Raw genomic sequence first — 288,358 nt, 5'->3', positions numbered from 1 at the left:
AGAAGGTTGTGTATCTCCTGTACCCCCCTCTACCTCTATTGGTATATCGGCCTTGATTATCTTGTTTGTAATAATCCTAGTGTAGGCATGGGTAGGTAACTTTTTTATCATATCTGATATCCTTAGCTAGTCTGTCAAGTTTATTGTTCTGTGTTGTAAATTCAAAATCCTTTATATACATTCTAAAGCCTCCTTAGCATTAATTAAGGCCCTGTCATCTGCAAATTCCCTTTTCAAGTCACTTATTTCCTTTATGAGTTTCTAGACCTTTTTGAGGGCTGACTCAATGTCCAAGATTATCAAGTGCCTGGAGCTGTTGTTTGCCGTGAATTTTGGATTTTCCATAAATATCTTTACCTGTAACCCTATCTGGATGATATTGTCCTGTAAATATTTTGCAAGTACGTGACCATGGAGTCATGTGCGTATTAGCTTTTTCTCTAGTCTTTCAACCTTGCTAATTTTATCATTCAGTGTTAAGTCAATATTGGTAGTAGTGCTATTCAAAAAGTTTGAACAGACCTGCCCTCCAATCAATTGATTTATGTAGTTTACACTATACAATAGAGTGTCTCTTTCTGACATGGTATCAATTATAGATTTCTCTATTTTGGCACAGATTAGTACACAAACTTGACATCAAGAATCCACATTTGACAAACAACACACAACATGAAATTAAGCATTAAGCAGACACAGTCTACGTGTTAAATTCAACAAATATAGACCCATGATTAAATCATAAAAAAATACCATCGCAGATATGCGCCTGCTCTGATACAATATTACAGGATACTGGGGTAACCCCAATATGAACCCATAGGACCTGGGTAACATGTAGTACGTAAAACATTATGGTCCTACTGGTACGCAGTCAAAGGAAGGTGAAACATATAGTTTACACTGTAGGCGAGCACAAAAACAAAAAAACACAATAAATGAATCACACTCAATGTTGCGTCAAACACTTAAGTTAAATTTTATATATAAAAAAAAAGTTAATAATGCTTTGGCAAAAGAAACATCAAATTCATTGTAAAATGGTCGCTCCAAAAAGAGAGAAGAGAGAGGTGTTTCAAGTGGTGGTCAAGTGCACAGTGATACGGATGAGAAGTAAAGTGGAGATTAATATTCAAAGTAATCCTAGTTCCATAGCTATGGCAATGAGGGAATCCGACCTATGTTAGCTGAATGGAAATTAATGATGTACTGTTGCTTATATATCTATAACAATGTTCTCAAGCAACCTTCTTCTGTGATTGCATAATTTGAACTAAATGTAATTCTGTATATGAGCCATTATGTGATTCACCGCATGGAATGGCTTTTGTTCCTCTCTGTCATTCGCTGTTTGCTCTCTATGAGTTTCATTAATTTACGTTACTTCTCCTTTTTAAATCATTGACCCTCGGGCTTCTTGAGTCATCACCAACTATTGTCTTTTCACTTGTACCTTTGTACACTCAAATATTTTGTAAGTGAAGAAAGGCTACTCTATTCTGTTGATGGAGCAGGGTTTTGCAAAAAAGAAACCGGCTCGGATTGACACCCCCGTAATATATACTAACTGTGTGCAGTGAAAACTAACATCCAAATCACATGAAATACACGGGAAACCGCTTTGCGCATGCGTGCACTAATGTGAACTGATGAAGAATTAGGCCGCATTTTACATTGCGCTTCGAAAGAAACAAAATTAATGCATGACTAGGCCACATTTCGCATCTTGCTTTAAAAATAATAATCAGTAATGCTGCTTTTTGCTTTAAGCTTTGCTAAGAAAAATATTAACATGGGATAGTGCAAAGGTGGGTGGTAAACAGTGAAAAGTGCATTTCCATGTAATTAATGAATGCTTATGTTTTATTCGTCATAGTGTCCCGAATGGGACTGCATTTTCCTAAAATTGACATGATAGATGAGGGGCTTGAGAAAGCATGAATAGCCCGATAAATAGACAGAAAAGCTGAGCACTGCAGAAAAACATGAAAAAAAAGTCAAGGTTGATCGGCTACGGGAAAACATTGTTTGTCTGCCAAAAGATGAGACTGGCCGTGGGACCCAAGACTTCTTCCGCGGACGTAGCTGAGAGACTTATGTGAAACGATTAAAAAGTTACAAGTATTAAAATGAATGAAAGAGTCAAGAATCATGTCATGTAAAAAGATGTAAAACAATGAGCTACAGAATTTTGAATGTGATCATGCTGGTGTGATTGAACACCCTCTAAACCATCCAATAGGAGAATCCGTTTCATAAATTGTTTCAATTAATGTGGGTTGGACATGTATGGTTTAGGGTATATCTGGGGTACCTTTTAGGGGTGTGATTAGTAGGTCATCTGGAGAGGAGAGAGAGGGGTGATTCGTCACTGTCCGTCGGTTTTCAGAGAGGCCTTGCTGTTTCTGTCCCTTTCCCGTTCCTGAGTCCTGAAATCTTTCTTCCCAGTCTCTTTTTCAGGGGACCCCTACTACCTCCTTTGCCAGGGAGGTGGTATTTCTCTGATCCTTTGGGTTAGTATTAACTTCATGACTCGTATTTTGCATAAACATTTGCAAATGTATTTTTGTCTCTGAAACTTATGTCTTTTCATCTATCCCCTCCGTCATATGTATATTGTTTCACATTATTTTGCTGAAACTTATGTCTCTTCATCTTTACAGTCCTTCATATGCATATCGTTCATTGATGAGTATGACACTGTTTGCATTTATGCTGATGTTTTCTCTCGCTCCTTGTGTGATTCTTTGTTTGCATTTGTAACCCGTATGCAATGAGCATTAATTTTTCACATTATTTTGAGATAAACTTTATTAATCTTACCAAGAGTCTGTAATTATTTTGCTAACTAGATAGTTAGATAGTATTATTATTACCATCAACTGCTCAACTAATTGGTCCATCAACCAGAGGAAAGAGAGTTCATATAAAGGTCTAGTTATGTATTTAGAAATGTTAGACATGAACCTGTGAAGGAAACAAATGTTCCCGTCATTAAAACTTGACCCCCAGCGCAACAGGGATTTCATGAGTTGGGTGAATGTGTATGGGCCATTTGTATGAAATGTTAATCCATGATTGAGTGTAGCGCTGAATCAGTTTTCTGGTAGCAGAGGACGGTTTAATTATTGATTAGTTTGGTAATAATTATTGATTATTGATTATATGTTCTTAACAGGAAAAGTTAGTGTCTTGTTCTATGTTGTCTAGAAGTACGGGTACAGAGTTACCTGAGAGATCCCAAGATTGAAATTTAGCCTGAAGTAGGCAGAAGAAGAGTGTGGATAAGTTATCACACTGGAGAAGTACTTTGTCTGTTGTTATAATACTGTACGGTGAAAGGCTGTAGGTGTTATATTTAGGGACAATTTTGTATGTAAGTAGAGTGTCTGAAATAGCGAAGGGTCCACTTCTGAAACTCTGGCCTTATCTCCAGGGAAGAACAAGACCTCTTTAAATAAAGTCCTCTTGTGAAACTTTGGCCTTATCCCTAGAGGAGTACCAAGTCCACCTGTAGCTTGTTTGAATGTAAAATAGCGCTGGTCGTTGTTTGACATGAAGTGAAAGAATTTCTCTTTGGAAAGTGAAAACTATCTCTTTATTTAGTGAAGCAGACAAAGTAGCACTGTTTTGTGTTGTTACTAACAAGAAATTTCAATAAGAAAACTTAGAAATACATTGTCGTATTATTTCCTAAAGGGAGGGTCAGTAGAAGGAGTAATACTGACGTCAGAAAAAGCTGCGCTGGCATAGGTCAGATAGAGGGCGTTTAGGGACCTGTGATTGGTTGATTTAAATGAACTGCATTTGTATTGGTTGAGACATTGCTTACATAGTGGAGTTCTGATTGGACGGTTGGTGTAAGTCGCTCTGGTATAGGACGAGAACTGACAAATAGAATAAGTAGAAATACGGAAAGGTTTCCTTGTTTGTTTTGCTGAGATACATTAGCGTGAAGAGTCAGACAATTAAGTTGCTTAAGAAAATAAAGAATTTCTTTAAAAAGGACAAACCAATAGTGACTAGAGAGGGAATTCCTATTACACCTCCAAGAACACTTGCTTCTTTTATGATGTTGGAGCGACGATACCATACGTGTACTTCGTTGGAGAATTGGGTGGAATACACAAAGGATGATGGTGTTAGAGCTTTCCCACAGCATGGTTCATTTAATGTAAGGATTTTTCTGAATTTGAGAGATCGAATGAATTCACTAGAGCCAAATCCCAGACCTACACATTATGAAGCGCTAGAGGAATGGAACGTAGAAGCTTTCGAAAGAGAGAAATATTGAGGCGGCAGGAGATACAGAAATGTAATGAATAGATATCCTTTTGAGAGAAGAGAAGATAAGATGAAAAGATGGAAGAGAGCTGTGGTAACTGAGGGTTTGTACCCAGTTTTAGTTGCAGATGACCAGGCAGGAGGTAAATGTAAAGAGAAAAAGAAAAATATAGAAACTTCGAAATTAGGCTTTGACCCAAATTATTCTGGTGATGAGATGTTCAATGACATTTTGACCAAAACACCTCCGCCATATCAAGAAACTTCAGGTGAAGTGACTCCAAATGCACCGCTAATGGGAACCCCATTAATTCCACAAGTCCTGAAAATAACTAGAGTAGTACGAGATAGTGAAAGGACATGTTGAATAAGTCAAGAGAAAAACTGACCGAGAAAACAAATCAGTTAAGTTTAAATGCTGAAGCATTGACAGCACCGGTAGCAATCGGTTCCATAATTCCAGTGTATGGAGAAAAACTGAATATATCAAAGGTACATACATTGGCAGTTCCAAGGAGTAGTGTAAGGAGTGAAATGGTAACAGTAGCAGAAAAGGACGGACAGGCTGACAGGAATACTTCATTGTTAGATATTCCGGTTTGTGAGATGATAACTGAAACCCCTAAGAGAAGTACACAAATGGACCCAAGGAAAATAGGGCCAAATATAACTCCAATGACAGAGAGTTCTGTAGGTCTTTCACCAGATGAATTAGATGATTGGATAAAGGGAATGGAAAAATGAAAACCTCAATCACAGAGTATAAATGTGAGTCAATTGAGAGTAGATTTGGAAGAGATGATTATTGGTACAATAAGTCCAGATAGACTAGGGACTTACCGAGATGAAGAGCTGTTGTTTTTGTGTAAAAATATTACTTGGAGAGCGAGAAGTCTTCATGAGAAAATAGCAGAGGCTGCTAGTGAATATGGAGTAGACATAGGGAAGTCAAAGGTGCTACAGGAAACATAGAGGATGGATTTTACAGCTAAGGATTTGGAAAGTTTGAATGCGTCTGGAATAAAATTACAGATAAAGGAGTTGATGAATATTTTGAAAAAATGGGGAAATGTAGAACAATAGAAAGGTAGATGGACAAAAAACAAAGAAGAGCAGCTGGCAAAGGAGCATCTTTGTTTCCGTTGAGAGAGACAGAACAAGTTGAAAGGGCGTGTCCGATAGGAGAAGTTCCAGGAGGTGGATATGTTCATGTTCCTTGGACTAGACAGGATATATTATCCTTTACAAATTATTTTTGAAGGTAACCGGAGAAACCATTTGAGTGGTACAAACAGGTAGAGAGGTTTGTGAAAGTTTCAAAGGTTTTGTTAAAGGATTTAGATGGTTTGTTGAGATTGTCGTTCCAGCTGATTTGTGGCCAGCCTGTAAGATCACTGTTGATTGGCCAAAAGAAGAATATCCTAGAGATCCTAAAACCAGTGAACCATCAGATGAGGTGATGAAAAAATATAATCAGTAAATCACTTATTTGAAAGAAAAAATGTCCCCTAAGGAAACAGATTGGGTTAAGATAGAAAGGACAATCCAAGAACCAAAGGAGTCAGTACATGCCTACTATGAAAGGTTGTTGCAGGTATTCAAACAGTACAGTGAGTTTGAGAATATTGTAGACAAAGATACGGGACAGTTTGTGTATTGTTTTGTGTTTGGATCAAAACCAGAGATTAGTAACATCTTCAGCAGCATTTGATCTGCAGGCAGAGCAAAACAATTGACAACATTTTGAGATTTATGAAGTAATGTAGTGATGACATTGAATCGAGTCATAAAAAGTTAAAAGAGAAAATAATGTGGGCACAAGTGAAGGTAGCAGAGCAGCAAGAAGTAAACAATAGTTCTCAAACAGGTTATCAGATGAACGGTCAGAATCAAATTGGACAGGTACCCAGTGGAGGTAGAGGTAGAGGTAAAATGAGTAAAGAAGAGGCTAAGAATACATTTCCTTGTCATGCTTGCGGAAAGTATGGACATTGGAAGAAGGAGTGTAGATCTGCTCAAAAGAATAATGGGGTAAATCAAAATTTAAATCCACAGATGCAGAATGAGGAGGTTATGAATCAACGGCAGCAGCAACAGCAGCAGGTAATTGCTCCACAGTTACAGGTTTCGTAAGCTCCTGTGCCAAATAATGTGAACGCTCAAGTGCAGAGGTACAGTGCGAACACTGGATTTAACAGAGGTGATCAAGTTGGTAAGAATCAAAATGTGCAAATGGTTCCGCAATACTGGTTGCAGTGCAATGAGAATGATTCAGACTCATCTCAATGACGGTGCCTGAGGGAGGAGGAAAAGTGCATACTTGGCACTTCTTTGGCGGTAGTCAGTCAGGTCCATTTGTTGATGGAAAGATGATATTACATTCCTAGTGGACACTGGTGCTACCCGTTCTACTGTGAGAGCAGCAGAAATTCCGAACCTACCCCTCTCTGGAGAAACTATCCAAGTTGTAGAGGTCTCGAATAAGCATATTAGAACACAAATCCAATAGAAGTTCATAGTGGGAGTTTTAGAGACATGCATCGAGTCCAGTAAATCTCTTGGGTAAAATGAATTGTACCATCTATTGTATGCCAGATTGTATGCCAGATGGTATTGCGTTTCAGACATCTGATGAGGATGTCGCATTTAAGATGATGATAGCGAAGCAAGGGACAGAAGTGGATGAGTTGTTTTCACTTCTCACAGAAGAGAATTTGCCCAAAGAATTAAAAAGTACAGTAAGGTCAGATGTATGGGACTTTACAGGAAAGGAGATTGGTCTAATGACAAATGGAGATTCAATTCAGATTACAGTGAAAGAGGGTGCTATATATCCAAACACACCTCAGTACAAAATGAGTCCGGACGTAATTGCAGGAGTCACTCCTGTGATTGACCAAATGATTGAACAGGGAATTCTGAAAGAAATATTGAGCAGTCCTTGTAATTCGCCTATTATAGGAATTAAGAAGCCCAGTGGAAAATACAGTATAGTGCAAGATTTAGGAAAAAGCAATAAGATTGTAATACCCTGCTGTCCAGTAGTGCCAAATCCAGCAGTGATCCTTTACCAAATTTCCTGCGATACTGAATGGTAGACAGTGATTGATCTGTGCCAAGCATTTTTCTCGATTCCTTTACATCCGGAAAGCCAGTATTCGGGTTTCGGAGAGAGTGTTCTGGCATGGTGCTGAGTTCCTCAAGGGTACACAGAGAGAGCTTCAATTTTTAATCAAATTCTGAAAAGATGTTTGGAAACTTTAGTCATGCCAGGAAATTCAGTTTTTGTTAAATACATTGATACCCTGTTAGTGGCATCAAGGACACAAGAGGCATGTGGGACAGATACCATTGCCTTACTGAACCATTTGACAGAAAGTGGACACAAAGTGCCACCGGAAAAATTGCAATTTTGTAAACAGGAAGTCCAATACCTAGGACATAAAATAGAAAAAGGAGTCAGAAAGGTGACACCAAAACGAATTAGTGTGATTAAATAAATGAGTCCACCCAAAACCCAGTGAGAAATTCGAATCTTTTTGGGAATGGTTGGCTATTGCAGACAGTGGATCAGTGGTTTCTCACTGATTGCAAAACCTCTACAGAGGTTGACACGAAAAGATGTGAAAGATCAGATTGTTTTGGATGACGAAAGTATGGAAGCTTTTACTAAATTGTGAAACAGTCTTTGTCGAGCACCTGCGTTGGGAATGCCAGATTATGCAAAGGATTTTGCGCTATACGGCTGTAAAAGAGATGGGTGTGCACTTTCAGTCTTAACTCAAAAACATGGAGTGGCACGATGTCCAGTAGAATATTTTTCTTCTACTTTGGATTCAGTGGCTGCAGCATTGCCAGGCTGTTTGAAAGCAGTAGCTGCTACTTGAGTGAGTCTGGAACAGAGTGAAGCAATTGTGATGGGACATCCAGTCAAGGTGTATGTGCCACATTCGGTTGAGATCCTTTTGACGTGGGCGAGGATGCAATATATGACCGATAGTCAGCTGACTAGGTACAAAAGAGTGATCTTGGGTGCTGAAAATGTGACTGTGTTGAGGTGCACAACCGTAAATCAGGCAACCCTATTGCCAAATTCATATTGTGAGGAAGTGAGAGAGGAGGTGGATCATGATTGTTTGAATGTGACAGATTGTGCACAAAACCCAGGCCTGACATTGAGAACATCCCATTAGAAGAATCAGACTGTGAGCTATTTGTTGATGGATCATGTTTGATGAATGAGAAAGGTGACTTGTGTTCTGCCTACGCTGTCTGCACCATAGCAGGAGATCTAGAGGCACCCTGTCTAAAAGGGGTAAACTCTGCCCAAATTGCTGAATTGATAGCTCTGATTAGAGCGTGCAGAATTGCCAAAAGCCTGAGGGTAACCATATTTACTGATAGTCAATATGGTTTTGGGGTAGTCCACGATTTCGGCCAGCTATGGATGCAAAAGGGATTTCTGACTTCTTCAGGTTCCCCAATAAGGAACTGTAAAAGATTTATTGGATGCTTTACAATTACCCAAAAAGATTGCAGTGATCAAATGTTCCACATATAAGGAAATGTGGGAAAATTCTGGCTGCAGAAAGAGAGCAGAGGATGAAGTGTGGGTCTATATAGATGAAAGACCAGTTATACCAGATTGTTTACTTTCCCAAATGGCAAGGGTATACCATGGAATTGCACATGTTGGAAGAGATGCAATGATCAGACTCTTCAAGCAGTCATGGTATAACCCAAAGTTCAGTGTCATTGCATTGCAGAGAGTCTATGCCAGAGGTGTGTCACCTGTCAGCAGCAAAATCCAGGCAGAAATACAGTTGTTAGTTGGGGATGAATTGGAAAGGCAGCAGGACCATTCACCCGACTCCAATTGGATTTCATTGAGCTCCCCCGTATAATGGACTGAAATATGTGTTGCTTGTTGTTTGCTTGTTCTCTCGCTGGGTAGAAGCCTATCAAATGAGAAGGAATGACAGTCTCGCTGAAGCAAAGCTACTTCTAAGAGAGCTGATCCAAAGAATTGATTTTCCAGTCACTTTAGAAACAGATAGAGGAACACATTTTAACAATGATATAATTTGGATGATTTGTGCAGCATTACAGATTGAGTAGAAGCTGCATTGTGCCTATTGACCCGAAGAATCTGGAGTGGTTGAGCAGATAAATGGCACAATAAAACCTAGGTTAGGAAAGGTGTGTGCATCCACAACACTAAAATGGTCTGACGCTTTACCCCTTGTACTGATGAGTCTTAGAAGCATTCCTGACAAAAAGACGGGAGTGAGTCCTCGTGAAGTCCTGATGGGAAGAGAAATGAGACAATCATTTGTACCTGCGAACAAACTGATGAGTATATCTGATGATCTAGTGCTTCATTATTGCAAAGGATTGGCTGATCTGGTGCGTTCTATCTCTCACCAGGTTGGAGAGAATGCCACTACAGCACAGCCGAATCAAGCTCATGATCTGAGTCCTGGAGAGTGGGTTCTCGTGAAGAAACACATGAGGAAATTGTGTTAGAAACCAGGTGGAATGGACCTTATCAAGTGATTCTGGTGACAACGACAGCAGTGAAGTGTGGTGGTTTGCCAAATCGGATTCATGTGAGCCATACCAGACGAGTCCCAAGTCCGCTTGAAAGACTAGAAGAGCGGCAACTGGTAAACCAAAGACAAAAACCAGAGGTTGAAGTGTGTGAAGCTGAGGAATCTAAAGTGACAGATTCTGAAGAACAAACAGATGATGAACAGCCATGCACAAGTCAAGTAGAGTGGGCACCAGATACTGGGTCTCATGAGACTGCTGTTGAAACAGAAGAAAGGGAAGCTCCTGAAAGTCAAGAAGAAGAACCAATAAGAGAAGGGCCAAGTAAAAGAACCTGTGAGCCAGAGAAAGAAGGTGAAGAAGCAGTTCAAACTAAGAGGGGAAGAAAGGGTGATAATTGGCCAAGTGGAGTGAAAAGACTGAAATACACTCTTGTGAGGAGAAAGTCAAAGAGAAGACGAGAGCAAATTAATGAGGTCTCAAGTCAAACAGAACAGGAAGAGGCAGGAGAAGATTTAGTACAAAAAACAAAGAGAGTAAGAATTCCAAGCAAGAAATACACAGCACCAGAATGCACGTATACGTATGGCGCTCTACAAATATAAACTAACATAACATAACGTATATTGTCTTGGAGGAAATTGAGAGAAAAGATCCAAGTGAGGAAAAAGACAGTACTGACACTGAGCAAGTTGATGAAAGCAAATTGAAACCACCTTAAAAGAACTGTGAAAAACTAAGGTGCAGCCGTGCCAGTCAGTATGAGTTGAAAGACTCAGAAAACTTGAAGAAACAAATAAAAGAAAGGGGTAAAGAAGAAAGCCTTAAAGTGTAGGATTACACTATTTTTCAGAGATTTGTTTGTGCAAAGTTTAGAGTTTTATAGACTTAGATTTTATAGATTTTTATATTTTTGGTAGAATACAAAATGGCTGAAGCAAAAGTGACTGAGCATCCACAATCTAGTCTAAAACGTAGATGTATTAAGGCTTGCTTATGTAGTGTCTTTTTACTAGCATTTATATGGTTATTATTAACTGTCATTGTACCTATTCTAATGGTAGCCAATAACAGAAACCATACTAATAATGTAATATGTGAAAGAGTGAGTGATGTTACTAAAGAAACCCCTAATACTAACATGGAACAAATAGATGGAAACATCTTTCATCATGCTAAATCAATTAATGATTTCTCATTAAATGTTTTTACTAAATTGTTGTAGGAGTCCATTAACACAATGAATGTGAGTGATTGTTATGCGTGCATGCAATTACCTTCATCTGTCTCAGAGGGGGTGACCTACCATCACCTACCTTTAACATATGGTGTGTCCTGCAGTGTTTTAACCAGCCTCTTCTACGTGACGGGGAAGCTGGAGTATCATTATTCCAATATAGATTTAGTATTTGCAGAAATATCTATTATAAAGAAGCCAAACAAGATTTTAAGTAGTAAAATGCACGTTATATGGGAGAATTATTTCATCTTACCAAGACACTAGATATAGAATATGCTTATAAACATAATATAACATGTAGTTTGCGGGTTGAAGAAAAGGTGTTCATAGTATAGGATAGGATAGGATCATCACTTATAAAGCGCGAACGAATGCCGAGGCGTCTTGGCGCTGGTCCATAGAAAGAGATCATTGATATGGTAGAAGATAAAAGAAAAAGTTTCCAAAGAAAAGCTGCTGAACAGAAGTCACAGGTACCACTGTGGGCTTTTAGAGAGGGAAATACTGAGAAAGGCCAGACATACACTGCAATGTCCCTGGATTGGTATCAAAAAGGGAAAATCTGTTTGCTTAGACTAAAAACTAACTATAATAATTATTTCATTGGTACTAGTGAATGTGAGCATACTTTCCAAATAACTGGAGGATGGGGATTGAAGGGTTGAACTGATCCTGTTTTCCCAGGAGTCTATTATGTGTGTGGTATGAAAGCCTATTACAGGTTGCATGCACATTGGTATGGTAGCTGTTATTTTGCAATTGTTTTTCCAAAAGTCTACCATGTAGATAGAAATAATAACAGAATCAATTAAATAAAACAAGGACCAACACGCAATAAAAGAGCAAGTTTCTCAGAAATAATAGGTGACATTGTTGGTGCACTGATACCATCAGTTGGAGTCGTTCTGAATTCACATAAAATTCGAAAATTGTCTACAGTGGCTGATCGTTTATCAACAGATACTGCTGGTGAGTTCTTGAAGATTGACACAGAAATGGCTGCAATCAGATCAATGTTTTTGCAAAATCGATTTGCCCTTGATATCTTATTGGCATAAGAGGGTGGAGTCTGTGGAATATTGAAAATTCAACACTGCTGCACTTATATCCCTAACAAAAGTAAAGGTATAGAGGGATATAATATGAATATTACAAAAAGACATGAAGATTTGACCCAACTGGAGATTGAAGGTGTCTGGGAGAGACTTGGTAAGAATTTCTCTTCTTAAGGTGAATGATTTTCTACCTTTGGAAGTAGTTTATTGGGAAAAATAATAATGCCAATCATTACAGTGGCTATAATAGCCTTAGTAATAGTAACACAATTAAATGTTGTAAGTGTAGATGTGGAAGAAAGGAGATGACAGAATCAAACAACAAACAAAGAGCAAGAAAAAGAGATGAGATAGAACTAGGAGATATGAAAGGAGATTATTATGAAAGGATGAAAAACGTAGATGAAAATATGATAAAAGAGAAAAGAATACTAAACTTTAGATAAATAAAGATGGCACTTGGTATGGTGGGTATTTTATGAAGGCTCCAGAAACTATCAGAGGGGAGATTGGTGGAACAGGGTTTTGCAAAAAAGAAACCTGCTCGGATTGACAGCCCTTTAATTCATACTGACAGTGTGCAGTGGAAACTAACATCCAAATCACATGAAATACACGGGAAACCGCTTTGCGCATGCATGCACTAATGTGAACTAATGCATGAAAGAACTGGGCTTAGCTATTCCTGTCCCGTTCCCGAGTCCCGAAATCTTTGTTCCCTGTCTCTTTTTCAGGGGACCCCCACTACCTCCTTGGCCAAAGGGGGTGGTATTTCTCTGAACCTTTGGGGTAGTATTATCTTCATGACTCGTATTTTGCATAATCATTTGCAAATGTATTTTTGTCTCTGAAACTTATGTCTCTTCATCTATCCCCTCCGTCATATGTATATTGTTTAACATTATTTTGCTGAAACTTATGTCTCTTCATCTTTCCACTCCTTCATATGCATATCGTTCATTGATGAGTATGACACTGTTTGCATTTATGCTGATGTTTTCTCTCCCTCCTTGTGAGATTCTTTGTTTGCATTTGTAACCTGTATGCAATGAGCATTCATTTTTTCAAATTAATTTGAGATAAACTTTATTAATCTTACCAAGAGTCTGTGATTATTTAGCTAACTAGATAGTTAGATAGCACTATTATTACCATCAACTACTCAACTAATTGGTCCATCGACCAGAGGAAAGAGAGTTGATATGCAGGTCTAGTTATGTTATTCCCAAAAGGACACAGCCCACGGCTCCTTGGTATTCTCAGGAACTAAGGGCACAAAAATTGAAATGTAAACAATTGGAACGGTCCTGGAGGCAGGACTATCAGCCAGCTGAAAGAGCAATATATAATCAAGGCCTTCTTTGTTATAAACAGTTGCTGTTTGAAACTAAGCGTGAGTTCTTTGCTGAGCAGATTAAACTAGCCAGTAACTCTTCAAAGGAATTATATAAAGTAGTTACTAGGCTGGCATATCCACAGCCTGCAACTATCAAAACTAGTTTGGAATTTTGCAAGGAAATCGCTACTTTTTTCTAGGCTAAAGGGGAAGCTATTTTTAACACTTCTAAGGACCCTGCGGCTAGTGTTCCAGGATCTAAGGTAGAACCTGTATAAAAATATAGCATGGATAGCTTTCCACCAATATCCTACTTAGATACGCTCAAGCTTCCCTTATCTGCCAAATCAGGTTCACCATATGATCCATGTCCAGTAGCAATATCAAAATTGGCCTCTGAACCCATAGCCTTGACTCTGACACCTCTTTTCAACGCTATGTTTTCCGAAGGGCTTTTTCCTAAATTATGGAAAACAGCTTCGGTCCTACCGCTCTTGAAAAAACCTAGCTTGGATACTAAAGACCCAAGCAGCTTCCGCCCCATTTCACGCCTCCCTCTGCCCTCTAAATTGGTGGAAAATACATGAACACTAAACTGAGCGCCTACTTATGTGAAGCCAATGTTCTGGATCCCACCCAATTTGGGTTTAGAGAAGGGCATAGTACTGAAACTGCCCTTCTTAAATCCATGAAGGAGATTAGGAGAGGGCTGGACCAGGGAGGAAAGGCGGTGCTGATCCTGCTTGATCTCTCCGCTGCCTTCGATACGGTCCACCATGGAGTATTGATGAACCGTTTGTTGGCTTGCGGAGTAAGGGATAAAGGCTGGACTCTCCTTAAATCCTTCCTTTCTGACAGATGTCAGACAGTCTCACTGGGTGAGTTTGTCTCCAAACCTTTTTCGCTTCCATGTGGGGTTCCTCAGGGGTCTTCCCTGAGCCCCACACTCTTTAATGTTTACGTATCTTCTTTGGGCCCTCTGATTGAGTCTTTCGGCTTTTGTTTAACATCGTATGCCGATGATACTCAAATTGTGATCTCCCTGCAACCAGGGCAGGAGAAGGCGTCGGGGGAGAAGCTACATGATTGTATGGGAGCAGTGGGAGGCTGGATGATGCAAAACTGCTTAAAACTTAATGCTGGTAAAACAGAGGTGATTTTGTTTGGGAATAATGTTAATCTCTGGACTCCTAGTTGGTGGCCAGAGGCTATGGGGACCCTTCCAGTACCATCCAGAAAAGTTAAGATCCTGGGTGTAGTACTGGATGAACATCTTAACATGCGTGATCAAGTGAATGCCGTGGTCTCTGCCACCTCCTATATCCTCAGGGCCATAAGGAAAATCCTACCTCTTTTACCGGCAGACTGTAAGCGCACAGTGGTTACGGCATTGATTATGTTGAGACTTGACTATTGTAACAGTCTTTATTTGAATATGCAGGAGCGCAACCTACAAAAACTTCAGATGCTCCAGAATTCAGCAGCTAGGCTGCTTACTGGAACTTCGAAATTTGCCTCTATCTCGAGCTCAATAAAAAAACTTCACTGGTTGCCGGTAAAGAAGCCAATTCTTTTTAAATCCCTCTGCTTAGTTTTCCAAGCACTTCAGGACATAGGCCCACTTCATCTGAAACAACAATTTCAGTGGTATGTGCCAGGAAGATCGTTACGCTCTTTAGGAGCAAAACTAACTGTACTACCCACTACAAAGAGAGCTAGATGGGGTGGTAGAAGTTTTTCTGCGGGGGCAGCTAAGGCCTGGAAAGAGCTTCCTTTTAGCTTGAGAAACTCTGTGGGCCCGATTCACAGAATTAACTTAAGACAAAATCCTAAACTTACTACTTTTGGAATTCACAGAATGCACTTACTACTTTTGGTATTCACAGAATGCACTTACTACTTTTGGTATTCACAGAATGGATTTACGACTACTAACTTTACGTCCGCACTCGGGCCGGAAATTCCGGCCCGGAAGCGGAGCTGCCGGCTCGGAGTCAGGGCTTCCGGCCTGGAGGCGGGGATTCCGGGCCGGAGGTGGAGCTTACGGACCAGAGGTGGGGATTCCGGCCAGTGGCGGAGATTTAGCCATGGCCAAAATCTCCACCTCTGGGCCGGAAGCTCCGCCTCCGGCCCGGAAGCTGCGGACGTAAAGTTAGTAGTCGTAAATCCATTCTGTGAATACCAAAAGTAGTAAGTGCATTCTGTGAATACCAAAAGCAGTAAGTGCATTCTGTGAATACCAAAATGGTAGTAAGTTTAGGATTTTGTCTTAAGTTAGTTCTGTGAATCGGGCCCTAAGGATCTATTATCATTTAGGAAAGCGCTCAAAACATGGCTGTTCTGATTTTTCTGGCCTGAACCGTTTGTTGGGAGGACTGTAGCAAGCGCCAGGACACCTCAGGGTAACCGTGCGCTATGTAAGTTTTACTAACATAACATAACATAACATAACATGTATTACGAAATGTTAGACATGAACCTGTGAAGGAAACACACTTTCACGTCATTAATACTTGACCCCTAGTGCAACAGGAATTTCATGAGTTGGGTGAATGTGTATGGGCCATTTGTATGAAATGCTAATGAATATCGACCCCTGATTATGTGCACATTGCACGTTTTCATGAGCACGTTTTAACCTCCTGAACACACCGTGCTCGGTGTTTGTCCTGTCATCATCAATTTGTCTTTATTTCGTTTCAAAGAATCATAAAAGAACATATCAATAAAATGTAATTCCTGCACAATAATTACATAGTAAAGTTCTTAAAAACATGGGGGTAGATTTACAAAAAAGTGCAGCAGCGCAGTACAAATATGGTTCCTTCCTAGCTTTAGGGAGTCATGAGAACATTTTTGCAAGTGCTGGGCCAGGTCATCCAGAAATTGTTCAAAACTCTGGAACATTTTGTGAGACAAAAATTACGTAGTAAGTCTCCCTAAAGTGCAATCTAAGTGACTTTGTGCACAATAAAATCCCAATAAATATTCTTCGAGTCTTGCGTCAATAAATGTGGGTTTGCCCAGATACTGGTCAGGCCCAACTTTGAAAACCAGTTTTGCACATGGGTAAATCAGGGGAATGTTAAATGAATATCAAGTCCCAGTTATTCTCTCAGTGCTTGTCTGTATGGTTTTAGTTCTTCAGTAGTCCATATTCTAACTCAAAGGACAGGGATCTCAATGTAGCCAAATGCTCCAATATTTTAATGCCAATATCATGAAATAAGGGAATCACTGGGGTATTTTGGGGAAGTGATGTAAGCATCCGCATGCCTTTATTTTCCCCTGTTGTTTAAGAATTAACATTTTCACCACCCCATAGTTCTGATCCATAGAGGGCTGCAGATTGGGTTCTGTACTTATAAACCCCCAAAGCTGGGATAATGGCCTTTGACTCAGTAGAGTGATGTATCCTGACAATGGAGATGACATTTTGCAGTACAATTGTCTTGGCCTTATTTATATGCGGTCTCCAAGACAGTTTTGAGTCAAGTGTCACATCGAGATAAATACAATTGGGAACACACTCCAATGGTACTTGATCCAAAACTATCTTGTTTTTACAACTTTTGTGTGGTCTAATGGCCATATATTTAGTCTTAGAAGGATTTATTTCTAAGCCTTTTAGTTTACACTAATGGCTAAAACTATCAAGGATATTTTGTAATCCCCTAGGTGTCTGGGACACTAATATTGTGTCATCTGCAAACATTAGAGTACAAATATGGTTCCCTCCTAGCTTTTGGGGAGTCATGAGAAAATGTTTGCAAGTGTTGGGCCAGGTCATCCACATACAATAAAAACATAGTTGGGGCCAAAATGCACCCCTGTGGAACACCCCTTTTAATGGGGATGTCCTCAGTGAGTTCCCTCCCTCTGTCTCATCTTACGTTAGCAAAACTACCCTCGTGAAGCCTTCTTATTTGTGATTACATTTCCGCTGGTATTCCAATTGGCATCTTCCCAGTTACTTAAAGCTATCTTCTGCACTCTTTTGTATTCTGCCCTCAGAGACTTAATTTGTGGCATATTTTTAGTTTTAAGGGCTAGTAAGAGTCTTTTCTTAACCAAAGAGCATTCTTCGTTAAACCAGGGATTGGAAGGTTGGCAGTTGGATCTTAGGGTATGGCCTCTCTTTTGCGGTTTTGTTAAAGAAGCTTTTATACTCTCTGCCAAACAGTGATGGATTTCTGCTATGGGTTTGGATTCTGGGCTTATGCCAGTATAGGGACTGAGTGCTTCACAGTTAGGATTATAGATGCTTGTGAGAGGTTTTACTTTATCAACAATGGCAGGCCATTTGATTGATCTTCGATTGTTACTTACTGTCAACTGCGGGAGCCCTTTTCCCGAGTTGTTAGAGTGAATTGGATGGGTAGTAACCAGCCTCCCTGACAAGACTAGGCATAATGGGAAGTGATCGCTCTCCCCTCTGTTATCTACCTTAAAATCCTGGATGAATCCCCAGTGCTCTATGGTCACCATTACATAATCAATTCTAGATGTAGATTTGCCTCTAGCAAAGGTGTTCGAACATTAATTATCTGAGGGGAATTGGCCATTGCATGCCCTCAAGCCTCTTTCTATGGTGAAGTTAACTAATTGCATTGCTGCAGAGGAGCATGGCACACAAGAGTTTGTGACTAGAGGGAGAATACGTCTAGCTTGCTCTTCCTCCTCGAAGATGGCTTCAAACTCCAACATCAGTCCCTAGCAGCAGTTAAAATCACCCCCCACAAGAACACCTCCATTGTGTTCAATAGATTCGAACACTTCTTCTAACTGGTGGATGGCTGGTGATTCTTTGGAGAGTTATCTTGGTCTTATATAAACAATAAAAAGATGTAGCTGAATAGTATTTGGGGTCTTCAATTTTAGCCCTAAGATATCTGGGGAGTTGATGTTCATAACGTCTACTTTGACATTTAAACTTATCTTCACCCATATCACCAATCCACCCAAAGTTCTCCCTTTCTTTGATGGCAGTGATTCTATGCTGAATGTCCTATGATTCGAACACTTCTTCTAACTGGTGGATGGCTGGTGATTCTTTGGAGAGTTGTCTTGGTCTTATATAAACATTAAAAAGATGTAGCTGAATAGTATTTGGGGTCTTCAATTTTAGCCCTAAGATATCTGGGGAGTTGATGTTCATAACATCTACTTTGACATTAAAGCTTATCTTCACCCATATCACCAATCCACCCGAAGGTCTCCCTTTCTTTGATGGCAGGGCTTCTACGCTGAATGCCCTATACCCTAATTTGCGTGGTGGCTCCTTTAGTCAGGTTTCCTGGGAAAGGCAGAGGTCGAAATTTTCAATATATCCCTGCCAGACTGGGGTTAAAAGTTTCGGTTAAGTCCAGCTACATTCCAAGATATCATCTTCAGATTTTCCAGGGCTGTCTCCAAACTTGTCTCAAGGATGCGGTCAGGTGTAATTCCGCTAGCCACACTGACAGGTAAGGGTATATTTCGTAAACGATTATATTGCAAATCCATAGGTTTATGCACTATTGGGAAACACAGGTTGTCTATGGTGGTTGGCGTAGTTTTAGCACTTATATTGGCTAAGTCTTGCTCGCTCAATCAATCTACCTGGTCTAGTTTGTTGTTTTCCTTTGCAGCATGTAGGGTGCTGTTATTCTTCTCTGGGGTAGTTTTAATCTGCCTGAAGCAAATTCTGGATTCAAACAGGGAGTATGTGTGCAAGTTTAAGATTATCAAACTACATGCAATGTCTTTTTATTGGAAAGTTAGCTTTATGTCGTCCAAAGTCCTGGATTCTTGATGGAGGCGTTCAGCTTTTAATATATCGGATCTTATGACAGATAAGCATTTTCACCTACTTATAATCCAGTGAATTGCTTTATTCTTTAATGACTCCTCATCCTCCCCAGTGCCCTGCTTTAATCTGGGGACATTTACCATGAAAATATTGTAGATGTTCATCTTGTCCTGGGTAAAGTTGGTGGTGTATTGCTGTACAGGATAGGTTTTAGGCAGCTGTGGATATCCTATACTCTCCTGGCTAGATCTAGGATTTTGTCCTGTCCCTTCAGTTCTTATGAAGTTAGGATTAGTTTAATTATTAACATCTGAGAGTATTGCCAGGGGTCCCTTGTGTCTAGCTACAGAGAGCATTCTGGGCCTCGGACCTATATTTTCTTGGAAGTTACCGAATTCGAATGAAGGAAATTTATAGTTGGAGTGGATTAAATGGTCAGCGCTACTTTTGCTGGGTCTTGAAAGGAAAGCTTGAGGCAGACCAGGTGGACATCCGCCCCAGGAGCCATTGTTCTGAGGAACATTTAATTTCTCGTTAGAATGTTTTTTATTGATCAATGCACTATCATTCACGGGGGTGATCATTCGAAGGAATAAATCCCCAATTTTTTTAAGGCTGATACCTCGTCCTTCTGGGTGTTTAGTTTCCATGCAGCTCTATAGTATCTTCGGTTTTCCCTCTTCTGCCAGCCTGGACCCCATGTCCTTACCCCTACATAAGGGTCTATTAGGATGGTGGACAGATAGCCGCCACTGGGCCGGTGGTGAAAACCGCCGGACTGGCAGTGGATATCCCTGAAAATTGCAACCCTGAAAACCGCCAGTCCCATTAGCATGGCGGTGACGACCGCGGTGGTAAGAATCTCCGCCTGCCACTTTTCCACCAGTACTAGTCCGCACGCAGGCCTAGCGGGCGGAACTGGACCGCTACAATGATGCCGGTGCAGGGCCAGGCTCTGCCCGCATGATTATGATGCCGGTGGTAGCCAGTCTTTCCGCGGCGTTGGAAGCGCCATGGAACGGCATGAAGAGAATGTCTCCGGGGGCCATTGCGGGCCCCCAATGTGTTGGGGGGGTGTGTGGGTGCACCCCCCTACATGTCCCTGTACCCGCAGTGCAGTGACATGCATGACATGCTCCTTTGAACACCACGGCGGTGATGCTGGTAGCAGCAACCGCCGCAATGTTAATCACCAAAATCCGACCACCATGGTCGGATTTCGACTGCGGGGCATCCTAATTCGACCATGCCGCGGTCCATGCAGGCCGTCTTTTTCCGTTACCATGGCGGTCAGGGAGAATTTCCGACCGCCATCCTAATAGGCCCCTTAGTTTTAACTTGTTGCTTTGAGCCTGGTTTGTTGGACTTGAGCATACTGAATCCTGCAGTGTTGTTAAGAGTGCAAATCTATTTGAACAGTCTAGGATTGCCATGTCCATTTCTTGTTGTTGTGGCCTAGTTGGAAATGTGTCTGGCAGCCATTTTGTGAAGGGGCAGTCAGTGCGCTTCTACATTGGGCCTGCAAGCCTTCTTTGTGGTGGCCAAGCCTTCTTGCTGGTTGTTGTTTCGCATGCAAAAAATGTAGCACAGTTCACTACATTTCCTAATACATTTGCAATATTATTGATTTGAATTGATTGATTCACTATGTGGCCTATTCTGCCAATGGGTTTTCCAACCAATAGGCCCAGAACTACTCATGGGTGCATGAAACAACTGTTTCTGTGGTGACTGTTGAATTTTAAAAAAACAGTTGATGGACAGAATGCAGAACAATGTCATACATTCACCCCAGTACAGAGATCTGGGCCTAAATCCATCGTTTTTGTTGCTCACCATGCCATTCCAGTTTGGACCCAGCCATATGCAAATCAGTCTTGACCCTGTGCCTCATGGGAACAGTCCAGCCCGAACTGCCAAGCCAGGTCCTCCCTGGACTGGAAAAAAGCATCCTAGGACCGGTTTCGGGGTTTCACCCCTCTTCAGCCAAGATAGCTTGATTCCACTAGCATGGAGAACACGGGACTCACGTCTGAGCATACCCGTCCCACTCGGGGTGACAAATGCAAAAACAACAGTTGATGGACAGAATGCAGAACAATGTCATACATTCACCCCAGTACAGAGATCTGGGCCTAAATCCACAGTTTTTTTGCTCACCATGCCATTCCAGTTTGGACCCAGCCATATGCAAATCAGTCTTGACCCTGTGCCTCATGGGAACAGTCCAGCCCGAACTGCCAAGCCAGGCCCTCCCTGGACTGGAAAAAAGCATCCTAGGACTGGTTTCGGGGTTTCACCAATCTTCAGCCAGGATAGCTTGATTCCAGTGGCGTGGAGAGCACAGGACTCACGTCTGAGCATACCCATCCCACTCGGGGTGACAAATGCAAAAACAACAGTTGATGGACAGAATGCAGAACAATGTCATACATTCACCCCAGTACAGAGATCTGGGCTTATATCCATCGTTTTTTTGCTCACCATGCCATTCCAGTTTGGACCCAGCCATATGCAAATCAGTCTTGACCCTGTGCCTCATGGGAACAGTCCAGCCCGAACTGCCAAGCCAGGTCCTCCGTGGACTGGAAAAAAGCATCCTAGGACCGGTTTCGGGGATTCACCCCTCTTCAGCCAGGATAGCTTGATTCCAGTGGCATGGAGAGCACGGGACTCACGTCTGAGCATACCCGTCCCACTCGGGGTGACAAATGCAAAAACAACAGTTGATGGACAGAATGCAGAACAATGTCATACATTCACCCCAGTTCAGAGATCTGGGCCTAAATCCATCGTTTATTTGCTCACCATGCCATTCCAGTTTGGACCCAGCCATATGCAAATCAGCCTTGACCCTGTGCCTCATGGGAACAGTCCAGCCCGAACTGCCAAGCCAGGTCCTCCCTGGACTGGAAAAAAGCATCCTAGGACCGGTTTCGGGGTTTCACCCCTCTTCAGCCAGGATAGCTTGATTCCAGTGGCATGGAGAGCGCGGGACTCACGTCTGAGCATACCCGTCCCACTCGGGGTGACAAATGCAAAAACAAGTTGATGGACAGAATGCAGAACAATGTCATACATTCACCCCAGTACAGAGATCTGGGCCTAAATCCATCATTTTTTTTGCTCACCATGCCATTCCAGTTTTGACCCAGCCATATGCAAATCAGTCTTGACCCTGTGCCTCATGGGAACAGTCCAGCCCGAACTGCCAAGCCAGGTCCTCCCTGGACTGGAAAAAAGCATCCTAGGACCAGTTTCGGGGTTTCACAACATCATTTAGGGCATGGATGGCATTCGATTGAATGGCAAAATGTTTTTTTTTTGTTATTTCACTTTTTTTCATGTATGGTTGTTGTGTAATTTGCAAACCTTTTTTTAGCCCTGTGGATGTGGCCTTGTTGCATTAAAGCTGTGTTGTTTAGCATGCCTCCTTTGTCTGCCCAGTGTGTGAGTGTGTTTTTAATAGTGAGCCAGTATTTGCCTTGGCTGAGCCTCCCCGTGTGGCCAGGGGCCATTTTGTAAAGTCTGTGTCCATCAGTATAGGCCTGCTTGAGTTCATTTTTTTCCAGGCCCCCTGCTTATTGTGAGTGACCATGTGGCTGGTGGCCATTTTGTGGTGGTAGTTAGTGTGCTTTTGCCATAGGCCTGCATGTCTTCTTTCATTTGTTCCTCTTGGCTTATTGCTTCTTGTTGTTGCCTGCCTGGCTATGTGGCTGGCAGCCATTTTGTGAAGGCAGCCAGTGTGTTTTTGCCATAGGCCTGCGTTGTCTGTCTTCCCTTTCTTGTTGTTATGGCCTTCCTGGTCATGTGGCTTGTGGCCATTTTGTGAAGAGGCAGTCAGTGTGCTTCTGCATTAGGCCTGCAAGCCTTCTTTGTGGTGGCCATGCCTTCTTGCTGGTTGTTGTTTTGCATGCAATTTTTTCTTCTTTTATCCAGCAAAAAATGTAGCACAGTTCACTAAATTTTCTACTAATTTTGCATTATTATTGATTTGAATGATTGATTCACTATGTGACCAATGGGTTTTCCAACCAATAGGCCCAGAGCTACTCATGGGTGCATGAAACAACTGTTTCTGTGGCGTCTGTTGAATTTAAACATCATTTAGAGCATGGATGGCATTGGATTGAAATACAAAATGTGTTTTTTTCATGTGAGTTAAATAAATGCCTTCGTTAGATGTGTGTGGCTTTACTTGCACACCTTTTTTGCCCTTTGGATTTTCGTTTTTGGCATTGTTGCATTAAAGCTGTATTGTTTAGCATGATTCCTTTGTCTGGCCAGAGTGTGAGTGTTTTTGTAATAGTGTGTCGGCAAGCATTTGCCTTGGCTGAGGCTCCCCATGTGGTCAGGGACCATTTTGTAGTCTGTGTCCATATAGGCCCGCTTGAGTTCCTTGTTTTCCATGCCTCCTGCTTGTGGTTGTTGTGAGTGACCATGTGGCTGGTGGCCATTTTTTGGTGGTAGTTAGTGTTCTTTTGCCATAGGCCTGCATGTCTTTCCTTTGTTCCTCTGACTTATTGCTTCCTTCCATGTTCAGCTGCAGCTCCCTAATACATTTATATTTTTGCTCTTCTTCTTTCCTATCCTTCCTGAGTGTATTGTACACTACAGTACACCAACATTCTTGCTTCTTTGCTTTTAGGTGCACAAAAGAGGAGGAGAAAACATCACCCATTGTACTGCCAGAGATCTTTTCTGTGACGTGTAACCACAGACATCTCTTCAACTTGTGATGGCCCAAAGAAAGGTACCAGGTTCAGTACCAAGGAAGTTGTCAGTGAGAAGAAGACACTGCCACTTACCAAGACCGGTATGTCACCCAAGACCATTATTGGGAAACCAAAAATTGCGCCTGCTGCAGCGGTGTCCAGGGAGCAGGTTGGGAGCAGCACCCCTGCATCAGTGGATACACCCCACCAACCTAGGCCCAAGCCCATGTCTGTCGCAGAGGTAGCCAGTCTAATCACGAGTCCAACGCCGACGAGCAGTGATGTTGAAATGTACTTGTCTTTATTGCAAAGTAGTTCCCAATCAATGCAGGGAACTGAGATAAGTGGGCAACAACAGCCGCAACCATCCCCAATAGTAGTTGTTCGTCACGAAGTAGGGGCAGTTCAGGAGATCGAGCTTTCTGCAGAGGAAGAAGAGCAAGCCACTCTTTCAGAAGATCCATTGTCTTCCAGATCCCCAGCAAGGAAAAGGAGAGTTAGTCCATCAACTTGTTCTGAAAGCCCCCCTTCTGATGATCTAGACGCCACTTGGATCCCACTACCTCAGTCTGAGAGTGAGACACGCCACTAGACAAGGCTTGGGAAAAGGAAGGTTTCAGAAAGCCTTAGAATTATGGAGGTAGATGTAGAAGAGAAGGATGATGAGGCAGTCATCATGGACATTACTTCCGCCCCAGTGGAGACTGACATTACCCCATCCCAAATTGCTGTGAGGGATCTGGCACGGATACCACCAACACAGATCATACCACCAACACCACCTCCAGCTTCCATAATTCGCTGGCAGCCACGTACATCCACTACAAGTACCACCTCAGTGATAGGTACTGCAGAGAGGTAAACTTCACGCCCACCTACCAGTTCATCCGGCATTGCAAGCGGCACCAGCAGCAGTGCCAGAAGGTGGACCTCCCCAGTTTAGGACTTCTTTCCGGTTAGCATGAAGGAGGTGAACATTGCTATATGCAATATATGGGGGTTTTCTTGAATTTGTAACAGCCATCTGCCCAAAATGGAAGGTTCCCAGACGGTCCTATTGCGCCAGAGCTTCTGTTCCAACACTACATCATGACGTGCTGGAATTGCTTGGACAAGCTTTGCTGCAGAGTGCTGCTCACACTATCCACCTGACAACAGGCATGTGGACCAGCTGCAGCGTGACTGATTACATGTGCATCCCTGTACACTGAATCTCTTTTGTTGGGGTTAGAGAAAATATATCTGCAGCAGGTGTTGTTGACACGGCTGAGATTTTTAATGCCACTCGGAAACATGCAACTGTAGCCATGTTCGCCAGGGAGAAATCTCATGCTGCAAACATTTTGGAAGACTTTGACAGCAAGGTCTTTGAATGGCTGCGCCCAAGAGAGCTTAACATTGGTTTTGTTGCCATGGACAATAGCAATAACATAGTTAGGGCCATGTACGATGGAGGCTATTTCAGGGTCCTGTGTTAGGCACACTGCATTAACATCATTGTAAAGACCGTCTGAAAAAAGAAAACCAAGTCAGCAACTTACTGACCACCAGTAGAAGAATCTGCACACATTTCAGCCATTATTTTAAAGCCCGGAAGCAGCTGAGGATAGTTCAATGTGAGCATAAAGTGCCAGTTAGAGCACTCATCCAGGAAGTGCCAGTACGTTGGAACTCAACTTATTACATGCTTGAACGTCTGTTTGAGCAGTACAGACCAAGTAATGAATATATCATGCAAAGAGGGGATGCTACTGTGAAAGGCATGAACATTGAGATGGACCAATGGGGCCTAGTTAAATGCCTGACATAGATGCTACTTCCTTTTGAGCTCTTCACACGTGAAGTCAGTGAGGAGGATTGTACTATGGGCCAAGCTATCACATTGTTGCACATGCTACAGGAACAGCGGAAGGGGACGTCTGCAATGTACGCATGTGTGGAGGAGAAAAAGAAGCATATGAGTTGTTGGAGAGCTTAACCCTTCGCTTATCTGAAAATACAAGGGTGCAAAGAGGCATTGTGTCATCCAACCATTACATTTCATTACAGTACTGAACACTGACACATTGATTCCTTTTTCAGAAGTGGATGTTGCCAAGTACAAAACTTGGATAGTTGTGAAAGCCAGTCACTTAGAAAAAGAACGGTTGGGAATTAGAGGCCCGCTACTCCAGCCCACAACAAGTACTGCAGGGCAGCCGGCGTCAAGTTCAGCTTCAGAGCCTGAGGGCAGTGCAGTTGGCTCACAGCTGTCGAAACCACCAACAAGACCAAGAACAACAGCAACAACAGGAGCATCAACCCCACCAAAATCGGCACATGAATGGTTTCTACAGTAAGGGCTTGTTAGGTCCAGTGCTGTGGCAAAAGTAAAAGAGGCCGAGCAAAGCGGAGCACCCCTGAGCATTGAGCGGATGGTCCAGGCCTATCTGGATTACCCAACAGAGGTCTACATTGATCAAATCCCATTGGTGTATTGGTATGGGAAAAGGCGCCAGTGCTGCTGGTGCCGTTCTGACAGTGAGAAGGACCAGTCTCTCACCCCAAAACATGGACAGGTAAACGAAGATCAAAATGAATCAGCACTTTATACCACCGGATTACACCATACCTGAAGTAGCACAGCAGGTAGATGATGACGGCAACTTAGGTCATGAAAGTATGTTAGATGACTACTTCTGGGTGAACCACCAGTTTGAGGATGAGCTCTACTTCCCTGACAACTAGGCTTTTGACTTGTTACTTTCTTTCTTGCTTATTTACTTTTATTATTTTTGTGTGTATCTGTATTTCTAGTTCGAATCACAACAAATCCATTACCACCGTCTTACTCTTTTGCCAAATTGGAGTTGCAACTGTGTGCAGTCAGTGAATAAGTAAGTCCACTCTCCGAGTCCTGCTCCAGTCCAAGCCAGACATTGGATGGAGAATAGTACAAGAAATGTATGCCTGCCTCGTCGAGACTCGAGTCCCTCCAGAGAACCTGAATAGTAATTATAGCTACCCTCCTTTCCGAGCTGAGAGGGACAGCCCCTTAAGAACAGGTAAATGATGGCATGCATTTGATGCTAACTCTGAGTATTTGGTATTTGTGTTGATGTTGTGCATGAAGTGTACTAGTATAGTCTACACACAAAAAAGTGACTCAAGTCAATTTTTCTCTTCTCGTTGTTTAATGACAAAAATGTACTACTGCAGGCCGATCTATTGCATTTTTGATTCTGGAATGTGGACTCACTCGGTACACTACAGAGTTGGACACCATGATGACCATATTATTCTTGCAGTCAGCCAGTAGGATCGGAGATGATTGCTAGAATAACTCAGGGCACTTCATGAAGTGGCCTTAAAGGTAAACAAGTCAACAACAACCACATCAGACCTACATGTCTTTGTAGTGGTGGAGGCGAGTGTAGTGCTATGACTGACACGGTACATTGATTTAGTTACTTAATTTTGAAAATGATATATTGCTGTATATGTGTGCACTGCTCACTGCTATCTGGCTCAAAATCTGAGCTAAGTGGAGGTTGGGTGGGTGCCGCGGGCCTGCTTCTGTCCTGTTATTGTTGTTGTAGGTTAATGCTGGAAACAGTAGTAGACATGATTTAGCCATGCTGCCTCTGAAAGTGTTCTTATTGCACTCCTCCTTAATTTATGCATTTTAACTTTACTTTTCTCCTTGATTTTTTAATATCCTTTTTGTTTTTCCATCTACACTTAGAGGCCAGCCTTTACCCTGTGCTATACTGGGAAAAACAACTCACACTTACCTTACCAGGCAGGCAGTGGCACCCAAGATTGACGGACGGAGCGTCCATGGAAGGGAGGACCAAGAGGAATGCCAAGATGCAACTCCCAATTTGACCATAACATAGTAACTTACAGTATTGTCTTCTTTGATTTCATTGGATTCAGTTTTTTCTCTTCAATCATTTTACACCTGTCTGTGTTGTTGTTATTATGTTTGCTTATATATTTGACCCCTACAGCTATTTTTTAATTTTCTTTGCTAGCTTTAAAAGGAAGCCCGGTACAACAGAACATACAATGTATGTAATTTGGGTCTCTCAGGGGGCAGACAGGCAAGGCAATTGCATAATAATAATAATTAATAATATACTGCTGCCCTGCACTACTAGTCTAGTACTACTCATCATTAACCACCAAGTCATCATCATGCATGCATTTCCTTTTCTTTTTCTCCCTTAACAGATTTATGATGGTCGTCTGCCAAGATTTTGTGTTGTCCATGTGTAGTGTTTGTCTTTGTCAAACCTTTCCCTCAAATACCCCTTCCCAACCATTCATCAAACCCTACCCCTCTTCCCCCGAGCTGTGTGATTGATATTGAGGTGTGACTAAATTAAATTAATTTACCACAATAATTGATCACACACTTGCTGGGGCGGATGTGGTGCAAGCAACACTAACTCAAGGCAGGGCGAGGATCTTCTTCTGCTTGCCCACCCATGCTCACTATGTGCAAGTACATTTTTTTCCCAGAGGAACAAAATCCATCATAATTTATTGCCGGCAGCGATTCATCATCCTTAGCACTAAAGGTTACGCTTGTCCACTTCATAGGTTATCCCCACCACCATTATGTTTTATTTTATTTTAGCATTGCTTATCATCATCATGGTTTCTTGTTTGGCAGTCTTCTTGTGTTCTGTACTTCTACTACTCCTTCCTGAATCTCCCTTCTCCCTCAGGCGACTGACTGTCTCATTTTCTTTTTTTGCAAATGCTACTGCCAGTGTCAACTACTGCTACCACCACCACCACCATGGCATCTTGGGAAACCAAACCATCATCACCATGCAGCCATCGCTTTGCCTAAGTTTAAATAAACATCAATCACAGGTAAGAGAAGGAGTTTGGGGAGGCATAAATATTAATATGGAAATTAATTTATTAATTCACACACCCTTCCGAGTCCAGTTGCAGACTGCCTAGACTAGGAGGAGAGACTGACAGTACTAGTAGGACAAGTCACTCACAAGTGAGGGGACCGCATCTATCTGTTGATGTGTTACACTAGCAGCAGATTATTTAAATCAAAAAAGGAAACCGTGTGAAGTAAAGAGTAACTCCCCCACAAAATATTTACATCGTATGTAAACATTAAGTGTAAATAATGCATTCCTCTAATAAAATAAACTAATGTAAACACCTGGCCCACCCCTCTCCCTAACCCCAACCAATGTCCAAAGATAAAGAAAGAGTCCAAAGTCCGCTCCATTATCCATAATATATAATAAATATAAACCCCAACTGTTCCCCAATGCCCAATTCCCACCCACCAAAAAAAAAGATTTAAAAAGGGGCAAGGCGACGGAGTTCTAGTGGTGGGTTTGCTTGTTACCCTCTAGGAACTTTATCTGCTCCTCTAGGCGTGCCACCCGGAGGAGCATGCATCGCTTGAATGCTTTACAGTTGCATCCACAGGGGGGAGCAGCAGTGTTGAATGAAGCACGGCTTGCGGCTGCCAGACCGCGGCGCCGTACCGCTGGGGGGGCCTGACTGGGGACCGGGGCATTGGAGGAGGCTGCAGCTGCTGCCGCCTCCTCTGCCAGAACCACCAGCCACCGATATTCTTTGCAAGTGGCTTTCAGTGTCGGGCCATGGCTGCCAACTCCTTCCTGTATGGTTGTACTTTTGGTTGGGAAGGAGTAGCTATATCAAGGAGTGGCTATATCAAGTAGCTATATCAAGAAATTAATTCTACATAGTAGCACTAGCAAGCACAGTACATAACATTTGTGATATCTTCCCACTTCCTCGGCCTCTAACATTTGTGGGAGTTTCAGGCATTACTACTACTAGGCACTATGGAGTAGACAAGTCTTCTTCTCTCTCTTGTTTTGCTAAATTAACATTGTTGTAGGCATGCCAGCTTAGCCAGCTTGCACCCTAGACAAACATACTTGTGTCGCAAACTCACATTATTTTTATTTACTTCTGTCTGCAGGTGGGGAAGCTGTAGTCTTCAACTACACAATTATCTTATTTTTCTATTATGGCCATACTCTGTTACATCAATGGCAACTGCTAAATTTCACTTTCACCCTGACTACTACAACAAGGCAGATGATATCTGACTCAAATGATCATTGATTATATATTGGACGACATGAGGTACTTTTGATTGATTGTGTAACCATGCAGCTAATAGGCCACCCATGGCAGGCTGACATAGTCGAAAATAAATGACATAGGTAGGGAGTAGGCCTCCAAGTTGGAGGGAGACGCTTGATAACATACATACACAATTTATATACTGTGCTTGCAAACTACTGTGAATCAAGGGAGTACTCTGAAAATACAACCTTGAATCAAAAACCTTGCCAAAAAACAGTCCTGTCTATTCTCTTACCAGCAATTTTTCCATTTATCAATCATTGAATTGCTCTTCTAGCAATATATTTTTTAAATTCTAATCTTCTATTCTCCTTGGCTTTGCTACTCTGGCGTGGTTTATTTTTCTTTTACATTCTCTTCAAAGACTCTTCATCCAGTGACAGTCTCCACCTATGCTATGATGATTGAATACCGTCCAGGCATCCATCCATTCAAAGTAAGCATGTCTATGATTCTTCTTAATCTCTCAACAAACCTTAGTTTCACCAACAACATATCTATGTTCTTTTTTTAAACCACCACCAATACGTCCTTCCTTGCTTGCCTTTGAGTTTGACCCATGAAACCCCCTGGAGGATTCTTCTTATCACCCATACAGTTTTACCCACCCAGGCAGCCATCTTTTCTTTCACCTTCCACCCATCCTTCAACCACCCATGCATCCAATTCCTATCAGCCACCCTTGTAGCGAGTGTGTAACTATTGTCAATAAGTAAGGAATATAAGTATAACTTACTACCACCCGCCAGTGCTGCTGGCTCACCCACCCCTGCGGCAGCTGACCCATCCACTTCTCCCTCCTGGCTAGAATCGCCTGCCCCGCCGCTGGCCCCGACACTGGTGGTAGGGCACCTAGAAAAAACATTACACATTTTTTAGATGGTGTATACGCCTCCCCCTATTTATTCTTTTTCACTAGCAAGATTGAAAATAGTTAATACAATACATACATGCACCACATACATCACTAGTACAAATTGGGTACGTAGAGTAGACAGTAGTAGTGTGTCCTATCCATCAAAAATAGTAAAATATCTGGTTGGGCATCTGGTTGGGCATTTTGTTGGTGGCAATTGTCGAAAAGCCTCTCAAGATTAAGCAGAGGACAACCCAAAGGACTGGACTCTGTGGCTGGAGCTATTGGTGAATCTGAGTTTTAAAACTTTTTAAAAATAAAGAGTGGCCACCTGGGCAAGCTACAGACAGATTAATAGTAGTAGTACAGAGTCAGAGGAAGTTAGAGGCAGGGATAACAAGAATTTAGAAACACATAGATCGAAGAATATTTGGTAAAAAATTGAATTAGGAAGCGGTAATCATAGTTCGGAAAAAATAAGGTGCAGTAAAAGTTAGGGAAATATAATTATTAATATTGACAACAGGAGGACTTACTGGGTCCAGCAGTGAAGCCCTTGGTAGAGGAGAGGTCCAGGCCCTGGGGGCATCTCCAGCTCCCGCCTCAGACACCGTCGTCTTCTTGTCCCTGGGTGTTGATCATGTAAGATATAATAAAGAAACAAACAAACATTGATGATTGGTGTGAAACAAATAAAATATTTAAAAAACAAGAATTGCAATAAAATTGACCTATCTATTCTGATCGACTAGTAGTATTGCGGACCATCTCGTTATTATTTGTTAATCCAGTGTTCCATTCTGATTCCAGAATCCTAAACTTAAGTACCACCTGACCCAGCCCACCTATTCCAAAGACATTGGAAATGAATTGCCAAAAATATATTTGCTTCTTCTAAGTTTCAATCTCATTGAAATCATCAATGAATCAACTCCCTTTGATGGGCCTATTGTTAACTAAGTCTGCATTTCCATTTATTTTAGTACTCAAAAATGCATAAATGGATGCATGCATAGATTTTCATGCACCAAATTGTTGGTTGGTTGCTGCTGATATGCTGATGCCTTAGTTGCTATATTACTCACTCACTAACAAACTACAAAAGGTTCTACCAAGGACTGGAGTCAGCACTCAGCAGCACGTGACAGAGTAGGCATCACGTGGACCGCTTAAAAATTACTAAGTAATACTAAGTAACTAAACTACCTATCAATCCACCACTATCTTAGTGACAGGAGGACAAAGGAAAGGACTGGAGTCTCTCTAGCATTACTTAACTTAAGTTCTCCAAACTCTCTTACATAATCAGCCCAAACGAGCGCAAAGTTGCAAACAAATAAGATTAGTAGTGCTGAGCACCTCTCCGTCTAGTGACTAGAAGAATAACTCTCACATAAGATTTTTGAAAGTAACTGACTTGCATGTAAGCAGCAGCATTCTTGCTATTTGGGAAAAAAAAAATATTCGCAATAACACAGAACAGATCACAAAATACTACTATAATTAGCTACTCACCAAGCCCCATGACCTCAACACCTAGCAGGTCCAGCAGGTCCTGCTCCCTGTCCAAGATGTCTGACCACCAGTGAGTCAGCTGGTTATGGGTGCGCCGGACCCCAGAGCTGGGGAACACTGCTCGGCGTACCCTCGCCCACCGGCATTGACACTCCCGGGTAGCATAGCCTGCAGCCTGTTGCCAAGGTGAAGGGGAGGTGGCGCTGTACAAAAACAACGAGGGCGGCCACCTCCACCTCAGTGAAAAGGGCCCAGGGCTGCACCCCTTTAAGGCGCTATCTGCTGCAAGAAGGGTGGCACTTGGGTGCAGGCGCCTTCCTATTCCCCTTACTACTACTAGAGGTAGCCTTAGCCATGGTTCTAGGTGGGGGGGGCGGAAAAGAAAATGTAGGAGAAATAAATAAAGTCAGGAGAAAAAGAAGGAAAGTATAAAAGCAAGTAATATAAAACAGTAGAAAAAAGTCAAAAAACGCAGTAAAAGTAGAAGTAAAACAGAAAATGTACACTTAGGGAGAGAGAGGGATAGATAATAAATAGAAAAGATCATAAAAACAGTGTAAAAAACAAAGGATTGAAATTATTAGAGAGGGATAAAAAACAGGCCCCAGAACCATGCAAAGACTAGGAAAACAAGATGGCCGCGCCCATTGGCGACCGCGTGGTGACGTTTGGTGATATTTCCCCTAAACACGCAATCTGCGTTGCTGAAAGTCCAACACATTTTGCGAGCATGCGCAAGCATACGCGAGCATGCGGAACAAGCAACTCTGCATGCTCACGTAACTCCACATAACGTTGCAAATTTTCTTTGATGCTTTGCGTAGACTTGCATAGTGCTGCTACACAAACTCCGCCCAGGGTTATTAAAAATCCCACCCTAATCCTTGGAATTTGAGAGGGGAGGATGTACATTGAATCTACACCTCCCACACCACAGGGTGCGGCAGCATCGTTGTGAGGTCAGTATTTCCTTTCTACCGATTGGCGATGCAATTGTTTTTAATGAGACCCACTTTAGAAATAATGCAGCGTGTCCTCCTTAAGGTTACCCTACTATTTATCGTACTTCTTACTGTCCTGATGAAGACCCACATGCTAGGATTCAAGTCACCTCGTGCAACAGTCAAATGAAATGTAGACACTTTTAAACTACCAAGCCTGGACTGATTATCGGTACCTATGATGGGTGGTTGATCTAGCCATACACCACCCAGTTCTGAATAAGTAGAAATAAGAAACTGTACAAAATGCTCAGACAGGCTATTTGGCCTTGGTTGAACTGGATCCCCTCATTGCCATAGCTATTGAACTAGGATTACTATGAATATTATTCTCCTCTTTACTTCGCTTCCTTATCATTGTGCACTTGAGCACTACTTGAAACACCTCTCTCTTCTCTCTTTTTGGAGCAACCGTTTTACAATAAATTTGATGTTTCTTCTGCTAATGCATTATTAGTGATTTCTTTTTTATATATAAAATGTAACTTGAGTGTTTGACTCGATATTGAGTGTGATTCATTTATTGTGTTTTTTAGTTTTTTGTTGCTCACCTACAGGGTAACAACATGTTGCACCTTCCTTTGCTGCGTACCGGTAGCACCATACTGTTTTACGTACTACACTCTCTTTTTATAAGCACTCACTTTCAGCTTGGGACAAATGCTTTGGATTGGGTCTTTATTGGCCGATATAATCTGCTACTGCTGTCTAAACGTGAATAAGGAAATTCTGTCATCATAGAGCAGAATGTTCTTATATCTTTATAGTTCGCTCTAGCAGGCTTGGATCTAATGACAAAAACATCTTTCTTTTGCTTCCGAGGGTGGCCGCAGCTTCAGAAGGAGCAGGTTGCCAGGCTGCGCACTGTAATCTGAAGCATGAGATATGTAGGTTCCTTTGTAATCCTGCCTCTTCTGTTTTACAGAATTGAGCTGTGTTTGGATGTGCTACAATATCTCAGATGTCCTGAAAGAATACTTCTTCTCAGTACCTCTGGAAAACTGTTTTGATCTGCAGAGGCTGCAGGTCGCCACCTTTGTGGACACTATCTTTATACCTGGTGGGATGGTAAAAAACTATCACACAATGGATCTGTAGAAGCAGAACCACAATATTCTTACCTGTCAAATTCCTCAATTGTCTTGCAGTACAAGAAATAGCATCTTCTAAAACTCTCTACCTCATACACAAGACGCAACATGGCTGCACAACAAACTACCTTTCAAAATGTTTTATTTCCTCTCCAATAGACTAGAGAACCTTGATCTGCAAACAGGGGCTTATTGTCTTATTGTTCAGGTATAGGACATATTGTGGCTGATTCCTCCACTTTCAGGGCTCTTCTCTTTGAAATATCCTGCCCCATCACCTAAGACCGGAAAATGGGTACCTTAGATTAAGCAAATCCTTAAAAACTCACAACTTCTCAATGGTATTGGTTAATCTTTCTTTCCCCGTGATTGCCTACATCAGTTGTATCATGTCTCCTGCTTGGTAAGGTGTCAATATTGGCTCTTTACTCAAGCTCTCAGGACACTTCTCCATCAAGGCTTTATCACCTATTGAGGGTCACATTTAAAGACAGCCTTTCTCTGGCACAATCCATCTCTGCAGGGCTGTTGGTTTCTTCCGCACTGAATTTGCTTAAAAAAAATAACTTTGTATATGTGACTAATACGACACACCCAATTTTGAAAGAAGTGTACGCGTTTTTGTGTGTGTGTGTTTGTGTGTAAAAGTGCCACAACTTCATTTTGTAATATAACTAGTTTAAGAAATCGGGTTAATTGTTGAGTGGGGTGACAGCTTCTAAAGCAGAAACTACAATCCTTTTCAAGGTGAGGCACAAGCAGATCACAAAGTAACCTGTGGTAGCTTGCCACAGAGCAGTCAGGCTTAACTCAGAGGTAATGTGTAAAGTTATTTATGCAGCAGTAATGAAGTGAAAACACACAACAATCCCATACCAATTACGAAAAATAAAACAAATGTTAATAAATAAAAATGAGACGATAAAACATCCAATCAGTAGACCCGGAGATAGCGGAGTTTAAATATTTAAGTGAAAATAGCACCAAACAACACAAAGCTCCAACAGTGGATATCTGGTCGCGCTAGACCGGGACAAATTCACAAGTCAGGCTGACCGCGATGGAGCACAGGCCGACTTCATGGACCCAGTTTGTCCCGCTGAATAAGAGTACCATTATATCCTGGTTGCGAAGTGTTTGGGAGTCCCACGTTTAGGATGCGTCGTGCAGCCGAGGCGATGTGAGGTCCAGGTCAGAGATGAGTCTCAAAGCGTTGGTTCTGAGGAGTTGCAAAGCTGCGATGCAAGGTTCTGCATTGTCAAGGAACATGTTGATGAGGGGCTTGCGATGCAAATTCCTGCGACGAGGATGCTTCATGCACCAGGTGGTTCCAAAAAAGCTGCCGGGTTGTGATGAAGAGTCCTCATGTCGTCAAGGCTGCATGTCAATGAGAGTGTTGAGATGTAAGGGCCTGCATTGAGGGGGTGTCATGCAGCAGCAATTCTGAGAAGGCTGCGGGCTCTGAGGGTGATGCGAAGACCTTGCACCAGGATAGTCCATGCAGCAGAGACAATGTGCCGGTTCTACTCAGGGTTGTGCCACACAGGAGAGGAGATGCGTCAGTTCTGTTGGATTCAGATATGGACTGGCAAAGCACCTTCAGGCCCATTTCCCAGGGCTGGGGTGGCACCACTTGGCAGGCTAGGACTCACAGAGGACAGATTACAGGTGCTGGGGTCAGGCTTCTTGGAAACATGTTATGTTCCTAAGGCTTCTGATTAGGAGACCAGCCAACTAGTCCTTGGAGTCACTCTGAGGTCCTGGGGTTAGAGATATAGGTCTAGTCCTTCTCACCCAGGCAAGGGGTCAGCAGGTCAGCAAAGCAGGCCAACAGTCCTTCAGAGCAGCACAGCAGCTCTTCCTCCTGGCAAAGTTCACTGGTCTAGAAGTGTACTGAAGAGTTGGGGTCTGAGATCCAATATTTATACCTGGTGCACACTGTGAAGTGGATGAAGCATATAGAGGTTTCCACCTCCCTGAGGTGTCAGACATCCCCTTCCTCCCTGTCCTGGCCCCAGCTTTTCTGGGATCACACAAGACTAGTGATAACCCCTTTGTAAGAGTGCTCAGGCAAAGCCTTTGTGATGTGAAAGCGTGTTACCTAACAGCTTCTCCCCCTCGTTAATTCAGAGCGGTCCATCCTGTCAACAACTATCTTTCCTTTGTCTCACTGTCTGAGAGAAATACACAAAGTCCAACTGCCTGCTATACCTAGTAATGTAAACAAGCATTTGCAATGCAATAGGTCTCGCCTTTGGGAGATTTTGAGCTATTGGCATTGTAAATGACAATGCCTTCTAATTATGTTTTTCAAAAAACCTTCAATAATAAAAGGAATTGTCATTTATAATACAAACAGGTATAATTTTTGAAAATGTGAGACCTATTGCATTGGAAATATCCTAGACGGAATCTATGTAAAAAAAGATATTTTAAACCCGTGCGTGTTTGGGGGGGGATGGAGGAAGTGGTAAGGGGCAGGGAGTTAGCACAAACCGCATGGACAGAGGGGGTAAAAGAGGCAGAGCTAAGAGACAGCAAAACTCAGATGGGTGTTTGAGATGGTAAGAACGAGGGGGTAAGAGAGAGTAGAGAAAGAGGGAGAGGAGGAAAGAAAGGTGGGAGGTAAAAGTGACAGAAAAAAGGAGGAAGGCGAGAAAGATTAGGAAAAACACAAAAGACCACAAGTATCTAGGAGAGACAGCTGAGACAGGGAACGGGCGTTGGAGCATGGGCTAAAGGAGACATTAGCGAGTGGAGGCAGAAGGGGTAGGAGAAAGGGAGAGGTGAGAAGAATAAGAGACAGGGGCAGAGACCGGGGAGCTCGAGGGGCAGCAGGGAGAGGAAGGGGAGAGAACATATGTCACTCACAAGGGAATGGGGGTCAGATGTGTGAGCCTTTCTGTTGTGTGCAGGGAGTTTAGATGTATATAATCAGATATCCTGTAAGCTGCTGGAAAGCAGAGTCCGTGGCAGTGAACGGATCAGGCCAAGATGTGCATCAATGACAACAGTAGAGGGCAGGAGATAAAGTGATGTATGTGAGGTACACAAGTACATGCGCGAAGAGAAAGGGCAGAAGAGAAAGAAATGACGTCACAATACAGAGAAGAGACCCTGCAAGGGCAGCAGCTTAATTAAACAAGTGCTTGTGTTTTCAGCTGATCCTAGTTTGTTTGCAAGCGACTAAAGAGGATCAGCTGAAAACACAAGCGTTTGCAAAGTACACTAGGATCGGATGAAAAGACACATGGTTGTTTAAAAACTGCTTTCTACCCAAATCTGGTTCAATATGCCCACTGACTTGCTGCTTTCCTTACCTGCGTCCTTGGGAGTTCACCGTTCCTGCCTCTGCCTCTGCCTCGTCCATAGCCTGCATGCGAGGAGGGAAGCTCATGGGTCCTGCCTCTGCCTCGTCCATAGCCTGCATGCGAGGGGGGAAGCTCATGGGTCCTGCCTCTGCCTCGTCCATAGCCTGCCTGCGTGGGGGGAAGCTCATGGGTCCTGCCTCTGCCTCGTCCATGGCCTGCCTGCGATGGGGGAAGCTCACGGCTCACGGGTCCTGCCTCTGCCTCGTCCATGGCCTGCCTGCAAGGGGGGAAGTTCGCGGGTTCTGCCTCTGCCTGCAACTGGCTCAGAGTGGAAGAAGGTGGCTCTTGGGCAGCAGCGGAGCACTGACTAAACCCAAAGGAGAGGCAGCGCCATGTGTGCTGGAGAGGAGGGGGACGGAGTAGTGGAGGGTGAGGGTTGGCACTATACAACAAGTATTTCTTAGTGGATTGAACGTGTGTTCTGTGTGTACTCACGTGCCTTCTATCTGTGTGCCCTGTGTTTGTATGGATGTAGGGCTGTGTTTTACGTATAACTGTGTGTATACACAAAGAATGCAGGGGAGGGGCGCCATGTCTCCTGCTTAAGGTTGCCCAAAGGCGGCGGTGGCGAGGTGTGTGCGCGCGCGTTAGGCAGCCGCGGATGCAGTGAGGGGGGTCGGCAGCGGTGGGGTGTGTGTGCACGAGTGTGTCTGTGTGTGCATCTGCGCAAGCGCGTCGCAGAAGCGCGTCCACAGACCCTGATCGCTGCACGTGCCCTGGTCTGTCTCCCTTGGGAGCAAACACGGCAACAATAAGTCTCATTGGTGGCAGCGCAATAAACACTAGTATAGGGTAGGGAGCCTGAAGTCCTGTCACCTACATAGACGAGGTGCGCTAAGCAAAAATAAAGCTCTACAACTGCCTGCAGCACACGCCGAGCACCCACTAAGCACGACATTTAAGATCTACCCACCAAGGCTTCAAGGGTACGCCACCCAGATACCTCCCATCCCAGGACAAAATCTGTGCATTTCAATGATTATATGGCCCCAACCAATTGCACTGAAGTTATTATTTGCCTTGACACGGCCCATCAAAGGAGCACTGCTCTCGACAATACCGCGATCCATAAAAACTGTAAAGATCGTTGGGCCCGAGTCCAAGGGCTCACTGGCCCGCTGCGGTGTAACACCTAATCTCTAATGTGTTCTGTCGCGCCGTCGCCGCACCCACCTGAGTCACGGAGATTTGCCAATCTGGGATCCTCGGAGCGAGGGAGACCCGCAGCACCTCCACCGCCTGTCAAAACAAACACAGAACAGGCAGCTGCGTCACTTCCGCCTTCAAAGGTGTGCCCTGACACCAGGCCGGTGTCTAACGTATAAAAAGCAAAGAAGGACTGTAGATAGATAATTCGAAGGAAATAAACAAAACACTACATTGCTTTCTATTTTTTTGTTTTTAAAAAAAGGCTGTCCCAAAAAACACAAGATGAATTTGAGATTATAAGTTTTTTTAAAGTTTCACTTACGCAGCTTTCTATAGCCCGTGCTCGGCCGAGGGGTAAATAGTGCGTTTATCGAAAGAAGAACAAGTTAACCCCTTCGGTGCCACGCCCTTTCCCCCTCCTGTGCCGGGCGTTGCACTAGTGGGTGGGGTTCATGACGAGATAGTCTCGTCATGGGCACAGCGCAACCGTGCTCCATGACGAGACTATCTCGTCATGGGCACTGAAGAGGTTAAACACAACCAGTTGTTATTTACATAGGATTGAAACAACCGACGTCAAGTGAATGGAAACAAAACAGGTAACTAACGAGAGAACAAGCGCCCCACAATGCTAAATAATAGCACATCCCTGGAAAGGACCTATAATTAACTCAGCAGGTCTTCCGGAGAGGAGCACTCCAATAGAATGAACGCGCAAAAGCTGGTCATATGAAGATCGTTCACAGACCACAATCGCTGCGCGTGCCCTGGTCTGTCTCCCTTGGGAGCAAACACGGCAACAATAAGTCTCGTTGGCGGCAGCGCTTCGCGCTGCAACGCCAGCGAGACTAAAAAAGGATCAGGCTGCAGGTACCCAAAGGTTAGGAAAAGAAAATGGCAACTAAAAGTAGCATTTTCAGAACTGTGACTAAAAATCTGACTTTACCATTAAAGAGGGCTTTTAATTTACATGTTTTTAGACACCATATTTGACCTGTCTACTTGCTCCAAATTGGAAGTTACAGCTTATTAAATGTAATAAGGTAGCTTTGATGTTATCGTATGGGAGAGGTGGGCCTTGCAGTGGCGAAAAACAAATGTAAGCTTTCATTACCACCAGGACATGTAAAGCTTAGAAGGACATGTCCTACCTTTTAATTACAATGCACCCTGCCCTCTGGACTGTTCAGGGCCTACCATAGAGGTGACTTCTATGTATACAAAATGAAGGTTTGGGCCTGGCAAAAGGTTTATTTTGCCAGGTCAAAATGACAGTTTAAACACACAGGCTGAAATGGCAGGCCTGAGACATGTTTTAAAGGGCTACTGAAGTGGGTGGCCCAACCAGTGCTGCAGGCCCACTAGTAGCATCTAATTTACAGGTCCCGTGTACATGTGGTACACTTTACTAGGCACTTACAAAGTAAATTAATTAGGCGAATTTGGTTTAAGTCAAATCTATCATGTTTTAAGGAGAGAGCATAGCACTTTAGCACTGGTTAGCAGTGGAAAGTGCACAGAGTCCTAAGGCCAGAAATAATGAAGTCAGCAAAACAGGAGGGTGGAAGACTAAAAGTTAGAGGAGAACCATGCCAGAGATGACAGGTCTAGCCCCCAGCCAGTTTCAGCACTGGGACTTTGATTCTGCTTACGTCCGCCTCTTATATATACCCTCCGCTGAAGTGCATTGAGACCAGTTTATTTCGTTAGAGGCCAATGTAAAATATATTTTTGAGGTGTATTCTTTTTTAATTTGACATTAAATATATTGTACAAAAATAGGATGTTCTCAGTCTTCAAATCCTACCTTAAACAACCTGGGATGAATAGGAGATTTTGATTTATTTGCACACACCTCTTGCCAACTGCAATTAGCATAAGTTGATTGAGTTTTTTCTTGAAACATCTACATTGTGACATGTTTTGCATTTAGGCTTGATGAACCTAATTAACCTCAACATGTAATTAATTCTTGATTACAATCAAATTATGTTTCTAAAACAATCATGAATTCTACAATTAAAGCCTTTGATTCAATAACACTCCTCTTCCGTAATTACAGGAATACATTATGTGTGTCATAAGATGTATTCACGTGTAAATTACCTCTATGCTTTAGTTGCAAATCCCCAAGGATGGAGGTATCCACTTGTTCCCTGCTTCTTGACCCGGACATACACGTCCTTCCTATGTGCACAGAACTGTTGTCCCTCAGGAAGGAGCCACGTTGTATTCCTCTTTTGCGCGACCTTTGCGTCTCTTGTGTGCTCCGAGAAATTTCCTCCAATATTGATAGTAGCAGAGGAGACACTGTCATTTATTGCTTGGCCTCATTGCATCATCTGCCAACTAATTTTCTAATCAGAGCCAACGCCAGAGGTGTTTATGAAGCATGAGTCATCTAACATTCCATGATTCACTACTTCATCATTTATGTTGCAAGGTGAAAAAGGCATTTCCTCATTTTAAAAAAATGCTGTATTACACAAAATGAGAACTGTGAAAAGACTTATTCAGTACTGTATGAGCACAACTGTATGCACCACACTGGACAACCAAATCATTTTAAATAGAATGCGTAAAGATGTGCTAAAAACGTGGACTGTAATTTTAAATTGTTTCAAATCATGCCAGGAAAGAACCAAGATTAACCAGTGGGAATAGCAATTAGAAGAAACAATGTCTGGAAATCATTTCATTTATTTATTGTTACTGTAATTTGAATTGTTATTAACAAGTAATATCTACAATAGTTTTTGCACATGTTCTTCTGCTCAATATATCAGAGGTGGCTCTTCCTAAATGGCCGAATGAGCATCACCCTGCCTGCTGCAAGCCAAACTGAAATATACTGAACAATAAAAAACATTCATCCCCAGTCTCAAAGATCTAAATGTAATCGATAATGTTTTCACTCACCTCGCCACCCCTGTTTGGACTCAGCCATATGCAAAACAGTTTTGACTCTGCTTCTCATGGGAACAGTCCAGCCTGAACTTCCAGGTCAAGTCCTCCCTGGACCAGAAACAAGCATCCGAGGACTAGTTTTGGGGTGTCACTCCCTCATCACGCAGGCTAGCTTTATTAAAGTGGTGCAGTGAGCACAGGACCCACGGTTGGGCATACCCTCCCCACTTAGGGCAACAAAATCAAAAAGAACAAATCATGGACGAAATGCTGAACAATGCAAACATTCATCCCCAGTCCCAAAGATCTGTGTTTAATCAACATCGGGTGTGGGCCAGCAAGTGCGTTGCCACAAATATGGTGAGTTTTGGGGGAATTGCGCTGCACCATATTTTAATGTTGCTAGCTGCCACTGGAATATATTTATTTTTAGAGTTATTACAAAACTCTTTACGCCACTAACAATTCTTCAGAGTGCTTCATCCATACAGAGAAAGCAGCACTGAAGACAGCCACATCTGACAGACCTGATGGTGGATCAGATTTCTCCTAATGGTCAAAAGACCTCTGGTGCAAATTCTGGAAGAACTTTAGAGCCTGATTTAAATCCTGGAGGATGGCCCGTTATTCCGCCTGGGCAATGGAGTACATTACTCAATCGCCCTGACAGAGGGACGGTCCACCAGATTTATGCATGCCCACTGAGCTTGCGGTCATTTCTAAAGCATTGCCAGGAACCACCGTCGCAGCATCCTGTCAATGCATTTTGTTGTTTGGTGCAGGGTTCCAGCAAATTAACGGAGCCCTGCACCAAACGATTTTCTTTTTTCCTTTTCAGAAAGAAAATTCAAAAACTAAATATTTATTACAGAATTAAAAACAAAATGCTTTCCTCGCCATGCGAGTCCTCTCCCATGGAGAGGGTAATTGCTCCTTACCGCCAGGGCTTTCCTAGCAGGGACGAACAGTGAAAACTGACCTCTGATTCCACCCATCTATGTTAGGTGGGCAGAAGTACAGGTCTGCCTTCAGCAGCCCTCATTCCACAGGGCCATTGGAGGTGTTTAATCGTGGCACAGATAAAGTAGTCTCCACCACAATTAAACCTATGGTCCGCATGCAGGTAAATCGGGCGGGAGGACAATTGTATTGACAATATGTATACTCCAGCGACGTTGTGACCTAAAATACTTACAGATAATACACAAATTAGCCAGAAATACATGCCACAAACAAGAATCAATTTGATCACTGTTATACTCCGACTAGCCAAAGCGAATCCATTGTTCTCAAGGCTGATTACTAATTTCAAAACCTGTGCACCTCCTGAGGATCCCTGGATGGGAGCCCTGACTCAGACTGTCCCCACAGTGCCCGACTCGCTCTGCAGGTCAGAATGTTCTTTGTTTTTCTTATGAAAATGTTTTCCTTCTTCTATTTGTTAATAGCCCAGGACTTACCGTGCTAGAACATATGTACACTATTTCTCATTTGTTCCTCGGCCCTATTGAGCATTATATTTGAACTTCTTTCCATTTGTAGCAAACATTTTGTTAAGTTGCAGCCTGAATGGGTATTACAAGGTTAATGATAATCCCTGCTTATAATTCATTCTTGGAATGAAAATGCAATAAAGAATTATTACAAAACAACCCTTTGTACTAAAACGTATTTCCAATCCGTGAGGGGCATGCAACCTGCAATGGTTGATTAATGTTTCTGGATTTGCCCAAATAGCCTGAACACAACATTCCATAATAGAAGCTTCAGGCTACCAAGATGCTGCTTTCTTCTCATTGAACAGGGATGTATGGAACTTGGAAGATAATGACCAGATTTCTCATATGCCATGACAATAAATTCATTTATCCAACTACTCGAAGTGGGCATGGAAGACTTGCATCCACTTTTTGGTGTTCCAAATGAACAAACAAAAAATAATCACATTTTCCGAACTGACGTGTTCTCTGCAAATACATTTCCAGAGCCCAGGCTGCATCCGATTTTCTCAACTGAACATATTGATCTGAAACAGGTCCAGGACACAGAACAATTTCCCGCTCCTTTTGAAATGCAGAATTCACATTTGAAGCAAAGCCTGGGCCTAATTTCAGACATTTTTCAAGACGGAGGATAGCACATCAATGCACCCAACTCACCTCTATATCTTGCCATAGTTCTAGCTATCAAGAAAACTGTAATCTAAAGGATCATAAGAAGGTTGTTGCAATGCTGTAATTGGGCCATAGGGTGGTAATAAAGATTCTGAAGAGGCCACCGTTTGCGATGGCAATGCCTCTGGGTCTTTCATGCCACTCTGAGACAAGGCATGAGATACATCTTTCACTAATTCATTGGAGGGTGGCTGCCTCGCGGTGGGGGATGTGTCCCTCAATGTCAGATTTCTGGCATATAAACAGGCTAGGGGGCATTTTGGAGTGGGGAAGTGACAGCTCCTCCATTATGCTAGATTAGCACACACAACACAGATGATTTGGAACATGTTTACAGAAGCCCCTCCAGAACATGCAGTCATGCAGGGATTATTGGATTTAGTGGGGTTAAGGAGACTGATTATGGTACTATGTGCAGCTCTAACGCAGGGAGGAATACAGACACAGCCAAAGAACATTGGGCAGCTGACTGTCCAGATGAGTTGACGCTGCCTCAATAAAGACAAGCTTAAGAACAAGTTCAACTTATATTACTCAGTGCACGGTTTAAATTAATACAATTTCACTATATTCCCAAGTCTTATCCAACGCACTGTACATTGGCCTTGATGTACACAGGCAGGGCTTCTTCATATGGCAGATGTGGGATGCATGCAGCAGATCTGTTACATCAGACATGGAGGTGTCCTGGAGTGGATGTTTTCTGGAGGGAGGTGGGGAATACTCTGAAGAATAGTATTAGTTTGAAAATGGAGATATCTATTAAGACCAGTGAATGTACTGTTAAATAAAGCTCCAGATGTAGTGATAGGTGATGATCATGGCAAAACAATGAGTAGCCATACACGGAGAACCCACAGGAGGTCCGAGGATGGTAGAGTGGAAAAAAGACCTGCGGTAATGGGGTCTACCTGATGAACAGCAGATCAAAAAACTTCGAAAAGCAGTAAAGGTAAGGCACAACCTCACTGACCAACCCTTATCAAAACCCTCCAATAAAAACTGGAAAAAAACTCCCAGGAGACAATAAATAGGAGATACCTGAATTTCTTGGCACCACCTACCAAAGGACCCCCTTTATGATTAAAGGTTTTCCTTGTGTATTTACTTCTTGATGCCTGAATTGAGGTTGTTACAGAGTGAGACAAACCTAATTTCCTAAACCCTTCCCTTTCAACCTCCTAAAGGCCTGTCTCAGACATTGTAGGGACATCAACGTGAAAGGCAGAGGAAATAGTGGAAGAGGATGTAGTGAAAGAAACCATTTCATTTATCAGTAAAACCACTGTCTTCTGGATCAGTAAGAGCGAACTAAGATGATCTCTGCTATCTTCTTCCGAATTTTAGGTATAGTAGAGGAATTAGGGATTGGCATACATCAGACACTTTCACCACTGCGTAGATAATGCATTTATCCCCATTGGTATAGTTCATACATTTGGAAAAGTATTGGGGAAGAAGGGCATTGTGATGATCTGCAAACAGGTCTACACCTTTTTTCCCAATCCAGAAATGTTTGTTTTGAAAGTGAGGTTCTGCGACGAGGGAAAAACAGTGCTCAGAGAACCTGCCACTGCATTAAGCTTCTCCTTGATGTATATTGTTCTGAGAGCTTTCATATTCTTTACCACCATATCAAGATGTTTCAAAGTAAAGTGTTCTAGGACATGGACCTGGACCTAAACTGGCAGTTGAAGTATAACTTTATTACCATATTGTCTGTGTTAATGAACATTTCAGAGTTCTGTATATGTTTTGAAAATGTCAGGAGAGTTCTCCATGCTGCCATTAGTTCCTTTCATTGGGAAGAATGACACTGTTCATGGGCTGAAAATGGACCCTGAGCTGCCCTTGATTTACGAGAAGCCCCCCATACCAATCTGCTAATATCCATCTTAAGAGTCTGCCAGTGGAGGGTTCAACCATAATCCCAACTCTAGACTCCTTGGATACACCAACCACCACAGTTGATGCTCTCTCACCACTTGTACCACAAGAATTAGAGTTTTGAATTCCTGAGAGATAAGAATCCAATGCTGTAGTATGTGATGTACCAATGGTCCCAAGACATGCTGTCAAGCATAGATAATATAACACTAACGCATCGCCACTAATGATTTAATATACAAGAATGTACATACCATATCCAGGGAACAGTTGGAACAACACGGGCAGAGTCACACGTTTTCCGACTGTGCAAGTGTAACCATGCGTATGCCTTAACCACACAAATGCATGGTTAAGGCAGTGCGCAGGTTAGCTGCTGCAGCTGCTGGGTGACACTCGAAAGCAGGAAGACCTTGGACCTAGGTGGAGGACGCAGTGAGGTAAGTGGGACTGGAGCTGGGGTTGGCGGTAGTTTGCATGGTTTTGGGGGGTAGTTAAAGGGTTTGGAGATCTAGGGTCGTTTTTAGTGCTTGGAGGGAGGCAGGTTCGTTTTCAGGACTGGGGAGGGGGTTGTCAGGGCTGGGGAGGGTGTTGTTGTCAGGGCTGGGGATGGAGTTGTTTTCTGGGCTGGGGGTCAGGGTAGTATTCAGGGCTGGGGAAGGGGGTCAGGGGTGGGAATGGGTCGGTGCAGTCTTAGCTAAGGGTCAGGGTTTTAGGCCTTAGTGCAGGGCGAGGGGAATGGGTAGTCAGGACAGTTTTCAGGGCTTAGGAGATGGTGGGGTAGTTTTCAGGGCTCAGGGGGGTCTGGTAGTTTACAGGGTTGGGGTGGATCAGGGTAGTGTATAAGCTGGGAGAGGGTCAGGGAAGTTTTTTTAATTTGGGGTTAGGGTGTTAGGCTTAATGGAAGTGGAAGGGGTTGGGGTAGTCTTAGGGACAGTTCAGGTGGTGGGAGTGGGTTGTTGTCATGTTTGCTAAGGGGCAGTGTTTCAGGCCTTAGGGCAGGGGAGGGGCATGGATAGACAGGACAGTTTTTAGGGCTTAGGGGATGGGGGTAGTTTTTTAGGACTCAAGGGGGTCAGGTAGTTTTTAAAAATAGCAGTTATGGTTTTAGGCTTAAGGTTAGTGGAAGGGGTTGGTGTGGATTAAGGGACAGCACAGTGGTAGGAGGAGGTCGAGTAGTGTAAACTAAGGGTTAGGGACAGCATGGTGGTGGGAGGAGGTCAGGTATTTGGACCTCAGGGGGGCATGTAGGGAGTTTGTAGTTTAGGATGGGGGATGGGGATCATGACTTTAGCCACTCATACCTCTTTACCATTCATGCCTTTACCACAAAAGTGCGTGGTAAAGGAATGCATGGTTAAGACGCATTTGTGGTTTAGGCTGCCTGGTAGAGACACGCGTGGTTGAACCATGCCTTGCTCCATCATGCAGCCACCATATCCCCTTGAACTTGGCACCATTCTCTGGCAAATGCATGATCTTTCTGTAACATCGGCTCCAATCTTTGGCTCAACTTCCACATCCTCGACAAAGGAAGAGATACATCCATCCATCCATCTGGGACCACCCAACTATATATTACAGTTTCTGAACAGGCTTCCAGCAAGTTTCTGATAATTGATTACTTATGAAAACTTCTCCAAAAATTTAACTGTTTTCTGTATATCCTCCAAAGCTTGGTTTTGAGACTGAGCCACAAGTAACAGATTGTCTAAGTACAGATGAAACTGAATAGCAGGTTTGTGAAGCATTGCCACTGCAGGAGCAAGCACATTGGTGGAAACTCTGGTGGATGCATTGAACCCAAAGAGAAGGGGCCACAATTGCCAATGTAGATTCCCTACAGCAAATCTCAGGTCTTTCTGATGAAATGTTGGGATCAGCACATGTAAGTATGATTCCTGTAAGTTTGTTTCAGAGGAAAGTAAGTCTCAGTTCCTGAAGTGTAGGTTAGATTGTAGACTAATTAATCTTTGGAGAGTCAGATACTCTGCTGTTGCTTCCTGACTTCTGATTTCCGTGCTTTGCCCTTCCCTTCTGCCCTTCCGCTTCTGGAGCAACTTGCTGCGGCCACGGCAACCTCATAGGCAGGAGATCATTCCTATAGCCCCCACCCAGCCCATCAGGAGGGTCGACGCTGGGGCACTGGGACCAGTACCGGCATCAGATAGCAGCGCGGCAATCAGGAGGTAGGCAGACTATTGGGAGTGGGGCCTGAGTGCAGCAGCGTTGCTGCTGGCTGTCAATTGAGAGCCACGCCCCGCAGAAGTGGCCTAGCTAGGTCTGAGTGCACCTCGCGGTGACCCTGCAAGCTCCTTCTTGGGCCCTCCTTTCTCTCTTTCTGCTGCCTCTGTAGGCCCCAGGGGGCTTCTTGGGTGACCCCCTCCTACCACATCTTCTCCAGGACCCTTGGTGTGGGCTGGGGTGGAGGGTCTCTCCCTCACAAGTGTGGGTCTTTAAGCCACCAAGTAAAAGCCGTGGAAACCAGCTGCTCCAACATTTCACAACCTAGCACATCGTTCCCCGCAACAGGCGGACTCAGTGCCCCCGTCACCTTGCACCTTGGGCCTTGCTTCTCTGGCGGTGGAGGGTGCTGGACTGCCTGAGAAGGCCTCACATCATATCTCCCTGCGTGTGCCAAAAAAGAACAAAGGAATTGAGGAACTCCACAGCCCCTGGAGTTAGTGTCAGTTAGCCACCGCGCACCAGGCTCACAGCATGGTGGGAAAAAAAACCCGGCCAGAAGGCTGACCGCCTTAATAAGCGCCCCACTTCGTCCCAAGAAAGCGCAAAGGTGGTTGCATCCTGTGTGAGTCCAGAGCTCGAAAGTGCAGGCGGTGAGGAACGCAGGAGCAAGGAGCTGGAGTCCATTGGTCCCACGCAAACACAATCTCACTCCATGATGGATCACAGGAAGCACCAGCGGGGGCAACAAGCCACTGGAAAGACCCTGTGATGAACTTCCTCATCCTTCTAGTGGCGGGATTAAATGTTAGTTTAAAACAAATTACACAAGAACCCTCCCCTCCACCTTCCAAGAGCCCGAAGGAACACACAAGTCGCTCCCTCTCCTTAAACAGGCAGGTCTTGACGGGCTCGGATGTCCCAAGAACCATGGAGGGCAAACTCAGTCGAGCAAATTCTCACCCTATGCTCTATAAAGACTTTGAGACAAAGGGTGCGCCCCTGCATAAAAATTTACAATCAACATCTGCGCAAATTCATGCAAGTTCAAGACTACACTCTTTTTTTTTTGTTCCTCATATGACCTCCGTAGCTACAGCTGCCTCTCGATCTGGTCCATCTCTGGCGCAAATAACTTTGGTGGTTCTTAGTCTCAGCTGGTATTTTCCTTATGGGTAGTCCCCGTTTATACACAACTTGAGCTGACCCAGAGGTTTTAATCATAGGAATTTATCCTATACCTTGAACTATTCTAAAATAATCTCACAGAGGATCATCCAACCAATTCCAAAACAACCCAGAGTCAGGCTTCTCTCCAGTGACATTTACCATCTGCTCTAAAGCTCTAAAACATTTAACAGAATTCCACCAGGCATTCCAACTAGGAGAAGCTTCCTAGCGCCACAATTTACAAATGTTCCTCCTCGCCAACAAAATCATGTGAAACACCAATTTATGTTGTGGCCCAATCTGGTCTCATACCCCACACAACATAGGTGCAATGCTTAGTAAAATAAGAGTTGGACTTACTGCCACATTGACACCCATGACCCTGGAGATAGTCTTACCCACATCACTCCAAAATTCTTGTATTTTAGGGCAAGAAACAAATACATGAACAACATCTCCGTTCTGGAATCCACACCTCCAGCATCCTCCACCCTTCATTCTAGAAGTTTTAAGGGGTGTGCAATATATCCTGTGGAGTGTAAAAAAATTGTTTCTTCTGAGTGCAGCCGATTTAATCAATGGGTAAAGCATGTCAATAGATACTTGCCATAACTCTTTCCGCTCTTCACTCGGCAAGTAATTCTCTCAGACTCGATATGGCTCATCCATCTTTCTTACTGCTGCAGCCAGAAGATAGTTATACCATAGAGCAACTTTCTTCTTCCTTGGGGCTTGGTTTTGTAGATCTTTTTCCATAAGGTTGTCTTCCAAAAGAGACCAGCGTTGACTCTTGCACCATAATGTAAGCTCATAAAATTTGAATCTAGACAAGGTTCCCTTCATGGTCTGGCTCCAGAATTCCCAAGGGTGACATTTATTACCCACTACTACATCCTTCCAGTGTGAAACTCCTGCCTCCTTTAGTGGCTGGGCTAGAGCTTCCAAAAGGCACTCCGGAGTTCTATGTGAGTCCCACACCGGTGCCCAATCGCTAGAGTAAACAAGCCCCAAGCAGTCTCGTCAGTCCGACCATAACTTGGCGGCCATACACAGCGTCTTCAGACGGATTTTAAAAAAAAATTTAGGAGAGCCAAATTTGTACATAAAGCCATACTTCCCTACCCGATCTAACATGGCCTTAAACATGCTGCCAATCAGTGAGTCGTCTGTGGTAAGCAGTAACATCCTGGCGTTTTTTAGTTGGTAAGCCCAAAAGTAGAGCTGAAGATCTGGTAAACTTATACCTCCTTGCATTAATTTACGCCTGAGTTTTACCCAGGACAGCCTAATCCCTTTTCCTGCCTAGATAAATCAGGACATTTTGCCCTGAATTTTAAGAATATCAGCTTTTGTGAATTCTATTATTAAAAAGATAAGTGCATTTAGGGAGGATACACATTTTAATCAAGTTAACCCGGCTGTAGTAAGAGAGTGGTATGTTCTGCCATTTTTTTAAAAGGCGCTCAACTTCCCTTGAAACTCTATCTAGGTTAACTTTTGGAATTTCTCTGGGGTATTGAGTTATTGCAATTCCAAGATATCTAAGATCTGTGGCAGATAACCCCTTCTGAATGGCAATATTCCATGCTATAATCTCTGTTTTATCCTTATTTATTTCATAACCAGACAATTTTCCAAAAGTTTGAGTTTCAGTAACAAGTTCCTGTAATGTGGTGTCCACATTAGAGGAAAATACAACTAGGTCATCCACATTAAGAGCTATTTTTCTAGCAAAGCCACCTATTTTAAAAGGAACAATCTTTGTATTTAAACGTAAACTCTGGGCCAAAGGTTCTATATAAATGTCAAATAAAATAGGGGACAGTGGGCAACCTTGCCTAGTGCCACGTTCTATATTAACAACAGGAGAGAGGCTTCCATTAACCAGAATCCGATCATGTGTTGATCTATAAATTTTATTATTAACATCTCTGAAACCGGGGGTAAAGCCCAGAGCGTTCAAGGTCCAATCTAAAAGATGCCAATTCACCCGATCGAAGGCTTTGGCCGCGTCGACCGTGATAATTGACAGAGGGAGGCCCTGTGATGATGCCATATCCACTGTTCCAATTAGAGTGTATACCAACTCTGACATCTGCCTACCCGGAAGAAAACCCTTTTGATCTTCATGTATTATTTGGTATATGATCTTACAAAGCCTGTTATTTAAAATCCCTGCAAAGACCTTATAATCGGCATTTAATAAAGAGATTGGACGGTATGAGTTGCACTGAGAAGACTCCTTACCGGGCTTCAGGATCAAGGTGATAACTGCATCACACCATGAGTCCAGCAGGGAAGATATACCCTTTAGTATTCCATTAAACAGTTTTAGCCAAACCGGAATGATTTCTTCCCTCAACATAGAATAGACCTCGATCGGGATTGCATCTGGGCTTGCGGCTTTCCCTTTTTTAGCAGAATCTAATACAGCCAAAATCGCGCTCCCTGATATTTCAAGAGAAAGAAGTTCTTGACTGGCCTCACTTATTTTTGGAAGCTGTTTCTCCTTCTGCCACCTATCCATATTCTCCTGAAGCCCCTGAAGATCTTCATGATACAATTCTTGGAAGAACTGTGCTAAGGCATGTTCTATTTTATCTTTCTCCTCTATAAATTGTGTACCCACTTTGATCTTACTTATATAATTATTGGCTCTGTCGACCCTAGTCTTCAAGGCAGGGAGCTTACCACAATTCTCCCCTTGGTCAAACTCCCTCATTTTACTAATCTCCCATTTTTGGCGCAAAATCTCCTCTGACTTAAGTCTAAATTTTAACTGAAGCTCCTCCACTCTCTTTATCCAACTATCTTTCTCAAGGTCATCAGGAGAACTTGCCTTTAAGACAGCTTCTGCCCCCGCTATCTGTTGTTCTAAGTTGGCCAGTTCTTCCCTCTCAGATCTTGCCCACCCCATCACAGCCCCTTTTAATATCCCCCTCAGCCAAGCCTTGAAGGTATCCCAAACAATATATAGGGGGGGCAGATCCTAAATTATTCTAAAAAAAGTGTCAGTGTCAAGTTTCAAAAAGCTCGGAGTAGAAGATAGCAAGAGGAATCTCCTATTTAATGTCCATCTCCTCATAATGAAATCTGGAGGGAGATCCATGTTAAAAACCATGGCTCCGTGATCCGATTAGTGTATAGGCAGATACTTAATTAAACTAACCTTATCGACTTCCGAGTGCTCCATGAATATATAGTCAATTCTAGAGTAGTGGGAGTTATTTTTGCTATAGAAGGAGTACTCCCTGATCTCTCCATATTTTTTCCTCCACACGTCGCAAAGGTTAAAAAAATGTCAGATATTCAAAAGATGTGCATTAACCCGGGGGCTGCTATCTGTATATGAGGAGAAGACCTATCTAGCTTATTATCTAAGAGCACGTTAAAATCCCCTTCCAAGATCAAAGGGGCCTCGAAGTCGGCCAGGGCAAGACATAGGTTATTCAACGGCGTATTATCGTCTTCATTAGGCCCATTGAAACGAGCTAAGGTATATTTGGCCCCCTTACACTTGATTTCCACGATAGCCCAACGTCCTCTATCATCTACCTGCGACTTTGTAAGCTCTACTCCTGAGTTTACTTTTAGTATTATAGCAACCCCTTTTGAACAACATTGCTGGTCAGAGGCTATAATTTTGTCGACCCATTTTTGTTTTTTAAATAGTGCCTTACACTCTGCTTGTAAAAGATGGGTCTCCTGAATCAGAAGAATCTTAGCTGAATTATTTCTTTAATATTGCAGCATCAGGCGCTGTCTTGTTTTGACTTGCAAGCCATTAACATTCCAGCTTAAAAATTCAAGGTGTTGATTCCCTCCCTGGGTAGGCCCATCCCCCATCATAAACCAGACTCCACCCTCTGCTGTAGCTACTGAAGGTTGTTATGTCACATGGAATCAATGCTACTTTTTTTATTTTCTCCCAATGCTCCCCACCAAAAATCGTGAAAACCCCTACTACCCCCACCACTCCCCCCCAACCTACGGGAACCCTCCCATCCTATCTATCGTCAATAAACATTGCCTTTTGAGTCGAGGCCCCCTACCCTCCCATGTACATAATACAATCAAAAATAAAGTTAGATGCTGAATACCCTTACACCGTACCTCACACACTAGAATTAGATTGTGGCAGGAAACTGTCTACCTCCTCCGGAAACCTGAAGTTCTGCATTTTATTTGCCAGGACCACTTTCAAGAAGACTGTGAATCGCAGCTGGACTTGGGCTCCTAGAGCTTTTAAAGCATCCATCTGCTTTCCCAGCTCCCGTCTCCTGTCCTCCGTGACCCGAGAAATGTCAGACCAGATTCTAAAGGAGGCACCTTGGACCTGTATAGTTTTAAGTTTAAGTGCCACCCCCAATAGTTGCTCTTTAAGGGTATAAGAATGTATATAAACCAGGATCTTGCTAGGTTTTTTCGGGCAGGATTTAACTCAAAAGGATCTCTATGAATTTACTGGATTTCAGCTTCCCAGACCGGTACTGATGCGATCTGGGAAAAAGCTTTAGTCAGGATATTAATAACATAGGATTTTAGTTTATCACCTTCCAACCCTTCCTTTAAATCCAGGATCCTGATGTTATTCCTTCAAGACGTGTTTTCCAACCTCTCCAGTCTCACTTCCAAGTCTCGCTCTCTCTCTTTTAGTCTGATTACCTCTTGGGCATTATCTTTAACCTCTTGCCCCAGTTCCCCCACTTTATGTTCCAAAGCTTCCATTCTGTGAGGCAGTGCCAGCAGATTTCCCTACAAACCAGTGCAGGTATCTTGTATTTTTTTTTGGTTTGCTTCAGAGGTAGAGAAACGAGCACCGATTTCTATTGTCAACTGCTTTAATAACCCATGTACTGTTACCGGGCTCTGGGCGGCAGCCTCTGAAAACATATCCCCTACCTCCCCTAGTTCTTCTTGTCCGCCCCCCTGTCATTGAGGTCATTATGCTCAGGGGAGCGAAACGATTAGAGAGCATAATGGAGGGGAGTACCTCCAGGTTTCCCACTGCTACAAGTACTGTCCCGCCCTGTTTTACGAGATCCATGTTGCCCTGTGAGTTGGCCAGAAAATAAGACTTGAGAGAGGGAGTCACCTTTACGGGGACCAAATTCTTATTTTTCTTCTGACTCTTTTTTGCTGGGGTAAGCTTCACCGGTTTATTAGGAAGCTGCCGCTGCTTAGGCTTCTGCCTACCTTCACCAGTCTCAGCAGCTTGATATGGCTGCGTTGCCAGAGGCTCACCCCCTAAAAGGTGCGTGATCTTAATGTATATCTCTTGCCCCATGTAATCTTGGTGACCAGGACGGTAGGGGAAATAGTGGAGGCCCCAACTCCAGGGACACCTGAGACATCTATGCTAGGCCGACCCTCCCTAATGACCTCAGTATTCCCAGATTGTTGAATAGCTACCTCCATGGGGTAGAGGGCAGGCACATATCCCAGCTTCGTATCCTGGTTTAACTGCGCAGAAGGAGAGGCAAGACTCTTTCTTACTACCCCTTTTAACTGTATTGCAAACTTCGACTCAGTCCCAGGTTTAGTCTCAGGGTAGCCCTTGCCTAAAGTCAGGGTAGCACTGACCCTACCCTGAATTGGCCTGTAGACAAAATGGCAGACATGTGAGGTACACCAGACGCGACGTTGCTCTGGTAGCGCCTCCGCTGCCCTAAAGAGAGTAACCACAGTAATGTCACGCATCTGTTACGCATCGGGTGCAAAACAACAAAACAAAACAGCAACACAAAAAAAAGGGACTGTCTCTTATTTACTCTTTACCCTACTCTTACTTCTTAACCCCTCTCAATCCACGTCTTCTACGGTGTCTTTTTCTTTTAAATTTTGTTTCCTCCTTTCCCCTTTCCTCCAGGCTCCGGGCTCCAGGCACCAAGCTCTGGTCTCCACACACCACTCTCCGCCCCCCCTTCGCCTTGCCTCCCGGAGGGGGAACATGGCGGCCAGCTAGGAAGCCGGTCGCGAGTCAAGCGACTAGGAAGACCTCAGTTTTGCCGATGCTGATGCCGTGTTAGAATATGTGAATGTTCGGCTGGTTTTGTACCTTGTGAGGAACCGCGGGACTCCGGGTCTTGTTGTTTTCCCCCGCTGGAAGCCGCCATCATCCGGTGATTGTCTGGCGGTGCTGTGGATCGACGCGGCCGTGCTTGGTTATGCTGGGCGTTGAGGACAGAGTGCAGTGATCTTCACCTACCCCGCAGTCGATTGGGCGTCGGCGCCTGGGGAGAGCCTCTGATCTCTCGTAAGTGCGGGAAGCAAGGGAGGCAAGGCGAAGACTACACTCTTACCTTCACCAACCAGCTATCCATCTATGAAAACAGGGACTCAAGCCAGACCACCAATTACTGTGGAGGCACAACCATTATCCAAGGAGCTCAGGAGACACAGCACATCAGACTACGAGTGTGGAGCCTTGTCAGGCTAGTTTCTAGCCTCATTAGAAGCACAAATGGATGCCCAAATGGAAGCGTCACTGGCTCAAACTCCATAATTCAAGAGGGCTACAAGTCCCAATCTCGACTTCTCACATCAATCCTACAAAAGCAACTGTGCGCCAGCCAGCCCTGCAAGCCCAGAAACATTAAATCTAGCCTACTCAACTTTAAAAAAAAGACACAATAGCGAAAGCCCTTCTCTGGCTATCACAAAACATTGAGCTCCAGATCGTCTTCATACAGTTGATTGCCACAAGCCTAACGGGCCTAGGGACTAGGCTAGGATTGTTAGAACACAAACTAGGCCAGATAAAAGTGGGCCAATTTTGCTCCTGCACCCAACTAATCAACAAAATAACCTTGTTCCCAGAAATTTTGCAAGCACTGCTAGACAACGTAAAAAAATCCCACATCAAGGAATACACAACAAGCCCATCAAGTAATCTTAACCTGCAACCCTGTGCTGACAGTTGATTCAGCGTTGCCCTCAGCAACCTTCCAGAAACCCAGCTCTGGAACAATTTTGGATCTAGGTCTTTCTAATATAAAACAACATCCACCACAAATCCTCTGCTAGATAAAAGCTCTACCCAGCATGACCACAAACCACTTCTTCCAGAGACTTCTTCCATCCTTTCACGAAGAGCCCAAAAAAAAACAGCGCCTACAAAAAAGGTACCCGCCGTCAACAGAACTACACATCACAGCAGGATCATTTAACCAACAAGGAAAGACTGTCAAATTCTTTCCAATCTTCAATCGTGGCTTTAAACAAGGCAGTAGGCCCACTGAAAACAGAATGGTACTAGACGGTACAGGAGAGTCATCCTGGACTGTAGTGAAGATAGAGATTTCCCTCCATACATTGCTATGTTAGCATAAGTGCCTTAGATGCTAAACGCCATCTTGCCGCTTTGTTGCTTTTGCACACGACACCACAGACAGTAGAACGGTCTGTTGTTCACATACCTAAACGTGCACCGCGACCTTAGTCTGAACACTCTGTGCAGAAACCGTCAAGGTCAAATAACAATGTATTGCTGCTGAATTCAGGTTGATCGACCCACGCTCTAGACACAACAGGCACACAGCTGCAAATAACTGAAACTCGGGTGCCTTTAATATTGCACTTGTATGCATGATTCAGACACTCTTGGAGAAAATCTTTCCAGACAGAGAGAGCCGAGCTGATCCTGTGATGTGATTCACCTAAGCTGATCTTTGAGGTATGGGGTTCCCCATTCAAACCTATAGACCTTCTCTTATTTTATAAAACTAGCTTATTAGTGAAGGGAGGGTGTTATACAAGGTATTATAGGATCTGTTTTCACTATCATTATAATATGATTTCTCCCTTCATTTTCTATGGAATGGTAACAATGCTGATGGTTTTGTTTTTAATCATTTGCCTTCTTATATTAGCCAAAGCACTGCACCTTAGAGCACGTAGTTGAAAATAAACATTTTAAACTTTACTGTGTCTCTGATTACTCTTGTTGTGGACTGATATGAGAATAATAACGAAAAGGTGTTTCTGATTCCCACCATTCCTGAGAGTACTCTAAGTCGCTTGTTCTGTGTTGTCTAATCATTGGTAGCTTCGAGATGATACAGAGAACATATGAGAAACTGATGCTAGTCGGATAGGGGTTCTGGGTACTGAGGTGAGTTTTTTGGTATACCACAATTTACTGAGGTCCTGGTTTCCTGTGCATAGTTCTGTGCATGAGCAGAATCCCTGCAACAGGACAAAAATGCAACAGACATCCGAGTCAGGGGACACAAAGGGAATACAATTGCTTTCAGCCACAAACAACCAAGAACCAGTTAATATACTCTCTCCATCGGCCATCTATTCGTATATACAACGCACAAGCCGGCCCATCTCAGAAAATTAAGCAACGCTAGTGATCAATTTGGGCGCCTCCACAAGCAATAAGGGAGAACAGGGAAGTACCATTTCGCGCCAGAGCACACTAGCGACCTCAGACCCTATTTCTCCCTGTAACACAAAAGGAAAGGCACAACTAAATGGAGAACAGCCCATAGAGGTCCCTCAGGTCTCCACCAGAATCGGACCAGTGCCGCACAATCAAACTGTCCCACACTTGGCAAACTACAAGGACGACATCGACGTCCCTGGGGATTACAGCCACCAGGCTCAAGAAAACTTGAATCCTTACACAAGTGAATCTACAAGTATCATCTCAAAGGGTACAACCTCCGAGTTTGAGCCAGCAAACATCAAACCCCTTCAATGCCATTTCCTAACTGGGGGAAAGGACACTGGAGGGAACAGCAGAAGACTTTTCCAACATAATCCCTCCATGGACAACCACAGTCAATTGTACAAGTTCACTCACCCTAGGAATGTTCAGCTAACTGGCTCGCTAGGAAGAGATAGTATTGAAACCTTAACTCTGCAATTACGGGAGCCAACAGAAACCTCCACAACTGTACCAGCTTGAAAGGGGGCGGACAACCTTGACACGGTCCTAGCTTTTATCCCCCACTTCATCTCCAATGGCCCTTTGAACGCTTTAAACAGGGGGAATATGTTACGATTATTTCAACTCATTCCACCCCTTTAAACCTTACTTCGGCTGAGCTCATCTCAGTTAAATTTACCCAAACTCCTGGTAAAGGGACAACAGAGGCCACAATTACCAACTGGAGTTCCACTGTCATCAGCGACGCCATTCTGAGGGAAGCCCATACCTTTGAGGAATGGGGCATTGGGCTTCAAATCATACTTCCCCCTAAATACCTGCATGTACTACTTATGAAGAATCCAGCTGTTCCTCACAGAAGCGTGCTAAAGGGTGAATGGGGTGCAACCCATGGCTGGCTATTCAGCTCCACAACAGCATCAAACCCCTTGGTAGTACACTGCGGAAATAAGGAAACAAATGTCAGATGTCAAACAACAGCTTAGAACTTCGAGTGCTGAAACCAGCCGCCCAGGCCTCAGAGCAACAATTACCACCCCTCTTCCTAGCACAACGCAATATCGCTTTCTGCTTTTTCTAAGACCCCAGATTGGAAAACAGGCAATAGAAAATGAGCTCTCAATCACCTCATGGAATGTGGCAGGCCTCACTTCAACTCTACTATCAAAACCTGGACGCAAATTTCTTCTAAATAGAGACATCTTCTGTCGGCAGGAAACTTGGGCATTAAACCTACTGTGTTATATGGGTTCCACAAATTCTTCCAACCAGCCACAAGTACAAGCCTATTTGGGTGGCCATCAGTCGGTCTTTCGATTTTTATAAAGCAATCAGTCAAAATTTCAACCTCTTCGTTTACCAAAATCAGTGGGGGTCAGTGTTGGAAACGGGTAGCATGGTGCAGAGCGGGCGGGCCAAACTCCGGAGGAAATGTGCAAAGCATCCACGCAGTACACACAGGCGACACACAAGGCCCACTACAAAAAGAGACACCACACCAGTTTAGGTAAAAAGAACTTTTGTATTGTCCAAAACCACAAGGTGTCAATAGGCAATCTCTGTACTGCGCCAACTGGCGCTCGGTTAACATTTACAGGGGGGGAATTATGTACAGGGCAGGGCCAATCGGGCCCCTGCCGGAATCATTGCGATTTAGAAGATAGTAAAAGTAAGTCCATTAGCTGCAACCTGCAATAAAGTCAACTCAGGGCATAACCTTAGGCGTTAGTCCGGACCACCTGTAATAAAACACATCATGACCTGACCATATCCCTTAACAACCTGGAGGTCCCCTGAGGCAGGAATCAAAATAGGCAGTTCATTCACCTTAAAACCTGCCATCTAGACATAGAGCTGCATACAACACATGACTAGCACTTTAAATCATAGCCATTGACATAGCGCTTAAGAACATGACATTTGAATATAGCGCCGCACATATCACGGCGAAAGCGCTTCAAAACATAGCCATTGACATAGCGCTTAAGAGCATGACATTTGAATATAGCGCCGCACATATCACGGCGAAAGCGCTTCAAAACATAGCCATTGACATAGCGCTTAAGAGCATGACATTTGAATATGGCGCTGCACATATCACGGCGAAAGCGCTTCAAAACATAGCCATTGACATAGCGCTTAAGAGCATGACATTTGAATATGGCGCTGCACATATCACGGCGAAAGCGCTTCAAAACATAGCCATTGACATAGCGCTTAAGAGCATGACCTTTGAATATAGCGCTGCGCATATCACGGCGAAAGCGCTGCAAAACATAGCCATTGACATAGCGCTTAAGAGCATGACATTTGAATATAGCGCTGCACATATCACGGCGAAAGCGCTTCAAAACATAGCCATTGACATAGCGCTTAAGAGCATGACATTTGAATATAGCGCTGCACATATCACGGCGAAAGCGCTTCAAAACATAGCCATTGACATAGCGCTTAAGAGCATGACATTTGAATATAGCGCTGCACATATCACGGCGAAAGCGCTTCAAAACATAGCCATTGACATAGCGCTTAAGAGCATGACATTTGAATATAGCGCTGCACAACTAGCATTGACCATAGCGCTTTAAATATGGCATTATAGCATAGTGCTACACCTGGCAGATCAATGGCGCTTCAGATAGGGCCCTCACTGGGAGCATTCAGCATAGCAAGCTCTTGGGGCAGTAGACTTGGCAAGCTCTGGGAGCATCAACCATGGCCAGCCACTGCAGCGCTAGGCATTGCATTTAGTCCGGGCAGGTCCGTGGGCCCTCCGAGGTGTCCACCCCCTCCAGCATCCCTCTAGGCCGTTGCAGCTGCCCACTGTCCTGTGGGGAAGCTGTGCAGGCTCCTGGCACCAGGGGTGGGCACCGGCAATGTACCCCGTTGCCCCCCCTCCTCCACTACCAGTCCCACACGACGCCGGGGGCTGGCACCGACAATGTGCCCCGACACACCCTCCAAGTGCGCCCCCACAAGGTCCCAAAAATGTGAAGGGTCCCCGGGGCGGGCACCGATAATGTGCCCCGTTGCCCCCTCCACACCACTGGTTCCCCCAATGCCCCACTCACCGGGCTCTCGGCTGCAGGCGTCTCGGCGGCCTCCCAGCAGCAGGCTGTCGCGCTCTCCGGCTGCAGGCACAGCCACTTCAAAGATAGCGCTCACCAAATCCAGCGCTCTCCTTCCAGGGGCAGCTTGGAAATAGCGCTCTCCTTTGTAAATAGTGCTCTCCTTCCAGAGGCAGCTTGTAAATAGCGCTCTCCTTTGTAAATAGCGCTCTCCTTCTAGGGGCAGCTTGTAAATAGCGCTCTCCTTTGTAAATAGCGCTCTCCTTCCAGGGGCAGCTTGGAAATAGCGCTCTCCTTTGTAAATAGCGCTCTCCTTCCAGGGGCAGCTTGGAAATAGCGCTCTCCTTTGTAAATAGCGCTCTCCTTCCAGGGGCAGCTTGGAAATAGCGCTCTCCTTTGTAAATGGCGCTCTCCTTCCAGGGGCAGCTTGGAAATAGCGCTCTCCTTTGTAAATAGCGCTCTCCTTCCAGGGGCAGCTTGGAAATAGCGCTCTCCTTTGTAAATAGCGCTCTCCTTCCAGGGGAGCTTGTAAATAGCGCTCTCCTTTGTAAATAGCGCTCTTTGGTTCCTGCCCCTTGTTTGGGGGTTCCTTGAGGGGGGGAAATTGCGTTGGTGGTTGAAGGCGGACTAAGTAGTCTCTGCCTGTCGTCCCTGGGTTTTCCTCTCGCCGGGCCAGATCAGTGGGTAGTTCAGGATCCCTCACTCACTTGAAAGGCAGCACCTAAGCCCTGTCACTTTCAGAGGCATAGGTCCCTGACTAATCCTACAGCCTAAACTCCTGCGAAGGCTTTTCCAGGTCTGAATTGCCACCACTATATCTTTCCCTCGCCCTGTGGACAGTAGGGGGGGGATAGGTAGGCTCCGGGCCCAGCACACAGGCCTATGTGGCGGTGACCCCTGGCAGCAGGTCCCCTCTCTCCCTGGTCCACCCTCTGACTGACTGCATGGCAACCCAGCTCCTCCCTTTAGACGCCCCTCACCCCACCTTCCAGACAGTGCCAGAAGCTTCTAGAAGCGTCTGGGGAAACTGGCTCTAACTGGCCTGGGGGGGGGGGTAGAGCACCCTGGGTGCCAGGCTTCCCTCCAAAAGCTGGGGCTGCTGGGAAATAACGCCTAGACTGTCAACCTAGCTCAGTCAAACGGCGCAACCACACAGCTTTGGCATCCATTTTAAATTACATTTTTAAAATGGGGAAACTCAGTCTGCACACATTCATACAGCATTCATATCATTTAGTTTCCCCGAAAAGCGAAAAATTTTGGGAAAAAGGGCCAAGTCCAACAGTCAGAAAGCTGTATCCATAAAAGGTTTAAACTCGGTCAGTAGGTTTCCCCTCTTCTTCTAATCAATTGCTACTTTAACCCTCAAAAAATCCCGAAAGTTCATTCCATGGACTCTGTGTTCAAGTTTAAAAGAAATCCTCATGTCCTACCCTTCCCATGAAGTAGTGGTGGCAGGAGACCTTAACATCAAGTCCCTTAGCAAATACCACAAACTTGAACAAACGAGCAAGGAACGAGAACAATTCAACGATCTACATACCTCATCCAGCTTACAATCTGCGGTTCAGGCCCTAACAAGACCCACAAACATGATTTGTCCCACCTTAAAAAATATCTCAACAATCGATTTTTTGTTATGTCTATCCCCCAGGCAAACCATTTTCTGAATTTCAAAATAACAAACCGAGATGAGTGTGATCTCAATCTTCGAGTCATAACCCAAGACTCAGGTCATCTGAGAGCAGAAAAAGTCCCGGGCTAGACATCTCAATTGAAGCCCAAATAAAGACACTAGCAAGGAGAATCAAATGGTGACCCTTACACCCGCCTCAGGTGGTCAAAGAGCTTGGGCAACTGAAAGAGCAGGTACAAGAACCAACCCGGGGGCCAACTTCTAACACAATGGGACACCATGACCAAAGATCTGTTAGATTCTGTCTTGGGCTGCAGGGGTTGTTCGATGACTACAAAGCTACCCAACGCTACCCACAAAAACAGCTGTTCAAACAGGACATCAATCCGTCACGGAAGGCGGACCATCCATCTATGTAAAATCGACCTAACCAGTAGAAACTTAAAGGCAGTAAAAGACTCGTGGAAAGCACATAAAAAAGCTTTCTGGGATCTTGAGTCAGCACAATAAAAATATCCGAGATCCTCAAGGAAAGATTTCTCTCTCATTTCTGGAATCATGTGAACAATCTAAAATTGTATTCCAAAAAAACCGAAAGAGTTAAAAAAAAAACAGCCTAGGGAAGAGTATATTAAATACAACAAATCTCCACTGAGATCGTTTAGTAGGAAAAAAACATTTTTCCTAGAGACCCCTCACCCACCAGGGTTGCCCTTTGGTGGCATGCTTCATCATTGGGGTTCATCCCAATCCTCTACGGACTGAGGCCTGCTATGACCAAACGGTTACGTGGGAGCACCTATAGATGGAGTCTATGTTGAAGACAGTGTAGGTGAAGGGGAGTGGAAAGTAAGTGTTGGTAGGTTACATACCTGACTAGTAGGTCTATTGTTTTATTCCCGCCTCTAGCCGGTAAGGTTAAAATCAGGGGTTGTAACTGAAGTAATGGACAGTAATGAGTCCATTCTCTTTAGAAATTATCGGTCAAAATGTTTTGAGCAGTTCCCCTAATGGCTCTTCTTCAGGACCTATAAAAAAAATAATCCGATTGGTACTACTCCTCAGAATCCTCTAATAAGGGCACAATGGATATCATGCCATGCGCATACCCCTATTATACATATGGTAACATTTTTGTCATTCTGTATTTGTTTACAATTAGTACATGACGAATTCTCAGTCTTCAGTGATAGAAACAGAAAATAAACATCAGAATACAAAAGCACCAGATCATTAACCTCGAAATAAAGTACATTACTTCAGGCAAGACAATATATACCATAATTTGCGTATCTGATAAACAGATACCAGCAATTAAAAGCAAATTACAAATCTGTCTACATGGAAGAAAAAAAAGGGGGAAAGTGTTCATACAGTCAGTGAGGATCTGTTATCCACCCTATCTTCCTTCCATCTATAAATTGGGGCCCAAATACGCATGCCAAGCATTCTCCCTCTTCTGCCCTTTCTCTCACAAATTCCCTTTTCCAGATTAAAGATGGCGTGCAGCCTAGCAAGTCATTGCTGGAATGTCGGGCCGTTTGATCATGTCAGGCAGAGGCGATGCAGATTCTCGCCATGGCCAAGAAAAGGAAGTATTGAGACAGATCTTGCGCTTCACTACTGTTTATTCCCAGACGCATTAGTGCAGGCGTTAGCAATACCTTTAAGTTCAAAGTTTGATCAAAAAATGTTTCAATTGCGTTCACTAATATTTATAGCCAAGGGCAGGTTGAGAACATGTGTATTAAATCAGCTTCAGTGCTGTCACAGCGGGGACATCTAATTCCTTCCTGTCCCCCCCACTGCGCTATCTTTGCCAGAGTGTAATACAGTGAAAAAATTGTTTTAAAATGCTGGCTTGCAGCCCGCTGAACACAGGATAGTCTGTCCTAAATCTAAAGACTCAAGGAATCTCTTTTGATCTACACTCAGCTTGTCAACCCATTTCTTCCCCTGCTTCTCAAGATCATCCTGTTTCAGTAGAGAAAGCTCTGCGTAAATTCACTTAATGGTACAATTCTCATCATCCCTTAAAACCTCAATGGTTTTAACTTCCCTAAATCCACTCAATTTCACCGTCTAAAAACCTTCGTACCTGAAGATATTTAAAACAAATTTTTTTGTCAATTCCAAATTTAGCCTGAATGTCTCTGAATGATCGGATTCCCTCTGGCCCTATGAGATCACCTATTTTCCGAAGCCCACACCCCTCCCACTCTAACATTGTGCTATCAGAGAAGATTCCCGGAAACATAGGGTTTCTGTACATCTGTGTATAGAAATTAACTCTCCTTAGGCGTTTTTTTAAAACGCTGCCCAGATCTTAAATGGTGCCACCAAAGTCTTAAACCTTGTTCTTTTATAGTAACTGGGTTCACTATTTTTCAATAAACAGTTCCCCGCATACTCCCCTAGCAGTAACTTATATACATCTGGATAGCTGGTTTTAATCCATGGATCGTCCACACTCCCACCTACTAGCCCCCGCATGTATGGAAAGGCAGCGGCCCCATAATACGTTCTGAGGTCTGGGACTGCTCAGCCTCCCCTTTTCCTTGGTAGCGTCATATACCTTAAGTCCCTCCTTGTTTTCCCCTGCGCCCAAATGAACCTTTTGAAGATGTTTTCAAGCATTGAAAACCATTGTTTCTTGAATTCTAGTGGGATAGCCCTAACAAGGTAAAGTACTTTGGGTAAAAAGACCATCTTGACCACATTACACCGTCCGACCACCGACAGATGGAGATTATGTATTCTGTTGAAGTCTTTTTTTGCCTTCTGGATTACTGGCCAGGTATTTCTTTCTACCAATTGTCCCAATTCAGGCGTGATATTAATGCCTAAGTATACTGCTGTGTCGGTTACCCGAGGGTCGTCCAGATCAGCCATCCTATTCTTAACTATCTGTGTCTTCTGTCGATTGAGTGCATACCCAGAGATCGAGCCGAAAGGTTGGGCTTCTTCCTCAATTGCGGCTATAGTAGTTTGGGGGTCGGGGGTGACCACAGCAATGTCAGCTGCGTAGGCCAGGATTTTTGTTTCTAGCCCATGAAATCTAGTTGGCTTAATTTCATATTTGGCCTCCAACTTCCGAACCAAAGGGTCAATGTTTAGGGCAAAAAGAAGGGGTGAACGCAGACAGCCCTGCCTAGTGCCCTGCGTGATTGATAGCAGTACTGTATACCCCCAATTCAGTCTCAATCAAGTAGTCGATGCTTTTTACAAAGCCTGAATTGCGTTGATGAAACAATTCCCAATACCATACCAAGTCATGACCACCCACAGATAATCCCAGGAGACCCTATCAAATGCTTTTTCGACATCTAAAAGCATCAAGGCCATATGATCCCCTGAGACTTCGGTTGCATCGAACAGAGTTATGACCCTACGAATGTGCTCTGTTGGGCCCCTCCCTGGTATAAACCTGTGCTGGCAGGGTTGTATCACTTTACCAATAATACAATTTAAGTGGGTGACCAAGGCCTTAGACAGTATTTTAGCATCGCTGCTCATAAGCGTGATTGGTCTATAAGAACCTGGCTCTCTAGATGGTTTACCCTTTTTTAAGAATATACTAATGTCTGCCCCAGCCCAAGATTCAGGAACCGAGCTCCCTTGCTGAGCTTGAATGTCGACCAGATCCGGCCCTATTATATCAAGAAAGATTTTATAGAACTCTAAGGGAATCTGGTCCGGTCCAGCTGCCTTGCCGGAGGGGAGGCTGTTCAGTGCGCCATAAATCTACTCCTCAGTCTGTGAGATCTCGAGTGGTTCCGCATCTTCGGGGGAAATACGCTGCACAGGAATATCACTTAAGTATTCTCTGATCAGACTCTCCTCCCCTCGTTGTTCCTTGCACTACAGATTTTTATAAAACTGTCAAAATACTTCCCGAATCCCTGTTGAGCCCTTAATTAGATTCCCCCTTGAGTCTAAAACTTAGAGGATCTCTCCTGCCACACTCCTCTGTCTCAGTTGTGCTGCCAGGACATGCCCCACCCACTCACTGAACTTATAGCAGTGCTCCCTCCTAGCCAGGAACCTTTCAGCTGCCTTGACTGCAGTAGGTTCCCATATCTCTGCCTTGGCGGCTAAAGCCAAGCTGAGCAGTATATTATCCAATGGTGTGCCCAACGCCAAGGCAGCTGCAAGCTCTTCTTCTACCTCCTTCAAGGTCTTAGCAGCATTTTCTCTCGCTGTGCCTCATTCTTTTGCCAATGCAAACTATGACTAAGTCTCCCCCCAACCCCAGCTTTAAATGTCTCCCAAACCACCGCAGAGCTTGCACTCTGCCTATTAATATCCCAGAACCCCTCAATCCATTCATTCATATGCAACACATACTCCTGATCCTTTAGGAGCCCTCTTTCAAAGGTCCACACCCGCTCTGGTCTTTCAGCCTCAGAAAAAGTAACTATTAGAGTTAAAGGATTATGGTACGATATGATCCAGGGATACTTCTCTATTCTACACCTAGATTTTAATAGGTGTGAAAAAAAAACATCGAACAACTGACTTTAGGGGGTAGAAAAAAACGTGCTACCCGGGTCAGCAGGCTTTGAGTGCAACCAAACATCCGTTAGTTTCTTGTTTTGAACTAGATTAGTAAGAGCCCTTGCTCTTTCATCCTGTGTCTATATCTCCCATTTCCCCCCTAAGTCCTCCCAAACCATTAATGTTAAAATCGCCACACAGTATTACAGGGGTAGGCTACAGTGCTAGTTCTCGATCCAAAAATTCTAAGAGATCGGGGTTATCTCCGGTCGAACCTGAGACTGAGCATATAGTAAAGGTGGCGTCATGAAGCATTCATTCTACCAATGCCCAGCGGCCCTACCTATCTGATCGGCTTCTCTTAAAGGATATATCTCCCCTCCGGGAGAGAATGTTGATCCCCCTTGTTTTAGTCCCTTGCTTAGTATTGATAATAAGTCTAAACCCTAGCTGTTCTATGATACTCCCTCTAGTACCCTCTATGTGGGTCTCCTGAAGACATAAAATATCAGCACGGAGAGTTTTCAAGACTATTGCTGCTCTTTGTCTCCTGCCCTGGTCATTTAAGCCACATATATTCAGTGAGAAAATGTGAATACTTATTAAAGACAGTTAGACAGGTTACCTATCATGATAATAACTTTAATATATCTCTGCTGTCCTACACCAATGCTTTTATAGATCAGTCTATTTTCATTTATTTTCCTGTTTGTCAAAATATTCCTCAAGGGCTGTGCTGCCCCCTCACCCCTACCTCCTCCCACTGTCCCAACCTCAATGCCCCTATGACCCCCCTCCTCCTACCCCTCCCAACACCCCTCATGAGCAAATAGGTCAGCAATGCCCTATGTGTGGTGGCCTGATCTCACAGCTCAAGTTGCAACAGAGTCCTCACCCCGATCCCCTAAATACACCCATTGTCTTTCGCACCCAGTGACATAAAAATACCATACACATTTTGACTGGAGACAAATCTAAGGAGTCATACCACCCCCTAAATGAGAGAGTCTCAGCCTACTGTGGGGCCCCCTTGAGGCATCCGCGCACATCCAGACCTTCCTTTTGCTTCTTTCATCTCATTCAAATACTCCTGTGTCTTAATTTCAGAGGTAATCATTTGCACCCTCCCATTCGAAATAACCTTAAGCAGAGCAGGTTATAACAAATATGCAAATAAGCCGATCCCCTGTAAGGGAGTTTTCATCTGTCAGACCCCCCATCTCCTTTCAACCATTATATGGCAAAAGTCTGGCCGAGCAAAGAATGTGTGCCCCTCATTTGAGCGTTTTGCTTCAGGCCTTGCTCTGTCCAATATGGCCTGTCGCAGGAGAAAGTTGCTGATAAAAATGGAACTGCCCTGGGCCGCTCCAGTTGCCCCGCTGCATTGCCTTTTCACTGTGTCATCAGGAAGCGATGTGCCCATTAGACCTCCATATCCCAGTTCCAATGGGAGAGATCGGGGAATGCTCCTTTTGGGAGATTTACTACAAATGGCCTAACATTTTCCCCTTCGATGTTTTCTGCAAGGCCCAACAGTTTCACGTTGTTTCTCTGTTGCTGATTCTCAGTCTTCTAGTTTCCAAAGCACATCCTCTGCTTGCTTGTTGTGCGACTCGTTGTATGTCTGCAGCTTACCCACTTCCTCTTCCAGAGTTGCTGTTCTCTCCTCCACGTAGGTTACCCTTTCTGCCATATCCTTGCATAGTTTATTCACTTTTCAAAGGGACCTCAACAATTTCTTAGTAGAATGATGTGTCCTGCGGCTCTCCTGTCTGGCTTCACCCTGCATCTGTTTTAGTGTGAAATAGACGAGGTCTAGTGATGGTGTGGTGGTAGAACCAGTTATAGAGTTCGCGGAGTTAGCCGCCCCCCCCCCCCCGAGCTAAGGCTTGCACCTCATCATCATCGCAGACCTGACTGGTGGCAGAGTAATCCCACTTGAGTTTGCGGGCTCTTGCTGTATCTGGCTTAAGAGGGAATGTTCTGGATTTGGCCATGCGTTTCTGGGTGGAAGTCTTACAGCGTCACCCCCTTTGGGTAGTGGAGGAGTCCCCTGATTCAGTCTCTTCCACTGTGTGCCCTCACTTGAAAGTGAAATGTGTGTGTCATCAGTAAGGGAGAAAAACGTATCTCCTTCTGGGGATCCCAGAGAGGCCATAGACCATAGTAAAGTTAAGTTTTGGCCCATAGCCCCCCTCCAGAGGCACAGCTACATTAGGGACATCTGGCATATTTATAGGTAACTTGTCTTTACCTTTCTCAGCAACCCCGCTACACTCAGGGCAAATGTACTCCATATGCTAGTCCTGAATTCATGAACTCATCGCTATCATGAATGCAGTGTGTAGGGACACCAGAATGTAACCTATTTTGTATGGATCGGAGATGAAAATCGTATACAAAAGTGTAAAGGCATCAATATCATGTTACTTACTGTGATGTAAAACCAATTTGTGGAGAGACTTCTCCATAGTTTTCATAAATGGCCGCCCGCAGCAGGCCAATTTATGGAAAATTAGTTTGTATGGATAATTGGCAATAATTTACAATGATTTATGCCCTAAGGGAGGAATGTCTATTAAAAAAACTGTTCGCTATCATAAAGGCAGTGTGTTGGAATGTCAGATAATACTTATTGCTCACACAGGAGGTGATACACCAGAACTAAGGTGACAAAAGTTGCTTTTAAAAAAACAAAAGACATTGACCTGGTGTTACTCGCTGCAGTGTGGGTTCTAAAAGGGACATAGACAATGGTCCAATAAACCGTATGTTGGAAAATCCAAGGAGAAGACCCCAAGGAATATCCTCATTAATACCCTGGGTATCTGTTCTGAGCTTGAAGACCCATCTCTGCTCCTTTTCCAGAAGCCATTGTTCACAATTGTCTGTGTTCCTTGAAATGATCAAGTCCAATCATATTGTTGGTTTTGGGATTAAATGGAATATTCCGAAGGAGGCACAAGACCTCCTTAGTATCTTGCATTCGCGGATGTCTTCCTAGGACCTCTGATCCAAAGTAGTAGTAATACATACTTACAAGATGCTCAGGCAGTCTTGTGCCTCCTTCGAGATTTCCTGTTTAATCCCAATACCAACATTTTGATTGGACTTGATGTCGAAAGCCTGTACACAAGTCTACTGCATCAAGAAACACTCAATATCATTGAGGAGGTACTGTTTGAAGCAAACTGGACCTATCATACGCCCAGACACCTGGTTTTGGAATGCTGCAAATGGGGCTTAACCAAAAACTACTTTCGTTTCAAAGGAATTCTGTTCCTCCAACAACACTGGACTAGCATGGGGAGTACCTTTGTCCGGAGTGTGGCTGGGTTGTATGTACATCACCTGGAGACACACAAAATTCTCAATTACACTAACCCCTTTCTAAATCACAATAAAACATGGAAAAGATACATCAACAACATCCTCGGTGATCTGGGATGGCGATGAGTCCACAGCTGAAGAATTCATAACATGGCTCAATACACAGAACACCTTCTGAAGTTCACTCACACTATGAGTAGGATGGAACTAGTTTTTCTGGATCTTAACATCATTGCAGAAGAAGGGATTCTGAAGACCAATACCCACGAGAAACCAACAGCAAAAAACTGCTTACACCTCAAAGAGAATCTACTGTTTGGATAATTTTTAAGACTGAGGAGAAACTGTACAGAACTCAATGATTACAAAATACAGGCAGACAAACAGACAAAGAAATTGATAGCAAGGAACTACCCCATGCGAATAGTGTCAAAAGCAAAAAAGCGCTGTCTAGAACTCCGTCCCACACCAGACAAGCAAGAAGAAATGAGTCCTATCTGCATAACTACATATAACATAGCTTCAGACCAGGTCTCGAAAGTTATACGAAAACACTGGCGGATTCTGAACAGTGGCAATTTGAACATACTAAAACCTATGTTCTCTCACAGGAAAGGAAAAAGCCTGAGAGATATGCCAGTGCATACCATCCTCCGACTCACGAATACGAGACCAGTGAGGCAATCTTTTTCTGGAACATCAGCTATGGACCACTGTCCTTTGGAATTTTCCATTTAATCCCAATACCAACATTATGATTGGACTTGATCATATCAGGAACACAGACAATTGTGAACAATGGCTTCTGGAAAAGGAGCAGAGATAGGTCTTCAAGCTCAGAACAGATACCCAGGGTATTAATGAGAATATTCCTTGAGGTCTTCTCTTGGATTTTCCAACAGTGCGGAGATATACGGTTTATTGGATCAATTGTCAAAGTCCCTTTTAGAACCCACACTGCAGCGAGTAACATCAGGTCAATGTCTTTTGTTTTTTTTAAAGCAACATGGGGTCACCTTTATTCTGGTGTATCACCTCCTGTGTGAGCAATAAGTATTATCTGGTATTCCAACACACTGCCTTTATGATAGCGAACAGTTTTTGAATAGACATTCCTCCCTTAGGGTATGAATTATTGTAAAATATTGGCAGTCATCCATACGAACTAATTTTCAATAAATTGCTCCTTTTTGGCCCGTGGCGGGCGGCCATTTATGAAGACTATGGAGCAGTCTAGTCTCTCCACAAATTGGTTTTACATCACAGTGAGGAGCAAAATTATATTGATGCCTTTACGTTTTTGTATAGGATTTTCATCTCCGATCCATACATAATGGGGTACAATCTGCTGTCCCTACACAGTTCCTTCATTTATCCTAATGAACTAATATTCCAAAATGGCCCACTTTTGACCCATAGTGGGTGGCCATTTGTGAAGACCACAGAGTGGTCTAATCTTTTCACAAACTGGTCACATGTGCGGAAGGAACGGCTACGTGTCCGTTTGAAAAGGGAACCGGAGACACATCGTCAAAATGCGGTCCCTAGGGAATCGATTTAGGCAAGAAGGCCAAGGACGGCCTTGACGAAGTAAGTAAACAGGGCGGTCTCATGTGGCATATCTCCTGATAGCCACAAGTGGAGGTACTTAATCGACAACCTTCGTTTTTTCTACAGTCCCACAGCTCAATGCTGGTTACTATCACCTGACGATCCAATGTTCCATTTTCAACTTTACTTAGGGTTTGACTACAGGCCTCTCCTCTCTGGCAAGACCATGACACACTAGTTTGGTGTCAAAATGCATGTAATATGTTGTTTGTGTGGTTTTTTTGTTTTGTCTTACGATGCCTCACCATATTGGCAGAGACATTTTCACAGCCACTGAGTGTAAGCTATGATGGTGGGCATTTATCATTTTTTCACGTACAGAGTGATCACGTTTTGACAGGTTTACTAAGCACCTTCACAGAAGGGTGTTTCACATTGTTGTTTATTCGCATAATCTAGGTTTCTCAGCCTGGGTTTGAGTGAAAACAGGCCTGACATCAATCTTAGCTAAAATACCCACTAGTAGAGGTCTGAAACAAGGCTGCGTGTTAGCACCATTACTTTTTACCTTATACACAGCAGACCTGGGAAAAGCCCTGACCACCAGTTGCCTTGCCCCCCCTCACCTAGGCCACAGATCCCTCCACATCCTTCAATACTCCGTCATGGACCACACCAAAGTGGGGCTCCAATGAGCACTGACCAGTCTACATAAATACAGCGTAACAAATTTCATTACATCAACCCAAATAAGACGAAAATAATGAATGAAATGAATGAAAACAATATTTAATAAAGCGCACTGCTGCCAAGCGGCTTCCTGGCGCTGGGGGACCTGGGTCAGAAATCACAGAGGGAGACACAGGGGACCTAAGAGGGAAAAGCCAAAGAGAAAAGAAAAGTTTTTAAGGCTTTACGGAAGTGGCTGAAAATAGGAATGGAGCGAAGATGAAGTGGGAGACTATTCCAGAACTGGGGAGCCAAGACGGAAAGACGAGTGCCCCCGGATCTGGATTTGCGGAAGCGGGGAATATGAAGAAGGGAGAGAGAGGAAGAGCGGAGAGTGCGACTAGGAACATAGGAAGAAATGAGGGAAGTGATGTAGGCAGGGGCAGAGCGGGAGTGGGCGCGAAAAGCAAAGCAGGCAAGTTTGAAAAGGGATCTGAAGCGGATGGGGAGCCAGTGAAGGGATTTCAAAACCGGGGTAATGTGCGAGGATTTGGGAAGGGAGAGAATGAGACGGGCAGCCTGGTTTTGAATGGCCTGTAAACGTCGGGATTCGTGGGAGGGGATACCCACGTACAGGCCATTGCCATAGTCGAGGCGTGAGATGACTAAAGCCAAGACTATGGATTTAAGCGCGTCGGTAGTGAAAAAGCGTGATATTTTCCGAATAAGACGGAGGGAGAGGAAACATGAAGACACAACAGAGCTGATCTGGCTGTGCATGGTTAAGTCAGAGCTGACTTTGATGCCAAGGGTACGAACAGAGGGAGAGGGCGTGGGGGGGGGACCAAAAGAGGGGGGCCAATGTGCAGGGGACCAAGGGTTAGAGGGACCACCCGTGAGGACAAGTTCCGTCTTATCGGGGTTAAGCTTAAGATGATTGGCGCTCATCCATTCCGAGATAAAGATAAGGGAGGAACTGAACTTGGGAATAGAATCAGGAGAAGAAGACAGATCAAAGACAAGCTGGAGGTCATCTGCGTAATTATATACAGAGACCCCCCGCTTGAGAAGAGAAGAAACAAGGGGACAGATATACAGGTTAAAGAGGAGAGGGGAAAGAGAAGAGCCCTGAGGAACACCACAAGTGACCGAACAGGAGGGGGCAGAGAAACCGGAGAGATGAACAGCCTGATGCCTATCCTGAAGAAAGGATGCTAGCCAGGAGAGGGCCACGCCCCGAATGCCCGCTGCGCAGACACGGTCGAGAAGAATGGAATGGTCGACCGTGTCAAACGCAGCGGACAAGTCGAGAAGCACCAAGGCTTGGGGAAGGTTAACATCTGCCTTGCCCTTGAGTTCATCCAAGACCGCTAGAACCACCGCTTCTGTAGAATGGCCAGGGCGGAAGCCCGCCTGGTGAGAAGCTAAAAGGCCATTGTCCTCGATGTATGAGGAGAGGCAGGAGGTGACGTGGGTCTCTAGGATCTTACCCAGGTAGGGAAGAAGGGAAATGGGACGGAAATTAGCTGGGAGGGAAGGATCTAGACCAGGTTTTTTCAGAATAGGGAGGACAACAGCAGATTTAAAGGAAGAGGGGACAGCACCGGAGGCCAGTGAGGAGTTGAGAAAAGAGAGGGGGGGACCAGAACAATTAGTGAAGAGGATTTTGAGGATCCGTGCAGGAACACCGTCCAAAGGAGAGCCAGATTTAACTTTAGACAGGTAGTTGTGAAACAAGTCCAGGGAAATAGGGGGGAAAGTGTCGAGGGAAGAAGAAGGGAGGGTAGCAGGACTGGTGAGGGTAGGCTGAGGCACAGTAGGAATGTCAGCTTTAATTTTCGCAATCTTGTCAATAAAAAAGTTATTAAGTGACAGACAGAGGGGTTGGGAGGGAACCAGGCTGGGGGTGGAGCGATCAGAAGTAGCAAGATTGCGAACCAAAGAAAAGATTTCACGAGGTTTATTCACGGAGAGCGATACTCTCTCCGTGAAGTAAGAGGTTTTGGCATTAAGGACTGCTTTTTTGTAGTTGGTAAGGAGTTGTCTGTACTGAACTCGCAGAGGAGGGGAATACTGACGTCTCCAAAGACGTTCCGCCCGTCTGAGATCAAGTTTTAATGCCTTGAGCTCAGTGGAGAACCATTTGTGCGCGTCGTATGGACGAACCGCTTTGATCTTTTTAAGCGGGGCCACACGGTCACACGAAGCAGCAAGCCAAGTACTTATGGCTTTGGCCTGAGATTCAAGGGGGAGACAAGTGAGATCAGGAGCAGAGGATACCAAAGAGAGTGAAAGGGAATCAAGATCGGTTTGGTTCCAGTTGCGGGCTAGAAGGTTTTTAGGGGGAGAGGGTTTGACACCCATACCTAAGACGAAAATACTTGTATTTGGCCGCCACAAGAATAATAAACAAGTCTCAAGCACCATGGGCCCCATGATCATTACTTCGGCCCTCAAATATCCCTGTACCAGGGGTGTGGTTCACACAATCTGCTCAACCATCCTCTCACAAAAATGCACTGAAAAAGAAATCAACTGCAATCATCTACGGCTTAATCAGGCTCAATAGCAACATAAAAAGCCCTTCCATAGAGGGAATAAAGAAAGTCATTCAAGCATCCCTTCTTCCAGCACTTCAATATGGACATCAAGCTTTCTCCGGAGCCAGCTCGGAAATGCTGGAGCAGATGCAGTGCGTGGACTATAAGAAAATCTTCTGACTACCGAAATACCTTCTCAGAGCAAGACTCAAACTGGAACTTGGGCTGGTGAAACAAGCCCTTATCATCGAGGCTGAGATATTGTTGAAAAGCCAGTTTCTTTGTGGAACAACCAACTTAAGAGAGCTTTAGTAACTACAGAGATAAATCAATCAGCGATTGCACTTACTTCCATCTCGTACACAATATGGAAAAAGTACATTAACATACAAGTGCAATTGGCTTCTTTCTAGCAAGCCCAAGCTTCCTTAAAATCAACACTTTTCTTGGCCCCTTTAAATTCCTCGTATCTGGTAGCTAAATCCCAGCCTTACATTTCAGCTATCCTCGATCCTAGAAATCAGAGAGAGATCATGTACAAGCGAATGCTGGCCCTAACGATCCCGGATTTCAATCAAGCCTGGGCCAACCAGCAACATTGAGGCGCCTGCAGATTATGTAATTATAAACATGAATCATGGCTGCACCTTCTGTGTTGGTCACCTGCCATGGTCCATGAAAGGAGAACTTTACTCAGGCAATTATGTGTGAAACAAAGAACACGCTCTTGCTTAGAGGCCTCGGCTATATGCTCTTCACAAACTGAGGCCTCCATCCTTGCTTGCTGCAGGAGATTTATAGAAGCAGGAACACGCTTCACCCCCACCCTGAACCCTTTCAGCATCTCTATAAAGTCCAGAAACTGATATCGGACTATGATACAAAGGAATTGGGAGACAAACACTCTCCCCCAGAGCACTGAACTTCTCAGGTCACGTAAAAAGACAAAAAGAACATCTTGGAGGCAAGTAGTAATGGTTATGTCTCGCATCATTAAAGGCAAGCTCGCTGCAGGAGCAAAGAGCCACTTTACCAGATGTACAACCATCACTGAGCTAAGAACACAGGTAATAGGAAACTTTAATTGCACTTCACTCATCTCTGATCTCAAAGACTACACCACGGCACCAGCAGTTTACCCTAATTCTCTGCGCCTTAGGAAAGATTACAAACTGCATAACCAATTTTCCCCAAAAAGCCTGAACTGCTGCAGCCCTTTAAAGCTTTATCTTTTTGTAATAGTTGGAATGGAAGCAAACCTATACCTATACAAACACTCACACATACTTACTCCAGATTGTAGGGTTGCAGAAAGCACATGCACTTTAATAGAATAAGGACTATGGGCAAATCACTTGCTGCTAAGGGGACAGGGATAAGTAAGGAGAGTTGACGGAATACCAAGTGGCGATATGTTTACTGGTAATATATTGGTCAACAGCGGTCATCGCTCTATATTTAACTCACGTTGCAACCTCACCGACAAACGAACTTCAATGATAGGACAAATTGTACAGCTTTAAACAAAATCCTTGAACGGACGGCAGAGTAACTGGCTTTTAGTTGTAATATGTGTAGTTAAGCAACTGACTCTGTTCGGTTTTTATGGTTTTACTGTTATGCAATGGTTTTTATAAACTAAGCAAATAAACTTGACAATGACAAGTCTGTTGGCATTAGATTTCTTCCCTTTGACACCAGTGGAATTCCTTGTTGTATATTGTTTATTTTGAAATGAACTTGTTTGAGAAATACATTCAGCTCTTTCAAATTGTTAACAAGTGTGTATATGGCCCGACAATAGCTCCACCAGAAATACAATGGAGTTCCTGCCCTTCTTTTCCTCTTGACATGAAACTGGCACTGAAACATTGCTGTCCTTTAGTGAAAGAACATTGTCCTGAAAAGCTCCACTTTTGATTTTGTCTCTGGGAAGAGCAGTAGAAAGAAACCTTGTATTTGGAGTTGTCAACTACAAATCCAGAAAGTAACCCTGTGATGCCATTTGCATGACACAATCGTCTTTGATCATCTTTTTCTTCTCCTGTCACAATAGCAATACCCTCCTCTTCACTTTCAACAATGGGCTTTGCATTTTGGCATAGTCAAGAACGCAATGTTTCACTGTTCTTGAGTCCGGTTGTCCCTTTACCACATTTTCTTGTCTGGGCTGAAATCATGATTTGTTACTAGATGAATCAGACTTGCTTCGTCTAAGGCTTCCTATTTTTATCATAATACTATGACAGTAACGCTGTGCATACGGGGGATTCTTGAATAATTTGTGAATCACCCATTCCAGTTCCTCACCAAATAGACTACGACCTGTAAAAATATCTTCAAAAGACAAGATTTTTTACCCATATTCACTTTCTCGACCCTCAAATAAAGTGATCATCTGGCAGCTACCCTGGGCCCATTGAGGAGGCTTACATCCAAGAGATATTTTATTTGGACCTCCATTGCAGCTAGCAATGCAACATATTCTCCTTTTTGGAGAGCAACTGACAGGAATTGGAAATCCTTATCCAAGGATTGTGATATATGAACCAAATAGATTCCAGTCCTCATTACTTGATTAAATCCAGAAGGTGCCCCCTTCAAATACATTTCAGTTTATTTGTCTGAATATGCAGTTACCACATTCTCATTTAGGCTAGTCATTTGTCCTGTAAAATTAGCCAAAAATGGGTCTACCACCAATGTCTGGGAAAGTTCTATGTTAAACCTGGCCAAGTGTTGGACAATAGGTAAAATATACTCATACATTGGTGTATTGCAGTCTTTTTAATATCCCCCCACTCTCTTTTCCACTGACCCCATATGGCAGAATTTATAAGTAGCTTTGGAACTTGTGGTTTACTTATTGCATTGCCTAAAGCACGTTTGACTTGTTGATGGATACTCTTTATTATTGGGAAGCTGAAAATGTGCTCCCAAATAGGATATTAGACCTTGTATCTCCTCCTTCTGAATATATTTCTGGCTTGAGATCTCAAACTCATTCTTCTCCTTGTTGTTATAGACTGCAGCTAACCAAATAGAAAAGACAGAAGAGGGAGATGTATATGATCTCTATGAAGATACAGATCTTACAAGAGAGAATGCACTCCTAGGGCTTCCTTAATGCATCTGAAATGTATTTAACCAAAACATGAAACTGTTTCATTGACGTTGAAAAGTGAGGTCTCTTAGATACAAATGATACTTCCCCTGTTATTGAGTAGGGAATGGAGATAAGTGCTTCTGCATATCAGAATGCATTCCCATCTTTCCCATACCGTCAGGTAGACATAACCAACAAGACTGACTTTCCCTGTATAGGGGTCCTGACCACCACTTTTTTAAAGCCCTTCAAAAGAAACCTTTACATTTCCACATCTGAAAATATTTGAAAGAATATTGCAAAACACCATATTCTCCCTCTATATTTTTTTGGGGGGGTGTAGGACAAAACATGGCCAAAACTAATCATTGATATTAGCATTACTTACTGTTGTTTGTTTGATAGATATTCCTATTCAGTTATCTCAATTAGGATTGACATAGAATCCTCTAAATAGATCCAAGACTGGATGAGGAAGGTGGCCTGTTTGTATAACTCTTGTAGGAGGGTACATTTTCCTCACTTGTTCAGAAGCCTTCTATAATCCAGTTATTAGAACACATGTGAACAGATTGTGAAGAGAGTATGTTGTTCTTACCATCAATGCAGCTGTGAAAAAATATTCCAAAATGTTTTCCTTGCATAATAAATGAGCTAAATGTAATTATTGAGATGATTGAAACTTCCCCAAAGCTCATGTGGACCAAATGTCCACTGCTCCTTCTGCATCAAACAAATTTGCAATGGCTTCAGGAATTTATTAGACAATTAGAGTCTATACAATACATTAAGACCCTTATTTGAGTACCATTTTTTCCTAGCATTTTCCAATTTTTCTCAGAGTTACCACCGCACAGCATGTCAGTCCCTCGAGGGAAGAGGAGACAGCATGGGGTACTGAGGTGTATGCTCCTTGTGCCCTCAGAAATGAGGAATTACCTGTTGAATTGGGTATACTGTACCCATTTTCCATCTTATACCCCATTTACTGTAGAGTTTTACCTGAATATTTAAGCTGCTTTCAGAAACATTGCAGATCTGCAATTGTACCAAAGGTAATGATAGTATTAGTGCACACATTTCAATCTACACACACCAGATTCAAAGAGCAACTGTATTCATATAAATACAGCTTTTGTTATATCCTAAATAGTATCAGTCATTGGCTCCATCATTCTAATTTTGCTGTTTTGAGCACTGAATCACTCCAGGCATTTTATGAATCCTTACTTAACTTGGAATTCCTTCATGCACCTAAAAATGTCACATAATAAACATCTTTTCCAAGCCAAATCAAACTAATTTCAAATTAAATTGCCTAGAAATCAACTTTTCTATGACCAGGAATCCTGTAATGAAATGTGAAGAATTCAGTCAATTCTCTAATTCAGAGGACATAGGACTCTTCCACCCCTTTCACAAGCCACCCTTCTAGACACTTGTAGAAAGAAAGTATCCAAATAACTGGTCTGTATTCAAGTCCATCTTCCAGCCTGACTTCAATGAATCATTGCAAATCTGAATCTGTGAATGTTCTTTGAACAGTCTGACGATTTCATACCTTCATAGCTTGCTAAAGACTTTCAGTCTGATTCCTTATTGGGTGCGAGCCAGGGATCTGAGATACCGAATAGGTTTACCGCTGGGTAGGAACTTTGGTGTACGTTTGACTACAAGGCTACCCCATCGTGACCCCGTTGATACTTGCATTCCCCTCTAATTGGGCGGAATTTTTGGTTAATGGAAGAAGGGAGATAAGTATTCTCCCCATTGTGATTGTTTTCACTGTCACTATTGTCACTAAGGTTGCAGCTCTCTGCACCTTCAAAACTAATATATAGGTCAGCAAATATTGCTTTTTGATCTACACCAAGGAGGGACTTTCATTGTGCCCTGACGAAATCCCAGGACCATTTTTGGCCACTAACTTTGGGCTGAAACATGTTGGCAGTTTGTTAGGATCTTAGGACCATAACCTCCAAAAAAGACCCGCTTTTATTATCTTTTTAATATGCACTACATCCCCATTAATAAAGGGATAGGTATTAGGATTTTTATCTTTAAGTCCCCCTGGCCTACATCTCCTAAGAGCTCCCTGAAATACGGTAGAGCCCACCCTGACCTATAGGAGTCAGGGTGGAGTACCGCACCTCCTGCACAGAATACTTGGGAGCGCGACTTGGCAGGAGCATTGAGGGGCAACTGCGTTGTGGTGGAGGTCGGACTGCGTATGGGCCTATTCGTAGGTGTTTTCTCTAAATGGCTGGGAGCGCTCACATGAAGCCATATTGATGCTTCGCCGAGGGAGTTTATCAGAGAGGATAGACGGCAGAAAGCGGAGACTGCGCTAGTGGTGGCAACGGCGTTAGAAGAGCTTGGCTGGGTCTGAGGAGCTTCATATGTGAGGAGGAGCAACTGCGGACCAGGGGATAGGAGCGAGGCCTGGAATACGGTGAGAAGGAGATTGGCTGACGACTGGCCTGTCTACCACGTTAGAGTCAGAATGGGCAAGACGGATGTTAAACAGTCAAAGCTGCACTTCGAGACAACGTGACGCGGGATGCCGTCCCAGCAGGTGGGTCAGCTTCCAGGGGGACAAAATGTGGCCCAGGGAAGCGCTGGGGTGCCTGATACTGACGTCCAGCATATACTACAAGAAATTCGACAGGGCTTTGCCACTGTGGTTGAGAAGGTAGACCACATGTCGACCAGGATGGATGCCATAGTCCACAAGCTTGAGGGGCATGAGGAACGATTGACGGAAGCTGAACGACGTATATCCGAAACGGAGGATGCGACCTCCAGCCATACCACGCGGCTTGCCCGGATGGATAATCTGCTACGGGTCATTGCCGCAAAGAATGAGGACTTGGAAGCGCGCAGTCGGCGCAACAATATACGCGTACTGGGCATTCCGGAATCAACCAATGTAGGGAGAATGGAGGAATAAATAGAGAAGTTGCTGTTGTCCTCGGTGGGCAGGGAAGCATTCTCCAGCCAGTTCATTGTAGAACGTGCCCATAGAGCTCTGGAGCCTCGACCGCCATCAGGTGGCACTCCACATTCGATCATTGCGAGACTGTTAAATTATAGAGACCGCAACGTGGCTTTGCGTGCAGCCAGAGGAAAACAGTCACTGACATACAATGGGAATTCCTTTTCAATCTATCCTGACTTTACGCCTATGGTTCAAGAGGAGAGGCGTAAATTTATGATGGTTAAGGCTAAATTGCGGAAGGCGCAAATTGACTATGCGCTGTTATACCCGGCACGCCTCAGAGACACATGTCAGGGGAAACAACATTTCTTCACTGCACCGAACCAAGTGGAAGAATTCCTGAAGCAAATGAAAAAAGTGAATCGTACTGGTGGAGGAGGGCAGTCGGCGCGGCGCTTGGTGTCGGAAGAAGAGGCGGAGGACTCCCTGGGGACTGCGGAAAGGGGCGCCGGAGGGGATAATCCTGAGACCTGATGCATACCACTTTCGCAGCGGCAGGTGGCGAGACTGAGCTAAGTACTATTGCTGCCTGCTGACCTAACTGAGCGAATGTTTCTTATCACCGGGCACCCTCTGGCCCCTGGAGCCTGAATGTTTCCTTTGGGGGGGGGCGTTCTACTTTGGGGTAAGAGGTGACTGTGCGGCTACCTAGTAGCAGCCCCCAGCGGGTATCACCCCGGGGCGGTTCGCTGCACCTCCTAGAGGGGAGTGGTAGCATGAACAATGGACATGCTGGGATGGGGGAGGTTAGGGAGGGGCTATAATGCTGGCAAGTTGGGGCTGCTTCAGTGGGAGGGGGCGGGAGGTAATGGGAAGTTTACTGGTTTTAAGTTGTTTACATCCCAGAAGGGAACTAATGGTAAGGGGCTGAGAGGGAGTTGGGCCACGTTTATAGTTCAGTGTCTCAGATTATTTATTGTCCTATGTGATATTATAGGAGGTTGGATACACCACAATGCTGGAACAATGCATCAGGGCAGGGTTGACAGATGGGAGTATGGTGGATCGTGATGTTGGCAGTCTGAATATTGTTACATGGAATGTTCGGGGGCTGGGGGATGCGAGGAAGAGGCGACAAGTGTTGGCCTATCTAGATAGGTATCACACACACATAGCTATGCTACAAGAGACACATTTTTCCCCACAGAGAGCTGGCGGCTTTGCAAACAAATGGGCAGAACACAGGGTTTTCTCCTCTTACTCTACTTATGCACGCGGGACAGCTATCCTTATAAAGAGACAAGTGCCCTTTCATCTAGTGGGCTCAACGGGGGATGTACAGGGACGTTATTGCATAGCGTGGGGGTGGCTGGGGTCGGCGTCAGTTACGTTGGCCTGTTGTTATGGGCCTAATGTTGATGATCCGGCGTTCTTTACAGCACTGTGGGCCAAGATCTGTGAGGTGGGCTCCCAACACATTATCTGGGGCGGGGACTTCAACGTCACGTATAACCCACGGTGTGACCCATCACACCCGGCCTTGCATCATTACACCAGAGCAGCTGGGGTACTAAGGGACACTGTTGATGCATATCAACTCATAGATGCTTGGAGACATATCCACCCGAGCTCGCAGAAGGGCACCCATTTCACAGCGCAGGTGGCCTCATGGGCTAGGCTTGATTATTGGTTGGTGTCTAGGGGGCTAGGCCCCGCGATCTCACAGGTGCAACACATGGCGAGAACATATTTTTGATCATGCCCCAGTTCGACTCACGTTGTCCTCGGCAGACTTCGGGGTGCCGCGAGGTGCCTGGCGGTTGCAGGCTGCCATGCTGCTTGATGCGGTCTTCCAGGAGGAGCTGCTGGAGGAGGTGCGGGAGTTTTTTGCACGCAATAAAGGCTCAGTCGACAGCGTTGAAATTATTTGGGAGGCATTTAAAGTAACAATGTGGGGGTTCTGCATGTCCAAGGGATTCGGGGTGCTAAAAGACATCACTAACACACTACAGAGGCTGGAGAGGGAGTTGAAATTGATGGAAGAGGAGATGGCTCTGGCTCCATCCACTAACGTCCAGGCACGATTCAGAGACACACTCACGGAGTATATGGCTACAGCTGAGAGGGAGACGCGTTTAGGGGGAAATACTGGAGGGCACGCAGCTATGGAGAGGGTGAACGGCCGGGGAAGATGTTGGCAAATGTGGTTAGAAAACCTCGCTACTCAAATTATATTTTGGAGATTGAAGACCTGGAGGGGGTGGTTTACCGAGACACGGCTAATATTCTTAGTGCATTTACGAGACATTACGGTCATTTGTATACCACCACCAGACAGGATGATTTAGATCTGGAAAGGTTTTTGGGGGATGTAGCGCTGGGGTGGCTTAGCGATACGCAGCGACATTTTTTATGTGCTCCGTTTGAGCTAGTTGAGGTTCGGGAGGCTATTATGGGTATGCAGTCCGGGAAAGCCACGGGCACGGATGGTATCCCCATAGAATTTTATAAAACGTATATAGATATTATGGCCCCCGTTCTGCGAGAAGTCTACGAAGAATCGCTGGAGGTAGGCTTACTTCCTGCTTCCATGAGGGAAGCGCTTATAGTATCATTGCTGAAGCCGGGAAAGCCGCCCAGGCAGTGTGACTCCTATAGGCCACTCTCCCTCCTGAACTGTGACGCCAAGATACTGGCTAAGCTGATTGCCAATCGCCTGGGACTGTTACTTGAAACTTTGATACTCCCGGACCAGTCCGGTTTTGTACCAGGCAGGGCAACCTCCCATAATTTACGGACCCTGTTCGCGATTCTTAACAATGTCTCGCCGGACTTACCTCTTGCAGCTATTTTTTTAGACGCCACTAAGGCGTTCGATTCGGTAGAGTGGGATTATATCTTCGGAGTAATGCTACGAATGGGCTTTCCCCCCCCCTTTTTTCGTGGATCAGGCTCCTGTACAACTTGCCAGTGGCTAGGATACTCATAAATGAGCATACGTCACCGCCACTGTCCATTACAAGAGGTACCCGGCAGGGGTGCCCACTCTCTCCTCTGCTTTTCGCCATTGCAATGGAGCCGTTGGCTGCGAAATTGCGACAGCATCATAATGACAGGGCACTGCGTTGTAATCTGCGTTGTAATCTGCGGCAGATACTTGTATCCCTATACGCGGATGATATTACCTTATATATCCGGAATCCCCAAGATAATTTGAATCCGATATTGCGAGAGTTTATAGTGTTCGGGAAATTGTCGGGGATTCATATTAATTGGAGCAAATCTAGTATATTCCCCTTGACGCAGGCAACGCATAAATTTGCATTGGACTACCCCCTAGAGTGGTGTGAGGAGGAGCTGCGCTATTTGGGGATAAGAGTAACGAGAGATAGAGATGAACTTATGAGATCAAACTATGGGACTGCCATAACGCGAACGGCAGAATGTGTGACCCGATGGATCGCGCTCCCTCTGTCCATGGCGGGGCGGGTCTCCTTGATTAAGATGGTGATTCTGCCTCAATTACTTTACTTATTTTTGAATATTCCGTTCTATCCGGGGAGACATTTCTTTACGACACTGAGGTCGGAACTGACAAGATTGGTCTGGAGGGGGCGGCAACCGCGGTTGCAATGGGATGTACTTACAAGGCCATGCTCGCAGGGAGGATTTGGTAGCTAAATCCCAGCCTTACATTTCAGCTTACATTTCAGCTATCCTCGATCCTAGAAATCAGAGAGAGATCATGTACATGCGAATGCTGGCCCCAACCAGCAACATTGAGGCGCCAGCAGATTATGTAATTATAAACATGAATCATGGCTGCACCTTCTGTGTTGGTCACCTGCCATGGTCCATGAAAGGAGAACTTTACTCAGGCAATTATGTGTGAAACAAAGAACACGCTCTTGCTTAGAGGCCTCGGCTATATGCTCTTCACAAACTGAGGCCTCCATCCTTGCTTGCTGCAGGAGATTTATAGAAGCAGAAACACGCTTCACCCCCACCCTGAACCCTTTCAGCATCTCTATAAAGTCCAGAAACTGATATCGGACTATGATACAAAGGAATTGGGAGACAAACACTCTCCCCCAGAGCACTGAACTTCTCAGGTCACGTAAAAAGAACATCTTGGAGGCAAGTAGTAATGGTTATGTCTCGCATCATTAAAGGCAAGCTCGCTGCAGGAGCAAAGAGCAACTTTACCAGATGTACAACCATCACTGAGCTAAGAACACAGGTAATAGGAAACTTTAATTACACTTCACTCATCTCTGATCTCAAAGACTACACCACGGCACCAGCAGTTTACCCTAATTCTCTGCGCCTTAGGAAAGATTACAAACTGCATAACCAATTTTCCCCAAAAAGCCTGAACTGCTGCAGCCCTTTAAAGCTTTATCTTTTTGTAATAGTTGGAATGGAAGCAAACCTATACCTATACCTATACAAACACTCACACATACTTACTCCAGATTGTAGGGTTGCAGAAAGCACATGCACTTTATTAGAATAAGGACTATGGGCAAATCACTTGCTGCTAAGGGGACAGGGATAAGTAAGGAGAGTTGACGGAATACCAAGTGGCGATTTGTTTACTGGTAATATATTGGTCAACAGCGGTCATCGCTCTATATTTAACTCACGTTGCAACCTCACCGACAAACGAACTTCAATGATAGGACAAATTGTACAGCTTTAAACAAAATCCTTGAACGGACGGCAGAGTAACTGGCTTTTAGTTGTAATATGTGTAGTTAAGCAACTGACTCTGTTCGGTTTTTATGGTTTTACTGTTATGCAATGGTTTTTTTAAACTAAGCAAATAAACTTGACAATGACAAGTCTGTTGGCATTAGATTTCTTCCCTTTGACACCAGTGGAATTCCTTGTTGTATATTGTTTATTTTGAAATGAACTTGTTTGAGAAATACATTCAGCTCTTTCAAATTGTTAACAAGTGTGTATATGGCCCGACAATAGCTCCACCAGAAATACAATGGAGTTCCTGCCCTTCTTTTCCTCTTGACATGAAACTGGCACTGAAACATTGCTGTCCTTTAGTGAAAGAACATTGTCCTGAAAAGCTCCACTTTTGATTTTGTCTCTGGGAAGAGCAGTAGAAAGAAACCTTGTATTTGGAGGTGTCAACTACAAATCCAGAAAGTAACCCTGTGATGCCATTTGCATGACACAATCGTCTTTGATCATCTTTTTCTTCTCCTGTCACAATAGCAATACCCTCCTCTTCACTTTCAACAATGGGCTTTGCATTTTGGCATAGTCAAGAACGCAATGTTTCACTGTTCTTGAGTCCGGTTGTCCCTTTACCACATTTTCTTGTCTGGGCTGAAATCATGATTTGTTACTAGATGAATCAGACTTGCTTCGTCTAAGGCTTCCTATTTTTATCATAATACTATGACAGTAACGCTGTGCATACGGGTGATTCTTGAATAATTTGTGAATCACCCATTCCAGTTCCTCACCAAATAGACTACGACCTGTAAAAATATCTTCAAAAGACAAGATTTTTTACCCATATTCACTTTCTCGACCCTCAAATAAAGTGATCATCTGGCAGCTACCCTGGGCCCATTGAGGAGGCTTACATCCAAGAGATATTTTATTTGGACCTCCATTGTAGCTAGCAATGCAACATATTCTCCTTTTTGGAGAGCAACTGACAGGAATTGGAAATCCTTATCCAAGGATTGTGATATATGAACCAAATAGATTCCAGTCCTCATTACTTGATTAAATCCAGAAGGTGCCCCCTTCAAATACATTTCAGTTTATTTGTCTGAATATGCAGTTATCACATTCTCATTTAGGCTAGTCATTTGTCCTGTAAAATTAGCCAATAATGGGTCTACCACCAATGTCTGGGAAAGTTCCATGTTAAACCTGGCCAAGTGTTGGACAATAGGTAAAATATACTAATACATTGGTGTATTGCAGTCTTTTTAATATCCCCCCACTCTCTTTTCCACTGACCCCATATGGCAGAATTTATAAGTAGCTTTGGAACTTGTGGTTTACTTATTGCATTGCCTAAAGCACGTTTGACTTGTTGATGGATACTCTTTATTATTGGGAAGCTGAAAATGTGCTCCCAAATAGGATATTAGACCTTGTATCTCCTCCTTCTGAATATATTTCTGGCTTGAGATCTCAAACTCATTCTTCTCCTTGTTGTTATAGCCTGCAGCTAACCAAATAGAAAAGACAGAAGAGGGAGATGTATATGATCTCTATGAAGATACAGATCTTACAAGAGAGAATGCACTCCTAGGGCTTCCTTAATGCATCTGAAATGTATTTAACCAAAACATGAAACTGTTTCATTGACGTTGAAAAGTGAGGTCTCTTAGATACAAATGATACTTCCCCTGTTATTGAGTAGGGAATGGAGATAAGTGCTTCTGCATATCAGAATGCATTCCCATCTTTCCCATACCGTCAGGTAGACATAACCAACAAGACTGACTTTCCCTGTATAGGGGTCCTGACCACCACTTTTTTAAAGCCCTTCAAAAGAAACCATTACATTTCCACATCTGAAAATATTTGAAAGAATATTGCAAAACACCATATTCTCCCTCTATATTTTTTTGGGGGGGTGTAGGACAAAACATGGCCAAAACTAATCATTGATATTAGCATTACTTACTGTTGTTTGTTTGATAGATATTCCTATTCAGTTATCTCAATTAGGATTGACATAGAATCCTCTAAATAGATCCAAGACTGGATGAGGAAGGTGGCCTGTTTGTATAACTCTTGTAGGAGGGTACATTTTCCTCACTTGTTCAGAAGCCTTCTATAATCCAGTTATTAGAACACATGTGAACAGATTGTGAAGAGAGTATGTTGTTCTTACCATCAATGCAGCTGTGAAAAAATATTCCAAAATGTTTTCCTTGCATAATAAATGAGCTAAATGTAATTATTGAGATGATTGAAACTTCCCCAAAGCTCATGTGGACCAAATGTCCACTGCTCCTTCTGCATCAAACAAATTTGCAATGGCTTCAGGAATTTATTAGACAATTAGAGTCTATACAATACATTAAGACCCTTATTTGAGTACCATTTTTTCCTAGCATTTTCCAATTTTTCTCAGAGTTACCACCACACAGCATGTCAGTCCCTCGAGGGAAGAGGAGACAGCATGGGGTACTGAGGTGTATGCTCCTTGTGCCCTCAGAAATGAGGAATTACCTGTCGAATTGGGTATACTGTACCCATTTTCCATCTTATACCCCATTTACTGTAGAGTTTTACCTGAATATTTAAGCTGCTTTCAGAAACATTGCAGATCTGCAATTGTACCAAAGGTAATGATAGTATTAGTGCACACATTTCAATCTACACACACCAGATTCAAAGAGCAACTGTATTCATATAAATACAGCTTTTGTTATATCCTAAATAGTATCAGTCATTGGCTCCATCATTCTAATTTTGCTGTTTTGAGCACTGAATCACTCCAGGCATTTTATGAATCCTTACTTAACTTGGAATTCCTTCATGCACCTAAAAATGTCACATAATAAACATCTTTTCCAAGCCAAATCAAACTAATTTCAAATTAAATTGCCTAGAAATCTACTTTTCTATGACCAGGAATCCTGTAATGAAATGTGAAGAATTCAGTCAATTCTCTAATTCAGAGGACATAGGACTCTTCCACCCCTTTCACAAGCCACCCTTCTAGACACTTGTAGAAAGAAAGTATCCAAATAACTGGTCTGTATTCAAGTCCATCTTCCAGCCTGACTTCAATGAATCATTGCAAATCTGAATCTGTGAATGTTCTTTGAACAGTCTGACGATTTCATACCTTCATAGCTTGCTAAAGACTTTCAGTCTGATTCCTTATTGGGTGCGAGCCAGGGATCTGAGATACCGAATAGGTTTACCGCTGGGTAGGAACTTTGGTGTACGTTTGACTACAAGGCTACCCCATCGTGACCCCGTTGATACTTGCATTCCCCTCTAATTGGGCAGAATTTTTGGTTAATGGAAGAAGGGAGATAAGTATTCTCCCCATTGTGATTGTTTTCACTGTCACTATTGTCACGAAGGTTGCAGCTTTCTGCACCTTCAAAACTAATATATAGGTCAGCAAATATTGCTTTTTGATCTACACCAAGGAGGGACTTTCATTGTGCCATGACGAAATCCCAGGACCATTTTTGGCCACTAACTTTGGGCTGAAACATGTTGGCAGTTTGTTAGGATCTTAGGACCATAACCTCCAAAAAAGACCCGCTTTTATTATCTTTTTAATATGCACTACATCCCCATTAATAAAGGGATAGGTATTAGGATTTTTATCTTTAAGTCCCCCTGGCCTACATCTCCTAAGAGCTCCCTGAAATACGGTAGAGCCCACCCTGACCTATAGGAGTCAGGGTGGAGTACCGCACCTCCTGCACAGAATACTTGGGAGCGCGACTTGGCAGGAGCATTGAGGGGCAACTGCGTTGTGGTGGAGGTCGGACTGCTTATGGGCCTATTCGTAGGTGTTTTCTCTAAATGGCTGGGAGCGCTCACATGAAGCCATATTGTTGCTTCGCAGAGGGAGTTTATCAGAGAGGATAGACGGCAGAAAGCGGAGACTGCGCTAGTGGTGGCAACGGCGTTAGAAGAGCTTGGCTGGGTCTGAGGAGCTTCATATGTGAGGAGGAGCAACTGCGGACCAGGGGATAGGAGCGAGGCCTGGAATACGGTGAGAAGGAGATTGGCTGACGACTGGCCTGTCTACCACGTTAGAGTCAGAATGGGCAAGACGGATGTTAAACAGTCAAAGCTGCACTTCGAGACAACGTGACGCGGGATGCCGTCCCAGCAGGTGGGTCAGCTTCCAGGGGGACGAAATGTGGCCCAGGGAAGCGCTGGGGTGCCTGATACTGACGTCCAGCATATACTACAAGAAATTCGACAGGGCTTTGCCACTGTGGTTGAGAAGGTAGACCACATGTCGACCAGGATGGATGCCATAGTCCACAAGCTTGAGGGGCATGAGGAACGATTGACGGAAGCTGAACGACGTATATCCGAAACGGAGGATGCGACCTCCAGCCATACCACGCGGCTTGCCCGGATGGATAATCTGCTACGGGTCATTGCCGCAAAGAATGAGGACTTGGAAGCGCGCAGTCGGCACAACAATATACGCGTACTGGGCATTCCGGAATCAACCAATGTAGGGAGAATGGAGGAATAAATAGAGAAGTTGCTGTTGTCCTCGGTGGGCTGGGAAGCATTCTTCAGCCAGTTCATTGTAGAACGTGCCCATAGAGCTCTGGAGCCTCGACCGCCATCAGGTGGCACTCCACATTCGATCATTGCGAGACTGTTAAATTATAGAGACCGCGACGTGGCTTTGCGTGCAGCCAGAGGAAAACAGTCGCTGACATACAATGGGAATTCCGTTTCAATCTATCCTGACTTTACGCCTATGGTTCAAGAGGAGAGGCGTAAATTTATGATGGTTAAGGCTAAATTGCGGAAGGCGCAAATTGACTATGCGCTGTTATACCCGGCACGCCTCAGAGACACATGTCAGGGGAAACAACATTTCTTCACTGCACCGAACCAAGTGGAAGAATTCCTCAAGCAAATGAAAAAAGTGAATCGTACTGGTGGAGGAGGGCAGTCGGCGCGGCGCTTGGCGTCGGAAGAAGCGGCGGAGGACTCCCTGGGGACTGCGGAAAGGGGCGCCGGAGGGGATAATCCTGAGACCTGATGCATACCACTTTCGCAGCGGCAGGTGGCGAGACTGAGCTAAGTACTATTGCTGCCTGCTGACCTAACTGAGCGAATGTTTCTTATCACCGGGCACCCTCTGGCCCCTGGAGCCTGAATGTTTCCTTTGGGGGGGGGGGCGTTCTACTTTGGGGTAAGAGGTGACTGTGCGGCTACCTAGTAGCAGCCCCCAGCGGGTATCACCCCGGGGCGGTTCGCTGCACCTCCTAGAGGGGAGTGGTAGCATGAACAATGGACATGCTGGGATGGGGGAGGTTAGGGAGGGGCTATAATGCTGGCAAGTTGGGGCTGCTTCAGTGGGAGGGGGCGGGAGGTAATGGGAAGTTTACTGGTTTTAAGTTGTTTACATCCCAGAAGGGAACTAATGGTAAGGGGCTGAGAGGGAGTTGGGCCACGTTTATAGTTCAGTGTCTCAGATTATTTATTGTCCTATGTGATATTATAGGAGGTTGGATACACCACAATGCTGGAACAATGCATCAGGGCAGGGTTGACAGATGGGAGTATGGCGGATCGTGATGTTGGCAGTCTGAATATTGTTACATGGAATGTTCGGGGGCTGGGGGATGCGAGGAAGAGGCGACAAGTGTTGGCCTATGTAGATAGGTATCACACACACATAGCTATGCTACAAGAGACACATTTTTCCCCACAGAGAGCTGGCGGCTTTGCAAACAAATGGGCAGAACACAGGGTTTTCTCCTCTTACTCTACTTATGCACGCGGGACAGCTATCCTTATAAAGAGACAAGTGCCCTTTCATCTAGTGGGCTCAACGGGGGATGTACAGGGACGTTATTGCATAGCGTGGGGGTGGCTGGGGTCGGCGTCAGTTACGTTGGCTTGTTGTTATGGGCCTAATGTTGATGATCCGGCGTTCTTTACAGCACTGTGGGCCAAGATCTGTGAGGTGGGCTCCCAACACATTATCTGGGGCGGGGACTTCAACGTCACGTATAACCCACGGTGTGACCCATCACACCCGGCCTTGCATCATTACACCAGAGCAGCTGGGGTACTAAGGGACACTGTTGACGCATATCAACTCATAGATGCTAGGAGACATATCCACCCGAGCTCGCAGAAGGGCACCCATTTCACAGCGCAGGTGGCCTCATGGGCTAGGCTTGATTATTGGTTGGTGTCTAGGGGGCTAGGCCCCGCGATCTCACAGGTGCAACACATGGCGAGAACATATTTTTGATCATGCCCCAGTTCGACTCACGTTGTCCTCGGCAGACTTCGGGGTGCCGCGAGGTGCCTGGCGGTTGCAGGCTGCCATGCTGCTTGATGCGGTCTTCCAGGAGGAGCTGCTGGAGGAGGTGCGGGAGTTTTTTGCACGCAATAAAGGCTCAGTCGACAGCGTTGAAATTATTTGGGAGGCATTTAATGTAACAATGTGGGGGTACTGCATGTCCAAGGGATTTGGGGTGCTAAAAGACATCACTAACACACTACAGAGGCTGGAGAGGGAGTTGAAATTGATGGAAGAGGAGATGGCTCTGGCTCCATCCACTAACGCCCAGGCACGATTCAGAGACACACTCACGGAGTATATGGCTACAGCTGAGAGGGAGACGCGTTTAGGGGGAAATACTGGAGGGCACGCAGCTATGGAGAGGGTGAACGGCCGGGGAAGATGTTGGCAAATGTGGTTAGGAAACCTCGCTACTCAAATTATATTTTGGAGATTGAAGACCTGGAGGGGGTGGTTTACCGAGACACGGCTAATATTCTTAGTGCATTTACGAGACATTACGGTCATTTGCATACCACCACCAGACAGGATGATTTAGATCTGGAAAGGTTTTTGGGGGATGTAGCGCTGGGGTGGCTTAGCGATACGCAGCAACATTTTTTATGTGCTCCGTTTGAGCTAGTTGAGGTTCGGGAGGCTATTATGGGTATGCAGTCCGGGAAAGCCACGGGCACGGATGGTATCCCCATAGAATTTTATAAAACGTATATAGATATTATGGCCCCCGTTCTGCGAGAAGTCTACGAAGAATCGCTGGAGGTAGGCTTACTTCCTGCTTCCATGAGGGAAGCGCTTATAGTATCATTGCTGAAGCCGGGAAAGCCGCCCAGGCAGTGTGACTCCTATAGGCCACTCTCCCTCCTGAACTGTGACGCCAAGATACTGGCTAAGCTGATTGCCAATCGCCTGGGACTGTTACTTGAAACTTTGATACTCCCGGACCAGTCCGGTTTTGTACCAGGCAGGGCAACCTCCCATAATTTACGGACCCTGTTCGCGATTCTTAACAATGTCTCGCCGGACTTACCTCTTGCAGCTATTTTTTTAGACGCCACTAAGGCGTTCGATTCGGTAGAGTGGGATTATATCTTCGGAGTAATGCTACGAATGGGCTTTCCCCCCCCCTTTTTTCGTGGATCAGGCTCCTGTACAACTTGCCAGTGGCTAGGATACTCATAAATGAGCATACGTCACCGCCACTGTCCATTACAAGAGGTACCCGGCAGGGGTGCCCACTCTCTCCTCTGCTTTTCGCCATTGCAATGGAGCCGTTGGCTGCGAAATTGCGACAGCATCATAATGACAGGGCACTGCGTTGTAATCTGCGTTGTAATCTGCGGCAGATACTTGTATCCCTATACGCGGATGATATTACCTTATATATCCGGAATCCCCAAGATAATTTGAATCCGATATTGCGAGAGTTTATAGTGTTCGGGAAATTGTCGGGGATTCATATTAATTGGAGCAAATCTAGTATATTCCCCTTGACGCAGGCAACGCATAAATTTGCATTGGACTACCCCCTAGAGTGGTGTGAGGAGGAGCTGCGCTATTTGGGGATAAGAGTAACGAGAGATAGAGATGAACTTATGAGATCAAACTATGGGACTGCCATAACGCGAACGGCAGAATGTGTGACCCGATGGATCGCGCTCCCTCTGTCCATGGCGGGGCGGGTCTCCTTGATTAAGATGGTGATTCTGCCTCAATTACTTTACTTATTTTTGAATATTCCGTTCTATCCGGGGAGACATTTCTTTACGACACTGAGGTCGGAACTGACACGATTGGTCTGGAGGGGACGTCAACGGCAGTTGCAATGGGATGTACTTACAAGGCCATGCTCGCAGGGAGGATTTGGAGTGCCAAACTTCGAATTATATTATCTCAGCCCGCAAGCGCATTATGCTTGGTACTGGGTGGCGCAGCCCAGGTATATGCCACAGGTGGCAGCGGAGCCCTGGCTGCCGCACCTGATACCGATTGATGGAGTGTTATTTGAACCTGTTGCACCTAGGGATAGGGCGCCGACTACGGTCACCTGTACGATCAGCGCTTGGCACAGGATTGGGTGCATTTTGCAGACCCCCATGCAGTATGCGGCTTCATTGCCGCTCACGTACCACCCGAATATACCTTTTCTGCAGGAGACACTATTTCACAAGTTCAGGGAGTGTATGAATATCCAGAGGTGGGGGGATTCGTATTATGAAGGGAAGTTCCGCTCCGCAGAGCAGATGATGCAAGGGTCGCAACGAACCCCACTTGATCTTTTTTTATATGTCAGACTGAGGCAGGGGATTCGATCTATTACTCCGAATTTCCCAAATGAGCCACTGGCGTTTGCCCCGCTGCATGTCATGCTGCAGTGTAAGACAGCCACACGTCTAGTTTCCTTGATCTACAGAACAATACACACCCAAAGGGAAATGGCTGATCCACTCTCTCGCGCGCGATGGGATGGAGAACTCAACATGGTCCTCTCGGATGAGCAGTGGGAGTATTGTTGTCTGCAAACTGAGAGAGTGTCGGCCAGCAGTAGACTTCGCATGACACATTATAAATTCCTACATAGATTGTACTATACGCCGGTTAAGATGTACAGATATCGGTAAAGAGAGACAGATAGCTGTGCCAGATGTGGGACCCCTGGAGCGGATTTTCTGCATCTGGCGTGGACATGCCCTGAGGTGAACGAATATTGGCAACAGGTCTTTGAGACATTGACTAATATGGTACATACGCATATTGAACCCGCACCATTGGTGGCGTTGCTTGGATATGTCAGACCGATACAGGCAGCGCATAGGAAATATGTGGCACTGGGGCTCTTGATGGCAAAGCGGAGGGTGGCCTGTCGCTGGGGTAGGGGTCGAGCCCCAAAATTTAAGGACTGGATCACCGATCTCGTGACATGCCGGGAGCAATTTGACGTATACTCGGAGCTGCTGTCCAGGGCCTCTCGGCCGCGGAACATATGGGCTCCCTTGACCTGTTATCTGCTTGAACGACCGCAGGAAGCGGGCGAGCGGGAAGTAGGGGACGTAAATAGCTAGACAACAGGGAGCTATGGTTCTGGGAATGGAGGATTATAGGGGCAAAGAGATGGGAGGCTGTTGGGTTTCGGATGTCAGCCGTTCCTCCATAGTGGCAAGCGCCTGGAACATGTACCATGTAGAGGGTTGGAGGATTGGCCTCCCTGATTCCGCTTAAAGATGTCTGTGCTGATGTAGATCCTAACTGCGCCGTGTGTTCTGACTGGCCTTCGTGGGTTTCACTAGCTTACTGCTAAGTACTGCTGATGTGTATCTCTAAGATGGCCATGCTTCTGATGCAACAAAAAATGTAATGCCGATGCATTGTGTATCTCTGTGACATTACTGATGATGCTACTGTTTGTAAAAACCAATAAAAATAAATTTAAAAAAAAAAGTCTCTCCTATATTAAAAGAATAACAGCAGACCCATTTGACCTCAGCAACTTTCCATCCAGTTTTTTGCGCTACTTTTTTGTCGCCAAAATGTAGGAAAGTTGCGTGTTCAATCAAATGAATCAATTTGTTTTTGAAAACCAGCTCATGAATGACTATATATCTGATTTCAGAGCTAGGTGTATTACCGAAACTGTCCTCTTGAAAATCATTGATGATGCCATGCGCATCCTTGCAATAGGGACTTCTGACTTAACCTCTCCACTGCATTTGACATTGTGCATCAAAATATTCTCATTATTAATTTGAAAGAATGTATGGGACTTGGCGATAAAGTTCTTGACTGGTTTACTTGATACATAATGAACCAATGCTCTTTCTACATTTCAAGATGACTCGTGTATGGTTGTGTGATGTATTGTAACATGTTTTTTATTTTTATTTTGAAAACCAATAAAACTAATTTTTTTTTAAATTATAATAATGAACCAATCCCAAGTATTCAAAATCGACAATTCTTTCTCCTGTCCCATGCTAATGACTCCTAGTGTTACTCAGGGTTATGTGCTAGCCCGAACACTTTTTAACTTCTACCCGGAACCCTTGGGGAAAATCATCTGACAGTCTAGGATTTTTTACTACCAGCACACAGAGGGCAACCAGCTCTACCTGAAGGCCAACTCATTGAACACATTACACATCAGCCACTTCAGCACTTACAATATTCAAACCTGGATGGGATGACTGCTCATCCTTCCAAAGTTAATGCAATTAACCTAAGCGTCATATTATTTCGTCCCAACTTGACCATTCCCAGGTTCAAGACTGGATTGATTTTAGCAATTTCATTGGTTACTCTCCATCCATCATTGCTAATGTTCAATTTCTTAGCGTCATTTTGGACTTTCATCTCAATCTACATCAATATATCCATCTCCTGGCCTGTAGGGCAAAACACCAATATGTTTAAAGCAAGTATACCATTTGTGTCTGGACAACGTCTTCAAGATGTGACTAAAGCATTGCTTCTTTCTAGGCTTAAATATGGCAATGTCATTTTTGCCAGAATTCTGAAAACTCACCATGCCACCAACGAAAACTTAATTGTATGCAGCAGCTCACGTGATCTCTGAGACTGGATGCTCCAAAGACATTTCCCTTATCTTAGCCTCCCTGTTCTAGCTTCCAGTTGAAGGGGGGGCAATATACACGTTTTCTTGCTTCATCAATAAACTATTTTCTTCTGACCTATCCCACTATCTGGATCTGAAATTGAAACTCTCAGGGGGCAGCTGCCTCCACTTCAACTCTGAATCTCTCTTTCTGGCAATTCCTACCTTTTACCTTTGACTCAGTCTTTCTCTGAATGCTCTTCCACCTCCAATGCTTAATTTAACATTATTTTGATCCTTAAAAAGAGAACATAAATGTTTTCTTCTAGATCAGTTCTTCCCTCCTGTATCTTGACATCTATGATGATTCCTGGCGTTCCTGTCCTGTTGAAATATAACCTACAGAAAGATTTGGCTAACGGTTTGTTTAGTGACTTCCCTCCACTGACAGACCTCCTCACATCTTTCTTTATACTCTATTGCTTTGACATGCATCTAATTTGTTGTGACAACACGTATATGTATACACTCCGGTACTGATTCTGCTGTATATAGACATGTATTATTATTTTGTGGTCTCTTTTATGTTAGTGTTTTTCAATTTGTTATATGAAGTACTCATATGCTCCGGGACGTGCATAAGTTGTCACAAATGCTAAATAAATAATTATGTAGAATACAATAAACTTTTGCAAGATTCGAACTAAAGGACAAATACCTACCAAAGCGCAGAGAGAAAAAATACCAATCAGTAATAATTATGATGCATTCATAACAATGCTTAGAGTTCAGATATTTCAAAACTGACTCCTACCAGATTTGTAAGGGGCTTCCACCTACTCTCATTGACTGATCCATAGCAAGGTAAGCTATTAAGAGGAGGCAGCAGTCCCAATCTTTCATTCCGCCACCCGAGGTCACACCTGTAACCGGTACATTTTTAAAAAATGTTTGATGCATGTATGCATTCATGAATGTATGTGTAGTTGTGTGTAAATGCTATGAATTGGTTTGTGAGTTGTGAATGGTGGTGGAGGTGTGCTTATTTGTGAATGCATGTATGTGAGTGAGTGTGCAAGTAGATGTATGAGTATGTGTGTGCTTGTGTGGCCTATACACCTCTCCCCACAAATTACTGGCTACCACTAGGGATAGGGAAATGTTTTAGCAACACAAATGTCAGCAATTGCATCCTGAGCTTTGTAAGACAGACACACTAAATTAAGACTCAAAGGCTGGGGCAGAGCCATCACTGAGGCAGCGCTATCAGTGGTGAACCAGAACACAGGGTCCTCAGAGTGCCTTCCACTGGCTACTGTTTATGTAAACCAATAGGGTTTCTGGAATTGAGGTCCACAAGAAGGAACTTGTGTTTGAGTGAGATTTTCCCTTGGATAAATAGCAGTTCACTCAAGCTTAACGGCGATAAGACCGAGATAATGGTCTTAAGCAAGAACCCTTGGTTCTGGGGTCTCCAGCACTGGCAGCAGTCTCTGGGGGCCTTCCTGAATGGTCTTCCAAGGTACATAACCTTGGCTTATGGCTGGACTAGTGTCTTTCAATGAAACCACAGGTGATTTGCAGGGCTGAAGTGGGCAAAAAAAAGTCATTTGGAGGATTCCACATTCAGCCCAAAGCAGCATCTTGTATCTAGGAGTAGATAAGGCTTCTATCTGTCGATTGCTGCTGGTCCAGAACCTCAAGGCCATACTCCTATATCGCCTTCTGAAGCACTTCTCTGGATCGAGATTCCTCCTTGGGGGTTGGGGGGGTAGTGTTTTAAGTTACAGGTATTTATATATTTCTTTATTCATTTTAAGAAAAGATTGTCAGTTCTTAATAATAATTGACATTATTCAAATAAATAACAAAAGAACACAATTTAACATTTTTATTGTTAGTGTTTATCATTTTTTATGAGATGCATTTTTTTATAAATTGGATTATGGATTTTATTGGGCATTGGATGGATACTTTCTTTATAGTTGGATGAATAGTTTAAATACATGTTGAGGAATTGAAGTGCTATTAATATGTTTCTGAATTTTTATTGTGAAATGTATTTAGAAAATGTATTTGAACATAACAAATCGATATTAGATAATATATTTGAAAATTAAATTAGAAACCATTTATTCAAAAAATATTTTGCATATTGATATTAACATTAAAAAACTGCTTTTTAGATTGGAGAGAGAAAGTAAATGTAAGCCCTCCCAATATGTAAAGTTTCCCAAATTTTTGTAAGTAAACCTGCCTCCATAAAAAGTGCACTTTGCCCAATGTTTATTGGATCGAATTTAGAACAATGAATTTGAACACCCCATCACCTGCCCCTTCTACACACACAATATATGCACTCCCAACAATGTTTGTTGAATTGGAGTTAGAATAGTACACCTAAACCTCCTCTACACTGAAAAAATTGACTTTTCCCACTGTTTTGCGGATCAGGCTTAAAATCGTAAATTTGACTCCACCGCTCACCCAATGTATGCACTTTCCCTAATCGTTGTTGGATTGAAATACGAATTGTAACTTTAATCGTCACAAAATTTGCATTTTTTCTATTAATACATGCACTGCCTGTAATGTTTGTTGAATTATATTCGGAATGGATCATCTGCCCCTCACCCAAATATATGTATTTTGTCTACTGTTAGTGAGGCTGGAACTACACTCATTAACAATCAACAAGTAGCAATAAATAAGTGATTAATTAAAGAAAGAAGTTGAGAGACTACCATACATTCTTCCTAAATATAGAAAATGCCTTCATGCAAATTCACTCGCTGCTATTGTCCAAATATACCACGTGGGCCCAGGTTCAGCTCCTAATGTCAGCTCTGTAATAATCCACGCATACGTTGAACCGCTCGTGCTATCAGCTTGCACGCGTAATCAATTACAGCAAATTATTTGCAAGTCCACCCAAATTGGATGTATACATTTTCTAGAAGAATACTATTCAGACAACTTTGTGATTTGAATGTTTTATTTGTGGGACTAGATAAAGAACCGCGTGATGACTTCTACATGAGGTAAAGCTGGGAGTAAAGCCTAAAAATATAATTTAACCATTCCTTTCAACAGTAGAAACATAAATATGGAAATATTTAGAAATTAAAGATTGACTTAAACAAAGATGTGTATGCATTTTTCTATCCCTAAAACTGTCAAGATAGGAGGTATTATTGATCTCCATTAGCACAGCAGGAATACGTTCTGCTCCCACATGTCAACACTCTTTCCTTGCAACATGGTCCAAATCATAATGAATTCACTATTTTTCTAACCATATTTGGATTTTAATATCTTTCCACTGCTTGCCATAAAAAAGGTGCATTCAAGAAATCTTAAGTCATAGCACATGCCTATATTGAAAAGTTCACAAAGAAGAAAGAAAGAAGAAAAAAGAACAGATGTTAGACTGAATGCTGAACAAATCAAACATTCCCCCCAGTCACAAATCTGATTTAAATCCATTGTTTTTTTGCTCGCCATGCCGTTCCAGGTTGGACCCAGAAATATGCAAATCAATCTTGATCCTGCTCTCCATGGGACAGTCCAGCCCAACTGCTAGGCCAGGTCTAAGTGGTCCAAGTGGGAATGGTATGCCCAGATGTGGGTCCCGTGTTCACTGTGCCTCTGGATTCAAGCTAGCCTGGCTGATGAGGGGTGATACCCTGAAACCGGTCCCAAGATGCTTGATTCTAGTCCAGGGAGGGCCTGGCTAGGCACTTCAGGCTGGACTGTTCCCATGGGGAGCAGTGTCAAGACTGATTTGTATAAGGCTGGGACCGAACTAGGGTGGCATGGTGAGCAACGAAATTGATTAAACCCAGATCTTTGTGACTGGGGTGTATGTTTTCATTGTTCAGCATTCTGTCCATCATTTGTTCCTTTTGCTTTTGTCACCCTAAGTGGGAAGTGTAATCCCAAATGTGTTACTCGTGCTCACTGTGGCACTAGATTCAAGCTAGGCTGGCTGATGAGGGGTTATATCCCAAAACCAGCCCCAGGATGATTGTTTACGGTCCAGGGAGGACCTGGCTTGGCAGTTTGGGTTAGACTGTTCCCATGAGGAGCAGGGTCAAGACTGATTGGCACACGAATGGGTCCAAGCGGGGGTGACATGGGGAGCAAAAAAACAATAGATTTATGGACATTATTTGAAGGTAGTCAGGGGTCACATCTGTCACCTCAGGCTTCCTTACTCTTGGCACTTGCTTTGTGACCCCTGGTATCACAGGAAGCAAATGTGTTGTCCCCTCTGAGGCCAGGGGTCACAAAGGAAGTGCCGTAATTAGCAAGCAGCAAGCTAGAGGTCACCACTGCATCCCGTGAATACCTCTAAACTTTCGTGCATGGATGGATTAAACCCAGAACTTTGTGACTGGGGGTGAATGTTTGCAGTTTTCAGCATTCCGTCCATCATTTTTTCTTTTTGCTTATTTTGAAAGGCACACATAATTTCAAAACATTTTAAGAAGACCCAGTGACTTTGGGTTGCACTAGCGATCTTCGCAGGGTATGCGAGAATGGTCCTATTTGCTTTGGTGAGGTCAGACAATGCTTTATGTCAGGTCTAAGGATTGACTGGTAGTAAAATGGTACACTTATTTCTAAAACTTTTAAAGAAAAACAGTGACGGTTGAAGGACATAGGAAAACGATTCCGTTCACATTGGTGAGTTCAAACATCTGCTTGCCAGGGCCGACCTCAGCGTCTCCTAAACCTGTTTCAGTTATTGGCTAAAAATTTATCAGCACCTAAGGGGTTGTTGGATCCTTAAACACATTGCCTATTCATGTCACTATTTAATTAGCATCAACTTGGAAAACGCACGCTTGTTTTGTCCTCCATATGTGAATGAGAATACTGCTGAACCCCGTCTACTTTAGACTCGAAAACGAGTGCACGGAGAATTCAATTGATAAATGGATGACATGGTGATCGGCTCGTCCATTTTGTTTTGTTAGCTCGTCCTTGACTTTCAGAAGCTTCTGCTCAGACTTTTAGACTTGAAGAAATGTGTATTTGGTTGAGTAAAACAAGTCAAATCGAGGAAGTGCACCCTAAACGTCGTCGGCGATTTATTTATTGTCATCCATCAAGATGTCTGCCTGTGTTTAATGACGCGTAAAGGTGCACTGGAGAAAAACGGCCGCTCTTTCTTCTTTGTAAGAGGGGCATCAAACATCCATTTTATAGATTTGACTTTGGAGTGCGGCTGTAGAGAAAGGAGCGCGCAAAAGTCGAATCATAAGCGTGCTTGTCGGAAACTTCATAGGGCGAGAGGTTGATCTATCGCTCATTCATCCTTTCCCTTGACAGCTGCAAGGCACAGGCCTCTCCCAACAGAAAATAGTACCTTCATCCAGCCCTGTTTGCACTACCCCTGACTTTGCCTAATAAAGCAATAGTGCCAAACTACAATTATGTTTCTCTCTTTGGTTCCCTGTGGTATGCTTTTTTTAATTTGTGAGTTGCATGATTTTTGTAAGCAAAAGAGGTTGCGCCCACTTAAAAAAAAAAGGCAAATACAAATAAATAAAATGGCATGAAATCTAAAGTTTTATCCCTTCCTTCTTGACAGCAATGTTTTTTAGAACATAAAACAATGTGAGAGAATTAGCTCACTTTAGCTTTCTGGGGCCGTATTACAATAAGCGCCCCGGGGACGCCACAGGCTTTTGCGCACCGCTTGGAGCGCCCCCAGGGCACTTTGGAAGTATTGAACGGGGCGCAGACACTTGTGCATCCCCTTCTATAATACCGATAGTGCTGGCGCACATAAAGAGCCAGGTCTACCTTCAGAGAGTGTTCCCTCATTTGGATAGGGGCGTGCCCTATGTAAATGAGAGAATTCCTCTGTCTCTGCTCCTGCGCCATATTACTGAAGCGGTCGCAGAGTCAAAGGAGCCCTCAGAAGGCACACTGACAGTGCGCCATTTAAAAGGTGGTGCACTGTCAGTGCGCCTCCTGACAGCAGCCCTCTGCAGGGGGCAAAGGGGGTCCCATGGACCCCTAGATATCTCCTTGAGGCGGGTGCAGTCACTGACTGCACCCGCCTGCAAGGGGATCTCTATTGCCCTGTAAAAGTGCAGGCAGGTGCTGCCTGCACTGTGAAAACACGGAGCATCTGCTCTGAGTTTTCACATGAATGCGCTGCCCTGAGGGCAGTGTGAGTTCGCGGCTGCCCTTGGGGCAGCGCATACATCATAATAGGACGCAAACAATCACAATCCATAATACGGCCCCTGGAGTGTAAAAATCAAAGCATAAAAGATTAACTCATTGCCATGTGCAGCCCATGAAAAAAATCATGGTCAGAGTAAGCCACTTCTAAAGGATTAGGGTTAATTTGAGATCTTTATATAGCTTCAAATAATTTCACCCAAGATATTTAATTGCACCTATTAAATACAGCTTTCTGTCCTCCTGGGAAGACATGCAAATGGTTCCCAGAGGATTGCAAAATAGAAGCCTGCGAGGAGGAAAGGGGTTACTTCTCCCAGGTAGGAAGCCATACCGGTGTGGGCCCAAAGGTGATCTTCAAATGAGAAGCCACCTTTGAAGGGCAAATGGTGTTAACTTGGGAGAGGGGCTGTTCTATTGTCCAAGTAGACAGGATGGTGTTGCAGCGTGGAACATCAAATCCCCCCTTCTTCACAGACCAACTACTTCAACATCAAATTCACTCATATACATTCAGTGGTGGGGCCCATAACACCAATACTTACACTCAGTTGATCTGCTTTCCTAGGGAAATAAGCTTCCAAACGCTGACATGAAAGGAATACCTTTACCTTACCCTAAACACATTGACTTCAAACCTAAGATATCCCTCTCATAAGGAGATGGATCATTTAGTTGTTTGTAGGTTTAGTGTCACAATCATTTATCTAGTCTTTAAATCCTAAATTAAATTCTCTTCTTAAAATAATCAACACAACACATTTGTCAATTAATCAAGTATTCTTTATCTAAGAAATATTGCAAGAAACGTTAGAAAATTATCATCAGCATTTCAGTGCATCATATTTACCTATTCTGGCTAAAGTCGTCCTCTAAGTCAGTCCTGTCAAAGAAGAATTTTATTCAGCAAAGTTAGGCAGCAATTCAGTCTCTCAAAGATTCAGGATAACAGCTGTCCAGCAGTGTCACCGTCCTCTCCGTCCGCATAACGTCAAGAAATCGAGTTCGTCAAAGAAGAGCGTGCAATAATAGTTCAATTCCCTACCTACTTTTATAATCAAAATAATGTCAAAAAGTAACAAGATCGGGGTTTAGGAAGTCCTGATTGGTCGACTTGGGGTTAGGAGGTAAAGTTCTCAGGGTGTCCAAACAATGAACTCATCATACTTGCTGGTTCCGGTTTTTAAATCAAGCATTGTCTTTGGTATTGGCCAGGTTCCTGGAGCATCCTTGAAGGGTACATGTTCTCCCGGGGTTAGGTCCAGGCCACTGCTGCTAGCGGTGACGCATGCGCACTTCACCCAGAACCTCGAGTTGTCAGGGCAGTCACGTTCAACGTCTCGTTCAGACATCTTGTCTAGGCCGAAATGGTCAACTTAAGCAAAAGAAACACAATAACGTAATTAAAACATAGAAATGGCTAATAAAATGTTATCCCCTTGCTAATACCCATATGTGTGCGTATTTATCTAGCAGAAGCAACACTCAGAGCAATTTATACTCACTGAATAAAGCACAAATCACAAATACATTACCAAAGCAACACATAACATGCAATATTCTAATTTTCCTACTATTAATATGCGTACCTAAGATAGTTTACAATTAATATAGCCATGCAAAGTGCAATTCCCACGTGTAATTCTTTTGTTAGTATGATTGGTAAATGTATCACAGCAAACCAATTAATACGATTACTATTAGTTAATGATTCAGATTAATATAAACATGCAGAATGGGGGGTATACAAAATTTTGGACTACCCGCTCCAGCAATCCCCCCTTTGGTGATTATATCACCACACTATTCAAAAATGTTGTATCCCTTTAACGGAAATTTAAATTGATTTCTTGTTTCGTTCATATTTCAGTTTCCCCTGTTTCTTCTCTTTTTGCTGTTTTATACATGCTATCCTTTAATTCTTCAAGTTCTATTTCTTAAAATTCTCTTTCTCGCTTTTTATCCCTTCTCCTTAAGTTTTCTCATTTTATTCTTTTCTGATTTTTATTCTTTCTACAACAAACACAACCTAGTCTAATTATTAATACCAAAATAATCACACATGTTAATGGAAATAATATCTTACCTATAAATGTACTACCTAATTTTACTACAAAGTCTTTAATAGCTGATATTTTCTTACCAATCTTCTCCCAAACACCTTCAACCTCCAGTGGTACAATTTCGTCATGCAATTCTGTAATACTCTTAATATAAATTTTCAAATCTCTACTTTCGTCAGGAATGTAAGTACAACAATGTTGAACTTTCAGCATTCCACAGACTCCACCCTCTTTTGCCAATAAAATATCAAGGACAAGTCGATTTTGCATTACCATAGCACGCATGGCAACCATTTCAGTATTCACCAATAAGAATCCTCCAGCGGTGCTTGTTGATAAGCGAGCCACTACTGTTGAAAGTTTTCTAATTTTGTTTGCATTCAGCGATATTCCCACTGCGGGTATCAGTGCTCCAAAAATGTCACCCACAATCTCAGTCCAAGATTCTCTCTTACTACGTGCTAAATAACTACCTAAGCTATGTACACCATCTTCTCCTCTATCCATATGAAAAATCTTTGGAAAAACCAGGCCAACATAACATGTGCCATACCAATGGTCTGGCAAACGATAATATGCCCTGTTCCCACAAATGAAATACAGTCCTGGAAAGACTGGATCTCTTCCACCTTTAAATCCCCATCCTCCCATGATTCGGTATGTATCATGGCACTCACTATTCCCTAGGAAATAATTGTCATACGCCGTCTGATTCCTTCTTATACACAATTTCCCTTTCTGAGGCCAATCTAAAGCCATAGTTGGACTCGTTTCTCCTTTCAAATGTTTCTCCATTTCTACATTCCAAATTGTTTTCTCCACTTTCCCTTCTGAAGCCTTTCTTTGCATTTCCAATCTTTTTTCTTCAACCATATCTAAAAATGTTTTCTCTTCTTTCTTTAAACTGCAAGTCAAGTTATTTCTAAATATATATTCTAAGGTTAGTTCTTTAGTCTCTAAGAAAAAATCACCTAATACCAATGCAGGTTTTACCTTGTTTAGTTTGTTAATTGCTGGTACTTGTGAAAATATAGTATCTACATCTGAAAAATAATACTCTAATTTACCTGTTTGATAAAATAAACTAGCTATTACACTCCATATGTTACAGGAAGGTGATGATAAGTCACTCCTTCAGATACAGATGCAGGTAATTGCATACAAACGTAGCAATCCCTTACGTCCATTGTTTTTACATATTCATACAACAATTTTGAAAACACATTGTAAGAAAAATCTGTTATTGAGCTGTCTTTATGTAAATAGTTTTTATCTATTCTAGTTGGAACTACCTTTTGAACTTTCCCTATATCAGTTATGTTATCACTATGTCCCTCTAATGTATCTACAGTAACTTTAAATGAAGTTAGTAGAGCAAGAATACTCCAAAGAAGCATTAATAATCCTGTACAACAACAACACATTTTGCACCATCTTCTAAGGAAGGTACATCTACTTTTGCTACTTTCTATGTTTGCTATCTTTTCTAAAATGAGCCGTGTCTTTTGACTTAGCCTCTCCTACTTCACACCTAGTTTCTAACCCAAGGCTTCTAAGCACCTACGTGGTTCTACCAGTTTTTGTCTTTTTTAGTATTTTATTGTCTTTCCATCAGAAACTACCTTGTCTCATTCAGTTTGGCATCTCATCATCTTTCACTTTCCCTTCGTTTTCAGCATACAGGTTGTCCTGAACATCCGCTTCTTCTCCAATATCGGACAAGATAACTCTCAGGATTTCCGATTCTTCGTCTTCCTCAACCACTTCTGGTACAACCACCTCTGGATTTCCTTCGCTATCCGCCTCTTCTTTCACTTCAGGCAAGGCCACATATGTCCATTCCGGTGATTTATACTTCTGGTTAGGTTTTCTTGTTCTTTTGTTTTCTTTGACTACTGTTTGTTCTTCTCCTTTTGATTTCTCCTGACTCGTTACTTCATTCACCTGTTCAGCTCTTGGCGAATTTACACTTGTCAATCGATATCTCAATCTTTTTATTTTGTTTGGCCACACCTCGTCTTTTGCCGCTCTTTTCAATTTACTCCCTTTATCATTCTTTTCAGTTCTCCAAGCTCTCTTTCGCGGAACTCGGCCTTCTGGTATTTCATCTTCGCTTTCCTCAGACTCTGTTCCAACTTGCTTTTTACCTTCAACGAGTTATTTTTCCACCTCTTCTTTTGTTTACCCTAATTCTGTTCCTCCTCGAATCTCCATCACGCAATCTTCCTCCTGACTACTTGTCCCTGCTTCTAACTGGATGTTGGAGTTCCCTACACCTCCTCGGGGGTCTTCCGCAATAATATTTCCCTCTCTCTGTGTATCTGGCACCTGTCCATCCAAAGGTGTTATTTCGGGTGGAATTTCTCTCAATCTTTCATCTGGCACTTCCTTCTCATGGATTTCTTTTATTGTCTCTCCACTGTCCTTTTCTTTGTTCTTCCTTTGTTCTTTCTTGGACGAATGTGCTCTTTGTTCTGTCTCTGAGTCTGAACTGGTATCAGAAATCTGTAACCTTTTCCTCAGGGAATTACTTCTGGGGACCAAAGTTAACCTTGGCTCTGTCTCCCCCCTTTCAGGGTTTTCTCCTTCTTTGTCTTTTGGCTCTCCGTCATCTGACTCAGTACTGGATTCTGATTCATCAAAGTACTCCTTTTCTTTACAGTCAACTGGATTTGGAATTCTCAAAGTATGACTTGCATGGATCCAGTTCTTCAATCCAGCACACTTCACAGCTGTTGTGGTAGTCAAGATGACTTGCATTGGTTTTCCCTACCTGGGAACCAAACAGTCTCTTCTTCTGTGTACTTTTATCCTTACCCAGTCCCCTGGGCTTAGATCATGAGCTGGCTTCTTTTCAAGAGTGGTGGCATCCGCTCCAACCTGATGAAACACAGAATGAACTGCGTCAGCCAGGCTTTTACAGTATTCCAATACCATGTCATCAATTATTGGCATCAGCTTGTTGACTGGTATAAATACATGTCTCATGGCGCGTCCCATGAGGATCTCATGCGGACTCAAGCCAGTAGTTCTGTCTGGTATTGATCTAATAGTCATGAGTACTAGAGGCAAGACATCGGGCCATTTCATACATGTGGCTAAACACATTTTCCTTATTCTGTTTTTGATAGTACCATTCATTTGTTCTACTACACCAGAAGCCTCTGGTCGGTAGGCACAATGCAGTTTTTGTCTTACATTCAATGCTTCACAAATCAGTTTTATAATCTCATTATGAAAATGTCCTCCTCTGTCTGATTCAATTGTTACTGGGAACCCAAACCTAGGTATAAATTCCCTCAACAATAATTTTGCTACTGTCATTCCATCATTTCTTCTTGTTGGGAATGCTTCTACCCACCTAGAGAATAGGCATACCATCACCAAAACATACCTCAACCTGTTACAAGGAGGCATCTCAATGAAATCCACTTGCATTCTGGTGAAAGGTCCTCCCTCTCGCCTTATTGTTCCTAGACTCACCACTGTCTTTCTTCCTTGATTGTATTGCTGACAAATTAGACATCTTTGACAAATACTTTTTGCTACAAGCCTGACCTATACCAAGTTTGTTTAAAGGACCTAATCATGACGTCTCTCCCTATATGTCCCTGTCCATGATACATCCGTGCCATGGCAGACATCATGCTATCAGGCATAACTGGTCTTCCATCTCGATAGACCCACACATGATCTTTCTCTCTTGGTGCACATCCTGCTTTTACCCACTGTTTTATTTCTTCCTCTCCTGCTTCTTCCTGCAATTGTCTTACCTCATCCCATGTTCCCACAGTGTTAGTAAACATTGGGAAACAAGAAATCAACTCCTTTTCCTTTGCCCGATTGATTGAATTCTGATTTCGTGCACAATATTTTGCCATGTCATTGGCAAATTTATTTCCAGTGGCAATTTAATCACCACTGCGAGCAGCACATTTTACCACAGCCAATTGCCTAGGCAGCTGTATTGCCTCATGCAACTTTCCAACCACTTCAGTGGGAGTTCCACTTGAGGTTAGGAAACCTCTTTGCAGCCTAATTTGGCCAAAATCATGGACCACCCCATAGCCATACTGGCTGTCAGTTATCACAGTCACTCTCACACTTTTCCCAATCTTACATGCTCTGGTTCGGGCAACCAGTTCAGCTACTTGGGCCGACCTTACTCCTTTCAAATAGGATGCTTCCATTACTGCTGCAACTGTACATACCACATATGCTGCACACAGCACTCCTTCATCTGTTCTCAAACAAGATCCACCATCAACAAACATGATATAATCACTTTCTGACAAAGGTTCATCTCTTATGTCAGGTCTTGGTTTTGTACAGAAATCAAGTACATCCAAACAATCATGATCTGCTTCATCTCTTACCTCCACATGCTCTGCATCTGGCAACAATGTTGAAGGATTCACATTCACACATCTCACAAGACTCACATTTGTTTCCCCCAAATGACCTTTTCATACTTAGTCAGTCGGCTGTGCGTCATATACTGAGTACGACTCCTTATTAAAAGAATCGCCACATCATGAGGTACAAACACTTTCACAGGGTATCCCATCACAATTCCTTCACTCTGTTCCAAACTTCGACATGTAGCAGCTACTGCTTTCAGACACCCAGGAAGGGCTACAGCTACTGGGTCCAACATGGATGAAAAATACGCAATTGGTTTCCTCAGTTGTCCATGCTTCTGTACTAGAACAGAAAGTGCACATCCATTTCTCTCACTGCAATACAACTCAAACTCCTTGTCATAGTCAGGCATACCTAATGCAGGCGCTTCACACAATCCTTCTCTCAATTTCTTGAATGCTGCCAACTCCTCTTTGTTCAAATCAATTGGATCTCTCACATCACTTCTTGTCAATCGTACCAAAGGTTTTGCAATCAATGAAAAATTGCCTATCCACTAACGACAATATCCAACCATTCCCAGAAACATTCTCACTTCTCTTTGGGTCATTGGTGAACTCATTCTTTTGATAATCCTGATTCTGTCTATGGTTATTTTCCTGTGTCCTTTATCAATGCTGCGTCCCAAATATTGGACTTCTTTCTTACAAAATTGTAATTTCGATGGTGACACTTTTAATCCTCCATCTGCCAAATGATTCAACAAGGCTACCGTGTCTACCTCACAAGCTTCACGAGTTTTCGATGCCATAAGTAGGTCATCGACATACTGGACTAGTACTGAATTTTCAGGCATTCTAAACTCTCCAAAGACTTTTTCAATAGCTGATTAAATGTTGAGGGGCTTTCTGTATACCCCTGTGGAATTCGGCACCACGCCAAAATAAGCTCGCCGAAACGAAATGCAAAAATTTGCTGACTGTCATGGTGCAATGGGATGGAAAAGAAAGCATGGCATAAATCAATCATTGTGTACCATTCTGCGTCATGAGGGATCTGATATAAAATCACAGATGGATTAGGTACAATGGGGCAACATGGTACAACAATTTTGTTTATCTTTCTCAGATCTTGCACTATCCTGAACTTCCCACTAGGCTTTTTCAGTCCCATTATTGGTGAATTACATGGGCTACTCATTATTTCTCTCAAAATTCCTTGTTGTATCATTTTCTCAATCACAGGAGTAACTCCTTTGATTATTTCAGATGTCAATTTATATTGTGGGACATTTGGGTAACATACTCCTTCTTTTACAGTTATTTTTACTGGATCTACATTCCTCATCAATCCTACGTCTTCTCCTGTAAAGTCCCAAACCTCTGCTTTTACTGATTGTTTTAATTCTTTTGGTAATTCGTCAGGGTTAAATACAGCATAGGTTCCTGTAACCTCTTTCTCTCTGTTTGCCATTGTAATTTTATACAACACATCATCATCTGGTGTTTCAAAGGCTATTCCATCTGGAGTACAAAATATGGTGCAATTCATCTTGCACAATAAATCTCTACCTAACAAGTTCACAGGACTGGTGTCACACACTACAAATCTGTGCATTTCAGAAAATGTCCCTATACTAACTTTCACCGGTTCTGTAAGGTAAGTTTTAATCTGTCTGTTGGACACACCAACTACTTGGATCGTTTCATCCGAGAGAGGAAGATTCTTGACATCAGCTGATCTAACAGTTGATCGTGTAGCACCAGTATCAACTAGGAAAGTAATATTTTCATTATTAACCTTTCCATCTACAAATGGGCCTGTCTGGTCTACTTCTAGAGTTGCGCCAAGTACGCACTCTTCTTCCTCCCTTTGGCACCGTCAATAACCCTCTTCTGAATCGCTTTCATCGCGTTGCAGCCAATACTGCGAAGCAGCGCTAGCGCGTTGCGGCTTATTTACCTGTTCTTCGTTGTGGAATCCATTCTCCTTACTATACTGCTGGCAATTTTTGTTCTGTGGAAAATGTGGTTTTGGCACCTGATTATGTTGTGTTGCACCCTGCTGTTGTCGTTGCTGTTGACCACTCACCTCATTCTGCACCTGTGGATTCAAGGATGAATTTTCATCATTTGTACTTGGTGGATTTTTACATTCGGATTTCCAATGCCCTATTCTACCGCAATTATGACACGGAAATTTCTTCTTAGCTTCCTCAATATTCCCTTTATTTTTCCCAGGATTAAATCTTTGTTTTGACCCAGCTTGTTCTGCTAATTGTGCTTCCTGTCTCTCTGCTACTTTTACTTGTGCCCACATAGCCTTCTCTTTTAGTTTTCGCTGTTTTGCTTCAATTTCATCACTAAAATATTTAACATGCCTAAATACTTCGTCTATTTTCTTATTTTGCCAATCTACCGTATGCTGTTTTATCATTTCACTAATTTCTGGACGAAGACCATATACAAATCTGTATACGAAATGACTCAATTCCTTGTCACTCAAATTTCCATCTCCACTGAATTGTTTAAAGCTAAAATTAACCTCTCATAATAGACATGTACTGATTCTTTGATTTCCTGATGTGTTCTGTCAATTTTCACCCAATCTGTCTCTTTAGGGGGTACCTTGTTCTTCAAAAATGCCATAACCTGTTCATATTTCTTCATTACCTCGGGGTCTGGAGCTCCTGTCTTTGGATCCCTTGGGTATGCCTGTGTCGGCCAATCTATTACTATTTTGCATTCTGTCTATAGATCTGCTGGTACTATTATGTCAAACAAGCTATTCAGATCAATCCACAATACTTTGGATAGTTTCACAAATCTGTCCACCTGTCTATACCACTCGATGGGTTTTTCACGCAGTCGAGGGAAGTCATTCGTAAATGACAAAATATCCTGTCTGGTCCATGGGACATGTAAATATCCTCCTCCCGGAATCTCTCTCATAGGGCACTCTGTCACAACCTTCTCTTTCTCTCTCATAGGATAAGCTGTAAACGTTTTGCTTTTCCATTTGTCCACATCTTCCCATTTTCTCAACAAAGTAATTATTTCCTTAATCTGAACTATTCGTCCTGTGATATTCATGTTTTCAATATCTTTTTCGGTAAAATCTACTCGATAGGGTTTCTGTAGGGCTTTTACCTTTTCAATATCAATACCCATTTCATTTGCCACTTCTTCTAATCTTTCATGAAGACTCTTCGCTCTCCATGTTACGCTTTTGCACAGAAATAACAACTCCTCATCTTGGTATGTTTTTAACTTCTCTGTTGGGATAGTTCCTACTATTAATTCTTCCAGTACCATTCGTAATTTTGCCACATCGATTGACTGGGATTCCTTGTCTTTCTTTTGCAAGCTTCTCAACCATTCACTCAACTCCTCTGTAGACGGTCCTACTGGCTTCTCTACATTTCCTTGTCCATAATCTTTTTGAGTTTCTGACATTGTCTCTATCATTGTCATACGTTTTCCTACACAGTTTTGACCTACAAATGGGTTATTTGAAAAATTCGGTTCAATCATAGTCTGTCTCCATGGATTCTCACTCTGACTCATTCTTGGTTGTTCAACCGGTTTATTACTTTTATAAGGGACTGTCTTTCTGCTTGTCAAAAATAGGCATTACTGGACCTATCGTTACTGGAACAGTTACCGCTTCCAAATTCTTAGTCAATTCCCTTATTTTCTCGGTTAATTCTAGGGTCATTTTTGCTAATCCTGCTGAATTTTCTCCATCCAATTTTCCTCCAGACTTCTTTTCTACCTCTCTAATGGAATTGTTTCTCCCCAAATCTTGGAACTCTGGTTCTGATTTTATGATTCGTACTGTTTCTTTCATTGGGGCACTTGGAGTTAATATTTCTGGTTCTGGTCGGTATGGTGGTGGATTCTTATAGAACATATCATCAAGTACATCATCCTCTGATTCATTCATTCCATACCCTCTCGATTCCACATTATGCCGCTTTTCTACACACTTTCGTCCTTCATTCTCTCCTGTAGTTCTTACGGGAAACAGACCCTCAGTCATACTCGCATTCCGCCACCTTCTCATTCGATCGTCATGCGTCTCATGTCCGTATGATCTGCTAAACAGGTACCTATAACCTCTACCATTTCTCTGTCTTTCTCAGTCATGCATCTCGTCTTCCCACTCCGTCAAAGCCTCGAATTGAGTCGGTCTAGGTCTCGGTTCCAAATTCATCATTTTTTCTCTCAGATTTCTCAAAACAGCCAAATTAAATGAACCATGCTCTGGAAAAGCCAACACTCCGTCTTTCTCGGTATATTTTACCCAGTTATCTAACCAAATACAGGTGTGATATCCATATTTCGCAACCATGAAGGATGCAGGGGTTTTGGGTGAAGGAAGTAACTGTCCTTCCCTAGTTATGATCGGTTTGTCCTTCTTAAACCACTTCTTAATTTTACCAAACCAAGACTTTTTCTCCTTTTCTGGTGGATCGTAATACATTTTTCCCTTCTTTCGGGTTTCACTAGTCTCCTTTACAACTGTACCGCTTCTCCGTCCAATCGTAGCGCGACTCACACTAATGCACCAATCTAGAACGGTAATGTCACCTTTACATTTCTCTAATCTCAGCGCGACTCTTACTAACGCACCAATCTGGAGCGTTTACGTCACCCTGTGTTTTCTCCACTCCTAGCGCGGCGCACACTGACGCACCAATTCGGAGCGCTTTACGTTTCTGACCGACTGTCTAATCCCAGCGCGGTCATTCTGACGTCAGCAGCCGCTGCGGCAGCTCCTGCTCCTGTCTACCCCTCCTTTATAACTCTGCTCAGTAAGTTTCTGTTTCAATTTCTACAATTCAGTTAGTAACAACATAAAATGCCACCATTGTCCGCTTCGCTAACCGAGGAATAGCAATAGACCTTTCTCACGAGAATTCCGTCTTTCCCGAGAACAGCGCTTACCTCTGCCCTACTACGGAATCGTTACTTCCGTTGATAAAGTAGCACATCCCTCTACTTCACCCTCCTAGCAAGCATTAGCTAATCGTTTCTCCAGAATTAGGACACATAGTTGGAGACCCAATGCTCCTGAGAAATAAAACTAGAGTTTTACAATTAACCCGAATGCCTTTTCATTCACGCACTTTCACACAAGAAACTGTCCTACTACAGAATTATAGCATACGTTAACAAAGCAGCGCTCCCCTCTCCTTTGTCCTTCTAACAAGCTCAGAGAGTACCTATTACCTTTCCAATGATAAGCGTTATCGGAATGCCATTTGGATCCCTGGTACCTAAGACCAGAATTTCACAGATAACCTTCGCTATCATACGCACTTCTCTCACACAGAAAATGTCTCTAATGGCAACACACGGCGATGTCACCGAATCGAACCCACACAATGCGTCGTGCAGCTCCAATCGTCACACGTTTCTCCTGTGTACCTACAGGATAACAACAATTCCGTCTTTCCCGAGAACAGCGCTTTCCTCTGTTCTACTACGGAATCGTTACAAACTTCCGACTTCCTACATCCCAGAAGCCGTGCAAACAACATAAAACCCAACACGACTCAACATAGAGTGTTAGTACATAAACCAATATCAATAATGAATAATCAATAAGCTATTTACAAGCAATAATCACCAAACCAAAACAATAAAAACCATATCTCTGCTACAAGAAAAACTGTTGCAGCGTGGAACATCAAATTCCCCCTTCTTCACAGACCAACTACTTCAACATCAAATTCACTCATATACATTCAGTGGTGGGCCCATAACACCAATACTTACACTCAGTTGATCTGTTTTCCTAGGGAAATAAGCTTCCAAATGCTGACATGAAAGGAATACCTTTACCTTACCCTAAACACATTGACTTCAAACCTAAGATATCCCTCTCATAAGGAGATGGATTATTTAGTTGTTTGTAGGTTTAGTGTCACAATCATTTATCTAGTCTTTAAATCCTAAACTAAATTATCTTCTTAAAATAATCGACACAACACATTTGTCAATTAATCAAGTATTCTTTATCTAAGAAATATTGCAAGAAACGTTAGAAAATCATCATCAGCATTTCAGTGCATCATAATTACCTATTCTGGCTAAAGTCGTCCTCTAAGTCAGTCCTGTCAAAGAAGAATTTTATTCAGAAAATTTAGGGCGCAATTCAGTCTCTCAAAGATTCAGGATAACAGCTGTCCAGCAGTGTCACCGTCCTCTCCGTCAGAATAACGTCAGGAAATCGAGTTCATCAAAGAAAAGCGTGCAATAATAGTTCAATTCCCTACCTACTTTTATGATGAAAATAATGTCAAAAAGTAACAAGATCGGGGTTTAGGAAGTCCTGATTGGTCGACTTGGGGTTAGGAGGTAAAGTTCTCAGGGTGTCCAAACGATGAACTCATCATACTTGCTGGTTCCGCTTTTTAAATCAAGCATTGACTTTGGTATTGGCCAGGTTCCCGGAGCGTCCTTGAAGGGTACATGTTCTCCCGGGGTTAGGTCCAGGCCACTGCTGCTAGCGATGATGGATGCGCACTTCACCCAGAACCTCGTGTTAGGGCAGTCACGTTCAACGTATAGTTCAGCCATCTTGTCTAGGCCAAAATGGTCAACTTAAGCAAAAGAAACACAATAACGTAATTAAAACATAGAAATGGCTAATAAAATGTTATCCCCTTGCTAATACCCATATGTGTGTGTATTTATCTAGCAGAAGCAACACTCAGAGCGGTTTATACTCACTGAATAAGGCATAAATCACAAATACATTACCAAAGCAACATATAACATGCAATATTCTAATTTTCCTACTATAAATATGCATACTTAAGTTAGTTTACAATTAATATAGCCATGCAAAGTGCAATTCCTACGTGTAATTCTTTTGTTAGTATGATTGGTAAATGTATCACAGCAAACCAATTAATACGATTACCATTAGTTAGTTATTCAGATTAATATAAACATGCAGAATGGGGGGGTATGCAACATTTTGTACTACCCGCTCCAGCAATGGCACTCAGGAAGGGAGGGAAAACTAGTTGCCAAACTGATTTTTCAGGATTGTATAGTCCCCATTTAGGAGTAAGTGTTTCCCTTTTTCCAACCATTGTCCTTTATCCCTCCCACATTCATTATTAAATTGTATACTTACATGTGCAGAGAGTTATTCACTGGGGCGGAGATCTCCTTACAGAAAAGATAAGAAAGGGATGTTGAGATCTCTGGCTGGAGGTTTGTGAACTGCATTTTGGATTACCTAAAGTAGCACTACTATGTACTCCAAAATACCTTTTATGAACAGGTGCAGAGAAGTGGCTTTTAGTTAGACACTGATTATCATTCCCAGGCAAGGGCTGTCAGACAATAGCTAAACAGCTATTTCTTCTTGAAAAAAGGTATGCTGTGTCATCTATTTTAGGAACCTTGATTTATAATATTGTTACTTCCTGTGTCTGCCAAATTTTAGCATAACGCTTAGAGAGAGCAATAGGGTGTTAGAATGCTAGGAAATTGCTTACCATGTTAGGAATGTAAATATTGTTTTCACTGGCCATATCATGCATTATTGGAGTTATTTTTTCCATTCTGTATGGTAACATTAATATTTTAAGCACTAGATTTGTGTTATGGAAAGTATTCTCTCCTGTCTCGTAGTGCTGTTTTGAATGTGTTATTCTTTAGAAAAGAGGGTTTAGAGTTCCACTGTGTCCCCAAACTCACAGAGAGGGACTAATTGTGGCCAAATAACATCACCCAATGCAGTCCAACTGGATTTCTAATTCATGCTGGTGCATTGAACTAAGTCCTTGCACCAGGAGTGAGAAATCTAGCCGCTTCGAATCAGGAGGGACCCCATATCCTGACAAGTGGAGAAGCTGGAATAAAGGACTGTTACATTTCTGTGGTATTTCCAGATGACGTAATTTGAGCCAGTTTGTCAGCAGGTGGTGAAAAAAATCCATCTTTAAACCTTTGGAAGTTTGGGTAATGAAAGCTCCTTTTCCTTTTAGACACTAGGGTGCCGATTCGGATCCTGGAGAAACCGGGTACGAACCGTCGGTCGGAGTGTTTTCTCCGTCCGACTCGTACCCGGGAAAAAAACATTACAAACATGCAAGTACGATTCGCACGGAAACACCATTTCCGTACGAACCGTAAAAAACACCGACAGACGAAAATATCCATACAAATGTGATCCGGGAAAGCGCCGACGTGACGTCGGGACGCATTCAGGCTGCGTTTCACGAACCAGGAAGTACGATTCGAACCGACAGCAGTTCGGACGGCAATATTTTTACGGCACCCAAAAAGTGCCGGAAAAGCTAAGTACGCCGCGATGCCAGCGGAATAGGGGTCCCGGTACGCGCCGTACCCCCCCCCTGCCCCCGTATGTACAGACCGTACCCCCAGCCCCCGTGTAAGTACGGACCGTACCCCCACCCGTGTATGTACGGACCGTACCCCCAGCCCCCGTGTAAGTACGGACCGTACCCCCACCCGTGTATGTATGGAGCGCTGGGGGTCCACTCCGTACATACACGGGTGGGGGTACGGTCCGTACATACACGGGTGGGGGTACGGTCCATACTTACACAGGGGGCTGGGGGTACGGTCCGTACATACACGGGTGGGGGTACGGTCCGTACTTACACGGGGGGGCTGGGGGTACGGTCCATACATACACGGGTGGGGGTACGGTTCGTACTTACACGGGGGGCTGGGAGTTCGGCGCGTACATACGGGGGCTGGGGGGGTTCGGCCCGTACTTCCGCGGGGGGGCTGGGGTTCGGCGCGTACATACGGGGGCTGGGGGGGGTTCGGCACATATGCGGGAACATGTCTCCATGGTTGCTATGGGAGTTCGGTCCGTACGGTGGTTTTTCCATGCAGTTGTAACATTGGACGCCCGGTACGGATCGTACTTGCGTGCTCGGACTTGAGTTTTCACATTTGTACGTAAAATCGTCCGGGGACGTGTCGGAAACGTTTTCCGACCCGAGGATGTGTGGGGGAATTTTCCCAATATGAGTCGTATGGACTTTTCCCCATTCGAATCGTACTTGCCAGTTTGTACGGTACGTGTACGATTCGTACGGGGAAATTTTTTCCAGGATCGGAATCGGCCCCTAGGTCTATAGATGATCAATCATGATCATTACTCTATCAATAGCAGTAACAGGTTCTGATGAGTTGAACAGCACAAATGATGGGCATTATGTTTTTTAAATCTGGGCAAATATCCTGCACTTTGTGAATAGCCAATGTGATCACTTTAAGAATTAGCACAGCAAGAGGAGATTTAAGGTATAATTGCTTGATAAACAGCAAAGCAGTGAAACAGCAAATAACTTTCCGTTGTAGATATGGTCATGTTTATGGCAAATATTATTGTGAAGGAAGATCATCTTCATTTCATAGAATCTAGCTTACTTGTAGAGCAATCTAAACCACATTGGAATGTTGAGCTCTCCATTGAAGACAAAGGAGTGCTCAGGGCTTCTAATGGCTGGTAGAAGCCCAGAGCATCAACATTCCGATGTTTTCCTTTCACAGCTGTTGCTGTGAACACAGGCCTCACAGAGCCCAACAGGATTTCAACCTCCTAGGGCTCCTGAAGGCCTTTTTTTTACTAATTAGAACATTCTGCCCTCTCTTGATGGAATGTTCTAATAGCCTTATAGCCCTCCGTAGCAGGGTATACCAGCCATTAAAGGCCAGCTCCCTTTTTAAAGGCCCTTGCCTTCGGCTCGGGCCTTTACCGCTGGAATAGGCCTTTATTGGCCGGTATAGCCAACTACGGCAGGCTTTAAGGCTATATTAGAACACTGGAATGTTGGGAGCTCCATTGACAACAATGAAGTAGCTCCAGGCTTACAATGAATTATAATAGCTGGAATAAGCCTTCTAATCCTACATTTAAATGCTTGTCTTCCTGTTTCTCCGTTTTTAATCTAGAACATTCTATCCTCAGTGGGTGGAATGGTCTACAAGCCTCATAGCCTTTGTGGTGCGAGCCATACTGGTTGTTAAAGGCCCTCAACCTCGTTATACCAATGACTCGGGTTCAGGGCCTTTAACAACCAGAATAGCCCTTGGCAGTGGCCCATAAGGCTGTAGTAGACAGGTAGCACTCATTCCTCTCTTACCCCCAAAGTGTGAATTCCAACCATAAACTGCATGTTGCCTCACTCCCATCTCATCTCATCAGATTGCTCAAGCATTGCCAAATATTGCAGCTTCCCGGGGTGCTCCACATTGTATACAGAGTCCAGGGGTAAAACATTGTGATCCAGTAATGACTGTGCCTGCCTTTAAATATACTCCTGGGGTGTTTGGTAACTCCATGGATCAATCGGGTCAGCGCTGGGGCTAGTCAGGTGCACTTTCACAGCAAGGGCTAAGCAGATTAAAAGATTTGGGCCTAGTGGATCTCTGGTGATGTTCTCACCCCCATAACCGAGAATACTGTTTCTTTTCAAGCGCCCACAAAACACATGCCAGGCTCGACTATTTGCTCAGCTCTGAGACCCTCCAGGTGGTCACTTCCAATGTGGAAATTTTGGTAGCCTCCCTGTCGGATCATGCCCCTGTCATAGCCACACTAACACTCCCTCTGCTCCAGCGACCTTCCCGATAGTGGCACCTGCGGGATACCCTTCTACAACGCCCAGACATAGTTGTGCAAATACAACGTGCCATAGATGACTATTTATTGCATAACAATAACCCAGATACTTCATTGTCGACGCGATGGGCTGTGCTCAAGGCTGTTATTAGGGGGGAGTTCATTGCTACCTCGACAGCCGACAACGCTGAATGTAGGAGGAAGAGGGCAGACCTCACCCAGAGAACTAACGAATTGGAACAAATGCACCAACGGACCGGGATAGTGCAGAATATGCAGCCCGACGCCTACGCCATTGCTACTACACGGGGGGACAGATGCGGCCGGTTGCTTGCCCACAAGCTGCACGAGACCAGACAAATACAGAGGGTTCACGAGATCCGCAACTCAACGGGCAGACTAGTGACTGACGACGCTGGTATTGCGGAAACATTTCGAGACTTTTACTCCTGGCTTTATACGGGGCAACCACTAGATAGCACCGTTGGCATGACTTACATAGCGGACGCACAACTCCCCACCTTAACTCGGGACCAAGCTGACCATCTAGAGAGGGACATTCGGGTTGAGGAGGTCATAGAAGCCATCTCGCGACTCAAACTCATCAAGTCGCCCGGACCGGACGTCTACACGGCGGTGTTTTACAAGAAGTTCTTTCCTGTGCTTGTGCCTTTCCTAACTCGCCTCTTCAAGTCCTTTGTGATCCCAGGGGCAATCCCAGAGGCCAAGCTAGAAGCAGCTATAGTAGTCATCACCAAACCTGGGAAGGACAAAACTAGCTGTGGGACGTATATCGCCCTATATCCCTCTTCAACATGGATCTCAAATTATACAGGGGTATTTTAGCCTCCAGACTAGCGGTCTATATGCCGGGTTTGATCGACCCGGATCAGGCGGGTTTTATCCCTAAGCGCCAGACGAGCGACAACACCAAGCGAGTCCTCCACCTGATAGAGAAGGCCTCCCGGATGCAGGGAGAGTACATGCTCCTAACCATCGACGCCAAGAAGGCCTTTGACAGGGTCCATTGGCCATATCTGGAGTGGGTCCTGTCCCAGGTTGGGTTGCTATCGTCTGCCGACGGCGGTTGTGCAAATCAATGGACACACGTCAACTCCCTTCCCCATCGGCAGGGGCACACAGCAGGGGCGTGGCAAGGCCTCAAACCCCAACTTAAGAGATCCATATGTTCCCTACCACGTGTGGAGGGTGGCCTGGGCGTGCCCAATCTTCTGCTCTATTACCAAGCAGCAGAGCTGCGCCATTTAGTTGAGTGGAGCCGCAGTGAGTCGGAGAAACACTGGCTTTTTCAGGACTGTGCGGTAGCGGGCATGTCTTTACATAAGATCCCCTACCTTAGGAGGGTACATAGACCCCCCAACCTCTTCGCCTCTCATATTACACGTGAGACCTTGGAAACGTGGGACCAGACTAACACTAAGCACAAATTGACTACCTTCCCTTCCCCACTCACCCCACTCTTTGATAATCCCGATTTTCAGCCGGGGATGGGCGAGAAAGCTTTTGTGCATTGGCGCTCCATGGAATGCCGTGCCCTGGGGCACCTTTTTGATATTGAGGGCGTACTCCCATTTACACAAGTCAAGACAATTTATGGGATCCCTGAAACCGAGAGGCTTCAGTATTTGCAGCTTCGCCACTGGGCTCTGCACCCATACTTTAGAACGCAGGCGCCACCTCACTCCCTATGAAAAATGGATCATAACACGCACATCAGACAAAACGTTAATCTCTGACCTCTACAAAATGCTCCTTTCCCAGGGCACACATATTTACAATGCAGGTCGCGTCCGCTGGGTAAGGGACCTTTGTCTGACACTTAGTCACAAAGAGTGGGAGGGAGTGTATTACAGGGCACGACATACAGCAAGCCATGTGGGACTGACCCAAACATTAACGAAAGTCGCCACCTATTGGTACTACACGCCAGAGCGTATCCACAGAACAGATCCTAGCCAGAGTGTTGAATGTTGGCGAGGATTCGGGAAGCTGGGCACTCCAGTACACCTTCTGTGGGACTGTGAACACATACAGCCTTACTGGTCCCAGGTCCTTGATGAGATAGATAAGCACCTAGACACCCAACTGCCGAGATTCCCTGTCTATGTACTGCTAGGCCTACCAAACCCATTAACATTCCCGCTCAAATCTAGGAGAGGCCGCCAGATAGTGATAGCGTTAGGTTCAGCAACTCAAAACCTTGTGATCCATTGGAGAACCTCTCATATCCCCACCCTTTCAGGTTGGCTGCATCACTTGTGGTATGTCTTGGGGATGGAGAAGATGACCCTTACATTGGCAGGGCAGGGTTCAGCTTTTGGGGAGCTTTGGCAACCATTTTTATCCCTTCTTATTTCAGAGTTCCGTGAATTAACATGCCCAAGGTACCTACGCCTCTTACGCCTTTCCAAATCTTACACAGTAGCTGACCAGGGCTCGTACCCCCAAGACACGGAATAGGCCTACCTTATGATCATAGACGACCCAGTGGATGAGGGAAGGCATGGGGGGTAGTATAAGTTTCCTTTTTTTTTGTTTGTTTATTGTTCATTTGTTCATTTTGCTTATTATTCATTCCATCAGCACAGTAGCTGCTCAGGGCATGTAAAGCCCAAGATATCACGTATGTACTGCAGTGATGGTTTTCTTTGTATGTCAACAAATAAAACAATTTAAACCTAAATATATGGCTGGAGTGAGCCAGCATTATCTGTGTATTTGATTTCAGACAAATATTAAACCCTTTGAATTATTCTTCATGAAGTCTACTAATAATTGATGGATTGCTAGCTAGGGTGAAGCAAATTACTTTAATAGACTCTTATGCTTTGTTCTATGCTATTTTAATGAAATATCCGCAAGGAAAGCCACATTAAAAAAGTGAGATGTATGAAGAACAATCCAGTGAGCTGAAAAATATTTACAGAGACAAATTTGAATTACAAGGGACAACCTAGAAATAATATGTATTTGATATGAGAATTCTAATAATAAAATATTTATTTAGATCAGACATTGACAAGGTCCTCCAAATAATAATATCTACAATATACACAAGCAGCAGGTTATCAAGAATTTACTACAAGCAAACTATGAAATTGATGTGTACATATATATATTGATATACAGCTCATTTTACGGTACAATATGAATAAGAAACCAACAAACCACTTTTATTGGCCAGTTATAACAAACTACCCAAACATAACTCCCCCCATGCATAATTGTCAAATGAGAGACACTCATAAAGGGATGTAGAGTCCAGTAGAGGCAAACTCTAAATATACCGAAAAAGCTTGTATTTGCGATGGCATCATGGTATCATGTGCCTAAAAATTATTCTTTGGTATTGTAGTTCGTATATCTCTATTTACATCTCATTGTGGGGGCTCTAAAGGGTATTTTCAGTCAGGTAGGTGGCTAATCTGCGGGGGAGTGTGATGTTGCTTGAGTGCTGTATTTGTTGTAAGGAAGCATTTTCTTGCCATGCGTGACCTGAAGTGCTCTTGTCTTCGAGTACAGCACCTAGCAGTGAGAAGAAGGAAAGGGTGTGAGATAATTGTAATTAGCTGGAGGTTATAATTTACTTTACTGGCCCTCTTTTATGGTTCATGGTTGAGGCATGTTAGAGGCAGAGTAAAAAGGCAGGAAGTTATCTTGCTGGTCTTTGTCAGCAGTTTTTAAACTCCTAAGTGTTCGGGCGGGAAACGCTAGGGGTCTGTGATGGCTACTTAGGGGTCCACAACTGCTTTGAAAATTCAATAATATTAATAGATTAAGGTGTATATAAATAAAAAATAAGAAGGAAAGACTGGACATTTTTTAAATGTTCTGTAAATATTAAGGAATTTGAAATTAGAGGCTAAAAATTAAGTTGGGGTTCTCAGATTGATTGTGGGTGCAGTGCAAATGAAGCACACAGAACATAGTATTGACTAGTGGCTTTAGTTCAATGTAGAAAAGCCCTAACATTCCCATTAAAATGAACATTTAGATTTTTTGGATCAGTGTTTGTAACTGAGATAGAATCTTTCCTCATTTCTGTACTTTTTTAATGAAAGCTTGTTTCTCTATGTTATTTTGAGGTTCATATCATCAAAATTGTTTAAAACAAGTTCCCTGACTTCCAGTAATGAATCAGTAGTGGTACTCGGATTCCAATAATGATTTAGTGGGGAACCTTAGATTAGATGAGATTAGCAGTTTGTAAAGCACCTAGTTACTCCAACGGAGTGTCCCCGCCCTAAGAATTCTTCTTCCTTGTCAGCAAGCAAACCCCCATCCGCTGCCTCATCTCTAATCAGCCTGGGATGACCTAAAAAACAAATCTTTAACTTCCTACAGAACAGCACTTCTGAAGGCTGCATCCTGAGATCCAACGGCAGCTGGTTTCAAATTTTTTCTGTCAAAAAGCCAGACGCTTTGCCTCCCAACTGAGCTCTACACACTTTTGGAATACTCAGCCTAGCGTTGCCCAAAAACCTGAGATTCCTGATAGGTCTATCAGGAGTAATTAGTGGAAACAGATAACTAGGGCCTTTTTCATTTAAGATTCTATGACAGAGGCATAGGGCTTTAAAAGTCACTCTGTCCTGCACCAGGAGCCAGTGTAGTTCTGCAAGAGCAGCCCTAACAGGGGCACGCCTTGGGATGTTCAGTAACATACGGGCTGCGGCATTCTGTACTCTCTGCAGCATTCTCATTCTTCCTTTAGTAGCCTCTAGATATAGAACATTGCAGTAATCCAAGCGGGAGATAATCACCGCCTAGATGATGGGTTTTTTTTTGCTGACAGTGGTAACAGATCTAAGATTTTACGTCGATTTTTCAGTAAGCCAAAGCACGTACCGGCCAGGGCTGATATATGTTCATCAAACGATAGTATGGTATCAAACCACACCCCTAGGTTTTTAATCCTAGATTTAGGGACCAGGGTCAGTCCAAATTCAGAAGGCCACCAAACATGAGACCAGATGGAAGGTTGTTTGCCATCTACCACAATGTAGGTTTTACCTACATTTATTTTTAGACAATTGAAATGTATCCAAATGGCCAGATCTAGTAGACAAGCTCTAAGCTTAGGAGCGACCTCAGCATCATTCTGTTCCAGCATGATAATCAGCTGAGTATCATCAGCATACGATGCTAGCTTCACCCCGTGTTTAGCTACAACATCCGCTAAAGGGCGCATGTAAACATTGAACTGAGTAGGGCTTAATGCTGAGCCCTGTGGAACTCCTTGCAGCAGGTATCGGGTCTCAGAGTTGAATGATCGCTGGAAGACTTGGAAGGCCAATCTTGAAGAAAATCAGTAATCCAATCCAAGATACCAACCCTGACTCAAATATCCCACAGTTGTTCCAAAACAAGGCCATGGTATACCGTATCATAGGCAGCACTCAGGCCCAGCAGGATGAAGGCTGCCTTCTTACCTTCATCTGCGTCCATTTTCAAGGATTCGGAGGCTAAAAGCAGTGCAGATTCAGTGCTATACAAAAGTCTAAAACCAGATTGAGGCTCGTGTAGCATATGATTTTCTTCAATGAATTTGGTCGGATGGAGATTGAGAATTTTTTCTGCTATTTTAGCAAAGAAAGGAAGCCAGGATACAGGTCTCAAATGTTCTGGAAGCTCAGGATCCAGTGAAGGTTTCGTCACCAGAGGAACCACCATCGCATGTTTCCGGTCATTTGGGACTGTCTCCGAGTGGAAGGAAAGATTCATCAGATTTGCAAGCACAGGAGCAATAGCTTCCTCCCCTCGTAAAAGCATGTTAGGGGGAATAATATCTGTGGGTGAGCCAGATTTTACCGCTGAAAGAAGCTGAAGTGCATCCCCCACAGTAGGCACTTGGAAATTAAATAGCCCTTCATGTGGTAATTTATTTTGGGGGGAGAAATGTAAAGTTTCAACAGTCTTCTGGAAAAGTGGCATCGATTTTATCAATTTTTTCGGAAAAAAAAGCTGCCCACTTGATTACAGTATTCTGTGGACGAAGGCATCAATGCTGTGACACGCTCAAGCGAGTTGAGCTTTTTTACAATACGGAAAATCTCTTTAGGGGCACCCCTAGAAGATACAATTTTATGCACATGAAATTCCCTGTGTGTTCTTCTAAACTGCTTTGTGATTGTTTTTAGAGCTTCTAGATAACTTATTTTGTCCTCAGGCTGATAGTTCTTCCTCCAAAGACGTTCAAGACATTTACAGTCTTTTTTTTAAACTAATAATTTCTCCGTAAACCATTCCGCTAAATGATTGCGGCGAGAACTATTACAAAGTTTCAATGACCCTAAGGAGTCCAACACTTCCGTAATGTAGGATGTTATCTTTTTGTTGGCTGTCTGTGGACAGGCGTCAAGTATTGGAGAACTTGATGTTAATTTAGCCGTAAAAGCATCTGGAGATAGTTGCGACCATTTCTGGGTCATTAAGGCGAAGTATTTTGTTTCATCGGGTCTAAGCCATTCCCAGATTACATGATCTGAAAAAGAAGGAGGGAATGGTCAGACCACGCAATAGGAATCGGGGGCAGGGTTTTAACCCGAGCACTATTCGAGAAGATATTATCTAGGGTGTGTCCCATAATGTGCATAGGGGCACTAATTGAATCAATCTTAAGGCCTCTAGTTCTGTTATAAGGGCTGATGCTTCATGGCAGAGTTTATCCTCAAAATGTAAATTCAGGTCCCCCAGGACCAAAAGCGTTGAATATCGGATGGCATAAGGAGCTAGCGCCTCCACCAGCGCATTAAGAAACACCCTCACAGGTCCAGGCAGCCTGTGAATAAGGAGACCTGTCACAGACAATGCACTACTAAAAGAGAAAAACACAGCTTCGCAACTAAGAATCGTCATTTCTGTTAATTTAACTTGGAAATCCTTCTTAAAGATAACTGCTAATCTCCCACCTCTCTGTATGGGTCTAAAAATTCTTAAAATGGCGTAGCCTTCAAGTGATGCGTCCAGCACATCAGGAGCTGACTGCGCATGAAGACAGGTTTCCATCAGGAACAACACAACTGGTTCTTGGTTAGTTAATATCTCTAAAATGTCAAACTTATGCTCACTGAGGGACCTACAGTTCAGTAATAAACATAGTAGAGGGCTGGTTTCAAGCCCGGCTTTGGTTGCACCTCTATCTAGCTTGGGTGAAATGTTAAAAGAAAAATTACACATACCACAGCCACTACCCCATCACCGGGATCTATAGAGTGGAGACAGAATATAACTCAGGAGCCAGGCAAGTCCCAGCAACTAGAGCGCTACAAGGAACCAAAACATAACAAGTTAAAAACCGGGCTACCAAGTCTCGGTTAGGCAATACAAACTCTCACCAAGGAGAAAGAAATCGCTGGGGCCGCGCAGCTGCCATGATTTTGTAGCCCACCTCTAAGGGCATGGCTAGGCTCTGACTACGGAGATCGAGAGAAGCAGCCAACTGCAAGCTCCATTGTCACCCACACGAGAATAAGAATTAGCAGGTAGGCAAGGTATGCTGCAATTAGAAACAAAAAAATCTGAAATAAGCAGCAAACAGAAATTAAGTAAAAGCAATGAGTAATATAAAAAAGACAGGGGAGCCAGGCATCTCCCAGCACCTAGTACACTGCAAGAAAAGGAAAAGCTGGGTCAGAGTATAACTCGGGAGACAGGCAACTCCCAGCGCCTAGAGCGCTGCAAGGAACCAAAACTAACAAGTTAAAAAACGGGCTCCCAAGGCTCGGTTAGGCAATACGAATTCTCACCAGGGAGAAAGAACCTTGAATTTCAGTTTTGGTTAAGTGAGTCTCCAGAAGTCAAAAGGTTGAGAACCACTGTTCTGTGTTATAGGGTAACCCGTTGTTCTAAGGAGGACTGAAACAGATAGGGCCCGATTCATAGAACTAACTTAAGACAAAATCCTAAATTTACTACCATTTTGGTATTCACAGAAGGCACTTACTTATTTTGGTATTCACAGAAGGCACTTACTCATTTCGGTATTCACAGAAATTAGGACTCCTAACTTTAGGACTCCTAAATGCCTTCTGTGAATACCGAAAGTCTTAAAATTTGGATTTTTCTCAATTTAGTAGTAGTAAACTTAGGACTCCTAACTTTAGGACTCCTAAATGCCTTCTGTGAATACCGAAAGCCTTAAAATTAGGATTTTTCTCAGTTTAGTAGTAGTAAAGTTAGGAGTCCTAACTTTTGGACTACTAAACTGGGAAAAATCCTAATTTTAAGACTTTCGGTATTCACAGAAGGCATTTAGGAGTCCTAAAGTTAGGACTCCTAACTTCTGTGAATACCGAAGTGAGTAAGTGTCTTCTGTGAATACCAAAATGAGTAAGTGCCTTCTGTGAATACCAAAATGGTAGTAAGTTTAGGATTTTGTCTTAAGTTAGTTCTGTGAATCGGGCCCAGTGTTTAGAGGGGTAGCAGGGTGCTGTGTGTGTACATCAAAAAATAGGAGGGAGTAATCAGAGAAGGTCCAGTAATGTTTATGGCAACATACGCAAGACAGAGTAGCCCAGTAATTTTTTAAAGGTAAAGATATTTGCATTTTGTTGTACAAATACAATTCATGTCTGAGGAAAGAGGTGGAATAGTAAATAATGTTGACAAACTGAGCAGGAACTATACAAACTTAAAACGACTGGATTCCACCTACTCCTGCAAGGCTGAAGGAAGCCATAATTGTGAGCTAGGGCTTGCGCCCAATGCCTCTCTCATGCTCACAAAGGTGGGTGGGGAAAAGTCAAGACATGACTAGGACCGTAGACAGACTGGCACCCTGCACATGCAAGAGTATGAGATGAAGCACTGGGTACATTGTTGCCCTGACAGCAGAAGAATAAAGTTGCCTTGCCCCATTTTACCCTTCTGTCTTCACTCCTCCATGTAAGTCCTGTACTTTTCTTAGATTCTGGAAACCTTTGCTTTTTCCAGATTAGATGAAAAGGTATCCTTCTACCTCTCTAGAATTTCCTGTCAATTTTCACTTTCATTAATATTAGAAAATTGCATTTTGTGGCAAACGAGTCAATGTGATCAGAGGATACGTACCCTGGTTCCACTGCTTTGCTTAATACAGTTGCATAGAGTAAAGCTGGGTAGCTCTCAATTTGACCTGTGTTGATGCAAATTTTATTCGCTAGAAAAAAATGCTTACGTTAATAATATGCAAAGTTTATATTTGAATAACACATATGTTAAATGTAAAATTCGTAGTAGGTAACAATACTTACATGTTTTGGCCTGCAAATAAATAAAAGTGCTGATTTAAGTTAGCCTAACTGCCAATGCCATGTTAACTGAAGATAAACGTATAAATGCTGAAAGGCTGGTTTTCCACATTGAATAATTGTTTACACACAATATTTTTCTCTTTATTTCAAATGTTGTATTTTTTCTAGAAGCATTCTGTTTGCTTGAGAATAGAGTCTTGTTTTGTATTAGACAACTGATAGTGAGTTCTCACCTAGAGGAAAGGAGGCGACCAGAAGGATGATTCATGGGAACACCTGCCTGGATCGAAAAATTTTAACAATGTAACTTTTCAAAGTTTAAAATCTGAAAGTCTACTGTGCCTGGGAACTTGGGGAGTTTGCCTATTCTCAGGAGTTACTGAAATTCTATTTGATGATGAGGAAGAAGAAAGAAATAATGTTGCAACAGAGACTATTGTGTGTTTACATTAATGTGTGTTGCTACAGTCGCAGCTAGATTGTTAGATTCCATGATTCCATCCCTGACTTTCTGTCTGGACACTCACTTTTAGGTTTTTTATGCCTTTCTTCATGAGGGGTTGCCTTACTTACATTTTGTTGATAGCCTTCTGATATCTTAGAGCTGAGAATATTTTCTAGCTTATCATGGAAAGGTGTTATGCTTGTGTATTGATTCTCTCATCAGTACTCTTTATGGGTATCTGACTGACATTTTTTTCTCTAATTATTCCAACTTAATTTAGAATAGGGAATTTTCCTTTATGGAGCACACTTGCTGTATTAACTGTGATTCTAACAAACAATTTGTTCTACTTTATAATCAAATATCGATTAATGGATTATATTACCTTTTAATGCTGAAATCTAAAAATTAATACATAATGAATAAACAAATGGAAGACTAAAAGAATTAAAAAATAAAACCCTTTAACTCGCACTAGCTCTCTTTTTTGACTGAACTTAAAGTCTTTAATGATTTATTGCTATATTGATGATTGCTCCTTACTTCTCCTTGTTGATGAACAAAGGTCCATACGACCAGTGGTGGGGGTTATTTAATGATTACACTCATAGATCGAGATATAGGAAACTCCACCTCCTCACCTGTGAGCCTTGCAAAAACAGAGGGGCTGATTCACAAGGGTAAACTTACACTTTGTGTACGTTTATGATTGCTTGCTAATCACAAAGGTTTTTTATAAGTAGTATCTTTACGACTGCAAAGCCTCCACACTCAAAAAAGATAGGATGGTCCTATCTTTTGATTCGCAGAGACTCCACAGTTCTAACAATACTACAGCAAAAAAACCTTTATCAATTGCAAACAATTGTGGATTTACACAAAAGTGTAAGTTTACCTTTTTGAATCAGGCCCAGAGTGTATGAGTGCCGCCATAAGTTAACTTTCATTCACATCTCCTCTGCCTCATCCTTTCCTACTCTCCTTTCTCCACAATCATTAACTCTGCACTCACCTCTAAAAATAGGCCTTTGATCCAAAACAATGGTAGCATACAGGTATCATTTTCTGTTCTAGACAGTTCACATTTCAGCCTCCCTGAATGCCACCAACATCTAGCAAAATGTATTGATAGCGTCTGCTAGATATTGCAGTTCACATCTCTGAGACAGCAAAGCCTTTTCCTGACTTCTTCATCCAAGAACTCAGGCCTTGGTATTGTAAAATATTTTAAGTGAAAAATCTACTACTACTTTCAAGTTGGATTTATTATTTTTTCACTTACTCATTGCATGAATGATTTGAGTACTCATCTAAGCTGATCACTGCAGTGGGGTCGGCAAGACATTTGATCAAAAAATCTGAATTCTTTAGGTTCACAAATGGTCCAGAATATGCAAATTATTGATTTCCTTATCAATTACTGGTAACGTTCAGTGTCTTTCATTTGTATCATTCAATTGAGAAAGCCCTTAACATACATTGTGTCAATACATTTTTGAGGTTTATGATAAACAATATTTTTGGCTTCTCAAATGCTGTATGTTGTTTTAAATGTCCACATACATTTGTGAACTAGTTCATGAATTAGGTAGAAGCTCATGAATTATCCTGTTAAAATGGTATTTCCACTTTTAATTGTAATTCATCAAACACAACATTAGAGTCATTAACTTATTTTAGCTCGATGTCCCAAACTGTGCAGGTAGATCATGAGCCAGAAGAGCCATTTCACAAGCCTTGCATTTTCCTCTCTACTTGGATATGTCCACATTTTAGGAAACAAAATAATCTGTATTTGCCTCAGCATCCAGTCAGCTCTGATAAGTGTTATGGGACACAATTTGTAATTCTTGCGCTAATGACAGATTGCTTATTAATATGATTAATACAAAATGGCGACCACCAACACTTAAAAATAACCGGGTCTGGTACCCACAACCTATAACTCTTCACTGCTCATGATTGCTCAAATGACATCCAGATGCCATCAAATTTGTATAATTGGCAACATCCCTTATGACATCACTGAAAACGTCTTATTTGATATCACTGATCATACAATAACTACCACCAACTGAACTGCCTATATTAATTTTATCTATATGTATATGGTATTTCGATAGCACAGACCTAGCCAAATGGCAGTGAAGTGCTGTACAGGGTCAAGTACAAGCCAAAACTCAATGGCTCTGATTCACAATCTGCATGTTATGATATGATTTGCAGTACTAAAAAACATAATACAAATTGCAATTCACAAATTACGGGCAGAGTGTATGCCTCCTAGTTACCAGTACTTACATGTGCTGCCTTTTCTACCCCGATGTTGGAGTCTCCACACAGTATACTTTTACTAGTAAATGTGGGTGGAACAGGCGGGAGTGGGTGGGAAAAGGGAAGCCTTGGACTCACTGCAAACAGGGATCAGATTAGAGAGGAGCATAGGGGTGTAGGGAAAATTAGGAAGGGCTTTATGAGGGACATCACCCTCCCACAAAAGAGTAAGCCAATTGCATTACTCTGGGGGAGGTAGAAGAAAATGCAACTTTACACATTTGTAGTAAGTTTACACTCAGTGTTTGTGAATACCAAAAGTAGTAAACTTACTCCAATGTGTAAACTTACTCTAAAGTATACGTTACCTATGTGAGTCAGGCAAAATGAGTTATAAGAGAGTCAGCTGGTTTGTGTACTGTTAATGCATTATGAGCTAGCGTTCTTTAAAGAGGTTCTTCTTCAACTTTTAATAAGTTGGAGCAGCATTGCCCAGTCATAATGAAAACTGGGTGCATAGATGATGTTAAAAATACATTTTAAAATTAACTAGAATTACAATTTGCCTTAGACTTTAAAAATGACACGAAGACATTTGGTGCTGAAAATGAAAACACGAGGCTTAGATATTCAACCACACGCTTTCCCTTTAATAAATCAATAAATCATGTTCTATAAAAATTTTAAAAAATGTGCGAAAATAATTTATAGTTTATGTGACTAGTTTAGATTTTATCTAAACTATAGAATGTGTTTTTTTAACTTACTATAATTATCAAACATGTGTGTAGCAGTAATGTATAGTTTGTATTAAATTAACACGACATTTAAAGGTGCAGAAAGCAGTGACAGCTAACTAGAATAAGTGGTTTGCAGCTTGCTTGGAAAAGCTTACTTCATCTTTGACCTTCCTGATAACAGAATGTGCCTTCTTTTCTGAATAAAGAAGTCTCGAATAATTTACAGCATGTAACTTCGGACCCTTATTGTATTAGTTGTTTGTAAAATGTTTTATTTAAACAGAGCTCTATTCATAACTGACTTAAAGCTTCATTTATCTGCCATAAAGAGCAGAAAGCACACGTATTTCAAAATGCATTATCATATTTTGTTTCTAATGATTTCCTACTCAAACAATATGTTTTCTTTGCAGCATACAGACATTATATTCAGCTAAAATAACAGTTGCCTTATCAGAAGGTTGGGCAATGAAGTCATTTTAAATAGGTTCCAAACTGTGAAAAGAATGTGCAGTGGGGAGGATTTATTCTCACATGATGGATGATGCAGAGAGTTGCTGGATGTCCAATGGATGAAGAAAAGAACAGACCACATGTTTTTATAACATCAAGGTACAAATTTCCTGGTTTAGGAGACTCAGATCTGCAGAGAGAGGAGAAAGAGATTCATTTAGAGGAAAGAAGACATAGACTCAGATTTGGAAGACTTCGATTTGGATGGAGTTGGAGAGATTTAATACGAGGGGATGCAAAGCTGCAGAGCAGAATGACAGGCTGTGACATTTATTACTACACCCAAGCCTTATGGTTTGACTAATTGGCTTTGCCAAGGCTTCTTTGCTGTATGCTTTTCTTTCTCTTTATGGGAACCTCTGCAGTTATAAATAATTGATTTTATCTTTATGCTACTCGCACGCTTGCCTTTATATTGTTGATTCATGGGTTCTGACTGACATAATTTGTGCCCCATTTCTTAGAATAGGGATTCTTTCATTTATGCAAAGCGCTGTATGCACATTATGATATGATCTGTGTTAAAATACTTATTTGGATTTGATTACTTACTTGTGTTTATGAAGGATCTCTTTTGGTTAAAAAGGGTAAAAAACAAAAGGTTCACAAAATTTTCCATTGAGAGGTTTCCGTGTGATTTGTGTGCTCACAGAAATTTGGTAGCAGTGGGAAAGTTTTACACCTTGACCAAAAGGAGCAGAGGTTAGGTTAACACCTGAATGAAGCTATATTTAATAAATCCCCAACCTTACTTAAAAGCCCTGATTCTTGAGTCTGATACCCAGAACTTGAAGACTGGCAAAGCGGTATTTGAAGGCGATATGAGAAGGCGGTTGCTGATGAAGGTGTCAGTATTCATAGGGAGAAGTGCGTTTGCAGTAATTGTGTTTGCAGGAATTGCGTATGTGGTAATTGCATTTTGCTGCAATTGTTTGAGTTAGATTGTGGTATTATGAGTATGAATACATAAGTGAGTGGTGACGAAATCAATAAGTAACTGAAGAGGCGAGATTTAAGTTTACAGGCTCATCGAGACCAAAAGATCCTGGGATAATAATGACAACATTTTAAACTTGTTTGCAGGATTTTAGATGTAGAGTATAAGGTACCATCACCTACACTGGTAAAATAGTTGTTCAAGCTTTGTTTGTGATCGACTAATATTGATTGATGTTAGTGGAACCTGATTGTACACAGGGTGAAGCTGCATTGATTAGGGTGATTTCACGCCAGTCAAGATTTCACTTGACAATGGGCCTGTTCATACCAGGATCTTGCACCCACCAATGTGAAGCTCTGGTGAACCTGATTCTTCGCACCACTATGACCGCCAGAGACGCAAGATCTCGCATCGAAAGCTCACTGTGACCCAAACGGCGAATCTGCAGCAACGACCGCCCGCAACACCCTACAGGATCATCGTGCTACAGCGACAACTGTCCACAACACTTTCTGCGCCTCATGGCCCCCTCCCCTGCAAACGGAACTCTTTGTGCTGGACTTTTGAAGGTAGCTCTATCAGGGGTACTGACCAGGTCTCTGTATCTGGCCCATGCTCCTTTGCGCTCACCCTGAACTTGTGACTTTCTTTCACTCGGTCTTGTATGACCTGATACAGAGTGGGCCCTTACTTAACTGAACTCTTTAAAATTGCATATCTCCAGTTCTACGATTGGGTTTTTGTCATTTTAGCATCAAATCTTTTGTTACAGTTTATTCTATTTTTTTGAATTGGCATGGGATTTTTCATATGTTGTGGTTTCACTTTATTACTGTTTGAAGTGCTGCATAAATAATTTACACATTGCCTCTCAGTTAAGCCAGACTGCTTGTGCCGAGCTACCAGAATGTTAATCACAGATTAATTTGGGGTTTGCTTGTGACTTCATCCTGACAGAAATTGCTTTAGCTTCTTGTGAAGGGTTTAAACCCCGCCAACCAGTAATCCAATTTCCAACAGTGGTGTACTGTGCAATGAGGAAAGATAACAGATTCAAGATCTCAATGAAAGCTAGTAAGCATCCATCTACAGTGGGATTGTTCCATATACAGTAGGATTCAGAAATAGCTTAGTAACTCAGATCAAATGACAAAAGTGCAATAGTGCAACATGAATGCTATTTACATTGTCAGGAATCACACAGCAGAGTTTCAGACTACTCTCAGTTGTTCTATAATTGCAAAAATGGTGTTTTCCTGCCCCCTTCTAGTTCTGTTCTTCTATATGGTCATGGAATTCCTCGGTGACTTGCAATTAACTTATAATTTGTGGCAGGGGTACTTTATCCCATTTATATCAAGCTACATGTAAGAGTTGTCTTTTTGGCTAGTGAAAGATCGCATTCCTTATCCTGGCTATAAATAAGATGGTTGAAGAACAATACACCAACCTCCATACTTCAGTGACATTCTACAACTCCTGGGAAGGCAAGGATGCTCTAAATAGCTCACAAGGCATATGTTCAACCTTGTTATGACACTTGACAATGCCCAGAGATCTTCGCCCCTAGCCCTCCTTTTATCTAAGGAATTCCATTGAAGTTCTAAGAGGCAGCTGGTCCTCAGCAGAAATCACCTGCCTTCAGTAATGGATTTTCCTTCTGAAAAAGTGTGCAATTAAACTTTTAGTCGATCACAGACTAAATAAAAGTGTAACATAGTCTCCTTTAGTCCATTTATTTCTGATTAAGATAATCACATTCTGAAACTAGATTTAGGGCATTTGGTCACCTATCTACACACATTCAGAGAATCTTAATGGCTGTCATTTATTATGAACAAAAATTCATGGACTTTAGAAAGGGATTAAAAAAATCCAAATACTTCTATGTGTATATGTGGCACAAAATTCTACATTATATATTGCGTGTTAAGGGGGAAAATACCTTACACTCCCTGATACGCTAAGCACAGTTATTCCTATGCAGGAGTGGCAATGTGCAATTACAGTTCATTTACAGTGAACTGATATTTGATACCACTGATGGTATATTTGGGACTATTGTATAACAATGGCAAGTCAGTCCTACGTTAAACAAAACGTTTGGTGGATGACAATGCAGTGCGATTTCATCTCGTGTATAGAGACTATGGTCTGTTCAACAGACCTCTGTCTACAGCAGAGATTGAAATTTAGGCATTCAAAAGAAAGCTTGACCTATCCATATCTACCTGGGGAAAATCCCGACAGCCAGATTTCATCGCACTCAGGGTTCCGTTTACTAAGATTTAACGCTGTGTTTGTGTCATAAAATTGCAGCAACAAATCGCTAAATCTTTTGTTATCTATTTACTTTCCAGTGTAAAATCTGTTTTACGCTGGAAAATCACTTGAAAGTAATGAAAATCAGCGTGTAGCACTGTTTTGCATTTTTTAGCACCGAGGGTGCATACCATTGGGGGTGCATGGTCATCTCCTTGCAGCCACCGAGGGTTTCTGACGCTAAACCCTATTTACGTAAAAAAGTAGCAGGGTTTACCGTCAGAAAATATCGCCCATTTCAGATGGGCACTATGAACGAGAAATGCTTTTCTCCTTTATGCTCCGAATTTGCATGTGTGCTGCACTGTACAGCAAACTTACGAAGTGGGATAATGTTTAAAATGAGTTTAAACATAGTATTTTCACCATAGTGCAAGGTTATCTCTGTGAGTCTAGCATAGGTTATGTACTGGAAGGATACCCTTCCAGTACATAACCTATGCTAGACTCACAGAGATAACCTTGCACTATGGTGAAAAGGTGCGTCCGTGACGCAGGGCCGCACAATTCTAAACTGTAAATATGGTGCTTTCCTGCTCTCACCGTAGCGCAGAGCAGCATTTGCGGCTACTGCACTACGCTGCATGAGAAACTGGTAATTCTGGCCCTCAATGTGCAATAAAATCCATCAAAGCCTTGCAAACAGGGGGCCTCATTTATGAGTTTCCGCTGTTGGACAGTGCCGCAGGCCTTCCTGCTGTGCTGCTCTACTGCAAAAGAAAAGGGGAGAAATGTGCTGTATCTATCAGATACGCAGCATTTCTGTCCTTTTCCCCTGCGCTGGCACACAATGGGTTGCCTTGCGCCAATGCAGGCACCTTCGCTCCTTGGTGCAAGGGTGCTTGCATTGCGGGAATGATTATTTTTGAACAGGAAGGGAAAACTTTTGGCACAAAAACAATCACAAGAGGCTTTTTCCTCTTTCTAAGTGTGTTGCAGATTGCAGCACACGTAGAAAAGGGAAAACGAGGCGAAATAAAGATATTTCTCCTCGTTGTGCCTCCATTAAGCCTCCTCTGGGGAGGTGTACGTTTTTGGCGCTGCCTCAGAGTTACGATTTCTAGTAAATATGGGGCAGTGTCAAAAAGCCATGGATGTTGCTGGGAACGCCCCCAGCAACAACCATTGTACGCCCCCTTAACTCAGAAAACTGCGTTCAAGGGAACGATATTTACAAGGCAGCATGAAGCCAAAAAAAGTGGCTTAGTGCTGCCTGGTAAATATGGAGCAAGCTCCTGTGCCACCGGAGTGTCACAAAAAGGCTTTTGCATGGGTGTCGTAATTTACAGACACTGGTAACCGAAGCCGTAGTTCCTGTTTTTATTTTTTTTAAACAAACTTTAGTGCAGTTTATGATATTACAAACAATACCCGTAGGGGCACAGTGAGACAATAAGGTATTCCTGTGTCGAAGCCGTAGTTGGTTATGAGGCTGTTTTTATTGCTTTAGATTCGCAAGGCCATAGTGTAGTATGTTGTGTTTTTTAATACATATTTGTTCCACAACGTTCTCCTGTGGAGAATGATATAAGACTTCCAAGGCGCCCACTGCCGAGGGATGGGACCTTTTTTAATTCACCACCAGCACGGTATGAATCCTCATCCCAGCTAGTGGGGTTGTGTGAATACATTTCAGTAATGTGAAACCACACACAGTCTTATATAATCGTCTGTCTCTCCAAAGTGCAGCCACCTCACAGTGTGCCATTCATTAGTATTCTGATTGTCGAAAAGTGCTCAGTGGTTGTCTCATTCGGCCTGATTAAAAATTAAACCATGATTTTCTTTTGCAGACGTGTGCATTTTTACAAAAAGGCTTCAAGTACTTCGATGGCATGAGAGGCTTTGTGGGAGCACGGTGAGACAGGCCATCTCTATCTGAGATCTCTTCTTTTCTCAGATACCTATAGAAACTAGAAAACTCGAACAATATATATATGTACGGTTACTGTAATTCAATAGCCTCTTTGATCTAGGCCTTTAAGCTTATCTAAGTATAAAGAAATGCTAAATCTTGATCCGATCTGCTTAAGAGGATAGCTAGGCAATGAATTGCTCTACTTACAGCAGCAGAATCTCATTCTAACAAGAAAATACATTTGGAATAGAAACGGAACGATAGATTTACTAACCATTTGCGAAGTAACAAGTGGAGACCTGCATGGAAAACCCTGAAAGTTGTGACATGCAAAAGTGCAAAGAAATTTGAAAACTGAAAACATTAGCATTTTTAGCAGCTGGTAAAGTTGTGAGCGCAAAAATGTAACCAGTTTCACAAAAAGTATACAAATGAGAGGTTCACACGTGCACTTGACATTGCAGTACATGACAATAGTTAGAGCAATTTTTGCACAAACACACCGAACTGAAAGCACAATTTTATTCATTAGAGAGGGACTTAATAAGAGTGTGCACTAGATTTACTATTGAGTTCTCCATTCTCAGCATTTTTTTGGTTTGTCTTCTTAGTTCCATGTTGGTCACTCCTGTTTCGCCTTAGCTTGTTGCTTTGCCTCTGCAGTTGCTCTATATTCTTTGGTCTGTGTTTGTGTTGCTGCAACTGTGCAAGATTACCTGCTCTTTGGAGTCCTAGGGAACAGCCCTGGTATTGAGAGAGCATTATTATTACTTAGAAAATAATGTGTGTCAACTAGACTGCAAATTTCATTCACTGGGGGGCCTTTGCCTGTTTGCACTAAAAATCCATTTTAAAGTTCCTGAAGAAAATGTGACTTTTAAAAATGCCAGAGTGTTGGGACTGAAAAGTCCCTTGCATGGTGATGGATGTGTACCCCTGCTCTGAGTGTCCCAGCTGCAGTGATGTCTGAAACCTGGTGCTGATAACACGGTTCATGATAAAAGCCTGTCTCATGGATTGCAGTCTTGTTGAACTGGCAGGGGCGCTAAAAGCACTACTCTCAGTGATGAAAAGCCATTGCCTTTGCCAGGAGTTAAGCAGCATGAGCATGGTGGTGGCTGCACACCCGGTAGCGATCAGTAGAAGTGAATAGGCCTTTTTTTACCTGCACCACTTGTGTGCGGTCTACCATGTCACTCATGTAAATTTCCGCTGTTCCCTTGGCCTACATCAAGCCAGTATGTAGTACTGTGCAGTGCGTGTTAATTTTATGCGTATGCTGAATGAATCCGCGCCTGTGAATGGTACAATACATGAAAGATTCTGGCTTCCATTTTGGGAGCCCCAATGCTGACTGGAGGAGCACGAGGAGGTAGAGGTATCCTCCCAGACAGATTTGTTGATTGCTTCATTCCTGTGAGCTGGTTTGGACACACACTGGAGGAAAGCAGGTCAGGCTCTTCTGCACACTTCAAAGGGTGCTCATTGATTCAGTGAGAGATCACTGAAGGGGGCCTGGGCACGGTAGTAGGTGTGACTGCAGGGCGGTGACGCGGGGAAGGGGAGGGGCAGGGTGGGGGTAGTAAACTATGGATTACGGAGGTTTACAGGTAAGTTAACATATAAATAAATAAAAACGAATTTTGTTGCGTACACTGCATCGCATTTGGGGATGCAGTGCACGCAACGAAATTCATTTTATTAATTTATATGTTAACTTACCTGTAAACCTCCGTAATCCATAGTTTACTACCCCCCACCCTGCCCCTCCCCCTCCCCACGTCACCACCCTGCAGTTACTCCTACTACCGACCGCGGCTGCCTGGGCACCATTCGGGACAGAGAAGGGGCTGATAAGAGAGTAATAAAGTAGAGTAGTCCTGGGGTAACCTTTTGATACACATCACTGGGGCTGACATCCAGGTGGGAATCTATAGTCACTCCCTTGGCCTGTGTTATGAATTTGAAGTTACTACTGCTGTGACAGACTGCTCTCTGGAGGAAGGGGAGGGCAGTGCAGAGGAGAGGGCACTTCAAAAGGAAGCAAACCCCCAACATAAACTACAAAGATTCAGACCCTAAATCACATTTGGTGTCTGGAAATGAGGTATAGGAAGAGGAGCTTGAGGCCCCTAAAAATTGTCAGCTGCCATTCAGCTGAATGAGATGTGCAATGAGGGGAAGCTTTTGCAGACTTCTGCCTGTGACCAGGGCTGGAGGCTAAGTCCTGCCAGTCTCCCATCTGAGTGAGGAGACATCACTCAGGGCCATCCAAGACCAACTGCCCATGGAGCCTGGAGCACCAGTGTCTGCCTTCATTCCAAGACCTGTGAGCCCTGTGAGGACGAGGAAAGTGCTGGAGAGAGCGAGGTCCAGTGAGGGATCCTGTTGAGTGGCTCCCTGCAGCGAGATGTGAGGAGACTGATGCTGCACTTTTCAGGTTGTTGCCCATCTGCAGGTGCAAGTTGGTGACACTGTATGCCAGAGTGGGGGGGCATGAAGTTTGCAGTGAAGGCTGAATCTAGTGTGGTCTTTAAAAATCAGATACATAATCTTCCACTCTCTTTGAAGTGGCTGGATTTGGCGTACAAAGCTTCAAGCGGTACAAAGTTGGATTTTGTAATGGCTGAAGTCGACTTGTCAATGAGATGGATTTGCCGCCTTGCCCCCATCCACTTTTTTATCTTAGTCGCTTTTTTGACTCTCAAAATCCTCCAGCGGGGCATGGCTGGAATCCATAGCTGAGTAGGGCTCCATGAAGATGGATATCTTTACTGCAAGGTCCCGCTGAACCCATTATCATTGTGGCAAAAAGTTCACAACAGTAAAAATCAGATTTTTTGGACTGCCGCTGATGAAATCTCCTTGGACGAGCCTCAGCTCATGTTCCAGTCCTCCTGAGTTGGAGAAAATGACTAAGTCGTAGTCTTCTCCAATTGCTGGGTAAGTTCTTCCTGGCTAGTCCTACTGCTCCCAAATCCTTATTACACACTTGACTGTAGTCAGCAGGGCCATCTTGGAGCTAGAAGTACTTCTGCATTTTGTGTGCCTATGTAGCAGGGAATCAGGGCCAAACACTCCACCCTTGGAAAACCATTCCAGTCCCTGAATGTTAGCAGGAGTCAGGAGTCCTTGAGTCCGTTTCTTCTAGTAGGAGTCAAGAATCTTCTTCCTTCTAGCAGGGTCTTCCCTCAGGTATAGTCTTCCCAGGCCCAGGAATGTTCTGAAGAGGTGGTGGGGATATGCCAGACTTATGCTGTTCACCAGTCAGTGATAAAATAATTTCTTTACAGAATTCTAGATTCTTTCACTCTTTTTTTTGCAGAACTTCATTTTCACTTTACTGTACTGTAAAAATTCCCACAAGGCCTACATTCAAGATGGTTAGACCCTACCTCCCTATGGAGGAGCTCCAGGCAAACCCATATTCAAATAATAGATCCCTCCTGAAGGTGTGGAGACAAAGGGTTTGGGAAGAATGAATGGGAGCAGATTCTTTCAGCCCAATTTGGGATGCGCAAGTTAACAAAAGAAGTGTTAAGGTTGTCCTTTTTTCTACCAGGTGTCTTGCATCCCCGCCAGATGGTAAGTCTATACCAGTTGCCCTTTGTTGAAAACACTTCTATCTTTCTGAGTCTAGAGGCCATGCTATTGTCTCCTGGCAGGTAAAATCATCAACACCCACCAAGAGGTGCAATGAGTGACAAAACTGGTTTTAGGCTGGTTCTGGTTTAGGCATTTTTACGAAGCTACTTTTCATTAAAGTTATCAAACATTTGATTGCACCATTAAATCAGATTTTGAATCCTAAGTTAAAAATGACTTTAGATTATCTTTCTAACATTTTCCAAAGAAAATATGTATTTCATCAAACAAAGGCCTATCTAATGTAAAAATGCAGGTGAACCATTACACAATAGACACCCAGCTCTGGGGGCTTACAAGGCACATTTACTAATGTATAAAAATAGGTTTTCTGGACAGGCCAGGCCAGGCTATATTCCCTTGCTATGTAATACTGCCTTGCCCATAAACTGCAGCCCAGTCAGAGCACATTTTGTCGTATATGTAGTTGGTGAAATGCACACTGCAGCCCACATTTGACATTTAATGTCCAAGTCACTGGTGCAATTACTTTGCCTCTTGCCATTGCCTGATAGGATAGGTCAATAGGGTGAAAACATTTTTTCCAATACTATGTCAGAAAGGTAGATTTCCTCCAACTTACTACAACTATCAAGAGCTCTCCGGACAACTGGTTTCTATCCTTGATATATTCAAGACGGTGACCTCTATTTCCAAATATACTGTGAGAATGATGTAGCTTCTGAATCTGAGTTCAAGTGCCTATCCGTACTGCATTCTCCAGGAATGTGAAACCTTACAAAAAGAGCCACCAGTGGTCTTTATGCACTGCCAAACTTTGTGTCACCATAATACATGTAAGAACTGCAGTTTCAAAGTATTATGCCGGTTCGTCCAATGAGTTCAAAGAGGTTTGTTAACGCAGACCATGGCAAATAGCCTTGCACTTATCTTTTCCAAGATATGCACCCATGTTATTCATATTGAAGATATCCTCCCATCCTTCTGCTGCTTTGCAGCAGGCTTTCATCATGTGAGAAAGGGTACATTTTGCACTATTGTACACCCACATTTTATTATTGTTTACTGTGATAGCCTCTTTGCATCTGTCTTTTGAAGCATGTAATAGGTGGCTATCACAGATTTCCATGTCAGTTAAATTCTACCCCTCTATAATTCTGGTTACATCATTAAGAACAAGATTCCGAGGGAGACTAGTAGTAAGGCAGCCCTGAAATCTAAGGAACACCTGCTAACCTAGAAAAAAGAGGGATCAACATGACCCCCATATGGTCAGGTTAATCACAACTTACACAGGTGCTCTGAGAAAGTTCTTCATATTCAAAGACAAAAAATAGCAACCGTTATGTCCATGTGAACAGGGGTATCAAGTAATCCTTGGAACAAACGTTCACATGGAACTCATTTTTAAATGAAGTTTTTTTAAATATCACAGATTTTTCTGTGTGGAATTATTGTTTTGTAGGGTCAATATTATTCTAAATTCACAATGGAATATAGTAAAACCAGTATTTATAAGTAACCCCGGTTCAGCCAAGCCTAGTTTTATTTTACAAGGATCATTTTACAAGGATCATTGGTTTTTTACGAGTGAAATGTCCAGCTAACTATAACGTGTGTGAAACCTATGGTTTTTTCACTGAATATATATATATATATATATATATATATATATATATATATATATATTTTTTTTTTTTTTCACCACGTTTTCCCGTCAGCTCCCTGCTCTCAACATAGCGGGTGCCCCAGCCGCGAGGACGAAAACTCGCGAATGCACGCCAGCCACAGTTCAAAGATTGCTGCGCACTCCAACCAGTATTTTAAATCATTCGAATTTTATTCGTTCGCAAACACGATCAATAAAGTTACTGACAAACGCGTTTCAGCCTCCTGGCCTTCGTCAATGTCAGTGATTCCCTGCTCACACCTCCTATATAAGCAAATCATTTCATTGGTTAGCAGGGATTACAATCAAAGAAAAAGAATGTGCAGTGATAAAAAATAAAAATAGAAAACGGTCCTGCAGAGACCAGATACTGCTTTGGGGAAATGTCGGCCTTTTTAACACTGTGTTCTCTACTATTAGACAGAATGACAGTCTCACATTATACACCACGTTTTCACAAAATAATCTAATGAAAAGCACTAAATCGATTCCTCAAATGGAAATAGTCACAATATAGCTTTTGCCTGTCCCAAATCGTTCCTTGCTGATCATTTAATTATTAAAAGTGTGCCCCAATGTGTTTGTCTAATGATATACACCCCTGAATAGAGTGGGCATGTAGACAACGTGGTTGAATTGTCAAGATCCAATCAAATCAAGATAAAGCTCTGAATGAGCAAACTCAAATTACTGCTGTCAGTTCTGTTTTGGGTAGTTATTCATAATTTTTGCTTTTCCCCATTTGTTAAGCTCTAAAGGTACAGCGCATTGTTTCTACTATTGTTCTACTTATCCGATGAATGACCACAGTTCCTCCTCCTGGTTTAGCCCTCCCGGGATCCTGGTACGTAGTTCCACTATGAGTTTGGCCTCCAATTGCCTAAGTGTTTTGACTCTATCTCCCCCTCTTTCTGCCTGTTGAATCTGGTCTAGGCAAAAGTATGTTAGTTTGTCACTCCTAGCCTCGTGCATGCTGGCAAAGACTGATACAGATATTTACATATTTAAACATTACTCACTAAGCCATGTATTCACTAAGATACACTTAATCAGTCAGTTATACAATCAATTTTTCAAAAACAAATCATCCATTTAGACACTTATATACCCATTTATTCTTCCATCGTCCGTGAGATATACATATATAAAACATATTTAATTTTCAGAAAAATACACATTCACTGGATGATGTCATCAGTGATGTCATTTGAGATGTCATCAGTGATGTCATGAGTGATGTCACTGACCATGTCATGAGTGATGTAATATGTGACGTCATCAGCAGTGGATTGCGGGTGCGCGAGTTATAGTTAGCTTAACTAACTATAACGGGGGAATTTCATTGGTTTTTTACGAGTGAAATGTCCAGCTAACTATAACGTGTGTGAAACCTATGGTTTTTTCACTGAATTTGCAAGGTTTTTTAAATGCTAATTCCTAACTATAACGTGTGTGAAACCCATGGTTTTTTCACTGAATTTGCAAGGTTTTTTAAATGCTAATTCCTAACTATAACGTGTGTGAAACCCATGGTTTTTTCACTGAATTTGCAAGGTTTTTTAAATGCTAATTCCTAACTATAACGTGTGTGAAACCCATGGTTTTTTCAGTGAATTTGTATGGTTTTTTAAATGCTAATTCTTACTTATAACGTGTGTGAAACACATGGTTTTTTCAGTGATTTTGTATGGTTTTTTTAAATACAAATTCTTATATTAAACGTGTGATTTTTTTTTTTTGCAAGGTTTTTTACATCTTTTTCTTTTTACTTTATATTCTCTTTAAACACTATGCTTAAATTTTAAAAATTCTGCAATATATTATTTTTTAAATTTTTTTTTTTAACCAAACAGGTAAGATATATTAGTATAACATAGTGATTCTTTTTTTCCTATTTTTGGTTTTTTTTTTTTTTTTTCGTGCGCGTACGGTTAGCTTACGGTAAGCGTACGTTTTGCGTAATGTACGTAATATTTCTACTCTTTTTGCGTATGGTTACGCAATTTACGTAGATGTGCGTACTGCGTACGCGGCGCGTAGGCGCATACGTTACACGCGCACGTTACGCGGAAGTGTTGGGGCGTGCCTGTTATGCGCATGCGCGCATGCGCGTGTCTTTTATACGCGCATGCGTACTTTTACCGTAAGCGCTCCGTAAGTGCTCCGTAAGCGTAACGTACGCGCACGGTGGGTCATGTGATCAAGAAACAACACTTTTGATTGGTTTAAAGTACTTTCAGTTCTAGAACTCTCCTACACCACACCCATTCCCCTCATTTCTGCTTGTGATCCCTTAGGAGAAGGAGCTGAGTTGTCTTTGGGATACGATGGCAGACCAGCACTCCTCTTCTGAGAGTGAGGCTAGCAGCACCACCATCAGGCAGAGAAGGAGGAAACAGAAGAGCTCTTTTATATGGGAGTATTTTACTTTTCCTGAGGGCCAGAAAAAAGTAAATGCTGCTTTAGTGACTTGCAAGCTTTGCCAGCGTGTACTTTCTAGAGGTAATCCTAACAAGAAGTATTCCTTCTGGAATCACACTATGTTAAGACACCTTGAGGATGTACACCCTGGGACAAATGCTCGACATACTAGAGGAAACCCTTCAGTAAGTCGACCGAGCACATCCACAGCACTCAGCCGAGTCCATCTTCGGCAGCTCAGCTGAGCCCTTCATCTGTGGGGGGAGATTCACCTTTTTCTGGTCCTCTGGAAACTAACCATCGATTTGCGAGGGTTACAATGCGGTGCTCAAATTGCCATGGTCTAATTGTTCGTGGGGAGACCAGTGTTCCCCTAATTAACAACAGAATAGACCAGCACATTTGTCCTACCAGCTAATATTCCCATTCTTTCTTTCCTCTGTCCCTGCATGAACACAACGGCTCTTTTAAGAGCCAACCTTACCTCTCAACTTTTTTTAATTTTTTCTTAAAAACCTTTTTTTTTTTTTTTACCGTACGTGTACGGTAAGCGTATTTTTTTTTTTTTTTTAAAAAAGCACTAAAAACAATTACCACATTACAAGGTCCTTGAGGGATTAATAACGAAATACTGAAAATCTGTTTGAGGTGAAGTGGAAAAAAGGGACCATCAAATTTCTGACTTACCTGACCCACCCAAAAATTTAATTATTAATTTAATTTTTATTGAAATTGCTAGAAAAAATGGTTTTATTTTTCGAAAATGTTCTTTCTCAATCTGAAAAAAAAAGAAAAAAGTATTAATATTTAATAAAACATTTTATAATACAGTACACGTATTTACATATTTTCCAAAAACAATTTTTTGCCATTTTTTTGCTGTTTTCAGAATATATTGCATTTCACTATAAATCGTGAAAGCAATTGCATTCATCACTTAACAGCGGGCAAAAAAAAAAATAACAATCTCAAAGATTGTTTTAAAAAAGCCCAGAATCTCTTCTCACTTAAACATAACATTATAGAAATGCAAAATATTCAAAAAAAAATATCATCTAATAACAATAACTATTTCTAAAAAATACCGTCTGACAATTTTGTTACAGAAGCATAATCACAAAAATAATATATCTCAAATAACTCCACAATACATCTGGTTACCTTTCCTTTAGGCCAAATGGTAATTTTAAAATTCTTATTTGATTAAATTTCCAATGGTAATCCAATAAAATTCCAAAATTTAAATTGTACAGATGTTACCGATTCTCTCTAAAATTTTGGTTTCCGAAAGATTAATTAGGAATTAAATCAGTCCACAATACAATTGGTTACCTTTCCTTTAGGCCAAATGGTAATTTTAAAATTCTTTTTTGATTAAATTTCCAATGGTAATCCAATAAAATTCCAAAACTTAAATTGTACAGATGTTACCGATTCTCTCTAAAATTTTGGTTTCCGAAAGATTAATTAGGAATTAAATAAGTCCACAATACAATTGGTTACCTTTCCTTTAGGCCAAATGGTAATTTTAAAAATCTTTTTATTTGAAAATTCCAATGGTAATCCAATAAAATGGTAAAAATTGTTTTGTACAGATGTTGCCAATTCTCTCTAAAAATTTAGGTTTCAGGAAGATTAGATAGGAATTTGCTAAATCAAAAGGCAAACGTTGCTTAAAAACCAATTGACAATCATTACACATTGTCCAGCCTTTTTTACATTTTAGATAAACTGTGTAATGACCAGAAGTTACAGTAGGTCCATCATGGAAAATTATTGCAACTGTTACAAAAGTTTTTCCTGAAATTGATAATTGCTGTCCTGTAAACTTCTTAATTAAAGAATCCAATTTTGAACCATCAGCTCTACATCGTTGCATCATTAAAATTACATACTGTCCGTATTCCTTTAAAATTAACGTTGAAAACAAGTCAGATTTACACTCACCGCATTCCATGCTATGATTAGCATCTTTAACTAATTTAGCAAAAGTGACTGTTTTACTCTCTGGCAATGTTAAATAAATACACCTTTCAGAATCAACATTAGAGCCACATGTATTGAAACAGTTTTCACAACTATGTTCCCATTTATAAGAGAGACTAAACATATTTTCTATTTGTACCCCTTCTTCTTCCAGTACCTGAAGAAAATACATCAAGAATTCCTGTGCATCTTGCTGTACATTTTGAGAAAACTGTGTACATCCTGAACATACATCTAAAAGTTTTCTAATTTCAGTAGCACTTTCTATTTTAGTTTTATCATTACTCAGCTTTTCAAAAAAGAGACTCAGCTCAGAACAGAATCTTTTTCTCTGATTTACTATTATCTGCTCTTGCAAACTTTCAAGATAAAATACAACATTCAGCACTACATTAGCGTAGCAGTTGACACCAGAGCTATTTTCAAAATGACAACCAACAACCTCTTCAACATTTTCCTTTTTCTTTTTGCTTGCAATTACATCACTCTTCTTTTTTTTTCTCCTCTCTACATCCTCATTACAGATATTCTCAATTCTCCTTTTCCAAGAAACAACACGTTTTTCCAACACAGGATACTGACCTAAATGAGGAGCATAGGTTCTTCTTAATCTATTATACTCCTTTACACAATTTGCATCAGCACTAACTTTTGAGTCATCAAAGTCTATCATAAATAAACCAGATAATGTTTTCACTCGTGACAAAGCAACATAAGCCATACCTTCTTTGAACACACTTGAACCAATGTTCACAAAAGCACAATCTACAGTCAATCCTTGAGACTTGTGAATAGTTACAGCATATGCTAGAGAAAACGGAAACTGCTTTCTTTGTACATATAAGTCTTTCACAAGCATGAAACGAACTGTACAACGACAAATGTCTATAACTTCTTCTATCTGATCAAATTTTCTTTTTAAACATTCAATTCCATCTTTTTTCTGGTAATTAATAAAACCCACAACCATTCCCATAGCTCCATTCACTAAACCTTTTTCAACATCCAAATTTCTCCTTAAAAATACTCTACAGTTCATGCAAACATATAGATTTTTTTCTAATCCAGCAGTTTTGGAAATGTTCTTCTCTAGTGAATCCAATTTATTTTTCAGTTTGCCTGTTAATGTAATAGTAATTCTTTCATGCTGAATTTTGTCCACTGCTTCCAATTTCCTAATCTCTTCCTTTTCCAATTTCAAAAGTTCCTCATTGAATATTGAGCATTCACGTAGAGTTGGCATTAAGCAGATTACACTTTTCTTTTCTGCAATGTTCTTGTATATTTTCTCTGCAACTATTTCTTCCTTTGGGAATAAATTATGTAGCAACCGACTCTGTAATGCTTTCGTGCCAGCTTCAGTGAATAGTCCAATTCTGATATCTTTCAGAATACTTCCATATTCTTCATCATTTGCTTGTCTCATATTAGTAGTAAGTTCCTTGTACTCAAAGAAGGACCAAATATTTGCATTACCAATGCTTCCCAATGACTTCTTTGTGTCTTCATGTGTCACAGTATTAAACACTGGTTGTCCTTTAACTGGAGGAAGCTGTAGAAGATCCCCAAAAACTATGACATGTTTTCCACCAAATAATACGTCATAGTCTCTCCTTAGAATTTGCTGCATTCTTAAATGCACAAAGGCAAGCATTAAGTTTGATACCATGCTCACCTCATCAATAATGAGAACTTGCATCTTCTTCAATACTCTTGAAACTTCCAAGCATGCTTCTCCAGTTAGCTTGTGGTATTCTATTTTGTTCTCATGCTCCACTGGTAACATTAGCAAACGATGTAAGGTGATTCCTTTTATGTTATATGCTGCTAACCCAGTTGGAGCAGTAACAACACAAGACAAAGTTGAATCCGTTTTTTGCTGTAGGTAGCTTCTGATGACTTTTATTAAGAAACTTTTTCCAGTTCCAGCTTGTCCGCTTACATACATCCTGATTGGTTCAAATGATGTGCATGAGCACTCTTTTTTTTTCATGTAGTAATCCGTGATCAATTTTGTTTCTGATCTCTTCATAAATTTGTTGCTGCTCTTCATTCAGTTGTTCTTCCAAATTTGGTAAGTCTATTAATTCTTCTTGAGCTTGATTCATAGCTGTTTCCACTTCATTCATGGCTATTGCAGCTTCATTTTCTACGATTGGTTGTCCTAGGGGATCTTGACTGAGCGTTCCAGAACTTTGGCTGTCTTGAGAACTGTCTCTAGCTACTTCAGCTGCAATTGTAGTTTCCTGTTCACTTTCTTCATTTAACATTTGGACATAATTTGTGAAAGTACTGCATTCAATCGTATCTTTACATGCATTAAATGAGTCCTCATAGCTCTGGAATTCTCCAAGTAGTTCATCCTCTGAACGCCATGGTTTGAACAGCTGTAAAAGTGCCAAGTAGTAAAATTCCTTTTTGTCAGTAGTGTCGCAAGTCAGCTTCCGATGATTTATCAAACTTCCTTTTGTTTGCTTCACCAAACATCCTTCCTCACCACTGACTTTATATTTTCCATTGTTGATGTCTTCTGTGGCATTCCGTTTAAAAATGAAGTTCTGCAGCACTTCATAGAGACACATGTTTTCAAGGTGATGACTTCTTTTTGGGTAATATGTGTCCAACATGTTTGTTTTTAAAATATCTGTACTTTCAGGTTCGAACTGTGCTAAATATTCAATTTCTCCCACAGATTTCAGTACCCGATTTCTCATTGCTGCAAGGCCTAAACTTGCCCAAATTATTCTTCTTGATTTCGAGTAGAGACTTGCAGAAGATAACCTATCTGAACATTCGTAGGATCCAATTTCTCGATGCGATAACATCTTTAAACTGAAACTGTAAAGCTTCTTACTGACAGTCTTCTCGTGAGAAATCTCTTCCCACATTTCTTTCAATTCAGTTTTTTCTGATTTAGTAATGTAAGACGTTACATATCGAGCAACAGCAATAGAATTGTCAGCTACATACTGTATATCCATGTTAGCATTCCACATGGATAAAATGACTGGGTTGTAGTCATTTATATTTTTTGATTCTTCTTTTCTTTTTAGGTTGTAGGTATTCTTAGGTGATTTTTTTGTAATAGTATGTCTCACAGCTGACATAAAACTGTTTACTCTTCCTTTTGAAAGAACAGGTCTAGGAAATCCAAATCGACATTTAGGTGCCAATTCCGATCCGGTTAAAAGCGGGAACGAACCGTCGGACGGAGCCTTTTCTCCGTCCGACTCGTACCCAGTGCGAAATCCATCTGAAAATGCAAGTACGATTCGGACGGAAACAGCCTTTCCGTTCGAATCGAACAAAACACCGTCCGAACAAATTCGAAACACAATTCCGATCCGGAAATGCGCCGACCTGACGTCGGTACGCATCCAGCCTACGTTTCACGAACCAGGAAGTACGATTCGAACCGACGTCATCTTGCACGGAACAGATTTACCGGCTGCCAAAAACTGCCGGGAACTCAGGACGACACACGCAAGGAGCAGCTGGACGCGACGAACAGACATGGACCCGAACCTACGTGCCATCCCTGCCCTCCTAGCAGTCCACCTGGCGTACAGGAACCGACGCAGACGCCGCAGAAGGTCAGCACAACAACCAGGGGCTAAGGGGGGGCAGGGGCAGGACACACAACACCAACACATGGTACCAAATCACACATGGCCTGGACATACCTGACCATCAGTGCCTGGTCACCTCCAGGGGGTGGGGGCGCGGCCAGCAACGCATGCGTCCGCCACATCCGAAGTGGATGGTCACGCGAACCTGTACGTACCCTACCCAGGCTGCAAGAGCGTGGGTACGGAACGTACCACGCGTCCCCCTACGTCACTACAACAATGGCGGTACGGCCCGTACCCACGTCACAAAGGCCTGGGTACGACTCGTACCAGCATTGCTGGGGTCATGTAGGGGTACGCGTGGTACGACCCGTAGCCACGCCCCCAAGGACTGTGTACGGTGCGGACCCCACGGCACCGCAACAATGGGGGGACGCACCGTACCCACCCACCAAAGGCATGGGTACGGGCCGTACCCAGGCATGCAGAGCGTGGGTACAGGTATGGACGGACCGTACCCCCACCCCAGCAGTGTATGTACGCACCTAACCACCACCCGTGTATGTACGCCCCGAACCCCCACCCGTGTATGTACGCACCGAACCCCCACCCCACCCGTGTATGTACGCACCGAACCCCCACCCGTGCATGTACGCACCGAACCCCCACCCCAGCAGTGTATGTACGCCCCGAACCCCCACCCGTGTATGTACGCACCTAACCCCCACCCGTGTATGTACGCACCGAACCCCCACCCCAGCAGTGTATGTACGCCCCGAACCCCCACCCGTGTATGTATGCACTGAACCCCCACCCCACCCGTGTATGTACGCCCGAACCCCCACCCGTGTATGTACGCCCGAACCCCCACCCGTGTATGTACGCACCGAACCCCCACCCCAGCAGTGTATGTACGCCCCGAACCCCCCCCAGCAGTGTATGTACGCACCGAACCACCACCCGTGTATGTACGCCCCGAACCCCCACCCGTGTATGTACGCACCGAACCCCCACCCCACCCGTGTATGTACGCCCCGAACCCCCACCCGTGTATGTACGCACCGAACCCCCACCCCACCCGTGTATGTACGCCCCGAACCCCCACCAGTGTATGTATGCACCGAACCCCCACCCGTGTATGTACGCACCTAACCCCCACCCGTGTATGTACGCAACGAACCCCCACCCCAGCAGTGTATGTACGCCCCGAACCCCCCCCAGCAGTGTATGTACGCACCGAACCACCACCCGTGTATGTACGCCCCGAACCCCCACCCATGTATGTACGCAACGAACCCCCACCCCAGCAGTGTATGTACGCCCCGAACCCCCACCCGCACATGCATGGAGCGTACCCCCCACCCCAACAGTGTAAGTACGACACGTACCCCGCCTGCGTATGCAAGGAGCGTACCCCCCACCCCAACAGTGTAAGTACGACACGTACCCCCACCCGCGTATGCAAGGAGCGTACCCCCCACCCCAACAGTGTAAGTACGACACGTACCCCCACCCGCGTATGCAAGGAGCGAACCCACACCCGTGTATGTCATGAGCGTACATATTGTGAAATAGGAGAGGTGGGTGCAGAGTCCTCCCAGCAGTGCCCAGGCATGAGAGGGGTGTGTGCAGAGTCCTCCCAGCAGTGCCCAGACACAGGAGGGGTGGGTGCAGAGTCCTCCCAGCAGTGCCCAGACACAGGAGGGGTGGGTGCAGAGTCCTCCCAGCAGTGCCCAGACACAGGAGGGGTGGGAGCCCATCACTCCCAGCAGTGCCCAGAGACAGGAGGGGTGTGTGCAGAGTCCTCCCAGCAGTGCCCAGACACAGGAGGGGTGTGTGCAGAGTCCTCCCAGCAGTGCCCAGACACAGGAGGGGTGTGTGCAGAGTCCTCCCAGCAGTGCCCAGACACAGGAGGGGTGGGTGCAGAGTCCTCCCAGCAGTGCCCAGACACAGGAGGGGTGGGTGCAGAGTCCTCCCAGCAGTGCCCAGACACAGGAGGGGTGTGTGCAGAGTCCTCCCAGCAGTGCCCAGACACAGGAGGGGTGGGAGCCCATCACTCCCAGCAGTGCCCAGAGACAGGAGGGGTGTGTGCAGAGTCCTCCCAGCAGTGCCCAGACACAGGAGGGGTGTGTGCAGAGTCCTCCCAGCAGTGCCCAGTCACAGGAGGGGTGGGTGCAGAGTCCTCCCAGCAGTGCCCAGACACAGGAGGGGTGGGTGCAGAGTCCTCCCAGCAGTGCCCAGACACAGGAGGGGTGGGTGCAGAGTCCTCCCAGCAGTGCCCAGACACAGGAGGGGTGTGTGCAGAGTCCCCCAGCATTGCCCAGACATAGGACAATATACCCCATCAACAAGTTCAGTGACCAACAAGGGTGATACCCCAGATGCAGGTGGAGCCATCGCTGAGCCAGCATGGCTATATTGAAAGGCAACCCTCACACATCCAGGAAATGTAGACACAGCACAGCACAGCATATGGGAGACACCCTGCAGGGAATATGGCCGGCTCCACAGAGGATGGAACACACCTTGGGACAATACAGTGAGAGCAAACATGACCAAATACCATTGGCAGAGACCCCTGTGATGGCACGCAGATGGCAGGGTACACCCCAAGAGCAGTACACTACAACATTTCACAGACCCCTAACACATTATCACCACCCCAACTCAGGGAGCACCAGCACCAACAGCAAGTCCAGGAAAGCATCAGTGTGCAAAACCAAAAGAAAATGCTTTATTCAGCAGGAAAATGTCTCTGAGAAAATGTCCACTATGTACAAGGGCCATGGGCCAGGCCAGCAGCAAAGTCCGGGGGGGGGGTACACATCGGGACGTGTGTCCCCTAGCTTGCCTGCACAGTTCACATGTCCATTTCATCCACAGAAGAGGGGGCATCAGGGGGGAGGGTGGAAACAGGCACCGCAGGGACAGGAGGGGCAAGGGTAGGTGTTGTGGGTGCAGGGAGGGATGAATCCGCCACAGGGGGGGTGCCAGCGCCAAAGGTGGAGGACAGAATGGCGCTGCACACGTTGGCAAGGTCCCCCAGCGACTCCCCCGCACCCAATCGAACCACAGGCCCCAAGGAGGGGGGGGGCAGAGGGATGGGTCGCAGCGCCACTGGGGGAGGGTGTGGACAGGGTGGGGGACTCAACTCCCCTGGCCGGGTCCTGCCTCCGCCGCTTGCGGGGTGGTGTCCTCCTGGGGGGGGGGGCACAGTTGCAGTGGATGATGCTGTCTCCGACTGTTGGCCAGGAGAGCTAAGGGGAGTGGATTTGGAGGGAGTGGGTTGTGTGGACTGCGGACTCCCACTGTGGCTGCGTGTTGTACGTTTCCCCCCCGACCCAGTGGGTGTGCCTTCCTCACCCTGTGTGTGCTTGACAGGAGGTGTGCGCTTCGACTTCCCTGGTGGTGTGGTGCCAGTGTCTGGTGGGGTGCGTGCACGCTGACGTCTGGATGTGCGTGGGACAGGCACGGGAGTGGGAATTGTGGATGGGGCAGGGGTAGGGGGGGTAGGCAGCGCTGCAGGAGATCCAGTGCTGCAGTCAGTGTGGAGTCTATGGACCTCAGCAACTGCCGTTGGTCAGACTGCGCAGCCGACATGCCCTCCATGTATGCCTCCATCTGGGTCAGCACCTGGGTGTGGGTATGGAGGACATTTAGCATCGCAGTCTGACCAACTTGCAACTGCCTCAGGATGTCCACAGACTCCGCACTCACCGCAGCAGTGGTGACAGGGGCAGGGGGTGCGGTGCCTGGCAGGAAGGAGACATGTGGGGGCCGAGCACGGAGGGAAGGGCCTCGAGCAGGTGGGAGGCCGGTGATGGAAACTGAGGTGGCGGGGGGATGTGGAGGGCTGCCATCAGCTGGGGGGGCAGACTCCGCCACCTCTGGGAGCTCAGCCTCGGACCCGTCTGCGTCATAGTCTGTGTTGGCAGTCAACAGGTCCTCTGCCTTACTCCCTTCGGCCTCCGTGCCACTCCATGTGCCAGACAGGACAGCACTGCTGGCACTGGTGCTCAATCCCTCCTCCCGGTCCGTGCTAGTGTCTCCTTCCGTGTCCCCCGGCGATGCTGTGGGCAAGGTGAAGAGACAGGAGATAATCAGACACCTGTACACATATGTCACATGAGTCAAATATACATGGGTCACATTGCATAGCCTGAAAAGCAACAGGAGTAACACCTACAAAACAATGTACACATGTAGGCCATGGAACACACAGTTTGTCGACCCACCATGCCACTGAGACACAATGGAGAGCATGACACAACAGCAAATCACTGCACCTAAAATTTTACAGAGGAGCCAGCCTCTGGGGACAAATGTGCACAGCACCTGCACCACACTGCGTCGTCAAAAAGGGATGAGCAGGAATCATATCCATTTACTCTTGCCACATGCTGCAAAGGCAATACATGAAACCATGCCAAACATGACTGGGTCACTGCACCTTGAGCGTATGTCCAGTCAAACATCACACACAGGCCAAACCCAGCAAGGAGGATGAAGCTTCTGACATGTAGGCCTTGTACGCACAAACCACCCACACCTGAGACAATCTCATTGAGACTGAGAAAGTATGTACACCTCTTACTCTGGGATGAAAACACATGGCCTCCACTAATTCATGACTGTACACACACAGCCCCTGGTGCGCCTGTCCACACATCATTGACAGGCAAACATCATCAGATTGTCTCAACAACACACACAGGTAATGCCCACTGTGAGTATGCACAAGCAAAATGGGTCCCCCTGTACAGTGGACACATGTAGCAACCTGTAGGTCCTAACAGTTGAGCCCAGGGTACAATGCCACCCTACCCAACCCATGGCGAAGACACAGTGAATGGCCATATTGTTGGATGACGCACATGATACCTAGGAAGAGGTGCCCCAGGGCACAGTAGTGTCCACACTCCTCCATGGTCCAGGATGGACATGACTGCAAATTAAGCAACCGTCCCTGCACTTAGCAGGCCTCCCACTCAGGCACATCATGTCAGAGGGCACACAATTGGACATGCATGCTGGAAGGCTGTACATTTTGGAGACACACCCCTATGTCGTGATTCACAATCAGTGCCAAGTGACATGGACACCACAATGACTGAAATTGGCCAGGGCACACGCAAGGTCCCCAGACCTGTGGCACATCACCCCCACACATGATGCTGCTAGCATTGGGCACCTGCATGAACTGCCTGCCTAAATAACCTTGTGCAAGAGTGGCTACAGACAGACCAGGGAACACATGGCAAGGAGGGGAAGGGAGGGAGTGAGAACAGCACTGTGCTACTTTGGGGAGAAGTTGACGCACTGCACAATCAAACCCTGGCAGTGTATCCATGCAACTGCACACTTACATTGGCTGGGGACACACAACTGACACACATGTACCTACCCCCTTCCTGCTGCTGCTTCTCCTGTAGGCGCCTGTCCATATCGGGGAAGACCACCGCCAGCACACGCTTCTGGATGTGGGTCAGACGACGGCGCCCACGGTTCTTACGGCTCTCAGGTGAGTCCCCCAGCAGGACCCGTGCAATCCTCCTCGTCCAGCACCGGATGTCCTGCCAGCGTTTCCTCACCTGAGACAGGCTCCGCATCCGACCCTTTGTACCCCTCACGGCACTGACGGCTGTCCTCCAGATCTCCCCCTTGGCAATGGCGCCTACCTGTGAGGATGCAAAAGTGAGAATACATTAATCCACATGAGCAAAGACACAGAGACACACATATAGAACAATCCTATTCATGAACAGGCTATGGTATGCATGCAACTCATTGCACCTTTGTCATAGGGACATAATCCACTGTGGAAGGCCAAATGCACTACGTGCCATTGAAAGTACACGGGTGGCATGAGGGGTACCACACACTCACTGACCAGGGATCACACTGCGCCTCACAGGCCACACCAGGATTATGTACAGCACCTCGAAGCAGTCACCTGCCCCAGCACACAGATGCTACCTCAGCAGAGTACACAGACACACACAGGCACAGGACAATCACATGGCATTGCCAACTGCGGGTACACACCTCACTCTGCCCATGTGCCAGTAGACGGGGGGTGTCACAGGTGTGGTGCTGGCTCAGCACGGCATGCACACAGCACTGCTCCCTGCTCACATCGGATGGGCAGGCTATATCCATCCCACATGCAGCTAGTGTGCAACACTCCCCATATGCACTCACCCACATGACAGGGGACTGACACACACACCAATGTGCAGGGGACGAACACGGCCTTTGGACACTCACAGCACAGGTACACTGAACAAACACACATCCATGGGTACTGTCACCTGTCACACTGGGGGGAACACAGGATCACATCAGGACTGTGGAAACAACATCCCCAGGAGGAGTAGCCCGGCAGTATGTGGCATGCACCATGCATTCATTGTCACAGTAGGCACTATGCAAGTGAGGAGTGCACACAGGAAACACAGCATGCGCTGCATGGGTGACATGAGGGCTTCCACACCCTGGGACCCACTGTAAACACCAGTGCATGTCTGTCACACATGGACACAATGCCAGAAGTCACTGTCACACAAAAGGGGCACAGTCTAAGCTAGTGGAGTCTGCACTCACCTGAACCCCTGGTCGACCATACAGGCTCTGGTACTGTGGGAGGATCACATCAATCAGGGCAAGGTTCTCCTCCTGGGTGAATGGCTGTGACCTCTCCACAGTCCTGGACATGGTGCCAGAGGAATCACTATCAGCAGCAGTGGTCATGGATGAATGGATGTGCAGGCAAGTGATCTCTCATGGGACCTGGCTGGCTTATATCTGCCTGGCTGGCCTGTTCATGTACAGGAGTACAGATTGATTGGTCAGTCACATTTGCATCCTACGTTTCATCCAATCCCTTCAAACCTATCCCAGTGTGTGGCTTTGCATGGTTTCAGTTTTGATGATGATGTCAAGTCAACATCCACTTTGCAACAATGTAGATTCTTGCAAACTGACTTCTGCTGGGCACCTGGTGCTCAAATTCAAAAATCAAACTCGGTCTCCATGGCAACCATCATGCATTTAGGCCCTTATACTTGTCCCTCATGTGTCCCCTATGTGTTTTCATGCATGTACACACAGGTACGGTGCGTTCCACGCCCTAGGGCGAGCCAAAAGCAGTGATACGGACCGGACGAGCGCTTGTACGCTCCGGATCGCAAAATGGGCGCTGGCGTATGCGTACGCCACAGTAGTCCGAACCGGACAAGCGCTTGTACGCTCCGTACTACCGTGGCGTACGCATACGCCAGCGCCCATGTTGTGATCCGGAGCGTACAAGCGCTTGTACGGTCCGTACTACCGTGGCGTACGCATACGCCAGCGCCCATGTTGTGATCCGGAGCGTACAAGCGCTCGTCCGGTTCGTACTACTGTGGCGTACGCATACGCCAGCGCCCATGTTGGCCCAGGGACCCTATACACGCTCTCAGAGCGTATGTACGGTGCGTTCCACACTTGTCAGTGGTGACAGGCGGCACACAGACAGGAATGGAGCGGTCAGATTTTGCCAAGGGTGGACACCAATGCATTGTCTGTGCAATACCACATGTGTGTGACACAGGTGTGTCAGGATGTGATGTGGCACATTACCCCTGAGGTGTGGGCAAAGCATATGTACGATGAGCTGTGTACACATGTCATGTGTGATGGTGCGCATTGTGCCACACATCCCCTGCACTACTTTGACATGTGTGCATGTCGTACACACTAGTGGAGCCATGAGTCACTTGCATGTCCCAGTCACGGACACCCGCACCTGTCCCCTGATGCCAGGTACACGGAATATTACACATGACATGTGTATGGCTGCGTTGCACGCTGCAACCATGTCATGTGTGTGGCATGTGTTTCCATGATTTTGCTGTAGGTGTGTGGTCCAATGCATCAGCAGTTGCTGCTGCCAACATGTGTCTGTGTGTAGATGGCCATGGCACACTGTTCCGCACACCAGCCCACATATGTGATCTGCCATGAGGTGTGTATGTATGCAACTACACGGAGTATCAAAACAAGTACATATCCACATGCTCTCTATGTATGTTCTGTCTCGACATGTACTCCTCCAAGGCAATGTGTGTGGCCTGTCCTTTTCCTATGACATGTGACCAGTGCATATCGCATCCACCAACCTGTCTGTACCATACGCATACTACTTCTGCACATGTGTGGATGTCTGTGAATCCTGTGATGCGTGTGCATGTTCACTTACACTGGCCCACAGCTAGTCTCATGCCATGTCATCGTGAGCTTGCCCCACTCCGTTAGTGGCTGTCCCTTGGTAGGAGTGTCACCTGACTGGCGTACGTGTCCAGGAAATGTGGCACAGACCTGACTCAGAATGTGGCATTTGTGTATTGGCTGTGTAACATGTGTTCAGTGCATTGACAATGTCGTTGTACAGTGCTCACTCTTCGGTGTTCCTTCCATTTCACTGCAGGGCTCCGCCTCTCCCTCGACGTATGCCAGACATGGCTGCCCTGCATGAACGGGACTGTATACGCCGCTACAGATTCAGCCAACGGTTGATTGATGAGTTGACTGGCCGGCTGGAAGCACAACTCCTCCCGCGCCACAGGTATCCCAGTGCACTGACACCCAAGTTGAAGGTGATGGCAGCCCTACATTTCCTTGCCACGGGTACGTTCCAACATACCATTGCTGACGTCGGGGGCATGTCCCAGACGATGTTCAGCCGTGTTCTGCATGATTTCTTAGAGGCCATGTTGGTTCACCTGGATGAGTACATTAAATTCCCAATTCGTGAGCAGTTGACAGATGTCAAGCGTGAGTTCTATGCCCTGGGAGGGATGCCCCATGTCATTGGGTCCATAGATGGGACACATGTTGCGTTGGTACCACCACAGGCACAGGAGGTGGTGTATAGGAATCGCAAACATTATCACTCCATTAATGCCCTTGTGGTGTGTCTGTCCAACATGGTGATTTCACATGTCTGTGTTCGCTTTCCAGGATCAGCACACGATGCCTTCATCATGAGGCGTAGCAGGCTGCCTGAAATGATGCTGCAGCTGCGGAACGAGCGAGCATGTATTGTTGGTGGGTAGACTCTGGCAGTTCAGTGTTTGGCGTCATCTTCCAATCTCACTGCCTGTGCTGACACACTTCTGTCCATGATGTTTCCTTGTAGGGGACGCTGGCTATCCCAACATGCCATGGCTGATGACGCCTGTCCGCAACCCCAGCACGGCTGCCGAGCACCGCTACAACAACGCCCATGGGCGGACCAGGAGAGTCATTGAGAGGACATTTGGACTTCTGAAGAGCCGATTCCGGTGCCTCCACAAGACCGGCGGAGCACTCCCATATGCCCCGGTGAAGGTGTGCAAGATCATCATCGTCTGCTGCATGCTGCACAACATGGCAGTGGAGGAAGCTGTTCCACTCATACTGGATCAAGATGACCAGGACCATCCACCCGTGGAGGATGAAGGCCTTGGTGACGGGGCAAGTGATGTGGAGGAGGAGGAGGCTGTGGAGGACATGCGGAGTCGGCTCATACGCAACTTCTTTGCTTAGTGGTGAGTTCCAGTGTCTGAGTGTGCACGCATTGGGCCGTGTGTGGCATGTGTTGCAATGTGTGTGTCCATCTGCATGTCTGCCAAGTGAGTCAGTGGTGTGTATTGAAGTGTCACTCGAGTGATGGCGCAATGGAAGGATGTTGTCAGAGAGTCATCATTGTCACCTGTCATGTTGACAACATGATACGTGTTGAGTACATGCTTGCGGATGTGCTCCTTTGGGCTGACTCCTTGTGTGTCTCTCTTCCACAGGTCCATGGGCATGCTGTCTGCTGGTGGCATTGTTGTGCTCCTGCTACTCCTCATGAACACAGCAACATGTGCTGATTCTGCGTCACATGCACGGGCAAGTTTGGAAATCTCCTTAGGGTAAGGGATGCCTCACGGCGTTTTGGGTGTGTAAATTGTTTGTAGTCTGTGTGCACTTCTCCGGTTCATGTGTGGTCAATTTGCATACATGTGGATCCTACATGGGGAACATGACATGGGGCAGGCTTCACCTGGAGCCATGGTCAGACTTGGTGACTGTCATGTGTCAGGGGATTGGGGATTGTGATGAGGCCATCAATGTGTGTAACACTGGCCTCGGAAACATACAGGTTGCACCGGGTTGACATGGTGTGTGATTGCCCCATCAGGGCCTCAATGGTGTATAGCAGCCTCTCCGTGGCAGCAGGGGGTGTTTAGCTGTTATCCGTCACTTGTGTGCCAGTTCAATGGAATACCAGCATCTGTGTTGCAATGGGGGGTGCCAGTGTTGCTCCCACATGTTCATCCACATGACCTGTGTATGTGTTGACAGTGTATCATTGTCAGTCCAACACACATGACTAATAAATTTGTCCCTCTGTCTCCAAGGTGCCTCTTCCCTGTCAATGGTGGCCTGTTGCCACTGTGCGTGCGGCATGTCTGGCATAGTTTTCAGAGGTGGTGCATATGTGTCTATGTGTAGAGTGACAAGATGCTAGCGGTTTGTCAGGGAGTGGAAACTGTATTATGCACAAGATGCACAGTTCCATCCACCTCAAGGCAAGAGAGACCATCCCCCAGGGCAACTACAACATCCGTGTCGAATCCTACCCTGCAGTCTACGGACATGTGCCTTACGACTCCCATGATACTTGTCCATATCCGGAGTGCATCTGCACAGCTCTGCTACTGCATCGGGCAACCAGGCCACATCAACGTCCAAACGGGATGGGGGGAATGATTCACAGCCAGCTGCAGGATGACCTTCTCGATCCACGCCCACACTCATGATGCAGCCCACAACCCCAACACAACCATGTGGCACTGTGATCCAAAACTGCATTCTGGCATCTCCATGCATCCAACCTTGGCCTAGCCACCATTCTCAACATCTGCCTGACGCAAGCATGCAGGACATGGTAGGGACACATGTCTAGACATACCTGGGAGCGGCAAGCCAGGTCACTCCACATGATCCCTGACCTCTGCGCATGACTGTTGCTCCCCTGAATGTGTCTGTAGCCACAGTTGTGCGGGAACCACTCAGCTGGTTGGGCCCAGCACAGGTGAGTATGGTACTCCATGTCTGTATCAGATGATACATTGGGACCCATGTGTGTCCTGGGCAAGACTGCGACCCCACGGTTTGGATGGTTGGAGTTAATTCTGAGATCAGGCATGCTTTGACTTTACGACACACACATGTATTGTAATAATGCAGAATCACGGCATCATCTTGTAAGTGTGATTAATTTATTTGTGGTGGGGTACGGGTTTGTGGGGATGACAAGAGGTGCACAGCGGGAGTGTAGAATCCAAAGATCACTGGGGGAGTTGGTATCCTTGCCGTAGCAAAATGTCAGAGTCCATGCCACAGTCTTCGTCAACATAGGTCAGACAGTGACCAGCAAGTCCATGTGGCAGAGAATGTCATGTGCTGCTATTGGGCCAGAGGGCCAGGTGCCAGGCCAGGTGACCTGGGAGATGGTGATGTTCTGCTGACTCTCACAGTCTTTTTCGTGGACGACCCACCTTCCTGCGGGGACCCTCGGAAGCAGGCAGTGACGATGTCTGTGACGCTCCGTCGGATGAATCCTCCTCCTCCTGATCCCTCCCTGTGTCTGGTAATGGCCTTCACCTGGTGCCACAGGGAGGGTTGCCCATGTTGTCGGCAATCCGACGGAGTACACCGGTCATTTGCGTTTGCACCGCCACGAGCTCAGCCTGTCTATCCTCCATCCTTCCTTGGTGTTGCAGTTGACAGGCATGTTGCTGGGCCTGCAGGGTCTTCATCTCCTCGAGGGTCCCGTTGATGTCATTGAGGGTGGACGCAATCTGGTCCATGCCCCTGGTGTCACGCCGGTATGTATCCAGGATGTTGCTGACCTGGGACACTACCGGGTCCTGAGCTCCCTGGTCAGGTTCGCGCCTCCGCCGTCCTCCACTCCCGCCACCCCTGCCCACGTGCACCTGGCCTGCCGTTGTGGGCGCATCGGGTCTCCGGGACCCCTGAGGGATGGCATCTGCGTTGCCGCCTGCCTCCTCCTGGGTGCTCGGAGGACCGTGTCCCTCCTGGGCAGACTGGCTGGGTGGTCGTGTGCGGGCAGGGCTCCTGGACGTCTCCTGGGATGTGGCAGGAATGGGGGTGGTGGTTGGCACATTTGTACCTGACGCAGGTGCTGCAGGTGGTTGGACACCAGAGGGGCCAGGTTGGTCTGGGTCATCCACGGAGTGGTGAGAGTCGTCGCTGGCAGTGGGGTCCTCATCCCGTGGAGCCTGGTCCTGTGAGACTTCCCCCCCAGTGTTGGGGGGTGATCGTCGACGTTGACCTGTGTGTGAGAGAGACAATGTTAACAGTGTTACATGTGGCATCCATGTTTCATGCATTTCTGATTTGGCACTCTTCCTCTGGGTAGTTGGATCTGTCTTGCATTCCTCTCACAGTGCACTTGTGCATGGGTATGTCCCTTGGCCACAGCTGTCAGGGCTTTACGCATGTGTGACACAATCTTAGTTGATGCATCTATTTGGGTACACAGTCAGCAGTGTGGTGTGCGGGCGTAGCGAGCCATGCAGAGGCGCCTTACGTGTTGCACTGTACGTGGCCAAATGGTGTTTTGCCAAGGCAATTTGATGTTGCAGGTAGGTGACTGAAGCATTTGTGACAGGGTTCTTACCGACACAGTGGGTGGGTATACTGGGTGTGTGGTTAGGTCTGTGCCTGCAGCACGGATGGACTCGTGCACAGATTGACACATGGACCGGTCTTCATCTACGGTAGGGGGGGTTGAGGCACTGCCAGACCTTGTCTGCATGCACACAGTCCACCGGCTGACAAGTGGGCATGGCCACACCACCCAAGGGTGATTTAGTCTCCCTGTGTCTCCCTTCCTCCCTCCCTCTGTCACCCTCCTCCCTCTGTCGGTCTCCCTCTGTCACCCTACTCCCTCCCTCTGTCTGTCTCCCTGTGTCCCCCTCTGTCTCCTTCCCTCTCATTCCCCCTCTCCCTCCCTCTATTTGTCACCCTCTGTCACCTCAGGCCAGCTTCCTGGGCACACACAGTTAGCCGGTCTTTGAATGGCCATTGGCTTGTTCATGTGAGTTAGTTCCTGTTCTCCGGGCACCCATTGGGCAGTGTGTCTGAGTGTAGGCTGCTGCTGTGGCGGTGTGTGCTGAGACTCTATCAGAGCGATGCATCTTCATTGTCTGCTGTTATGTGCAAATTGTGCCTTCAGACCCATGTCATCCTGCATGGCAGCCACCATTTGCAGGCAAGACAGTACTGTGTGGGTACACACAGTTTGTATGGCTGTGCCCTGGGCCATATGGGCTGAGGGCATTGTTGTGTGCTTGTGAGTTGCTCAATGTTAGTTTTGATGCCCCCACTCCCAGCATCGGCCACATCCTGTGTTGTGTTGGTGTTTTGTGTGGCCTGTGACTTGGCATGGCCCTGATTGATGCATGGGGCATGGAGGCGCTAGTGGCATGTGTGTGTTTGTGGAGTGTGGTTGTGTCCGGTGGTGGCTTGGGGGGGGTGGCATGCATGATTGATTGTGTATGGCATCCCCCCCATGTGAGGTGAGTTGTTTGTGTACTCACCAGGGTCTGGGAGTCCTGGTAGTCCGTGTAGTCCCTCCACCGCCAGCGTGGACATCACCTTCTCCTCCCAGGGATGGTATTGTACCGGTCTGGGGGGCGGCCCTCCTCCAGTGATGTTCCCCTGGTTGTGATTGTCAGTCATCTTCCTCTTGACCGTCCTCCGCAGATCGTACCACCTGGATTGGCACTCGTGCCTGGTCCTTCTGGTGGTCCCAACAGCATTCACAGAATCGACAATCCTCTGCCACATGGCCGTTTTTTCGGATATGCTGGTCTGTCTGACCAATGTTCCAAAGAGCTGTGGCTCGACTCTGAGGATTTCGTCGACAAGGATCTCCAGCTCCTCCTTTGTGAACTTTGGATTCTTGGTGGTGGACATGGCGTGGGGTGTGGGTGTGGATGGTTGTGGGGGTGTGGGTGTGGATGGTTGTGGGTGTGTGGGTGTGGTTGGTTGTGGGTGTGTGGGTGTGGTAGTGGAGGTGTGTGTGTGAATGTGATGAGGGGGTGTTTGTGTAGGTGGTTGTGTGAAGGTATGCAAGTGTGAGGTTCAAGTATGGTGGTGTGGGTCGTCTGTGGGCTCTGGCAGCAGTGGGTCTGTTGCAAAGGCTCATGGTTTGTGTGTGTGGTCCATTTTACTTGGTCCATTTGTGGGTGTGGCTGTGTTTGAAATTTGTGTGGGTGTGTTATGAGGAGTGATTGAGTTTTGGGCCTCTGTTTGGCAGTTTGGCAGTTGCAGGTCAGTGTATGTGATGTTTGTGGGGTTGTTGGGCATATTTGGTGGTGTGGGGAAACTCTAATTGACTCTCCTTGTGTAAATATGGTTTGTCCTGGTTCAGTACGTGTGTTTTTGGCGTCAGTACGGTCCGTACATGCACTGGTGGGGGTACGGTCCGTACATTCCCTGGTGGGGTGTGGGTACGGCCGTACTTTCACGGGTGGTGGTTCGTTGCGTACATACACGGCTGGGGGTTAGGTGCGTACATACACGGCTGGGGGTTAGGTGCGTACATACACGGGTGGGGGTTCGATGCGTACATACACGGGTGGGGGTTCGGTGCGTACATACACGGCTGGGGGGGGTTCGGGGCGTACAAACACGGCTGGGGGGGTTCGGGGCGTACATACAATGCTGGGGTGGGGGTTGGGTGCGTACATACATGGGTGGTGGTTGGGTGTGTACATACACTGCTGGGGTGGGGGTTCGGTGCGTACATACACGGGTGGGGGTTTGGTGCGTACATACACGGGTGGGGGGGGTTAGGTGCGTACATACACGGGTGGTGGTTGGGTGCGTACATACACGGGTGGGGTGGGGGTTCGGTGCGTACATACACGGGTGGGGGTTCGGTGCATACATACACTGCTGGGGTGGGGGTTCGGTGCGTACATACACGGGTGGGGGGGTTAGGTGCGTACATACACGGGTGGTGGTTGGGTGCGTACATACACGGGTGGGGTGGGGGTTCGGTGCGTACATACACGGGTGGGGGTTCGGTGCGTACATACACTGCTGGGGTGGGGGTTCGGTGCGTACATACACGGGTGGGGGTTAGGTGCGTACATACACGGGTGGGGGTTCGGGGCGTACATACACGGCTGGGGGGGGTTCGGGGCGTACATACATGGCTGGGGGGGTTCGGGGCGTACATACACGGCTGGGGGGGTTCGGGGCGTACATACAATGCTGGGGTGGGGGTTGGGTGCGTACATACACTGCTGGGGTGGGGGTTCGGTGCGTACATACACGGGTGGGGTGGGGGTTTGGTGCATACATACACGGGTGGGGGTTCGGTGCGTACATACACTGCTGGGGTGGGGGTTCGGTGCGTACATACACGGGTGGGGGGGTTAGGTGCGTACATACACGGGTGGTGGTTGGGTGCGTACATACACGGGTGGGGTGGGGGTTCGGTGCGTACATACACGGGTGGGGGTTCGGTGCGTACATACACTGCTGGGGTGGGGGTTCGGTGCGTACATACATGGGTGGGGGTTAGGTGCGTACATACACGGATGGGGGTTCGGGGCATACATACACGGCTGGGGGGGGTTCGGGGCGTACATACACGGGTGGTGGTTCGGTGCGTACATACACTGCTGGGGTGGGGGTTCGGTGCGTACATACACGGGTGGGGGTTCGGTGCGTACATACACGGCTGGGGGGGTTCGGGGCGTACATACACGGCTGGGGGGGGTTCGGTGCGTACATACACGGGTGGTGGTTCGGTGCGTACATACACTGCTGGGGTGGGGGTTCAGTGCGTACATACACGGGTGGGGGTTCGGTGCATACATACACGGGTGGGGGTTCGGGGCGTACATACACTGCTGGGTGGGGGTTTGGGGCGTACATACACTGCTGGGGTGGGGGTACGGGCCATACTTCCACGGGTGTGGGTACGGTCCGTACATACACGGGTGGGGGTTCGGGGCGTACATACACGGGTGGGGGTTCGGGGCGTACATGCACTGCTGGGGTGGGGGTTCGGTGCGTACATACGCGGGCGGGGGGGTGGTGGGGTGTTCGGCGCGTATGCGGGCACATGTCTCCATGGTTGCTATGGGAGTTCGGTTCGGACGGTGTTTTTTGCGTACGGTTGTGAAATGGGGAGGACGGGAGGGATCGTACTTGCGCTGTCGGACTTTATTTTTCCGCACGGTGGGTTTTTCGACCGGGGACGTGTCGGTGACTTTTCCCGACCCGAGGACGTGTGGGGAAATCTTCCCAATGCGATTCGTATGGACTTTTTTCCGTTCGAATCGTACTTGGCAGTTTGTACGCTACTTTGACGATTCGGACGGAAAAAAATCCGGATACGAGTCGGACGGGGAAGTTTTTTACCGGATCGGAATTGGCACCTTAGTGTAGAATTTATCTTTGCTCTTGTATTTCCGTCGACAGTATTTTCCACACCGATGACTTTGGAAACGTAAAACTTGCTCCTTTAACTTTTTCTCTTCTGTGCTTTTTGGTATAGCACATGTTGCATATTCTTCAATGAAAGATAAAACTGCATCATCAGCATCTGTTCCAAACTTTGGGGCATCCTTGATCCACAACAGCATATGAATATGAGGAGCACCTCTTGCTTGGTACTCTTTTCTCCAAAAGAAATCCACAACTTCTCCAAGAGGTGGATTTTTTTTATTGCAGATGAAGCACATCATGGCCTCAAATCTATGATTGAAATATCTGCAAACATTAACCGGATCCAATGAGCACAGTTCTCCTGCTGTCTTGTACTCGATGTTTTTAATGTTTGAATTTGCCTCTCGTAGAAAATCCAGTAAATCATCCCAAGCGTACTCGGCACAGCTTAGGGTAAGGAACCATGTTGGAGTTCCTAAATTCCGTAACATGCATTTTAATTCACCATGGCGTCGGTACCAATATTCATTTGTCCCACGCTGACAAGCCATCAGATTGATCAGTTGTGTTTCCAAATGATCATCTCGGTGCTGCACTTTCTCCATAAAATCCTTAGCAGACACATTTTGTAAATGTACTCCACTTTTTAAAATGTGATTTACTGCATAAGATAATGCAGACAGGTCGCTTTCAAATAAAAGATGGAACAAATAAGGAATACTTGGATCTTCTGCATATAGTCTTGTAGTCCGATACTCAGAAGCTGGAATCTGTTCTGGACTTTCATCGTATCGTCCTCCTTTTCCTGTAGGAAACAGCTGGGGAAAACATCGAGCTTCCAAGCTCTCCTCCCATACACTCACGGGAGTTCCTTTTGCTTTCTTCATCTGAAACAGATCAATAGTGTCTCCCATAACTTCTTTTGAATGAAGAGGATGTATGCTAAAATGTTCATAAATTTCTTCTTCCTTTGACTTGTCCACTTTTTCAATTTGTCCAGTTGGTGTTTCTGTGTCTTCTTGTAAATCTTCTTCTTCTTCATCTATATAAATTGATTCATACCATTTGTTATTCCTTTTCAAATACAAATTTGCTCTTTGTACTTTTCGTTCATCTACCAGCTCCTGCCAAATCTTCTTATTCTTTGTAGGTACACCATTAACCAGAATAACTAATGGTTCAGTTTCCAAATTTTCTGCATCAATAGTTTCCATATTTTTTTTTCAAATCCAAGGGCAAATACACAACTCTACCTTTTAAACCTCTCAGTAAATCTGAAGGAGGTAATTTACCAGTTTTGGGCTCCATACGTACTATGGTCTGGAACGGATGAACACATTGAATGAGTATAGACTCATATGTATTTAATTCAGAAAGTTCGGCAGGAATAGCATCCAATTCTAAATTATTATGTACAGCTCTGGTCGGCATTCTATTTTCTTCTAACTTATTATAACAGTATTTACAAATACGTTGATCTTCACCCAATTCAAAACAATTTTCAAGAAATATATATGTTGCAAAATCCTTCCACTTATAATTATCTTCATTGTCACTTTTTCTGTAGAGATCAACATTCCTGGTTTGATTTCTATAATAAGTTCTGAGGCAACAAATACAAGTAATATTTGGTCTTTCATTAGAGATTATTGCAAATTTTGTCATTTGATCATCAAATTTCTTACTTACAGAGGGTTCTACATTCTCTTCCACATCTTCCTCAATAACTGTGTCATTACCTGCACTGTCTTGTTCTGGACCAAAGTAACTAAACTGAATTTCATCAGTAACCTTCTCTACATCTGATACCGATCCACGGAACAGAGCCCTATTCAATTCATCTAACTTTATTGCTGGACTTTTAGCAAAATACAATCGTCTCACAAACTTTCTCATTTCAGTATGATGAACAGCCAGCATCCTAAAATGATGAAAAACACTTTTACACACTTTTCTAGATAGACAAGCCAGAGAATGTCCCTGCAAACCAGTATTCTCTCTCACTCTGCATGGATCTAGACTTTGAAGCACCTTAATCTTCTGTTTAACACTTTTTTTACTATATTCTCTTAGAAACTCACGAAATTTATCAATAGATTCCTGACGCACAGTGCAAATACTACTACAATTCCAAGTATACACTGGGGCTTTAGGACGTCTCCCCATAGCCTCATCCGCCATCACTTGTTCCTCATCTCTTGGAACCATTTTCTCCTTCTCCATTATACAACCATTTTTCACTTCATAAGCACGACCTCTGGTGTCAACTGCATGCAACAAACTATTACTTTGAAGATAACTCTCTTCATTAAAAAAAGGTTCACTACTTGAACTATGCATCCATTCTCCTAAAAACACTTTACAAAAGTTTGTTCTTTTCACTAGTCTTTTCCTTTTGCTTTGTGATTTCAGTACATTGACCATTTTATCTAATGTACGCATCCTGTTCAAAATTAAAATGAATAGTTTCCTTTTTAATTATAAAGCCTTTGCTACAATGGCTTCAATTTCTTTTTTTCTCTTATAAAATTTTGCTTTTTTCTTATATTTCTTCACATCCTTTATCAAATTGGACATAACTCTTCTCTGAAACATTTTTCTACGAATCTCTTTAAACGCTGTTTTTCTTTTTAAGTTAATCTTTATTGTTTCTGAAGGTATATTTGCATTAACTAAATGCTCAATTTTTTCCGGTTGTTTTCTATTTAAAACATTATTTCCAGTACAGACATTTTGTACATTTTTCCTTTTTTTGAAGATATTGTTTAAAAAATCTTTTGTCTGCTTACCAGAAGACTTTCTCCTTTTCCCAACATGAGCATCTCCAACTAACGTAGGTCCTCCAGTTGTCTTCAAATATAGATTTTTTTTCTGGTTTTTCCTTAGTCTGGATTTTGTAGGCATCTTAAATTTTGTTCACTGCTCTTCAGCAATACCTGGAAAAAACTAAAAAAAATTCCTTTATTTTATTTAAAAATATTACTATATATTTTTTTGATCTTTACAAATCTTAAAATACTATGTACCCCTTTCCTACAAGTGAAAATCACAATAAAACCATCACAAATTAAATATCTAAAAACAATTCCTGTGTGCACACAGAGTCATGGTTTGATATTAGGCAGGAAACGAAATTTCTTTGCCAATTTGAAAGCACACTTACTACTCTTTTTTTTGGCAAGTGATAAGTACTTTTACAGTCTGACACATTTTCAATCCACTTTTCAGATTCTGAAAACAGCACATGTCCAAACAGCTTTTTGAGTCCAGGAACATGTGTAACCTGGGTGAATGACTACACTCCAGCAAAGGCAACCAGCCTTAGTGATGTTGAATGTATTTGCATTACTCACTGCAACCTCAAACCCCACTCGGTTGTGAATACTATGCATGTTTCTACAGGATAAGCAGCTTGGTGTGTGCTAAGAGTCTGCTTCTGCAGAAAAATAGCTGCCCCTTTCCTACTAATGCAAATGTAAAATTACCAGAGTAATACGCAATAAATCTCTGTCAACAATTCCTCTTTGCACACAGAGTCATGGTTTGATATTAGGCAGAAAACGAAATTTCTTTGCCAATTTGAAAGCACACTTACTACTCTTTTTTTGGCAAGTGATAAGTACTTTTACAGTCTGACACATTTTCAATCCACTTTTCAGATTCTGAAAACAGCACATGTCCAAACAATTTTTGAGTCCAGGAACATGTGTAACCTGGGTGAATGACTACACTCCAGCAAAGGCAACCAGCCTTAGTGATGTTGAATGTATTTGCATTACTCACTGCAACCTCAAACCCCACTCGGTTGTGAATACTATGCATGATTCTACAGGATAAGCAGCTGGGTGTGTGCTAAGACTCTGCTTCTGCAGAAAAAAAGCTGCCCCTTTCCTACTAATGCAAATGTAAAATTACCAGAGTAATACGCAATAAATCTCTGTCAACAATTCCTCTTTGCATACAGAGTCATGGTTTGATATTAGGCAGAAAACGAAATTTCTTTGCCAATTTGAAAGCACACTTACTACTCTTTTTTTGGCAAGTGATAAGTACTTTTACAGTCTGACACATTTTCAATCCACTTTTCAGATTCTGAAAACAGCACATGTCCAAACAGCTTTTTGAGACCAGGAACATGTGTAACCTGGGTGAATGACTACACTCCAGCAAAGGCAACCAGCCTTAGTGATGTTGAATGTATTTGCATTACTCACTGCAACCTCAAACCCCACTCGGTTGTGAATACTATGCATGATTCTACAGGATAAGCAGCTGGGTGTGTGCTAAGAGTCTGCTTCTGCAGAAAAATAGCTGCCCCTTTCCTACTAATGCAAATGTAAAATTACCAGAGTAATACGCAATAAATCTCTGTCAACAATTCCTCTTTGCACACAGAGTCATGGTTTGATATTAGGCAGAAAACGAAATTTCTTTGCCAATTTGAAATCACACTTACTACTCTTTTTTTGGCAAGTGATAAGTACTTTTACAGTCTGACACATTTTCAATCCACTTTTCAGATTCTGAAAACAGCACATGTCCAAACAGCTTTTTGAGACCAGGAACATGTGTAACCTGGGTGAATGACTACACTCCAGCAAAGGCAACCAGCTTTAGTGATGTTGAATGTATTTGCATTACTCACTGCAACCTCAAACCCCACTCGGTTGTGAATACTATGCATGATTCTACAGGATAAGCTGCTGGGTGTGTGCTAAGAGTCTGCTTCTGCAGAAAAATAGCTGCCCCTTTCCTACTAATGCAAATCTAAAATTACCAGAGTAATACGCAATAAATCTCTGTCAACAATTCCTCTTTGCATACAGAGTCATGGTTTGATATTAGGCAGAAAACGAAATTTCTTTGCCAATTTGAAAGCACACTTACTACTCTTTTTTTGGCAAGTGATAAGTACTTTTACAGTCTGACACATTTTCAATCCACTTTTCAGATTCTGAAAACAGCACATGTCCAAACAGCTTTTTGAGACCAGGAACATGTGTAACCTGGGTGAATGACTACACTCCAGCAAAGGCAACCAGCCTTAGTGATGTTGAATGTATTTGCATCACTCACTGCAACCTCAAACCCCACTCGGTTGTGAATACTATGCATGATTCTACAGGATAAGCTGCTGGGTGTGTGCTAAGAGTCTGCTTCTGCAGAAAAATAGCTGCCCCTTTCCTACTAATGCAAATCTAAAATTACCAGAGTAATACGCAATAAATCTCTGTCAACAATTCCTCTTTGCACACAGAGTCATCTTCTGATTCTATGCAGAAAACAGTATTCCTCATTTATACCAGTACACCTTAATTTATGGTGAAAACATAGTCCATAATATTTTACATGTTCCTTACATTTAAATTTCTCCCAAAACACAAAATGATAAACACAACTTCAACAAAAGGAATTCCAATTCTATTATTCATTTCTTAATTTACCACATACATCCCCTCTCAAACTCATAACTCACCTTTAAAATTAGTTAGTTGTGAAAGAAATGTGGCACTCAAACAGCAGATTATCAGAGCCAGGATCTCTGTTCTGTACACCTCTCTCCTCTCAGCAGAACCAGATAATGGCAATGTTTCCCTCTCTTTTTCCACACATATACATGTTAATTTCAAATCTCAGTGCTTCCCCCTTTTTTTCAAATGTAATCACACATTTCTATTGGTTGAAAACCAACCCTTTTCCAAAAGTACCCTTCCCCCAACTTGACTTCTGCCTGCTACCATAGCAACAGCTCATGGAACACTGCTGTGTGAAGTCAGGTCAGAAGTTCACCACACAATGTTTCATTTCCAAAGAGCAAGAGTGCTTGACTTTTCTAACCTAACAGCAAATCCATAGTACTGTTCTTTGGTAACACATTTTTCTGTACCAATACAAAACATGCTTCTATAAATTGACACATACAGCCTAGTTTTTAGTGTAGAATGGTATGAAACAGCCAATGAGTTCTTTTTATTTTAAAAAAATATGTATGCCTCCATTTCCAAACTGTCTTTCATTTCTTTTTCCCATTCTACTGAAATACACCTCCTGAGTGCATCCAGATCTCCTTTGAAGATGTTCACAGTGTGGATTGTAGGGCACAGCTATGTCTTCTGGAGTGAAAAGTATGCAGAGAAAACAGGTATGGTGGAAGACCTTGCTTTGCCAAATGTAGACATTAAATGGATTGGTCAGAGAGGGTTAAAGTGGCACCAATTGATGCCATTGGTGAAATCCTTCATGCAAATCCAACACCCTGACCTCATAATAGTGCACTGTGGTGGCAATGACCTAGGCACTTTGACTGGGGTAGGTCTGGAAATGCTTATGAAGGAGACCTTTGCACAACTGTTTTCACTTTTCCCTAAAACTGCCTTTGCGTATTCTAACATATGCCAAAGGCAAAAATGGAACTGGTCCAATCATTTTTGTCCACAGATTGAGAAAGCTAGGAAACACGTCAACAAATCTGTTTCTGCTTTCCTTCGAGACTATGGTATGGGTTCCATTTACCACAACAACTTGCGTTACGACATGCAAGACATTTATAGAGGAGATGGTGTACACTTCACTGATGAAGGGAACAGAGTCTTCCTCTTGAACCTTAGACTCTGCATCGGTACTTACTTGTAGGTACCACTAAAAAATCACTTCATAAACACAACGGCTCTTTTTAGAGCCCCCTAATATCTAAACACTTAAATCTGAATTTTATTTCTTTTTTTATTTTTTTTTTCTACCGTACGCGTACGGTAAGCTTACTGTACGCGTACTCCGCGATTTGTTTTAAAAATTAATAAATGTTTTTTTCGTACTTTTGTGTCCTTCTTTGACCCCCTTTCAAATGTTAGGGGGTCTGTAACTCTCTTCCTTGCCCCCTTTTCAAGTTATCTCCCTTTTTTTTTCTGTGTGAAACACACGAAATGGCGGCCGACACTTCCTGATTTCGTCCGATTCGAATGTTTACAGTCATGTGACAACCAATCAGATTTGAGCTCGCGCACGGCACCGTACGCGTACGGTAAGCTTACCGTAAGCGCACGGAGCGCGCTTACAGATATATATATTGATTTAAATGCTATTGTCTCAGGAACTACTGAACAGATTTACACCAGACCTGCAAAAGGCACATCCTTGACCTGCGGACTACCTCTCTGCCAAATTACAAGTAATTCTGTTCAGCCGTTCGGGCTATAGCTCGGACTAAAAGTCCTATGGAAAAATGCATGGGGAAAACGTGTTTTGGGACCCCCCTTTTTTCTCAGCCCCCGCTTGACGAATCACCCGAGACTTTCAGGGTAGGAGCGGAGCGTAGCGCCCCATTAGTTTTGAAAATTTCGCGAGGATTCGTCAACCGGCGCAAAAGTTATTCAAAATAGAATTTTGAGATTTCCTATGGAAACACGGTCCTAACTATAACTACCTACTGGCGACCGCCAGTAGGTAATATATATATATATATATATATAGATATGTATCACTATAATGGATTAAGAAAATAGAGACACTGTTGCACCTTGAAGGAGTCCATGCCTACTTAGTTGGAGAAGTGTTTGTATATAAGAATTGGAGTTCGAAATATATTACCAGTAGGTAGTTTTAGTTAGGACCTAGTTACCGTTGGAAAATCGCAACATTATATTCCCAATAACTTTGGCGCCGATTGCTGAATCTTCGCGAAATTCTCAAAACTCGTGGGGCGCGTGGGTCCGCTCCTATCTTGAAAGTTTTGGGGTGATTCGGCAAGCGGGGGCTGAGAAAAAAGGGGGGTCCCAAAACATGTTTTACCCATGCAATTTTCCATAGGAACCTTTAGTCGCAGCTACAGCCCGAACTGCTGAACGGAATTACACCAAATTTGGCAAAAAGGTAGCCCTTGGTTCAGAGTCATGCCTTTTAGTTAAATGGTATAAATCCGTTCAGTAGTTTTTAAAATATTAATGGAAAAAGAAATATATATATCTGGGCGGAGCCTAACCACACATCTCATCGTGAGATCTGATTGACTGCCAGCACTTCATCCAAGAAGTGTTGGCAGCCATCTTGGGACCAATATACATGATAGAACCTCATTAAAAAGCATTGCAGTTAATAGAAGGTTTTAAGACTTTAGTTACATTATAAATCATTTGTTGATGGTACCATACTCATTTTAGGAATTGTGGTGTGTTCTAAGGTGATTTTACCATGTGAAAATGCCTTCTGCTGGGATATCATGAATCATGTTTGAGAGAAAACTATTTTCTCATGCTTTTCCCACAGAGGTTTGGAAGGTGATCTATCAGCTAAACTGAGAGCATGTTTTCTGTAAATTCACATTATCTTTCTCAGTCATGTTAGAATGAAGTCTGACATTCCCTTTAAAACATGTACATCCAACAAGGGCAGAGACTGTCAGTTGATTCCTTGGTGTTCTACTGTAGCTTCCCAGAGTGTTCTAAAGAACAACTAGAGCGCTAACAGTCTTACTTATGACAAACGTATTGCACCCCTGAAGCCATCTTGATTGGAATAAAGTGGTAACTCTTAAAACATTTAATTAAAAAGGAACAAAATGAGGGGGTTCATTTTGCCATAGAAAGCATGATTAGTGCTGCAGAAAGAAAAATTAGGGCATATTTTGAGTGACTTCTCAAATCCTATTCTATTTCATTAAACATTTCTGACATGCAGACTGAAACATGCACTTTCAATACCAGCAACAGACTTCCCTGGTGAGCAGTAGCTTTACTACAGTGATCTAATGAGCAACTAGAGTGCTAACATTCAGAATTTATGGCAAATGTGTGACACATCTGAATGCCTTCTTGATGGAATCAAAGTAAAAAACTGAAAGTATTTCCTACTGAGGAGACTGTAGTAAATGAGGAAATTAGGAAACTTCATAACAGATAAGTCTCCCAAGATGGCCACCAGAGACAAAAGAGCCCAAATGTAGCCAAATATCACCCAGATGTAGCCCAAGTATAGCCCAATGATAGAATGTACCAGAGTGTTCTAAAGAACAATTAGAGCGCTAACAGTCTTACTTATGACAAAAGTATTGCACACCTGAAGCCATTTTGATTGGAATAAAGTGGTAACACTTAAAACATTTAATTTGCAAAGGAACAAAATGAGGGGGTTTATTTTGCCATAGAAATTATGATTAGTGCTGCAGAATGAAAAATTAGGGCACATTTTGACTTCTCAAATCCTCTTCTATTTCATTAAAACATTCTGACATGCAGACTGAAACATGCACTTTGAATACCAGCAGCAGACTTTCCTGGTGAGCAGTAGCTTTACTACAGTGATCTAATGAGCAACTATAGTGTTAACATTCAGAATTTATGGCAAAATTGTGACACATCTAAATGCCTTCTTGATGGAACCAAAGTAAAAAACTGAAAGTATTTCCTACTGAGGAGACTGCAGTAAATGAGGAAATTAGGAAACTTCATAACAAATAAGTCTCCCAAGTTGGCCACCAGAGACAAAAGAGCCCAAATGTAGCACAAATATCACCCAGATGTAGCCCACATGTAGCCAAATGACAGAAGTATGCAAAACACTTTTTATTTTTGGTGTTTGTGCAGTTTTATATAGTACAGACTTTCAGGTATTGGAGTGCTTTACATGAGCATTGGTTACATCACACAAGAACAAATTCATTTTGGTTGTAGACATGGGGAGACTAAGTGATTTGACCAGAATCACAGAATCTCGAGCTGAAGCAGAAACTCCAACCTGGTTCCCCAGTTGCAAAGTCTGCAGCTCTGGAGGTAACACCACATCCTTTCTCCTAAGTGCAATATTTAATCAAGTGGTCAACTGGACAAAAAAAACATAAAGATAACAAATAATTTAAAAGTGCTTTGTCGTTTTTTGAAAACTCAGATAATATGTCCTCATTTTAGTTTTTTAGAGCACTAACCATAATTTTGACCCTCTCATATATGTAATTTCTAAAGGAAATGCTCTAGGTATTACAGTTTTGATTACATCAAGATGACGTCAGGCGTTCCACACTTTTGTAATAAATATAGAATGTTAGCAATCTAGTTGTTCATTAGGATACTGTTGAGAGGCAGAGGCCAGGGGAACGGACTCTAAAAATTGAAGGCAGGTAGGAGGGTGCAGAGGCAACAATTTGACCACACTGGGCAGGCAGGAAGGGCAGTGGCAGCAGAACAGACTATGGAGGGAAGTGGAAAGGGGGGCAGGGGCAACAAACCAACAATACAGGACTGGCAAGAGAGGCTGTGGCAATATAATAGACCATTGTGGGCAAAAGGAAGAGGCAGTGGTAGTACAACCATACATGCCAACAGACCCGATTCAGCCAGGAAACGTCCAATGTTTTTAATCCCAAATGGGCTTTATTTGATCTGTCTCCTATCTACAATCTTCTCTTTTTCAATGTAAGACAGAGGGGAAAATCAATACCACAGTTATTTTTCAAAATCTCCCTCTTACCAAGTTCAAAATGTTAGCAACTATGGTACATTGGATCATGGAAGGCAGGAGAAATTGGGGTAGGGACATGGACTCGGGTAACAGAGGACAGGAGGGACATGTAGAGGTGCACCAAACTGACCCTACAGGGCAGGCATCAGGGTTTGCAGCAGCACAATACACCACACAGGGCATGCGGGACAGGAGTGCAGCACAAAAATCCATAGAAAGCAATTGGGAGGGGACAGGACCATGCACATGGACAACAGAGAACTGAGGGGAAAGAGGCAATGGTAGCTAGCTGACCATAATGGACAGACAGGAGAGAAAGCTGCAGCATAACAGGCCATAAAGGGCAGGAGGGACGGATCAGGGGCATTACAATGGAACAGACAAGCCAGGAGGGAGGGAATAGGGGTCTGCACATGGAAACAGAGGGCTGGGGGCAAGGGGGCAGGGCAGGAGCAGCAAGATGACCATGGAAGTCAGGCAGGATGGGCACTAGAAGCAAGACACACCATGGAGAACAACAGTGAGACTATCATGACATACACACAGACCATGGAGGGAAGGTGGGAAGGCGTCAGGGGCAGCTAGCTGAACACACAGGGAAGGTGGGAGGGGCCATGGCAGCACAGAAGACCGCGCATGGCAAGCGGGAGGATTAGTGGTAGCACAATGGCTATGATGGGCAAGAAGGAGGGTGCAGGGGCATACACAAAGGACCATGGAGGATAGAAGGGAGGGTCAGGACCTGGGCACAGACAAGAGAGTTCAGGGGAAGGGGCCTCACAACAGACCACGCGGGGAAGGCAGGAGGAACAGTTGCAGCACAACAGACCAGGGAGGGCAGAAGGGTGTGGTAGTAAAATCATCCATGGAGGACAGGAGGAAGGGGATAGGGGCGTGGAATGTGGACAGGCAGGGTGGAGGTGGCAGGGACAGGTTACAGTCATCTGACAATGCTAGGTAGGTGGGAGGGGAGTGGCAGGTCAACAGAACACTCAGAGTAGATAGGAGTGGCAGGTCCATGGAACATGGTGGGCAAAAAGGATGGAGCAGGGGCATGCACAAAGACATCGGAGGACAGGGGGAAGGAGAATAGGGGCAGCAAGCTAAGCACAGAGGCTAAGCAGGAGGTCAATGATGGGGCATAGAATTGGCCAATGGAGGGCAGGAGGAGTGGACTGGTACATCATGCTAAATGGAGGGCAGTGGCAGCACATCAGACCATGCATGGCGGGAGGGAGGAGGCTAGTCCATGGATTTAGACAACAGAGGATAGGGAGGAGGTGGATGGGGCAGCAAGCTAACTGTTCAGAGAAGGCGGGAAGGCCAGTGGCAGAACAACTGCCACACAGGGCTGTAATAAGGGAGCAGGGACATGGACTTGGACAATGGATGGCTAGGAGGAGGGAAGGCAGGAGCAGCAAGCTTGGGTGGGGGCAGCACAATGCCAGGCCCTGCTTCCAACCCCTCACCGTCCATTGTGATATGCATCTTACTTACATTAAAAAAAACTCGAAATTTGCTGAAAAAAACAAAGATTACAGGGACGGTATAGTTAGACTCAGATTTCACTCATACACAACCAGTGAAATTTAGCAGTTATAGTTACCTGAGCTAACTATAACTTACCCCCACGCAATGTACTGCTATGACCTCAGACATTACATCATTCATGACATGGTCAGTTACATCACTCATGCAATCACTCATGACAGCTCAAATGAGCTGTGAATGGAATGGAACTATAATCGCTAGAACTTTATTTAGGGATAGTGTGTGTATATTAACACCCCTTTTTTTCCTTTTCTTTCGTGTAAGAACCATTATAATACACAACGTGCCCAGATTAATATGGCCGATAGCCTTTCATTTTAAAGCAATGTGTAGTCCATTGTTTATGTTGATGTTTGCAATTCTAAGTATGTTTATTATGAATAAGTCACGTTGACGAACATACAGGTATGGTGGTCCTGGGGCAAGATATACTGAAATGACATTGTGTGCATATTAACACTTGTTTTCTTTTCTTTATTGTATCAATTCCTGAATTTTCACATCGTGACCAGGCCAATATGGCCGCCAGCTTTTTGGATTAAAGTAATATGTAGTCCTTTGTTAATGTTGGCAACTGGAGGCATTTGTACATTTAAATAAGGATGCTACAATGACGTCTTGTATCGTTATCAAGGTTCGGACGAGCCGAAATGCGTGGATCACGTCCTTTGCAGATTAAATACTTCCAAACTACAACCTGAATGCTGATTCCTTCCTTGCAAGAGTGAGAGGAGATTAAATACATATATATAAAATTCACAGAAAAAAACACAAGTTTCAGGGACATTATCGTTAGAAATTAGCATTTAAAAAAATGCAGAAATTCACTGAAAAAACCACAGGTTTCATGGACGTCATAGTTAGTTGGACATTTCACTCGTACAAAACAAGAGAAATTGGGTTGTTATAGTTAGTTGTGCTAACTATAACTCGCACCCCCACAATGCACTGCTGATGACGTCACATATTACATCACTCATGACATGGTCAGTGACATCACTGATGACATCACTGATGACATCACTGATGACATCTCAAATGACATCACTGATGACATCATCTACGTGATCATCTAATGCACCTCCTCACACCCTAAAATACAGACTACCATTCTCGAAACCATAGACACACCAATACTAGTACAGCTACAATATTCTGAGCACTATGCATGCAGACCTCTAATCAGCTATATAGCATTGATACCATCTTTACTCAGTTAGTACCTATGCAGTCTAGGAATCCTTCTGTCTGTCCCATGCACTTGTCCATTCACCCATCCAGCACTATGTACGTATCCTATCACTCTAATTCTCCAATCACGCATCCAGTACTATCTACGAATCCTATCACTCCGCCAATACCTAAGCACTTATAAATTCAACATGTACTCTCTTTGCAGCACTGAAATTATTCTAGTTACTAGTCATGTACCTAAGGAATGGCCTAGCCAGAAAAACAAGTACAGCTACAATATTCTGTGCACTATGCATTCCGACCTCTAATCAGCTACATAGCATTGATACAGTTTTTTAAATACTCAGTTAGTACCTATACAGTCTAGGAATCCTTCTGTCTGTCCCATGCAGTTCTCCATTCATCCATCCAGCACTATCTACGTATCCTATCACTTCACCAATACCTAAGCACTTATAAATTGAGCATGCACTCTCTTTGCAGCACTGAAATTACTCCAGTTATTAGTCATATACTTAAAGAATGGCCTAGCCACTAATAAAAGTGCAGGTACAATATTTTGTACACTATGCATGCAGATCTTTAACCAGCTACATACTATTGCTATACTCTTCAAAATATCCAGTTAGTACCTCTGCAGTGTAGGAATCCTCCTGTCTGTCCGATGCATTTCTCCAATCACCCATCCAGCACTAGCTACCTATCCTATTACTCCACCAATACCTAAGCACTTATAATAACTGAAAAAAATGTTTAGCATTTTTTGATATGTACTACTGTCAAGGTAAGATTAAGTAATCCAAACACTATCAATGCACAACTACATTCAGCTGTACACTATGGGCCAGATGTATCAAAGGGATTTACCCATTCTGTGTCTATGGGAAAATGTGTTCATACATATGGCCCTATATATATAAACCTCTAACCAGCTACTTAGTAAAGTACTGCCCATGCAACCTAGGAATCCTCCTGTCTGTCCCATGCACTTCTCCAATCACCCATCCAGCACTATCTACGTATTCTATCACTCCACCAATACCTAAGCACTTATAAATTCAGCACACACTTTCTTTGCAACACTGAAATTACTCCAGTTATTAGTCGTATACTTAAGGAATGGCGTAGTCAAAAACACAAGTGCAGGTGCAATATTTTGTACACTATGCATGCACACCTCTAACCAGCTACATACTATTGAAACACTCTTCTAAATACCCAGTTAGTACCTATGCAGTGTAGGAATCCTCCTGTCTGTCCATGCATTTCTCCAATCACCCATGCAGCACTATCTACCTATCCTATTACGCCACCAATACCTAAGCACTTATAAATTCACTATACACTCTGTTTGTAATACTGTAATTATTCTAGTTACTAGTCATGAACTTATGGAATGGCCTAGCTACTAACACAAGTACATCTATAATATTTTGTGCACTATCCAAGCAGACCTCTAACTAGCTTCATACCATTGATACACTCTTCTAAATACCCAGTTAGTATTCATGTAGGAATCGTCCAGTCTGTCCCATGCACTTCTTTAATCACTTATCTACCACTATCTACTTATCCTATCACTCCACCAATACGTAAGCACTTATAAATTAAGTGTTTACTCTGTTTGCAGCACTGTCATCATTCCAGGTACTAGTGGTATTCTTATAAAAATGACCTAGGCACCAACACAAGTACACATAAAATATCCTGTGCATAATCCCTACAAATCTCTAAGCAGATACATACTATTGGTCCACTCAATTAAATACTGAAGTAGTACCCATGCAGTGTAGGATACCTCCTGTCAGTCTCATGCAATTCTTCAATCACCCATCCAGCACTATGTTCTTATTGTATCAGTCTGCCAATACCTAAGCACTTATGGGGCAGATTTACAAGCACCCTGTGCCACCAGTACGTCACTTTTTGTAACGTAGTGATGGCGCCAGGCACTCCTTCATATTTGCAAAGAGAGGAGAAGCCACCCTGCGTGGTTTTTCCTCTCCTTGTAAATACGACCCCTTCATACACAGAACTTTGCCTTGAAGGGGGCGTCCCATAGGTGTTGCTGTGGGTGTTCCCACACATCTCCAGATTTATGAGAAATAGTAAATCTGGAGATGTGTGTGAATGCTGCGCCATCCTAGAGCTGGTGTAGCAAGGCGCAACGAGGAGAACTGTTTTCATTTCTCCTCATTTTTTCCTCTTTCAATGCATGCTGCATTCCACAGCATACATTGAAAGAGGAAAATGCCTTTACTGATTGTTTTTGTGCAGGAAGGTGTCCCTTCCTGCACAAAAACAATCTCCACACGACACAGACATCCTTGCACCATGGTGCAAGGGTGCCTGTGTCACCGCATGGCTGCAGTTTGTGCAGCAATGCAGAGGGAAGCACAGAGTTGCAACATATTCATGTACATATGTCACATCCCTGTGCTTCGGAAGTGCCACAGTGCAATGCAGCTAAAGAGCTTGTAGTGTCACGCTGCAGTACTTCTTTAAAAACCTTCACCTATAAATTCACCATACACTACTAATGCATTCTTTCAGTCAATCATGCTGTATACATATATTCAACCAAACTTCCTCCTGCATGAATTCTTCTTCAGAAGATACTTCCTCCTGCTGCTGCTGTCCAGATTCCATTTTGTTTGATATTTTTTGAAAAACACCAAAACAAACCAGCAAAAAGGGTTCTTGTAGGAAAAGAGATGCTCCAACAAGAATGATTAAAATGGGTGGGGTCCTTCAATAGTTACAGTGGGAAATGTTATGAACCAATGAAATCTTTTTTTTTTAGGTCACATGGGATCCGCGCACTCTGCGCTCACGAAGCACGTACCTGACGCGACTTCGAAAAAAGTATATTTAAAAATAATATACGTTTATTATAAGTACAGATATGTTATTTTTATGAATATCTTAGATAGTCTCTTGCCCTAATATGTATATTAAACACACATACATATAATTTTAGAACATAAAAAAAATTCCCGGTCTTGCGCACCCAGCACACACATGAGTTCACGCGGGACCCACCACCGCGCAAGCGTCGCGTACCGTAATGCGCATGTGTCACGAATGCGTGGGAGCAGGAGTCGCGGGCTGGTCGCATACCAATCACGCACATCACGTAATATTAAATGTATATGAAGTAACTGAAAAACACGCAGCCGTCGCACACCGTACGCGGATCCTTCAAGACGTTTCTAAAATGGCGGCTAGAAAAATTGAAAAAACATTTTTTTTAAAGAAAATAATATAAATATATTAAAGTAAAACAAAAAAATTTAACAATATTTCAGTTTTAACGTAAACATTTTTTTTTTTGCAATTTTCAGAAAAATATATAATGTTATTTAATGAATAAAATATTTATAAATAAACAATTAAAAAACTACTGTAAAATATCAGTACAAAAAAATAGGTAGAACTACTATTACACTTACAAATTAGCATTTAAAAAACCTTTGAAATGCACTCAAAAAACCATAGGTTTTAGAGACTTTATAGTTAGAAATTAGCATTTAAAAAACCTTTGAAATTCACTGAAAAAACCATAGGTTTCAGAGACGTTATAGTTAGAAATTAGCATTTAAAAAACCTTAGAAATTCACAGAAAAACCATAAGTTTCAGGGGTGTTATAGTTAGCTGGACATTTCACTCGTACACAACCATAGAAATTCCGCCGTTGTAGTTAGTTCTGCTAACTATAACTCGCGCGCCCGCAATGCACTGCTGATGATGTCACATATTACATCATTCATGACATGGTCAGTGACATCACTGATAACATCACTGATGACATCATCCAGTGAATGTGGTTGATTTGAAATTTAAATACGTATTATATATATTGTGGTAAATATTTCATTACCGGTACTATTTTTTATGCGGTAAAGTCTATGAGGAATAACTCAGTAAATATAAGAGGCAGAATCCGTGGTATTAGAGGTTTAAAAAGGCTTTATTCCTATACAAAGGAATGTAATTCGAATTACAGGCTTCTATTCCATCACCACGAAAGTTCAGGAAGGAAGGGCATACATTATTGACAGGTAATCATTTTTATAAGAATTACATTATAGTGTAACAGATGCAGGAGGCGTAACAGCTGATAAGAGAGATAAAATATGCATACGTAACCAAAAAAGGCGTAAACATGGGTGTAACTAAAATACGTCATTAAACATGATGTCACAAATGGGTGGATCCATAAGAGAATCCTGCAATGTCAGCAGAAATATTTGGCAGAGATGCGTGCGCAACCGCATGACGTGTGATTGACGTGCAACTAGAGGGTGAAGGGGACTTGACATTTAGCTCTACATGTGGAGACAGAAGTCTGAGAGTTATGTCAACCTAATCCCAAATCATATCTAATATCCTATGTTTAAAGAACTGTGTTATCCAAAAGGAAAAGTTTCTTCGGACGGAATCTATTCTATACTGACTGTTAGTGCGTGTACAGGCGTCTAAGTGTCTACATGAGATGCGAGGGGGCAGGAATCTTCCATGGTAACGGGGCTATGAATTACTTGCACGAGGACAGTGAGGCCTGGCCCTTTGCACGGTAGCTAGAGGAATGTTTACCTAAACTACTAGACAGGAATGCATCGGATGAGGAGCGAAGCAGATAATCTTGAAGGTGAAATACAGTTTTTGGCAGGCAACTGGCTGGATCAGGCACCGTTAGCCGCGCAGGGAGTAGGACAAAGTTCATGGATACAGAGGCTGGCTCAGACTGGAGCTTTCAGAGGCAGAAGGCAGGAAAAGGCTTGATGACAGAATTCAGGGCCTACTCGCCTGAATCTGTAAAATGTGGAAAGTGAACCACATAAAGTCGGTGGCCTTTCATACTTAGGAATGGAGTATCTGACCCATTCATGGCGGATCTGAAAGAGGACATGTTAACGGTGGACGCACATGTATTTGCGTCTTTAAAACTGGAACTGGAGGGAACATACATGTACTTATAGCATGCACATGGAGCCGTTGGGGTCTACGATAGGGGACATAACTGATCACAAAATTCATATTTCCTCATTCCCTCCTTGTCCCCTACGGACCCTCAGGAGATATCGATCTTCATCAATCCATCGATCTGTTCATATAGCATCATTTGTTCTTCTTTCTTCTTCCGGGATCTTGAACGAAAACGTGGATGTGGGATACACGATGTGGCACACAGACCACAAATCGCTGGCCCACATTGTAGACATAAGCAGCAACTGAATAGTATGAGAAAGCCAATACCTAGGAAGGATAGGATTCTCCATCCCCAGGCTGACAACACGCCCCAGAACCAACCGGACCAAGTCCAGGTGCCTGGACTCTGGTGTATCTGGCTTATAATCTTATGAAGGCGGGTTATGGCTTTGTATACTGACGGCAAATTTTCTGGTATGAAAATGCAGCAACTTGATCCGATGACCCTACAAGCTCCGCCCCTATCGGCCAGGATGACGTCAAGGACAAGACGATTTTGAAGTACAACAATCCGCATAGCAGACTGCTCTTCTGTTAAATTGCCTAAGGCGGAAATAGTTTCGTTCACTACTGCTTCAAGGGTTCTGGTTAATCTACGTATCAGCTTACTATTAGTGACTGTACCTATATATGGAAAGAAACCTTTATTGAAATCTGTGTATTTTTCCCATGCTGTTTCAGTGTAATCGACAATTGGGAGATCTCTCTGTTGTCTATTGTGTACTAAATGGGTGTTCCTATGATAATCAGGCGGGGCTAGGAAAACAGGTGGCAGAAGGAATGCTATGTAACAGGTACCATCCCAATCTAGAGGTAGACATATATATGCGGTCTGGCCACATATGAAGTAGGAATGATGGGAAGCTCTAAATGTAGACTTGCCTTGATCACTGAATTTTATTACAGTGGTGCATTTACTATGGCCCATATGTATGGAACCATTCTTTCTTATACATAATTCCCCTTTTACTGGGAATACTGACATGGCGGGCAAGATTGGTGTAGTTTCAGATTCAACGTTCAGGATCATGAGGTTAAGTGTAAAATTACCTAATCCATATACTTCATTTTCTAGATCAGTTCCTGTTCTTTTGGGAAGTCCCTCCTTGTTAGGGTAGCAGACTTTAAGCAAAACTAGGTTCAGGTTTCCCCATACCCAGTTGTCTTGATAAACTGCGGAATTTGAATCTAGGGAATTAATCAAACTAAACCATGCTCCACAGGAGCCGTTGTGTGTGAACGGATATGGAAAGAGGGGCAAAACTCCCTTATAGTTTTGATAGGGAGGGAGTCGGCCACATATCCAACAATTTGTGGCATTGCTGGTCTGATGGGAATGATGTAACATACTAATGAATGTGTTGTTGCGCAGCGCAAATCTATAGGACAACTCATGCGGAGGTAATTCACTAAAAGAATGTTCTGCAGTTATATTGTAAGCACGTTTTAGAATAGGGTAATACATATGCAATAGTATGCTGAAAATAATGATCAGAAGACTTAGAAAAAACAAAATTAATAATGTTACTGTGCAGTGACTACGAAGTGATTTACAATATGCATGTTTTTTCAGCTGCACCTGTTGATTTCTTTCTCTATTCCGGTCTAGAGGATACATGTCAGAGACAAATTCAACCGATTCACCTTGGAGAGGACTTAAACAATCAAATTATCTGACTTGCTAGACCTCAATTTTAGTTTGTACAGTTCTTGTTTTGATTTCTCAACCAAGGGGAGCTTTGAGTCTGTCTGTGAGGGAATACAAGGTTGAGTATTCACGCTGGAAGGTAGTCCATAAAATTTCTTGATATGACTCGAGTGCAACCACCCTTTGCGACCCTCAATCTTCACGGCAGTCCTTGTAGTCAGTAGAACCAACTTAGGCGACTTCCACCTAGGATCCAGTTGGGTCTTCCGGTCGAAATTCCTGACCAAAACCAGGTCACCAGGAACCACGTTATGGGGCTTCCCCTCAGTATTATCGGGAAAAGCTGCGGCTACCTGTGAACGACAAGATTGTAGTGCAGACATCAAGGAAGCCAGGTAATCTGTCAGCATATTACAGTCAACATCAGTTATTTTGCGAGGTATAGGCGTCCCCCACATATTTGGCGGTCTACCGAAGATCACCTCATACGGGGATAGTCCTGTTCGAGAATGTGCTACCATTCTCATGTAAAAGAGCGCAACTGGTAAGGCTACTATCCAGTCGACACCTTTTTCCCTACATATTTTGGACAATCTCATTTTCAGAGTTTGATTATGGCGTTCCACGAGACCTGCGGCCTCGGGATGTCGGACACAGTGGAATTTCCATTGGTAGCCTAACAAAAGGGAAACGTGTTTCATTAGTTCGGATGAGAACGGCTGGCCGTTATCTGAGTAGACAACACGTGGTAAACCGTACCGTGGGAAGAATTCTCGAACTAACTGTTTGGCAGTAGTCGGAGCAGTGTAATCTGAAACCGGGTATGCTTCTGTCCAACGGGAAAGAGCACAGACAACTACGAGAACATATTTGAATCCTCGACATCGTTCCATCTGGATATAATCCATCTGGAGGACTTCAAAAGCATGATCGGGAAGTTGAAATCCACCCTGCTCTACGGGGATGCTTTTTCCTGGATTAAACTGACAACATATCATACAGGTACGAACTTTCTGTTTAGCTGCTGCTCGCAAGTGTTTGTTGAACCAAATGTGTTGAATGCTGTCTAGCATAGCTTTTTCTCCTAGGTGCGCTGGACTATGTATTGTATTAATGATGACTTGAACCATAGAGTCGGGAAGAAACCATATAGATTTTTCCTTCGTCATCCATCCTTGATCCGTTTGGATCCCTCCTAATTCAGTCCATTTCTTTATTTCTTCTAGTGTAGCATGTGTCTGTATGTCAATTACATCAAGGGCGGGATCCTTAACTGTCATGCAATGTGTTGGTGTCGGAACTATTGTCTTTGTCATGTCAGTTGTGTGAGTCTGATTCTGAGCCGTCTGTTTAGCTGTTCTGTCAGCTAGGTCATTACCCTGAGAAATGATATCGGTAACTTTTGTATGGGCTTTGCATTTCATAATCGATATTGCAATAGGTAGATGAATCGCGTCTAATAGGGTTTGAATGAGGGGTCCGTGTTGGATGTGGGCACCGTGAGAAGTTAAATAACCTCTCTCTCGCCACAGTACGCCGAAGTCATGGACGACTCCGAATGCATAACGTGAATCTGTGTATATGTTGACTTTCTTATTTTTGGCTTGAATACAGGCTTGTGTCAGAGCGATAAGCTCTGCTGCTTGAGCTGACAAAATGTTAATACAGTTTGTTTCAATGACTTCAGTGTCTGTTGTGACTGCGTAAGCGGCCACTAACTCTCCTGTACTTGTTCTCGTACATGACCCATCTACATACAATGTCAAGTCTGGATCTGACAAAGGGATATCTGTCAAGTCTTGTCTGGGTTTCGTTGTGATAGTAATGACTTCGACACAATCATGTGCCAATGGATCTGTTCCGCCCACTGGTAACAGTGTGGCAGGGTTTAAGGTATTACAACGTCTGATTTCTATATGTGGCTGAAATAATGTCAGTTCGTAACCGGTGAGTCTCGCTATAGTCAAGTGTTGTGTTTGTGTGCGGTTCAAGAGAACCTCTACTGCATGTGGTACTTGTACTGTCAATTGATGTCCTAACACTATGGCATCGCTTTGTCTGATTGCTAAAGCTGTTGCTGCCACTGATTTCAGGCACGCAGGAAGAGCCTGAGCTACTGGATCCAATGTACTAGAGAAATAAGCACATGGTTTGTGTGATCCTGCTTGTTCCTGAGTGAGTACTGACAGGGCAGTACCTTCGCGTTCTGTAACAAAGAGTGTAAACTGTTTACTATAACATGGTGTTGCTAAAACAGGTGCTTGGCATAAAGCTTTCTTTAAGCTTTCAAAGGCATGTGTATGTTCTGGAGTCCAAGGGAGGACAGTCGATGTGGCTGCCTCCTGTGTTGTCAACTGGATGAGTGGTTTTGCTAGAAATGCATATTGAGGGATCCACTGCCTACAGTATGAAGTGAGGCCTATAAAAGCCCGCACCTCCTTTTGTGTCTTGGGTGGTGGCATATTAGCGATTAACTGGATGCGGTCAGGTGTAAGCTGCCTTCCCTCCTTGGACAGTGAGTGCCCAAGGTAAACAACTCGCTGGACACAGAATTGCAGCTTAGAAGGGGACACCTTGTGCCCCTTGTCGGCCAGAAATTGTAAAACCGTCAGTGACGCATTTTCACATTCATGTTCGCTTCGGGCGGTGATCAGCAGATCATCGACATATTGAAGCAAGGCAGTGTTAACTGGCATGTGGATACTGTCAAGTTCTCGTTTCAGTGCTTGGCTATAGATGCTGGGGCTTTCTGTAAATCCTTGAGGTGCGCGTGTGAATTTAAAACTTCGTCCATTTAAACTGAATCCGAACAGATATTGACTTTCCGGATCTATTGGGACGCTAAAGAAAGCATTCTTGAGGTCAATTACAGTGAAGAACGTTGCTTCCGAGTCAATAGCGATTAATAATGAAGAGATATCTGGGACCACAGGGTATTGTGGTACAATACATTTATTTAATTCGCGCAGATCAATAACTAATCGATATACTGGTGGTGCTTTTGGATCCGTTCTTTTAAGAATCGGAATTATCGGGGAATTACATACATTGGAGTCGGTTTCGACAACCACTCCTTGTGTAATGAGCTCGTCAATGATTTGCAGCAAAGCCACAACAGCATCGGGTGGTAATTTGTATTGTCGCATTCGTGGTAGTATTACTCCTGTTTTTAGTGTGACACGATATGGTGTAATATTCATGCAACCAACATCAGTGGGGCCTTGTGCCCATAAATGTGTAGGTAAAGTTTGTAGTCGGTGATCCATGTCTCTGGACACGTAGTGACCTTTGAAGTCACGTAGAAATAGTCGTACTCCTTCCGGAGAACAACATATTATAGCTCCTAGAGCTTTCAATGTTTTTATACCTAACAAGTTTTCTGGACATGATTTAGTAAGCAATAAATCTGTAGTACGTGTCAATGGACCAATCGTAAGTGGAAGAGGCTGTGTAACTTCATTAATTATAGGTTTTCCTGAGAATCCAAGGGAAATATTTTGCGAGCCTGAGAGGGGTGCCCCTGGAACTTCACTGTGTCTTATAGTTGTTCTGCTTGCCCCTGTATCAAGTAAAAACTTTCTGTCTTCCCCTAATAGTTCACTATGTACATAAGGTCCCTCTTGGTCTACAGGAACCTCAATAAGGGGTAAGCCAACTTCCCTCTCTAGGCTATCTCATGAGTATCGCTGATAATCGGGATAATCTGCTTGTGCATACTGATACATTTGTTGTGTTATCGCTTGTGTTGCAGCAATAGGCTGCGCTTGCGGTGGTGCTACGTTCTGTGGTGCAGCTATTTGTTGCGGAGCTAGTTGTTGCGGAGCTAACCTAGGTTGTGCATGCTGAGGGATTGGTTGTTGATTCTGATCCTGTCTAGGTGGACGTGGTCTCTCCTGGGTTCTACCTGTAGCAATATTATGTTTCAGGACTGGACAATCGTGTATATAATGACCTTGTTGTTTACAATAGTTGCATGTCCCTTTCGTAGGACCTGCGGGATCAACCTTTTGATGACCATTAGCTGGTACTGACTGAGCAACAAGCATTTTCATTTTTGTATCTTTCATACGTCTTTGTTTGTGTTCTTGTTCTTCTTTAATTCTATTGTGGTGATATTGTAACATTTGTAACATCTGTGATGGGGTATTTCCTTGCCAGGTACTTTCAAATTTCAATACTCTATTCTTAACTTGCAGGAGGGAATTTTCAACTAATTTTGTCACAAACAGATGTGGATATGACTCACTACTGGCTTTTATACCACTATTTATACCAAAACATTTTTCAAATCGGGAATAGAAATCACTAGTGTCTTCATCTGGTTTTTGTTTACAGGCTGAGATTGCACCCCAGTCTTCCTTTTTCGTAGTTAATAAACGTGGCAGTACCTGCACTAGTAGTCCTGCTAGTGCTGTAGTCTTTTCCCCAAGTCCTGCTCCTGCAGCTCGGGCCCTTTCTTCGTTTTCTAATGCTGTCCAATCTATCTTTTGGTCTCCCACCTCCCATTCCTTTTCTTTAAGTTTCTCATAAACACCGGTGGGTAATAGGACTTTTAATATCTTCATAATGTCGGGATAGGTATACTCTCCCATGAGTAACATGTCTTTTATTTCACGGTGGAAACCTTCTGGATCCTTGTCATGGCTGGGTACTACTTTCTTCATTTCTAATAATTCTAGTTTAGTTATCGGCGTGTACACAAACACGCGTGTAAAGTTATTACCGTCACCTCTGATTGGGTGTACTTCGCGTAACGGGTTCTGTCTATCTATGTGATACATTTTTCTTCCCATAATGGGAACTGGAACGTGTTCTGGACATACGAAATTTAAATATTGATTTCGGAATTCTAAAATTTCCCTAATTAAATCAATACCTGACCCTCTCCATATATTCGTGAGTAGTTCTGTCAATATGTCAGGTAAGGGTCCTGGATCGGAGTGTTGGCTTTTATATAATATAAGGAGGTGTTGAATCATGTATATACTAGCTAAACGCTGTTCGTATGGGTCAAGATTCAGAAACGTGTGTGCAAGTACATCATCATTGTAGTCGCTGGGACTGTCAGCCCATAGTACTGCTGACCTAGCTAATTCTTGTTCGTCCATGGAATCGAGCATATGGTACCCCCTTCGATCTCGGAGTAATTTATCCGCGGCTTGGAATAGGTGTTCGGGGGATTTGGTATTTAACATAGGATTTGGAAAATGTCTATTATGTTCTGGACGTATTGTACGTATCTGATCATTAAAACCTCTAGTATTCTTATGGGGTCTTCCTCTACCTACATAAGCTATCGTTTCTATTTGTACTGATTCTTGCTCCTCCTCCTCTTCTGATTCTACTCTGTCTGTTTCTCGTCTTTCTTTATGTATTCGTTCTACTTCTTTGCGGATCTTTCGACACATGGCGATTATACACGCCTGTCTATCATGTTTCTCTTCTGATATGTTCTGACCCCATTTGACAAGTCTTTGCATGGTATCGTGATCTGCCCCGGGCCTGTCTTGATTCCTAATTACACAATTTATGAAAAAACGTAGTAGTTGTCTTTGTACGTCCACTTTCTGGTATTCCATAGCTTCGTTGAGACTTTCTGAACCTCGCCCTGTTTGGACAAAGCGATATATATTGTCTAGGTGTTCAACCATTCCTGGTATCGTCATTAAATATAATGTAGCTCGTCGTATACGTAGTGATGATATGAGCGATTTGTCCTGTCTACCTGGCACTGGATCATATCTACAATCCACAAGTTGTTCTTTAAACATGTCGGAGGTCGCTAATTGGGGTGTACGTTGAAGTGCTAAATCTCTAAGGGTCTGTTTATTTCTCGGCGGGGTGGCAAACATGTCTGTCGTACCTCCTGTAGCACCTTCTGAAGCGCTGGGCACGAAAGGATTCGTTGGACGTAGGATAGAGATTGTAGATGCGGGAAAAACTGTAGAAACGGACGGACCCGTGGGAACTTGTGTAGGAGTTTGTAGTTGCGGGGATACGGACGGATGCTCTTGGTGTTGAACACCATCAGCAAGCGGTGTGGGTGGCATAGCATTAGCATACTCGGGAGCTACGTCGTCTAAATAGGAAGAAAGGAAAACGTCCTTTGCTGTTTTGGGATGTGGTTTGGGATGTGCTTTTATCGGGAGTAATGGAGGAGTTAAGTCTTTTGGTATTTCCGGGATAGCCTTAGGTAACCCTTCGGTCAGAAGAGGATACATACCATTCATAAGAGTGTTTCTTTGTCTATCTATTTGTTCTGAGTTTACTCGGGTACCTTCCTCAAGTAATAGATTTTCTCGGGTTTTATTTGAATTCTCTCTACCTTTCTCTTCCTGTCTGAGCGCTTTTTCTGTACGTCTGTATGATTCTTTACGCCATAATTCAATGGCATCTTTCTGCGACTGTCTGGCTTTCTTTTTCCATAATTCTTCTTCTACTCTCATGATGCAATCTGCATCCCAGGTCCCAGCTGTGGGCCATCTCTGATTTTCTGGCAAATCCTTGGTGTAGTCCACCCATAAATCAAGAAATAATACGGCATCTAGGCCATGCTTATGATACATAAAATACCCTGGAGTGTCCCTAGGTGGAATGGGAACAGCTTCTTCGAGTACCCCTTTTCTAGTTTTGACAGTAAACACAATAATGAACAGTCATTCACACCACAATGTATAGAACGTATTTAAACATTTAACATTTAACAGTTTTTTTTTAACGAACAATGATAACTAATAGAAAACTAGTTACTGACATAATACTGATACTAGGTAATACTTATTTATATGCAAGACATACTATATATACTGCTAAACAGTACAGATACACTGCTGAAACAGTGCAGACCGGATTTGTGTACCCAAACCCGTCTTGACCGGCACAGACTATGTGCACGTAAAATGCCTCCCCGGTAATGGTACTCACCGGGTAGCTCGGAACGGAAGGCCTCGGAACGGAACTGAAACTGGACCGGACTGGACTCGACTCGACTGGACTTGGAACTTCGGAACCTGGTGGGTCTCTGTATACCTCGGATCTTGCTCTCTCAGCTAGGCTCTGGTCGGGATACTTCGCACTTCTCACCGCCTCGTCTGGGTGTTGATCGCAGCCTCAGTTGCCCCCGCTTGGCCGGAGGGAGATACAGGAAATCCTGCGGGTACGCGTTTTTGTCCATTCAGCTGTGGCAGGAGACCGGGCCTGCAACGCACCGCCGGCGCGTGAGATGAGAAAGTGTCCCTATTCGGGCGCCAATTTATGTGGTAAATATTTCATTACCGGTACTATTTTTTATGCGGTAAAGTCTATGAGGAATAACTCAGTAAATATAAGAGGCAGAATCCGTGGCATTAGAGGTTTAAAAAGGCTTTATTCCTATACAAAGGAATGTAATTCGAATTACAGGCTTCTATTCCATCACCACGAAAGTTCAGGAAGGAAGGGCATACATTATTGACAGGTAATCATTTTTATAAGAATTACATTATAGTGTAACAGATGCAGGAGGCGTAACAGCTGATAAGAGAGATAAAATATACATACGTAACCAAAAAAGGCGTAAACATGGGTGTAACTAAAATACGTCATTAAACATGATGTCACAAATGGGTGGATCCATAAGAGAATCCTGCAATGTCAGCAGAAATATTTGGCAGAGATGCGTGCGCAACCGCATGACGTGTGATTGACGTGCAACTAGAGGGTGAAGGGGACTTGACATTTAGCTCTACATGTGGAGACAGAAGTCTGAGAGTTATGTCAACCTAATCCCAAATCATATCTAATATCCTATGTTTAAAGAACTGTGTTATCCAAAAGGAAAAGTTTCTTCGGACGGAATCTATTCTATACTGACTGTTAGTGCGTGTACAGGCGTCTAAGTGTCTACATGAGATGCGAGGGGGCAGGAATCTTCCATGGTAACGGGGCTATGAATTACTTGCACGAGGACAGTGAGGCCTGGCCCTTTGCACGGTAGCTAGAGGAATGTTTACCTAAACTACTAGACAGGAATGCATCGGATGAGGAGCGAAGCAGATAATCTTGAAGGTGAAATACAGTTTTTGGCAGGCAACTGGCTGGATCAGGCACCGTTAGCCGCGCAGGGAGTAGGACAAAGTTCATGGATACAGAGGCTGGCTCAGACTGGAGCTTTCAGAGGCAGAAGGCAGGAAAAGGCTTGATGACAGAATTCAGGGCCTACTCGCCTGAATCTGTAAAATGTGGAAAGTGAACCACATAAGTCGGTGGCCTTTCATACTTAGGAATGGAGTATCTGACCCATTCATGGCGGATCTGAAAGAGGACATGTTAACGGTGGACGCACATGTATTTGCGTCTTTAAAACTGGAACTGGAGGGAACATACATGTACTTATAGCATGCACATGGAGCCGTTGGGGTCTACAATAGGGGACATAACTGATCACAAAATTCATATTTCCTCAATATACCAATCTGTACTGAAGATTGAGTGGATATATAACTGTCTGGATGGAGGATTTAGTAGATGTCTGACTGTCTGTTTAAGTGAGTAATTAAAAGTGTCTCACTTAATACATGGATTAGTAACTAAACTATGTGAATGCGTGCATCACTGTCTCTGTTGTTGTATAACATGCTGCATCAGTTGGTCACTAACTACATGAGTGTGTATATCAGTTATTGATTAGATGGGTGAGTATTTGTATCTGACACTGAGACACTATAACGGAGGAATTTCTATGGTTTTGTCCAGCTAACTATAACACCCCTGAAACATATGTTTTTTTCTGTGAATTTCTAAGGTTTTTTACATGCTAATTTCTAACTATAACGTCTCTGAAACCTATGGTTTTTTCAGTGAAATTCAAAGCTTTGTTAAATGCTAATTTCTAACTATAACGTCTCTGAAACCTATGGTTTTTTCAGTGAATATATATATATATTCACTGAAAAAACCATAGGCTTCAGGGGTGTTATATTTAGCTGGACTCGCGCGTCCACAATGCACTGCTGATGACGTCACATATTACATCACTCATGACATGGTCAGTGACATCACTCATGACATCACTGATGACATGTCAAATGACATCACTGATGACATCATCCAGTGAATGTGTGTTTTTCTGAAAATTACATGTTTTATATATGTATATCTCAAGGTCGATGGAAGAATAAATGGGTATATAGGTGTCTAAATGGATGATTTGTTTTTCAAAAATTGATTGTATAACTGACTGATTAAGTGTATCTTAGTGAATACATGGATTAGTGAGTAATGTTTAAATGTGTAAATATCTGTATCAGTCTCTCACTTTGTGTATAAGTGGCTGCATGGTTTGGTGAGTAGCTACATGAGTGTTTATATAGGTTATTAGTTTTTTTTTGAGTATCAGTATGAGTGTCTGAGTGTCTGTATGGTTCGGTGGGGGGATTACATAGTGCATAGGTGCATGAATGAGTGACTCACTGTTTGTATGTGTTGAAGACAGCATGTGTGCAGGACTGTATGGGTGGATGAGTGTGTGCATGGGTGTGTTAGTGAGTGATAGACTGTCTCAATAGTGTCTTTATGAGTAACTACACATGTTTTAAACTAGTATATGTGACTATTGGTGTATATAAGTGAGTATATGTGAGAGTGAGAGATTGAAAGAGTTCCTGTATGAATAAGTATGTGTTTCTATAAGTGATTGTTTGAAAGACTAAGTATGTGTAAGTTTCTGTAGAAGTAAGTGTGGTGGTGTGTGTATAACTATATGCAAGTAAATGGATGTTTGATTCTTTATTAGCATGAGTGACTATGTGTGTGAGTAACTCTATGGATGAGTGGCGTTGTGTAACAGGATGTATATGTGTGTGAGTACATATGATGAGTGAGTACATGTATGAGTGACTGTATAGGACTGTTGGTGAATGAGTGGATGTGTATGTTGATCTTAGAATTACTGAATAGGTTGTTGTAACTGGTATTGGTATGTCCATTGTTTTAAACATTGTAGTTTCTATTTTTGAATGTGTGTATCAAAGGTTATATTAGGGGAAGAGGAGGTCTGCCACTCTATCACAAGGATGATGTCATCAGTGATGTCATTAGTGATGTCATCAGTGATGTCATGAGTGATGTCACTGACCATGTCATGAGTGATGTAATATGTGACGTCATCAGCAGTGCATTGCGGGCGCGCGAGTTATAGTTAGCTGAACTAACTATAACGGGGGAATTTCAATGGTTCTGTACAAGTGAAAAGTCCAGCTAACTATAACACCCCTGAAACCTATGGTTTTTTCAGTGAATTTCTGAGGTTTTTTAAATGCTAATTCCTAACTATAACGTGCCTGAAACCTATGGTTTTTTCTGTGAATTTCAAAGGTTTTTTAAATGCTAATTTCTAACTATGCCTACAGAGATAGGACATGTGAAGAAAGAAGAAAAAATGCACAGAAAGAAAAAAAAGAAGTGCAGAAAGAAGCAACAGAAGTCCTCAAAGACGAAGAAAAGTGCAGGAAGAAGGATAACGTGCAGAAAGAACAAAAAGAAGAGCAGAAAGAAGCCTTGTTACAAAATCATCCTGTACCCTCAACTTTTTCAGACGGATACTGGTGGTAACTGAGTCTGACTAACCAGTCCTAGAGCCAGTGCTATGTTAAAAGACACTCAGAATACAGTGAAAACACCTACATACACTAGGGAACACTATGCGTTGGGGTCCCCCTGTGATCAGCATGACCTCCTCTGTAAGCCCCTAGTATATAATAGGGCAGTGGATTAAAACTACCTCTTAAAACGCGCCACAGGGTGTGTTTGCACACGTCACCTCAGGCCCCGTCCCCTCACTTCCCCACTGTGTAAACATGCCCTGTGGCCGTTTTAAGTTGGGAGATTAAGTCCTCTTGAATCCTGAGGGTCCCTAGGGTCCAAATAGACCACTAGGTACCTCCAGTAAGTGCCACAGAGCTGCGTTGCAGAGAGATGTAAAAAGGGGCACGGCCTAGACCACCTCTCTGCAACGCAGCGGAGTGGTGCTTACTGGAAGCACCTGGTGGGCTAGTTGGCCCCCAGGGTTCCTCAGGATTGAAGGGGAATTATTTCCCCAACTTAAAACGCGCCACAGGGCTTGTTTGCACACGTTAACTCAGGCCCCGTCCCCTCCCTTCACCACTGTGTAAACACGCCCTGTGGCTGTTTTTAGTTGGGAGATTAAGTTAATTTGAATCCTGAGGGTCCCTAAGGTCCAACTAGCCCACTAGGTACCTCCAGTATGCGCCACAGAGCTGCGTTGCAGAGAGGTGTAAAAAGTGGCACGGCCTGGACCACCTCTCTGCAACGCAGCTCAGTGGCGCTTACTGGAAGCACCTGGTGGGCTAGTTAGCCCCCAGAGGCCCTCAGGATTGAAGGGGAATTATTTCCCCAACTTAAAAAGCGCTATAGGGCGTGTTTGCACACGTCACCTCAGGCCCCGTCCCCTTCCTTCCCCACTGTGTAAACATGCCCTGTGGCCGTTTTTTAAGTTGGGAGATTAAGTCCCCTTGAATCCCGAGGATCCCTAGGGGCAAAATAGCCCACTAGGTACGTCCAGTAAGCGCCATTGCAGACAGGTGTAAAAAGGGGCACGGACTGCACCACCTCTCTGCAACGCAGAGCAGTGGCACTTACTGGAAGCACCTGGTGGGCTAGTTGGCCCCCAGGGTCCCTCAGGATTGAAAGGGAATTATTTCCCCAACTTAAAACGCGCCACAGGGCGTGTTTGCACACGTCACCTCAGGCCCCGTCCCCTCCCTTCACCACTGTGTAAACGTGCCCTGTGGCCGTTCTAAGTTGAGAGATTAAGTCCCCTTGAAACCTAAGGGTCCCTAGGGTCAAACTAGCCCACTAGGTACCTCCAGCAAGCACCACAGAGCTGCGTTGCAGAGAGGTGTAAAAGGGGCATGGCCTCAGAACACCTGTCTGCAACGCAGCTCCCTGGCGCATACTGGAGATACCTGTTGGGCTAGTTGGCCATCAGGGACCCTCAGTATTGAAGGGGAATTAATTCCCCAACTTACAACTGGCCAGGGGACTGCGTTTGCAGAGTGCTGCAAGGAGGGGCCGTGGCGTCCGATGCGATGCCGGTCTTTTATTTATTTTATTTTTTTAAGAAGGGGGGTAGTGTGGCCCCCTTCTTTTTCTAATTTATTGGCCCTGGGGACCCCATCACCCAGGGCCTGCAACCTAATTATTTTTTTTGAAAAAAAAAATTGGAAGGGCTTCCTGAATCAAAGTGAGATTATGCTGCAAACTTGTTCATATTTTAAGTAGTTCGCACAGACACACATTTTAAAAACAAAGTTCCTAATACCCACCTTCTCTGAACAGTTAGCTTGCTGCCCCATCCACCTCCTCCCTATCCTCTGTTGTCTGAATCCATGGACTAGCCTCCTCCCTCCTGCCATGCATGGTCTGATGTGCTGCCACTGCCCTTCATTTAGCATGATGTACCAGTCCACTCCTCCTGTCCTCCATTGCCCAATTCTATGCCCCATCATTGACCTCCTGCTTAGCCTCTGTGCTTAGCTTGCTGCCCCTAGTCTCCTTCCCCCTGCCCTCCGATGTCTTTGTGCATGCCCCTGCTCCATTCTTTTTGCCCACTATGTTCCATGGACCTGCCACTCCCCTCCCACCTGCCTAGCATTGTCAGATGACTGTAACCTGTCCCTGCCACCTCCACCCTGCCTGTCCACATGCCATGCCCCTATCCCCTTCCTCCTGTCCTCCATGGTCCATTTTACTGCCACACCCTTCTGCCCTCCCTGATCTGTTGTGCTGCAACTGCTCCTCCTGCCTGCCCCGCGTGGTCTGTTGTAAGGCCCCTTCCCCTGAACTCTCTTGTCTGTGCCCAGGTCCTGACCCTCCCTTCTATCCTCCATGGTCCTTTGTGCATGCCCCTGCACCATCCTTCTTGCCCATCATAGCCATTGTGCTGCCACTAACCCTCCTGCTTGCCATGCATGGTCTTCTGTGCTGCCATGGCCCCTCTCACCTTCCCTGTGTGGTCAGCTTGCTGCCCCTGACCCACTCCCACCTTCCCTCCATGGTCTGTGTGTATGCCACCATAGTCTCATTGTTGCTCTCCATGGTGTGTCTTGTTTCTAGTGCCCATCCTGCCTGACCTCCATGGTCATCTTGCTGCTCCTGCCCTGCCACCTTGCCCCCAGCCCTCTGTTTCCATGTGCAGACCCCCTATTCCCTCCCTCCTGGCTTGTCTATTCCATTGTAATGCCCCTGATCTGTCCCTCCTGCCCTTTATGGTCTGTTATGCTGCAGCTTTCTCTCCTGTCTGTCCATTATGGTCAGCTAGCTACCATTGCCTCTTTCCCATCTGTTCTCTGTTGTCCATGTGCATGGTCCTGTCCCCTCCCTATTGCTTTCTATGGATTGTTGTGCTGCACTCCCGTCCCGCATGCACTGTGTGGTGTATTGTGCTGCTGCAAACCCTGATGCCTGCCCTGTAGGGTCAGTTTGGTGCACCTCTCCATGTCCCTCCTGTCCTCTGTTATCCGAGTCCATGTCCCTACCCCAATTCCTCCTGCCTACCATGATTCAATGTACCATACTTGCGAACATTTTGAACTTGGTAAGAGGGAGATTTAGAAAAAAAAACTGGGGTATTGATTTTCCCCTTTGAGTTACATTGAAAAAGAGGAGATTGTAGACAGGAGACAGATCAAATAAAGCCCATTTGAGCTTAAAAACATTGGACGTTTCCTGGCTGAAACGGGTCTGTTGGCATGTATGGTTGTACTACCACTGCGCACAATAGTCTATTATATTGCCACAGCCTCTCTTGCCAGTCCTGTATTGTTGGTTTGTTGCCCCTGCCCCCCTTTCCACTGCTCTCCATAGTCTGTTGTGCTGCCACTGCCCTTCCTGCCTGCCCAGTGTGGTCAAATTGTTGCCTCTGCGCTCTCCTACCTGCCTTCAATTTTCAGAGTCCGTGCCCCTGGCCTCTGCCTCTCAACAGTATCCCAATGAACAACTAGATTGCTAACATTCTATATAGTGTGGAACGCCTGACGTCGTCTTGATGTAATCAAAACTGTAATACCTAGAGTATTTCCTTTAGAAATTACATATATGAGAGGGTCTTATTTGCATCAAAATTATGGTTAGTGCTCTAAAAAACTAAAATGAGGACATATTTTCTGAGTTTTCAAATAGCGACAAAGAACTTTTAAATTATTTGTAATCTTTGTTTTTTTATCCAGTTGACCACTTGATTAAATGTTGCACCTTGGCGAGAGGATGTGGTGTTACTTCCAGAGCTGCAGACTTTGCAACTGTGGAACCAGGTTGGAGTTTCGGCTTCAGCTCAACATTCTGTGATTGTGGTCAAATCACTTAATCTCCCCATGTCTACAACCAAAATGAATTTGATCTTGTGTGATGTAACCAATGCTCATGTAAAGCATTCCAATACCTGCCAAGTCTGCACTATATAAAACTGCAAATACACAAACAATAAGTGTTTTGCACACTTCTGTCATTGGGCTACATGTGGTCTACATCTGGGTGATATGTGTGCTGCATTTAGGCTCTTTTGTGTCTGGTGGCCATCTTGGGAGATTTATTTGTTATGAAGTTTCCTAATTTCCTCATTTACTGCAGTCTCCTCAGTCGGAAATGCTTTCAGTTTTTTACTTTGATTCCATCAAGAAGGCATTCAGATGTGTCACACATTTGGCATAAATTCTGAATGTTAGCACTCTAGTTCTCATTAGATCACTGTAGTAAAGCTACTGCTCACCAGGGAAGTCTGCTGCTGGTATTAAAAGTGCATGTTTCAGTCTGCATATCAGAATTTTTTAATGAAATAGAAGAGGATTTGAGAAGTCACTCAAAATGTGCCCTAATTTTTCTTTCTGTAGCACTAATCATAATTTCTATGGCAAAATGAATCCCCTCATTGTGTTCCTTTTTAAATTAAATGTTTTAAGTGTTACCACTTTATTCCATTGAAGATGGCTTCAGGTGTGCCATACTTTTGTCATAAGTAAGACAGTAAGCGCTCTAGTTGTTCGTTAGAACACTCTGGGACATTCTGTCATTGGGCTATACTTGGGCTACTTCTGGGTGATATTTGGGCTACATTTGGGCTCTTTTGTCTCTGGTGGCCATTTTGGGAGACTTCTTTGTTATGATGTTTCCTGATTTCCTCATTTACTACAGTCTCCTCAGTAGGAAATACTTTCAGTTTTTTACTTTGATTCCATCAAGAAGGCATTCAGATGTGTCACAAATTTGCCATAAATTCAGAATGTTAGCACTCTAGTTGATTATTAGATCACTGTAGTAAAGCTACTGCTCACCAGGGAAGTCTGCTGCTGGTATTGAAAGTGCATGTTTCAGTCTGCATGTCAGAACTTTTTAATAAAATAGAAGAGGATTTGAGAAGTCACTCAAAATGTGCCCTAATTTTTCTTTCTGCAGCACTAGTCATACTTACTATGGCAAAATCAACCCCCTCATTTTGTTCCTTTTTAAATTAAATTTTTTAAGAATTACCACTTCCAACCAAGATGGCTACAGGTGTGCCATACGTAGGACTGTTAGCGCTCTAGTTGTTCTTTAGAACACTCTGGGAAGCTGCAGTAGAAGACAACGGAATCAACTGACAGTCTCTGCCCTTGTTGGATGTACATGTTTTACTGAGAATGTCAGACTTCATTCTCACATGACTGAGAAAGATAATGTGAATATACAGAAAATATGCTCTCAGTTAGCTTATAGATCACCTTCCAAACCTCTGTGGGAAAAGCATGAGAAAATAGTTTTCTCTCAAACATGATTCATGATATCACAGCAGAAGGCTTTTTCACATGGTAAAATCACCTTAGAACACACCACAATTCCTAAAATGAGTATGGTACCATCAACAAATGATTTATAATGTAACTAAAGTCTTAAAACCTTCTATTAACTGCAATACTTTTTAATGTTAATGAGGTGCTATCATGTATATTGGTCCCAAGATGGCTGCCAACACTTCTTGGATGAAGTGCTGACAGCCAATCAGATCTCACGATGAGATGTGTGATTAGGCTCCGCCCAGATATATATGTGATTTTACTTTTGATTTTCTCAGGAACTACTGAACGGATTTACACCGTTTAAGCAAAAGGCACATGCCTGACCTGAGGACTACCTCTTTGCCAAATTTCAAGTAATTCTGTTCAGCTGTTCGGGCTGTACCTTCGACTAAAGGTCCAATGGGAAAATGCATGGGGAAAACGCGTTTTAGGACCTCCCTTTTTTCTCAGCCCCCGCTTGACGAATCACCCCGAGACTTTCAGGGTAGGAGCTGAGCGGAGCGCCCCATTAGTTTTGAAAATTTCACGAAGATAAGTCAACCGGCGCCAAAGTTATTCAAAATAGAATTTTCAGATTTCCTATGGGAACTCGGTCCTAACTATAACTATCGACCGCCAGTAGATAATATATATATTTATATATATATATATATATATATATATATATATATATATATAATAAACAGTCCATCTCTGTAGATAAGTTTCAGAGAGGAAATATTACAGCTCCTCACACGAGAATACAACCATGTCAGATGAAATAACGTAATAGTTATGTAAGAAACTGGCCCTCACTCTGTCCTGATCTTAAGGGTCATGTATATGCTGACACATCCAGAGTGAACACTGGCTCCTGGGAATCTTTTGTATCAAGGGGATGTACCATCTGTCCTTTGAAATACGAAAACAATCCCTTGAATTATGATCATCTACCAAGGAGAAAGTTAAAACCAAAACATTCACCATTTGCACTGTCCAGCACTCCGGAGCTTATTACCTTTCTGAGATACATAAGATAATATTGCCACTTGGCATTGCCTTGCTATTAAGGAAACTCCAATATTCACAATTTTTACATAGAAATAAAACCCCTTCAAGCACCATCGCCTATGTACGAATATAGAAATACTGAAACATACCACCCATCGGGGTAACTACATCTCCATGATCACACAGGACCTTTGTTCTTCCGGTTCCCGGGGTCACTGATTGCCGCACCTGCAAGAGATTAGAGAGACGCTCCAGGGGGCATATTATGAAGAACAGCATTAAAATTATCGCCGCTTTGGCGGCAGGAAATTGCCGCTAAAGCAGCGATAATGGGCTTGATAATATGCCCTTGAGAATTCCAATAGAAGCCCAGGTTCACACCAGAACATGGGCTTCTATTGGAATTCTCAAGGGCATATTATCAAGCCCATTATCGCTGCTTTAGCGTCAGTTTCCGGCCGCTAAAGCTGCGATAATTTTAACGCCGTTCTTGATAATATGCCCCCAAGAGTTTAAAAGCATCTCCCACGACTTGCCACTTGTACCAGCGTTTCCGAGCAGTCAAGACATAGGTACGGATGAGTGGCGTACCTTTTGAAAAAGTAAATGTTGGATGGGGATTGATTCATCGACACAGGCCACCATTAGGCCCACGCCATATGAGGCTTCTTGGTTGGAGGTGATTTATTGTTCAAACATAATAAGCGCCGCCATGGAGGACACACTCCGATTTCTATGTCTGTATTTTTACAAGGAGGAACCAAGTTCCTAATCAATAATTACACTCATAAACAATTAAGATAGAATAATTTACCAGCAAGTATTGAGTGGCAGACTCAGGAACCAAAAACAAAATAAGTGCAACATACAAGAAATGTATTTTGGTCTAATTAGAATGACGTACGGTAGCCCTGTCTACAGACAGAACAAGCTCCCGGCCTACTTTTACCTTCATAGCACTTAGTTGCCTTTTTCAAAGTAACTTTATCCATAGAGGGGTTACCATGAATTGGGTACAGTGAATTAAACAAACTTATAACCTTTTTTAAGAATAATTAGACCATCTCAAGTTCCTACTCGAAGGGACCTTTGGCCCCAAGAGGGCATCATGAATTATGTATTGAAATCACTCACCATACATCAGGACAGGATTAATATCTTATCACCTTTTTATCATTATTTGACTACAAAGGACATCACCCCCTCTGTGTCCAGGATGCCTGTATCCCCTAAAACATAGGGTAAGGAACAGGTTGGGTTTTTTCATAATGTATGAGAGTTCATTAGTGTTTCAAATGCTATGATAGGCTCATTAGAGCTCTTTAACCCCATCACTATAGGTCACGTGTATCTCCACAGTTTGATGATTACAGAGAGAGAGCACATGCATGACCATTGTTTTACTACCACAACAAATCTTATATTTTTAAGTCTCCCTCCTCCATCCACTGGTATGATTCCCAGTGTACCCCAATATAGGCTTGGGTAGTCTCCTAACCTTTCACCTACATTTACCCTGCCATTGTACTACATAACGGTTTTTGTGCTGACCTTTTACCTAGTTAGGTGCTGCATAAATGTTGTGTGGTTTTCTCCGAAAACTAGCCTAATTTATTATGCATGAGGATTTTCAGAATCACAGCAGGATTACCATCTTCTACATAATAACTGTGTATAAGGTTCATCGCTATCGCCATCCTCGGCCGACATGACACAGCAAAGTAGAACCCCTGACGATACCTTTTGGGTATATAAGCAATGCATCTTCACTGAGCCAGCAGAGGAGAAAGACTTCTATGCTGATACACTGACACGAGACGCTGAGGTCCCTGCACGCTGATATTTCAGCACGCAGTGGTCTGACATCCCTCGCGGGGTGACCAACTCGAGACCAAGACAGGGAATTATCTGGAGACAGATAAAGTAGCCTTAAAAAACCTATTACATATTTACAAAGAGCTGATAGGCAAAGTTTAGGCTAAATATCTTGAGGAAACCATCTTACATTCATCCAATAAGTCTCAAACCCTATTTAGCCTAGTAAGAGACATGTCCAACCCGGACTGTGCAAAATCTAAAATTCCAGCATCACAAGAATTGGGTGATGATCTAGCAGTCTTTTTCGATAAAAAAATTAATAAAATCCTAACTGGGCTAAAATCTCCTACGGGTAATGATACGCAACGGTTCACCAGTGATACTACTACAATACATCCTGTAATACAACTTCCATGGAACATATGGTGCTTATTGATCAATTCCAGGTCCCCCCACAAGAGGAATTTAATGCTATCGCAGCTAGCATCTCATCAGGCTCCCCCCAGGATCCACTTCCACACAAGTGTTGGAAATTGTTTGGTGTTGAGCTCTTTCCGCATCTCTATCAAATCTGCTGTCAGTCCCTAATTAATGGTATAGTGCTGGACTGTTATTATTAAAGAAGGCTACACTGGACCCCCAGTGCCCCTCTAATTACAGACCCATCTCCCTACTACCGTATCCAATTAAGATCTTGGAGAGGGTAGTGAGTAAATCTCTTTCAAACTTTGCCGAGGATAATGATCTGCTGGACGAAGTCCAATTTGGGTTTTGCCCTGGACATGGCACTGAGACTGCCTTGGTGGCAGTCTTGGATGACCTGAGAATGCGCGCTGACAGTGATCAGGTAGCCATTTTAGTGCTGCTTGACATGTCGGACGCATTCGATACGGTTAATCATCGGACTTTGATTAAGAGATTGGAGGAGCTGGATGTTGTGGGCAGGGTTCGGGACTGGCTGCAGTCCTATCTTTCAAACAGGCAGCAGGCAGTGATCTTGTCAACATTTATATCTCAGAATAGATGCGTCAAGCATGGGGTCCCACAAGGCTCGGCTATCAGCCCAATTCTTTTTAATCTGTACCTTGGCCCACTTATTGCTCTGATAAAATCCTTTGGTATTGATGTTATAAATTATGCGGACGACATCCAGCTAGTCTTCTCCCTTGAGGGCAATAAAGCAGTGCCTCTGGAGAAATTCCACAGCTGTATGCATGAAACAGCAGAATGGCTGAGAGAGAACTCACTACAATTTAATGGGGATAAGACCGAAGTTCTCTGTTGAGCTGCAGGTAATATCCCACGACCTCTCCCAGTAGATTTCTGGCCAGTCTCTGCTAACAAACCTCCATTACCCGTCAAGACAGTGCGCAACCTAGGGGTGTTAATAGACAGTAATTTACAATTGGACTCTCAAGTAAATAAAACTGTGAACACCTGTCTATCTCTGCTTTGAGCTCTCCAGAAAATACTCCAGTTTTTACCTGCCTCAGCTAGAACTCTAGTGGTGCAGAGTATTGTTTTAAGCAGAATAGACTACTGTAATGCACTTCTTCTGGGTGCCCCAGCTTCCCTGATAAAAAAAATGCAAAGAGTACAGATTATGGTGGCTAAACTTGCGTTAAGTAGACCACGCAGAGCCTCTGTTTCACTTGCCCTTAAGGATCTACACTGTCTGCCCATTGTGCTAAGAGTCCAATTTAAGGCACTCTGTATTGTCCATAGGGTAGCACATAAAACAGGGCCTAAGTTGTTGCAGAGGAAATTCTTCTGGTATTCTCCTGTTAGATGCCTGCGCTCTTCCTCTGCCAACCTGGTTTGAATCCCTCATGTCAACATGGGTGGCAGATCTTTTAGTTCTATAGCATCCAGACTCTGGAACGCTCTGCCTCTGGAGCATAGACAATTGAACATTCTGTCACGTTTCAGGAAGGAGTTGAAAACCAGACTGTTTCCCAGAGATTAGATCCTTACGTACTCTGATTAGATACACATAGTGGCTGATTGGTAATCTAAGCGCCAGGATACTCGTTGGGTGGCAGCTGCGCTATTCAAGTATTCCTTACATTACATTACATTACATTCATTCTCTCACCTGAGGTAATGGGGTTGGCTTTAGCCTAAGGTGGAGTCTTGGCTCTACACCTACATACATGCTAGGTAAACTTAGGTACATCTAGTTAGGTTTGCATTTTAGGAGTTTGCATTATTACTATCATGTATTTATATGCCTGCATATGTTTTTATTGTTTTAGCACTATGGTAGAATTCTACCATCTATGTATTCTGTTGGTGCTCATTGCCGTATATATCTGTTTCTGTCTTATGGCTGTTGCAGCACATGTATTTTATACTAGAATGACTCTCGTTCAATAAATGCTTATTGAAAACGTCCCCATTGGTTATCCTGTGTAACCCTCTGAGACAAAGTGAGCACGAGAGAATGAGCGAAAAGTACTGTACTGTTTCCATGATTCCTGAGGGGTCAGAGTTGTCATGTTCAATAGTTGCCAGAAATGATTCGGTCCTTGGTAAGAGGGGTTCATAGTCGCACTGTGAGCTAGCTGGTGCACAGGCGAACATATCCGGTGGGTGTGTCTGGAATCAGTCTGGACACCAGTTCCACAGTTTATCTTGTCTAAACGTGCAGATCTTGTATAGATTTATGGGAACTACACAACATAGCGCCATCAATGTCGGTTTGGTTCTTATTTAATGGTCAGATCTGAGTAGTTCAATCGTGCTTTCTCAGAGACCCCTACTCACATTTACACAGAGACATCTGGAGTGTGAAGGGAAAAATTTAGATTTTCATAAGTCTTGATGGACAGAAAATCTGGATTTTTATTAAAGACACGGAGGCTAATATTATGCAATCCTCTTTATTGCGCCACCCACAGCAGCATCATCAAAGAACATAGAACAACAAAGATCTTAGTACATTCAACAAAGAGCCGGAACCTCCATGACTCTTCCTTCTTTTGCGCTGCATAAATCGATTCAAAACAATATATTCTCTTAAAAAGTCCATGAAACATATAATCTTAAATCGAATTAGATCCTTCTTCCTGAATCATTGTTATCCACGACCTGAAAAATAACAAAAAACATTACCATCAAGGGTTGGGAGAGGAGGGATAATATTAGCCTCCGTGTCTTTAATAAAATCCAGATTTTCTGTCGATCAAGACTTATGAAAATATACATTTTATGGCAAGACCGGAGGTTAATATTATGCAAGTTCAAAGCCTCTCTAACAACAAAGAACTTGCATTTACTATCGGTTTAAAATAAAATGTCCTGAAAACAGAATCATTTGACCAATCAGCACATCTCAGAATATCATTTAACGCACCCCTAGCATAAATGCTTTAGATGCAGAGGCACCCCTCACAGATTGCGCCCTGAATCTACTCACATCCACCCCAGCATTCCTCATCACTTCCTTCACCCATCTTGATAAAGTAGGGCTTGAAACTGCTTTGTGAGGTTTCCTTTAAGAAATAACAACTGCCTCTCACTTACTTGAGGAACACCTGAAGTTCTCATCTCATATTCCTTCAAACATCGAACAACACAAAGATGCTCATGATAATCAAAATATAGATAAAAAATACTATTTGAATTTGTCTTAGTTCTTCTACACAAATAAAAATAAACACCCTCTGGATTAAAAATCCTTGTTCCCACATCTAATGCTTAAACATCTGATACTCTTCTGAACGACAGTAAACATAAAAGCATTTTCAATTTTCCACTTAAAACCCTTAAATCCAGACCACTGTTACTCCCTAAACTTTCTAAATACTCAAGGACTTTATTAACATCCCACACAGATGAATATCTCTCTACGGGTGGTTTTGCAACCCTCACACTCCTCATCAATCTCTTAACCAAAACGCTCTGACCAATTGAAACTCCATATCATGACCAGCAGCAATAGCCGATCTATGCAAATTGATAGTTCTATACGCCAATCCTGAGGCAAACAGAGATGCTAAATAATTCACCACCAAAACTACATCCACTGAAACGTGATCGTAACCCCTCTCCAAACACCACCGAAACCATTTTTGTCATGCCAGTCTATACATCTTCTGTGTTTCTCTAATAAGATCTGAAGCCTCATCCGAAAGTCCAGGCACTTCCCAGACTCTCCTGAAATTTTCTATGCCATCAATCTCAGCTGACCTGTCAAAACCAACTTGTGATACACCCCTGACGCATCTCTCAAAATCCCTGGAAATACTGGAAGTAATATTGGACAATCTATCGACATCCCCAGAAGATTTGGATACCATACTTGGGACTTCCATAAAGGAGTTATCAAAACCACCGTCTCCTTCCACTTGCGAACCATCAAGGTTACCCTGGTTATCATCACAAATTGTGGTAAAGCATAACCCCGAAGATTCCTCCAATCCTGCCTGAAAGCATCTATCCCAGCTGATTCCGGATCCGCACGCCAACTGAAAAACTTCTCCAACTGAGTGTTCCATCTGTGCGCAAACAGATCCACATAACATGGGCCCCACAACTCCATTATCCTCCAAAATACACGCCTGTCGATCATCCAATCGCTCGAATCCGACTGATTCCTCGAGTGCCAATCTGCTTGAACATTCTTCTGACCAGGTATATACTCCGCCTGAACCAAAATATTCAGATTCAAACAATAATCCCAAAAAACTCTGGCAAGGTCCGCTAGATCCCTTGATCTCGGTCCCCCTAGTTTGTTTACATATCTCACTGCTGAAACATTGTCCATCCTCAACAAAACTGAACATCTGGCTTTGTCTTTTCGTGAAACTCTTTATAGCAAAAGAACCTGCCAACAGTTCCAGACAATTTATATGCATTTGACTCTCTTCCACAGTCCACAAACCTCCTGTCGAATCTGCACCACAACGTGCTCCCCAACCAGTTAAACTTGCATCTGACTCTATTGTTAATTCTGGATTCACTCCGAAAATTGCTCTCCCATTCCAAGCCTCCATATTCTTTAGCCACCATAATAGTTCTGATCTTGCCTCTCCAGAAAGAGAAATCTCCTGAGAATACCTCATACCACGTCTTAAGTGACTGCCCTTCAATCTCTGAAGAGCTCGATAATTCAATGGTCCTGGAAAAATAGCCTGAATTGTTGAAGACAACAGACCAATAATCTGTGCTAACATTCTTAAAGATATCACGTCTAAAGACAAAACACTTCTGATTTCCTTCCGTATTTTCTTTATTTTGTCCAAGGGTAGTATCAACTGACCCTGACTGGTGTTTATCACAAAACCCAAAAACTGAATCTCCTGACATGGTATTAAACAAGACATTTCCTTGTTGACGACAAATCCTAGACCCTCCAATAGATCCACTGCTAGCCTTGTATGATCCTCCACCTTCCCTTTCCCCTGATCCATGATCAAAATGTTGTCTAGATAAATTATTAGACAAATTCCCCTTTCTCTCAAAAAGGCAACAACCGGACAAAGCATTTTCGTAAAACACCAAGGGGCCGATGATAGACCAAAGGGGAGACAAACAAACTTCCACATCTTCCCCCTCCACCTGAACCTGAGAAATCTTTGGTGTTCTATCCATATTGGAATAGTAAGATATGCATCATCCAGACGAGTCAACCAATCTCCCGTCTGAAGCACATCCCTCAACATATGCATTCCTTCCATTTTGAAGTGATGGTACACTACCCAATCGTTCAAACCCTTCAGGTTTATCACAGGTCTTATTCCTTTTCCTTTCTTTTCTACTAGGAATATGTTGCTTACAAACCCTGCACGCATATCCAACTCTTCCACAACCGCTCTTTTCAAAATCAACTCTCTTACTTCTTTGTCGACCATTTCTGTCAAATCTGCACTGAGCTTTATTATTTGAGGCCACTGATCCTGAATCGGTTCTTCCTTGAAATCTATACGATATCCCAAAACCGTCTGTAGGACCCAAGGATCTCCCGTTAACATGCACCAACTCTTTTAAAACCGGGCAAGTATGCCGCCCAACTTTACATGGGTAACAAAACGGTCTTCTATTACCTGGCCTTCTTGAACATCTACTTCCTCTAGAATTTCCTCTTTCCTTCTGGGGACAGAAATTCCCTGGTTGATAACCATACTGTAAGTAATTGTAATTGTAGGGTCTAAACCCTCTCTAAAATGAGGTCCTTGATATTCCTTGACCTCGGCCGGGAAATCGACATCTGTTTCTCCCGGCCACTCCAAAAACACGCCTGTCAAATACTTTCTTTATCTCCCTCTGAGATTTTTGTAAAGAACTAAATGCACCCACATATTTACTCATATCTTTTATGAATGCTTCTCCAAAAAGCATACCATTTGCCTCTGATCCTCCTTCATTATTTGCGAGTTCCGCAAGTTTTGGATCAATTTTAAGTAATATACTCTTCCTCCTTTCTACGGAAATTGCTGTATTCGCATTGCTCAGCAAGCATACTGCTCTTTGAACCCATTCTCTGAGTTCTTCAATATCCAAACTTTTCTTTTCTAGATATGCTTCTTCAGCCATATCGAATATTTTTGTAAGTGGCCCAGTTAAATCCAGCAACCTGTCCTGGCACATTCTTAATCCTTTATCTAGTCCTTTTCTTGGGTCTCTTCCCTCTTTCCCAATAAACGCAATAATTTTTGCGTCCAATTCGGGTGTCATAGCAATCTTATTTGTTAAATTTGGTCTGGGACACTCAGAACGGAGTCTCAACCTCACTTCTTTCGGTATCTGCTTTCTTAACCACATTTGGACATACTCCGCAACATGAGGAGCCGGGCTCCATTCTGGTGATAATGGGTGCTTTAGCAACATAGGGTCAAACATTGACTCTCCCAACGGGTCTTTAACCCCTCCATCTTCCTCAGTTCTTACCTTATTTTTAGCCTCATTTTTTGACTCTTTTACCACTAATTCATCCTCTGGGTTAAACACCGACGAGCAACTCAACTCTATTTCTGCACTACCCGAAGACTCCTCACATAGAATGGTAGTATGTCTTCTACTACCTTGGCCTCTCCCTAGGCCACCGTGTGTGTCCTCGACACTCGCCTGTTTTGCACGATCGCGAAATAAACCTGAGCTTGGGTAGGCAGTTTTTGCTTTTTTACATCTCATTCCTTCATTTTCTACATTTTTTCTTTTCCTGTTCACCTTTCCACCCTTTTTTTCCAACGCCGGTCCCTCACCTGCAGACCAAAAATGCTCCTCCTGACAAAAATTGCCACCTCTTTTAAATTCCTCAACTTTCCTATCCATTTTATTATCTAATTCATTCGCAAACTTATTTAACATGAGAGTTATCCTCTCTTCAAAAGTCATGCTTGCCTGTGTGATAGTATTCCCTTCAGTCATTTTTTTTATATATATATCTCCAAAAGCTATATTGCTTCAAATATTATTTGCCAAACCTAAAACTCCTTCTATAATAAAATGCCCAAATTCTTAATACATAAAAACAACAGACCAAAAACTTCAAAATGAAAAAACACTACCCTTCCTGACCTTCTAAACTCCTCACAAATCCCTTAAATTCCTGATATCCTCCAAAATATACTCGACTTCGTTTTCTCTGCTATTAGCCACTATTTGCCCAAACAAACGCTCGTTTTATTTAATATGCGATTGACTGACACTCCTTACTCGATCGCTCGTCAGTTTCCTCTCATGGAATGACCCGCGACCCGCGCATGTGTCAAAATTGACCTCCGAGCATGTGCGATCAAACAACTTCTGCCTGATCTTGTCTCAGCCTTCTGCCTGACAAACAATGGCCTCCCACAGCTCGCGCACTTCGCACGCAACGGTAAGCCAACGGACTTTCTTATCTCGAACTTAAACCTTCGTCGCTCGTTTTCATTTCAGCTTTATATCCTCAAAATTTCTACAAAACAAACTCAACTCCCTCGCGTTTTATTTAGAACAGCTTAATTTCATTTTCAAGCGTGTTTCTTCTTTGAACCTGAGCTTTCCCTACAGCTCAACATTTCTTCCTACTCAATCGTTCACTGGTGTATTAATACTTTCAACTTTACTCCTTATCCTTCTATTATCTAACATAAATACCAAATTTTTCCTTTATTAACTATTTTCTCATTTACTATTTTTGAACCTAAATACGAAATTTCCCCTAATTAATTATTTCTTCAATTACACATCTAAATCTTCTCCCACATTCAACCAGCGCTCTTATAATATTACAATAGAACACATACTTCTTAAAACATGTCTTTCTCACATTGAATATAATTAAATGCCAAGAGCGAAACAAAATGGTACTTATCTCTGGGGCAGCAGCAAAAAAGAAGGAAGAGTCATGGAGGTTCCGGCTCCTTGTTGAATGGTCTAAGATCTTTGTTGTTCTATTTTCTTTGATGATGCTGATGTGGGTGGCGCAATAAAGAGGATTGCATAATATTAGCCTCCGGTCTTGCCATAAAATCCGCCACAGCTAAGTATGCATAACCTATGTATTAGCTGTAGGTTTATTCCAGCTTGAAGGATTGTAGTTCCATACATTGTGTGTTAAAACCATATCACATTTTCCATGAAACTCTTTCAACAATGTCTGTCGAGGGTAATGGTGCGGCAGCATTACATGCAAATGCAGCCGAGGAAGAAGACCAGGAAAGTATGATAAACATTTCAGAAAATGTCTGAAATGCACCTATTTTAAAACTAGCAGAGTTTGGAGTTTCAGCATTAGGTGGGACAATAACATTCGTGATTGAGGCACACGAGTCATTCAGGATGGAGGTATTCTATTCATGGGTTAAATTCTCACCTGCAGATGCACGCACAAATACATTTCATTCTTACACACTGGATGAATGACCCGAAGAATATTGTCCATATGAGTACATTGAAGTTCTGCCTAGTTATCAGGAGCATATAAACTGGTTTAAAGGCACCCTCCCACAAACCACAGATAAAGTGAGACTTAGTCCTCTCAGCAGAGATGGTGCGACATGGCCGGTACTAGCGGCTTTCACACCGCATCCGGACATTGACACATTGCCAATAGCAGACTTACGTCCACTTTACAAAGAAATAATAACATTTTACAGATATCTGACACAGTTCGTTATGAGAACACTTACACTTCAACCAACTAAAATTACCCCAGCAGGTAAACTATAAGGAACTGCAACTAAAATTACCCCACAAACACTGAATGTGGTTATGGGAAGAATGCCCACTAAATGTGAGCATATGCCATTCAGGAAAGCACAGAAAATAGTACAATTAGAGGCAGTGTTTCCACACACAGGCCCACAAGGAAAACACAGAATATTGACAATATGCTTGTCCATGGGTATAGCTTCCCCGATGTATGGAGCAGAACCTGCTCTGAACTTGGGGATGAATTTATTAGGCAATTTTTCCCAGGTATCTACAATTATGTTAGCAAACATAAAAGGGGAGGCAGCAGCGGTGGCAATACGCCAACGCCTGAGGGGATGCACTCCTGCACAACGGGAGCAAGAATTACCAAAAAGCATCGAAGATACATATGCTGAATTAGGTAGTGACACTTTAGGAGCCAGAGCTATGAAACCACAAGTAACGTGTAATCCTTCAAAAGATAACACCAAGCAAGCACCTGATTCTTCCAAAAAAAAATTGGATAATAATCCCTTGAATGCCCATGACGAGTTGGACTCGTCATGGCACACAGTTCTCGTGTGCCCATGACGAGTCCAGCACGTCATGAGGCATCCCCTGGGAAATCTCTCTGGTGCGGGCACCTGAGGGATTCCCTTTAAAACAAAATAGCCTCAGGAGCTGGGGAAGAGCTTCCCCAGCTCCCGAGGCCCCCCCCCCCTGCTTTCCCTGTAATGACGATCTGCGCGCACGTCGCACTGACGTCATTACAGTGAAACCGAAACTGAAATGAGCCAAGAGGCTCATTTCTGTTTCACTTTCTACGTGCTCAGGGGGCTATCTCAGCCTCCTGAGCACGTAGAAAGACAGCAGAGGTATAATTGGAAAGGGGACAATCTCCCCTTTCCAATGGTACCTGTCCCTAGTGAATCCCTGCTTGGGGGATCGCCCTAGGAGGGTGATCCCCAAGCAGGGATCCACCCACTAGACACCAGGGAGGGGGGAGCGGCCCCTTGGGCAAGGGCCTTTGCTCCCCCCAAATAATTTGGCATCCTTTGGTCTTTTTGCCCCCCCTGGGGGGCAGATGGGGGATGTAGCCCCCAATCTGCCCCCGGGGGGGCAAAAAGCCCACTAGACAGATGGGGCAGTGGCCCCTAATCTGCCCCTTCGGGGGTGCAGAAAGCCCACTAAACACCAGGGATTTGTTTTTAGTTTTTTTTAGGGTGGGGGCTGCCCAAAATGGCCACCTACCTGCCACCATTACAGCCTTTCTACCCCCCCTGGGGGCAGATGGGCATTGGCCCCTAATCTGCCCCTTCGGGGGGCGGAAAGCCCACTAGACACCAGGGATTTTTTTAGAAACTAAAAATAAGGGTGGGGGCAGCCCAAAACGGGCATGCCCATGCCCCCACCCCACCCCCATTATTACAGTATTTCTGCCCGGTGATGCCACAACTTTCCCACACAAAAATATGTGAAAAAAGTTATTTTTTCAGCAAATTTGAGGTTTGCAGGGCTTTCTGGGTAAGGAAACATTGGGGGATCCATGCAAGCCACACCTCCCTGGAATCCCCCGGGTGTCTAGTTTTCAGAAATGTGTGGATTTGGTAGGTTTCCCTTGGTGGCCGCTGAGCACCGGGCAAAAAACCCAGGGGACCCCCTTGCAAAACCAGGTCGTTTTGAGATCGACAATTTTGATGTCGCCTCAACACGTTGTGGGCCCTTGCCTGTCGCGGGTACTTGGGCCTCCCACACGAGTGAGGCACCATTTTTATCGGGAGACCCGGGGGAACGCTGGGTGGTAGGAAATTTGTGTCAGCCCGGTGATGCCACAACTTTCCCACACAAAAATGTGTGAAAAAGGTGATTTTTTCATCTAACTTTGAGGTTTGCAGGGCATTCTGGGTAAGGAAACGTTTGGGAATCCACGCAAGCATACTTCCCTGGAATCCCCCGGGTGTCTAGGTTTCAGAAATGTGTGGGTTTGGTAGGTTTCCCTAGGTGGCCGCCAAGCACCGGGCCAAAAAACCAAGTGACCCCCCTAGCAAAACCAGGTTGTTTTGAGATAGGCAATTTTCATGTCGCCTCACTACGTTGTGGGCCCTTGCCTGTCGCGGGTACTTGGGCCTCCCACACAAGTGAGGCACCATTTTTATCTGGAGACCCGGGGGAATGCTGGGTGGTAGGAAATTTGTGTCAGCCCGGTGATGCCACAACTTTCCCACACAAAAATGTGTGAAAAAGGTGATTTTTTCAGCTAACTTTGAGGTTTCCAGGGCATTCTGGGTAAGGAAACGTTGGGGGATCCATGCAAGCCTTACCTCCCTGGAATCCCCCGGGTGTCTAGTTTTCAGAAATGTGTGGGTTTGGTAGGTTTTCCTAGGTGGCCACCGAGCACCGGGCCAAAAACCCAGGGGACCCCCCTTGCAAAACCAGGTCGTTTTGAGATTGACAATTTTGATCTCGCCACAACATGTTTTGGGCCCTTGCCTGTCGCGGGTACTTGGGCCTCCCACACGAGTGAGGCACTGTTTTTATCGGGAGACCCGGGGGAACGCTGGGTGGTAGGAAATTTGTGTCAGCCCGGTGATGCCACAACTTTCCCACACAAAAATGTGTGAAAAAGGTGATTTTTTCAGCTAACTTTGAGGTTTGCAGGGCATTCTGGGTAAGGAGACGTTGGGGGATCCATGCAAGCCATACCTCCCTGGAATCCCCCGGGTGTCTAGTTTTCAGAAATGTGTGGGTTTGGTAGGTTTCCCTAGGTGCCGGCAGAGCTAGGGTTCAAAAACTACAGCTAGGCACTTTGCCAAAAAAGATTCATTTTTCAATGCGAAATTGAGGTGTGTCCACGATGCGTTTTGCGACGTTTCCTGTCGCGGGCACTAGGCCGACCTATGCAAGTGAGGTACCATGTTTCTCGGAAGACTTTGGGGAACACGGGGTGGGTGGAAATTTGTGGATCCCTGCAGATTCCAGAACTTTCCACCACAGAAATGTGGGGGGGAAATGTGTTTTTTTTGGTAATTTTTTAGGTTTGCAAGGGATTCTGGTTAACAGAACCTGGTGGGATGCAATCAAGTCACCCCATCCTGGATTCCCCTGGGTGTCTAGTTTAAAAAAATGTATAGGTTTGCTAAGTTTCCCTAGGTGCCGGCAGAGCTATGGTTCATAAACTACAGCTAGGCACTTTGCCAAAAAAGGGTAATTTTTTCACAGCGAAATTGAGGTGTGTCCACGTTGCGTTTTGCGCCGTTTCCTGTCGTGATCACTAGGCGGACCCAAACAAGTGAGTTGCCATTTTTCTCGGAAGACTTTGAGGAATGCGGGGTGGGTAGAAATTTGTGGATCCACGCAGATTCCAGAACTTTCCACCACAGAAATGTGGGGAAAATGTGGGTTTTTTGGCAATTCTTTAGGTTTGCAAGGGATTCTGGGTAACAGACCCTGGTGGGAGGCAGTCAAGTCACCGTATCCTGAATTCACCTGGGTGTCTAGTGTTCAAAAATGTATAGGTTTGCTAGGTTTCCCTAGGTGCCGGCAGAGCTATGGTTAAAAAACTACAGCTAGGCACTTTGCCAAAAAAGGGTCATTTTTCACAGCGAAATTGAGGTGAGTCCACGTTGCGTTTAGCGCCATTTCCTGTCGCGGGCACAAGGCTGACCCACACAAGTGAGGTACCATTGTTCTCGGAAGACTTTGAGGAATGCGGGGTGGGTGGAAATTTGTGGATCCACACAGATTCCAGAACTTTCCACCACAGAAATGTGGGGAAAATGTGTTTTTTTTGGCAATTCTTTAGGTTTGCAAGGGATTCTGGGTAACAGACCCTGGTGGGAGGCAGTCAAGTCACCATATCCTGAATTCACCTGGGTGTCTAGTTTTCAAAAATGTATAGGTTTGCTAGGTTTCCCTAGGTGCCGGCAGAGCTATGGTTCATAAACTACAGCTAGGCACTTAGCCAAAAAAGGGTCATTTTTCACAGCGAAATTGAGGTGTGCACGTTGCGTTTTGCGACGTTTCCTGTCGCGATCACTAGGCCGACCCAAACAAGTGAGGTACCATTTTTCTCGGAAGCCTTTGGGGAACACGGGGTGGGTGGAAATTTGTGGATCCACGCAGATTCCAGAACTTTCCACAACAGAAATGTGGGGAAAATTAGGTTTTTTTGGCAATTTTTTTAAGGTTTGCTAGGGATTCTGGGTAACAGAACCTGGTGGGAGGCAGTCAAGTCATGCCATCCTGGATTCCCCAGGGTGTCTAGTTTTCAAAAATGTATAGGTTTGCTAGGTTTCCCTAGGTTCCGGCAGAGCTATGGTTCAAAAACTACAGCTAGGCACTTTGCCAAAAAAGGGTCATTTTTCACTGCGAAATTGAGGTGTGTCCACGTTACGTTTTGCGCCGTTTCCTGTCGTGATCACTAGGCGGACCCAAACAAGTGAGTTGCCATTTTTTTTGGAAGACTTTGGGGAACGCGGGGTGGGTGGAAATTTGTGGATCCACGCAGATTCCAGAACTTTCCACCACAGAAATGTGGGGGAAAAAGTTTTTTTGGGGCAATTTTTTAGGTTTGCAAGGGATTCCGGGTAACACAACCTGATGGGAGGCAGTCAAGTCACCCAATCCTGGATTCCCCTGGGTGTCTAGTTTTAAAAAATGTATAGGTTTGCTAGGTTTCCCTAGGTGCCGGCAGAGCTATGGTTAAAAAACTACAGCTAGGCACTTTGCCAAAAAAGGGTAATTTTTCACAGCGATATTGAGGTGAGTCCACGTTGCGTTTAGCGCCATTTCCTGTCGCGGGCACTAGGCTGACCCACACAAGTGAGGTACCATTTTTCTCGGAAGACTTTGAGGAATGCGGGGTGGGTAGAAATTTGTGGATCCACGCAGATTCCAGAACTTTCCACCACAGAAATGTGGGGAAAATGTGGGTTTTTTGGCAATTCTTTAGGTTTGCAAGGGATTCTGGGTAACAGACCCTGGTGGGAGGCAGTCAAGTCACCGTATCCTGAATTCACCTGGGTGTCTAGTGTTCAAAAATGTATAGGTTTGCTAGGTTTCCCTAGGTGCCGGCAGAGCTATGGTTAAAAAACTACAGCTAGGCACTTTGCCAAAAAAGGGTCATTTTTCACAGCGAAATTGAGGTGAGTCCACGTTGCGTTTAGCGCCATTTCCTGTCGCGGGCACAAGGCTGACCCACACAAGTGAGGTACCATTGTTCTCGGAAGACTTTGAGGAATGCGGGGTGGGTGGAAATTTGTGGATCCACACAGATTCCAGAACTTTCCACCACAGAAATGTGGGGAAAATGTGTTTTTTTTGGCAATTCTTTAGGTTTGCAAGGGATTCTGGGTAACAGACCCTGGTGGGAGGCAGTCAAGTCACCATATCCTGAATTCACCTGGGTGTCTAGTTTTCAAAAATGTATAGGTTTGCTAGGTTTCCCTAGGTGCCGGCAGAGCTATGGTTCATAAACTACAGCTAGGCACTTAGCCAAAAAAGGGTCATTTTTCACAGCGAAATTGAGGTGTGCACGTTGCGTTTTGCGACGTTTCCTGTCGCGATCACTAGGCCGACCCAAACAAGTGAGGTACCATTTTTCTCGGAAGCCTTTGGGGAACACGGGGTGGGTGGAAATTTGTGGATCCACGCAGATTCCAGAACTTTCCACAACAGAAATGTGGGGAAAATTAGGTTTTTTTGGCAATTTTTTTAAGGTTTGCTAGGGATTCTGGGTAACAGAACCTGGTGGGAGGCAGTCAAGTCATGCCATCCTGGATTCCCCAGGGTGTCTAGTTTTCAAAAATGTATAGGTTTGCTAGGTTTCCCTAGGTTCCGGCAGAGCTATGGTTCAAAAACTACAGCTAGGCACTTTGCCAAAAAAGGGTCATTTTTCACTGCGAAATTGAGGTGTGTCCACGTTACGTTTTGCGCCGTTTCCTGTCGTGGGCACTAGGCTGACCCACACAAGTGAGGTACCATTTTTCTTGTAAGACTTTGGGGAACGCGTGGTGGGTGGAAATTTGGGGATCCACACAGATTCCAGAACTTTTCACCACAGAAATGTGGGGAAAATGTGTTTTTTTGGGCAATCTTTTAGGTTTGCAAGGGATTTTGGGTAACAGAACCTGGCGGGAGGCAGTCAAGTCACCCCATTCTGGATTCCCCTGGGTGTCTAGTTTTAAAAAATGTATAGGTTTGCTAGGTTTCCCTAGGTGCCGGCAGAGCTATGGTTCAAAAACTACAGCTAGGCACTTTGCCAAAAAAGGGTCATTTTTCACTGCGAAATTGAGGTGTGTCCAGGTTGCGTTTTGCACCATTTCCTGTCGCGGACACTAGGCCGACCCACACAAGTGAGGTGCCATATTTCTCAGAAGACTTTGGTGGACGCGGGGTGGGTGGAAATTTGTGGATCCACAAAAATTCCAGAACTTTACACCACAGAAATGTGAGGAAAATGTGTTTTTTTTTACAAAAGTTTAGGTTTGCAAGGGATTCTGGGTAATAGAACCTGGTGAAAGGCAGTCAAGTCACCCCATCCTGGATTCCCCTGGGTGTCTAGTTCTCAAAAATGTATAGGTTTGCTAGGTTTCCCTAGGTGCTGACAGAGCTAGGGTTAAAAAACTACAGCTAGGCACTTTGCTAAAAAAGGGTAATTTTGCATCGTGAAAATGTGGTGTGTTCACGTTGGGTTTTGAGCCATTTCCTGTCGTGGGCACTATGCCTACCCATACTAGTGAGGTACCATTTTTATCGGGAGACTTAGGGTAATTCAGATTTGTAAAGGAACTGTTATCACCTATTGACTTTCGATGCATTTCTGCCTTCCAAATGAAAGACATTGTGTAAAAAATAAGTCATTTTAAAAAACGACTGATAATTCTCATGCTAGTATGAGTATTCCCAATTTTGGAAATGTGCAAATATTTACTGTTTCTAAACTCTATATTTTGTTCCCATTTCAGAAATACATAGGTGTCTTTCATACCGATTTTTCCATGTACACATTTTTACAGAATAATTACTATATACCCGGTACATAATAAAAAACCATTGCAGGTTGCTGCTCAGTTTTTGGCTCTGGGTTCATCGGGTTCTTGGTGAACCTACAAGTCCTATATATCCCCACAACCAGTAATGTCCAGCAGATGTAACGGTATATTGCTTTCAAAGAGCTGTCATAATTAGAAGAAGTTACAGGTGAAAACGTTGACACAAAAGGCTGTTTTTTTCAACTAATTTTCAATTTATCCTATATTTAACTGCTAGTTTCTATAAAGAAACCTTGATGGATCTACACAAATGACCCCTTGCTGAATTCAGAATTTTGTCTACTTCTCTAAAATGTATAGCTTTCCAGGATCCATTATTGCTTTTGTACCCATTTCTACCATTAACTGGAAGGAGGTTGAAAGCTCAAAAATAGCAAAAATAGGCTATGTCCCAGAAAAATGCCAAAACGTTTAAAAAATGTTGGGTTTCTGACAAAAGTCTGGTATCCCCTAAAAGCTGGGGAAATTTTGATTTCAGCCCCACAAACCCTTTTTTGATAACATTTACAGGGAAAACCCCAGATGATTTCAGCCCGTTTTTCCCATTTTTCCCCCCAAAAAACAATATTTTACTGTATTTTGGCTCATTTCTGTGACCCCTCCAGGGGAATCCACAAACCCTGAGTACCTTTAGAATCCCCATGATGTTGTAAGAAAAGGACGCAAATTTGGCATGGATACCTTAAATGGTCAAAAAGTTACATGGGCCTCAGCGCGCACTACCACAAATAGCCCAAAAAAGGCGTGGCACAGGAGGGAGAAAAGGCCTGGCAGCGAAGGGGATAAAAAACAAAAAAATAGGCAGAATAGGTCACAATCAAGGAGTGGGTCTCCTCAGCAGGCGACCCCCCCCCCCCCCGAAAGGAGGTATAACCTTAAAAATCGTGATAGTATTAAAAAACCTGACAGGTATAAGGATACTGATGCAAGTTACTCTCGTTCCTTTCAGGGTTCATCAAAAATCTCCAAGAGGAAAGGACGGTGAAAGTACAGATCGGAAGAACGAACAAAGTCAAGAGATACACAGCGCAGTTGAGACTTTAATATCAAAAAAGAAGATAAACCAAAATCAAAACCTCAATTTAAGAAGAAGAAAGTAGCAGGACTTAAATTAAGAAATGCCCAGGCTACTGAGTACTCAACTTCTGAACAGGGAATGGGTTCTGATGATGCGAGAAAGCGCAGCAGAAGTAACACTAGCTCACCAGAACCTGATGGTGTTGAATGAACATATCACAGTGGAATCACCTGATACTAGGGTAAGTGTCCCACACCAGTTATATGAAATAACACTCCATATGGAGGGGAACATACCTGGGATGGGTAAAGGTCTCTTTTGGGAGAACCTGTTCATTGGATGCAACATTCTTCTAGCAGAAAAAGATTGGCCGCCTGAGTTTGTTATGGATTGACCAAAAGGAGACATGGTAATTTCACCAGCTCCACTGAAACATTCATACGCGCAGGAGTGGGTGGTAGCACTAGCTCCTGCATTATACCGCAATAATGCAGGTTGGGATGCTCAGCATGTAATCCCAGTAAAAACTACTCCATCTCCACAGAAATACTACCCAATAAAGCATGACACGAAAAAACAAGTCAGGGAGATCTTAAATCAACTTGAATATCAAGGTGTAATGGAGAATTGCACCTCTTAAGTGAATAATCCTTTGTTTCCCGCAATGAAACCCATTAATTCATATCATCTAGTTTTGGACTCCAGGCATTTTAACACATGCACAAAGACATTTGCAGTACAAAATGCATACATTGCCGCATTAATAGATATCTAAAATGGATTCTTCTGCCAGACTATAGCACCTGAAAGCAGATATTTAACAGCATTTTCAGCCATAGGCTCTCATCGTCAATTTTGTAGGCTGCCCTAATGGTATAAGAATAGCCCCTGGGCTGTTCTGAGCAAGAGTAACATAGTTGCTTCAAACCTTTTATGAGGAGGCATTGTCCTTTGTAGATGATATCTGATGGACGATGGATTATTAGATCATTTGACCAGAGTGAACATTATTTGGGGGTTCGCGTCTGAGGGCAACAAATTAAAAAAAAATGTAAATCAAAAATTTCCCATTTTCTGGCCCTATTTTTGGGATATGACGTGTCAAGTGAAGGAAAAGCTTAGCAGCTAACTTTTTAGAAAAGTGTGTGCTGCTTCAACCTCCAAACACTCTGAAAAATTTACAATTCATTTTTGGAGTCCTAAAGTTTGGCAGAACATACATTTTGGATTGCGCAGAAAGAGTAAATCCTTTCTATGATTTAATCAGACATGATCTCTCAGTTCAACATTGGACACAGGAACATATAGAAATTCTTTGTTCTCTATGAACTGGCATGATAGCTTCCAAGCATTAATACACATGTGTAAATAGCACAAACTTGGTGATCTGTTTGATCGCGGGTCAATCCGTATACGCTTACCTCACCTTTAGTGAAGGTGAAACAGTACCGATCGCATACAAATCACATTTGTACACAAATGCTGGGATGCTCTTTGCATTCACTGAATTTTTCTTTACAGCAGTACAGACTGCTGAAATGAGAGAAAGAGCACTGGCAGAGGGGGAAACAAATATTCGTTGTGACTCCAGTACTGGCCTTAGAGGCTGTTACATAAACTAGCGTTCCAAAGGCAAAAGCACTGCATCCACAATAGATACAATGGGCTAATTCTCTCATTGCAACAGCTGCAGACCACAAATTTGATTCTACATTGAAAACACAAGTATTTCTGCAGTATGAACAAGAGTATCCTCTCCCGAATGAAATATTTCTTCCAGATCAGTATGAGTACATCATTTACACTGACGAATCTGCTCAGCCTGCCGTAGGATGTAAATAGTAATACAGCGCAGCTTGTGCGGTTGTAAAAGGATGTTTGCGAGACGGCAAGTTCCGTCCTAGCTATACGCAGACGCAGACTCTAGGAGATTGCATGGATCAGCTGGCAGAGCTAAAAGCCCTGATACTGCCACTAAAAAATACCGATCGAGAACTCCCCACACTCAACTGTGTGTGATTAATTTTATTGTGTCCAGTCATACAATGAATATCTTCACTATTGGGGCCAGAAAAAATGTAAAGATTCGAAAGGTTGCACAATAAAGCACAAGTTGCTTTGGGAGCAAGTGGCAGAGCTAATAAAAAAAAAGGGCTTGCCGCGGGCTCACATGATTCATACACTGTGTCATCAACGTGTTGGTGTGCACGTTGAAGTGAATTCATTGGTTGATTAAGCCACCAAGGCAACAGTGCGAACTGCTGCCGTAGCTGCGATCACTCGTTCTTGCACAAGAGTAAACGGAGATATAAGGGTAGCTGTCATTGCTTCAAACAAAAACAGCTATGCCGTGCCGAAAGGCTTTCCACTCAAGTACTCCTACAAGTAAGATGCGCAAAATATTCTGTATGCTCAAATTCCAGGAGTGGGGGTGTTAGATTTGGGGGTCGCTAGTTGTCAGAGGTAGGTACCTTTGACCAAATAGGGACCCTTGCGTCTAGTCAGGGTAAGGGGCTACACTCCTAAAATAACCCCTGCTCACCCCCTTGGTAGCTTGGCATGAGCAGAAAGGCTTATCTCAGAGGCAGTGTATAAAGCATTTGTGAGCACATACAGTAATACAGTGACAACACTACAGATGGACACCACACAGGTTGTATTATAAAAATAAGTATTTTTCTATAGACTTATCACAAGACCAAACAACAAAAATCCACAATACTGTACTCAAAAATAGACTTTAAAATGGTCGGAAATAGCTCAGTTCTCTTAAGACTGTAAATGTGACACTTTACTCTCAAAGTACCTTAGATGCGTAACGCAAAGAAAACAAAAGGGTCGCAGGGAAGGTGATGCGTCGGTTCCTTACACTCAGGGGAGTGGATGTGTCAGTTCCTTACTGCTGCGCAGGGTAGTTGATGCTCGCTTCCTGACTGTCTAGCAATAGACCCAGCTTCGGCTCTAAACCAGCGTTTAAGAAAGTTGACCCTATCCTTCTTGCCAGGGCGCTGGAGGACAACAGGCCAGTCCTGCCTCAAGACCTCGATCAGTGTCTGGTTGCTTTCTCCAACTGGATTCTGTGTTCTGTGGCGGCAATTGCCATACCAACCTCTGCTAGACAGTCACGGGAATCACCTTCTAAACCGTGGTTCTCGGAGGATCTGCGACATCTTAAACAGGGTTGCAAGAAACTAGAGCGCTCTTGGCGCCTCAGCAACTATTGCCCGGCTGCTAAGGCGCAGCTCAGGCAGGCTCAGAAGAGGTATTATAAAGCTATCTCCTCTGCTAAAAGAGCATTCTTTACCACCCGGATTGATCTGGCTCAGAACAATGCCAAGGAGATCTTCGCTATTGTTCAAAGTTTTATGTCCCCGGTTGCGCAGAGTAGCATCCTGCCGGCCTCTGTGGATTGGTGCGAGACGCTCTCTGCATTTTTTCGGGACAAGATTCTTAAGATACAAAGCTGCTTCCCCTGCCCGGTCGGTGCTGACGGGCCCTCTGTTTCTTTGGACTCATCGGCTATTGGTCCGGTAGCTTTGTCCCCTATTCACTCCCTGTCCAAGTTCTCACTGGTGGATTTGTCCTGCTCCTTGAGAATCCTTCAAGGTCTTAAATCCGGCTCTCCGGACGATCCGTGCCCAGCAAGACTTTTGGCCGCGGTGGCTGAGACGGTGAATGTGGAGGTTAATTACATTATTAACCTGTCTTTGCAGGAAGCCAGGGTTCCCAGCCGTTGGAAGCAGGCTAAAATTCTTCCTTTATTGAAGAAACCTTCCCTCGACCCCTCCACCCCAGGCAACTACAGACCTATTTCTCTCCTTCCTGGCTTGTCTAAGGTTTGTGAGAAAATAGTGAATAAACAGCTGTCGGAGTTTGTCGAGAGTAGAGGACTTCTTCATCCCGCCCAATCTGGCTTCCGTCCCTCCTTTAGCACGGAAGGTGCTCTTGTGGAGGTCTCTGAATCTATCCGAGAGTGTCTGGACGCCGGCGGGAAGGCAGCCTTAGTGCTGCTTGACCTGTCGGCAGCCTTTGACACTGTCCCCCATTCTCTGTTGCTTGATAGATTGACGGAGATTGGGGTATCTGGCCTCGCCTGGGGCTGGATTAAATCCTTTTTGGATGGCCGTCTTCAGCAAGTTTGGATACCACCGGTGGCCTCCTCACCTAGACAGGTTGGCACGGGGGTCCCCCAGGGTTCCTCCCTTAGCCCCCTCCTGTTTAATATCTACCTCACGCCTCTGGTTTACCTAGCGGAGGGGTTGGGGGCTAAGGTTATTGCTTATGCCGATGACACTCAACTTCTGTTCACTTGGGATAAGCAGGGATCCTCGGTGGCCCTTGTGCAGAGTTGTCTCTCCTCGGTTTTTGCTTGGATGGCTTCTGCTCATTTAAAATGCAACGAGGATAAATCGGAGGTTTTGATGTTTGGTAATTTCCCCTCAGGGTTTAGAGAGTTAATTTGGCCTCCCGAGTTCCCACCTCCGGCTTCTAGCAGCCAGACCGTGAAGAATCTGGGAGTTTATTTCGACTGTAATCTCTCCTTCTCTAGTCAGGTCAAACGCTTGTCAGGTTGCTGTTTTGGCCTACTCAGAGTGTTGAGAAGATTTTTGCCGCTGCTTCCGCAAGCGGCCAGGGAATCGGTGGTTCGGGCACTTATTCTGTCCCGTTTAGACTACGCTAATGCCCTCTATGCTGGGATTCCAGCCTATGCCCTTAACAAGCTGCAAGTGACCCAGAATGCGGCTGTTCGCTTGCTGGGTGGGCTGGGTCCTAGGCAGAACGTTCATGGCTATCGTCGTTCCCTCCATTGGCTTCCAGTGAAAGCTCGTGTTGCCTTTAAAACCCTCACCATAGCCCATCGTGCGCTGCATGGACAAGGTCCTGGTTACCTACAGAAACGCTTCTCGTTCTACGTGCCGGGTCGCTCTTTGAGGTCCTCGGCACTTAGGCTAATGAAGATTCCTGTCTTTCAGCGGCACCGGTTAGGCGGCGCCTCTCTGGTCGTGGCTGCTGGCCGCGCTTGGAACACGCTCCCCCTATCACTACGTTCTATTGAAGATCTGGTGGTCTTTAAAAAACGGTTAAAAACGTATCTCTCCTCTTAATTCCCTCTTTTCTTTTGGTTCTTCCTTGACCGCGCCGGGACACTCTTTGAGTATCTGTGCGCGTAATAAATGTACATAACATAACATAACTGTGTGGGGAGGTGATGCCTCGGTTTCTTACTGCTCTCAGGAACGATGCGACAAGATGGCGCCTTGATGCGATACTTCTACCTGGTGCAATGCGACAAAATGGCGTCTTGGTCACAATGCGACAACGTTGATGGCCGTGCTGCGACTCAATGATCTTCGGAGCCATGACAGGCCCTGCGACACGCTTCTCTGGTGATGCGACGGTGACCTCTGCGGTGGCAGAACGCTTCTCCGGTGATGCGACGCGCTTTGGTGATGTGATGGCGACAGCAGCGGCACGCTTCCTTGGCGATGCGATGGCAACTGCTGCGGCGGCGACATGCTTCTCATCGTTGAGTCGCGCTTCCAGCTCCCAGCAACACGCAGTCTCTCAGAAGGCCCAGCATAACAGCAGGCACTTCAATTCCCAGCAAGGGAATTCGGGGGGGAGCTGGTTGGTGAAGTCTTGTATCCCTGAGACTTCAGGCAGGAGGCAAACTCAAAGTTCAAGCCCTTGGAGATTCTTCTTCAAGTTGATGAAAAGCACACTCAGTCCTCTTCTCCTTTCTTTGGTAATGAAGCAACTACTGCAGGCCAAACCCCAAACATACAGCACAGAGGTAGTCTCCTCCTTCAGCTTCCTGGTTCTTTTCCTCAGCAAAGGTTTGTCTTGATTCCCGGAAGTGATCTAAAGTTCTGGGATTTGAGTCCCCCTTTTTATACACCAAAATCCATTGTCTCTGAAGGCAGAGAGTGTCTGTACCTAGTCCACACCACAGGAGGTGGAGCCAGCATTGTGGAAGGCAGGCACAGTCATATTCAGGCCCAGGTGCTACTCCTCCCACCACTCCTCATGCAGATAGGTCTATTCAGCCTTGTGCTGACTCACCCTGTCTCCTGAAGCCCCCCCCAGCCCCTGTCAATCAGAAACCAGACATGGAATACAACAACCTAGCAGAGGCAGGCTTGGATAGTTAGGCAAGAGAATACCTACTTTCTAAAAGTGGGATTTTCAAACACTGAATGTTAAAACCAACTTCACTAAAAGAAGGATTTTATCATTCTGAGTTCAGGCATACTAAATTCGTTTTTCTACCGTGTTCCCTGAGTCAGTTATGATTATAAGGTGTTATAATCAAACTGCCCATTCTGTCCGGTAGCCTTGCAATAGTAAAAATCTAAAATGGCTGTAATTCACTATTAGGACATGCCACACACACCAGGGCATGTCCTACCTTTCACCTACAATGCACCCTGCCCTTGGGCATACCTTAGGGGTGTCTGACATGCAGAAAAGGGAAGGTCTGGGGACTGGCAAGTGGGTGCACTTGCAAAGTCAACATGGCAGTACCAGACTGCACACAGGCTCTGCAATGGCAGGCCTGGGACACACTTTACAAGCTTCTCCGGTGGGTGGGACAATCAGTGCTGCAAGCCTACCAGCAGCATTTGATTTACAAGCCCTGGGCACACTCAGTGCACTGTACTCTGGTCTGACAAGTAAACCAAATAAGCCAATCATGGAGTCAATAATCGATACATCAATTTAACATAGGGAGCACTTGCACTGAGGCACTGAATAGCAGTGGCACAGTGCCCAAAGCATCTAAAACCAGCAAAAACATGAGGCAACAGCAGAAATGGAAGGGAGACCCACGTCAATGGTGCCAGGTCTAACAGGGGGATAGAGTAATACCAAACATGGATCGCAGATTAGGTTTAATTCTAACTTTACATGAGGGTCTGGGTTAAGCACATGCAGGTATTACTGCAACAGTTTTATTACTGAAACAACATTATTGGTGGCCAGGTCTTACCAAACAGACAAAAGCATTTGTCCTTAAGTGCAACATTTGTCAGAAGATGAAGGGTTCCACCGTAGCATGTCCACCACAAACATCCTTACTGATTTCAGACAGACCTCTTGCATGCATCTATTTGGGGCACTGCAGCCCCTTACAATCTGATGGGGCTTATAAGTACATCTTGGTGGCAGTGGCTTCATGCTCTAGATTCCTGTGGGTTTGACCCCAGCACTCGGCTGACTCCCGAACTGTTATAAAGGATTTGCGAGTCTTTATAGGGACATATCTAATTGGCACATTACTTTCTGACTGTGGCCCTGCGTTTAGCTCTCGGGCTTACAAGGAAGCCATGGAAAGTTTGGGTGTTGCACTGGGGTACTCATCGCTGATTCATCCCAAGGGAAATTCGATTGTGGAGAGGAAAAAACGGGACTTAAAGCAATGCTTAACAGCAAGGGTATTAGACTCGGGTGGTAGTTGGGTCAATCACCTATATGGGGGCACTCAATAACATGCCAAGAAGATCCCTGGGAGGCCGTACTCCATACGAGGTCATGTTTGGGATGAGAATGTGGGTACCCGACCTTGATTGTGGCAGCACAGTGGCAGATGACAAGGCATTTGAAATCAATGATCATTTGGCTGTTTTCAGGAACTCAATGAATTCCGGACACTACAAAGCAACATCCAAGTAAAACGCACCTCTACTGGGGAAGTTAAAGCTGTTATGGCAAGACCTGCCTGGGTCCCCAAAAGTCGGGGATCTGGTCAGAGAAAAGATTGTGGACAAGAAAGAATTTGGGCTATCTTACAGAACGCCAGTACCTTTCCTGGCTGTTTAAGGGACAAGAACAGTACTTCTTCCACATCGTGCCGGTAAAAAAGAAAAGAGATTCATCTCCATTGATCTGATCAACCCACACTATTTGGCTGATACTGAATAGCAGGCCGCGTGGGCTCCTGGGTAGCCATTGGTCCTCTCTTGGTACCATACAGAAGGTTCAGACAGAAAGACTAATAACATTTGAACAAACTTCTATACGAAGTAGTAGAGTTACCAACAATGAAATGGAACTCGTACCTGTCGAACTTGAACAGCTACAAAATAAAAATGATACACAGATCTCAATTTGGCCTAACACCTACATCAATAAGCCCCTACAGGAGACATCTGTGAGTTCAACAAAACCTGCTGAGCTACCAAAGATAGATCGAACTGCATCTGGCTATTTCATCGATTTTGACACCTTCTCTCTGGAAAGTGAACCTGAGTCACCACCAGCTCTAGTCTCCCACAAAAAACAACTTCACGATTTCTACCTTTGGCTGAAAAAGACTCACCTTGTTTCACCCTGGCTACAGCTTTGGATAGCACTTGGTCTACTGTTCCTAGTCATCTGTATAGGTTTAGTGACTGTCTTTTTCTTACTATTGAATGGATATTATCTCCCAGATTGCTCCACAGTATCACATGTGTATTTATTTATAAAGTTTTATATAGCGCGAACAACATCCCGAGGGATATCAGAGCGCTTTACAATATGATAGAAGGAAGGACATAAATGTAATATCCACATAAAGGAGGAAAAAAAATACAAGACTATTCGCAGATTACAGGATAATTGCACCCAGGAGGGTAATGCAATAAACAGGTGTAGGCGGGCAACGAGGTGGGGTCAACAGTATGCAATAAAGAAGAGCCGTAACAAATGGTGGTACAATGGTAGTAGGAACAATGACGACGGGCAAGTGAGCCTATCCCTCTTAGGGTAAGAATTTGTTCATTAGGAATCTTTTGGCTTCCAATTTGAATGCCGTCACTGAGGAGATTCAGCGTACTTCCAGTGGAAGAGAGTTCCATATTTTTGGGGCAGCGCCGGAGAAAGCTCTGTAACAAGTTCTCTTTTTGTTTTGATTCTTGAGGCTCTTACCCCACAGGATAGTTAAAGTTTTTGAGCCAGCTATATGGGAGTATTGAAGTGAAAGGCTTTGTGCATCAGAACAGCAATCTTTAACTGAATTTGTGCTTTGTAGGGCAGCCATCTGAGAGATTTTAGGGGATATATGCGTGTTTCGTTTGGTATCTGTAACCAGTCTCTCCGCAGCTTTTAGTGATGCCCTTAGTGGAGCCTGGGAGTATTTGGGAAGGCCACAGAGGGTAGCACTGCCGTAGTCTAGCCTCGGCAACACAAGCGCTTGGACCACCTGCTGGAAATCATCACTTTATTTCTGAGTGATCTCATCAAGTGATTTGCTCCCTTACATACATTACTGATATGATTTTTCATATTCGGGTGCTGGTCCAAGGTGATTCCAAGTGACTTGGCTGAGTCTATGATGAGAGGAGTGCAGTTGAAAGCAGTGAGTTGAGTCAGCCAGGGGTCCAGTTTGGGGATGTGGTTCAGAGGGGAGATTAGCAGGAATTCCGTTTTGGAAGTATTGAGCAGGAGGTGGTTCTCCGTTAACCAGTTATGAGTAGATGTTAGGGTAGTGTTGAGTGAGATGCTGTTTTCCGAGGATGATATTTTCAGATAGAGTTGTGTGTCGTCCGCATACATGTGGAAGAGAAAGTTCATGGAGTTTAGTGAGTTAGCAAGAGGTTTAAGAAAATCTTGAAGAGAATAGGGGATAGAGCTGACCCTTGGGGGACCCCCATGAGTACAGGAGAGTGGTTTGCCTTGACTCTTTGTGATCTGTGATGCAGGAAGGATGAGAACCATTGTAGCACCTGATCAGAAAAACCCATTCTGTTTTGCAGGATGGATAGAAGGTTGTCATGATTAACCGTGTCGAAAGCGGAGGAAAGGTCAAGGAGGATCAGAAGGCAGGATTCATTTTGATCAAGCATTTTTAAAATGTCATCCATAATGTGAGTGAGAGCCGATTTTGTGCTGTGCCCCTTCCTAAAGCCGGATTGATGTTAGTCTAGGAGCTGGTAATTATCTATGTGAGCACAAAGTTGGGATTGTACACATTTTTCTAGGAGTTTTGCTAGGGTGGGGATGTTGGGAATGGGGAGGAAGTTATTGAGATCAGATTTGTCAGCGTTAGGTTTTTTTAGTATAGCAGATACCTGAGCTGCTTTTAGGCACTCGGGGATCGTGCCTTGTTATAGAGAAGCGTTAACGCCCCTTGTCCAGGTGGGGATGAGTGCATTCTTGATTTCTTTGAAGATGGACGTGGGCAATGGGTCACTGAAGTGGTTGGAGGGGTTGATATTCTGCAGAATCTTGTAGATGTCATTTTTACTAAATGGGGTAAAGGTGCTCCATGACGCATTGTTCTTGGTGTTCGGCGTGGTCGAATTGTGCTTTTCAATGGGGTCAATGGGTGAGGCGGCACTAGAAGAAGGTAATAGAACCTTCTTAGAGGCGAGGTCAGTGGAGATGAGTCTTGATTTCTCCGTGAAGAAAGCAGCAAATTTGTCGCATGAAGGTGGGTTGCCAACAGGATCCGCGTGGTTAGGACCGACGACCGATTGCTGTTTGACCAATTCGAAAAGTTTTTTGGGGCGGTTTGCCGCTTGATCCAGTTGGTATCTGAAATAGTCAGTCTTAACACTATTGATTTGTTTGTTGTAGTGGCTCCTGACATCTCTAAGGAGTTTTAGTTGGTCCGAGGAGGGACTGGATCGCCAGGAACGTTCAGCTGCCGTAACCTTGCGGCGTTCCGTATTTAAGTTGTCGTTATACCACATGTAAACTTGGAACAAAAAACAACATACATTATCTCACTGTGAACAAAGAGACCTATCCTTTGTGAACATTACAGCAGTTCCCGTTCCTGAAGGAATAGTTTGGGCTAGGGTTTCATATGATGTGTTTGGTCCCACTGAACGTTCGAAAATACTAAATGTATTTAAAATATCTTTGAATGATATCATCACCTCCAGTACATACTCTGTCTGATATAGAACAGTCTGCTGCATTCTCAAGATATGAAATGTATGATGCTAGGTCTGATTTTGACACCATGTATTGTTACCAACACTATGGTCATCGTTTCTTGCATAAAACAAGAACCCCACGTAATGTTTTCACATACCACCAATTGCAACATTGCCCAATACCACCGAAAGGTAGTTCACAAACATTTGCTCAGAAGTTTGCTTATTTTTCTGGGTTTAAGACATCAGATCCGCGTTCATATTATTATAAGCTTGCACCTACATCCGCAAAGAAATATATGCTCACCAACTCGAAACAGATATAATCTGCTTCTTTTATCTTCCAACTGTCTGAACAGGGTATCGACTTCTGGAAAGACACTATTGATATAATGACATGGCCGGTCAGGTAACTGAGGCACTATTTAGAGCATGCCTCATACCATAGCAGATTATCTTCCTGAACGACACTGCACAACAGACTTCTTGTCTTGGGTTAGCCAAGATTAAGGACTTGAACACACCTCGTATTCCTTCATTTTCACTCTTTGAGGGATGTCAAATGTATACAGTACACAGTGAGGGTATGCTAGATGACATTATGCATGAAGTTTCATACAATTCATTGGAACCCAACTGGAAGGGATGGTTAGTTTTTCCTATCGACACAAATAGGTGTAAGTCAAGATTCAAGAGTACCACCAAAGGGTATAGAATCCATAGGCCTGGCCAATGCTATGTACAACGAGGACATCCGGGGGGAGGGGTGACATCCTTTAGTGTTGGGAAGTTATGCCTAGATTGGCTAAGAACCTCGATACCTTCCCAGGCGAAACAACACTTGTCCTTACCCTGAGATGACATGGATTTAAGGGTCTTTTTGCTAGGTACATGGAAACCACATCATAAATGCTTCTTATATGCTATTTACAACGCAATTTGGAAAATCTCTCAACAGGAAGCTAGAAAGAGCTTTGGCAGTGGTTGAAAATGGCATGCCCACACTAACATCCAGGATTTATTCACTGGGCAACATATTGTCTTCTGCTATAATAGAACAGGATCTTTACACCCTAAAATCGCAGTCACAATCCATTTTAATATTAAGGTGGATGCTACAATCATTGCGCTCTGGTTACGTGCCCTGGCTATATATTAACAGTACGTCTTTGTTCTCTGCATATAAATTAACAGAAAGGCAGACAACAATGGCACAAAGAGATGCAAAATAAACAATGCTACACATCGAAAAATTGGACTAATTACCTTTTACCCAGGCAAAGTCACCGTCCATAGAATGGTTAATTCATGGCCAAATAACATTGCCGGTAACAACATTTCAACTTCAATATTGCTTAGAATACAACCAGGTAGGCCGTTATGAAGCAATGGGAAAGGGCTAAATTCATGAATCTTGGGAATTACCTTATAGATTTAAATGCAGGACTGGGGACACTGAAGTATTTCTCAGCTGTACGGGCTGCGAGACTTCGTTAAGTGGGTCTCTAATTCGCCAGGATATTATGCTCCATGGGCCTGTAATGGTTCAGTTGCAAACTTATCCTGTCAATTAAAAGGATCCTCAGCTACCGGTGGTTAATCCAGTGTACAGGCTGCTCTCGAATGGAAGTTACTTAATGCTGAATGATCAAGGTTGTTGTGGGATGCTTCCAGGCATCGCATATCTTGTCAAAGTAAGTTCCAGGGTTACTTGCTTAATGCAAGTATTGTTTCCACTGAGCCACACAGTCAAGGAGGCCCCATTATGGCCTTTGTTGAATGTTTCCTTCATACGGTTTGTAATTTGGTATAATTCTGACGTGAGCTTTTGACAGCATTTTCCCAGTCATCTGTGTCTTTCCATTAGACCCACCCGACATCCTTGACTCTCATATCGTCTTGCTTCCTCATTAAAAAGAGGATGTCGGTGTGCATTCTTGACATCGAATAAACATAACTTAGATGGGGAACAACTCATAGGCTACGGCTACTGGCTTCTTTCCTGATGAGATTGACATTTTCAAATTTTCAGTGCCCTGAAGAAGTCCTTTTCCATGACGAAACGCGTCGGCTGTATCATTGTGAAAAGTTATGTTTTTGACCTCGTTTTTAAAAGCTATTAGAAATTGGAATAAAAAGGAAAAATTTGGAAGAACATCTGTGTTGGATACAGAATATATTATTGTCCTTCCTGCTCTGGAATTGATGTGTGGTGCACCTGTGCTTATATTTTACACTAGTATGAACTAATTGCCCTTTCCATTTCAGAGATATGGTACAGCGTATCTTTAACATGTCTGATATGAAGGGAATTGTACGCCTACTTAAGACCATAGGTTCTGGACCGCTAAGCACCTTTCAGTCTTGGGAGTGATTCCAGCTTTCATACACTGCATGTTAGGAAGTGTTTTTGGAGGTCTTCTGCTAATCCTGCTACTGGTAGTGGGCATTCTGATTTAAATGTTTCTGCTATGCAATAATCATCCAAATCACCAAAGAGATAGAAAAAGCGATCTTGGAGCACCGTTGCAGTGACCGCATGGTACTCCATCTGGCCACACCTCGACTTCGGAAGCGAAGCGAGTTTTGGTTCCTATCATTCCGACCAGTCTGGATTGACTGTGTTTTGCCTGTTCTCTGCTGCTTATTCTGTGGACAAGAATGCGTATTGGACCTCTATTTAACACTGCCATTGGTTGCGCCTCCGGACGTGGATGTGTTGCTGGACCCGTTAAAGGCCCACATAGTGCAGTGTCCTCAGCGTATTCCCATGTTGATGTCGGTATTCTTAAAGTGACCATGGGATGCTACAGTTCCTGTTGGCTTGGACACCTACTCTACTGCAGGCACACAGGCTTCGGATGTTTCAAATACTTCCTCAGCATCGGCTGTGGGAACTGAAGAAGATCACCTCTGCTCAATTGACCTGATCTGTCAGGTGTTACAGGGACCGTCGTCTGCAAAGGCAAGCAGCAGTAATGTTGCGTCTCCCACAAAGGGCACATAAACATTTGTCTCTCCGTATGTTAGGAACAATTCGACCTCTTTTCCAAGACAACCGAAATTAGAATTTACATTTTTATTTTATTTTTCTCTTCTTTTCTCGCTTTTACTGAGCACCATGGCTTTCATTCATACTCAGTTACTCAAACTTTATAACTATTTTTAAGGACTTAGGGCCAGATGTATGAATTTTTGGAATTGCAACTCGCAAATTGCAAAAAAGAGATAGTCGCAATTTGCGAGTAGCAATTCCAAATGTACAACAGTGTCAGAGACGCTGTTAGCGATTCCCAATGGGGTCGCAAAATGTGAGGCTCATCAATATTCATGAGGCACTCGCATTTTGCGACCCCATTGAGAATGGCTGGCCCTCCCAGGTATGGTGGCATTTTGGGCTCAGCAGACCACCATGTCTGGAACTGCTTTTAAATAAAGCAGCTTTTTTTTTTTAATGCAGCCTATTTTCCATGAAGGAAAACGGGATGCATTTAAAAAAACAAAAAACGTTTTCGTTTCATTTTTTAAAGGCAGGCAGTAGTCCCACTATTGGCTTGGGTAGGTAATCTCCTCACCTTTCACCTACATTTACCCTGCCATAGTACTACATAACGGTTTTGATGCTAACCTTTTACCTAGTTAAGTGCTGCATAAACATTGTGTGGTTTTCTCTGAAAACTAGCCTTATTTATTATGCATGATGATTCTCAGAATCACAGCAGGATTACCATCTTCTGCATAATAACGGTGTATAAGGTTCATCACTATCGTCATCCTCGGCCAACATGACACAGCAAGGTAGAGCCCCTGAGGGTACCTTTTGGGTATATAAGCACGAAATCTTTACTGAGCCAGCAGAGGAGAGAGAATTCCCTGCTGACACACTGACACAAGACGCTGAGGTCCCTGCACGTAGATATTCCAGCACGCAGTGGACTGATATCCCTCATGGGGTGTTCAACTCGAGACCAAGAGGGGGTTCTTTCTTCTCGCACATCAGGTAATGGGGTGGCTCTATCCTAAGGGCTCTACACCTACATACATGTTAGGTACACTTAGGTATACTTAGGTGCATCCAGTTAGGGTTGCATTTTAGGAGTATGCATTACTACTGTCATGTATTTATATGCCTGCTTATACCCATTGTTTAGCACTATGGTAGAATTTTACTATCTATTTATTCTGTTGGTGTTCATAACCGTATATATCTGTTTCTGTCTTGTGGCTGTTGCAGCACACGCATTTTACACAATAATGATGCTGGTTCAATAAATGCCTGTTGAAAACTTCCCCATCATTTATTCTGTGTAACCCTCTGAGACAAAGTGAGTGTGATTGAGTGAGTAAAACGTACTGTACTATAACCATGATACCTGAGGGGTCAGGGTTCTCATGTTCGATAGTTGCCAGAAACTATTTGCTCCTTGGTAAGAGGGATTCACAGTGAGCTAGCTGGTATACATGCAAACATATCCGTTGGGAGTGTCTGGAATCAGTCTGGAAACTAATTCCACAGTTTATGTTGTCTAAGCGCGCACATCCTATATAGATTTATAGGAAATATACTATATGTTTTTAATTGCACTCACTTGTCATTATACTCCAAATAGGAAGCAAGTTTTCCCATGTCCAATGCCAAGTAGGATTAACCTGGGATAAAAAGTAGCTTGCACTTTCTAGTATTGTGTGTCAGTGACTAATCGAGTCCTAATATCTCATTTTATGGACCCACAAGCTCTGAAGAAAGCCACAGACTGTTTAGGCTAATAGATACGGGCAGAAACATGTTGGCAGATATTAGATAGGTTTGAGCCATTACTCTCAACACACCCATCCACGTTTGGTTTTTAGTCATACCCAGTGTCCTACTTAAAAAAGGTAATAAGTTAGGAACAAGTATTTTTTATTCAATCTGGATCCCCCTTTTTGCTTTGTCCGGTAGTATTTTTCTAAGAACTCCCTCCTTCTGGTAGAGTCTTTCAAAGAGGCTGAGTCTGCCCTGGTGGTTTTGCCCTAAAGGATGCCTTATCCTAGATAGGAGACAACATTTCAGTCACTTCCATAATCTGGATTCTTGTGCTGGACCATAGTTTTGGTATACAGTACACAACTTTCTTTGTTTCAATTGCTACCATACTGTTATTTGTGATTGGTTTGAAACTATGAAGGGACGTATGGTATCATACCATTCTCCATTCATTGTCCTTTTCATTCGCAATGTTTGCATCAGACTTTGCTAAATCTTTAGTTTGTTGGACAGTTGACACTTCAAGATTATATAAGTCTCCAAGCCCTCATTAATTTTCAAATGTCAATAATAAATGTCATGCCAAACTTCATCCAACCCAGAAAAGACTAGGCCACATTACCAAATAATTTTCAACAGAGAGGTGTCTCTGTTTACGAACTATACTGTTTTCTAGAGCTTCTTATAATCAAAAACATGTAATCATTTATAAAAGGAAGAATAACCATTGTGGACACTATTCAACCTTTGAGTGAAAACCTTTATCAGAAGCTTAGAATGAATATTCATTAATGATATTTATCTGTATAGGGAACATATGTCTAAATCCAGCTTCAGGATCAACATTATTCTGTATTATTTCAAATTGAATAGGAGTGGCCCTTACTGATGCTGTTGTTGAAAACATTCAGTAAAACTGGACACAAAATGTTCATCCAACAATTTATAAAGTTCCATATGGAAACCATCAGACAATATTGTTTTACATGTCGAGTAAAGCATTTAGCAGGCACACATTATAACATTGAACCTGATCACAGGTATTGTAAACACTGTGAAGTACAACAGGACACTATTAAACACATTGGGCCATTTCAGAAAGGCATTTATGAGTGAGTGAAGTAGTACCCCTGTAATAATACTTCATATTGCCATGAATGGATTTCTGAATTGGCACTGTAGTGTTTAAGCTGGCACCGTAGTGTTTAAGCTAACCTAAATGTAATGTTTTAATGATCACTCTTTTGGCACATATGAAACACATTTCCTAACTTGTCTATAATGCAGATTATGTGGCCAATTCACAAAGGCATTTCAGAAGTATGATTCCACGTACTCCTAAATACCTTTAGGAATGGGTCCTATTACGGTTGATTACATCAATTTAATTGATGAAAGAAATTATCTCATATTATAAACCTTCTTGCATATTACTGTAAGAGCAAAGACTGAGCTGTACTCTGCAAATTAGTTGTATTTTTAAAAATTATCTTTTTAAATTGTAGGTAATTAAACTACATCTGTACATTGTCTCTATGAGCTGTGAAATGTATAGCAAACAGACATCTAAGTAACTAATAGGGGTAATGAGTATCAATATACAAATCGCATTTGTGACCGGTGCGTCCATGGCAGTGCAGTGGATTTACAGATAAGGTTAAAATGGGGAATAGCACATGCAAACGGTATGTGTGATTTTTTCACCTATGTTCTTAATGTTAGTGCTTTGGTTTGCCTTTTTTCTGAGGAATAAAAAAAGTGATGGGTGGCATGGTTGAGCTAATTTCAGCAACTGGAAATTATTCGGGGCAACATTCTCAGTCTATCATTTATTTGACCACCATGCCACCTTAGACATGAACCAGGTCTATTCAAATCCCTTTTGGGCCTGCCCCAGTAGGAATAGTCCAGCCTGAACTGCCAAGCCCGGTCTTCACTGAAACAGAACAGAAGCAACCCCAGACTGGTTTCAGCCTATTTGGGCCTCGTTAGTAGGGTGCTGCTTGGTTCCAAAGGCATAGGGAGCATGCAGTCCACATCAATATACATAGATGCACACATGTGCACAGGAGAGCAGTAAAGGCCCTAGTAGACAACTTACAGAGGCACATGTGAATCTGACACACAGGCCCAAAGTATACATACTAAACACAAACAAACAGACAACTTTCATGCATGCACAAAGGCATTCATAGAAGGATACATGTACACGAAGATAACAAGTATATGCAAGCCAAACTTATGGGCACTTGAGCACAAAAAAAACACACAAGCATCCACTCACGAGCAACATATAGACCTACAGCTATGACTGGATAACCTCACTGTATCCCAGGTGCTGCAAATAATACTATAGACCTTTAATTCAAGGAAACAGTTTTACAATTGGCTTGTAACTGAGCCATGTCTTTATAAATAAATGATTTCATGTGCATGCACGTTTATTTTCTATTAGTCAGTGAAGAGAGGAGCAAAACAAGATGAATTAACATAGTATGATGCAGTCAAAAAATGTTCCTAAATGGATATTTATTAATAGGTACAGTGTATTCTAGACTCTAAAAGAGAATGAATAGTTGTCAAGGGCTTTATTTTTATGGCTTGACATCAAGATAGAAGGCATTTTTATCTGTGCTGAAGCTCAGAATTATTTAGCCCATAAAAGTTTTATTTTACAATTTTAACCAAATATTTTCTCTAATATTTCTAGTCATTTTTTATGTCCATGTTTTGTTTGCTTTTCCTATATGCAAATGGCAAAATTGTTAGTTTTTTCTATTTCTATTGTATATAGAGGGTGTTGTGTATTTTACTATATTATTTGTATAGTGCTTACTACCCCTATGTGGGGTGCTAAAGTGCTTGTTAATGTGGATAGCACATTACACTGTGTGGGTATGTTAAAGAATATTTATTTTCTTTGCTCTAAGCCTATGTGGGTTGTGTTTCCATGTAGACAATGATAACCAAGGTGTAGTTATTGTTTTATGGAACGCATCGCTTAGCAGTGTGATGGATGAGAAAGTGTGAGAGATAAAGGTACATTTTGTCAATACGTGTTCTGCTGGCAGCTCTGATAGCTCTGTTTTGGTAGTTATTTTAGGTTCCTTATCTGATTTCCTATACTGGCTGTGGCAAGAGGTCATACCAGGAAACAGGTGTCGATAAAGATTGATGCAAGATGAGAGATATGCATTGATAGAATACGGTATTACTTTATATCATTGCCATTATTAGATATCAATTGAAGCGATTTGCTAAAATAGAGTGGGCTATTGTCAATTCTTTGCTCATAGTAGGATGTCAGTTCTCAGAATATGTGACATACATGATGGACTATGTTAGAGGCCTCTGTTGACCCAGAGTTGTTTTAAAGGCCTCTCTTTTATTTTTAGAAGTGGCCATGGGATTGGAGTCCCCAGGGCATAATAAGGCTCAGGGAGGTGGGCCCTGCGGCTCCTTTGCTATTTAAGTGAAACACAAATGGCTCTGGGGTATTGGGACCCCAGGGCCTTACGAGGCTCAGGGAGGGGGGGCACACAGTCCCCTCTCATTTTACCTTATATGAAAGACCCTGAGGGACGGAGCCCCAGGTCTAATAAGGCTCAGAGAGGGGGACACGCAGTCCCCCTCCCCTTCCAAAGGCCCTGGAGTATGGGGTCCCCAGGGCCTAATATGGCTCAGGAGAGGGACCACTTCACACATCGTCCCCTTTAAAAACATAAGGCCCTGTGGCCAACCCCCGTTGGCTTATTTCTAATTATATTATTTGTGACTAGTTAACTATTTAAAATAAAGTACCTTAAAATCAACATTTATTTTAAAAAACATATACTGTAACCTGTTATTGGTCAATATTGTTTTCCACAATATAATTGTGACACAATATTTTTGTTGTTCCCTTTATAAGTATAGCAACACGATATTATGGCAAACTAGATTTGTCGCATTATATTTGTGTCTCTCTATATGTTTGCCCATGATACTCTGTCAGACAATCATCTGGCTGCCCAGTGCAGTGGAGACCGAGGTGTAAAAGGAAGGTACATCCTGAGATTGCAATTGATTAGAATGTTTTCAAGGTGGGAGTCAAGTGTTTGGAGACCTAATTATTTCCACTGTCTGATGATTTGTTGTTTATGGAAGTTGCTGCCTAGAAGGATAATGACCCCTTAAAAGTATAGGCTAGGGTGATTTAGAGGAGTCTTGGTCATTGCGTCTAGTAGGTCATCATATCACATCCCACATGTGTGGGTCAAATGCATATATCTTGCCATCTGCCATAGCAGTGAATATGGCAGTGCAGCTCTCCCATCTGTTGACTTCCACAAATCTTCTTCGTCTTGATAGCATCCTGCTTTTTACTAACTTGTTCTTTCATCTTCCTACACCCCACTCTACAAATCTTTCAATTCTTCAGATGTTTGAACTGTTTGAACTGACATTGACGAAAGGTTGTTTATTTTACTCTCTTCTGTTTCAGAATTTCCACTTAGCTCTTATGTACCACACACAAAAGCACAACACTTTGCAACTTCATCAGCAAGGTTATTTCCCAATGAAAACATGTCATCTTCACTCTTGTGTGTGGAACATTTTAGAACAGCAGTATTCATCAGCAATTGCAGGACAACAAGTAAATCTAGAATTTGTAGTCCATTTTTAACAGGGATCCACATGATCATAAAACCCCTTTGTGACCACAACTGCCCAAAGTCATGGACCACTCGAAAACCATATTGGTTATTGAGTGTACATTGTAACACTAAATTTGTTGGCCACACAGCATGATCTTGTAATCGTAATCAATTCTGTTCCATGTGTCGAAGTTACATTAGACAAGTATGATACCTTCACAATATGTGTCACTGTGCAGACTGAATGTACTGCTCAAACAATTCCATGATGGTCTCTCAAACATGAACCATACACAAATAAAATAAAATCAGCCAACTCAAGTGGTACATCTTGAATGTCTGGTCTTGGCTTGGTGTACAATTTTGTTACTTCAATACAATAATGAGCATCATCATCAGCTTCTTCTCTCCCTCGCCCTTTTTTCAAAGACAAGATTGTAGCAGGATTGAGGGTTTTACAATGTCTAAATTAAATATTCTCTGTTGCCAAGATTTGTATTATTATTGTTTACATTATTATTTAGCCAGTTGAAAAGTGGAACTGCTGACTACAAAGGTGTCCTGGTGCTAATGACATCCTAATATCATACTGAACCAGCCCCACATATAATTAAGGAGTATAAAACCATGTCTTTAAAGACTTCCTAAATCGTAAGAGTTCTGTGATAGCGCAAAGTGAACAAGGAAGATTGTGCCAAAGACTACAGGCTTTAACTGTGAAAGATCTTCCTCCAGTGCATGTGCGATTACACTTTGGTTGAATAAGTAGATTGGCATAAGCTGATGTGGAAGACCACAACACGCAATTGGGAGAGATTACAGAGAAATTTGCTTTGGGCGTTACCAGATGAATTGCATTGTGGACAATACAGAATCTTTTAAAAATAATACTTTTTTTCACAGGAAGACAGTGCAGTTTGTCCAAGGCATAAGAAGCCAAAGAATGATGAGGTTGGGCCAATGCCAGTCTTGCTGCTGTAGTCTGATTCCTATACATGCACTTAAGCAGGTAATCAGGAGAACCCATAAATATTGGGTTTCCATAATCCAACCTGCTTATGAATATGGCCTGATCTACCAGTGGACATAGCAGTATTGGTAGCAATGGCAAAATCTTCTGTTGCTCATTCATAGCCAAGCAACTATTTGTGAGATGCTGAGTGTGGGTACGAGTTAACAATGTCTTTAATGAATGTGGAACAAACACAAGGAGTGGGTACCCCATCACAATTGCCTCACCTTGTACAGTTGCCAAAGACGCCACTGCGATATTTTTAATGCAGCCAGGTAAAGCCATGGCTACTGGATTCAATGTTGCATAAAAATATGCAAAGGTTGCTGCTCCATGCTGCTAGGTCAAACAGAATAATTAAAAACCTTTCTTGTAAATGTGCATTCCTGGAACAGGCATACTTCACAAGTTGTGTCTGAACTCAAGGAGGACTTGCAAGCATTCATCATCCCAGGACACTGGATCCCTTTCATCATTGTCAGTCAACCTCTGTAGAAGCTTTCTACTCAAGGAAAAGCTTTGAATCCACTGATGATAGTAGCCAACCATTCCCGAAACCTCCTCACTTTTCTCCGTGAGACTGATGGATTAATTCCCAAAATAGTAGAAATGCATTCCTTGGACACTTTTTATACTTCCTTTTCAACTTGGTGTCTCATAGATATATTACTTTTTTGACAGTATTGCAAATTGGCTTGGGATATTTTATGCCCATTTTTTGCCAAATAATGTATTAAGGCAATTTTATCAAGTCTACAGCTCTTAATGTGCAAGCTGAAATCCTGTCATCAATATACAGTATCAGCACTGAATCACAGGGGCAAGTTTAAACTCTCCATATCTTTATGGAATATTTGTGAAAAAAGATGAATGACTCTTTGTATATCTTTGAGGGATTCTACTTCAAATGAGGAGTTTGAATGCAAAAAAGAAACTGACTACACTCATGAAAATGTTGGAATGGCTGAATACGATGTCAGTGATTACCGTGATATGGGCAGGTCTGACAATGGCAATACCAATAAATGCATTATCAGCATATTTCATAACCTGTGCCTGCACGACCATGGCAGTACCCGTCAATGCAATGATAATTTATGTCATAACCTGTACCCACACCGAAGCGCTGACACCAGCAATGACAAGATCAATGTATGTGATAATCCATGCTCAAATGATGAAATTGTCACTAGTAATAACAATATCAATGTATGTTATGGCTTAAGCAAACTTAACCGTGTCAATACCAGTAAGAAAAATGTCAATGCATGCTATGACAACCATACGCACAATGTTAAGGATGTGCATACAAATGATACCAGTGACTGCCATATTATTTTCAGGAGTTTCACTGAACTTGTATCACTGCTTTCGGATTCACCCAAGGGGACCTACCCATCAACCTCGAGTCAGAGATACATAGTTAGACAAGTTCTACAACCCACACCCATGCCTATCGAATACCAGGTCACAGGCAGGGTCTCTCTTAACCTAAAGACAAACGGTTGCCTAGGAAAAACCCTAATCGATTCCACAGATAGATACTTGCCCCACAAACAGGTCCGATATTGGCCCAATAAAACACCTTTGGCCATGGGTTCACGTTCCCCAAAATACCACAAAGCTAGATATCACATGTAGATAGAAACACTCAACCAATCAGGACACGACATGCACATCACACGTAGCGATCACTCGCTCCTCATTTCAGACATCTGGACACAAACTAACAGGCCCACACTAGTTTTTTCAGAGGTCGAGAGCCATCTGTGTCCTTATCACATGCCTGCATTTGTTTATTTAAGATTGGGATGCTTTATTGGAATTTTGAAAATGTGTTTATTGTACCTCATGAAGTGTTTATAACAGCAGCCAAAACTTTGTACACAGAGAGACTTTGAGCAGACATACTCTGCCGAGGCTATCCCAGCCACAGCATTTAGTAAACCAACTTGTTCCCGTTCCGCCAAACGCCTTTTGTCTTTTCATTTATTTAAGGTAACCTCATATCCAAACAAGATTTTGGCGAGTCAGCCAGGAGAAATTGGTTTATCGAGCCCTACTGCTGTCAAAGAAAGGGCCCCTGCCTGAACTGATTCACATCATCTCAAAAAGATTTGTGAGCAAATGCCATAATTGATTAGAAGTTCTGCTGAATCCACGGTGTGGAGGTCCATCCGGAAGCAGCCATCATAGGGTAAGAGACTACAGCTGATCCTTAGTCCCCCCATTTGATGTATGTCAAACTAGGACAAGCGCATAGGTAATTTTTGTTGTTCGCCTAGTCAGCACACTAGAAGATGGCAAAGGTAGCTACCTGACATTGGGCATGAGCACAAGGTACTCCTCGTCCCCAGGTGTTAGTAAGGGATAGCCTGACCTTGTGCGTGGAACTGGGGTGTGCCTCATCCCTGGGTGTTAGTAAGGGATCGTTTGTACGACTGGAAGTGGATCATAGATACACCATAATCCTGGGTGGCAGTCAGGAATAGCTTGGACCACTAGACGGGATGGAAAGTTGGTACACATAGGTTGTGGGTGTTATAGAGCTAACATCTCAAATTACTTTTTTAGTCACAAAGGTTTTCTTAGAGCTATCGATTCTACACTGGTAGCATCTAAAATAAGTGAGGGGTGTTCCCTGTTTTCTTGACACTTGGACGTTTGGGTGTTGTGCAGTGAAACGCACAACCCTTGGGTGTGATATAGGGTGTAATTCAGAAATGAGGGAAAATTCGTACCTTGGTTAATCAGATGTAGCTTGTGTCAGGCCTCAGGGGGCTATAGTTATTTCTTTTCAGTTTATTTCTTTTCTCTGCTTAAATCTTTGCTAATTTTTGTCTGCTGAGCATATAGTGACAGACTATCAGGCTCACTTAGCTCCGCGTACTATACAGGGCATCCCCTCTCCATGAGCTAAAGGCACTAGGAGAAAGCCCATTTTGCGGACAAAAAAACGATTCTTTCTGTCAACAGTTTTAGTCTCTATTAGATTTTTTCAATTTTTATGCATTTATCGATGTTGTGGTGCTGTTGAAATTTTGAAAATCATGCTGCATGTTTAAATGGGGAAACAGCCTTAACCGCGAAGCATGAGCCACACAGGGCTGAACCAGTCAAGTGGAAGCATGCACGTCTAAACCACGAATATACCTTAACCACGCATATTAGTGGTTAAGGCATATGCATGGTCTAGCAGGAAGAGGAAGGATCGGGATGAGGAGGAGAGGTAAGAAGGTTTTGAGGGGGTGGGGTTTAGTTTGTAGGGTGGTTTTTAGGGCCAGGAGGGGGTCAGGGTAGTTTTCAGGGCTGGGGGAGGGAGTTTTACGGTTCAGGGCAGGAGACAGGAAAGGGGCAGTTTTCAGGTGGAGGGGGCAGTTGGAAGTTTTAGGGCTCAGGGCAGGGGACGGAGGTGGAGGAAGATTATTTGAGTTGAGGGTAGTTTTGGGGTTGGGTAGATTATTTGAGTTGGGGTAGTTTTGGGGTTAGGGGGTCATGGTAGTTTTCAGGGCTGGGGTGGGGAGTTTTAGGGCTTAGGAAAGGAGCAGTTTTTAAGGCTGAGGTGGCAGTTGGGCTGGGGTAGTTGGGGTTAGGTTTTAGGCGGTGGGGGCTTGTTTTGGGGCTCAGGGAGGGGGTATTTTTAAGGGGTCTGAGTTGTAGGGCTCAGGGTTGGGGACAGGATAGGTCGAGGGGGCAGCTGGGCTTGGATAGGCAGGAAGTAGAGATTTTAAGTATAGGTTGTCTTTAGGGTTTAGGGCACGGGGGCACGAGTGTGATCTTTACCACACATGCCCATTTACCAAACATATCTTTGCCACAAAATTGCATAGTAAAGGCATGAGTGATAAAACCACGCGTGGTAAAGACGTGGTCATGATTTAGACCGCGAGGTTAAAGCATGCGTCGTTAAGGCATGCATTTTTCCATCACACAACCGTTTAAATGTTATGTTGTGTTAGTAAGTCTATGCTGTAGGTAATAATAACTTGTTTTTCAAATCAAAGGTTCATGATTGCTTGTTTACTGCTGCAAACCAACTCGTACTGTTCTGAACTAACAATTGGACTTTTTGTTATAGGTTGCTATTCTTTCAGTGCATTTTTGTCTCTGTTTAATGTTAATCGATTCTGTTGATGCATCAGTATATTTTCGAGCTCATAACCAAGTAGATAGTTTTTTTTGTACCACCTTGTGTACACAAATTCCCAAAATTAGATTAGAATTATGAGACAATCCGAATTTTGCAAAGATCTTAAAACAAACAAGCTTCCCAATCCAACATGAAGACTCCACTAGACCACAAGCAGGCCAGGTTCCCCACCCAGGCCAGGAAACTAAAGAAACACTGCCACAAGTGGCACACCCAAACCGAAACCCACGCATTTACTTGGCCTGAGGGGGGGCGTATTCGATATCATAGTCATAGAATACACAAGGACACATATACTGACCAGGTATACAGGACATAAGAAGGCTAAGTGGGAGCCCTACTACAACTGTGGGCCATCTTTGAGGTAGCCCAAGCCTATAAGACTATCCCTGAACCCATACGTAAGTCATCTGCACCTCTTCTACCGTATACTGGCAGGGATGTGCTCTCACTAATGCCGGCCATCCCAGTTGCCGCTATGTTGGGTTACACCAATCCACTGGTCGAGGAGGCTGCTAAACCCCCCACGCTGGGTCAGCAAGCCATCGGGCGGGGAAGGGGATCCCAGGTTCCTCCAGATCGGGCATCATCAGCCCCGGCTCAGACCAGTACCATGCCCCCTCGGGGTTCAGCCCCACACCCATCATTTGTGACCCAGTGGGTCTCAACCAAATAGTGCATACTCCTGGGCCCCATAAGGTCAAAGGGAGGTTTGTGGCTCTCCTAGAAGGTGATTCCACCAGTGGAGGAGAAGAAAGAAGCACATGTCCAGCAAGATCCAATTCTGTAGGGGGAGGCACGGGCTCCACTCCACCTAGGCAGTCATGTGGCAAGGAGGAAGCAACAGGGAGTTAGATTGAGGCCAAGACATTCCCAAGAAGAACAGCACATAGCACCAAGAGAAGAAGTCAACCCAGGTGGCAGTTATAGGAAAGGAGGGAGTTAAGGATGGAGAGAGAGAGAGCTCTCGCATGCGAAGCCCAGAAAGGAGGAGGAACAACTACACCTTCCCGGGAGGGAAAGGAAGCTCGGCCTTGGTCCCCACACATCTCTGGGCCATTGACGAAGGAGAGGGGCTGACAAGGATTTAAGTAACCAGGAAAGGCTGATACAAACACAATTGAGCCACAGAAGGAGCAGCATGGCACATTTAGCGTGCACGAGGAGAGCAACAATGAGGACATCCACTGCTCCCCCTAAACGCGCTCGTCAGATAGGCCAACCCCTACAGAGATAATATCAAGAGAAGAGGGCAAGGCCTTGGCACAGCCTTTTTGTCATCAACTGGCCTGCTGGACTGAAAGGAAGGGCCACCAGTAAGATCGTCTTTGGCCAGGGAAGGGATCCTTCGAACCTGAGGATATGGCCCATTGCAGAATACTGCATCCGGCATGGAGGGGTAGATCCGAAATGGAACTACCCCCTAGATACAGGAGTGCTTGAGACAATGGGAGCACTATGTTGGGGAGGAACCAACAGTAGTGCCCTAGCCAGGATTTATCCGCTACTCCAGAAAGGCGCAGCAGGAACCATCTACGTGCCTTGGGCAGAGTTGAACAGGGAGGGGCTCAGGAACAAACTGCCCCATTGAAGGACAGGGCAGGAAAATGGATCTCCTGCTTTGAAAAGAACACCGCAGGTATAAACTTAGCTATAGGTGACATCAAAAGTCTGCTCATCAGCCTCATTGGGGAATCACGCTTATCAACATCGAGCATGAAAGGCTGCATTTATTTCATTCAGAAACCCTATCTGAATGGCCATTAGAGAGTTGCTCCCTGACTGCCCAGACGTAGGAGGATTAATGGCAGAAAGCTTGAGACCTTGGGAGATCATGACTGAGTTCCTAGACAGAATGAGAGAAGGGTGCTGTCAGGAGACAAGAAGTCCTGAACTGACACGGGTCCCCAGGTTGCATTCTTCTACAACATTCTCAAAAGGGTATTATCCACAGAAATCCAGACCAGACGAGATAGCATGGTAGGGCTGCAACCCTGGTGGGAAATACAGGCCCATATATAACACTATTACCGGAAAAGACAGGAGGAGGGGAGGGAGAAGCAGGAGCAGGCATAGAGAAACACCACCAAACTGGTCCAACCGAAGTTGAAAAAGACCACCTTCGAGGGGGACTCATTAGTCGCGAACTACCAGATGGCACCAGTCACAAGGGGAGCTCCGCCTATAGACACCAGAGGGTATTCGCCCAGTCATTGTGGCTGATGTCTGGCAGGCTGGGCTCAGACCAGCCTCATAGACTGCCACTAGTATCACAGATTGGGCCATATGGCCAAAATATGCCACCTTGAAATATTCCATGACCAGAAAAGGATAGTACAGGGACAACTCTCTCGAAGCAGTGAGCACATGACAATCACTGCAAACAAATGGGAAGTTCAGTCCAGCAGGGACCGTATCCCCAGTTATGGCAAGGTGGGATTACTGCCTGGGGTGGCAATGCCCTACCACAGGGAACAAATGCACCATAAGTCCAAAACCATTGTCCTAAACGACCTACCCCACCTTCATATCACTCCTAAACGCACTTCCTTACCTGTTCCCACAGGCGGTCATCAGGACAGCCATACTATGTTGACTGGGAATCCATGCTAGAGTCTTTCATCCAGGTGCATCCGGGTGCTCTTGAGCCCCTCTGGAGCCAAAAGGATGCCTAATCTCATGAGCTGTACCTCTACATTCTTGCAGCACATACGCAGAGAACTATCTCACTCACATACACCTACACTGAACCAAACTGTAGTATTCCTTACAGACTACACAGTACAATCCTTCACAACACCTGGTATCAGCACATAACCAATGTAGGCACACAAACTACAAACAGGTCATGTTACATCTGCTCACTGATACCTCAGCGCAGACAGGCTTTACTTAACACAGGAGATAGCACCCGAAAAAACTAAGTACCTCGTCCATCATCTGTATCTATGTAGATGCAGGGCAAAAATACAACCCATTAGAGCAGAACCCTGTAAGACACTAGTAAACATCCCCCAGTATGAAACCCACCCCACTGCACTATATCTCTTCACTGACCCAAGTGATATTCAGGATGCGCAATAAGGGCACCAAAGGGAAGGACACTGTTTGGCCCCAGGACTTTGCAGAAAAGAGATTCCTGGAGGTAGCAAGGCCACCGCAACAATACACAAACTTGTCCACTCCCGCCTCCATCTGATGAAGGGATACGGCCTCCATATGATAAACTACAGAACAATAGAGTATCCCTTCTGGACCACGTGGACGGCTCCTTGAAGGCTAATATAGGACCAGTGATAAGCCGCGGGATGGCACACCCACTTATAGGGGTGGGAAGGGAAAAGTGACCCTTTCTTTATATAACCCTCACCCACTGAAGTAGTAGCATGCTTCAATATAAGGTTCAACCCTACTCTTAAAGGTCAGGGTGGGGTCTACCGTATTCCAGGGAGCACTTATGAAGCAGGAGTGCAAGGGGGCGTAACTTTAAAGATACCATTCCTCACCCACTCCAAAGGTTTTCTTTATTGGCAGAGTGGGAGGGAAGGATAAAATATGTTATATGGGTATGCAGATGTGATGGTTCTAGGACCCTATATCACCAACATGTTTCAGCTCTGTTCTACTGGCCTGTATGAGGTCCTGGGCTTTCGTCAGGGTGGGTTACCAAAGAGGTCACTCCTCCATTAACATGACTAACATGTGCACCTATTTTGAGTTGCGAGACTCTATGCTCATTTGGGACCTTTGTGGTATAGACGCAACTCCGGATGTAGACTACTTGTACTCTATATACATCTGACACTTTTTATACTGTGTATATATTCTCTGTTACAGGTAATCCCCAAAAGCAGCAAGTATATGTAAATATTTTTTAATTTTGTGCATGCTAATCACCTGCTCGTAACAAAAACCACTCATTAGTCACGTCAATAGAAAAGTGACCTCTTTGCTAACCCACCCTGACGAATGCTCAGGACCTCATACAGGCCAGTAGAACAAGGCTGAAACATGTTGGTGATATAGGGTCATAGGATCATCACATCCACATACCATTATAACATATTGTGTCCTTTACTCGCACTCTGCCAATAAAGGATACTTTTGGAGTGGGTGAGAAATGTTATCTTTAAAGTTGCACCCCTTATACCCATTCTTCATAAGTGCACCCTGGAATACGGTAGAGCCCACCCTAACCTTTAGAAGTCAGGATGAACCCAATGATGAAGCATGCCACTTCCAGAGTGGGTGAGGGTTATATAAAGAAAAGGGTCACTTTTCCCTTCCCACCCTATAAGTGGTTGTGCCATCCCGTGGCATACCACTGGTCCTCTATAAGCCTTCAAGGAGTCGTCCTCGTGCGCCAGAAGGGATACTCTAGTGTTCTGTAATGTGGGGACCTTGCCTACACCCAGTTCATCTCCGGATGGTGTGGGCTCTGTAGGCTCGTGACTATGCACACCCCCACTCTGATTATCACTGGAGAAGCTCTGTCTGAGTTGTCTCAACATCCGTTGCAGAAGAAAACAACTCTGTTGCAGCAGGCTCGAAAGAAAAGAACTGCTGAATATTTTGACTCGGCTCAGTACAAGGACATTCCAGAAGAATTCAGACTGTTCACCGAGGCTCAAATAAGAACCGGAGGGTCAATACCCCAATTCACCATGCAAACTGAAGCAAACGCCTGCTGCTTACAAATAATCAGATGGGAGATGATTAATATGATCAACAATACTGAGCTCGGAAGGAGGAGCCAAGATGGCGGACGGACAGGACGTCTGAGCTCCCGGCTCCGCAGCCCGTCTGCTGTTTACATGACATCCTGATCTTTAATCCTGCCTACGGCGCGAGCAAATGTAACCACGAATGCGCTGATACTTCCCGCATTCCTCCGATGTTCCCGCCGGCTTTTTTGGTCGAGGATTCATAGAGTTTGCCGACTTTGGACTTTGCCCACGCATTCTGGCCCGACCACCACCGCCGGACACCGCTTATCACGTACGGTGAGACGACCTGGGGCTGGACCGGCGCCGGGGGAAATGTGACCGGACGTGGAGTGGGCGGCCTGGCGGAGCCTTCTTCGCGACGGAGAGAATTCCTGTACGATTGGGTCCGGGCTGGCGAATCTTCCTTTGTCCTCCTACCAGCGGTCAGAGCGGTGACCGTTTGAGAGCGCCCACCACCCGCATTGCAACACAGCCGAGGGCTCTCCCATCGTGTGAGCCCCGTATAGCGAGCAGCAACTCCTCTTGCCCTCACTATTGTTCCTCCGTCCTATGGAGTCGCCCTCACCCCTCCGAGGTGGGCTGGCGGCGGAAATGGTGTCGGTGCCGGTCTGCTTCGCCGGAGAGGCGGAGGCCGCCATGTCCCTGACGCAGGCTTCACTGCCTGCTGTCGAGCTGGAGGGTGTCCCGGTGGCGCCTTTACATACAGTCGGCATGCTGCAGCAGGGAGCAGACCTGACCTATGGTGATATCCTTCTAGCCCTGGGGGACTTGCGGGCGACATGGTGCCAACGCACTCGAGAACTGGAGTGGAAGATCGATGCTGCTATGCCATCCAGGGAACTACTGCGGTTGTCTGACCCCCCAATGCCTCTCATTCCCTTCGAGGCGGATACAAATTGGCGACAGGGGGGTACTATGGATCGTCCTCTCCCTGGTTACAGTGTCGAGGGTTTGTCTAATGATCAAGTTGCAGATACAAAGCTCCCTTCCACTTTACAAGCTGAGACTCTGCCTCTGCGGGTGTTGCCGTGTCTGCCTCAACATCGCCGGAGTGTGTGCCGTTCGGTGGGGAAAACTGTGTTTGTCACTATCGATGTGGTGATGGTCTATGACTGGGAACTCTCGCTTCTTCTCCCTCTGCGTCTTCTTTGCCGTGAGCGGCCATCTTGCTCCTTTGTTCTGCCTGAGGTACACTCCCAGCGGCGGCCATGTTTGGTGGGGTCTCCGCGTTCAGGCCAGGGTTGATGTTGCCTCCCTTGATGATCCTGCTTGACCGCCTGGCATGACCCGGACTAGAATATTTGCTTATGTATCGGTTGTGCCGCATGTGTGTAAATTGCTACTGTTTACCGCGGGGGTGGATCTGTGGGGCCGCTCAGGATCGGGCCGGGGCTGGGCGATTTTCTTTAGTTTGCTGTACGTATTGGCGGGCGGGGACTAGGATGAGGCTGCTAATTATCTGCTTTGCTCGCACATTTGAAATGGAGTCTCCCCACCTGCCGCTTTGCTTGCTTCTTCAGTTGTGCTGATGATTTTCAGGGTGGGGGATGCTTAATGGGCTGTGGTGACCGGGAGTATGTAACATTTCCTCCTCCTGCCTTCTCTGGGAGTCGGAGACTGGGAGGTTATTTCCCACTCTCCGGACTCTCTTTCCTACTTGGGGTTCATTTGGGGCGACAGGCATGCCTATTGGGGGGGGGTGGGCCATGGCCTTCCGCTGGTATGCAGGGTGGGGGGATGGGATGTGTTCTATGTCTTCTTCGTCTCTATGGCCCTCTCTCTCTTTCTTTCTCCCTTCCTCTTTGGTTTCCTTTTCTTTTATGTTTCTTTGTTTCTTCGGGGTCGGGGTTCAGTGTTAGTAAGGAGCTTATTGTGTTTTATCATTCTGTGGTATAGTGTATGCTCTTCGTCCCTGGATGGTGGCCACCTGTCTCCTTACCAATGCCTTCCTATATAACGCTTCCTTCTGGGTGCTCCGTGAACGGTGATGTCTCTCCTGGTCAGTGATTAGCTTCGACTCTGTTCGAAGTACACTACGTTGTACTCGACAAAACCATAAAATTAAACCTTTTCTTATCCTGACATTATTGTTCTATGTTCTCCAATGTCATAGCGGCCGGCCCCGAGGGGGTTGTAGGCAGACGCTGTGTATTGTGCATCTATCGAAATAAAGGTTTTAAAAAAAAAAAAAAAAAAAAAAAACAATACTGAGCTCTGCCTAACTGCTATCAAGAATGATTTGAGAGCCATTCATCTCATGGTGATGCAACTTGGATACATGTTAGACTTGATGACTGCTATGGAGGGTGGGGTGTGTGCCAAGATCGGTGCTTCCTGTTGTACTTTTATTCATGGAAATGGCCTGGACAATGGGACATTAGCCATTGCTATCCAAGAACTGCACTGTCTGCAAGCTGACATGAAGAAGGAGAGAGGTACCCCGGAGCAAGACTGGTTGCTTAGTATCTTTTCATGGATCCACGTATGGGTAGCCAAACTATTCAAGTCATTGATACCAATTATCCTTGCTGTACGTCTGTTACATGGTTTCCTATAAGTCTGGGTTTCCTGCTGTAAAAAAGCCATCCTCAAATTAGGTAGTATGCATATAGCTAAGGAAGAAGTAACAGACACGACACACACAATTTCTAATAACATAACTGTCATGACATATGAGGAGGATAAAGTAGTTGATGAATCAACTAGACAGGGGAATGTTGTAATGAGTGAATACAATGTCAATGTTTACCTTGATGTGTGCAGGCCCGATAACGGCAATATCAATGAATGCAATATCAACATATGCCAAGACCTGTGCCCGCACGACCATGCCAGTATCCGTCAATGCAATGCCAATATATGTGATAACCTGTACCCACACAGTAGTGCCAACACCAGTAATGACAAGATCAATGTATGTCATAATCCGTGCTCAAATGACGATACTGTTACTAGTAATAACAATGACAATATGCATTATGACTTAAGCAAACTTAACTGTGTCAATGCCAGTAAGAACAATGCCAATGTATGCTATGACAATCATATACACAATGTTAAGGATGTCGATAAAAATTATACCAGTGACTGCCATATTATTTTCAGGAGTTCCAATGAACTTGTATCATTTTTGTCTGATTCAACCAAGGTGACCTCCTCATCGACCCCGAGATGCATGGTCAGACAAGTTCTATGACCACGGCCAGACTGGGATCACAAATCAGCCCTGTCAATACAGCTAGATTAGCCCCTAGAGGGGAGTGGAATATTAGTTCAGAAGCACTGCTATGCCGCTTTAGTACTGCTGATGGCTGCTTATGTTACAGGGAGCTGAAATTGCAGCACTATGGCAGAACCGGCCCCAGTATCAAAACCAGCCTCACCTCTCGAAAACTGTCACCCAACCCTTACGGCCAACTGGGAAAACGCCTAGTGCCCGTTATGGCCAGTCTGGCCCTGTCTACTACCTACACCTTTCGAATGCTAAGTCACAGGTGGGGTCTCTCTCAACCTATAGACAAACAAGCGCATATCGAAAACCCTGATCAATCCCACAGATAGATAGTTGCACAACAAACAAGTCCGAAGAAATTGGTCCCAATAAAACATGTTTGGCCAAGGGCACGCGTTCCCCAAAATACCACAAAGCTAGATACCACATGTAGATAGAAACACTTAACCAATCAGGACATGACATGCACCACCACACGTAGAGATCACACGCTGCTCATGCCAGATATCTGGACACATAAACACTGGCCCACACTAGCTCTCCCCAAGGTCAAGAGTTATCTGTGTCCTTCTCAGATGTACACATTTTTTTATTTATGACTGAGATGCTTTTTTGAAATGTAGAAAGTTGCTTTACCGTACCTCATGAACTGTATATAACAGCGGGCACTTTGCACACTGAGTGACTTTGAGCAGACACACTCGGTCAAGGTTCTCCTGGCCAAAGCGTTTAACTTGTTCCTGTTTTGCCAAACGCCTCTTGTCTTTTCATTTACTTGGGGTAAACTCATATCCGACCAGCAAAAATAAATCAATAAAGGTGCTTGACACAGGTCTATGCTAGTGAACCTCTTACCTTGTGCAGGATTCTGAAAATTAAAGTAGTGCAGGATTCAGTACCACAGGACAGCATGGGATCACTATATTATTTTTTTGTGCAGGTCCTGTAATATGCACCATTTTCTGCTTGGTTTTTTTGTTCTATGATCAGAGAATTACATGGACTCCCTAGCACTTCATTTACACTTCCCTGCTGAACCATTTTGAAAATTACTGGTGAAATCACCTCCTCAGCTTCATAAGTAAGTCTGTTTCTAGGGGTACGAGGATGAATTGCCTTCGGTTTTATAGTGATCTGCACTGGCTCTGCATTTTTAATCAACACAATTTCTTTTACTGAAAAATCCCTAACCTCTTTATTCACAGTATGTCTTAAATCTGGAGGTAAGTCCTTTGAAGGACTCTGCACTGTGCAGGTCTAGGCCGCTCATAATCTCAAACATGACACACATAAAATCATCGATCTTTTTCGCTTTATACAAACAATTCACAAGAAATTATAATGTGTTGTTTTCAGCAGTAATTCTATTCCATTCTTTAAGACACAAGCATATGTGCATACCTCAGTTGACGAGCATCTCATGGGCTGGGATATTCACTAGGGGCTGAGCATCTTCCCCAGAAGTAGGTATGGTGGATTTATTTGAAAGTGCACCCATTGTAATCTCCACCTAGCTTTACAATACACGTAATATTATTACAGCCAATCACAATATGATTCTTAAAGCACAATAAGTAATGTTAATAATCAAAAAATAGAAAACCTTTGTCTGCCTACCGAGATACAGGATAGAACAATCAATCTTAACACAGAAATGGGATTGCACCATGAACGCTTCTAAGCACATCAAGAAAGGCTCTCATTCAGGTTAATTGAAATTTAACTATCATTACAGAAAGCAAAAAGTAGCTAGTTAGTCAAATGGAAATTAGCATCAATAATGTATCAAATAATTGAAATGCAAGAGGATTAGCACAAGATAAACCTCCATAGCAAGGAAATAGCCAGAACAAAAGTATAGTTCGCCAAAAAGACTAACATGAATCTGAAATTTTTAAAAAAATCAAGGAAAGTGGAAGTATAAATCAATAGACAGACCAACATGAAGCCTGCATTTGAGAAAGTAAGTAAAAAGCATGTAAGAGGTGTTTGAATCCTCCTCGAAAGCAGGCCGGACCCCAAGTAAGCCACTGAATTGGCACTACAGGGGGACAATGTTGAAGAGTATAGGTGACAAGGTCCTCCCTAGGGAACTCTTATAACAGTGAGAAGGAAAATGAAATTGTAAGGTCATAGTTCAGGAAGCTGTGAGTCTTTAGCTAGGAATGTGTAGTATGTTTATTTAGAGAGTAGTTATTTACAGTAAACACAAAAACAATTTTAGCACTCCTCAGCATGATCTTTAACATCCTAATAACACATTGTCAATGAACCCAAACTAAACAATGAGATAGATGGCTCTTTCCATAGACTAAGGGGAAAAATAACTTAAAGCAGGTCATTATTTGAGCTAGACGTTGCCTGCACCAAAGCCTCCATAATATCTCTGAAATTTATATGGGAAGAATATGGAACAGCGCATATTCACTCTCTTCTCATGCTTCCAAACAATAAAGTAGTACATCCAAATACATTAATACATTTGAACACAGAAGACAAACTGAAGTGGCTCGCTTTAGGTCCATGCATCCATTTCCTTCTTAAGCATAGTCCAATAAACAGATATGATGGCCAATAGCTCAAAACAGTTGTTCAATCAAAACATTGAGCAATTATAGGTTACCCTTGCCATACCTCACTCTAAGAAACAATATTACAGTTCTCTTTCACTACTGAAACACAATACTAACCCCAAAATGTGTCCATTATGTATAATAGCTAATTGAGAAATGTGATACAGATTATGTACAATATATTGTACTTCTTTAGTGGAAAATAGGATAGATCTATTTAGCCTTTTCTGCAAAAATGTTTAATGTAAATGGACAGAGTTTGCAAAATCCCATGCATGGGCGTTATCTCAGTGACCAGAGAGGCCAATTTAATGGTGCACATAGCAGCTCATATAATGTGATGATCAATATAGATGGACTCTTGACAGAAACTTTACTTTGAACTTGAGAAATGTTCACTCTTCACCCCAGAGGCTTAGATAACAGCTGATTTTTTTTTTCTGAAAGTACAATACACTTTAAAATGTGACCTGACAAAAATGGTATAATTGCTGTAACTCATTTCACTGAATTTAGTGTTACTTTTAACACAACAACAAATATTCACCTTGCCAAGCTCATCAAGGTTCTTATGGAGGCGACTTCCCCACTACACAGAGTAGATGGTGACTGTAATGACGTTATGGGGGAAGATTTGGATAGACCCGGGATGTCCACAAGATACCTCTCTCTGACGATTTCTTTCCACTTTGGGTCTTTGGATCTGTGACGATGCAAACATCCCATGGACAGACGATACTCTCACTTTTCTGGGGCACATAGGGTCCTAGCTTCTCTAGGCTGGACTATGTATTTGCTCTGGCGGGGGAAGTGGGCACCATAGAATAGGCAGAATACCTATCCAGGGGCCTCTCAGATCACTCCTCCCTACTGATCAAGCTGGGTTAGCGGGGATGAAGTGGGGGACTGGGTGGAAAATAAGAGCTTGGGACTTACAGGACTGGGAGGTAGCCCTGGGACTTCTTAAAGACACCAAACTGTACTTCAATGAAAACGAGGGCTCAGTCACCTCCTGGTATTGTGGGAGGCCTACAAGGCGGTCCTCTGAAACAGAGTTCAGAATTTAGAGGCCCAGAGAAAGAGAAGAGTGGTGAGCCTTGAGAACCAACTCTTAGAGTTAGAGAGCACTCAGGGCCGGCCATGGACCTCTCTACACTTAGGAAGATAGAGGTTCTGCAGAATGAGTACCGTGACCTAGCACAAGAGGGGGTAAAGAGGCAGATACTGGCCACACTGCACCATCTGTATGAAACAGGCGATGAAGTAGGCAAGCTCCTGGCCTGGCTGTGCAGGAGGGAAATGGAGGCCAGGTTGATGCAGATGATACTGGGTCCAGCAGGGGAGGCCAGTAAAGCAGATGAACAAATAGCTGAGAAATTTGACTGATACTATTGGTCATTCTATAGGGCCCGACCACTGCATGATACACATTGCATCATACAATACTTTCCAACAGTGCCCACTCCGGTGAAGGATGCAGAGCCACAGGTGACCCCGGAGACAGAAATTATGCGGCCTGATCAACTGAACTTATTCAGGAAGGACAGGGTGCAGGGAACGCCCCTACCGGATCACCAAAGAGCCACCATCATGGTGATCCCAAAGGAAGGTAAATCAAAGGGAGCACTGCGAGTTGTACCGCCCAATCTCCTCATTTAATATCGAAGTTAAAATTCTTGCCAAAATATTAGCCACACGGCTCCTGCAAGTAATAACGCCCCTGATACACAGGGATCAGTAGGTCTTTATTCCAGGTGGGTCAATGCGGTAAAATCTGAGGTCGACACACAACTGGCTGACTGAGGAAAGGGATCGACCTCTGCACGTCTTCCCCGCCTTGGATGCATGGAAGGCATTTGAAACAGTGCACTGGCCCTTTCTGGAGCATACATTGCTGAAGTTGAGGTTTGCCCTAAGTATAGGAGGGGAGTTGCTGTGCTATACCAGGCCCTGATCACGGCAGTAAGAGTAAACAGGGTGATGTCATCAGACTTCCCATTTGTAAGGGGTACCAGACAAGAATGCCCCCTATCTCGCCTCTTCTGTGCCCTTACCATAGAGTTGCTGGCATGCATAGTGTGGGACAATCCTGAGGATAGAGGGTTTAAAATATCTGCGGCAGATAAAGGCGAAGGAAAATGTTTGCTGTATGTGGACAACATTCTACTTTATAATACTGACCCAGCCACGACTGTCCCGGCGGTTATTCAGATACTTGAGGAGTATGGGGCCCTCTCCGGATATAAGGTCAACTGGGTTTCATCGGTAGTCTATTAACCCAGGGGATAGATGGACCTGTCTCTGCTCCCGCACAGCCTAGCAGTGGCGGTGGAGGGTGTCAAGTACTTGGAGATTTTCATTACACCAAAGAGAAAGCCCTCTCTCCACAGAAACCTTGGGATGGTGGTATAAAACTTTCAGGAAGATGCAGAGAGGTGGAGAAGGCTGTCCCTCACCCTTATAGGTCGGGTGGCCATCTCCAAAATGATTACGCTCACTAAGCTATTATACGTTCTTCAGAACACATCCTACAGTTTTTGGCGGGAGGTGTTTACCACACTGGGGGAGGGGGAGGTCCCTGCTCGGGAATGGGGGCTACACTAGAATTGCCATAAAAACACTGCACCACAACCCTTATAATGAGGGGATAGCTCTCCCGGATGTGGGGGCATACTACTTGGCAGCACATTTATACAACATAAATGATTAGATATTTGCCCCTCAAAACCACTCAACCTTCAGGTTGCAATGGGCAAAGCTAGAGACGAGATCACATACACATTACCTCTATAAAGGAAGGGTACAAAACGATTGCCTCTGGCAACACAGGTGGCGCTAGCAGCATGGGACAAAGCCACCTGATGTATCGGAAGGGCGCGTAAAATCACAAGGGAAACTTCTTTATGGGAGGGCATATGGCTTAGAGAGTTGGGGAAGCTGCAAGGGTTTGGGTTATGGGACCTTAACGGTATCTCAAAAGTGGGGGACCTGCTGCAAAACAGGAATATTATGTCATTTTTCTCGCTATAGCGTGACTACAACATACACCCCACCAAATTCTTTAGGTACACATAATTATGACATGCCTGGCAGGCAGAGGGGCTAAAAGGGGAGGAGATCACCTAATATGCACCCCTAAAAGCACGGCTGCCAATGATAGAACTTGGGAGAGGAGCGATCGCCCTCACAGACAGGACATTGAATAGCAATATGCCAGTCAACCTGTGTGGGCTGAGAGAGAGGTGGGAGCAGGATGTAGGGGCAATTGAGGATATAGACTGGGAGGTGGCAATAATGCATCTGAATGAGTTGGCAATAAAAAAAAGACTGTGGTTGATCCAGTTTAAAATACTACATAAGGTCGACTATGACAGACAGAGACTGCATGACATGGGGAGGAGTGCAGACAATTGGAATTTCATGCACACAATGGTGCCGATTACGATCCGGTAAAAAAATTCCCCGTACGACTCGTATCCGGTCTTTTTACCGTACGAATCGTACAAGTGCCGTACAAACTGCCAAGTACGATTCGCATGGGAAAAAGTCCATACGAATCGCATTGGGAATCATTCCCCACACGTCCTCGGGTCGGAAAATGTGTCCGACACGTCCTCGGACGATTTACCGTACAAATGTGAAAAGTGAAGTCCGACCGCGGAATTACGATCCATCCCGTGCGTCCGATGTTACAACCGTATGGAAAAAACACCGTCCACACCGAACTCCCATAGCAACCATGGAGACATGTGCCCGCATACGTGCCAACCCCCCCAGCCCCCGTACGTATGCGCCGACCCCCCCAGCCCCCATACGTACGCGCCGACCCCCCCAGCCCCCGTACGTTTGTGTCGTACCCCCCAGCCCCCGTACGTTCGAGTCGTACCCCCACCCGTGTATGTACGGTGCGTACCCCCACCCGTGTATGTACACCCGTGTACGTGTCGTACCCCCCGTGTATGTGTCGTACCCCCCCGTGTATGTACACCCGTTCGTACGTGTCGTACCCCCCCGTGTATGTACACCCGTACGTACGTGTCGTACCCCCACCCGTGTATGTATGTGCTGGGGGTACGCACCGTACATACACGGGTGGGGGTATGACACGTACGTACGGGTGTACATACACGGGGGGTACGACACATACACGGGTGTACATACACGGGGGTACGACACGTACACGGGTATGCAGACACGGGTGGGGGTACGCACCGTACATACACGGGTGGGGGTACGACTCGAACGTACACGGGTGTACATACACGGGGGTACGACACGTACGTACGGGTGTACATACATGGCGGGATACGACACGTACACGGGTGTACATACACGGGGGGGTACGCACCGTACATACACGGGTGGGGGTACGACTCGAACGTACGGGGGCGGGGGGGTATGACTCGAACGTACGGGGGCTGGGGGGGGTCGGCACGTACGTACGGGGGCTGGGGGGGGTCGGCGCATACCGGGCCACATACTCTGGTCGTTTCGCGGCGTACTTCACTTTTCCGGCACTTTTTGGGTGCCGTGACAATATCGCCGTCCGGACTGCTGTCGGTCCGAATCGTACTTCCTGGGTCGTGAAACGCTGCCTGACAGCGTCCCTACGTCACGTCGCAGCATTCCCGTATCACACTCGTACGTATATTTTTGTCGGTCGGTGTTTTTTATGATTCGTACGGAAATGGTGTTTCCGTGCGAATCGTAATTCCATGTTTGTGAAGTTTTCCGACCGGGTACGAGTCGGACGGAGAAAACTCTCCGACCGACGGTTCGTACCTGGTTTTTACCGGATCGTAATCGGCACCAATATGTCTGCCTGCTAATCCAAGCGTACTGGGAGGCGATTATTGAGGAACTCAGTGCCATCCTGGAAGTAACTATCCCACACGGGCCATAATATGTTCTTCTGGGGATACCCAGTAATGTGGATGATCCACAAGCCAAGCTACTGTTCAGCTGCCTAAGTCTGGGAGTGGCCAAAAAGGGCACAGCCCCGTACGCGGGGGCAAGGGAGACCACAACAATACACAAATGGTGAGGGGAAATTAACATAAATATGGTGGCAGGGAAAGTCATATACACCAGTAGGGGTTGCCCCCAGAAAAAAATCTATAAGGTGTGGGGCCGCTGCCTCAAATACTACTCGCTCGGGTCCCCAGGGGAAACGTTCAGGAAAATTTCAAAGACCAACCAGGACCTTGTGAATCAGGAGATATAGTGTAGATAATTGTCTATTAGACTTTGCTATTGTCTCTCTATTTTTCAGTGTTCACTGGATGTTGGACGTCTGTTGTGTTTTGATGTGGGAGGGTGTTTGTCTCTCATTGAGTCTTTACCAATGCAGGTACCTGCTTGGCACTTTTCACAGTGGTTTTTGTTTGCCTGCAAAACAAAAAATATATTTTAAATAAATATTTACCTTGGGAGGAAAAGTCTTTTTATCCTTCTTTTTGCTAGACTTAGTGCTGGTCTACTGACTCTGAACACTGGGGCGTTGACGTCTAGCACCCAGTGTATGTGCTCTGACCCCCTAAAAACACGTAGATTAGGTGAATCAGTAATTGGAATGGAGTGTAACAAGGAGGGAAAGTGTATGTGAAGAGTGAGCAAAGAAGAGAATAACAGTGAGAGGGAGTGACTCTGGATGTGTTGGTGTGAAAGAGAGTTATAACAAGGTAGTGGAAGTAAGAGATTGAGGAGGAAGGCAGACCGGAATAAAATGGAGACAGCACAAAGACAGACAGGGGCAGAGAGAAAGAAGACATGACTATAGTGCCCTTGTATTGTTTGCCCAATCATCCAGTGTCCCAGTAAATGGTGAGCAGGAATCCCGTGAACCACTCATTTATGATAGACATTATGTAGCCCTGTAAGTGGTGGGAATCAATCCTATGATCCAGTAGCCAATTGAAGCCAGAATGTGACCCAATGATTTCCATACACCCTGTGCCATAATGACTAATAAACACATATTATATACCCTAGAAAAGTACAGACAGGTAAGATAAGCCCTAGTTTCAATTAGGGTTACAACAAAAAAATGATGGACGGAATGCTGACAATGCAGACATTCTCCCCCAGTCAAGAGATCTGGGTTAAATCCATCGTTCTTTTGCCCACTACACCACCCCAGTTTAGACATGGCCATATGCAAATCAGTCTTGACCCTGTGCCTCATGGGAACAGTCCAGCCCGAACTGCCAAGCCATGTCTTCCCTGGACCGGAATCAAGCATCCTAGGACCGGTTTCTGGCTATCAGCCGTCATCAGCCAGGATAGCTTGACTCCAGTGGCGTAGTGAGCACGGGTCCCACGTCTGGGAATACCCATCCCACTTAGGGCGAAAAGGGTTACAACAAACAAATGATGGACGGAATGCTGACAATGCAGACATTCTCCCCCAGTCAAGAGATCTGGGTTAAATCCATTGTTCTTTTGCCCACTACACCACCCCAGTTTAGACATGGCCATATGCAAATCAGTCTTGACCCTGTGCCTCATGGGAACAGTCCAGCCCGAACTGCCAAGCCATGTCTTCCCTGGACCGGAATCAAGCATCCTAGGACCGGTTTCTGGCTATCAGCCGTCATCAGCCAGGATAGCTTGACTCCAGTGGCGTAGTGAGCACGGGTCCCACGTCTGGGAATACCCATCCCACTTAGGGCGAAAAGGGTTACAACAAACAAATGATGGACGGAATGCTGACAATGCAGACATTCTCCCCCAGTCAAGAGATCTGGGTTAAATCCATCGTTCTTTTTCCCACTACACCACCCCAGTTTAGACATGGCCATATGCAAATCAGTCTTGACCCTGTGCCTCATGGGAACAGTCCAGCCCGAACTGCCAAGCCATGTCTTCCCTGGACCGGAATCAAGCATCCTAGGACCGGTTTCTGGCTATCAGCCGTCATCAGCCAGGATAGCTTGACTCCAGTGGCGTAGTGAGCACGGGTCCCACGTCTGGGAATACCCATCCCACTTAGGGCGAAAAGGGTTACAACAAACAAATGATGGACGGAATGCTGACAATGCAGATATTCTCCCCCAGTCAAGAGATCTGGGTTAAATCCATCGTTCTTTTGCCCACTACACCACCCCAGTTTAGACATGGCCATATGCAAATCAGTCTTGACCCTGTGCCTCATGGGAACAGTCCAGCCCGAACTGCCAAGCCATGTCTTCCCTGGACCGGAATCAAGCATCCTAGGACCGGTTTCTGGCTATCAGCCGTCATCAGCCAGGATAGCTTGACTCCAGTGGCGTAGTGAGCACGGGTCCCACGTCTGGGAATACCCATCCCACTTAGGGCGTAAAGGGTTACAACAAACAAATGATGGACGGAATGCTGACAATGCAGACATTCTCCCCCAGTCAAGAGATCTGGGTTAAATCCATCGTTCTTTTGCTCACTACACCACCCCAGTTTAGACATGGCCATATGCAAATCAGTCTTGACCCTGTGCCTCATGGGAACAGTCCAGCCCGAACTGCCAAGCCATGTCTTCCCTGGACCGGAATCAAGCATCCTAGGACCGGTTTCTGGCTATCAGCCGTCATCAGCCAGGATAGCTTGACTCCAGTGGCGTAGTGAGCACGGGTCCCACGTCTGGGAATACCCATCCCACTTAGGGCGAAAAGGGTTACAACAAACAAATGATGGACGGAATGCTGACAATGCAGACATTCTCCCCCAGTCAAGAGATCTGGGTTAAATCCATCGTTCTTTTGCCCACTACACCACCCCAGTTTAGACATGGCCATAGGCAAATCAGTCTTGACCCTGTGCCTCATGGGAACAGTCCAGCCCGAACTGCCAAGCCATGTCTTCCCTGGACCGGAATCAAGCATCCTAGGACCGGTTTCTGGCTATCAGCCGTCATCAGCCAGGATAGCTTGACTCCAGTGGCGTAGTGAGCACGGGTCCCACGTCTGGGAATGACTGGGGGAGAATGTCTGCATTGTCAGCATTCCGTCCATCATTTGTTTGTTGTAACGCTTTTCGCCCTAAGTGGGATGGGTATTCCCAGACGTGGGACCCGTGCTCACTACGCCACTGGAGTCAAGCTATCCTGGCTGATGACGGCTGATAGCCAGAAACCGGTCCTAGGATGCTTGATTCCGATCCAGGGAAGACATGGCTTGGCAGTTCGGGCTGGACTGTTCCCATGAGGCACAGGGTCAAGACTGATTTGCATATGGCCATGTCTGAACTGGGGTGGCGTAGTGGGCAAAAGAACGATGGATTTAACCCAGATCTCTTGACTGGGGGAGAATGTCTGCATTGTCAGCATTCCGTCCATCATTTGTTTGTTGTAACGCTTTTCGCCCTAAGTGGGATGGGTATTCCCAGACGTGGGACCCGTGCTCACTACGCCACTGGAGTCAAGCTATCCTGGCTGATGACGGCTGATAGCCAGAAACCGGTCCTAGGATGCTTGATTCCGGTCCAGGGAAGACATGGCTTGGCAGTTCGGGCTGGACTGTTCCCATGAGGCACAGGGTCAAGACTGATTTACATATGGCCATGTCTGAACTGGGGTGGCGTAGTGGGCAAAAGAACGATGGATTTAACCCAGATCTCTTGACTGGGGGAGAATGTCTGCATTGTCAGCATTCCGTCCATCATTTGTTTGTTGTAACGCTTTTCGCCCTAAGTGGGATGGGTATTCCCAGACGTGGGACCCGTGCTCACTACGCCACTGGAGTCAAGCTATCCTGGCTGATGACGGCTGATAGCCAGAAACCGGTCCTAGGATGCTTGATTCCGGTCCAGGGAAGACATGGCTTGGCAGTTCGGGCTGGACTGTTCCCATGAGGCACAGGGTCAAGACTGATTTGCATATGGCCATGTCTGAACTGGGGTGGCGTAGTGGGCAAAAGAACGATGGATTTAACCCAGATCTCTTGACTGGGGGAGAATGTCTGCATTGTCAGCATTCCGTCCATCATTTGTTTGTTGTAACGCTAGTTTCAATTAGGGGCACACCATGTGGCCCAGTAGCTGAAAGGCAAACAATGCATGGATCAGCACTTGACGCATGGCCCAGTAGCAGTCATTATCTCGCCTAGTATTTGATAGTAGGCATGATGTGTCCTGGTACCTCATGACCAGGAATGTTACATTCCAGTAACTTGAAGACCTTTCATGGCTCCTATTATATGACCCAATAACAGACGGACAATGTGTTCTGTTTAGAGTGACCAACGATCAGGTATTCTGTGGTACAGTGACTACTAGACAAGCACAGACACTGTAGTGCTTGCTCTCTTTGTAAAGTGAAATCACAGAACATATTAGATATTATTATATACTTATTTAACATTTTGCCATATGCTAAACGCTAGCAAATCGTATGACTGCACCGTTCTTTCATGTTCTTTTGATTGTTTTATTCTGTGTCACAAGTATTTCAGGGACATATTTTGATAGTAATTACAGATCGTGTGACAGAATAAAAGAAGTACTGATGGTCAATATTTTGACTGTTACATTTTTTTCACCTGGGTATAGCACCTCGTGTTGCATACATTTTCTTGTGTGTACAAGTGATGTGTTGTTTGTTTACACATAAAGAATTAAGAATGCTCCAGACCAATATATGATTTTCTTTGTGGCAGAAAAATGATGTGTACAGTGGCTATGACTAGAGTACTGGACAATTTGGTGAGTTATCAATTTCATCAGTATCTAACCGAGCATGTTTAAGCCAATATCATTGAGAAACTGTGCTTTAAAATGCTCACTTTGAAAAACATAGGTAGATGGGAAATGGAGAATTCTAAAGGGTGATTCCCGAATTCTATACCTAATTTTAAGCAGTAGCTGGTTCACCTGCATACCTGCACATCACATCAATCGGCTGAGCTGAATAAAGTGTGCACACAAATATTACACAGCCACACATGGTAAGAATAATTAAAGGGAACATTGCTTATAATGTATAACTTTGGTTGGGGAACAGCATCATTCAAGGCCTCAAATTATTCGAAGATTAAAATTCAATCTGATGTTGGATTGTAAATCACTATTTTGAGATTGGCACTTTTGGAAAGTTGGCATTTTCCTCCCTAAAGCCTCTACTAGCCCTTTCTGAGATAATACCAAACTGTCACCTGGCAGCCTGTTGGAAGGTTTGGATTGCTCTCAGAGAAGGGAACACAGGGGTCTTGGCTGGGAGGAGATGTGATCTCGTCCTGACAGGATGGCCTCAGGGTGTGGTCACCAATTGTACAATCTTCAAAGGGGCAGCGCATGTCACAGGCAGATGTAGCTCACTCCTAAGCCTGCACCTGCCATTGTCTATGTAATCAGAGTGGCATAAATACCAGTGAGGGAAACCCCTGTCCCAGAACTGGTTTTGCAAGAGCATTTCCTCATTTCCCTAGGCACACCTTGGGGGTGTGCCCAGGGCTCTGACCCAGGAAAATAAATGTTCTGACATGTTGGATTTTGGCAGAGCAGGTCACTGTGGGATTGTTTGGGGCCTGACCGCCAGGAATGATGTGAAAGTGGGTAGGGTTGTCCCTTGGGACATTTTTCCCTATTAGTTAGGGAGTCACACCTACCCACAAGCTAGTTCCAAGCATAAATACGGCACATCTGGCTACCTTCCTCAGAAAACTGCTGGACATGTGAAAAACAGAAGAAGGACTGCATCTGCTGAACTAAAGAATTGGAACTCAAAAGAAGGACCGAGTCTGCTGATTTACATGTGGAGGAAACCTCAAGGGTTGGACCTGCACTCACCTGGACCCAGGGAAGTGAACTCCAAGGGCTAGTTGGCTAGCATCCTATTAAGCTATGGGGTCACAAAAGGCTGCATGAGACCCACCTTCCTGAAGAGCCCAGCTGACCAGTTTTAAATGGACTTGTCCTGGACCCTGCCCCTGGAGTGAGTCCCAACTCCAAAGTGGTGTCCCTAAAGTCCTGGAGCCCTTCGATGAATATCAAAGTGTAATTCTCCTGCCTAACCCTGAAAGCAAGGGTCAGAGGTTACTACAGGACTACCAATTACTGCCTGTCATATTCGACTTTATGGTTTCCTCTTAACTTTACCTCCCCCCAAAAAGTTTCTAAGTCAGAAGGGACCTTTCCTGGGCCTAAAGTTAGAATTTCTCCTGCTTTGAGCTTGCCTGCCAATAGTAAACGGCTTCACCGGGACTTTGCCCGGCCGCCATCAGGCTTTTTGCAACCCATCTCAGCCACTGGATGCTGCCTTCCCCAATTGAGGTTCTTTGACTTCCTAAAAAGTTTGTAAGTAAGAAGGTAAAGCTTTCCAACAGACAAAACCTGGTGCCCTTTTCCGGCTCATGCTCCATCACGTTCAGCCTTAACCTATGACTTTGACTGGGTCTAGCGAAATCAGATACCCGCCATTGGTGCTTTGTGCTTTTTGGAGCTAGGAAACTTTACAACCTCTAAAAACCATATCTCTGCTTCCCCTGACCTGATTTTTGTCATTTTTCTGTCAATTGGTTCCACTGATCCCATTCGTGCTGTTTTGCTGCCTATTTGTTTATTAAAATGTATACTATTTATATAAATTGGAGTGGGATGTTTATTGTGTAGCATTTAAGACTCATTAACAGTCTTTGCAATGGGAAATGCTTTACCTTTGTTATTTTGAGTTAGGTCTGCTCTGTTTAAATTAAAATAACCTAACCGGAACTGACACAGAAAAGTGACAATATGACTTGGTGAAGTCGTACAACCACCTCAACTAATAATCCTCTTTCTCACACACTTTAACACGGAAGGGGCAATTACATCTTTAGGTGAACCTAATTTTCAGTGAGAATATAAAAGTTTGTGCAGGATGCATGTGGCTAAATGAAGTCACGTTAATCTAGCTCATCTTAAAATTGTTCCAGGCGAAATTTTAGGGAGAAAAATATCGAACTGTGGTAACATCGAGCACACACGAACCAAATTTTCAGTAAGAATGTGTGCAGGATACTTGTTGCTAAATAAAGTCGCTTACATAAGTCTTGTGAAGATTATTTTAGGGGGAAAGAGAGAAAAACAATCCATTTTTTGTAACATGGAACACAAATGGTTTTATTTTATTTCCCCCGCGTCATTTTCTAATACAAACTGTCAACGTTAGATGACCCCACAGAACAATACCTTCCCCAATCCCTTGAATCTCTCACTCCAGAACAACCTTCGGTCAATTGTGGTTGGTTTGCACTTAAAGTGCAAGTCTATCCTACCCCGTCCCTTCCCTCATTTAAATACAACAATCGATGGCTATTACTAGAATTATGCTTTGCAGTCAATAAAGCGATTAAACACTCTCAAAGTATGCACATTGAGGAAGGGTAATCTAGTTAATATGCAAACAGAGTTTATTTTCAGTCCTATGTGTTATCCTGCGCCTGATTCCAATGTACGTCAGGATTACACAGATGCAAACCTAGGCCTGTTTATACAGTCCAAAACACAGGCATCGCTCTTTTTAAAAGCTACAATCAACCATTTGCTATTTTGCGACATTTATTTTCAACAGGGCATACAGTGTCTAAATATATCTCAAAGCCCAAGGGTACCCATTTCCTGATTAAAACCACAATGTTTGGTTCCCTTTATCACCATGCTCCAAAAATCTTTATGGTCTTTTCTTGCAATTACCCCTGATAGGTAATCCTGTGACTGCTCTTGGGCCTGAAGTTGCTGCTCCCAATTACAGTTTTTCATCCCCTAAAGTTTCATTCAGCCTGCATGATGCGTCATGAAACATGAATTCTCTGACTTTTCTGGGTCAATATCTTCTTCACAGCCTCTCATTCTCCATCAAAGCAGGGTGTTGTTGCTAAGGTTAAAAGATACTTTTGATCATGCCATTTTGCAGTTCAAAAATTCAAATGAGTTTTCTATTACATTTTAAATGAACAGAAAGATATGGTTCTCTGGTTGCTAATGGTAATAGAAGAGATTTTGCAACGGGAAGCTCATACAGAACGAAGGACACGATAGAGGGGAAAAAGCATGGGCAATCTGCGTATTTCAAAAAAAGTAAAAAGGAATACGAATGAATAAGTTAGTCATTCTCCTCCCACTTAGGAATATACCACGCTGGATGTTCACAATTAAAATGTCACTAAAAGCTGGCAGGATGGTATGAAGTTTTCTTGCTATTTAAAATGTTTTTATAAAAGACAGAGAATGGCTGTGCCAAGGCTGATCCCATGAAAAGGGATGGTGGGTTTTGACCAGTTTTCTACTTGTTACCTTTCTCTAAAACTGCATTACTCACACGGACATAAACACTGGTGTACACTTTCAATAGAAGGGGGTATTCGCCTTCTTTCGTCTTTGCCCACGCCCCCCCCCCCTCTCCCCGCCCCTCCCCCCGCCTCAGAGGCACGAAAACCTTATTAGGTCTGGGCCTCTGGCTTGTAATATCTTACTCCAGTACTATCTCAGGCAGTGGCGTGGCCGGCGTGTCATCGGCCATTGTGCAAGAAGAAGGAAATGGGCCCTCCAACTGGGAAATACAGAAATAAACAGTGTTCTTAATAAAATTAGACGTTTTTAACATATTCGCAGCATCATTGTGTTGTCGAGGAACAGAACGCAATAACACAAACCTGGAGAAATTAATCAATGCCGTTTTCAAAGGATAAGACAAAAAAATTCTATTTCAGCCATCTCATAGTAGAAACTTTCAATAATGATGAGAATATTAAACATTCTACATCTGTCTTCAAATCCACATCTAGCTAACCATTACATAAACAAACTCATTATTATATTAATAATGCATGTTATTGATGTGCGATTATTAAAATCATTACATCTTGGCACAGGTATGGATTAAAAAAAAATAAGTTGTTAAAACTGAATTATCAAACGGGTCTGGACATGACAATATGAGCATTCATTTACCCATCTCACGTAAAGCCTTCAAATATCTCACCTGGAGCCTTCAAAACATGAAAGGTGTTTTATCAAGCCAGTATGGACATGTCAATAAGTGCATTCACTTTCCAGTCTCACCTAAAGCCGTAAAAGATCTCACCTGGAGCCTAAAAGTCCATTGCTCACCTGGTCATCCCATCGTAGTATGTGCCTTTCCCCACTCCATAATTTCCATTTCCCCAAGGCTAAATCTAAAAAGAAATTTATACTAATGAGAAAATTAAGGGTTTTGTCATTGTCTATGTCAACAACCTCGTCCATTGTCAGTCCTTCGTATCCTTTATCATTCATATAGCTTCAGGATTGCAGTTTCTTCTTTCAATAACTTTAAGACCCACCCTGATAAGTGGCTAGATTCACCTTTTAAGCAACGTAAGATAGCTACCATGCAGGTCAGAAACATTTAAGGTCAGAAACATTGGACAAAGCCATAGTGGCCTCAAGGTTTTCTACCTTAACAGATACAGATCACATGTATTAGAGACCACAGATACAGATCATGTGTATTAGAGACCACATATACAGATCATGTGTATTAAAGATTCCTCTGCTTGATCACACCATCTACATCACATTTTATTTCATCCTTCTATCGGCCATGGCAGTATAACCCAAGTGGCATAAGGCCAAACGCAATCTCATTAGCAAGTATTTTGAGTGGTTGGAAAAAGGCAGGCTCAAGAACTCTGGGAAAACTCCCGAGATATACATTTCTACTGCCGAACTACCCTGGGAGTTAACTCCTAGGTCCCGGAAATCCTGCTCCACTAAGATTATCTTTGCAGATTTCATTAATAATTTTGCTGCCATTTTGTGTGATTGCTTCTTGCATATTATATCCCCTGTGCTCAGAGCACCAATAGAGGTTGTCACTAAAGAGCCCCACGCTGAGCCTGGCTCCTGACCTTTCTCCCAGACAAGTTGTTTCAAAGTACCATTTAGATGCGATTTCAACTTTTGGCAGTATGAAACACATTTTGCCCTCCAAAACAAGTCTTGCTTTAGTAGCCTAAATTCCAGTCTAATTTGAGCTTGGCTGGTGCAATCTGGTAGTGCAAATATAGGATGATAGCATGTGCACTGTTGGATATCTAATCATTTGTAGAGTCCATCCTTGAACATCATTGCTCCATACGAGATTGTTGGCCTCAGTTTACTTGCAACTACAGCCAATAGGGCAATGGTGTTTTGACAGGCGAGATCCTCCTTAAATTAGGCAATCCTGCGCATCAAGTGCTTCGCTGTCATTTTGATGGGGAGCCCAAGTGAGGTTTCCTGGCACCTCTTTCATCAAGTGCCACAGCCAGGTATTTAAAACATTTTCTATCCATTAACCTCCGATGAAACAGGTGCCCTTTTTTTATCAGATTTCTACTAAAGATAATTGCTTTTGTCTTTGTTAAATTAATAATGTTATTTTTTGCACAGTATTAGGCAAGTGCTTCGAGCAGCCTCTGAAGTACATCTTGGGTAGGATCTAGTACAACCATATCATCAGCGTATTGTAAGATTTGTACTTTTCTGTTCGCAAGGCAAGCAGATCCTATGGTAGACTAAATTACTTTCCATATCTGAGATATATAGATTAAAACTCAGAGGCGCAAGAATGCAGCCTTGTTTTAATTCCTTGATTGTATAGATTTTTCCTGAGGTTGCCCATTTGGCTGATAGTTTAACCTTTACCCACCTGTTACTGTACAGTGACTCGATAGCCTTCAGCAGGTGCGGTGGAATCCCCAAATTGATTAACATTGCCCAAGAAAGCCTCTTGGGAAAGCATTTGTAAAATCAATAAAAGCCGCATTAAGAGGTCGAACCTTGAGCGAAAGGCTTCATCGATTAGGAAGGTGAGTGTCAGGAGAACAAGCTATTCTGGCTGAAGAGGGGTGAAACTCCAAAACCGGTCCTAGGATGCTTGTTTCTGGTCCAGGGAGGACCTAGCTTGGCAGTTCAGGCTGGACTGTTCCCATGGGGCACAGGGTCAAGACTGATTTGCATATGGCCAGGTCTAAACTGGGGTGGCATGGTGAGCAAAAGAATGATGGATTTAACCCAGATCTCTTGACTGGGGGAGAATGCTTTGATTTGTTCTGCATTCCATCCATCAATTGTGTGTCTTTTGCTTTCTCGCCCTAAGTGTGCCGTGTCTGCCTAGACGTAGGTCCCGGGCTCACTGTGCCATTGGAATCAAGCTATCCTGGCTGAAGAGGGGTGAAACCCCGAAACCGGTTCTAGGATGCTTGTTTCCGGTCCAGGGAGGACCTGGCTTGGCAGTTCGGGCTGGACTGTTCCCATGAGGCACAGGGTCAAGACTGATTTGCATATGGCCAGGTCTAAACTGGGGTGGCATGGTGAGCAAAAGAAAGATGGATTTAACCCAGATCTCTTGACTGGGGGAGAATGTTTTGATTTGTTCTGCATTCCATCCATCAATTGTGTGTCTTTTGCTTTCTCGCCCTAAGTGCGCCGGGTATGCCTAGACGTAGGTCCCGGGCTCACTGTGCCACTGGAATCAAGCTATCCTGGCTGAAGAGGGGTGAAACCCCGAAACCGGTCCTAGGATGCTTGTTTCTGCTCCAGGGAGGACCTGGCTTGGCAGTTCGGGCTGGACTGTTCCTATGAGGCGCAGGGTCAAGACTGATTTGCATATGGCCAGGTCTAAACTGAGGTGGCATGGTGAGCAAAAGAATGATGGATTTAAGCCAGATCTCTTGACTGGGGGAGAATGTTTTGATTTGTTCTGCATTCCGTCCATCAATTGTGTGTCTTTTGCTTTCTCGCCCTAAATGCGCCGGGTATGCCTAGACGTAGGTCCCGGGTTCACTGTGCCACTGGAATCAAGCTATCCTGGCTGAAAAGGGGTGAAACCCCGAAACCGGTCCTAGAATGCTTGTTTCTGGTCAGGGAGGACCTGGCTTGGCAGTTCGGGCTGGACTGTTCCCATGAGGCACAGGGTGAAGACTGATTTGCATATGGCCAGGTCTAAACTGGGGTGGCATGGTGAGCAAAAGAATGATGGATTTAACCCAGATCTCTTGACTGTGGGAGAATGTTTTGATTTGTTCTGCATTCCGTCCATCAAATGTGTGTCTTGAGCCTCAGGAGATTAACCTCAATATTGCAGTGCCTCTGAAAACCATTCTGAAACCATAGGATCAATTGCTTCTCTTTCACCAAGTTTTCCAAAGCATCATTCAGTAATCTTACATAGCACTTTCCTTCCACACCCAGCAACACTATTATTCTATAATTTGCTGGCAATGATCGGATTCCCTTCTTATGTTCAGGCAGCAAAATCAAACCCCTCCAGTTATCCGGGACAGTACCTGTAAAGTACCATTCTGAGAAAAGAGAGGTTAGGACGAGTGTCCAGACGCCTAAATCTGGTAGGAAAAGACCACTGGTAGGCAATTTGGGCCTGGTGCGCCTGCTGCTTTCATTTTCTTTAGTGCCTTTTCCACCTGTATTTCGTTGGTCATACATTATCACTGGGGGGATCTCTGTTTTACTTTTTGCCATCGGTCCTGGTAATAGGCATTTCACATCTGCAAGAGGTTTGCACCTCATTTAATTGCCCAAACGGAACAAATGATGGAAGGAATGCTGAACAATGCAAACATTCACCCCAGTCATGAGGATCTGGGTTTAATCCATTGTTCTTTTTCTCACTTTGCCACCCCTTGTTTGGACAGAGCCAAATGCAAATCAGTCTTGACCCTTTGCCTCATGTTAACAGTCCAGTCCGAACTGCCAAGCCAGGTCCTCCCTGGACCGGAAACGAGCATCCTGGGACCCGTTTTGTGGCATCATCCCTCATCAGCCAGGCTAGCTTGAATCCAGTGGCAAAGTAAGCACGGGACCCACATCTGGGCATACCCTTCCCACTTAGAGCAACTAAAGCAAAAGGGCGGGTGCTACAAATTTAATAAAGTCAGGGAACGGCTCAGGATCCATACACCACGTTTCCTGAAGACACATTATGTCGTTCATAGATAATTCATCCAACTCCCTTATTTTGACCTCCCAATCTGATATTCCCCTCACATTCCAAAAGCAGATTTTAATCTCCTGAGACTTTAACCCCTTCAGTGCCCATGACGAGCTGGACTCGTCATGGGCTGCGGTGGCGCTGTGCCCATGACGAGTCCAGCTCGTCATGAACCCCACCCACTAATGCAAAGCGCGGCACAGGGCGGGGAAAGGGGCGGGCATGCAAGGGGTTAACCCTGATCGATGTGTTTTACGACAATTAGGACATTGGTTTAAATACCCCACTAGCCATTTCCAATTTGAAGGGCGAGGTGTTTCCGCCTTCATTTCTTTTACTCAATCCTCAGGCATTACCTCGTAGATTGGGTGGTCCTCATTTGCTTGTCTTTTTGAAAACATGACAATTTTAAACCATTTTCATATTTGGTGTTGTGCATTCCCCGAGACATCTTCCTGTGCCCCTAATGCATTCCCCAATATAGATCGAATTTTGGCACCTGTAGCTTTACCCCTAGAGGTCTGGTGTGTGGCATCTGTGGGGGGTTAAGTATAGTAGGGTATCTATCAGGCAGATTATAGGTCACATTAATTCCCCACATAGACAATTGCCTCTTGTTGTCTATGAAGCTTGGGGCAAAGGTCTCCTGCTTAAAGTCAATCTTGCTGCATTCATTTATTTTCCCATGCCACGCTGTATTAAAAGCCACATGCTCAATATCCGTTGATGTCAGTTTTTCTAAACCAGGGTGTTGGGAAGGCAATAATATGATGTTCTGTCTATTCAATATGTCCCATCTTCCTTGCGAAGCAGACTCTGGGTGTAACGTTATACTTATAGGGCCTTGCATTGTTCCTTTATTGCTCCAGAGTTATTACTCACCAGTGGGGCTTTGTTGATCTCAGTTGTCTGTGCTTGTTTTTTATTTAGTTGAGACTGCCACACGTGCAGGCGAGTCAGCCCTCCTTGTTGTTATTATCCGTTCCACTTTCCTAAGTGGGCCCAAGGGTACTTCTATTGTAATGGAGCATTGTTGATTGCTCCTCTCCCCAGGCCCGCTCGGGATCTAGATTTATATATAAGAGGCTCTGATGGTAGCTGGTAACATTAATTGTCTAAATATTCCTTCCCCAACATTTGTCGCTGGTAAGTGTGACGAATTTACAAAACCCTCAGAGTCAGTATGCTGATTTTAGCCATCAGATATTGCTGATGGCTTTTAGCCGTTGACAACTCCAATGACATCTTTCTTTTGCTCTGTCAGAGGCAGCTTTGCTCTCAGCAAGGCAGTGTCTTTTACTTTAATTTTTGTTTTGCCTTTCTTTTATCTTCTTGCTTGACCGATGATTCACTGAACTTATCATGAAACGGGGTGCATTGTGTGAAGACTGGGAAAGGTTTCAATTTCTGCATGATGGAGGCTTAGCCAAAAGTTCCTTTCTTTTTGTAATACTTATTTTGCTTCTTTAGTTGCTTTTTATTTTCCCTAGAAAGTGCACACCATTCGCTATCCGTTTCTTCGTTCTCATTTACTTTTAAGGCCCCTTTTTCATCGACTAACTCCTTTCTCCTCCACTCCTTAATTTATTGCCTCTACTATAGTTGCACTATGTGCTCCCAGATCTCCTGCTATTTAATGTGGGGCTGTATTTGAGGGACAATTGCTATTTGTTAGCTGTTCTTTCTCCCTGCTTGCCCATTGCTCTTTCTGGGACCAAGCAATTTGCATTCTCTGTCATCAGTCCTTTAACATTATTATCCATTCACCCACTGCCCCTTGTGGTGTTAATGGCAATACCCACCTATGTATCCTCTATAAAGACTGAAATGACGTCCGGTAGAATGGCTAACTTGTCCACGATTGCCTCACCCTGGCAACATACTGGTTTATCCTTGGCAATATCTTGCACCCACCTTATTAGTTTGTTTAGATGCTCCAATTTGGCATCAATTGTCATTGTGAACGTAGCTTAGGTTTGTAGCTCATTAATTTGCGTATCCAATGTATCCACATGTAGCCTGCTTGCTTTAGTGATAACTGATAATGTTTTTATTAGGGCATCGCCCTCTGTGGCTCCTATGTCATCGATGGTACTTGACAGCAGAGTCCCAGAGGTTGCAGGGTAATAATTTGTCAGCTTGCCCTCTTCCTCTGATGGAATATACTGCTGATCATATTCTGTTGCAACAGTTGCGAACAAAGGATCTTTCTCCTCCTCCTCCTCCTCCTCCTCCTCAACAACCGCTGCTATCTAAGGAGATTCGGGCATCTGATTTGACATTACCAGGGCATGGGGGAAGCCATTCTCTAGTATGCGGTGATTGTTGTCTAATTATGATCTTCAGGAAAAAGCATGGGACTGAGGCTGCAGGGCTCCACCTTTCTTTTCCCTTCGAAGGTGATGTGCTCCTCTGCGTTTCCTCCCATTTTCAAGAGCACTTTCTTCATTTGCGCTTATTCTTTCATTTCCCCCATGTCCCTCTAGTGGGTCCTCTCCCAGCATTATAGATATTTGACTTATTGAGTGAGGTTGAGGGATTTCTTGTCTGATTTTGCCGTCATGAGTTACATTTAAGCATCTTTCACTCATTGATTCCATTCTGCCAGCCTCTGACTGTTGGCTTGTTGATCATTATCAGTCAACATTACCACATTTGTTGTACAATCAGCCGAGATACAGAAATCCCTTTTTGAAATGACCCCTTTTCTGTTGTGCTTTGATCTTAATAAAGTCGTCTTGCCATCAACAAGGGGTGGGAGACTGCGTTTTTTTCACTTCCGGGGGTGAGACATCCGGTTGGCCATCATACTAGTCGCCTGAAGTAATTTTTGGTTTCTCATTGAGGCACTAGATAGATAGATAGATAGATAGATAGATAGATAGATAGATAGATAGATAGATAGATAGATTTTATAAATATATATGAATATATATATATTTTTATATATAAATTTATATATTTTTACCCCCTAAAACTCTAAAATTACCCTTACTACCCCAACACCCATACCCCCTAAAACCCTAAAATTACCCCTCCTACCCCAGTACCCATACCCCCCTAAAATCCTAAACTTACCCTTACCACCCCAATACCCATACCCCCTAAAATCCTAAAATTACCCTTTTAATACTAAAACCCAAACCCAAACTGAACCCTAAAATTACACCTGGCACCCCAAAGCCCATACCCACCCTGAACCCCAAAATTAACCCTTGAACCCCAAACCCCAACGACACCCTGAACCCTAAAATTACTCCTGCCACCCCTGAACCCATACTCACCCCAAACCCTAAAATTACTCTTAGCACCCCAAATCCCATACCCACCATGAACCCTAAAATTACTCTTAGCACCCCAAAACCCAAACCCACTCTGAACCCTAAAATTACGCTTGCTACCCCAAAACCCATGCCCACCCTAAAGCTTAAAATTACCCTTGGCACCCCAAAAACAAAATCCACCCTGAACCCTACAATTAACCTTGGCACCCCAAAATCTATACCCCTATACCCCAAAACCCAAACCCACCCTAAACCCTATACTCACCTTATACTTACATGTAAAACACATATGCCTTTATCATTCATGCCTTTACAGCGAAACTTGTTGTAAAGGCATGCGTGGTAAAAGCATATTCATTGTAATGCCATGAGTTGTAATGGCATTGCGATGTAATGGTAGTTGCGTTGTTCCAACCGCGTTGTAATGGCAACGTGTTGTAAAATCCACGTTGTAAAGTATATTAGGTGCAGTCAAAGGAGCTTTGATTCCTACAGTCCACTAGTACACCTCAGCAGGCACCAGCCTAAAATGTCATTGTCCATAGACTAGGTACACAATGCATCAGCAATGTGCGGTAGAAGTTTCGGCACGTGTACATATCCTTAGGACTTGCATCATTGCACACATGGAGCACAAATATTTTTCCACTTAAAGCTGTTTTACTGCAATAATTCCTATGTTGTCATGTGGTCTGTGGCCCTCCTTTCTGACATGCATATACATGTAGTGAGAGATGGGAACTGGTAATCTAGAACAAGATAAGTAAGGCGTCCGGGTTATCTATTTTTTATCTTGTACGTGGCTTTAATCCAAAAAGTTTACGATTAGAATACAGTAGCACGGGAAGCGCGCGGCGCGGCGAAACAAGATGGCCGCCACATAAAGAGCTCCGTTTGACCAAGCCGGCTCGAATACGAGGGAATCCCGCTAGCGCAGCGGAATTTCGTAAAAATGATGGATTTCGACGTCGGAGTTGGCAGGGAATAATTTGGCAAGTTTTCAGACCGAAATGCGGTCTTTTTGACATTGTTTTTGCTGAATTCTGTTTCCCTCAGTCAGCGGCCGCCATTTTGTCTACTATGCAGTGTTTTTTTTTTCCTTTTGCTGCAATTATGTTCTCTTGCCTACTCCTTGTTATAATTTGACGCCATTAAAGTGGAGGCTACCTTTTTCGTGTCATGCCATCTTTTCCTGGTGGTCTTGGTTTGCTGTTGGATTCCTTCAATGCCTTTACCGTATTTTAGTATCAAAACTCCCAACAACTATTGAGTAGAGACTATTGTGTGCATTCCTCAAGTGATGTCCCCAGTTTGCTACAACGCATGATCTTATTCTTTATTCTGTGGTCACTTTGGTGCTGCTGGCGTCGCTGGTTCCATGCTTATTGACAATTCGCTCTTTCTCTGAGGCGCGTTTCAAGCAACCCAAAATTCAATGCCACCCATTGCTGTGCGGTGTTGAGGAATTGTCATCTTTTTTTCATTTCTTGCGCTACATTTCCTCTTACTACTGCTTCGTCATCACTATTGCTGTTCTGCCTGCTGTCTTCATTTGTCATTTTCTGTCATTATCTGCGGTGACACCTTCAATATGGACACTGCTCATTCAAACAAACCTCATGGAGGCTCCTCAGGAGGTCGGAAGGATGCAAATGTCTCTTCTGTCAAACGTACCAAAAAGGATCCGCCCTCCCCAACGAAGTCTCCGCTGCCTCTTACTCTTGAAGAAATCATGGAGGAGCTGCGTCTTATCCGTCCTTTTATGACAGACACCGCTATCACACTTCAAAGGTTAGATGACAAGTGGTCCAGCCTGGATACGAGACTTTCCGATGTGGGGCAGAGGATCAGTGATGCCCAGGATGTGGTCGCCATAGTCGACACTCTCACCAAAGAAGTCAGCCAACTCAAGAGGGTTGCGGAAGACTTAGAAAATCGTAATAGGCGCAACAACCTGTGCATTTATGGTATTCCGGAAGGTTCGGAAGGGTCAGACATGATCCAATTCTTGGAATCTCAAGTTCTGCAAATTGTTGGCCTACCAAAATCTTCAGACTTCAACATACAACGTGCCCATCGTTTGGGGCCAAAGAATACAACTTCCGCCTCTAAACCTCGAGGAATCATTGAATATTTCCTTTTATACTCAGATCTCATGACGATTCTTCAAGCTGCTAAGCAACATAAGCAAATGATTTGGTCTGGCCACAAAGTCTTTTTCACTCAAGACGTCTCTAAACCTACTGCCTCTCGTCGAAAGGAATTTTTGGACCTGAGACCTTCATTGAGATCCATGAATGCACGCTACGGTTTAATTCATCCTTGTTTTTTCAAAGTGACCTATAAGGACAGAACCTTTAGTTTTGAGGATCCCGCTGATCTGCAGAAGTTCATTCACACTCACAAAGGAGAACTCATGGAATTGAGCAAACCCTAACTGTTTTTTGTTAATGTCTGAATATTGAATCTTGTTCTAATTTTATTCTAGTATGTATAGTATAGTTCTTACGCTTCCTTTGTTCACCCCTTCTTTTGTCTTGGAGGTCTCCCCTGTGTGATGTTGTTGTCAAGGTCACCTTTTGTACCGTCCTGCTGTATACATTGTGTATTCCATTCCGTTGCTGTTGTCTTTTCCCAGATGTTTGGTAAGTTCCTTCATTTGTCCTATTTGATTGCCATAGCTTCTAGACTCTTACTTCACAGTTTTTCATTTTTTTTTGTGGCAGTCTGTTCTTCGCTGCCCCCCCCCCCCCCCCACATTAATGTTTTTTGTTCAACTGTTCCTTATGGCTAAAGCTCATTGGCATTTTGCCATCCTCTTTTTGCTGCTTTTTGGGGGGTTTTGTTCCCCCTTATCCTCCTTTTTACTCTTTCCTCTCCCTTTCTTCCCCCTTCCTCTATCTTCTGTTCCCTTCTCCATTCCTTTTTATCCCTCTCATCTCTATTTTTATGGCAACATTTACACTACCTACCCCACTATACATTTTCCTCTTGCTTATTTCTGCCTTGTTTTCCTTCTTTATTTCTGTCACTTTCTCCGTGGTGGATACTTGCTTTAGCTTCTTCGTTTTTGGCTATCCTTTCTGTATTACATTTATTCAACATCTATTTTCATTTTTTCTCTCATTTTCAACTCTGTCTTAAATTCTATATCTCCTTCTGCTTATTTTTATTTTACTTCTCGAAATGAACGGTCTTCGTGTTATTTCCTGGAATGTTAAAGGTATTCGCAACCCTGTTAAAAAACAACGTGTTTTATCTCATTTAGCAAGATTGAAATGTCATGTTGCACTGTTACAAGAAACTCACCTTAACTCACAAGATTTTTCTTCATTAGGTAAACAATGGGTTGGAGAGGCTTTTTGCTCTCCGGCAGTGAACAGTAAAAATTGTGTTATTATTTTGTTTCATAAATCATTGTCTGTTCAGTTGCATAATGAGCTTCATGATAGCTGTGGTAGATGGTTATTTTTAGATGTTACTGTTAATAATACCCAATTTTCCTTCTGTAATGTTTATGGCCCTAATGGTATCGATTTAACCTTTTGGAGGGACTTTTCTATGCTTCTGTCTTCTCATGCGTGTGATGATCTGATTGTGGGCGGTGATTGTAACCGACTTATGGATCCCTTTCTAGACCGTAAGTCACTCACCAGATATGTTCCTAATAAGATGCAAAAATCCTCTTTTAAGGCCATCTCTTCTAGAGGTCTTATAGATTCATGAAGACTTTCTCATCCTGACACTTTAGAATTTTCCTTTTTTTCTCCAGTGCACGCCTCACGCTCCCGTATTGATTATATTTTTCTCACTCAACATGCCCTCCAATTTATGACTAATTCAGAAATAGGCTCTATTCTAATATCCGACCATGCCCCTGTTATTATTGATATGGATTTTCCCTCACCTACTCCCACCTCTCGGCGCTGGCGCTTTAATAACTCGCTCCTCCTAGACCCGCAATTTACTGAACAATTTACGCTCTTTGCAGAGGATTTCTTTACAAACAATCTTCATTCTACTTCTCATTTTCATTTTATTTGGGATGCTTTCAAGGCTGCTGATAGAGGATTTATTATTGATTTTGTATCCCGAAAAAAGAAAAAAGCCTTATCAAAATCCATCCAAATTCTAAAACAAATTAAAGATCTAGAGCACCTTTACTTTACCAAGAGTTCCTCAAAAACACTCTCTTCTCTCATTAAAACAAAAAAGCAATATAACAAACACTCTTGGGACTCTGCATGTAATAACCTTCTCAATTTTCATGCCAAAATGTACGGAGGACGCAATAAGGCTGGCAAATCTCTCACTACTTATCTTAAAATTAAAAAACAAAAATCCAAAATAATAACTGTTATTGATTCACATGGGAATCATCAATACACTGATGACAAAATCCTCGACTGCTTTGTTCAATATTATTCTTCACTTTATACTCCAGATTCCGTTCCTTCTCCTTCTTTAGATGCCCCCCTTTCTGAAAAAGAAATACTTAATGCTATTACTCTTCTTCCCAAAGATAAAACTCCTGGCCCAGATGGTTTCACGGTTTGTTTCTATCTTCATTTTAAGGATATCTTGTTATCACATCTACTTTCTCTGATTACTTATTTTCTTGCACAAGGAGAATCCAAAGGTTCTTTCACACAGGCAATGTTATGTTTAATCCCTAAAAAGGATAAAGACCCCTCCCTCTGCAAAAATTATCGACCTATTTCCTTAATTAATACTGATTGTAAATATATGCTAAAGTTTTGGCCTCACGTATTAATAAAGTCATTCCTTACCTTACCAACATTTATCAATCTGGGTTTGTTAAGGGCAGGTCCATTATTGACAATTCGAGAACTTTCCTTAACATTATTCATCTCGCCTCAAAGATGGATTCCCCAGTTGCCGCCATTACATTGGACGCTGAGAAAGCATTCGACAGAGTGTGCTGGGACTTTATGTTTGGTACATTGAAGTGGCATGGCTTTAGCCCTCCCATTATTCAATTTATTCAATTGTTATACTCTGCTCCCTCTACTTCTATCTGGGTTAACGGATCTCAATCCCACTATTTCTCTTTGCATAGAGGCACTAGACAAGGTTGTCCTCTCTCCCCTCTTCTTTTTTTTTTGATAAACAAATTTTTATTGTGTTTTGCGGCATAAAGAACAGTATCAAGAATGAGATACAGCAGTGCATTGAACAAGGCATCAGTAACTGCATTCGGATAAGCATCAATAAACCATTGCAAAGACCCTCCCACCCTCCCCCATCCTCCGTCCCCACCCCCTGCGTCCCCACCTTTCAAATCATGCCCCCCAGCCACTTCCCCCATATCTTGCGGAATTTTTTGGGGCAGCCCCGCGCAGCATACAACGACCGCTCCTGGGCCGCACACCAATCCACCCCTCTACTCCAGGTAGCCACTCTGGGCGGGTCCGGTTGTGACCATACTGCCGCTATGTCTCTCTTAGCCACCATAAGGGCAGTGGTGAGGAAGTACTTTTCGTTACGGGACCCGTCGATCTCATCCATGATGCCCAGCAGGGCCATTCTAGGCTCATGGGGAACCTCCCAACCCAAGACCTCCGCTAGCTCAGTTTCAATCGCTGCCCAGTAATCGTCTAGACGGGAACAAGACCACACCATGTGGAAAAAATCTGCCGGAGCCACCCCACAACGGGTGCAGGAAGCGTCCACACGGAGGCCCGCCCGGTACAGGCGGTCCGGAGTCAGATAGGCGGTGTGGAGGTAGTAGATTTGGATGAGCCGCAGCCTAGCGGAGGTGGTAAGCGACCGAGGGCCCATAAGGGCGTCCCTCCAGTCCGCCTCGTCCAGGGGTCCCACCCAGGCCTCCCATCGCTGTTTGAGCCCGCTCCAGTCCACCGGGGAATTGTTAATCAGGGATTTGTAAATGCGGGATATACCCCCCTTTCCCAGATACCCCAGCATCACCTGAGCTTCAGGTGGGCTATGGGGAGGCAGTCTGGAGTCTAGAGGGACGTGAGCCCGGACCGCGTGGCGCAGTTGAAGGTAGCGGTAGAATTGGGAGGGCCGCAGCGAGAAGCGGGTCTGAAGCTCTTGGAAGGAACACATGCGGCTCCCACGCCATAAATCGCCCAGACAGGAGATACCAAGAAGATCCCACTGCCGAAAGCCCGCCAATCCCACCACCTCCCGCAGCCAGGTCCCGTGCCAAAGCGGAGTGAGTTGTGTGGACGTCCCCGACCATCTAGTGTGCCGCAGTGCCGCGCGCCACGCGAGGAAGGGAGCCCGCACGACGTCGGGGAGTGATAGGGGGACCGTTGTGCCATAGAGCATGTTTTGGATGGAGGAGAACCCAAGGCCTTGCACCTCGAGACGATAAGCCGGGTCGCCCCAGCCTCCCGAGAACCAGTCATGGATCACCAGTAACTGGGTGGCCAGATAATAAAGATATAGATTGGTCATGCTCAGGCCGCCATCATAGGAGGGGACCCTGCATCGATCCAAGGCCAGCCGAGGCCTACCGCCGCCCCAAAGGAATTTGGTCACCATTTTATCCAGGTCTCGGAACCACGGGCGCGGAAAAGGGCATGGAGTATTTTGTAGTATGTAAAGAAATTTGGGGAGGATCATCATCTTGTATAGAGCGACTCTCCCTAGCGGATTCAATGGGAGGGACTGCCACCGGAGCATGTCTGACCTGGTTTTGTTGACTACCGGAGCCACATTAAGGGCCCAGCATAGTTCCGGAAGGAGGGTGACCCAAATCCCCAGGTATTTAAAGGAGAGTCTCCGGAGGGGGATGTCCGACTGCCAGTCGAAACATTCCCGCGACGGGTGTAGCGGGACTAGGACGGATTTTTTGGGGTTCAGGTGAAGACCCGACGCTTGGCCAAATCGATGGAGGATCCGACGGACCCGGGGTCCCGAGGTCGCTGGGTCCGAGAGATAGAGGAGGACGTCGTCCGCGTATAGGGCGATCTTGTCGGGGGCCAAATCTGGCCATTCCCATCCTCGAAGAACAGGATCCGCGCGAATCAGCACCGCCAGGGGTTCCATCGCCAGAGCGAAAAGGAGGGGCGAGAGCGGACAACCCTGGCGCGTCCCCCGGCCTATGGGAAACGGGCGAGAAAGTGCCCCATTGACCAACACACGGGCCCGCGGGTGCGCATAGAGGACCATTACCATGGCTCGGAACCGGGGACCGAAGCCCACACGCTCCAGGACCTCACCCAAGTACGCCCACCCCACGGAATCAAAGGCTTTTTCAAAGTCGACCAAGAGGAGGGCCAGATAGGGGGAAAGGCGGCCGCGGTGCGCCATCGCGAGGTGGAGGCGCCGTAGACAGTGTCTGGTCCCCCGCTCCGGCATAAAGCCACATTGGTCCGGATGGACCAGGGAGGCGAGCGATGGGCGTAACCGCTGTGCCAGGACCGTGGCATAGATTTTGAGTTCTGTGTTAATAAGGGATATCGGCCGGTAGTCG

Source organism: Triturus cristatus, chromosome 6 (genome assembly GCF_964204655.1).
Source record: "Triturus cristatus chromosome 6, aTriCri1.1, whole genome shotgun sequence".
Lineage (NCBI taxonomy): Eukaryota > Metazoa > Chordata > Amphibia > Caudata > Salamandridae > Triturus > Triturus cristatus.
The sequence above is the reverse complement of the archived record's forward strand: the minus strand, read 5'-3'. Positions refer to the sequence as shown.